Below are 288,358 nucleotides of genomic sequence, written 5' to 3' on the forward strand. Positions count from 1 at the left end.
AGTTACTTTGGAGGATTTCCTGTCTTTCTCCAGAGTCAGCCACACACAGTTCTGGGCACTTGTAGATGCTAAGTTTTGGTGAACCACATTTGCCCGTGTAAGTAAATGAGGGATTCAGGTCAGGGCCCACTCTGCATGGCATCCTCGGATCCTGTGATGGTCTGTGGTTCCTTGTCATGGTTGGGGATGTGAGGAGCTTCTTCATGGCTGCCTGTGCCCAGCTCTGACACCCACCTCATAGGCAATGCTCTTTGGATGGATGAGGTTTGGTGGGGTGCCTTCAGGGACCTGTGTGCTCTGAAGAATTGCAGATGTTGTTGCTCTGCCTCTGCATAAGATATATCTTTAGTCTGGGGTGAATCATCTTCCCTTTATATTCTTCAAAGATAATATGTTTATGTTCCTGAATTCCGTACATTCTACATTGGGTTTGGCTTTAGAAATTTCCAAAATAAAAAAGGCTTTCAAGCTACCTCTTGCTGTGCCTCCCCTGAAGCAGTGAATCACAGAGGCCACTGTCATCTTTAAATGGAGGAAAGAGAAAGGGGATATATAGCAAGGAAAAAAGTTAATATCTCAATTTAATTAATGATTAAAAATAATAGAAAGCATAGTAGAATGATCTTTTCTTCCTAATGTGTATTTTTTTTATAAGTGCATTTTAACACTGCCTAAATGTAATGTGTAGACTTTTGCAAAGCCTTTTGGAGGAACTGAGAAAGGAGGAAAAATGATCAGCCTCTTCTAAGAAGGGCCGGGTATCAATCTTCTCTGCTTACAAATTAACAGAAAATTAAGAGTATCCTTTCCAGGAAGTAACTCAATGAGAATCCCGATGGGGATGGGTTTCCTAAGAAATCTTCCGTTATTGGTGCTGGGTGAAAAACAGGTTTTGCCGGGAGAATCTGGCAGAGAATTACATAAGGAGAGAGGCTTTTGCAAAGTGGGGCTCCCTGCCTGAGATCATCAGGTCACTAGACTCAAAAACATGGATTCTGAACATGGGCTTCAAGAGTCTGTGAACACCTGGAGAGAGCCTGCAATATTCTTTGTGTAAAGGCTTGGTTTTCCTTAGAATCTGCTAAGTGACTATCTTCAAATTTGGGGAGGAAGGTGGGGAGGGAGTTGCCAGAGGCATGGCTTTTCCACAAGGCACAGAAAGTCAGAACGTGGGTTTTTTCATAACCCAGGGGTAATTAACCTGGGGTAATTGGCCAGATGAAAGAACAGTCTGAACATCAGAGGAAGCATGGAGATGGCCCAGGACCCAGAGAAATGACCATCACGAAGGCTGCAGCATGAATATTCTTCAGATTAAACTTATGGCATCTGGGACAGAGTTGGTGAAGACAAAATCTAAGGGCCTGTATAATTAAGCCAGCCAAACCAGTCTGTGGTTAGACCAAATTTCTGTGATGGTGAAAAAATGTGCACCATAAATAAGACGGTCTCTGTGATTTTGTTGCTATGTCATTGTTCTTGTTTTTTCAATTTTGCTAATTCCTTTAGCATTTTAGGAGAACCCCTTTTGAGAATTCCAGTTTATCTCAACTAAGACATGTGATGAAAAAATGTCTCTCTCTTCTTCCCATCTAAATTTGGAGAACAAAAGGGTCAGTGTGAAGATGGGAAGAAGTGGTAGAACTAAGTGCACACTGGAGGTACCCTGAGCTAAAGGCAGGGTGTGCTACATGCTGAGCATGTAGCTCTTACACTGAGCACTGTAAAATGTCCCAGGAGGAAGAAGTCACTGTGGTTGGGTTGCTGGGAAAGAGTTGATGAGATAGTTCTCATTTAAAATAGACCTTTAAATATGGGTAAGGATTCAAACAAATGTACGTGGGTACGAGTGTGTCTTATCTATACACATCCATAGCTCATTTTGTTGTGATTTGCTTTATTGCATTTTTCAGATACTGCACATTTTTTTTTTTAAACAAATTAAAGGTCTGTGGTGACTCTATGTTGAGCAAGTCTTTTTGGTGCCAGTTTTCCAACAGCATTTTCTCCCTTCCTGTCTGTGTCACATTTTGATAATTCTCACAATATTTCAAACTTTTAAAATGTTATATTTGTTATGGTGATCCATGATCTTTGATGTTACTAATACTACTCACTGAAGGCCCAGTTGATGGTTACCAATTTTTAGCAATGAAATATTTTTAATTAAGGTGTATTCTTTTTTATACATAATGCTATTGCACACTTAATAGATTACAGGGTAGCATAAACACATCTTTTGTATGTGCTGGGAAAGCAAAACCTTCATGTGACTTGCTTTATTGCAGTGGTATGGAACTGAACCCACAGCATCTCCAAGGAATGTCTGAGGCTGAAAACTCAGCCTTTGTGCACTACTGTCAAATTGAATCTCAGAGACAGAGTTTGGGGTGAGGTGCAGTAGTGAAGAATCTGCCTGTCAATGCAGGAGATGCCAGAGACACAGGTTCGATCCCTGGGTTGGGAAGATCTCCTGGAGGAGGAAATGGTAACCCACTCCAATAGTCTTGCTTGGAGAATTCCATGGACAGAGGAGCCTGGTGGGCTACAATCCATAGGGTTGCAAAGAGTCAGACAGGACTGAGCGACTAAGCACAGAGTTCTGTAAAGAGCTCAAAGGTATTGTGATGTGTTAGCCCTTGAGATGGAGCCAGGACCCTGCCCAAGTCTGCACTGCTGCTTCCTGGCTGCTCCTCCCTTGTCTCTGTATCCACCCCCCTTTCCCTGATTAGCCACTGTTTGAAAGGCTTCTATGCCCAGGAGCCCCACAGAGTTTTATGCCTGTATTAGTTTTTAGACTCACTTCACTAAACACAGCCTGTTTCAGGAGTGGTCTTCTAAAGTCATGTTTTTCATAATCTGAATTCTCTCAGCTGGCTGTGTTTGAACGAGGAAGGTGACAAGTTACTTTCAAAGTTACCACTGTAAAGTAAGTTGATAGTGGATTAAATAAAGATATATGGAATGTTGTACAGAAACTAATTTTTAGGAAATCTGGAAAACTGGATGAATCATGGCTTTAATATATTCTTTTTTTTCTTTTAATATATTCTTATGAGTTATGAGATGAGAGATACATATTAGCAGGCAGAAAATTACTAGGCTTTAGCCTTTGGTTAAGAGAACTCTGACCTTGTCCTTCATAGCTTTATGTGCACTGGCAAGGTAAGAAAATCATTTGATTAATTTCTTATGCATATGTATATTTTGCAGGATTTCAACAGGGAAATTGATCATTGAACTGTAGATATAATAGCTTTAGATGATTTGTTTTGGGAGAGGGGCTTTCACTTCAGGAAGGCTGCCTTCTAGATCTTGTTATATTACTAACTAGCACTGTGACCTTGGGCATGATACTTAATATCTTTTTGTATTTCTCCATTTTGAAAGTTAGATTATGTCAGGGTCCCTGGTCATTCTCTGAGTTGGATTTACTTATTTTCTCTCCCTCTAAAAGCTTATGCTCTGATAAAAAAAAAAAAATTCTATGTGCTGTTTCAGTTCAGAAGAAGGATAACAAAGAACTGTTGTTATTAACTTAATTTCATAACTGGATGTATCTTGTAGTATAAAATTCTAACCCTTCCATCTATGTCAAAGTCTTTGGGATTAGAAGAATTTGAGATTAGTAAAGTTGACAGTGTAGTTCAGTTTAGTCACTCAATCACGTCTGACTCTTTGTGACCCCATTTACTTCAGTATGCCAGTCTTCCCTGTCCACCACCAATTCCCAGAGCTTACTCAAACTCATGTCCATCAAGTAGGTGATGCCATCCAACCATCTCATTATATGTTGTCCCCTTCTCCCCCTGCCTTCAATCTTTGCCAGCATCAGGGTCTTTTCCAAGGCGTCAGTTCTTCACATCAGGTGGCCAAAATATTGGAGTTTCACCTTTAGCATCAGTCCTTCCAATGAATATTCAAGACTGATTTCCTTTAGGATGGACTGGTTGGATTTCCTTGCTGTCCAAGGGACTCTCAAGAGTCTTCTCCAACACCACAGTTCAAAAGCATCAATTCTTCAGTGCTCAGCTTTCTTTATAGTCCAGCTCTCACATCCATAGTGTAGAGAAGATTATTATTAATAAAATTCCTGACCAGAATTAAGGAGGAAGGGGACCACTGACTTCTTTAGTAGCCATCCTAGAAAATTGTAGAAAATGGGCATTTGTTGTCAAAAAATCTAAAGGGCCTTCAACCATTTACATTCGAACTATGTTTACTTTTGCGATCTGGAGTCAATTTATTCTGTATCAAGGATTTCAGCTTACTTCACCATCTTCTTAAAAGATGCTGTAATTGACTCAAATATGGTGATCAAATAGGTTATAGCCTCCTAAGATCTTCATGTCCTGTTTTTATGAAACTGACACCCCTTTTCATTTTCAGGCTTTTGTAATAATCACTTGGGGAAAGGATCAGGCTAACAGTCTCTTAGATCACTGAAGGCATGGCTTTTGTGGTCTGTTGGGCCTGTTCTCTTGCCTAAATCTTCTAACTTCTGGCCTCTGAGAAAGAAGCACTTTTAGTCTGCTTGGTACTGATATGTGTGTGTGTGTGTGTGTGTGTGTGTGTGTGTGTGTGTGTATGTGTATGGGTGTATACACATGCACACATATGAAACCTGTCATAATATTTCCTTATTCTGGTCCCCGTAATCCCAGGATTTCTACTGCCACTCTTAGGCTTAAGCAAACAGTAAATAATGCTGGTTCTTTCTCTATGAAGTGCCTGGCTTCTTTTAGAATCTAAACTCATCACTCCTTTCTGAAGTTCATACCACCTGATTTCAGGCAAGTACTCCCAGAAACCATTTTTACCCTATTTCTTGTCTCTGCTATAATTCCAAGGGTATGAGGTTTCTGTTGGTTCAAAAAAATCCCCATTTCTTGTGGGACCTTTGACTAAGTTCCAGTCTCTAGAGTTTTGATCCTTCTGTATGCAGTCCGCTGGTACAACCCAGTGACAGATTGTTTAGCAAAGAATTTGACCTTGCCCCCCAAAGTATCTGGCTTTTGTTCCTATCTGTGGGAGGTAACTTTTAAATCCTAGGAATTTCCTGAGTGGTAAGAGTGCCTTTGTTATTCATGGAGGGCCGTTTGGGTGACAGAGGATGAGATGATTGGATGCATCACTGACTCCATGGACATGAGTTTGAGCAAACTCCAGGAGATACTGTGTAATGGAGACTTCATAGAAAATCTAAGTGATGGAGTTCAGAGAGCTTCCAGATTGGTGAACACATTGAGGTGTTGGGATAGTGGTGCTTTCAGAGGGGACATGGAAACTCTGTTCTTTCCCATACCTTTTTCTATGGATTTCTTTCATTTGACAGTTCCTGACTTTATATTTTATAATAAACCAATAGTAGTAAGTAAAGCACTTTCCTGAGTTCGGTGAGTCATTCTAGCAAATTATTGAACAAAAGAGGGGATGGTGGGAAGCCCTGATTTATAGAAGATTTGACATTCAGGTCACCACTTGGGACTTGGGACTGGCATCTGAAGTGGGAGCAGTTGTGTGGATGGACCCCTGTGGGGGTCTGTGCTAACTCCAGATAGTGCCAGAAGTAAAGTAAACTCTAGGACATCTAGTTGGTGTCCCAAAAGAACTGGAGAATTGCTTCGTGTGGAAAAGCCACTCATTTGTAGTCAGAAGCTGTCTTGTCTGTTCAGGCTGCTATAACAAAATACCACAGACTGGCTAACTTACAAATAACAGAAATTTATTTCTCACAGTTTGAGGTCTGGAAATCCTGAGGTCCTGACACTGACAGATTTGGTGGTTGATGTAGGCTGTCTTCCAGGTTGCAGACTGCTGTGTCCTCCTCACATGGTGAGGAGAGACCTAGGGATATAACTCTTTATATGAGGAGAGCTGAAGTTCTCTTTGTTTGATGATCCTCAACATTAGTGACTCATGTTTCTACATATGGGTTTTCTAAACCACATAAGATTCTGCCTGAGTCCCAACATTTGTGGATAGGAGCAGGGGTTCTTACTGTGCCCATCCTATGCTTTTCCTTCAAAAATATTACAAACACGCCTATAAAAAAAATACTGATTCCTCCCTGGGCATGATACTTGCTGACATAGAAATTCAGCATTTGCATTATGTGTAAGGAATTTGGTGGGCAAGTTTTATATACTATTGAATATCAAGGAAGTTCTGGAATTTTACATGAAGCAGAATCTTATGATTTTTGCCCTATGTTTTCAGTTCAGGACCATGTCTCTCTCCAATAATTTAAAACATTAGATGTAGATAGAAGCTTAACCTAAAGTTTTTAATGAAAGTGACACTTTGTCACATTCTTATATTTTCTACCTTACATTAAAAATGCATGTAAATTAGCTCTGAAAGAAGGGTGCATAGAAATGCCTTTGCTCTCTTTGACCTAAAGCCTCTGAAATGATTGATGCTTCAATATAGTGAGAATTCATAGCCTTGATTTTATTTGTAACAATTGAAGTCACATGATCATTTCAGAATTATTCATATTTCTGGTATACAGATTATATGATATTTATAGTTCTAATTTAATAACAAACACACAGTTTCCACACTGCAAATGGCTATTAAAATCACGAGAATCATGGAAATTAGATTTATTTGGGCTTCAGCAGCTGCCTGAATTCCACAAGACAAATGCCAGATTATTTTTTTATTGCCAGACCCCATACTTAGGGGAACCATGAAAATCTTGGAATTTCCTAAATAGCTGTCACAAAGATACAGTTCAATTTAGACTCTAAAAAATGCATTATTATGCAGTTTCCTCATTCCCACCCCCAAACACTGCCCTGCCTTCCTTTCCCTCCAACCCCTAGTATTCCTGCCATGATGCTCAGATTTTATTGGCTTCATATTTGACATAAAATTCTGAAAATCATATGACTAACTTCATCATTAAAAGTCATAGCTGAATTTTATCATCTTAATAGTGTTTTATTACCTGGGCTAGATTTTGGGGGCTACACTCTTTGGGGGCTACACCGATGGCTCAGCTGGTAAAGAATCCGTCTCCAGTACGGGAGACCTGGGTTCAATTTCTGGGTTGGGAAGATCCCCTGGAGAAGGGAAAGGCTACCCACTCCAGTATTCTGGCCTGAAGAATTCCATGAACTATATAGTCCATGGGGTCGCAAAGAGTCAGACACGACTGAGAGCGTTCAAGCTGCATCTGTGAGTAAATATTTATGAATCACTTGTTATGAGTTCAAAACTGTCCTTAGATTGGTAGGCATACAATAAACTCTCAAGCATTGTTTCTGCCTTCAGAGGACTGATAGTGGCTCATGTAGATGAACAACTTAGAAGAAAGATTTAGAAACAATTCTTAGAAGATTACTGTGGATAGATGAGCTTTAAGTGATAGTGCTTGTTACTAGTTTAGTACATTGACAAGAGGCCTATAGACCAAGGAATTAGAGATACACTGATGACTACTAGTGAGTTGTGGAAGTCAAAGGAGACAGATGACCCTGGAATTGAGTTCATGGTACAGACATAAATTTATCTGAATAATGACTTTATGAGTAGATTTTAGATCTCTTTGAGTTTTTAGAGATTTAGATAACATCTAATAGAAATTCCCTGTGAAAGTATATGCATGTGAGTATGTATGCAAATATAAAAATACTAACTATCATTTTCTACCATCACCTATCTATTCACAAACATAAATAGGCAAAAACATATATAGATATCCCATTAAATAGCCTTACTGATCCTAATCCAAAACTTAAAAATATCTGGAGAGATTTCTCAAGAAATGTATCTATTAATTGTCCATTTTTCAGATTTATGTCCATATAGTCACAAGTGGCTCCTTTTCCCTGAAGATTTTCATTCTTTATTCATGTTATTTATTTCTGTGGAATGTAAGATACATGTCAGCCTCATTTAGATATTCTATACATCATTAGTAAGAAATCATAGTCCGCATTCCCTCTTCTTTTTTATAAACTCTGACTTTCTGATTTATTTTTGACACTATTGTATTTTTCAGGGTATTTCTTCAGAGAATCTCAGATTTGAATTCATAAACATGTGGTAGAATCAAGTCTCTGTCTTTTCCCTCATAGTTATTTTATTTCCAAACAATGGAGTTTTAGGATATATAAACATTAATTTCTGGTTGACCACTTTTCTGGGGTCATACTATTTTGCTTCAATTAATATTACATTTGAATATTTGCATATCCCATAGTGTCTTTGGATTAAATAGAAACATATGATTAATTCCATTGGTAGCCACATCACTGCTGTAGATACCTTATTAGCATATAAATGATTCAGTTGCAAATGGAATGTATTCCCACTACACTTAGTCAGAATATGGTAAAAGCTACCTTTTTAGTGATATTTCCCATGTATCTTTCTCATCTTTATCCACTTGACATCCCCGTCCTCCTTTTTTTCTGATACCCTCTTCTTGCAAGATCTTCACCAATAAATGTTAGCTTCTGCTCTGTGCTTAGAATTGTATCTTTAACTTCTTTTTTCATTGTTTTACAATAAGATAAATAAAATGTAATATAAATGTTAACCTGGGTTTTTCTTTAAGAAAAGCAAATCTAATTCTAAATAAATTTTCATTAATGTACATTTCAGAAGAGATCTTAATTTTGATTGACTGTGTTGGCTATGAAATGAAGAAACTGCACAGAAAGTCAAGATAGTAATGCAGTCCTAATGCTGGTGATACTGTGTACTCTGGCCTGAACTTTGGAAGGGACATCTGGAAGGTTTCTTAGAGAAACAGCTTCTAAAGCAAGAAGAAACCAAAGTTAGGCAAAGAGAATGGGGGTTAGGAGAGAGAAATAAAGTGACAGTAAGTATGTCAGGGTGATACAACTAAGTGATTCAGTAAGGCTGGGACATAGAGATAGACGTCAGCCCAGACAGATAAGCAGAAACTAGCTTCCAAGGGACTTTTAAATGAGCTAATAGGATTGGATTTTATGGCAGAAGCTATCAAAGTAACACAACCCATAAATATGCTCAAAAAACAAGGAGACCACTAGATTGAGAGGGCTCCAGTGCCCTGGATTGTCCTACATAAGCAAACCAAAATCTAAGCCTCTAAAGGCCCTGAGGTTATAAAATCAAAATGCTGAGGACAACTAATCATAAACTGGCAGCAAGGCTTTAAGCTAATAGCCAATCCAATAATTTCCTTTCTTTACTTCCACACTTGTCTATGTAAGTCTTTCCCCAGGCTCCTGTTGCTGATCATGCCTAACCTCTTTAGGTTTGACACTGCCTCAGTTTATCTTAACAGTTCTTAAGTAAGAATGCGTTTTGGTCTCAGTTATATGAACATAGTGCTAATTTGTTTTTTTAATGGCAAAGACTGTCTTTAAAGGCATTCTAAAAGTTCAACCAATAAATCAGCCAGCATCAATAAATGAAACATAATTTCTTTAAAACGAAAACTGCCTCTAAGGAATGATCTTATTTTGGCATTTCTTAAAGTCTCTAACGTGGCTTTGGATCACTTCCTGATTTTAAACTACATGTAGTTTGAGAATGTGACTGACATGTAATAAATTTGTATTAACGTAAAGATATTTCTGACTTATTTATGCCCCACCCCCAGTCTTTTAGAAAAGAATAACTTTTTTCTGATACAAGCAATACAATTAAAGGAAAGGAATTTTCCATAAGTATTTTTATATTTTGATATGAAACACCACTATTATGGAAATATTTTCAAAAAAACAAAAGAGGAAACAACTATCTAGGGAAAAAGTTGGGAAATACTTGAAAGAAAGTACACATTTACAGTATTATAAAAAATAAGAAATTAGTCACTGTAGACAGAGTCCCTCAGGTGTTTGGCACCCTTAACTGTCTTAAATAATAAAAAACCAGAAATAATTTGAAAATAAGGCTACTGAGCATGAACATTGACCAAAATTACCAAATAGTTAGCAATGCAAAAGTTACAGGAGAAAAAATTACCAGCATTCACATATGGTGCTTGCTTTCAAAATCAGTTTTTAAAAATTCAAAGTGAAGACATATGAGAACTTTTAAGTAATACAAAGGAAAATAAGAAAGAAAAAAAATAATGTGGTAGAAGAAGGGAAGAAACTGACAAAAGAAGCTGAAATTAGAAGCAATGATAGGTACTGTGAAAAACATCAAAGGATGACAAAGCTGCCTGTGTATAAAAGAAACGCTGACCAGAAAAATATGGGGACATGGAGCAAAAGAGAAAAATAATATTTACTTCAACAATTCTTAGCATGTTTCTTTATCACATTTAAATGCTACAATGGTATTTGATCAGTCTAGGGACAAATTTTAAAATTTTCTTGATATATGAAAATGTTCATAAAATAATCCTAACTCATTAAGGAATATCAGTGTATTCCATTTCTTTAAACATGATAATATGGACTATTTTAACATGTTTTAATAATGTGTTCATAAAATGATTAAAGTGAAAGTTCCAGAACTTGAAGTATCAAATCACCATTTGTCTGAAACTTAATTTATCCCAATAACCCTTTTCTAAGCTCTGCCTACTCCACTATTGTATTTGTCTCAATATCAGTAAATTAAAACTTATTTGTCTGAATTATCCAGCTAATTTTATTGTTACATTTCACCCATCTCCTCATTTCATCTAGGTAGAAATGGCCTGATTTTGGTTCTTATTACTAAATTACTTCTTTTCTACTGGATATAATCACTTGCTTTCTCAACCGTTAAAAATTAGAAATCAAGGTTTCAATAATACATTATGTGTTCAACTGGATTGTAGAGCATTCAGTGTTAATGAAAATTATAATAGTAATCCCCTGTGTGTTAATATACTGCCTGAAGAATAAAATGAAACAAAATGCAAATGTTGAGACTTTTCTACAGTCAGAGGGTTGGACAGTTTCCATTTTTATCTACTCAAACCACACAGCCAAGAGCTGCTTGAATTTCCTTATCTTTAGTTTCATACCTGAATTGGATGCAGTTAGTTGTTTTTTCCATTTTAAATGTGTGATTCAATTTTGAGAACGTCTTAAAAATAGTCTAGGGATTGTAAAAATCCTTGGAGTGGGGCCAGGTTTTCCTGAATTAATAGACACTCTTCTCTGCCCTCAGTCACACATGACCGCCATTGACATTTGTTGTGTGCCTTTTTATACCCATTGCTAAAGTGCCACACAATGCCACTGTACTTTTGCAAACACTTCTCCAAATTAGCTTTATGCAAGTAGGATTCTCTTATTAACACGTGATGATCTTAATAGAACCATGTGGTCAGCATCTAATATAATAAACAGAAAATGGGAAAATTGAATTTTAAAAAGATTGGCAGCTTCTTATGGCTACACACATCTTTGCATTGCTAGTGATTGAAATTGGCATGTGTATTATCAGGAACTATCTTGTTTTTAATTTCTCTATTTAAAACATAGAAGATAAATTTGCTTTGGGGACTTAATTTTGTCTCCAGTGTTCTTTGACACCCTATACTATTCATTAAAAAAAAAAAAAATTTGGTGTGGTTGTTTACTGCTGCTGCTAAGTCACTTCAGTCATGTCCAACTCTGTGCGACGAGATGGCAGCCCACCAGGCTCCTCTGTCCCTGGGATTCTTGTCCCAGGCAAGAATACTGGAGTGGGTTGCCATTTCCTTCTCCAATGCATGCATGCATGCTAAGTCGCTGCAGTCATGTCTGACTCTGTACGACCCTATGGACAGCAGCCTCCCAGGCTCTTCCGTCCACAGGATTCTCTAGGCAAAAATAATGGAGTGGGTTGGCATTTTCTTCTCCAGTAGTTGTTTACTATAATGCACTAATTCTGAAAAGATACTGAAATATGGGAGAAAGATCATTTCTATTTGTTTTGTCTGTCTGTGTGTGGGTGGGTGTGCATAAATGTTGCATGAATATTAAAAAATGTTTATTCCTAATACTGTTTCCATGGGCTGCAAACCTTTAAAATGCTTCTATGGTAAATGGGTAGAATATGATGATACACCATTTATTTAGTTCCATGTGTCCAGGAAAGATTATAAAGCCTCACACAGACTTAGCCTTATAAGGTCTTTAGCATGTCTATGAGCAACCATTTACTGACTCCCATGTATGGTGAAGTTAATGAGGATCCAATATCAGATATAACACATAGGGTTTTCCCACACCAATAAAAAGAGTGTAATTTATGGCACGTGTAAAGAACAAATGTTCCAAAGAAATATTTTTTAGTATTTGCTGGAGACGTGGTGCGCCTGCCAATTATATTAATGTGTAGTTAGCACTAGATGTTGAGGCACAGTTTTTCACAGGACTCTACTTGGGTTCAGTTTGTTTAGAAATTTCCCTGGGAAGAACTATTGCAGGACTGCAATATAACTCTACTGCAGCTCACTGAAGTCCTTGATGTGGCTTTGCGCAGTTAATAGTTATGTATATGTCAGATAAAAAAAGACACCCAAATATGTCAAGTTAAGAAGTCAATCCCTCAAACTGTGGAGCTGTGGATTCACTGGAATAGGAGAGAAATCAAATCTGAAATTGAAAAGTTTCTCTAGATAACCTACTTTTGAGAAAGAATATGCTGATGTGTGTGGTGTCTATAGAAGCTGGTGGTGTTTTACCCAGATTCCTCCTAAGTGCAAGCACTTACAATTCAGCTGCAGTAAGCATTGGCCAATACAGGCTCACAGTTATTTCCCTTTATAGGAAATTGTCCTTCCTGAGCTGACATTGGCTGCTGACCTGGAGATGGAGAGGTAATTTGTACTTTCCACCATCACTGCCTTCTAACCCTTGGCAGGGTGCACCCACTGACTAACACAGGTGTCCAAAAGCCTGGCCCCTTTGGTTCAGTGGGACATACTCCTAGGCCACTCCGGTGCTTCCTCCAGGCAGAGGCTGAGCTGAGGACTCAACGAAAACCACATCTTTGCTTAGCTTCTTTCTTGGTCATGTTCTATTTCCTTGCTGCCCCCTGAGTTTCTCCTAAAAGTGCTTCTTAATCAATCTCTTGTGTAGAAATCCAATTCCAGGCTCCCCTTCAAGGCAACTGGACTTGAGACAACATTGACTTAACTCCTTCAGATCTAAAATCCTATTTAATAGACAACTATTACAGACATTGTGTCTATACTGTGCTTAGTCGTGTCTAACTCATCATGACCCCATGGACTGTAGCCCGCCAGGCTCCTCTGTCCTTGGGGATTCTTCACGCAAGAATACTGGAGTGGGTTGCCATGCCTTCCTCCAGGGGATCTTCCCAACTCAGGGATGGGACCCTGATCTCCTGCACTGCAGGTGAATTCTTTACTATCTGAGCCACCAGGTCTCCCACAGACATTGTGTATTCACATAAAAAGTTGCATGAGAAGTAATTCCTGGTCTTGAGGCACTCAGAGTCTACTGAGGGGGAGAACTCATGACAAGTCATTACAGAGTGAGGTAAGGTGTGCTATGACAGAGGACAGAGCAAGAAGTTTGGCATGAGGTGGTGTCAGGAGGCTTCATAGAGGAAGTGCCTGTTGAGCTGCATTTTTGTTAGTAGGAATTGTTAGGCAATGAGAAGGGAAAGACAGAATTTTTTTTCCCAAGACACAAAAACATGATGTCTTTGGGAAATCATCATAAGCTCAGTCAGTGTGTTGAGAAAGTGCCTTCCAAAAAGCAATGAAGGATGAGACTGACTTAGGCAAGGGCGCAGTCCATCTGTGCTGAACACCAGTGCAAAGAGATTAGACCTTCTCCTGTAGAATATCGACTTCTGAAGAATGCTAAACATCAGAGTGACATGAGCTTATTGAAAAATAAAAAAATATTAAAAATAATAAGTTTAGAGAAATAAGGAGGGACAGTGAGGAAAATGAGGTAAGAGAAAAATATTGATGATGTAGACAATGACAGAATTCTTTAAGGATGAGGGATAGGGCAGATAGAATCAAGGTTCTTAAAATAATTTTGTGATTTATAAATGTAGGGGATGAGAAAGAGAAAGAGTCTAGGATGAATTCTGAGGATCTGGCTTTAATAACTGGGTATCTGATGGTTCCAAGGGGAATGCTGGGCAATGATCTTTTGATCCTATCACCAAACATTTTTTGATGACTTTTACCTTTAAAAGGTCTTTATTAATGTCCCTGTTTCAAGTTGCTAATGCTACCCTGGTTGGCAAATTTAACTTACCCCTCACTTATCTCTTTATCTCATTCAACTTTTCCTGTCAGTTGAAATATTTTATAAACTCCCATCCACTAGAAAACCTTGTCCTCTATTTATTTTTTAAATGTATTAGGTAGTTCTTAAAAACTACAAATTATGTTTCTGTTTCCTTTGCCAATAATTGCTCTGTTTAGAAGTCCTTGTGTAAAAATAATATTCTTTCATAGCTTTCAGCACATTGTTATTTCAAATGGTTTTGATTGAAGACGCTAAAGCAGTGGTTTCCACTAGAATTTTCCCAGGGTTTTTCCAAGGGCATGTAATGGAAGATTCATGTGCATACTTCTATGAAGTTTGAATGGTACTTATAATCAATGGGGACAGCTAAAACTGAGGTACCACAAAAATCTCAAGAGACTGACCATAGTAGATGCTTGGGTTGAGACATCAGAGACATGGAAATCAAATGGAACCTCATATGGAAAATCTTAAGGACAGATACTCCGAATTGTAGATACTGATGTTCAAATGAACTGCTTCTTAGATAGGGAACTCTAATGTGGGCAAGGTGACTTAGCAGCTGCACCTGAGATTTATTTAATGCTTCTCCAAAGGAACACTGGAGAGACTTGTTGGTCTTTAAAATAAAACACGTAGCTAAATTGAAAGTGAAATAAGAATATGTGTGTCATCACTTTTCTCAGAATAAAGTGAAGAGGACTTCTGACTATTTCCAAATTATTGAACTGGGGAGTCTATTTTTAGAATATGTTCCACAGTAGTCTTTAATTGATAATGATAAATTTCCACCATGTTCAGAAAAAAAAAAAAAACAAACTCAAATGCTCAAATGATTATAGGCTAAAATTGTTTATTTGTGTCTAATATTTTTATTTCTAATAAATCCTGAACTTATAGCATATCCATTTCACATAAACAATGAGATTTCTATTTTCATTCATATTCCTGAAATATGCTTCTTGAAAGAAAACCTATGATGAACCTAGACAGCATATTAAAAAACAGAGACATTACTTTGCTGACAAACGTCCGTCTAGTCAAAGCAATGGTTTTTTCAGTAGTCATGTATGGATGTGAGAGTTGGACTACCAAGAAAGCTGAGCACCAAAGACCTGATGCTTTTGAATTGTGGTATTGGAGAAGATTCTTGAGAGTCCCGTGGACTGCAAGGGAATCAAACCAGTCAATCCTAAAGGAAAACGGTCCTGAATATTCATTGGAAGGACTGATTCTGAAGCTGAAGCTCCAATACTTTGGCCACCTGATGCGAAGAGCTGACTCATTGGAAAAGACCCTACTGCTGGGAAAGATTGAAGGTAGGAGGAGAAGGGGACGACAGAGGATGAGATGGTTGGATGGCATCACCAACTTGATGGACGTGAGTTTGAGCAGACTCAGAGATGGTGAAGGACAGGGAGGCCTGGCATGCTGCAGTCCATGGGATCGCACAGAATCTGACATGAATGAGCAACTGAACAATAACAACAAATTCCTGAAATAAATATAAGTATTCCTGAAAATAAATAATGTTGATCTGACTTTGATTGATTCCTGTCTCTGTGCTCTTTGCACATTATCAAACAATATATTTATGAATAAATATTTATTGAGTCTATGCTACATTTATCATGTTGTGAAATAGTTGTATCCTACAAGGTAAGGGGGGAAGTTCCTTAAGATTTAGTGTAAAACTGTCTTTTAACCATGCCATTTTGGTGCTTCAGTTACTAAATTTTCTATTTGTACAAGCTAGTGTGGACTCTTGCCAACTCAAAATAGATTTTAATATTTTACTTCTTGGTAGCACAGAAGTATTCTCTCTAGGAATAATTTCATCTCTGTATTAGTTGATAACAAGAATCATCCTCAGATCCATAAAGACATTCCAAATACATAAATTTTAAATTCTAAGAATATATAATAAATCAATGGTTATTGACTTTGTAAAGAAAGAGAATGTGGGAAAGCAATCAAAGGATTCAGATAATGTTTGATTTGGTGAATTTAGTTCCAGTATGCTATTGGCATTTACTGAGGGACTGGTATCCCATAGGAAATTATTTTTAAACCAAAACACAAAGTAATTGGACATTTTTTGCTTTTATGTTATTTTACAAAGGGCATTTCTGTTTTACCACAATCAATTTTGCCAACCTGCTAATGCCTTTGACCTGGATCTGAGAATCATTTACTTGAACTTGGTCTCCCAAATAAGATATACTCATGGCTGTGGTTTGTGGAGGGCAGTGGGACAGCCAGCTCAGCTTGCCCAGCCGATGCTAAGTGCAATATTATGGTGTGGAAGAGGAAACATGCCAACTCAAAGATGAAAAAATTTCCTGTGCTTCACTTCTCAAAGCATTCAGAATTATTGAATTGGGCACTGGTATACAGAAAAATATGCTAAACTGGAAAGTAATTTGTTTTAAAGGATTTTCTGCCATGGTGAAAACCCATGAAAATAACTTCTATGCATTATAACATATAAGGTGAAAGTTGATATCCTAATTCTGTAAGTAACATTTTCCTTACATAAGAGAAGTCTCTAGAGTCTTGATAATTAAAAGTACCCCCTAATACTGGCAAAGTGGATGTAGGTTGAGATTTCCCGCCACATAAGTATTGGCTAAGTTTTATTGCCTGAAAAAAAAAATGTGTTTTTTGATTAGTGAGCTTTTTTTACATTACTGTGTGCCAGTTGTAACATTTATTTTTGTTTTACACAAGTTTTTATTTTTCCTCATTTAATTAAATTCAGATTTTTATAGGCAAGAGTTGATTTCTTGGAAATTTTTGTCTTCAAAATGATCCCAGAAAATAACCTCTGAGTCGTCTTGTTTTTGCATTGGAAAAAGGTATCATCTAGTTGGAAAGGAGAGATGAGAAGTGGATAATGCTGACAAATGAATATCACTTTCATCATACCATATCTCAAAGCTTATCTAAAAAAGTACTAAGTTATTTAGTTGACACTGGAGTTCTTTCATCAATGACTCTAATTTTATTTTATGACCCTAATTTTTTCATCTGCTGTCAGTAATCTATCTCCTACCATCCTTATCCAATATTATCTGCTTCCCCTTCTGAATTTTTTCACATGATTTTCCTACCTAAAAAATCTATTTTTTTCTGCTTTCTGCCCATTCAGATCTCACATATCCTTCAAGGCCTTTCTGAAACAGATGTTTTGGATGAATGTTTCACAGATAAACTCTACCAAGTGCATTCTTTGTGCATCTCTGTTACTTTAAATGGCTTTAATCATGTATATGTGATTGTGTATTTACATATTTATCTGTCTATCTCTATGTATGTGTCTATCTATCATCTGTCAATCATTTATCTATATATATGATATGTCCAAGCTAAGGAGCGGTGGCTGCGCTTTTTTGGAGCAGCCGTGAAGAGATACCCCATGTTCAAGGTAAAAGAAACCCAAGTGAGATGGTAGGTGTTGTGAGAGGGCATCAGAGGGCAGACACACTGAGACCATAATCACAGAAAACTAGCCAATCTGATCACATGGATGACAGCCTTGTCTAACACAATGAAACTAAGCCATGACGTGTGGGGCCACCCAACATGGATGGGTCATGGTGGAGAGGTCTGACAGAATGTGGTCCACTGGAAAAGGGAATGGCAAACCACTTCATTATTCCTGCCTTTAGAACCTCATGAGCAGTATGAAAAGGCAAAAAGATAAGACACTGAAAGATGAACTCCCCAGGTTGGTAGGTGCCCAATATGCTACTGGAGATAAGTGGAGAAATAACTCCAGAAAGACAGAAGATACAAAGCAAAAACAATAACCAGTTGCGGATGTGACTGGTGATAGAAGCAATGTCCAATGCTGTAAAGAGCAATATTGCATAGGAAGCTAGAATGTTAGGTCCATGAATCAAGGCAAACTGGAAGTGGCCAAATAGGAGATGGCAAGAGTGAACATTGATATTCTAGGAATCCGTGAACTAAAATGGACTGGAATGGGTGAATTTAACTCAGATAACCATTATATATACTACTGTGGGCAGGAATCCCTTAGAAGAAATGGAATAGCCATCACAGTCAAAAAAAGAGCCCAAAATGCAGTACTTGGATACAATCTCAAAAATGACACAATGATCTCTGTTCGCTGCCAAGGCAAACCATTCAATATCATGGTAATCCAAGTCTATGCCCCAACCAGTAATGCTGAAGAAGATGAGTTGAACGGTTCTAAAAAGAACTACGAGACCTTTTAGAACTAACACCCAAAAAAGATGTCCTTTTCATTATAGGGGACTGGATTGCAAAAGTAGGAAGTCAAGAAACACCTGGAGTAACAGGCAAATTTGGCCTTGGAATATGGAATGAACCAGGGCAAAGGCTAATAGAGTTTTGCCAAGAGAACACACTGGTCATGGCAAACACCCTCTTCCAACAACACAAGAGAAAACTCTACACGTGGACATTACCAAATGGTCAACACCGAAATCAGGTTGATTATGTTCTTTGCAGCCAAAGATGGAGAAGCTCTATACAGCAGAAACAAGACTGGGAACTGATTGTGGCTCAGACCATGAACTCCTTATTGCCAAATTCAGACTTAAATTGAAGAAAGTAGGGAAAATCACTAGACCATTCAGGTATGACCAAAATCAAATCCCTTATGATTATACAGTGGAAGTGAGAAATAGATTTAAGGGACTAGATCTGATAGATAGAGTGCCTAATGAACTATGGACAGAGGTTCGTGACATTGTACAGGAGACAGGGAACAAGACCAACTCCATGGAAAAGAAAGGCAAAAAAGCAAAATGGCTGTCTGAGGAGGCCTTACAAATAGCTGTGAAAAGAAGAGAAGCGAAAAGCAAAGGAGAAAAGGAAAGATATAAACATCTGAATGCAGAGTTCCAAAGAATAGCAAGGAGAGAAGAGAAAGCCTTTCTCGGCGGTCAATGCAAAGACATAGAGGAAAACAACAGAATGGGAAAGACTAGAGATCTCTTCAAGAAAATTAGAGATACTAAGGGGACATTTCATGCAAAGATGGGCTCAGTAAATGACAGAAATGGTATGGACCTAACAGAAGCAGAAGATATTAAGAAGAGATGGCAAGAATACACAGAAGAACTGTACAAAAAAGAGCTTCATGACCCAAATAATCACAATGGTGTGATCACTCACCTAGAGCCAGACATCCTGGAATGTGAAGTCAAGTGGGCCTTAGAAAGCATCACTATGAACAAAGCTAGTGAAGGTTATGGAATTCCAATTGAGCTATTTCAAATCCAGAAAGATGATGCTGTGAAAGTGCTGCACTCAACATGCCAGCAAATTTGGAAAACTCAGCAGTGGCCACAGGACTGGAAAAGGTCAGTTTTCATTCCAATCCCAAAGAAACGCAATGCCAAAGAATGCTCAAACTACCGCACAATTGCACTCATCTCACACGCTAGTAAAGTAATGCTCAAAATTCTCCAAGCCAGGCTTCAGCAGTACATGAACCGTGAGCTTCCAGATGTTCAAGTTGGTTTTAGAAAAGGCAGAGGAACCAGAGATCAAATTGCCAACATCCGCTGGATCATGGAAAAAACAAGAGAGTTCCAGAAAAACATCTATTTCTGCCTTATTGACGATGCCAAAGCCTTTGACTGTGTGGATCACAATAAACTGTGGAAAATTCTGAAAGAGATGGGAATACCAGAACACCTGATCTGCCTCTTGAGAAGCCTGTATGCAGGTCAGGAAGCAACAGTTAGAACTGGACATGGAACAACAGACTGGTTCCAAATAGGAAAAGGTGTATGTCAAGGCTGTATATTGTCACCCTGCTTATTTAACTTATATGCAGAGGACATCATGAGAAACACTGGGCTGGATAAAACACAAGCTGGAATCAAGATTGCCAGGAGAAATATCAATAACCTCAGATATGCAGATGACACCACCCTTATGGCAGAAAGTAAAGAAGAACTAAAAAGCCTCTTTGTGAAAGTGAAAGAAGAGAGTGAAAATGTCGGCTTGAAGCTCAACATTCAGAAAACTAAGGTCATGGCATCTGGTCCCATCACTTCATGGCAAATAGATGGGGAAACAGTGGAAACAGTGGCTGACTATTTTTTGGGCTCCAAAATCACTGCTGATGGTGATTGCAGCCATGAAATTAAAAGATGCTTACTCCTTGGAAGGAATGTTATCACCTACCTAGATAGCATATTAAAAAGCAGTGATATTACTTTGCCAACAAAGGTCCGTCTAGACAAGGCAATGGTTTTACCAGTGGTCATGTATGAATGTGAGAGTTGGACTGTGAAGTAAGCTGAGCACCAAAGAATTGATGCTTTTGAACTGTGGCATTGGAGAAGACTCTTGAGAGTTCCTTGGAATGCAAGGAAATCCAACCAGTCCATCCTAAAGGAGACCAGTCCTGGGTGTTTATTGGAAGGACTGATGCTGAGGCTGAAACTCCAATACTTTGGCCACCTGTTGTGAAGAGCTGACTCATTTGAAAAGACCCTGATGCTGAGAAAGATTTAGGGGAGGAGGAAAAGGGGATGACAGAGGATGAATGGTTGAATGGCATCACCGACTCAATGGACATGGGTTTGGTTGGATTCTGGGAGTTGGTGTCAGACAGGGAGCCCTGGTGTGCTGCAGTTTTTGGGGTCAAAAAGAGTTGGGCAGGACTGAGTGACTGAACTGAACTGAAGAGTTATATGTTTAACAGGAATAAAAAGACCTTAGTCTTTATTTTATCATAAATAGTGGAGAGACATCATAAGTGGCACAGTCTACCATCAATTCCAGAAAGTTTCACTTTATGCACGTTATGAGGTATCTGTCAAAATGTGTCATAGATGTGAAGAATTCTGCTAACTTCGTACATCTAATCTACTCTTTTTTTTCAGATTAATATCTTCCTTCTAACCTTATGGAGTCAAGAACTGAGTTGAGAGGCTTGGCCTAGTATTGATATAAGATAATCCTCATTATTTATCATTCTTCCGTTCAACAAATAAGTACCCATTATGTAAGATAGTCATTGAACTATTAGTCATTAGTTCAGTGACTAATAGTTCAATAGTCATTGTGATATACCAAACAGATAAGTAAATCTGCCTTTTGGAGCTAATGTTCTTGTGATTATACATGATGAAGGAGACTATATTTTAGTGATTAAAAGTTTGAGCTTAGAAGTTGGACATAATTGGGCTCAAATTTCAGCTCTAACTGCAATTAGCTTCGGTCAATTACTTTTCCTCTAGTTTCCCCATGTATAAGTTAGGGATAATTGTGATACCTTCATTTTAGATTTATTGTGGGAATTAAATAAGATAATGCTTTTAATGAGGATAATACTAATAATAATCTCAAATTTATTAAGTTCAGTTTATGTTCTTAAAATATTAGGGTATTAGTGATACCATCTGTTTTAAAAATAGCATTTTATTAAAATTAGAATGACTAGGGAAACTTCACTGAGTGTACCAACCATACAAGTTCATTTGGCATTATTAAAAATTTTACAAAAGATAATCCTTTTCTCTTCTGAATCTACAAAATTGGAAAAGCGTTCCTTGCTGATTACTGCCATGGTTCTAAGAGGCAGTTTTAACCCTCCAGAGCCTTAACTGCTCTCTATAGGAGTTGAGAGTTCCATGAATTTTCCACATAAGCAGGGTATTATGTAGTAAATGACTGCTTAAATGTATCAAATGATACTTTGTGCCTGTGTGCTAAGTCAATTCAGTCGTGTCTAACTCTTTGAGACCCTATGGACCCTAGCCCACCAGGCTTCTCCGTCCATGGGATTCTCCAGGCAAGAATACTGGAATCAGTTGGCGTGTCCTCCTCCAGGAGATATTCCCGACCCAGGGACTGAACCCGTGTCTCTTACTTCTCCTGCATTGGCAGGCTGGGAAGCCCTTTACTGGTCTGAAAACCTTTCCAAATAGCCTAATATATACTAAGAGGAAACAGTCATTTGACAAAAAACGGACTCTGTCATTCACTCTGCTAATGTTTTATTTCTATTTTCATATTAGGTAGTTGTTAAAGGTTCAGTTCAGTTCAGGTCAGGCACTCAGTCATGTCTGACTCTTTGCGATCCCATGAATAGCAGCACGCTAGGCTTCCCTGTCCATCACCAACTCCCGGAGTTCACCCAGCTCATGTGCATCGAGTCGGTGATGCCATCCAGCCATCTCATCCTCTGTCATCCCCTTCTCCTCCTGCCCCCAATCCCTCCCAACGTCAGGGTCTTTTCCAATGAGTCAACTCTTTGCATGAGGTGGCCAAAGTATTGGAGACTCAGCCTCAGCATCAGTCCTTCCAATGAACACCCAGGACTGTTGGATTTCCTTGCAGTCCAAGGGACTCGCAAGAGTCTTCTCCAACACCACAGTTCAAAAGCATCAATTCTTCGGTGCTCAGCCTTCCTCACAGTCCAACTCTCACATCCATACATGACCACTGGTAAAACCATAGCCTTGAGTAGAGGGACCTTTGTTGGCAAAGTAATATCTCTGCTTTTTAATATGCTGTCTGGGTTGGTCATGACCTTCCTTCCAAGGAGTAAGCATCTTTTAATTTCATGGCTGCAGTCACCATCTGCAGTGATTTTAGAGCCCCCAAAATAAAGTCAGCCACTGTTTCCACTGTTTCCCCTTCTATTTGCCATGAAGTGATGGAACCAGATGCCATGGTCTTAGTTTTTATCTAAACAACTATTTACCTGAATTTATGGAAGTAAACGAACTTGGTTTGTTTATTCATTTTTTTACTCATACATTGTTCATTCAGTCATATTATTTTTTCTTGTTACTATATTAAAATCTACAAGAGAAAGATTGAAGAGAAGTTGTTTTGGGGAGATATAATAAAATGAACACCTGGAAAATAAGGCTGTGATATCAGTGGAGTGTCACAAGAATGACTTGTGGTGGGCAGGGACGCCTTCTTGGAGTCAAAGTTGGAAAGACTTTGGCTAACCTAAGACTTCTGGCTAACCAGAACATTGGCTAAGAAGTAGTCTGGTCTTAAAGGAAGGGCACATAATCTTTCGTATGGGGATGTTTTGTAGTAAGTCTATGAGATTTTTGAACAAAATACTCTTTAACTAGGAAATAGCAAGGAAACTATGACAAATCTAGACAGCGTATTAAAAAGCAGAGCATCACTTTGCTAACAAAGGTCCATATTGTCAAAGCTATGGTTTTTGCAGTAGTCTTGCTGGACCATAAAGAAGACTGAACACTGAAGAACTGGTGCTTTTGAACTGTGGTGCTGGAGAAGTCCCTTGAACTGCAAGGAGATCAAACCAGTCAATCCTAAAGAAAATCAACCCTGCGTCTTTTTTGGAAGGACTGTTGCTGAAGCTGAAGCTCCAGTACTTTGGCCATCAGATGCAAAAAGCTAACTCATTGGAAAATACCTTAATGCTGGGAAAGGCAAAAGGTGAAGGGAGTCACAGGGGATGAGATGGTTAGGTAGCATGACCAACTCTGTGGACATGAATTTGAGCAAACTCTGGTAGATGGTGGAGGACAGAAGAGCCTGGCTTGCTAGGTCCATGGGGTTACAAAGAGTTGGACATGACTTAACTAGTGAATAACAAAGAATTTAAAGTGCAAATAGCCAAAACAAAGCTTGTTTTTAAAGTCTATCCACAGTTTTGAATCTACTGGGAAACTTTATTTATACACTGAAATTGCAGTATTTAAAACATTTTCTTTCCCTTGCCTTTTTTAATTTTTTTCACCCTTACCAATAGGAAAATATGTCAGGACTGAAACACATTCATATACACACTGAAAACCAATTTAGCAGGATGCACAATTTTCCCCCAACCCATGTGGCCATGAAAATGAGCATGTGAAGGAAGAAACTGGTCTGTAAAGTCTCTGATTCTTGGGTGGCTTATGGTTAGTGTTATTGTTTTTAAAAACCACTCTTGGCTTCTGTGGTACATTGACCTGTGTATGGAATCTTAAAGTAAATGTTTTCCACTCTGTGGGACACTGGGTCAAAGATGAAACATTTTGCTCCTTTTCCAGTAATTTCTTTCCTTCTGTATTCACATTATGATTTAAAAACCCTTCTCTTGATATGAGGCAAACCTTCTTTCTTAGAACAAGCATTGCATCATTTGGGAAACCAACTCTCAAGGTTTGAAATGTATTATAAAGCACTGTGAAGCAGTCTTCCATTTGGTCTAATTTTAAGAGTGTAGAGGGCTTGATTTCTACTCCAGGAATGGCTGTTGCCCTCAACATTTTTGGTAGGTCAGGTTTCTCCAGAATGCTTCTACTGTTACTCTGTCTGAATTAAGCCATTATCAGCCTGAACACAGGTTAGTTTATTAGACTCTTTAGAAAGGCTGGGAAGGGATGGACAGTGGATTAAGGCATTTTTTATAAGGGAGGCAGAAAGGGCAAATCAGGTGTTTGGTGCATTATCCAGGTGAATGATGGAAAATAGCCTGTTTATTGGAGACAACTGAAAAGATGCCAGATGAAGACAAAGACTGAACGTGAGAAAAGAAGGATGCTAAAAGATGAGGACCTCACCCCCAAAACAAACTGCCCACTTAACAAAGTTTAGGTTTTATCTGATTAGAGTGAGAACCTGTCTGGAGTTTGTGTAGCTAGAGTGAGGCCATGTGTGACTCATCAAGACATTTGGTCTATAAGAAAGCTATTCCCGGATTCTGAGGGTTCAAATATAGCATTAGGGCTATATCATGCAAAGTTGGAGTAACCTAAATGATTCAAGACTGTAATATTTCCATATTAGAAATCTGGAAAAGCCTTCAAGTTTTCACATGACTGGATCTCTGAAGTGTGGGCTTTTAGATACAGCCTGGCTTATAGTACATAAGTAAACATCAGGACTTGGGCACCTGTTCTTTAGGATATTGAACCACGTGATATTCCTAAACTTCTGGTTTCCTGCATCCTTTGCCCTGTATTTTCTGCTGCTTTGGAAATCACCTCAGTTCAGTTCAGTTCAGTTCAGTCGCTCAGTCATGTCCAACTCTTTGAGACCCCATGAATCGCAGCACGCCAGGCCTCCCTGTCCATCACCAACTCCTGGAGTTCACCCAGACTCACGTCCTCCTCCCTCAACTCATAAATGTCTGACTGAACCCTGGATCAGGAAGACAGATTTGAGCTATGCCTCCTGTCTCCTTGATGGTTGACCTTGCAATAAAGCTTTTTGTTTTCTCAAAAGCCTGAGTCATAGTACTGACTTCTGTGTGCATCAGGCAGTGAGCCCTTTGCTCAGTAACAGTAATCTCACCAGTCTTTTTCACTCTTACATATTGAGATTGTAGTGTTAAGTGTTAGAGGCTCAGTCATCTCTGACTCTTCACGACCCAATGGACTGTAGCCCACCATAGTCCTCTGTCCATGGAATTCTTAAGGCAAGAATACTCAAATCGGTTGCCATTCTCCAGGGGATCTACCCAACCCAGGGATTGAACCCCAGTCTCCTGCACTGCAGGCAGATTCTTTACCATCTGAGCCACCAGGGAAACCCTAGAGATTGTAGTGTAGTCCCTCATACATATAATAACTACTCAATAAATATTTAATATGTATATGGCCGAGGGAAGTCCTGGTCCAAATATATCTGAAAAAGTCTACCTCACAGCTAACTCAGAGCTGCTCCTAAAAATGTGCCTACAATTCTACATAACTATCCCACCATATATTAAATTTGCATGTGAATGAATTGGGTTTAGACATCTCAGAAAGTGTTACCCTTCTAGCTATTTCCCTCTAAATAAACTGCTTAACAAGATTTTTGCCCTGAACCTAAGGAATTATGATTGCCAGAATCTTAGGTTTTGAAATACACTAGTCAGCTATTCCAAAGCCGTGACTACATTGATTTTATAGAGTTTCCCAAGCAAATCATGCATGCCATAAACCTTTTGAGATTTTTACTTAATTTTACTTTCCCAGCCATGCGCATCTTTCTGTTTTCCCACCTCCTCATGTCTCTTACCTATCTAGGAGAGCTAATTGAGAAAGTTCAGAGATGTAATTGCATTGAAACATCAGAATAAGCTTTTCTTTTGAAGTAAAACTTGAATATCTAACTATGGTTATTAGCTCCAAAGTCTTATCTGACCCAATGGCATTCAATAGCGTATATATCCCCTCACTATATTGTGTAAAGGGCTTAACTCCAGTTCAGGAGTTTAAACTTTGCTACTGTACATTTACTTCTCAGTAATGTTAATTAGGTAATTTGTGAGACACAAATAAGCTATAATTAGCATGGTGCTTTGATATTTTATTTCTAACAACAGGAAGATGATTACCTTCAAAAATAATAAAAGATTTAAATCTAAGTAAGGATCTAAATTACAGTCATTGAGTTGTGAAGAAAAGTGAATTTAGTTAATCCCCATTTGCATGTGCCAATTAGTTAAGTATTAATCAATTTCCTATATAAATGGAAATGAGGATACCAGGATTCTTTGGTAAGATAATGTTTCTCATTAATACAAACACAACCTCCTGACATTTCATGAGAAACAAAAATCTTCTGCTTTTCACTTTTCTTTTTCAAAATAGCTATTGATTTATTTTTCTATAGTTATGAAATCTGTACATCCTAACACACTTATTGAAATTTCAAAATTGGTCTTAGAACCTAGTAATAAAAAATAGTGATTGAGCAGAATTTAGAGCATACATTATTATTTTTGTTAAAAATTTTCAAATCTCAAACTTAATTTGATATTTTAAGATGGAGGGCCACAAAGTAAAAAGAAGCTGAAAATTTTTGGATGAACTATGCTTTAATGAATTTCTTCTTCTCGCTGTTCCTCTCTCTCTCTCACCCTACTGGATATGTAGTATGCATAAGAATGTATGTATAGCATACATATTTAAAATACTTATATTTAAATATTGAGTTTAAAATATCAATTAAATGGGCCTGATTTTAAAAAGGTATCTGATATTTGAAAAATCAAGGGGACATAGATTTCAGTGTGACTGTTAAATAAATAAACCATGAAAAATGTTTTTAGAGAACTCTTAGCTTTAGAGCTCAGTTTTGCACAATTCAGGCTGACATAGGCATGAAATTCACAGAAGCCAGAATATGTCAACATTATCTGCCTTTTAGAGTTACTCCTTTGGGGTATATTTGCTGCATGACAACCTGGCACTGTATCATCATATTGACATGCCCCTAAAATTCAATTAGAAAATTATTACTGAGAGAAGTTAAAATAAAACCAAATAGGTCTTTGAAATATGGTCAGTATAGGAAAATACTAGTAGTGCTCTGTTTTTTTAATCATTTTGCAAATTTTAGTGTTAGGTGCTTCTAAGTATCAGTTAGCCTATAGATTTGCAAATTATACTTGCTTGAGTAACAATCATATTGTTTTTCTCTACTGTTTATAAGAGGCAATATTAATCAATGCTAATATTTAGAAAAATTTTGACCAAATGACACACATAAAGATCGTGATGTAGACTACAGGAATATCTGATTGTTTATTTTCCTTTTTCCTATTTAATTAAAAAAAAAAAAAAAGAGTTTCCCACAGTCCTGACTTAAAACTAATTAATGTAGTAAGAAAAGAGCCTCCAACTCTGGTTCTTAAAATTCCACTACCCAGAGATAACTACAGTAAACATTATGGTGCTTATCTTTAAAGATTTTTCTTAATTTTATATAAAAATACCTACATACCATTTTTTGTTTATGTTATATTTTTAATCTTTTGTATGTTGTATATCACATATGTAATTACTGTAAATATAGATGACTACTTTTTCCTTTCCATCTGGATACTATCTATAAAGCTCTTTGATCCACTACCTCTCCTATATGGTTTGCCTTTACCAGTGAGGTGTTTTCTGTCATAATTTTTGTATTTCTGAAACAAGTGCCTTTAACCTTTCTTGTAAGGTCAGTTTTTGATTGTCTGGGAAATTCTTTATCTTTTCTTCAATTCTGAATACTAACCTTGCCCGATAGAGAATTAATTCATGATACCAAGTTTCTTCCTTTCAGTACTTTGAATATCTCATGCCACTCTTTTCCATCCTATAAAGTTTCTATTGAAAAGTCAGCTGATAGTCTTATGGGGGCTCCCCTATAGGTAACTATTTGTCTTCCTCTTGCTGCTTTTAAGATTATCTTTTATCTTTAATTTTTGACATTTTAATTGTAATGTGTCATGGTGTCAGTCTTGTTGGGCTCATCTTGTTTGGGACTTTCTGTGCTCCCTGAATTTGGATATCTGTCCCTTGTGGCTCAATTGGTAAAAAATACGCCTGCAATGAGGGAGACCTGGGTTCAGCCCGTGGGTTGGGAAGATCCCCTAGAGAAGGGAAAGGCTACCCACTCCAGTATTCTGGCCTAGAGAATTCCATGGACTGTATAGTCCATGGTGTTGCAAAGAGTCAGACACAACTGAGCAACTTTCACTTTCACTTTTCTTTCCTAGGTTAGGGAAGTTTTCATTGATCATTTCTTCAAATGGGTTTTCTGCCCCTTTCTCTTTTTTTTTTTTTTCTGGGACCCTTATAATGTGAATGTTTAATATGCTTGATGTTATCTCAGAGTTCCCTTAAACTAGCTTCACTTTTTTTTTTTTTCTTTCTGTTCTGATTGGGCGATTTCTACTACCCTGTCTTTCAAATTGGTAATTTGTTCTTCTGAATTTTCTAATTTGCTGTTAGTGCTCTCTAGTGTATTTTCCATTTTGGTTATTGTGTTCTAAAGCTCTGATTGATTCTTTTTAGTATTGCCTATCTCTTTGTTGAAGTTCTCTCCTGCATTCTTCTCCTGAGTTTGGTGAGCTTCTTTATGACCACTGCATTGAACTCTTTGTCTGGTAGTTTCTTATCTCCATTTTGTTATTTCCCTTTTTTTTTTTTTTAAATGTTTTGTCTTGTTCTTTCATTTGGAACATAGTCCTTTGTCTGCTTAGTTTGCCAAACTTGCTATGTTTATTTCTATATATTAGGGAGATTAGCTATACCTCTTTGTCTTGAAGGAGTGACTGTATGTAGAAGGCGACCTGTGGGACCCAGAGTGTGATCCGCTTGGTTGCCGGAGCCAGATGCTCCAAGAGTCTCTCCATGTGGGCTGCATGTGCCCTCATATTGTGGCTGGGCTGCAATTTCTGTGGGTATGCTAGTGTGTGGCTAGCTTCTACTGTGGTTGTAACGCCTGACTGTGACTGTTGCAAGTGCTCTGGTATGTGGCATTGATCTTGGGACAGGAGCTGCTTCAGGGGGATGGAAAAACCAGTTCAGTTCAGTTCAGTTCATTCGCTGAGTCATGTCCAACTTTTTGTGACCCTATGAACTGAAGCACACAAGGCCTCCCTGTCCATCACCAACTCCCAGACTTCACTCAAACTCATGTCATTGAATTGGTGATGCCATCCAACCATCTCATCCTCTGTCATCCCCTTCACCTCCCGCCTTCAATCTTTCCCAGTATCAGGGTCTTTTCAAATGAGTCAGTTCTTCACATCAGGTGGCCAAAGTATTGGAGTTTCAGCTTCAACATCAGTCCTTCTAATGAACACTCAAGACTGATCTCATTTAGGATGGATTGGTTGGATCTCCTTGCAGTCCAAGGGACTCTCAAGAGTCTTCTCCAACACCACAGTTAGAAAGCATCAATTCTTCAGCGCTCAGCTTTCAACTCTCACATTCCCACATGACCATGGGAAAATCCATAGCCTTGACTAGACAGAGCTTTGTTGGCAAAGTAATGTCTCTGCTTTTGAATATGCTATCTAGGTTGGTCATAACTTTCCTTCCAAGGAGTAAGCATCTTTTAATTCCATGGCTGCAATCACCATCTGCAGTGATTTTGGAGCCCCCAAAAATAAAGTCTGACACTGTTTCTCCATCTATTTCCCATGAAGTGATGGGACTGGATGCCATGATCTTCGTTTTCTGAATGTTGAGCTTTAAGCCAACTTTTTCACTCTCCTCTTTCACTTTCATCAAGAGGCTTTTGAGTTCCTCTTCACTTTCTGATATAAGGGTGGTGTCATCTGCATATCTGAGTTTATTGATATTTCTCCTGGCAATCTTGATTCCAGCTTGTGCTTCTTCCAGTCCAGTGTTTCTCATGATGTACTCTGCATGTAAGTTAAATGAGCAGGGTGACAATATACAGCCTTGATGTACTCCTTTTCCTATTTGGAACCAGTCTTCTGTTTCATGCCCAATGCTAACTGTTGCTTCCTGACCTGCATACAGGTTTCTCAAGAGGCAGGTCAGGTGGTCTGATACTCCCATCTCTTTCAGAATTTTCCACAGTTGATTGTGATCCACACAGTCAAAGGCTTTGGCATAGTCAATCAAGCAGAAATAGATGTTTTTCTGGAACTCTCTTGCTTTTTTGATGATCGAATTGCTGCTAAGTCACTTCAGTCGTGTCTGACTCTGTGTGCGACCCCATAGACAGCAGCTCACCAGGCTCTCTGTCCCTGGAATTCTCCAGGCAAGAACACTGGAGTGGGTTGCCATTTCCTTCTCCAATGCATGAAAGTGAAAAGTGAAAGTAAAGTCAGTCAGTCGTGTCCAACCCTCAGTGACCCCATGGACTGCAGCCTTCCAGGCTCCTCTGTCCATGGGATTTTCCAGGCAGATGATCCAGTAGATGTTGGCAATTTGATCTCTGGTTCCTCTACCTTTTCTAAAACCAGCTTGAACATCTGAATGTTTACAGTTCGCATTTTGCTGAAGCCTGGCTTGGAGAATTTTGAGCATTACTTTGCTAGCATGTGAGATGAGTGCAATTGTGCGGTAGTTTAAGCATTCTTTGGCATTGCCTTTCTTTGGGATTGGAATGAAAACTGATGTTTTCCAGTCCTGTGGCCACTGCTGAGTTTTCCAAATTTGCTGGCATATTGAGTGCGGCACTTTCACAGCATCATCTTTCATGATTTGAAATAGCTCCACTGGAATTCCATCACCTCTACTAGCTTTGTTCATAGTGATGCTTCCTAAGACCCACTTGACTTCACATTCCAGGATGTCTGGCTCTAGGTGAGTGATCACACCATCGTGATTATCTTGGTTGTGAAGACCTTTTTTGTACAGTTCTTCTGTGTATTCTTGGCACCTCTTCTTAATATCTTCTGCTTCTGTTAGGTCCATACCATTTCTATCCTATATTGAGCCCATTTTTGCATGAAATATTCCCTTGGTATCTCTAATTTTCTTGAAGAGATCTCTAATCTTTCCCATTCTGTTGTTCTCCTCTATTTCTTTGCATTGATCACTGAGGTAGGGTTTCTTATCTCTCCTTGCTAGTCTTTGGAACTCTGCATTCAGATGCTTATATCTTTCCTTTTCTCCTTTGCTCTTTGCCTCTCTTCTTTTCACAGCTATTTGTAAGGCCTCTTCAGGCAGCCTTTTTGCTTTTTTGCATTTCTTTTCCATGGGGATGGTCTTCATCCGTGTCTCCTGTACAGTGTCATGAACCTCTGTCCATAGTTGATCAGGTACTCTATCAGATCTAGTCCCTTAAATATATTTCTCACTTCCACTCCATAATCGTTAGGGATTTGATTTAGGTCATACCTGAATGGTCTAGTGGTTTCCCCTACTTTCTTCAAGTTTGAATTTGGCAATAAGGAGTTCATCATCTGAGACATAGTCAGCTCCTGGTCTTGTTTTTACTGATTGTATAGAGCTTCTCCATTTTTGGCTGCAAAGAATATAATCAACCTGATTTCTGTATTGACCATCTGGTGTTGTGCACGTGTAGAGTCCTCTCTTGTGTTGTTGGAAGAGGGTGTTTGCTATGACCAGTGTTTTCTTTTGGCAGAACTCTATTAGCCTTTGCCCTGTACTCCAAGGCCAAATTTGCCTGTTACTCCAGGTGTTTCTTGACTTCCTACTTTTGCAATCCAGTCCCCCATAATGAAAAGGACATCTTTTTTGGACATCTGACAAAATGTGGTCCACTGGAGAAGAAAATGGCAAACCACTTCAGTATTCCTGCCTTTAGAACTCCATGAGCAGTATGAAAAGGCAAAAAGATAGGACACTGAAAGATGAACTCCCCAGCTTGGTAGGTGCCCTATATGCTACTGGAGATCAGTGGAGAAATAACTCCAGAAAGATAGAAGAGATGGAGCCAAAGCAAAAACAATACCCAGTTGTAGATGTGACTGGTGGTGGAAGCAAGGTCTTTGCTGTAAAAAGCAATATTGCATAGGTACCTGGGATGTTAGGTCCATGAATCAAGGCCAATTGGAAATGATCAAACAGGAGATGGCAAAAGTGAACATCGCATTTTAGGAATCAGTGAACTAAAATGGACTGAATGGGTGAATTTAACTGAGATGACCATTATATCTAGTACTGTGGGCAAGAATCCCTTAGAAGAAATGTAGTAGCCATCATAGTCAACAAAAGAGTCCGAAATGCAGTACTTGGATACAGTCTCAAAAAGGACACAATGATCTCCATTTGTTACCAAGGCAAACCGTTCAATATCATGGTAATCCAAGTCTATGCCCTGACCAGTAACACTGAAGAAGCTGTAGTTGAACGATTCTATGAATACCTACAAGACCTTCCAGAATTAACACCCCAAATAGATGTTCTTTTCATTATAGGGTACTGGAATGCAAAAGTATGGAAATCCCAGCTAAGGGCAAATTCCAAGTATGGAGTTGGTATGTCACTATGGAGGAGCATTTGCTGGGGTGGGTCTGTTTTGAACCTTGGGTGGGGCAAGCAGTGCTAGTAAGGTAGATGGGGAGAGTCAGAATAGCACCTTCCAGCGCCAGGCCAACTCAGTAGGAGGTAAGAAAAACCTGGGACCTGACAGCCTCCATATACCCAGTGTTCTAACAGATTCCTGTCCTTTGGGTACATGCACTAAAGTCAGTTAATGTATCTCCTTCATGTATGACTCAGGCACTTTTCAAACTGTTGCCTCTGTGGTGGGACTTCGAGTATGTGAGTTAGTGCATGCTCTTTAACAGCCTCAGTGTCCTGTAGCCCTCCAGCTTTCTGATATTTAAGCTCTATTCTTCAAGGTCAGACATTATAGGGGATTGTCTTCCTGGTGCAGGTCCCCTGGGTTGGGAGCCCAAGTCATGGTTGGAGCCCTCCTTTTTCAGGGAGGATCTCTGTAACTGTGATGTTCTTCCTGCCTGTGGGTTGCCATGCTGGGAGTATGGGTGCTGTCCAGATCGTGTCTCTGGTTTTCTAACCCACCTCCACGTGGCTTTTTCTTTTTATCCTTAGTTGAGCAAAATCTTTTCTGCTCGTTTTCTTGTACTTCTCAGAGATGTTGCTTTATATGTGGTTTTGATGTGTCTGTGGGAAGAAGCAAGTCCGGCATCTTCCTACTCACCATCTAGTGACCCTCCATGATTCTTAAATCATGTCACACACACAAAATTAATTCTTGATTTTTTAATTAAATATGAAAGGTAAACCAATAAAGCTGTTAGGAAAAAATAATATCTTCTTGACTTGAGGTAGGCAAATAGGACATACAGAATACTAACATACACACACATACACACACAAAACATAAAATCAGGTCAGGTCAGTTCAGTTTAGTCGCTCAGTCATGTCTGACTTTTTGCGACCCCATGAATTGCAGCATGCTAGGCTTCCCTGTCCATCATCAACTCCCGGAGTTCACCCAAATTCATGTCCATCGAGTCGAGTCGGTGATGCCATCCAGCCATCTCATCCTCTGTCGTCCACTTCTCCTCCTGCCCCTAATCCCTCCCAGCATCAGAGTCTTTTCCAATGAGTCAACTCTTCACATGAGATGGCCAAAGTACTGGAGTTTCAACTTCAACATCAGTCCCACCAATGAACACCTAGGACTGATCTCCCTTAGGATGGACTGGTTGGATCTCCTTGTAGTCCAAGGGACTCTCAAGAGTCTTCTTCAACACTACAGTTCAAAAGCATCAATTCTTCAGCGCTCAGCCTTCTTCACAGTCCAACTCTCACATCCATACATGACCACAGGAAAAACTATAGCCTTGACTAGACGAACCTTTGTTGGCAAAGTAATGTCTCTGCTTTTGAATGTGCTATCTAGGTTGATCATAACTTTCCTTCCAAGAAGTAAGCGTCTTTTAATTTCATGGCTGCAGTCACCATCTGCAGTAATTTTGGAGCCCAGAAAAATAAAGTCTGACACTGTTTCCACTGTCTCCCCATCTATAGGTTTGGTAAATCAGACTATTAATACATTAAAATTAAGCACCTCAGTTTATCAAAATATCCAAATTAGAGATTAAAAAGGCAAGCTTTGGGAAACAAAATGAGAGAAAAATTTTTCTTATATTTGTGTGTGTGTAGAAAAATGTGCTTCAGAAAAGAGACAATCCAAATGGCCAGTAAACATAATAAAAGATATTTTAATGCAGGGATTGATCTATTTCTGCTGTAAAGGATCAACCAAGTAGTACATATTGTGGGCTATGATAAGCTGAAAAATGCCCCCCTAGAAGATATCCATGTAAAATTTATGGAACCTGTGAATATTAGCTTATATGGAAAATGGTCTTAAAGATGTAACTAAGTTAAGGATCTTAAGATGAGATCACTCTGGATTATTCAGGTGGGCCAAAACATAATAAATATCCTTATAAGAGACACACTGAAGAAAACACATACACACACAGAGAAGTTCATGTGAAGTTGAGACAGAGATTGAAGTGTTGCAGACACAAGCCAAGGAAGGTAAGGAATGCTAACAAGGGAGAAGGAAAGATCCCCACATTTGCCTTAGAGCCTCCAGAGGAATTGCTGTTCTGTCAGCACTTTGATTTTAGGCCCTGGCTTCCAGAACTACAGGAGAATACATTTTCTTGTTCTAAGCCAAGCAGTTTGTGATGGTTTGTCATGGCAGCTCAAGGAAATGAATACATGGGCCATGTGATTTCTGTCATAACTATTCATCTCTGTGATGGTAGCATTAAATAAGCCATGGATAATATTAAACTAAAGTGTATGCTTGTGTTCCAGTAAAATTTTAATTACAAAAATTTGGAGAGACTGTGGAGCAAGGGAATTCTCATACACTACTGGTGGGAATATGAATTAGAAGAAGAATTTTGAAAAATTGTTTGCCACTATCTGTAAAACAAAAGTTCTGCTCCTAGATTTAAATAGAAATGTACACACATGTGAACCAAAACATACAAAAATGCACATAGTAGCACTTATTTTACAGTTCTAAACTGAAACAAAAGTGTACTACTTTTTACTATTTTGGGACTGTTGTCTCTCAGTATTTATTACAAAAATCATCCATGGCGTCAGAGGCAGCAGTCAAGTAAGTAAGCTGACATGCGTATCGACATACAGTCACACATACATACACATTATTAACTGATGCATTATTAATGTACATAATTAATACTAACATTATTAAGATAATGCTAAAAAGTTGGCTTAAAGCTCAACATTCAGAAAACGATGATCATGGCATCTGGTCCCATCACTTCATGGCAGATAGATGGGGAAACAGGGGAAACAGTGTCAGACTTTATTTTTTGAGGCTCCAAAATCACTGCAGAAGGTGACTGCAGCCATGAAATTAAAAGGCACTTACTCCTTGGAAGGAAAGTTATGACCAACCTAGATAGCATATTCAAAAGCAGAGACATTACTTTGCCAACAAAAGTTCATCTAGTCAAGGCTATGGTTTTTCCAGTGATCATGTATGGATGTGAGTTGGACTGTGAAGAAGGCTGAGTGCTGAAGAATTGATGCTTTTGAACTGTGGTGTTGGAGAAGACTCTTGAGAGTCCCTTGGACTGCAAGGAGATCCACCCAGTCCATTCTGAAGGAGATCAGCCCCGGGATTTCTTTGGAAGGAATGATGCTAACGCTGAAACTCCAGTACTTTGGCCACCTCATGCCAAGAGTTGCCTCATTGGAAAAGACTCTGATGCTGGCAGGGATTGGGGGCAGGAGGAGAAGGGGACGACAGAGGATGAGATGGCTGGATGGCATCACTGACTCGATGGACGGGAGTCTGAGTGAACTCTGGGAGTTGGTGATGGACAGGGAGGCCTGCTGTGCTGCGATTCATGGGGTTGCAAAGAGTCGGACATGACTGAGCGACTGATCTGATCTGATCTGATACAGAAATGAAAATGAATAAATACTACTGCCTTTGATGTCATGGATGATTTTTGTAAAAAATACTGAGAGACAACAGTCCCAAAATAGTAAAAAGTAGTACATAGTACATAATTACCTTTTTGTAAATTTCAAAAACAGGCAAAGTGTTAGTGGAGATTACCTCGGAGAGATTACCTTTAGAAAGCAGCGACCAGAACAAGGGACATGAGGGTTGTCTGAGTTCTATTCCTTGATCTCTCGGTGGTTACCCAGTGGTGCTTTGTAAAATTTGTTAACCTGTAGGATTTGCTGTCCTTTCTGTATCTGTGTTATACTTCCACCAAATATTTGTATACTTTTGGAGTCTATGGAGTACGAATTTCAGGGTCAGGTCAATGGTACTGTATCATAGGTCAAATAAAGGTCTTCCGTAAAATTTAAACAGTGACACTTCCTGAATAGCATTTCTTTAACAATCTGAAGAGCTGTTATTGATAGTATTTTGGGGAATTAATATTTGAAAAACAATTATTCTGACTGGAAATAAACTTCTTAGTTAATATCCTTCCTTTAACATAATTTTTTGAGCATTTCCAGTAGTTGATGTTTTTTCTCAAACATGATTAATGATATAAAATGGAAAATTCCTGAACAATTTTCTTTTTAAATTCACGGGGAGTTTTTAATTATGAAAAAATTAGACTTTAAAAATGGAAAATACTAGGCAAAATCAATTATATAATAGCTCTTTGGGAATAGCAAAGGTTAGAAAGAAAGCATGGGTTGTTGGCAGTGGCCATTTATTCTTCTAAGTGCCATCGTTGAAAAGTGGCTGGGATTGTAATATGATATTAACTCGCAGTGCTTTCTTTATTTCATAAACACAATCAATTCCCTGCTCTAGTCACTGCATTGAAACTTTCCTGAGGTATTAATATTTAGACTGTCTAAAGTCTTTCACTTCCATAAGCCACTTTATTTAATTCCTTCATCTCAGAAATGGGAATTCTACCACCTTTCTGACATCACAGTGACATGATGATTAATTAGTTAATGTCTGTAAAGTGCTTTGAGGATGTAAAGTGCTAAATAAGTGTTAAGCACTGTTAAGTATCACAATCAATCAATATAATGTTTTATTGCATAGAATCTCATGTGTTACTTCAAATGCAGTACACTAATTTAGTTAATGTGAGAGTTCTTATGAAATTAGGACTGTATCACAAAATCAACAGAAATTTTATGAATTATAAAGATGCAGCAGAGATCAGAGAATTATGCTGACTTATTTATTTAGTGTTTTAATTTATACCTATTATTAATTTTCATTTTTAATCAAAAAGAAGTAAAATTTCTCATCTCAACTTTCCATCTTAAATTTTTGTATTAAAATACTTATGAAGTAATCTATGCTGGAGTCTTCCTAGCCATCTTCAATTCTGAATATGTATCTTTTTTTCTTCATAAAAATCTAATAAATGGCTTTCTGTTATTAAAAATGGCAAGAATTTTGTAATATGGCTTTTAGGTAATACAAGCCAAATTTTCTACCTAATGGGGGTAGTCTAATGGTGACTGAAAAAGCTTGACATAGACCAGATATATTGACTCTAAGACCAGATGTACAGAATAATAAAGATAGGAAACATAAATTCTTTTTCATTTCTTTCAATTCCAGAGGACATTCATATTCTTCATGTAAGAATGAAGAGTTAAATCAAGTTTATCTGTCCTTATTTAAATAGAAATGAGCAAATAACATGAAAATAATTTCTTACTATTAAAAATAGTTAATAAAATATTCTTAATACCTAAAAAAGACTGTGTAAGTACATGAAAATATATTGCACTCTCATTGTAGCATATAATCTCATTCTTTTGAGGGGAAGGTTTAACACATATAACAAAATGAAAGAGCAAACACAAAGATTATGTAGTCAAGGCAGCTTTCCCTTGCTTTTGTGGACCTAAGGAAATTCCTTTCCTTTGTTGACGTCAGTACTTACGTGAGACTAATCTGAGCACAGTAAAGGGTTTAAGTAAATAACCAACTTTGCAAAAACAAACCATACTTTGAAAAACATGCACATCCCAGAATCTTCACTCATGCTGGGAAATTATTCTGAGTTCCTAATTATTCTGAGTTCCTAAAGAGCATCTGGGCTTCCCTGGTGGCTCAGAGGGTAAAGCGTCTGCCTGCAATGCAGGAGACCTGGGTTCGATCCCTGGGTCAGGAAGATCCTCTGGAGAAGGAAATGGCACCCCACTCCAGTACTCTTGCCTGGAAAATCCCATGGACAGAGAAGCCTGGTAGGCTAAGTCCGTGGGATCCCAAAGAGTCGGACACGACTGAGCGACTTCACTTTCACAAAGAGCATCTAGTGTAATCTGTAATCTTATGGGTGAAAACACTCAGCTTAAACATATTCTCTGGACTTGCCTGGGGCACAGGACTGCTCAGTCAAGGGCTTTCACCCTGACCACCTGGACACTGTCTTTGTGGGTGAGGGACTGGGCACACAGATTTTAGAATCAGGCAGACTTGGCCTGAAGTCAACATCTGGCTTTGCCACTTTCTGTGTGCGATTTTGAGAACGTCACTTCTCAGTATCAGTTTCAGTACCTTATAAAATAGAGAAGTGATGCTGCTTTAGGGTTGCTGTGAAGATTATGAATAATGTACCATAAGTAGCCAATGAGGAGCCTGACCATGTAGTCAGGAGCTCAATAATTGAGGACCAGATAATACAACTAGCTTACTTTACAGGCTTCCCAGGTGATGCAATAGTAAAGAATCTTCTTTACTATTATAGGAGTACATAGGTTTGCTAATATAGGAGACATAGGTTTGATCCCTGAGTTGAGAACATCCCCTGGAGGAGGAAATGGCAACCAACTCCAGTATTCTTGCCTGAAGAATCCCATGGACAGAGGAGCCTGGCAGGCTACAAAGGGTTGCAAAGAGTCAAACACAGCTGAGTGAGCACAAACAAACAGTCCCTTTACACATACTATCTCCTTTAGACACTCTTGATTATTATAATAAATATATTAAAATAAATTAACAAAGAGCCTCTTGATAAAAGTGAAAGAGGAGAGTGGAAAAGTTGGCTTAAAACTCAACATTCAGAAAACTAAGATCATGGCATCCAGTCCCATCACTTCATGGCAAATAGATGGGGAAATAGTGGAAATAGTGACAGACTTTATTTTGGGGGGCTCCAAAATCACTGCAGATAGTGACTGCATGAAATTAAAAGACACTTACTCCTTGGAAAAAAAGTTATGACCAATCTAGACAGCTTATTAAAAAGCAGAGACATTACTTTGCCAACAAAGGTCTATCTAGTCAAAGCTATGGTTTCTCCACTAGTCACAAACGGACGTGAGAGTTGGACTGTGAAGAAAGCTGAGTGCCAAAGAATTGATGCTTTTGAACTGTAGTGTTGTAGAAGACTCTTGAGAGTCTCTTGGACTGCAAGGAGATCCAACCAGTCCATCCTAAAGGAAATCAGTCCTGAATATTCATTGGAAGGACTGATGCTGAAGCTAAACTCCAATACTCTGGCCACCTGATGCGAAGAGCTGACTCATTTGAAAAGACCCTGATGCTGGGAAAGATTGAGGGCAGGAGAAGAAGGGGATGACAGAGGATGAGATGATTGGGTGGCATCACCAACTCGATGGACATGAGTTTGAGTAAACTCTGGGAGTTGTTGATGGACAGGGAGGCCTGGTGTGCTGCAGTCCATGGGGTCGCAAAGAGTCAGACACGACTGAGCGACTGAATTGAACTGAACTAATATTAAAATGATATCTTACATAATGTAGTATCTTATACTTGACAACTCTCTACATTTACTCACTTAATTTCAAAACAGCTTTTAGGTTGTGTTTTATTTTATGCCTCATATTTTACAAATGAGAAAGTTGAGACATAGAGTAATGAATATGTGTAACATAAAACTCATAGAAATCAAGTAACCAGCCCAAGGAAGGCCACACAGCTTGTGCCCAGAGACCTGGACCTTTGTCAAGTCAGCCCATCTTCCCTTCCAAACCTTATGCTATAGGTGCCTACCTAGATAAGTTATTACTTTTACCCTGTAGCCCTGATTCTAAATATAAGCAGGAGGAATCCCCCTAAGAGAGGATATGAGAAAATGAAGGCATAAAAAAGAAAGAAATGGGTAAGAGTAGAAAAAAACTCAAAATGTAATGTTCTGGAGTAAGTGATGCCATTGATACATTATTTTACTTTAATTACAGGATTTAGAAAACCCCACTATTTTGTTACTCTGGTGTAAATTTCATGAGAAACTCTTTTCTTGATACTATTGTATTGTCAGTTAGATGATATCAGTCTACATAATATCTGCTCTTTGCCACCAATTTTACTGACTAAAATAAACTCCGTGTAGGATCTGTTATGACACAGCACTCATTTGTCACTGATGAATGCACATTATGTCTTCCTCCATGGCAGTGACTTTATCCACGGTTCCTTGGGGAACTAGAGTATATCACTTTCAGTGTTTGGTGAGCTCATAGAGCTATTTATAATGTGTAACTCAGCCATTTATAGTTTAAATATTTATAACCATCTTTAATAGCTATATATCACTGATGCAACAACAAAAAACATATATGGAAATAAAATGGTTTCTTTCTCAAAGGTAAAATTGATATTTTTGCCTTTAATGTTCCTGGGAGAAAGACTAGATTAGCCTGTGCACAGAACTGGAGACAAACCCTCAGGATAACCGTGTTCCTGGATTTCTGTAGCATTTCCTTTTAGCATAGTTACTTACCTCAACACTGCATTTGCTTGTTTTTTTGTTTGCTCGCTTTTCTTACCTTCCTGGGTCCAGTGAGTTCCAACTGACTCAACCTATCTAACAGGCATTTCAAAGTTAATCCACACAAAACTAAACACTTGATCTACACCTCCCAGCTCCACTTGAAGGTCTCAGAATCACCTGAAATCCTACTTTCCCAGTCAATGGAATATTCCACTCTGTCTGTTGCTTGGACCACAAACTCTCAAGTCATTGTTCCATCTTGTCTTTTCTGTCTGAATCCTCTAGTTAGGAACATGTTCATCAACATAAAGTATCTTACAATTTCAGAAGCCTTCAATGCCCCGAAGCCCAGAACTTTGTGGACTTTAGGAACCTCTGTCCAATCAATGTCCCTTTCCAGTTTGTAATCATATTATGCTTTCAAATGCAAGTTTTTATTAGAAAATGATACAAAATGAAATATGATTCATTTTCCAAATAAATGCATGATACTTTAATAATCAGTTGTTTTAATCCATAGAAAATAATATCCTAATTGGTACTTCCCATTTCTCTTCAAGTATTGGAAGTAAGAAAGTCTTATGCAGGAAATACATCATGAAGGGGCTTAAGGATCAAATAAAAGACTTCAAATTTGCCTGAATAGATTCTGGAGAACTTAGATATTCACAGTATGACCAAAGAATAGGGTTCTTCTGGCTCAGATGGCTTTAAACATTAATTAGAAATTGCAATAGGAAAAGACTGCCACTTACCATGTGTGCAAGCAAGAGAGTTGAATTTCTTCTGAAAATTCACTGGGAACCTTATTGTTTTGTACATAAATCAGTAGCAATCAAGGAATTTTTCATTCTATAATTAGAAATTGCAGGGGTATCATACAGACTTTGTTTAGAGTGAAATACCCCTCCCTGAAATTCTAAGACTCTCTTAACCTTAAAATTATGACAAAGTCTCTCTCTTGTCCTAGAATTTTGCTTATCATTTTAAGTTCTAAACAATAATAAAGGGCATGGTTTTTAATTGATTATATCCTTTTTCTGTTCTTTTCATAATATTCTTATTTTTAACAAAATTGATTTTATTTTAAGCCTTTAATCATTAATCATTTATAAGTGAGAAATTCAACACTTAAATGAATGCTCCTAAACTTATAGCAATAATTGAAATATTTCATTTGAAATATTGGCTATTAACCCTCCAAGATGGTAGGAGTAAAATTTCCTTCTATGAACAGAACAAATGAAATTTAGACTCTGTAGGTGTACTCATGTGTTCTTATAGCAAAGTTGCAAAGTTCCAAAGAAATTTTAGTAATAATTAGCACTTTGGACTATGACTAACATTCTTGGGATTCTAATTTTTAGAAGAGTTTATGACTAAGAAACTAATAGATTCTTTAAGAGTTCTAGTGAGTTAGGGATTTTTAAGAAGCTAAAAATCATGTTTGTAAAACCATTTTGAAATATGAACAGTAGAGTCAGAATTTGAGAACATATAAAATTTTACACAAAATGCAATATAATATTATTGTTAAAAATGAAAGAAATATTTTTACTTACTCAAAATAACATTAGTATAATTTGCTATCATAGAATCATAAGCTTTTGGTGATAGAGGGCCTTTAGAATTTATTTCATTTTAATTATAATAATAAACTTTTAGGAGTACTCAGTATTGAGATAAAAAAATTCAAAAATGCTTTTCATCATTAAATGTGCTAGCTGCTCTGAAGTGTGAAAGAAACACACGACAGATACCATTTTATTGTTATCCTTATCTCACAACAAGCAGCACATTGAGTATTTTTACATTATTCTCATCTACCCCACCACTAGCAGCCAGTACTAGCTGAAAACTGCGTATCCTTGCTAAGATCTGGGAGTGGCCTCAAAACGCTTTACAACACATTCCTTGAAATAGTTGCTTCCTGTTTATCTGAGCTGGCTAATAGATAAACTTGTTTACTATTCTCTCCTCAAAGTATGGGGCTTCCCAGTTGACTAAATATTAAAGAATCCACCTGCCAAACAGGAGGTGCAGGTTTGAACCCTAGGTTGGGAAGATCCTCTGGAAAAGAAAATGACAACCCACTCCAGTATTCTTGCCTGGGAAATCCTGTGGACAGAGGAGTCTGGCAGGCCACAGTCCATGAGGTCACAAAATAGTTGGACATGACTTAGCGACTAAACAACCACCACCATGTCATAGTACAACAGCCTTCAAATATTATGATCTTGTCTGGGTAAGAATTATGTCTCTGTTGTTGTTGTTGTTGGAAAGGCTTGATAGGATATCACATAGCATTTTCTCCAGGATTGTTCAAGTCTGCTGTTGAATATTCCAACCTTTTCCTTACACTGGCCTATGTCTTCTTTTGAACAATTCCAAGAATACACCTTTCACATTTGTAAGGAATAGATGGTATAACACATCTAATAATTTTCAAGAATCCTAATAAATTATCATCAGTCCTAAAAGTCTTGGTCAGTTTGTTTAGGAATCTACACTGAATAACAGTATTTAAAAATATTAAAAGAATAGGACACATACAGGTATATCTTTGATACCTGATGTAGTAGCCCATCCATGCTTAATAAAGACATATTTTTTCCTTATTTTAACTGATATAATTTAAAAGTCTCTGAAAGATCAATATGTAGCTAAGAAAAAAAACCCAGAATAAACAGCATGCATATCTTCATTGTAATATTCTTTGCTTTTCTTCTCTTGAATCATAAAAGCCTTTCAGTAAACCGATGTTAAATTCTTAAAATAGACTACATTATCTTCAACCATATTATCTATTCCCATATGTCATAAAATGATGAAGTTTCCACCAGAATACCAGGAAATATACAAAAGTTGTCAGTAAGTGGTATTATTTCCCTAATGTCTTCTGGGAGAGATGCTAAATTTGATTCTGCTGCTTTAATGTAACCTAGTAAAATAGGAGAGGAAAAAAATATATTTTTGTTGTTCAGATGATCATGTTAGAATACAGTGTGTTAAATTTGCTCTGATTTCAAACACCATATTAACATGTGAAAAGACAGAGTTTGCATTTGTCCTAATATTCATTCATTCATTGAACAAATAATCTGAGTGCCTTCTAGACGCTAGTTGTTCTAGGGTACATCAATGACAGCCCAACTCGGTAGTCAGTCTTTAAAACGGCTCACAGTGATCTCAGTCTCCTGATACGTAGTCTTTAACCCTCTTCCCTCAGTGTTTGCTGGACATAATGATTGAATTCCAATGGATAGATTATGAAAAGACAATGACTTCTGTCTTGCTTGGACTCTCTTCTGCTCTCCTTCTGTCTCTCCCTTCAAGAGCTCCCACTCTGGGAAAAACATTCTGCCATGTTGTAAGCCACTCTGTGGAGAGGCCCACAAGGCAAGGAACTGGTATCTCTGGCCAACAGCTAGCGAGGACCTGAGGCACGCCCAACCTGTGTACACTTGGAAGTACGCTTGGAGGTGTACAACCTGTGTACACTTCTGAGACTTCCCAGTTAGGTTGAACTTGAAAGTGGATCCTTTCCCACTTGAGCCTTCAATTGACTATATAGCTCTTGCCAATACTTTGATTGCAGCTTGTAAGACACCTTGATTCAAGGGCTAATCTGTGCCCAGATTCCTAACTCACAGAAACTGTGAGATAAAAATGTTGCTTTGAACTGCTCAGTTTTGGGGGCAATCATAATATTAATAGAAACAGCAGTAGATAACTAATATACCTGATCTCACTGTTTATACTCAAATGCATTAATATATAGCTGACCTAAGGGGAAAACATTTTAAGGCATGGTAGGTATAGCAACTAATGTGAACAGTATGGTGGTTCCTCAAAAAGCTAAACAGAATTACCATATGACCCAACAATTTCCTTTTGAATATAGGCCCCAAAGAATTGAAAATAGGGACTCAGATATTTGTATGCTGATCTTTGTGGAAGCATTATTGACAATAGCCAAAGGTAGAAACAACCCAAACACCCATTGACAGAGGAATGAATAAATAAAATGTGGCATATACATACAATGGACTATTTAATTCAGCCTTAAAAAGGAAGAAAATCCTGACATATACTGCAATATAGATGAAGCTTGAAGACACTGTGCTAAAGGAAATAACCATACAAATACTGTATGCTGCTAAGTCGCTTCAGTCATGTCTGACTCTGTGCAACCCCAGAGACGGCAGCCCACCAGGCTCCCCCATCCTTGGGATTCTCCAGGCAAGAACACTGGAGTGGATTGCCAGTGCCTTCGCCACAAATACTGTATAAGTTTACTTAAATGAGATTTCTAAAGTAGTCAAGTTCATAGAGGCAGAAAGTAGAATGATGAATGATGACTGTCAGGAACTAGGGATAAAGAGGAATTGGAGTAATTGTTTAATAGATACAGCATTTCAGTTTGAGAAGATGAAGATAATTCTGAAAATAGATAACAGGGGTGATTGCACAGCAATGTTAATGTGCTTAATGCCACTTAACTGTACATTTAAAAATGATTAAAATGGTAATTTTATGTTATATATATATATAGATAGATAGATAGATAACTAATATATCTTTACACTTTATTCAGATGTTGAAGAAACAAACAAACAAAAAAACTTGGAATCAAAGAAAGTGACAGTGGGAGTTGGAGACTGATCCCTAGACTCAGAGAGGTACATCCCGTCCCTGAGCTTGCCTAGTGTGCCATCTGACCAGGCAGACTCATCCTCTGGTTCTCCAGGCAGGAAAAGGATGGGGCAAAGGGTCTCCATCTGACAGCCTAATACTCTGCTGTTTTCCTTTGTAACAGGCTCTGTTACCTGTTATATATATATGTGTGTGTGTGTATATATATATATATATATATATATATATACACATATATAAAACAGTATAAAAAAAGCAGTAATAAAGGAAATAAACAAAAAGAAATGGGAAAAGAAAAGGCTAATGTAACGCCCACACTTTCACTAAGCTCAGACAATTGTGGATAACTGTTTGAGTCGATTTCAACGAGGGTATGTTACAAGGGTTGTCCACCTGTAATGTGAATACTCTTGGTGGTTTGCGGAGAGACATTGGCCATACTTTTCAACCATCAAGAAGGGTGAGTGTTGCTTGAATGCACAAGAAAATGATGAAATCACATTCACTAGAACAAGACAGTAAATAGATAGAAAGCACAGCAGAGCTTCTAAGCCAGTGCAGAAATTGTGGAGATCAGATGGGACGTGTTAATAGAGAGCTACTGTCTATTAATAGGAGTATGTTGTTTTGGAAATGTGGCCAAGCCTTGGTGGTCACTGATGTGTTGGGGGTGTGGAAGCTCAGAGGTTATTCACACTTTTCAAATTCCTCTGGACCACATTCTCAGAGTAGCTTACATGGGTGGAACCTGTAGTGGCACTTCACATAAAGCTGAATCTGTACAGAGTGGGTGGTGAGGATTTGGGGCCAAAGCAAAAGAATATATGCAGTCAGAACACATGTGGATACCTATATGTCTGAGTACAGTAGGGGCTTTGCCTTTACCTGTGAGTAAGATTTGGAGGACAAAGGTAACAGCAGAGTATCAGGCTGTCAGATGGAGACCCTTCGCCCCATCCTTTTCCTGCCTGGAGAACTAGAGGATGAATCTGCCTGGTCAGATGGCACACTAGGTAAGCTCAGGGATGGGATGTACCTCTCTGAGTCTAGGGATCAAAGTCTCCAACTCCTGGTGTCACTTTCTTCAGTTCTAAGGTTTTTTTTGTTGTTGTTGTTTCTTCAACATCTGAATAAAGGGTAACGAAGCCTTAATACAATTGAAAGGTTTTATCATGACTAACTTTTCTGGGTCTTCTGTGCTGAGCCTTGTCTCAGTGGTGCATTCAGAGCTGTGTGGTGACAGAATGTAGAATGAACCTTCTAACAGAGGCTCACTGACAGAGCAGGGCAAAGTAGTGCACTGTTCTGAAGGGTAGCAGAGAAGAAAAAAGCTAAATAGGGGATCACAGTGGATATTGGGACTAAAGGGTGAGGGAAGCATTTTGCTTTCCCTGCCAATGACCTGACTGCTTTATCATTTGTACTTCACACTTGGGTGTTATTTATATCATCAAATACTGACATTTCAATTATTAATAGATGTTTGATTTAGACCATATCAGTATAATTGTGAAGTTAGATGGGTCATAAATTTGCTGTCTTCATTCATTTATTTTATTAGGTGTGTATAGGACACTTCAGGTGATCACAAGGACATGCAGATGAATAAAATAAACTATGTTTCCTTCCACAGCCTGAAAAAAAATGGAAGGAAATAAACACTTGCCTTGTAGCGTGATCAGAAGGGTAGAGAGTAGCAGAGAAGGAGTGCTTGTGACATGAGAGAAACCTTGTTGGGAAAGATAAATGTATGTTAAGAAAATTCAACTAAGTTTTAAAGACATTATTAGTTTTTTTCATCAATTTATGAATTGAACAGCATCCCATCTAGCAAATAGAATGGAGATCTGAAGAACTATACATGGCAGAAGGTTTTTACAGAACAAAGTGAGCAGGAACAAGGAAGTTACACTGGACATTTGCTGATTGATGAAAGCAGGGTTACTTTTCTCATTTGAAGCAAAGGGTAGTGTTGGAGCCTAGTTATATAAGCAGGCAAATGTTGATTGGTTGACTTAGGGATTCCTTTTCTGGGATTGCTCAGTTCAGAAACTTAGTTAAATTTTTTCTTACTGATGGAGACTATAGTGGGATTTAGCAGGAGTAACTCCATCTTGGTCCTGATCTCCTTATTTTAACACATTAAACAATCTTGAATAGGTTCCAGCTCATGGAGAAGCAAGGGACTGTGAGAGAGCATGAAGCAAACAGGCATATATTTTGGTACTCCTTGAGTCCTGGATATGGATGGAAGAAGAGCTTGAGATATGTCACAAGAGGCAAGTAGAAGGCAAGACCCACCTGGGCCCAGTGTGCCTAACTGTATCCTTGTAGACAGTGGAGGCACTAGTGATAGAAGTGAGATGATCAAATTTCTGTTTTTTTGTAGTTGTCTACCATAAAAAATATTGTTCAACCATGTGTTAGTTGCTCAGTCGTGCTGGATTCTTTGTGACCCCATGGACTGTAACCAACTAGTCTCCTCTGTCCATGGGATTCTCCAGGCAAGAATACTGGAGTTGGTAGCCATTCCCTTCTCCAGGGGATCTTCCTGACCCAGGGATTGAACCTGGGTCTCCTGCATTGCAGACAGATTATTTACTGTCTCTTCAACTATAAATGGTAATAATTCCATGACTTATATGATCTTCTCCCTCTACTCTTTTCTGTCTCTCTTTCCTCATTTTTTTAAGGTCAGCTGTGATTACTCAGATGGAGGTAATTCCTACTCCACCTCACTCCCTGTCCACCCTTCCACCCACCTGGAGAGATAGAGAGAATTATGGTCGAATTGGAGGTAAAAAATAAACTAGTTGATTTATATGTAAAAAGTTAAGACTACTGTGATTTAAAAAAAAAAATCACTTTTGGAGAGCATTTTATCTGGGAGACAAAACTGATCTTTAGGGTTTCTATATTTTCAAACCAGAGTAAGTAAAAAATGCATTAAAATTTTTTTTTTCAATCTGCAATTCTCCCTCTTTTTATTCTCTTATCTATCTTCCCTCCTCCTTCTGCATGATTTTTATTTTCAGTTGTTTTTGAAATGCTATCAAATTAACAGCAATATAATGAAAGTTTTATTTATGGAAAGGATAACCATAAAAGGAATATAAGAATAGTATTTCATAGATACAGGAAAAAATTTATCTCCTTTGATTACTTAAATGTATCTTTCGACAAGCTAGTTTGGTTCCATTAACTGCTGCTACTGCTGCTGCTAAGTCACTTCAGTCGTGTCCGACTCTGTGTGACCCCATAGACGTCAGCCCACGAGGCTCCCCCGTCCCTGGGATTCTCCAGGCAAGAACACTGGAGTGGGTTGCCATTTCCTTCTCCAATGCAGGAAAGTGAAAAGTGAGAGTGAAGTTGCTCAGTCGTGTCCTACTCTTCGCGACCCCATGGACTGCAGCCCACCAGGCTCCTTCGTCCATGGGATTTTCCAGGCAAGAGTACTGGAGTGGGTTGCCATTGCCTTCTCCAGTTCCATTAACTGCATGCTATTTATTGAATTATTGCAAAATAAGATATTTATATTATAAGATGGAACATAAGAGATAACAGGTCCCCTACCATGACAATTCTCTACTATAAAAGTAATATAATCACCAAGGTAAAAATAGCTTGAAATTTATAATATGAGGATTTGTTTCAGGACAAGTCTGAGAAAGATTAGTTTCAGCTAAATATTTTGAATTATTTAGTAGGGTTTCTGTTTTCCCTAGTTTGGAATTGATTCCCAAGAATAGTGTGGGTAGAAAATCAGTTTGAAGAGAATATTCAAAAATCCTCTGTAAGATCCAGTGAAGAAATACACTGCAAAATCAAGTGGCAATAGCAAAGCAACAAAGAAAACAAAAATAAAACTAAAATCCCAGGCATATCTGAATTAGTTTCAGGTTGAAGACTGACTCTTTATGCTTTGAAATAATGTATTTTTCTTGCTGAAAATTGTGAGTTAGGTAGAACTATTGCTTTCTGTACTTTTCTACTTTTCATTCATTAGACAGTGGGTTTTGGATGACTTCTATGGTCACTATACATAGGTGGCCTTATAGAGTTAACAGTTGAATGAAGGACACAGGCTAGAAACAGTAAACTAGAAATGAGTTAAGAACTGAGAAGTTCCACTGGATAGCAGTGAGCAGGTAGCCTTGATCAGAGCTGCTTTAATCATGGTGTGGTTTGAAGAAAGATGCATGGAGAAGTTGGAGACTGACTGTAGACACTTTCATCAAGTTTGGTTCTAAAGGTTGAAGAAGGAGGGGTGATAGTTAAATGAGGCTTTACAAGCAGAGGAAAAACTTTTGTGTTTCAATATTGAAGAGAATTAAGTGTATTCAGATGCTATACTAGAGGGAATCAGAGGAGAGGGAGAGTTGAAGATACTGGAAAGGCAGTCAATATACAATTACTTACTTATGTGTGTGAATACAATGTAAGTCATGGGCTATTAAGTCTGTATTATTTCTGAAGTAGAGACTAGTTTGAGCATCCTTTGGGATTCTACTTTTAAGTAAGACTAGTTTTGAGTCAGAAGGTAGGCCTTTGCCACTGCTCTCCTTAGTTCTCTACCCAGATTTCCATAATGTGAAATGGGGAGAGGTAAAAATCACTGGAAAAAGAACCATTTTTCCTTTTTTTTGGTCATAGACTCTACCATCTTTTGTGTCCCCTGTAAAATCTATCATAACTGGACTAAAAGTAGTTTTTTTTTTGTTTTTTTTTTTAAAGAAAAGCAATGTATCTGAATTAGATAAAAGGGGTTTTCTGAAGAGCCTTCATGTATTTCAAATGACTTCAGTGAAAAAGAGTAAAGTGATACCCTTGTGGACTGATAACATTTAAGAATGTGAGTCTATAGTTTTCCTCCTGTATTCTGTTTTCCTGTTCCTTTTGTCTGTTTAAGGAGGTATTTATCAATCATGGACATCAAACCAGGCATGAGTAGATTGGAAAGGAGACCACAAATCTGTCTGGATTTTGTTTTTTGAAAGCCTAATTCTTTAGAGGAATTTGGAAGGGTGATGGAGGAGTCAAAAGGAAGAGGATTCACGGATACAGACAAAATGATAAGCGTGTCTTATTAGAGTCTGGTTTCCGCTCCAGACTGGGAAAATTTCTCTGTGCTTTACAAGTTCAGGACAAATGCTGAGCTCTGTATCCCACAGTCCTGGTGAGGCTGCAGGTCTGAGGGGAAGACAGCTTGTTGGTGCCTCGGCAGGGATCTTTGGCAGCTCCAACATTGTGCCCTGTGGCCCCTAAGTCTGACTTAGAAGCAGCAGAGCCTTGAGGGAGCAGAGGGTAGCTGAGCAGAAATCTGTGATGGCTGAAGCCGGAAGAGGCCCAAACTGCTTCAGGGGCCTTGGTATTGATCTATTTCAAAATCACTAGACGAATTCAGCATGGCATGATCTTCACGTTCCAGAAAGGACATATTTAGTGAATTTTTGAAGGACAAGAAGGGCAAGCCCCACAGAGAGACACAAAGAAGTAAAGAATCAAATCCTTATAGGTGCTGCTCTCCCCCACATTTTAACCAACATGTTCATACTGAAGTTTTCACTTAGGACTCACCTTAATATAGATTTATATTTCACTAGCAGAGAAATTAACCTCACATTCTAGGTTTATGCCCAAGTTTCTAGGTTCCTGCTGTTGGACAAACAAGGCATGTAGCTTCTTTATAAACTGTTTATAATAGCCAGGACATGGAAGCAACCTAGATGTTCATAAGCAGATGAATAGATAAGAAAGCTGTGGTACATATACACAATGGAGTATTACTCAGCCATTAAAAAGAATACATTTGAATCAGTTCTAATGAGATGGATGAAACTGGAACCTATTATACAGAGTGAAGTAAGCCAGAAAGAAAAACACCAATACAGTATACTAACACATATATACGGAATTTAGAAAGATGGTAACAATAACCCTGTGTACGAGACTGCAAAAGAGACACCGATGTATAGATCAGTCTTATGGACTCTGTGGGAGAGGGAGAGGGTGGGAAGATTTGGGAGAATAGCATTGAAACATGTATAATATCATGTATGAAATGAGTCACCAGTCCAGGTTCGATGCACGGTACTGGATGCTTGGGGCTGGTGCACTGGGACCACCCAGAGTGATGGTATGGGGAGGGAGGAGGGAGGAGGGTTCAGGATGGGGAATGCGGGTATACCTGTGGCGGATTCATTTCGATATTTGGCAAAACTAATACAATATTGTAAAGTTTAAAAATAAAATAAAATAAAATAAATAATAATAATAATATAAAAAAGAATTTTAAAACTAGAAATACATGTATATGTGCTCAGTCGTGGCCCAACTCTTTGTGACTCTATGGCCTGTAGCCTGCCAGGTTTCTCTGTCCGTGGAATTTTCCAAGCAAGAATACTGGAGGCCAGTTGCCATTTCCTATCCCAGGGGATCTTCCCAACCTGGGGATTGAACCCATGTCTCTTGGCGTGTCCTGCATTGGCAGGCAGATTCTTTACTACTGAGCTACCTGGGAAGCCCCCATGTATATATTAACTGTCAATTAAAAAAAAAAGGTGTCAGTATTAAGTTACTTCTTATTTCAGTTGTAAGGTGAAAGCACCCTGTGTACAACAAATGTTTTATGTATACTTTTGTGTCATCTCACAGCAATCATGTGAGAAAAATGATGCTCGAAAGTTAAGTAATTTTCTGAGGTTAAGTAAGTAGTAGACTGCAGAGTGGTTTTGATTACACTTTCTCTCCCCTTCTCTCTCCTCTTTTCTTCTGTCCTTCTTTCCACTAGTGTTTCTATTTTCTTTCCACAGTTGTGATATTTATTTTTGTAAATGTACATAGTTTATAGAGTCAGGTTAGTATCTTTTGTCTCAAAACTAGGAACTTTGTATAAATATTCCAATAGTATTGCTTTTTATAAAACAAATTTAGAAAGCCTTTCTGAATTTGCCTTCAAAGTCAATTTATGAGCCATGTGAGAAAAACAGTTGTATTTTACGTCTCGTCACATCATGTATGTTTAAAATTGACACTGGATTGGTCACTGACAATTTTTGTGAGGCTTGGTACTGGACAACTAGTGGGTAACTTTAAAAAATCTTATTGGATGAAAGATATGACATCTACATTGACTTTAGAAAAAAATGTGTCATGAGGTCTTGAGGCAATTAAAAAAAGGCTTATTGTGTGAGATCATAGCATTTTAGAACTGAAATAGACCTTTGCTCAACTTTCTTACTCAGCTCTAAGTTACTTTTAAGTGATTTAATTTTGGTTTAAAGATAACATTCAGATTATCATGTTAGAAACACTAGTTATACAAGAAAATATTCATCAGAAAGATTCATTTTTCATCTTTACACATTCTTAAGACATTCAATTTCAAGAAGGAGATTTAATATCTACCACTAGAGTTGATGGTACAGTGAGGACAAATTTCTACTTAATCTTCCTGAACCAAAGAAAGCTAATTTTTAAGCCTTCATTATAACAATGAAGATGAAGAATTTCATGAAATCCAGGTGTCTTTTAAAATATATACCTTTTCTTAAATGTGTTTTAATTTCATTATATAATAGTCTGAATTTTAATCATTATTCATTTTTATTATGATGATGATACAGAAATATTGCATGTGTTTCCCTATACTTGAGTTAAGCATGTGCTTGTACTGTTTAATAGCTTTACAATGGACAGTCACTTCTAAATTCTGAGAGTTCGTAGTGAAATTTCAAGTTTCTTACAACTGAGGATTTTGTGCTTAATTTACATTAGGAAAAAAAATCTTAATACTTACATTTGTTGTATTTTATTAATGTAAAAACAAGCTCTATGTACTTTTATTTAGAGAATCCAACTAAGTAATAATTTTTAAACATTGCTACAGTATTTTTGTATCTGTAAGTTTCCATGTAACATTAATATCTGCTCAAGAGATTAGATATGGTCTAAGATTAGAATTTTTGAAAAGATGCTTAAGAAGGGCTTTTAAACATGTTCAATTTCCTTTCGTGGAGTATGTGATCATTAAAACTCAAGAGTTTTTTTTTTTTTTTGCCACATGTGTGTGTGTTGTTGTGGCAATAGCACTATTGATTTGCTGGATAGAACATATTATAACCCAAAACTGTTCGTGTTGTCTGAAACAGCCAAAAATTTAAAAAATGTAAATATACTTCTCTCATAAAAATACAGATTAAGTCAAATGTTTAGACCATAAGAATTCCTATTAAAATTTGAAATCAGATAAAATATTTTAAAATATTTTTATAATATTGCCTGGAATTCAATATATATTTTTAAAGTTAATTTTAAAAATATTCTGTTAAATGGTTTATCTAATTTATCTAATGAAGGGAATATTCTTCAGTAAGCCCTTTATATGCTCCAGACACAACATGTGTATTTTTAGCTTTTAATGCTTTTTTCACCAAAATGTGCCAAGTTTCTGAGGCAATGTTATTTTAAAATATGTTGATTATAATGTTATTCTAGTAGACTGCAGATTTCTGAAGTCAGAAATGTGTCTTATTCACCCTAGTGTTCTTATTTAGCATGTAGCAGAATTCTTAGGATTTGGCTTATTTATTCAATCTATTGAATGAGTGGATAAATAAGTTTTTCATTTTGCATCTTTAGGATGTCTACATCTTCTTTAGTATATTGTATTTTTATTCAATGAAAGCATATCTTTTGAGTTTCTTGATGTAACTCCAATTATTTAAAATATATTAACAAATAAGAGATAAATCAATAAATGATTCCCTGAGCACCCATGTGAAAATGAAATACAAGTTATAGTATCTAAAATTTTTGTTTACTAGAAGAGATAATCAATTAGTGAAGATATATTACATAGTAAAGATACACTGGCCTGAATTACAGACTAAAACTGAGGTGTGAAACCTAGGCTTAGTAAGGTAGGCAATAAAATCCATTTTAGGTCTTAATCAAGGGTTTAAGTATGATAAACTCAGGATTTAGAATAAATAAGTTCATTACAAGAAACCTTAAAAGAATGATAAAAGTTGAAGACAAGCAGATCAGCTGAGAGACTATGGCTGTGATTCAAGTGTGTGTTGTGTGGTGAAAATGTGACTAGAGAGGGGTGTGATGGAAGATATTTGGCAGGAAATATTGATAAGAAGGGATATAGGCCAAAGAGAAGTTGAAATAAAAATGTTAAATACTTTGAACAACTAAGGCATGAGGGAGATGGGACTGGAAAATTTGATGACTGATTTTAGACTCATTAAATTTGAAATGACAATAGGGAGTTGAAACCATCCAAATGGATATATATTAATATACATATATATATATATATATATATATATATGTATTTTTCTTTTTTTTTTGAGCACAATCAGCAATGAAGGAGAAGCTGAAGTTAAGCTAAGAGTGTGTTCTATGGGCTTAAGTAGAGACAGAAGAACAAAGTCACATTGAATGCTATAAATTTAAAATGAGAATAGGAGGAGCTACCTGAGAACAAAGAATGGAAAGTCAAAGAAAGAGGAGAATCCAATTAAAATAGGAGATGCAGAGGGTAGAGAGAGTTTCAAGGAAGCAGGTATAGCTATGGTGTGCAAATGTTCAGGAATTTTATGAGTCAGTTTTTGAACACAGCCTTTAAAAATTAAATTATGTAAGCTCTAAATAAAGTATGTTAAAACAAAGTTAATAAACCAACTCATCACTTTCTAATAATTTGAATTGCTTTTGCTATTATCCATATTCTTTATATATATATATATACTAGAAATACTATATATTGATTTCTGTTCTATTGTTCATCTTTTCCTAACTCAGCCTGTGGTGATGTCACATTGGTAGCTTGAAATCGGCAATGTGGAAGTATTTACACCACAAAAATGTCTCGTGCTAAAATTCAGGTTTGGTTCATAGTTCTGTTAGGATTGGCAGACTGCATCTTTTGGGCCAAATTCAGCCCATTGCTTGCTTTTGTGCACAGTTGTACTATTTGTACATAGTTGTACTGTTGTACACAGTACAACTGTTGAAACACCAACACATCCTTCTTTAAATAAAATGTCTATGGCTCCTTTTGCATTATGATGTCAAGGAAGAATAATTATAATATAGGCTATATGGCCCTCATAGTCTGAAATATTTACCAATCAACCCTTTACAGAGAAAGTTTTTCTACTCCTGGTCTACTCATAAGAAAGGGATGGGGAACATATGAGTGATGCAAATTAAACTTAAAACGTGTTGTGCATACAGGTATGACATGGTGAGGACCACAGAAATTAAAAAAAATTTTTTTTCTAATGTTTGAAAACTATTGTCTGACTCAGAAAGAAAGTTGCTCACACTGTTGAAAAATGTGTGAAGTTCTGACATATGTCTCTTTTTTGTCATTTTTATTGTATTCAAACAGACAAAAATGGCAACCAATATCCATACTGGAATTGCACTCATTTGTGGATTTCAAATATAGATTGGCTATGGACACAAGAGTTTGGCCAAATGCGTTCTATGAGAATTAATTTGCTATATGGGGTTTTCAATAAAAATGTGGTATATTTTATTCCTATTTGTAAATTATATATCAGTAAAATTCAGAATAAACTTTTGGACATGTATACATGCATTGCTTTTTATTAAGAGAGCAGGTTGTCCATCATTTGTCGGCCAAGCACTCCACAGCAGTTTTAGAAGCAATGGAGTCTTGAAAGAATATTAAAAAAAGAAAAGATTATTACTTTTAATATGTATTAATATATTTGTGACTCAGAAAATTTGAATCAGTTAAGAAAATTCTCAGAGCAATTAACTATGTATTTTATTTCTCTTGTCTTTTACTCATTTAGCAGAGGTTAAATTGATTGCCTGCTCTGTACCGAGCATTATGCTAAATGACAGATACATTTGAAAGAATTAAGACATAGCTTGTTTTGCGGAGTTTGTAATCTGATGTAGACTGCAGGTGACAAAGGAGTAAATACATAAACAAGCATATAATTTACAAAATTATATACACTACTTTAGAGTTAGTGAGTAATAGAAATGAGTTTGAATTGACCTTCTCAGCAGGTCGTCCTGGAAGGTCTCTCTGCTATTTCAGCTGAGGCAGAACCAGGGCTGGGGAGATTGTGCATGGTAAAAGGAAAAGCCTATATAAATATCCTGAGGATTTAACTTTTTAAAAAACTTACTCACTTGCAATAAAAAGGTAATCACTTTCAATTGCTTCATTAATTATACAAGAAACTAAATTTTAAATAATATTACTCAGGATATAGGCAGTTACTTTCCTCTAAAAACCTCAAAGTTAATCATGTGTGGAAATTAATTTCCCAAGTTTCCTTTTAAAGCTAGTGTGGAATTCTCTGTATGTTTACATATGACCTTCATTAAGGCAAGGAATTTCTTCATTTAGATTCTGGCTTTATTTGATGCTAATATGTTAAGTCAGGTTGTTTCTCAATACTTTGTGTCAAAGGAGGATAATTCCTCTTCTTCACTTTGTGTGCCTGAATCTCTAAATCATACTTAGGCTCAGACAGGAAGACATTCACGCTTTTATCCAATCTGATTTTTTCTTAATTCATCAGACCTCAGAGCTAGTGAATGTTCTTTAGTTTCATGAAAATACTGGGTAAGTTCAACATTACTATGGAAATCTGTCTTGTGAGAAAAGATTAATTGCATTTTCTCATCTTTATTCTTTTTACTACATTTTTTTTTTAAGCAAAAGGCTAACTCAGGTATAATAAGTTCTTCAAGTGATAAAGATTAGAGCTAATATTTGTGATTATTTTGAAGTGTTGACTGAAATACCCTCCTTGCCATCACTTCCTCCCTGTTCTGCCTGACCTTACTCCCCATACTTAAACTTCTTTGATTTGCTTTTCTTGGACTTTGAGACCTTTTATTCCTGTGTAGGCATCCAGAAATTAGTCATCGGATGTTTTCATTGGAGGACTGGGAGGATAAAAAAGATAGCAAACCCTTGGCTTTTAAACTCAAAAGCTTTATTTCCTATGCAAGAAGGAAGTATTTAGGAAGACTATTTGTTATCCAATTCAAAATTCCCCAGACTCTTGCCTCAGAACTGTAGTTGGGAGTAGCAAGGGGGAGGAAGCAAGATAATTAAACCTGCTTAGGGTTGGGCCACGCTGTGTTCCTATTTCCTACCTGCAGTCATTTCAAAACAGGATGAGGGATACTGATAGACCAGTAAGATAAGTTTAGAAATCCAAAAGATAGAGGACACTGATTCTGGCATGTTAGCAGTCTCTCCTCTTAAAAATATTTCTCATGTTGATAAGATGTGAGTTCTTCTGGCTTTTTGTGGTATCTAAGACAATTAAGTCTTGATAAAGATTTAGGGTTCTGGTGACTCCAGAGAAGCGTGTGAAAATAGTTAAGTTTTTCCAGCTGCCTTCAAAGAAGGTGAAAAAATAACTGAAAGAACTAACCGTCAAAAGTCACTTCTCAGTGTTGGTTGTTTGATGTTAGTGTAGACCATGGAGTAACAATTGATTCTCAGAAAACAGCAGTGGAGATGGATGCAGGAGCAAAGGACAGGAGAGGCAGAAGCTATTATGACAGATCATGGTGTAGTACGGAGGGCAGCCACAGGCCAGACATGATCTCCTGGCCTCTCTCTCCTCCGTATAAGTGCCCTGAAAATTAGGTACCAGGTTGAAGAGAAAGAAGAGGAAAGGAAGTTTTGAATGACTTACACTTAAACCTGAAATGACCAAGGATAGCAGGAAATGACTAAGATTTTGTTTTCTGCCATTAGTCAAGATTGGGCTTAACATTTATATACATTCAACATATGTTTACTGAACAATGACTATGTACCAGCCAGTGTTATAGATACTTGAGATATCACTGGCGCAGAGATCTGTGCCCTCAATAAGCATCATCCTTGGAGGCCAACACAGAGGAAAATGATTGGAAGAGTGGGGTGGGTGAGATACTTGCAGTATTAAATAGAATGGTCAAAGATAGCCTCATTTTGAAGGTCAGATTTACACAGACACTTGATAGAGGCCAGGAGGTTAGGTAACCTGATATTTTGGGATAGAGTCTTCCAGGGAAAGGCAACAACATGAGCAAAAGTCCTAGAAAAAGCAAAAGCATAGGACAGTAGTAGGAGAAGAAGGTAGAGATGTAGTGGAGGGCAGATTTTGGGGACTTACAACTCATTTGACAGAATTTGGCTTTTGCTTTGAGTAAAATTACATTTATGTTACCATTATAGTGTTCAAGTGAAGAGTAACATGACCTGATTTGCCTTTTTAAAGGTTCATTCTGCCAACTGTGGTTAATATAGACCAAAGGGACCAGGAGAGTTAAAACAAGAGCAGTTAGAAGGTTATTGCTACAATCCAGGCAAGGGATGACAATGGCCACTGTGAAGGTGAACACAAGTGATTCAATTATGAACATATTTTAAAAGTGGCACTAAATATGATTGGGGCTTCCTAGGTGGCTCAGTGGATAAGAAACTTCCTGCCAATGCAGGAGACACAGGATATGTGTGTTTGATCCCTGGGTTAGGAAGATCCCCTGGAGAAGGAAATAGCAATCCACCTCAGTATTCTTGCCTGGAAAATTCCGTGGACAGAGGAGCCTGGAGGGTTACAGTCCATGGGGTCACAAAAGAGTCAGACACGACTTAGCGACAGAGCACAGCACTAATAGGATTTCCTACTGTATCAGATGCAGGATGTGAAAGAAAGGAAGCAGTCAAGAGAACTACAAAGTTTTCTGTCCTGAGTTACTGGAAGGATGCAGTTGAGATGGGGAAGGCTGCCTGAGAAACAAGTTTGGGGTTGAAGGAAATATAAAGAGATTGATCTTGAGTATATTAAGTTTAGGATATCTATCTCACAGCCACTTGGAATGTTGAGTTTGCTGTTAGATTTATGAGCCTGGAAGATCTTAATTAGAGATATTTACTAAGAAATTTTAGGCATACAGATAATATTTAAAATTAAGAGGCTGAATTGAGGGCTAGTTCTGTTAGGGGAAACACACTGACTGAAACCACCCACCCTGGCCAGGCACCATAGTAACTATTTGCATGAGTCCTGGTAAGGAACACAGAACTAACAAGCCACCACCAACTGGAAGAGTTCAGAAAAGGTCAAAAGGAGACACCACATGTCCGACCACCTCCCAGAATCCTTCTCTGGCATCCATCTTGGCCGAATAAGGCTTGCACCACCTGAGTCAGAATGATTGGCTAAAGACAACCCAGAAATAATCCCATCACTATAAAACCTGAGACTGCCAGAGACTGGCAGAGCTGTTCTCCTGGGTTCCCTTACCCTACTGCTCTCCACCTGGGTGCCCTTTCCCAATAAAATCTCTTGCTTTGTCAGCACATGTGTCTTCTCAGACAATTCACTTCTGAGTGTTAGACATGAGCCCAGTTTTGGGCCCTGGGAGGGGTCCCCCTTCCTGCAACAGTTCTCCATTTGAATGCTTTAGTAATCTAGCAGGCCTTCATCTTGCAAATAAGGACAATATAGTCTAAGCAAAATATTGAAAACAACTACTCAAAGGCACTGGGAAGTTACCAAAACAGGCAGATTATGGAAGAAAATGGAAACTTGTAAGAAATAATCGGCATTGAGTGAGATCCTCATTTTCTACAACTTTTAGCTTGAGTTCCGTCTTCAGTAGTTCCTGCAAGGAATATTTTAAACTACAATAGAAAGCGTAAGTTTCTCTGGCCTGAAGAATCAGTAGATAAAGAGTTTGGGGCAACCACAGAGAGTACAAAGTAATGGGGAAACAGAGCCAGAGGGGGGAGCCCTACTCTCTATGTATAAACTCTATCAAAGCTCTTGCTTGATATGTGAACCATGGAAGACTGAGAAAGATTTCTTTTAAGAACAAAGTAAGGAACTGATATTTAAGCTATCTCTGGTAAGATAGTTTGAGTTCAATTAAATTAAGTATCCAATTAAACAAATATTCCATTCTTTGGAAGAGTAAGATAGAATATTTTGTGTATAAAGTAGAGATTCTTCTCTGCAACATGTCACTTACAATGTTCTTATTATAATCTGAAATTGCTTAACATATGAAGAATCAGGAAAATGTGATCACTCTAAAGAAGAATAATGAGGCCAATCTGAAATAATGCAGATGTTGAAATTAGCAGACAAGGATTTTAAACTTGCTATTTTAACTATGCTTCATAAGGTAAAGATGGTTATAATAAATGAAAATATATTTCTCATCAGAAAAGTAGAAAACATAAAAAAAGAATCCAGTGAAAATTCTAGAACTAAAAAACACAGTATCTGTATTAAAGAATTCCCTGGGTGGGTTAACAGCAGAATGGAGATGGCAAAGGAAAGAGTCAGTGAATTTGAAGAAAGATCTGTAGAAATTATTCAATCTGAAAAAGCAAAAAATAAAAATTCAGAAATTTGAATAGATATTTAGAATCTGTGGGCAATACAAAAATGTCTAACACAACTGTTTTTGGAGTCCAGGTGCGAAGAAAGAGAATAACCCAGAAGAAGTATTTGAAGAAAAAGAAATGATTGAAAATTTCTCCAATCTAATGAAAGATATACTACTGATTCAGGAAGCTAAGCAAACTCAGACCAAGGTAAATATAATTGATACTGTGTCTGGTCACATCATTGTCAAACTTTTGAAAATCAAAGGTAAAGAGAATATCTTGAAAGTAGCAAGAAAGAAAAGAGTTCTTATCTACAGGGAACTGAGATTCATAAAACCATGAACTTCTAATTAGAAATCATAGACACCACAAGACGGTGGTGGAACAAAGTCTTCAAAGTATTAACATAAAGTCCTGGAACTATAGCATATAAGGTCTCTAAGGAAGTAGATTGGGAAGAGTAGCCAAGAAACTAGATGAAGTTAGAGAGAGAAAACAAAAACTGGAAAATGAATCAGTAAGGAGGGAATGATCATCTGTGTCAAATGTTGCTATCCTATCAAGCACGCGCAGGAAACTAACCATTGGATTGAACAAGGACATCAGTAGTAGTCTTGACAGGAAAAGGTTTGGTAGGAAGGTGAGCTTTAGGTTTGATTGGAGTGAGTTTAAGAGAGAATGAAAAGAAAGGAATCAGAAATTATAAGTAAAGGCAACCCTTTCACATAGTTTTGCTGTATAGGGAAGAAAGAAATGAATAGGGGTTAATGTGAAGAGCGGGGTCAAGAGAAAGTTTGTTTTGTTGTGGAAATATGCTAATTAGCATAATCTAGTAAAACCCAAAATAAACATGATAATTTTGGATAAAAAAGAAGATATTTGTCCAGTATTACCAGGTCTGTAGAAAATAAAAACAAGGAAAACAAAATCCAGCCACTTGAATTAGAATAAAAAAAAATGACCACATGAATATATGACTTGAATTCTCAAGTCTCCTTTACCCTGGGCAAAGTTCTCTACTCCCTAAGCTTAACTATTCTTAATTTGTTCATTTGTTAACACAAAGTATTGGAAAAGTATGTCCTCCAAAAATTATGTAAAAATCTATGATTTTACAGAGTGCTAACCTTGATTTACTCCTTTGTGCTCTTAATTTATTGACATTATCCTTATTATGGACAGTATATATTTCAAAAAATTGATTTTTCAGTTATTCTAAAGCTCCAAATGTCTTTTTCTAATAATATTGATGTTATATGAGGTAGTTTATCCTGGCCAGACCACAAAATCATATTAAGTAGCTGAATTATAATACTAGTTATCTGGGAAGATTTAGATATTCAGATTTTTATTTCTATGGGAAAACTTAATTCTAATTTCCAACCCAAGATTCTGGAACACATCTCCCATTATGAAGTGGGCCTGAAGGTGGGAGTGGAAACGCAGCCCCCTAGTCACACTCCCCACCCTCACCTTCCAGCAGTGAGGGCAGGACGTTTTCATGACACCAAGGATTCAAGCAATGGGGTAATGGAGATCTTGGACATTTATTTCCTCACTGGTGAAAATTAAATGAAGACTCAGGAGTCACCCCAACTATAGTGATGAGAAGCAAGTTTCAGCAGGCAGAGTGTGTTGGTGAGTTCTTGCTACATAGCCGCTTATATCTTTGAAGACATGTTAAAGTCTTTTTGTGCTGCACAAGATTTTATGTGTGTGTCCGTGTGCACACACAGGTTATTATTTCTGTCTATACTGAAGGTTTGTTGATCTGCGAACCCAACATCTAAAAACGTGTCAATGGACACATTTCGTTTCAGATTTCTTATTTCATGATTGAGAGATAAATGTCCATTAAGTAAACTAAAAGCAAATTTATTCCTACGTAGGAAAACTCTGTTTCCTATGTACTATGCACCTACACCCTGCAGTAGGAAATGACCACCCACTCCAGTATTCTTGCCTGGAGAATCCCATGGACAGAGGAGCCTGGAGGGCTACGGTCCATGAGGTCACAAAGGGTTGGACACTACCGAGAAACTAAGCACACACACGCTCTGCACCTATAAGACTGCATAGTAATAATGATGTGTGTATTTAATGGTGATGCTTGGGACAGGGAAAAACTGCTGAAGGAAGTTCTGAACATCCATAGTTAAATTATTTTCAGCCTAAATTCAGTACTCTTTATAAATCTTTGAACATTGGTGAACCATATAATTTGGGGGAAAAAGGAATGTTAACCAGAACAGCTCCCAATTATGGGGGTGAGAACTTATGCTTGTTTCCTTAAGTGGAGAGACACTTTATTTAGATCTACTGCAGTAAATTTTTTTTTGAACTTTTCTTCTTGATCTTCTGGGTCATCATTATAACTATCTCCATTCTGCCTATTGTGAGATGTATAGCTTGTATATTTAGATATACGCTGGACTTTGAGAATTAGAGGTTGCATTCACCTATTTGTGAGGACATTGAATGATTTAAAATTCACAAGATGGAATTTTCTTTTTTATCTCAAATGCACTAGAGAAGCACTTGAGTTCAAAAGGTTTAAAGTCTTTGTAATTACAATTAATCGAGAGTAAGAATTACAGCTAAGTAATTTTCTTTTCTTGTCTCAAAAGAAATGGGTCCACAGATGTATATTCTGAATACTTACAGAGTCTTAATTGCCTGCCATGCAGTAGTATTTAGGAGCTTGATTAAATGGGTTAAGACATCTATAGAAAGGAAACCTCTAAGTAAGAAGGGAATGTACTTGTTAACATTGCTTTTGAGACTGAATTTAAGATTTATAACATCCACCAATTTTTTTGGAAAGTTTAATGTACATGTTTTTGGAAACTAACTAAGTTCCCATATATTTTATGCTGATTCATGGGCATTGTTTCTCAATTAATAGTTGCCATTTCAAATCTTTTTACTTTTTAAAAATTGCAGCATCTTAAATACCAAGATCTCTTCTCTATATTCTTCTAAGATATCACTGGTTCTGGTGATCAGGAGCTATTTGTTCAGTCATGACCTGTGGGGCTTTCAAAGTGTCAAGCACCAAGCTGGGTATAATTACATTTTGGTAATTTCTTTCAGCTTTCTGAATCAGACTAATGAATAGACTCAAGTATTTAAATAACTAGTTGAACTTTCTTAATTGATACAAACTCTCTAATGATTCCACTTTGTCTAGTATGCTACCTGACAGCTTTATCTTAGTATTATGTACTTGATTCATAGTATTCAAAGGTACATGATATTTATATGAACCTTTGTCTTATTGAACTGTATATAGAACATATTCTAAGTTATATTTGAAAGATAAAATATGCTATTTCATAAACTGCAAAAACTAAAACATTGGAATCAATGTTTGTAAATTTAATATTTTATATCAAATTTTTTAGTCTTTTGTAAACTAAAATTTATAATCAAATGATTTTCTCTATGTTTTCACATTGTAAATTTATATGGACACATATTTACTTTTCAATTAAATTAAAATATTCATGTTAATTTATGAAAATTATACCAAATGATTTAATATTTAATTATAAATAATTAAAACAAATATTTGAAGGGTTTTACTGAAGAGTTTTATTGATTTTCTACATTAAAAATAATACGTATTTGGAGGAATAATTGGGTTCATAGTTTATTTTCCTTTAAAAAATCACATCATAAAATGTATATTAGATATTGATCTGGATCATGTTACAAGTGGTTATTAACAAGTTGTGGAAGTTATAATAATTATAAATAAAACCCCAATTTTTAGAATTTCTCATTGAGAATTAACCTTAGCATCACAGATTTGCTCTAGTTAGATTAGAGTCTGAATCCTTGTTCTGGAACAAGGAACATATCTGCCATGTTACATTAAGCAAGTTATGAACTTCTACGAACAGTTGTTTCCTCATCTGTGAGATGGGGCAATAATTACAAAGACTAGAATAATTATGTTAAATACTCAACACCTCTTGATATTTCATGGATATCCAGTAAATGCTACTTCTTTATTATTACTCCCACAGTATTATTTTATAGTTCCACCTTGATTATAATCAGAAATTACAACCCAAATTTGGCTTTAGATGACATTAAATTATTTTAAAAAGCAAAACAGTTATTCAGTATATTATGATAGACACCACTAATGTTATCAATAAGAATATTTCAAAGACTGTAAAAGTCAATTCATTTTTCTGAAAAGTAACTCCTTGAGTAACATTTATCTGAATGTGTACATTTTAGTATGTTTGAAAACAATGCTGACACTCTATAATTACTCATATGTTATCATGTGGATTTATTTTATTCTCTTTCTTAATAGAGTATTATATAAAATCATGTCATTAAGTGTTGTTAAATCTAAGTCACTAGACTTTTAGATCATTCTAAGATTGCTTGCCTATATACTAGTATGAATATACTAATTTTAGAGTTAGTTTTTATTTGATTGTCTTTATTTGAAAAGAGATTTGTAGTGTATTTGTGTTTGACTGTTTCTTTTTGTAGTATCAGAACTAATACACCATAGTAAACAATCTTTGAAGTAAATCTTTGGTACAATATTATACAGGTATATGTTTTGTGAGGTTTGCATGACCACTAAGACATGCTTTAGTATTGTTTAGTTCAGTTCAGTCGCTCAATAGTGTCTGACTCTTTACAACCCCATGGACTGCAGCACGCCAGGCCTTCCTGTCCATCACCAACTCCCAGAGATTACTCAAACTCATGTCCTTTGAGTTGGTGATGCCATCCAACCATCTCATCCTCTGTCGTCCCCTTCTCCTCCCACCTTCAATCTTTCCCAACATCAGGGGCTTTTCAAATGAGTCAATTCTTCACATCAGGTGGCCCAAGTATTGGAGTTTAGCTTCAGCAGCAGTCTTTCCAATGAGTATTCAGGACTGATTTCCTTTAGGATGGACTGGTTGGATCTTCTTGCAGTCCAAAGGACTCTCAAGAGTCTTCTCCAACACCACAGTTCAAAAGCATCAATTCTTCTGCGCTCAGCTTTCTTTATAGTCCAACTCTCACATCCATACATGACAGCTGGAAAAACCATAGCCTTGACAAGATGGAGCTTTGTTGGCAAAGTAATGTCTCTGCTTTTAAATATGCTGTCTAGGTTGGTCAATGGCACCCCACTCCAGTACTCTTGCCTGGAAAATCCTATGGACAGAAGACCCTGGTGGGCCGCAGTCCATGGGGTCGCTAAGAGTTGGACACGACTGAGCGACTTCACTTTCACTTTTCACTTTTATGCAGTGGAGAAGGAAATGGCAACCCACTCCAGTGTTCTTGCCTGGAGAATCCCAGGGAAGGGGGAGCCTGGTGGGCTGCCGTCTATGGGGTCGCACAGAGTCGGACATGACTGAAGCGACTTAGCAGCAGCAGCAGGTTGGTCATAAATTTCCTTCCAAGGAGTAAGCATCTTTAATTTCATGGCTGAAGTCACCATCTACAGTGATTTTTGAGCCCCCCAAAATAAAGTCTGTCACTGTTTCCATTGTTTTCCCATCTATTTGCTGTGAAGTGATGGGACCGGATGCCATGATCTTAATTTTCTGAATGTTGAGCTTTAAGCCAACTTTTTCCCTCTCCTCTTTCACTTTCATCAAGAGGCTTTTTAGTTCTTCTTCACTTTCTGCCATAAGGGTGGTGTCATCTGCATATTTGAGGTTACTGATATTTCTCCTGGCAATCTTGATTCCAGTTTGTACTTCATCCAGCCCAGCGTTTCTCATAATGTACTCTGAATATAGTTAAATAAGCAGGGTGACAATATACAGCCTTGACGTACTCCTTTTCCTATTTGGAACCAGTCTGTTTTTCCATGTCCAGTTCTAACTGTTGCTTCCTGACCTGCATACAGGTTTCTCAAGAGGCAGTTCAGGTGGTCTGGTATTCCCATCTTTTTCAGAATTTTCCACAGTTTGTTGTGATCCACACAGTCAAAGGCTTTGGCATAGTCAATAAAGCAGAAATAGATGTTTTTCTGGAACTCTCTTGCTTTTTTGATGATCCAGTGGATGTTGGCAATTTGATCTCTGGTTCCTCTGCCTTTTCTAAAGCCAGCTTGAACATCTGGAAGTTCACAGTTCACATATATACTCAGGACTTCTTATTAAAAAGGAAACAAAGTCCTTTGCATGTCTTACTCCATTGTCAGGGAAAACAAAAGTGTTAGAACCACAGAAAGAACCACAATTTTGTAAATGACTCTGCTACTCCATTGCTTATTGAAAACAGGGTGATAATTTTGTACATTGATCATTTTGATGTGTATTTTCCCAAGTTACAAAAACTAATCATTTATGAAACATAATCATTTATGAAGAAATTTCTTTCTTATGAGAAGCCACTAGGTATGTGGGGCTATGAACACTTGAAATTTGGCTTTAATGAATGAGAAATGAAAATTTAAATTTTATTTCCTGTTGATTTCCTTATATTTTAATAGCTATATTTGGTTCAGATTAGATCAGATCAGTTGCTCAGTCATGTCCGACACTTTGCGACCCCATGAATCGCAGCATGCCAGGCCTCCCTGTCCATCACCAACTCCCGGAGTTCACTCAGACTCACGTCCATCGAGTCAATGATGCCATCCAGCCATCTCATCCTCTGTCATCCCCTTCTCCTCTTGCCCCCAGTCCCTCCCAGCATCAGAGTCTTTTCCAATGAGTCAGCTCTTCGCATGAGGTGGCCAAAGTACTGGAGTTTCAGTGTTAGCATCATTCCTTCCAAAGAAATCCCAGGGCTGACCTCCTTCAGAATGGACTGGTTGGATGTCCTTGCAGTCCAAGGGACTCTCAAGAGTCTTCTCCAACACCACACTTCAAAAGCATCAATTCTTCGGTGCTCAGGGAATGTCTTATCAGACATTACAGTTACAGATTTATGCATGACTTTCACACATAGTTGGTTATATTAATATCTTGACTTGCTGCAGACAATGCCCAGGGTACAAGTGCCTTGGGGTGACATGTCCTTATACCAGTCTCCTCATCTTAACAACCATGCAGATGATTACAATGCAATATAATGGCAGAGATGAGACTTGGGTTTCCAGATATTGGGTCCCAGCCTCAGCATCCCCAACAGAAATTAATTTCTGATTTCCTTATGCCAAGTGATAAACTTGGATGATGGTGATAATGATATTCAACAACCACAATAATTAAACTCTGTGTCCGTCTCTGTGGTGTACAGATAAGAATGGAGAAAAAGGAGACAGAATAAAGCGAACATTCTTGTGACTACTCTCTGCTTATCTCTCCAGTGAATGTGTTGACAGAAATGACCATATTCTTAATAAACATTATTATTGGGCTTGGTTACAAATCTTTAGTTGAGTTTGCTATGTGAAATCATTAATTTGAGTAACACAACCTTATTTGATAAAGATTAGCATTGATGTGTAAATCCGACAGGGTAACTTTTCAGAATTATTTTCTGAAAGTAAAATATGGACTATTTTAATAAGAGTAAACTCACCACACAGGGTCAGTGATTTGACAATTAAAGGGCCATTGCACATAAATTATGAAACAAATGCCAAAAGCCATCTAGAGACTGAGTCAAGAATCTTTATATCTTCTTTTCAGTTATATGCTAGCTGTTTGATATTTTGTTCTTTTGTTAGAACAGAATATCAAGCAAGTAGTATATAAGAGGAAAATAAGTACAATGGATATGCCCTTCAAAGTTACCATAACAGTGACAGAACAGAGAAAAAACTGCCACATCGCTGCTTTTGCTTTCCCAGTCTAGATTTCACAATAGATCTCTCAGATATAAGAGTCTTTTTATCATTAACATTTATTTTTAGGAGGGCATATATAAGAAATTCTGATCCACGGCACTTTAGTAACAGTTTTGGCAGTGTTTTTGCAAGATCAAATTTTTTAAGATTTCATAACTTCTAATTCAGAGTGCTAGAGAATGTGTAGTAAAATTTTAGTAGAAACTTATAAAATTTCTACCAGAAATTATAATCAGGCTCAAGTTCTGTTTCAAATGTGTTCTTGCAATTAACAGTGCTAAGCTGTTAACTGTCTATAGGAGCTAATCTTATGTTTAAAAACTGCTTATAATATTCTGGTGTTGTATATGAATATGTGAAGTGACTCCTGTCATCAATAAAATTTTGTTTGTGGAAAGAGCAAGTGCTCTGAGCTTTAAATATTAGTATATTTTGAATTTGCCATGAATGCATGTGCTTTTTATTTCCTTGCGACATTGTTTTGAAATCCTCTGTTTAAATTGTTCTTCTCTGAGCCTTAGTAATAATTATAGGCTCATATTGTGTAGTTCATCAAATCTTGGGCAGAAAACAACAGAAATAATACAAAAGAGACCCTGAATTTAGAAAAACAGAGCCCAAAGCTAAGTTTAAAGTTAATAACACTTGTTTTGGGTCTATATGATTCATGTTGGATATCTGCATAGATTGATATACTTCTTTCTTGATGTGCAACTCCTTTTTCATCTTTGTAGGTAACCTGTGAATATAAAATTGACACTCATGTAAACTGCTTTCTCCTGTTCCATTGGAAAGGTGTCTGTGTCGAACTACAGGAAATAAGGGCATGCATACACATTTCTCATGATAAATTAATAATGAAGAGAGAAAAGTATCATTGCTACATTGTAAATTATACAGTTAGGCGATTTATTTAGTATCTTAAACACCTAGGAAATTTCATAGTTGGCAACAGTCGGAAACACGTATTAATTGCATGTAGCAATCCCACATCTGAAATAAAAGAACATCAGTAATAGACCAATTCTTGTTTCCTTTTGAATATCATATTTTAATTTCTTTTATGTTTCTTTAATCTTTTCAGCAGAGCTTAAGGATTTGGAAGATGTTGATTAAAGCATTTCCTTCGATTAATTATATTTTGGCTTTCAACTGTTTTATTTTATTTTAAAATGAAGTGCACACACATTGTCTGGATTATAGGAGCATCTGCTCTTCCCAGTCTCTGCAAATATTTATATAAATCTTACTGCCACCCTGTTCCCTCCAACTTCTCACTGCTTAGCTAATCCTGATTGCATCTCCTCATTAAGCCATCTTCAGGATATGGAAACATAAATAAAACAGACTAACAGCCTACATTTCAGGGATATTTGTGTGCATGGTTTGCCATTTAACTCATGTTATTAAATACTCAGAATTTATTCTGAAATCATAGGTTTCCCTTACTTCTGCTTTCTTTATTTATACATCTGATTACTGTTAACCTAAAAACTATTTTGGATAAAATACCTTGGTCCTTATCAAGAGGATACACTATTTTGAAGCAAGGTCTATGAAATTATTATGATTGAAAATTTAGAATGTAGTAGGAAGTTTAAAGGTAACACATAAATATTGAATATCTTCTGTTTGTTTTCCTTTCAACTATTTTAGTATTTGTTCCCTCCTTTTTTGTGTGTCTATGGGCTAAGAGAACATATAAAGATAGTACCTCTCCACGGGGATGGAATGCTAATACTTTCCATAATAATTGGCCTTCACCTGGGTTTCCTTAACTAATTATGGTTTTCATATGGGGACAGTACTTTAATCTGGGATCTTAGCTGTATTTCATGCTTTGATACAGAAGGAGAGACATTGACTTGACTTCGTTTTGCAATTTGTCCTTTGCCCATGCAGTTTCTATAGAGAGAATGATTTTTTTTTTTGATAGTAAATTTCTAAGACAGAATTTCTGTTCTTGCAGCTTTATGTAATTATGTTCAAAGGGTTTGAATTAAAATGGAACAGATGTGTCCATCTTTAATTATGGTGTAACAAATTGTGTTACTCTAAGTCTTTATTAAGTGAAACGCTCATCTTTATGTAATAACGGGTCAGACAGTTTCAAAATGATATCGGTGAACACAGTGCATTGCCTATTCCAATTAGACTTCAAAAGGACTGTTAAAACTCAGAGGCTATGTACGTAGAGCCAGAAGAAACTATGGAAAATACATACACATACACATATTTGGTTTTTTTATTCGAATTTAAGTGAAAACAATCGTTAGAAATATATGATGAATTTTAATGTCATCTAAATAAGACTAAAATGTAATATTTGTTTTTACAGATCTGTCTGCTGAGTAGTGGAAATATACAACTCGGTACTGGAAAATACCATTTTAGGATTTCCTGAAAACCCTTTTGTATTTCTTTATGTAAACATTGCCTTTTAAATGAGTAGCCAGGAAAGGCTTTTTATTTTCATTACTTCTAAGTTAGTACAACAAAATCCTTTTATCTACTTGGTGGTTGAGTTGTTCAGTTGTGTCTGACTCTTCCAACCCCATGGACTGTAGCCCACAAGGCTCCTCTGTCCTTGGGATTTTCCAGGCAAGAATTTTGGGGTAGGTTGCTTTTTCCTTCTCTAGGGGATCTTCCTGACCCAGGGATCAAACCTGTGTCTCCTTCATTGATGGCAGTCTTGCAGGTGTATTATTTTCCAGCTAAGCCAGCACGGAAGCTACTTAAAGAACCAAAAATGATATTAGCAAGAATGATATGAATTGGCACAGATCCTGTGATGTGAGTCCCACCCCACTGTTTTCATTTCTGTAGTTTGTACCAAAATTCCTTTATGCTTTGAAATGTCTTCAACTCCTCATATTTTTGCCTTCCCATAACCCTATCTGTTACCCCATTATTGTTTTTATTTCCTGAGTTTTTCTTCTTGACATACTCTCTGCTCCATTTTTCAGCACTACCCTGATTCAGGATCCATTACCCTATAGCCAGGTTCTTGCAACATCTTTCTAATGAGCTTTCTTGAACCTTATTTCCCCTTTTCATTCTTTAATTCATTACCAATTCAGTGTAAAAATAATAATTCTGTATGACGCATTATTTCTTAAACTATTGTGATGGATGCAGACAAACCTCAAAAATATTGTGGGTTCCGTTTCAGATCATCACAAGAAAGTGAATATTGCAATAAAGGGAGTCATACAAATTTTTTGTTCTCTCAGTGTGTATAAAAGTTATATTTGAAATATACTGTAGACTACTAAATGTGTAATGGCATTATGTCTAAAAAAACCTATATAACTTTAATTAAAAAAATACTTTGTTAAAAAGTCCTAACCATCAGCAAGCCTTCAGTAAGTCAAAATCTTTTTGCATTAGTAGCATTAAATATCCCTGGTCACCATAACAAATATAATATTGAAAAAGTTTGCAATTATTATGAGAATTATCAAAATATGACACAGGCATGAGGTGAACAAATGCTGTTGGAAAAAATGGTGCTGATAGACTAGCTCAACTCAGGATTGCCACAAACCTTCAATTTGCAAAAAATTCAGTATCTGTGAAACAGATAAAGCGAAGCACAAGAAAACAAGATATGCTTATATAAGTTGTCTATTATGTGAAGCCATGCTTTTAAGTCTGATCTTCACGATCATCTGTAATCCATAACACTCTCTTCTTTCTGCTCCTCAATAAAATTCCCTGGTGGCTGAGTCAGTAAAGAATGCACCTGCAATGCAGGAGACCTCCTGCAGCACAGGAGACCTAGGTTTGATCCCTGGGTCTGGAAGATCCCCTGGAGAAGGGAAAGGCTGCCCACTCCAGTATTCTGGCCTGGAAAATCCCATGGACAGAGGAGCCTGGTGGGCTATAGTCCATGGGATCCCAAGAGTCACTAGTGATGCAATCTTCTTCCATAAAGTGCCTTCACTTTCAGTAATAAAACCAATTTCCTCCAAGCAGGGTTATTCATTGTATCCCAACATGTATACCTTTATCCTCACCTCCATGTACTTTCTCCAACATAGGATGCCCTGGAAAGTTTCTCATTAAACTCATCCCTTTTCTTGAAAGGCCAGATTCTTCATTCTGTTTTTGTTCCCTTTTCCCTGTTTCTGAGATATCAATTCAGTTTTGATTCATACATGGTTTTTTGAACTCATTTTGAGTCCTCATAAAGATTTTCATCTCCTAGGGTCTTATTCAGAGTGAATAAATAGAGTCTTAATCAGAATGACTAAAGCAGAAGTATAAATTGGTTGATCAATTGACATTCCTTCTTTGAAGGATTAATTGCTGAGACTGTCTTCATGTTTATTGGGATGGGCAAGGGGAAGAAACATGAGATGGGTAAAAGAGAAAATTTTGGAAGCAAATATTTTATTTTATTGCAATATGCAAAAAATTGTTGGTTTCAAGGAAGCAAGTACACTAAATTCAAAGTTGAGGAAAAAAAAGAGTAAACGTCACAGAGCTATAGGAAACACCAGATGTTGAAAGAGAATCTTACCAGAATAGTCTTCTTCAGCTTCATCTCTTGGGAATGAATTACAACAGTGAACCAAAATAAGCATTAAGAAACTATAGAGGACATTAAGTGACAGTGCAGAGCTAATAGATTTTGAAAACAGAAGACACACCCAGGAAGCCATTATGAGTGAGTGTGTCCCTTTAATATTCAGAGATGCTGCTCTGGGTCCTTCTGCTTTCACAGAAATCTCTCTTTACTTCCCACTCTCTTCCCTCAGTAGACAAACACAGCCACAGTTTCAGGATCCAAGGAAGGGAACAAGGACTGATTTTCTCATTCCATCAGGGCAACAGGGTAGCTGATGTATTGGGTTGGCCCAAAAGTTCATATGGATTTTTTCATAAAATATTATGGAAAAACTCCAATGAAGTTTGGTGCCAACCCAATAGTTTGATACTATCTCCTGCTAATCCTCAACACAGAACTCTGAATTCTTATTTATGGACTAAGAACACCTTTGGTGGTAGTTTAGTCGCTAAGATGTGTCTGACTCTTTGCAACACTATAAACTGTAGCCCACCAGGTTCTTCTGTCCATGAGATTTCCCAGGCAAGAATACTGGAGTGGGTTGCCATTTCCCGCTCAAGGGGTTCTTCCTTAATCAGGGGTCTAACTGCGTCTACTACATTGCACGTGGGTTCTTTACTGACTGAGCCACCAGGGAAGCCCTAGAATACCTTTAGCTCTGATGAATTAGGAATAAGATAAGATAAGTTCAGTTCAGTTCAGTCACTCAGTCGTGTCCGACTCTTTGCAACCCCATGGACTGCAGCATTCCAGGCCTCCCTGTCCATCACCAACTCCCAGAGCTCACTCAAACTCATGTCCATTGAGCCAGTGATGCCATCCAACCATCTCATTCTCTGTTGTCCTCTTCTCCCCCTACCTTCAATCTTTGCCAGCTTCAGGGTCTTTTCAAATGACTCAGTTTTTCGCATCAGGTGGCCAAAGTAGTGGAGTTTTAGCTTCAGCATCAGCCTTTCAATGAATATTCAGGACTGATTTCCTTTAGGATTGACTGGTTGGATCTCCTTGCAGTCCGAGGGACTCTCAAGAGTCTTCTCCAACACCACAGTTCAAAAGCATCAATTCTGTGGCACTAAGCTTTCTTTACACTCCAACTCTCACATCCATACATGACTACTGGAAAAAACATAGCCTTGATGGGATGGACCTTTGAGGGCAAAGTAATGTCTCTGCTTTTTAAAAAGCTGTCTAGGTTGGTCATAACTTGTCTTCCAAGGAGCAAGCGTGTTTTCTCCCAAGAAGCAAGTGTCTTTTAATTTCATGGCTGCAGTCATCATCTGCAGTGATTTTGGAGACCCCCGAAATAAGTCTGTCACTGTTTTCCCCTCCATTTGCCATGAAGTGATGAGACTGGATGCCGTGATCTTAGTTTTCTGAATATTGAGTTTTAAGCCAACTTTTTCATTCTCCTCTTTCATCTTGAGGATTTTTAGTTCTTCACTTTCTGCCACAAGGGTGGTATCATCTCCATATTTGAGGTTATTGATATTTCTCCCAGCAATCTTGATTCCAGCTTGTGCTTCATCCAGCCCAGCGTTTCTCATGATGTCCTCTGCATATAAGTTAAATAAGCAGGGTGACAATATACAGCCTTGACCTACTACTTTCCTGATTTGAAACAAGTCTGTTGTTCCATGTGCAGTTTTAACTGTTGCTTCCTGACCTGCATACAGGTTTCTCAAGAGGCAGGTCAGGTGGTCTGGTATTCCCATCTCTTTAAGAATATTCCACAGTTCGTGGTGATGCACACAGTCAAAGGCTTTGGCATAGTCAGTAAAGCAGAAGTCAATGTTTTTCTGGGACACTCTTGCTTTATCAATGATCCAACAAATGTTGGAAGTTTGATCTCTGGTTCCTCTGCATTTTCTAAATCCAGCTTGAATATCTGGAAGTTCACGATTCACATACTGTTAAAGCCTGGCTTGGAGAATCTTTAGCATTACTTGGCTAGCGTGTGAGATGAGTGCAATTGTGCAGTAGTTTGAGCATTCATTGGCATTGCCTTTCTTTGGGATTGGAATGAAAACTGACCTTTTCCAGTCCTGTGGCCACTGCTGAGTTTTCCAAATTTGCTGACATATTGAGTGCAACATTTTCACAGCGTCATCTTTTACAGTTTGAAATAGCTCAACTGGAACTCCATCTTCTACACTAGCTTTGTTTGTAGTTATGCTTTCTAAGGCCCGTTTGACTTTGCATTCCAGGATGTCTGGCTCTAGGTGAGTGATAATACCATCGTGATTATCTGGGTCATGAAGATCTTCTTGTATAGTTCTGTGCATTCTTTCCACTTCTTTTTAATATCTTCTGCTTTTGTTAGGTTCATATCCTTTCTGTCCTTTATTGTGCCATCTTTGAATGAAATGTTCCCTTGGTATCTCTAATTTTCTTGATCTCTAATCTTTCCCATTCTATTGTTTTCCTCTATTTCTTTGCACTGATCACTGAGGAAGGCTTTCTTATCTCTTTTGCTATTCTTTAGAACTCTGCATTCAAATGTGTATATCTTTCCTTTTCTCCTTTGCCTTTTGCTTCTCTTCTTTCACAGCTATTTGTAAGGCCTCTTCAGACAACCATTCTGCCTTTTTGCATTTCTTTTACTTAGGGATGGTTTGATCCCTGCCTCTGTACAATGTCACGAACCTCATTCTGTAGTCCTTCAGGAACTCTATCAGATCTAGTCCCTTAAATCTATTTCTCACTTCCACTGTATAATCATAAGGGATTTGATATTGGTCATATCTGAATGGTCTAGTGGTTTTCCCTACTTTCTTCACTTTAAGTCTGAGTTTGGTATTAAGGTGTTCATGATCTGAGCCACAGTCAGCTCCTGGTCTTGTTTTTGTGACTGTATAGAGCTTCTCCATCTTTGGCTGCAAAGAACATAATCAATCTGATTTCGGTGTTGACCATCTGGTGATGTCCATGTGTAGAGTCTTCTCTTGTGTTGTTTGAAGAGTCTGTTTGCTATGACCAATGCGCTATTTTGGGAAAACTCTATTAGCCTTTGCCCTGCTTCATTCTGTACTCCAAGCCCAAATTTGCTGTTACTCCAGGTATCTCTTGACTTCTACTTTTGTATTCCAGTCTCCTCTAATGAAAAGGACATCTTATTTGGGTGTCAGTTCTAGAAGGTCTTGTAGGTCTTCACAGAACCGTTCAACTTCAGCTTCTTCAGTGTTACTGGTTGGGGCATAGACTTGGATTACTGTGATATTGAATGGTTTGCCTTGGAAATGAACAGAGATCATTCTGTCATTTTTGAGATTGCATCCAAGTACTGCATTTCAGACTCTCTTGTTGACTCTGATGGCTATTCCATTTCTTATACTGGATTCTTGCCTGCACTAGTTGATATAATAGTCATCTGAGTTAAATTCACCCATTCCAGTCCATTTTTGCTTTCTGATTCCTAAAATGTTGATGTTCACTCTTGCCATCTCCTGTTTGATCATTTCCAATTTGCCTTGATTCATGGACCTAACATTCCAGGTTCCTATGCAATATTGCTCTTTACAGCATTGGACTTTACTTGCATCACCAGTCATATCTACAACTGGCTGTTGTTTTTGCTTTGGCTCCATCCCTTCATTCTTTCCAGAGTTATTTCTCCACTGATCTCCCGTAGCGTATTGGGCACCTGCTGACATGGGGCATTCATCTTTCAGTGTCCTATCTTTTTGCCTTTTTATACTGCTCATGGGGTTCTCAAGGCAAGAATACTGAAGTGGTCTGGCATTCCCTTCTCCAGTGGACCACGTTTTGTCAGAATTATAGATTAAGAACTCTAATTAAATTACTTATCTACTTTAAAAAAAAATGAAGAAAAGATTGATTGTTGGGTTCTCTTGATATACTAAGTGTATTTTTATGACCTGAACATATACAACAAATAGGATTTTTCTTATTCTTTAGTAACCAATCTAAAGTAACAAAAATCTCATTGAAATTAAAAAGTGTAGAGATGGAAATTAAAAGTAGTATAACTAGAGTGAAATGCTACAAATTAGTGACATCTTATTAGATAAACAGATCTGTTATTGTAAATCAAATAACTAGGTGTAAAGTGGACATGGCTTCAGTGAAGATGTTCATTTCTTGTCTTTCATTTTTATAATACCAAAATTATGTTTATTGTAGAAAATTTGGACAGAGGGAATAATTGAAACAAAAATGTTACCTTTAATCTCATTCTACCATTTAGTAATAATCTCAGTCAATATATTGGTCACCATCTTTCCAAGACGTAGTTTTGCAGAAATAGACATTCTCCTTTTACAAAAATATCACATTATATGCTACTTAATAAAAACTTTTTACTTAACATCATGTAGTCATTTCCCACATCAATAATGTATATGCTAAAAGTTTTATGCCCAATATTAAGAAACACTAAATGCAGAATTGCTCCCATTTTACTTATTAGTAGACCGATTTAGTTACAAAAACTTATTTAAAATCACATATTTAGCAAATACTAAATTTGTTTTTAAATGCTAATTTAAAAAGTCACATTTCATAAGATATCATTAGTTTTTCATCACTCGAAACATTATTTTGAGTCACCACTTTTTTAGAGTCTATCATCTATTCTTGTGTATCTCTTTATGGTGCTGTTACTGGAAATCTTATCCCAAGATATATGTATTCATTTACATCTCATTAAGAATTAAGACTTTTAGTATTATTTTAATTGCCACAATATAACGATTTATCATCTAGATTTTAAAAGTGATTTTATTTACAACAAACTCATCAGTAGAAATTGTGTGGTCAGACTTTAGGAATAGCTATTATACATGTGTTAATTTTCTCTAATACCATTTTTTTCTAGCAGTCTCAGTCATATTTATATCTGTCTATAAGAGACTGGGATTGAGAGTTAAATTCTACTTACTAAAATTTGGTTTATAATTTTTACATTTATGTTCATGTTTTGCTTTGGGGGAGGTTTATTTGCTTTTCTTTTTCTAATTGCTTCTCTTAAGGTGAAAACTGAGGTTGACCTCCTTTAATATAGATACTTAGCACTATAATTTCCCCCTTAATATTGCTTTCTAATATTTAGTGTTTACTCAGTTTAAAATATTTTCTAATTTTCCTTATTTCTCCTTTGATTCATCAGTTATTTGGAAATGTGTTATTATTTTTTAAATATTTGATGATTTCCAGAGATTGTTCTGTTGTTGATTTCTATTTTAATTCTGTTGTACTCAGAGAACATTTTTATGACCTGAATAATTTTGAACTTATTGAGACTTATTTTATGGCCTAAATTGTGGTCTATCTTGGCAAATAGTCTGTTTGTTCTTGAAAAGAATGTGTATTTTGATGTTGGGTATAGTGTTTCATGAATATTCTTTAAGCTTGTATAGTTTTTTAAATTGAACTGTGGTTGATTCACAATGTTGTGTTTATTTCTGCTATATAGCAAATTGAACCAGTTATACATTTATATATATCCAGTCTTTTTTAAGTTCTTTTCCCATATTGGCCATTACAGAGTATTGAATAGAGTTTCCCATGCTACACAGTAGATTTTTATTCATTATCTATTTTATATATAACAGGGTGCATGTGAATCCCAATATCCCAATTTATTCCTCCTCTCCCCTTCAGTAAACATAAGTTTGTTTTCTATCTCTGTGACTCTATTTCGGTTTTGTAACTAAGTTCATTTGTACCGTTTTTTAGATTCCACACATATGCAATATCATATTTTTTTTAGTTTACATATAAGCAATATTTGTCTTTTTCTGTTTGACTTACTTCACTTAGTATGACAACCTCTAGGTCTGTCCATGTTGCTACAAGTGACATTATTTTGTTCCTTTTCATGGTTAAGCAATATTCCATTGTATATATGTACCACTCTTTTTTATCTGTTCTTCTGTTGATGGATTTAGGTTGCTTCCAGATCCTGGATATTGTAAATAGTGCTTCAGGGAACACTGGATTGCATGTATATTTTTGAATTATGCTTTTCTCTGGATATGTGACCAAGAGTGAGATTGCTGGATTGTACAGTAGCTCTGTTTTTAGCTTTCAAAGAAACCTTTTTACTGTTCTCCATAGTGACTATATAAGTGTAAGTTCCACCAACAGTGTAGGTGGATTTCCTTTTCTCTACACCCTCTACAGTATTTATTATTTGTAGACTTATTGATGATGGCCATTCTGATTGGTGCAAGCTTATATCGCATTGTAGTTCTGATTTATTTAATAAATAGAGGTGTTGAACATCTTTTCATGTGCTTTTTTGTTTGCATATTAAGTTGCTTGAAGCTATTCCACAGCTAATTGATGGCCTTTAAAGGTACATGGGTTTCAGTAGTTGTGGAGTGTGGGCTCAGTAGTTGTGGTGCACAAGCTCAGTTGCTCTACCGCATGTGGAATCCTCCCTGACCAGGGATCAAATCTGTGTCCCCTGATTTGGCTGGCAGATTCTTAACCATTGGACCACCAGGGAAGTCCTTTAATTTTTCAAATATTTCTTTCTCTATGTATTTCATTTTTATTAATTTGTTACATTTTCAATTTTACCAATCTTTTGCAAGGCCTAATCTACCTCTAGGACTTCTCCGGTGGCTCAGTGTTAAAGACTCCACTGCCAGTTCAGGAGATGTGGGCTGGATCTTGGGGTTGGGAAGATCCCCTGGAGAAAGAAACAGCAACCCACTCTGGTATTCCTGCCTGGGCAATCCCATGTACAGAGGAGTCTGGAAGGCTTTAGTCCATGGGATCGCAAAAGACTCAGACACGACTTAGTGACTAAACAATAACAATGGTCTACGTGGGTCATGGTGGAGAGGTCTGACAGAACGTGGTCCACTGGAGAAGGGAATGGCAAACCACTTCAGTATTCTTGCCTTGAGAACACCATTAACAGTATGAAAAGGCAGAATGATAGGATACTGAAAGAGAAACTCCTCAGGTCAGTAGGTGCCCAATATGCTACTGGAGATCAGTGGAGAAATAACTCCAGAAAAAATGAAGGGATGGAGCCGAAGCAAAAACAATACCTAGCTCTGGATGTGACTGGTGATAGAAGCAAGGTCCAATGCTGTAAAGAGCAATATTGCATAGGAACCTGAAATGTCAGGTCCATGAATCAAGGCAAATTGGCAGTGGTCAAACAGGAGATGGTAAGACAGAACGTTGACATTCTAGGAATCAGTGAACTAAAATGGACTGGAATGAGTGAATTTAACTCAGACGACCGTTATATCTACTACTGTGGGCAGGAATCCCTTAGAAGAAATGGAGTAGCCATCATGGTCAACAAAGAGTCTTAAATGCAGTACTTGGATGCAGCCTCAAAAACGACAAAATGATCTCTGTTTGTTTCCAAGGCAAACCATTCAGTATCACAGTAACCCAAGTCTATTCCCCAAACAGTAACGCTGAAGAAGTTGAAGTTGAACGGTTTTATGAAGACCTACAAGACCTTTTAGAACTAACACCCAAAAAAGATGTCCTTTTATTTATAGGGGACTGGAATGCAAAAGTAGGAAGTCAAGAAACACCTGGAGTAACAGGCAAATTTGGCCTTGGAGTACGGAATGAAGCAGGGCAAAGGCTAATAGAGTTTTGCCAAGAGAACGCACTGGTCATAGCAAACACCCTCTTCCAACAACACAAGAGAAGACTCTACACATGGACATCACCAGATGGCCAACACCGAAATCAGATTGATTATATTCTTTGCAGCCAAAGATGGAGAAGCTCTATACAGTCAGCAAAAACAAGACTGGGAGCTGACTGTGGCTCAGATCATGAACTCCTTATTGCCAAATTCAGACTTAAATTGAAGAAAGTAGGGAAAACCACTAGACCATTCAGGTATGACCTAAATCAAATCCCTTATGATAATATAGTAGAAGTGAGAAATAAATTTAAGGGACTAGATCTGAAAGATAGAGTGCCTGATGAACTATGGATGGAGGTTCATGACATTGTACAGGAGACAGGGATCAAGACCATCCCCATGGAAAAGAAATGTGGAAAAGCAAAATGGCTGTCTGGGGAGGACTTACAAATAGCTGAGAAAAGAAGAGAAGTGAAAAGCGAAGGAGAAAAGGAAAGATATAAACATCTGAATGCAGAGTTCCAAAGAATAGCAAGGAGAGAAGAGAAAGCCTTCCTCGGCGATCAATGCAAAGAAATAGAGGAAAACAACAGAATGGAAAAGACTAGAGATCTCTTCAACAAAATTAGAGATACCAAGGGAACATTTCATTCAAAGATGGGCTCAATAAAGGACAGAAATGATATGGACCTAACAGAAGCAGAAGATATTAAGAAGAACTGGCAAGAATACACAGAAGAACGGTACAAAAAAGATCTTCACGACCCAGATAACCACGATGGTGTGATCACTCACCTATAGCCAGACATCTTGGAATGTGAAGTCAGGTGGGCCTTAGGAAGCATCACTATGAACAAAGCTAGTGGAGGTGATGGAATTCCAGTTGAGCTATTTCAAATCCTATAAAGATGATACTGTGAAAGTGCTATACTCAATATGCCAGCAAATTTGGAAAACTCAGCAGTGGCCACAGGACTGGAAAAGGTCAGTTTTCATTCCAATCCCAAAGAAAGGCAATGCCAATGAATGCTCAAACTTCTGCACAATTGTACTCATCTCACACGCTAGTAAATTAATGCTCAAAATTCTCCAAGCCAGGCTTCAGCAATATGTGAACCGTGAACTTCCTGATGTTCAAGCTGGTTTTAGAAAAGGCAGAGGAACCAGAGATCAAATTGCCAACATCTGCTGGATAATGGAAAAAGCAAGAGAGTTCCAGAAAAACATCTATTTCTGATTTATTGACTATGCCAAAGCCTTTGACTGTGTGGATCACAATAAACTGGAAAATTCTGAAAGAGATGGGAATACCAGACCACCTGACCTGCCTCTTGAGAAACCTGTATGCAAGTCAGGAAGCAACAGTTAGAACTGGACATGGAACAACAGACTGCTTCCAAATAGGAAAAGCAGTATGTCAAGGCTGTATATTGTCACCCTGCTTAATTTACTTATATGCAGAGTACATCATGAGAACCACTTTTCTGGAAGAAGCACAAGCTGGAATCAAGATTGTTGGGAGAAATATCAATAACTTCAGGTATTCAGATGACACCACCCTTATGGCAGAAAGTGAAGAGGAACTAAAAAGCCTCTTGATGAAAGTGAAAGAAGAGACTGAAAAAGTTGGCTTAAAGCTCAACATTCAGAAAACTAAGATCATGGCATCTGGTTGCATCACTTCATGGGAAATAGATGGGGAAACAGTGGAAACAGTGTCAGACTTTCTTTTTTGGGCTCCAAAATCACTGCAGATGGTGATTGCAGCCATGAAATTAGAAGATGCTTACTCCTTGGAAGGAAAGTTATGAACAACCTAGATAGCATATTCAAAAGCAGAGACATTACTTTGCCAACAAAGGTCCATCTAGTCAAGGTTATGGTTTTTCCAGTGATCATGTATGGATGTGAGCGTTGGACTGTGAAGAAAGCTGAGCATGAAGAATTGATGCTTTTGAACTGTGGTGTTGGAGAAGACTCTTGAGAGTCCCTTGGACTGCAAGAAGATCCAACCAGTCCATTCTAAAGATCAGTCCTGGGTGTTCTTTGGAAGGAATTATGCTAAAGATGAAACTACAATACTTTGGCCACTGCATGCAAAGAGTTCACTCATTGGAAAAGACTCTGATGCTGGGAGGGATTGGGGGCAGGAGGAGAAGGGGACGACAGAGGATGAGATGACTGAATGGCATCACTGACTCGATGGACGTGAATTTGAGTGAACTCCGGGAGTTGGTGATGGACAGGGAGGCCTGGCGTGCTGCAATTCATGCGGTTGCAAAGAGTCAGACACAACTGAGGGACTGAACTGAACTGAACTGAACATCTAATCCTATTCAGCATATTTTTTATCTTAGTCACTGTAGTTTTTTATCTCTAGAAGTAATATCTGTGTCTTTTTTATATTTCATGTCTCTTTAATTTTGTAACACAATATTGTTATTATACGCATTTTGTTGGCCTTCTTCACTAATACTAGCATGTGTTACGGGAGAAGGCAATGGCACCCTCCTCCAGTATTCTTGCCTGGAAAATCCTATGTACAGAGGAGCCTGGTAGGCTGCAGCCCATGTGGTCACCAAGAGTCAGACACGACTGAACAACTTCACTTTCACTTTTTACTTCATGCATTGGAGAAGGAAATGGCAACCCACTCTAGTGTTCTTGCCTGGAGAATCCCAGGGACGGGGAAGCCTGGAGGGCTGCCGTCTGTGGGGTCGCACAGAGTCGGACACGACTGAAGCAAATTAGCAGCAGCAGCGTGTGTTAGTTCTGAATCAGTTTCATTTTATTTATTATTCTCCTCATCATGGTTCATATTTTCCTGTTTACAAGTTTGTTCATCTTTGACTGTGTGCTGTACATTGTGAAAATTACCGTTTGAGTACTGCATCTTTTGTATTCCTATAAATATACTTGAACTTTATTCCAAGATAGTTATTTGGAAACTGATTTCCAAAAGGAAAAGTTTTGATTTCCAAAAAAGGAAAGTTTGATCCTTTTTTGTTTTTCAATTATGACTTTTTCACCGGGTCTAGTTTTGTGCTCATCCTGGGGTTAATTTTTTCCTCCCCCTACAGCAAGACCTTTGTGAGTGGTCATTACCTGTGAATGAGTTTTCTCAGTCTCGATGATCGGAAGAGGCACTCTTCCTAACTCTGTGTTAATGTCAAGCATTGTTTCTGTCGATTTTCCCCTGGCTTAGGGTAGTGTCCACATGTGCATGCACTATAATTTTTCTGCCAAATATTTAAGCTGAGCCTCTGCAGACATCCCGAGCTGTGTTTCCGTGTGAATCTCTCCTGTCTGGTTCTCTCTGAAGTGACTGCTAGCAACCTTATTTTCCCTGGATGCTCAGCTCTCTCTTCTCAATTCAGAGTTTCTGGGGTCCTCCAAGATTCTTCCTCCCATGCTGTGGCCTGAAGACTCTCTCAAAGAGTAAATTAGAGAAGTTATTGGACTCACCTCATTTGTTCCCCATTTCTCCGGGATCACTGTCATCTGTTAACTGTTGTCCAAACTCTGAAAAAAAAAAAAACAAAACTTTTTTTACATATTTTCTCTGTGTTTTTGAAGGCATGAGTTTGTTTCAAGTGGGGCAGTAAATTGGTTGCTGTTACTCCATCTTGGATAGAATCGGAATGTTCTGTTAGTTTGATATATAACTTTTAAATATTTAAAACATTGTATGCATGCCTCCATTTATACTGTTGCTCTGGACTCAGCAAACAAACCTAGGAAAAAGTCAGAAGTATGAAAATACATGGGAAAAAAAAAAGTCTCAACACAGTCTTAAAGGGAAAGAGTCATTATTCTGAAACTTTTTACAGAAAGGAGATAATAAAGAATATTTGAGGAATATGGCTTGTATTACATGCTGTCCAGTATTTAGAGATGTTGTTGTTTGTTGACATGTAGAAGGCTTACTGAACCATGGCAATAGCACAGATGCTTTGGAAGGCCTTACATTTTGGATAGTTACTGCCCAGTGATGTATTTTCCCATTGGTTTTCACCAGTGTTGATGAGAAAACAGAGCAGCTAATAGGATAAATTTGTTTCTGTCTCATGTAAGGAAATGAAAATTAAGGGAATCCAGGTTTTAGGCTGGATATGGAAGAAATTAGGAGAAAATGAACAAATTTAAGAATAAATAGGGCCTTCTCTGGTGGTCCAGTGGCTAAGGAAGCCTGGGCTTGATCCTGGTGAGGGAACCGATCCCACATACTGCTACTAAGAGTTCTCATGCCGCATTGAAGATTGAAGACCCTGCGTGCCACCACTAGGACCAGATACAGCCAAATAAATAGATACTTCAGAAAGGAATAAATAGATGTGCGTAAATAAATAGCTATTTAATAATAAATAAACAGCTAACATTTATTTAGGTGTAATATGTTCCATACCTTTTACTACGCTGAATATTCCACATTGCCCTGTTTTATCTTCATAACAACTATGTGAGATGGGCATGTGTATCTGCTAGATTATAATACTTCCATTTTCTTTAGATGAGGAAGTGGAGGCCTATCTAAGGGTACACAGCTAGGAGGCAACTGATCCAGGATGTGTATCCAAGCAGACTGATTTAAGAGCCCACACATTTAACCACGGACTCTATTGCCAATGAGGTTAAAATGGAAATGGATTAAAATACACAAGGAAGCTGGAAAAGTTGAGGGTTGTGGTCAGAAAGCAGGATATTGATGTTAAAGATGTCAGAGAGAGCTGCTTTGAATAACGTCCGATCTCAGGTGGGTGGCTGAAATAGAGCCGAAGTTAATATAATTAAGACAATTTAAGAATCCTTAGACTGGGCTTTATGTAATTCTTGTTCATGGATATTAAAATCCATGATTTAATATCATGATTCTGGCTGAATTTGAGGGGGAGAGTAGGACTAATGAAGTTTAAGTTTTCTATTTTCTCCTACTGGCTGACTTTCTCTGAAGCCTTTAGAAAAGTTCAAGAAGTTAAGGAACCTTAACATTGTCTACCATATTTAATTAGTCAGGGAAAGCCCCCAGGTCCTCCACCTCCCAGCAGACAATCTAATAAATGGACATACTTGCTATTCCAGTGTCCACTACTTATCATCACTCCTGAAGTAATGAGGGTCTCAGTCGTGTATCCCTTCCCCACGGAGAGCACTTGATGTCATTGTTTGAAACATACTATCTACACAGAGTCCTTTGGGCCCCTTTGGTCAGGCATTTCATCAGTGTCAGAGAGGAACCCCAACACCCAGAAGAAGGGTCATCTGAAGTTTCCTACTGTAGAAAGGGAATTCACCAGAATAAGTGTATGTTACAAGGGTCGAATTTATGAAACCCTTGAGTTTCTTGGTTGTTGATTTAATGTTTGTCATGTAATCTCACAGATTATCAACTCTCCAATGTCATCTTAACTCATAGTATTATATTATATTAATATCACATAATATTGTTATCCTAACAACAGACTCCTTTAAAAGTCTTGTATTTTATATAAATACTACCATGGAGCTTCCCTGGTAGCTCAGACAGTAAAGCGTCTGCCTACAATGCGGGAGACCGGGTTCGATCCCTGGGTCAGAAAGATCTCCTGGAGAGGCAATGGCAACGCACTCCAGTACTCTTGCCTGGAAAATCCCATGGACCAAGGAGCCTGGTAGGCTACAGTCCATGGGGTCGCAAAGAGTCGGACATGACTGAGCAACTTCACTTCACTTCACCATGGAGATTAAAGAAAAAGGTGGTGCCTATTTCAGCCTATGAAAGGAGATTATCATGGATTCTCTACTGTGTCTGATGGGATTATAAAATGAAAATCAGTCCTAAGGTAACTGCATGTTGGCAATATTCTCTTTCCTCTGATTTTATTTAGTGTGGTTTTCCTGCCCTGTAGCATTTGGTTCTCAAGCAGAGGATTTTAAACTCTAGCACTTTGAAGTCCCACAGACCCACAGGCCTACGCCAGGACCTGGGTTTCCATCTGTGGCCAGTTCTATGATTAAAAAGCTTCGGAGCATGTCCGTGACAAAGCCGAGTCGGCATTCCAAGGCAGTCAGTTTGTGTAATGGTTAAGCCACAGCTGTATGTGGGTATCATGTTGTCATCGTGTTCTAGAGTGAGTTGACCAGAAACCATATGAGGCAGGGAAGGCATAAAATCAACCTATAAGGCAGATTAGGAAAGACAAATTTGTCTTTCTACTAGAGATTTGAAGTTTTTGTGTCAGCAAGTCTTAAAGTTTGGTTTGTAAATGAGTCTTAAAGTTGATAACAAAATACTTCATTTCCTCAAGCAGTAATTCTGTGTCCCCCACCACATTTATTTTTAATAGAGAATGGGTACATACAGGGTAATTTTAAGTGGTGTATTAGAGTGATCACTATTTTCTAGAGTTTTTTATTTTTTTTTAACAAGTGGTGGTTTTATTGAAGGAGGAGAATAAGGGGCAAAGTAAGCATAAAATATGTAATTGGAGCCAATGCAAGAAGCAAGGAAATGTTTTAGAAATAGGACCATAATTAATACTGTGAGTTAAAGTGCTTTAAAAAAAAAAAAAAAAGTTATCTTGTGCCTCAGCCTGTCTCTCTTATTCTCGAGAGATGCTTTCTAATTCACAAGAGGGCGTAGAAAAGGAAATTAAGGTGAAAAAGTCATATAGTTGCTGTATAGTTGCATATAGTTGAGGCTTTGTGCAAGTCATGCTCAGAGTGAGTATTAATTGTGGATGGGAAACTAGATGTTTAAGGCTGAGTTGGAGAAAGTGTCATAGGGTCAGCAGCAGGGAATGGAGAAAGGCTGTAGTGAAGGCACTCCTTGAACATAGTCGTTAAGCACGAGCTGAGTTTTATTTTTCTTGCATCATCACCACTCTGTATTATTTGTAACTAAGACTAAAAAAGAGTTCCAAAACTCTTAGTTGTTGTTCAGTCACTAAGTAGTGTCTGACTCTTTGCCACCCCATGGACTGCAACACACCAGGTTTCCCTGTCCTTCACAATCTCCTGGAGCTTGCTCAAACTCATGTCCATTCAGTCACTGATGCCACCCAAGCATCTCATCCTCTGTTGCCCCTTCTCTTCCTGCCCTCAGTCTTTCCCAGCATCAGGGTCTTTTCCAGTGAGTCAGCTCTTCGCATCAAGTGGCCAAAGTATTGGAGCTTCAGTTTCAGCATCAGTCCTTCCAATGATTACTCAGGGTTGATTTCCTTTAGGATTGACTGGTTTGATAAAAACAAGAAGTTTTAAGAGAACTCCATATTTTATACTTACATTTCTTTAGGATTTAGAAATCTGTATTTTCAAAACTGGCTTTTCACTTTGTTTCTGGTAGTGCTCTGAGAAACAGATCCCTGAGTCTGAAAAGGTCAATGAAAGCCCTTCACACCAACAAAAAATGCGTATTGTTTTTCATCACTCAGGAATAGTTTTTCTGATGCTTGTTGAATATTAAAATAATGAAGAGTTTCTGTGTTATCTAAATTATTTGTTTTGTTCTCTGGGCATATGAGCTAGTGCTAATTTGCAAAGTCTGGTTAAAAAAAAAAACCTCATTTGGATAGCATTTAATAAAAATGCAAGTCTTTTGACTAATGGTAAGATGATACTATTTGGTTTTTCTCCCAAGTAAACAGATTTGTTTCCAGGAATTTGAGTGATGGAAAAATGACCTTTAAACCTATTTTTCAAATTGAAGAGACTGTTCTGTTGTGAAAATTCATATACAAATATTTTGGAGAGTAAAAATCTCCAAGGAATTAGCAGGAAACAAACAGCTCTGAACTAAACAATATGGATTTCAATTGATATTCTTGACATTTTCCTCCTATAAGTAAGCTCATTTTGCAACATAAATTTGAAAGATTTTTATTCTAATGAAGACTAAGGTTTATCATTAAAGCTGTTTCTATCCACGTTGATACAGTTATGCAACTTCTAAAGTTAATAACCATTTATTAAGGATCTGTTAGCTGCCAGATCTCTTCTAGGCAGTGAGGATACAAGAGTGAATGACAGTGCTTACCTTCAAAGGGTTGAAATTCTCACTGAGAAAGATAGAGAAATAACAAAAAGAAAAATAAGACTTTTTATTGAATAAAACTTTAAATAGTAATAAGTAGAAAAAAGAAAATAAATTATTTCAACTAGGCTGTTTGGGAAAGACTCTGAAGAGATTGCACTTGGAACTGTGATTTGAATGTTGAAAAGAAGGCAAGCAAATTAAAATCTGGAGGAAGAAGCCTTAAAAATAGGTAATAATAATTGAAAAGGCCTGAAGGCAGGAATAAGCTTAGTATTTTTATGATATAATAGAAAGAAAGATGGGTATGCTTTCTTTCACAAGAGGAAAAAAAATCCCATCGTTTAAAGTGATTAGGACACATTTCTGCTTACATAACTAAAAGTACAAAGGTCTGATAGTTTTCAGGGTTGTTCGACCCTGTTGAGCCAGTGGCATCTGTTGTCTGTTTTATCAGGAGTAGAAGTTCAAAGACACTTTTTCCCGCTGCATCTTAATTGGAGTCATCAAGGAGAGCACTGGATTGGATGTAGGGAAGGGATACAGCAAGATCAGTTCTGTAGTGGGCAGGGGTTCTCCAAGGCCAGTGAGTCCCTCTGACAGCCAATGCAGAGCAACTGACTTGCATGCACTCGTCTTGTGCTGTAGCAGAAGGAGCCTATCCTATCTCTGCAGGAGCAGCTATTGAAGTGGGATTGGCCAGGTACCATATACTGTACCCGCTTAAGCAGAACAGTGGAGAACACATGGAATCTGAAACAGGGAAAGATATTCCATCAAAGTGATAAAACCAACACAGGCCATGGGGACTCTTGATCTCTTGGTGAGGATGTGTTTCAGGCCCAAGGCCTGTTCTTTTTTTTTTTTTTTTAATTTTATTTTATTTTTAACCAAGGCCTATTCTTAAGCAGTCAATATTGGCTGGAGAGACTGCCAGCATAAAACTGCCTTTCCCAACAGATTCCAACTCAAGAACTCAGATTTTTTTTCCTTCTTTCCATTTTCTTCCCCCGTATATTCACATTAACATTTGATTTGTACCCCTTGAAGTTCAGTTCACTTTGTGGCTATGGGGTGGTTGCTGGTATCTTATCAGAGTTTCCTTATCCAATTTCAGGGGGCAAGGAAATTAATCCCTAAATGTCTCTTAGAAGAATGAGAAGGAACTTTCTCAGAATCTCTGTCAACCTCTTCTCATAGGCTACCCAGATCTTTCAAATAACCAATCCTGAACTCATCACAGGCGAAGGGAATGTAATTATTCTTAGGTATGTCAGGTGAAAGTGAAAAAGTGAAAGTGACATCGTTCAATCATGTCTGACTCTTTGCGACCCCATGGACTGTAGCCTACCAGGCTCCTCTGTCCATAGGATTTTCCAGGCAAGAATACTGGAATGGGCTGCCATTTCCTTCTCCAGGGGATCTTCCCGACCCAGGGATTGAACCCAGGTCTCCTGCATTGCAGACAGACGCTTTACCATCTGAGCCACCAGGAAAACCCATACACCTGTAAATATATCTGGGGAGGCAGGAAACCTATAATTCCTACATTATTGAGATACTTAGCTGTATAAAATAACAAGAACATGAAAAAAAGTATAATTGTTTTTAGAAGAATAGGATGGGGCAAACTGTTGATTAGGCAGCCTATTGATTACCTGATATAGCTGTTATGGCTATAGTACAGTCAATAAGGAGGAAAATCAAAAGAAATGAGGCTAGATATTTAGACAGTGGATGGATTATACAAAGTCTTATAGCATATTGAGGTTGTATTGTACCTTACACTAGTTGAAGAGAAAATAAAGTTTTGAATTTTTTAAGCCAGTATGTGTGTGTGTGTGTGTGTGTTTTATGCAATTTGATCTGATTTGTGTGTAAAATTGATCACTGATGATAGGTGGTGTGACAAGTTCAAGCAATTCCTCCTGCAGAAAAGAATTATAGAAACTGGAAAAAAAGCAAAAGCAGAAATTTGAAGATACTGGAAAATGACCAAAGGCAGGCAGAGACTTGAGAAGAGTTTACTACTGAATGATTGCTACTGTGTTTACTAGGTACTCTTCTACTAGGTAGAAAGTACAGTTTTGTGGCTTTAAAAAAATAAAAAACCTCAGCCTAAATGCCTCAATTTTGAAGCAGGAAAAATCACTGGATATTTAGGAGAAACTTTTAGAAGCAGGACTACAACAAAAGGGGTGAAATCCAAAAATCTGATTTTTAAAATATACTTTGTCCAAATGCTTTGGATGACCAGTAGAGTAAGCATGTATTCTGATGACCCCAGGGATATTGATGCAAAAACAGGAAGAAAGTAGAGATGAGTCTCTTGAAAGATAGACTTAATTCCGTTGAAAGATTGGAATTTGTTACGCCTTTGATTGAGTGTATCTCTAGTCCACAGAGAGCTTGGGTGGCAGAAAACAGTAGTCCTATTAGATTGATTTGTTAGAAAAAAGAAAAGAAAAGCAACTGGAAATTTACTAGCTGGGCCCTGGAGGCAAGAAACCATTAAAAGGATGAGCCTAAAAATCTGAGCATCAACTCAGCAAAATTCCTTGGCAGACATCCAAACTAAACAGGTACAGAAGAGACCAACATGGGACCTAGGCTAAAAAAGCAGCAACCAGAGGCCAAGAAAACTTGGCACAGTTGTCATTTTTTCCACACTGTGCGGCAAACAAATTTTAGTTTGAGTCCAGGCAAGTCCATGTGTGGCTTATGAAAAGCTAAAATCAATAATCCTAAGAAGAAGAAAGGAGATTTCAGAGTCACTATAACATATTGTCTTATTATGGCCTGAATTTCCTCCCCCGCCAAACTCATATGTTGAAGCTCTGTCTCCCAATGTAGCTGTATTTGGCGATGGTGCCTTTGAGAAGTAATTAAGGTCAAATGAAGATGTAATGGTGGGGCCATTGTCCAACAGAATTAGTGTCCTTATAAAAAGAAATGCCAGAGAACCACTATTTCCCTCTACACATATTCTGAGGAAAACTCATGTGAGGACACAGTGACAAGACTGGTCTGCAAGCCAGAAAGAGAATTCTCATCAGAAACGAAAGTGTTGCTTAGTGATAAAAGAGAAAATAAACTTTATAATAAAAATTATTTAACAAAGAAGAAGTTGAGAAGGAGGAACAGAGGACTAGAAAGCAAGTGAGGCAAACAAAAGATGAATAGCAAAGTGTCAGAGATAGGTCCAACCATACTGATAATTATATTAAATTTAAACAGACTTAAATCAATAGATATTGTCACACTAGATTAAACAAAGCAAGACTCTCACATATTTTGACTATAAAATATGGAATTTAAATATAACTATCTTAAAAGTAGAATAATAGTAAAAGTATAATGTACAAACAGCATATGAAAACCGAATTGGCTATATTAAGATTAAATAAGACCTGACACAGGCATTACTACTGTGTCAGTCATTACTGGACACTAAGGTAGAGGCTTCATAATGATAAAAGTATCAGCATAATATAAAGATATAACAGTTATAAATGTGAATGCATCTGATAGCAGAACTTCAAAATACTTGAAGAAAAACTTCATAAAATTGAAAGAAATAATAGATAAATGGACAATTATAGTTATTACTACTCAGTAATTCGTAGAACAAGTTAGCAGAAATTCAGTAAAGAAATAGAAGAATTAATACTCTAGCTGATTTGACCTAATTGTTATTTATAAAATACTTTACCCAACCACAGGAGAATACATTTATTTTCAATAGTATATGAAACATTTAGCAATGTATACCATATTCTGGGAAATAAGGCACAGTATCATTCAAAAGATAGTCTCTTCAATAAGTGGGGCTTGCAAACTGGACAACCATGTGCAAAAGAATGAAATTACAGCACTTCCTAACATCATACACAAAGATAAACTCAAGATGGATTAAAGACCTAAATGTAAGACCAGAAACTATAAAACTCTTGGAATAAAACATGGGCAGAACACTGTATGACTTAAATCATGGCATGATCCTTTATGATCCACCTCCTAGAATAATGGTAATAAAAATAAAAATAAATGGGACCTAATTAAACCTAAAAGCTTTTGCACAGCAAAGGAAACTATAAATAAGGTGAAAAGACAACCTTCAGAATGGGAGATAATAATACAGTTGAAACAACTGACAAAGGATTAATTTCCAAAATATACAAGCAACTCATACAACTCAATAACAGAAAAACAAACAACTGGATCAAAAAGTGGGCAAAAAGCCTAAACAGATATTTCTCCAAAGGAGACATACGGAGGGCTAATAAAAACATAAAGAGATGCTTAGTATCACTCATTATTAGAGAAAATGCAAATCAAACTACAATGAGGTGTCATCTCACACTGGACATAAGAATGGCCATAATAAAAAAATCCACAAACAACAAGTGTTGGAGAGGCTGTGGAAAAAAGGGAACCCTCCTGCACTGTTGGGAATGTCAGTTGATACAGCCGCTATGGAAGACAGTATGGAGATTTCTGTAAAAAACTAGGAATCAGTTCAGTCGCTCAGTCGTGTCCGACTCTTTGCGACCCCATGAATTGCAGCACGCCAGGCTTCCCTGTCCATCACCAGCTCCCAGAGTTCACTCAAACTCACATCCATTGAGTCGGTGATGCCATCCAGCCATCTCATCCTCTGTTGTCCTCTTTTCCTCCTGCCCCCAATCCCTCCCAGCATCAGAGTCTTTTCCAATGAGTCAACTCTTCAAGTGAGGTGGCCAAAGTACTGGAGTTTCAGCTTTAGCATCAGTCCTTCCAAAGAACACCCAGGACTGATCTCCTTTAGAATGGACTGGTTGGATCTCCTTGCAGTCCAAGGGACTCTCAAGAGTCTTCTCAAACACCACAGTTCAAAAGAATCAATTCTTCGGTGCTCAGCTTTCTTCACAGTCCAACTCTCACATCCATACATGACCACTGGAAAAACCATAGCCTTGACTAGATGGACCTTTGTTGGCAAAGTAATGTCTCTGCTTTTGAATATGCCATCTAGGTTGGTCATAACTTTCCTTCCAAGGAGTAAGCGTCCTTAGTAAAACCACCATATGACCCAGCAATCCCACTCCTGGGCATATACCCTGAAGAAACCAAAACTGAAAAAGACACATGTATCCAATGTTCATTGCAGCACTGTTTACAATAACTAACACATACATGCAACCTACATGTCCATGAACAGATGAATGGGTAAAGCAGCTGCAGTATATATATACAATGGAATACTATTCAGCCACAAAAAAGAACACATTTGAGTCAGTTCTAATGAGGTGGATGAACCTAGAGCCTGTTATATACAGAGTGGACTAAGTCTGAAAAACAAATACCTATATTAACACATATATATGGAATCTAGAAGGATGGTGCTGATGAACCTGTTTGCAGTGCAAAAAGACATTTAAAAGAACACTTAAAAGTCATTGAAAGTCTGTCCTCTGATAGTAATGCACTCAATTAGAAACCAGCATCAAAGATATCTGGGAAATCCCATATATTTGAAAATTAAATAATACTCTTTTAACTAATTCATGAGTTATATAAGAAATAAAAGGAAATGAAAAATTATTTTGAACTGAGTAAAATTTATAACACAAAGTATCAAAATTTGTGGGATGTACCTAAGTGGTATTCAGAGGAAAATGTTATAGTAAATTCCTACGATAAAGAAAGGATGAGAGTCAATTACCTTAAAGTCTTTCAATTTAAGAAGCTCAATAAAGAGCAAATTAAATTAATGTAAGTAAAGTAATGAATATGAGTGGGAATTACTGAAATTAAAATAGAAAAAAAAATGAGCAAAACAGAGAAACTCAATGAAACCAAAAGTTAATTATTTGAAAAGATAAAAAATTGATAAAGATCTAGCTCAACTAAAAAAGCAAAAATTAGAAAACACAGATTGCGATATCAAGAATGAAAAATTAAGACTTCAGTACACACACACACACACAGAGGCACTGTATTTAAAGAAGGAGACAATTATAAACAACTTTGTGTTAATAAACTTCAGAAATTTAATGAATACATTTCTTGAAGACAAAAATTACAATATGATTCAAGATAAAACAAAAAGCCTGAATAGCCCTCTGTCAATAAACATATATGATTGAAATTTGTAATTTAAAATATTTCCACAAAGGAAGTCTAGACCCATATGGCTTCTCTGGCAAATCTATCAAATATTTAAGAAGTGTTTTAGTCGCTCAGTTGTCTGACTCTTTGTGACCCTGTGGACTGCAGCCCACCAGGCTCCTCTGTGCATGGAAATTCTCCAGGCAAGAATACTGGAGTGGATTGCCATTCCCTTGTCCGGGAGATCTCCCAACCCAGGGATAGAACCTGGGTCACCTGCATTGCAGGCAGATTTTTAACCATATGAGCCATGAGGGAAGTACTTAATACTAGTTTTATGTAGATATTTTTAGGAAAGGATTATTTTGGCTGCTTTAAGAAGAATGGATTGTAGAACAACAAGAGTTGAAGCAGGCGGACTGGTTAGAAGTTTGTTGCTGCTGCGTCGCTTCAGTCGTGTCCAACTCTGTGTGACCCCATAGACGGCAGCCCATCAGGCTACCCCGTCCCTGGGATTCTCCAGGCAAGAACACTGGAGTGGGTTGCCATTTCCTTCTCCAGTGCATGAAAGTGAAAAGTGAAAGTGAAGTCGCTCAGTTGTGTCTGACTCCTAGCGACCCCATGGACTGCAGCCCACCAGGCTCCTCCATCCATGGGATTCTCCAGGCAAGAGTACTGGAGTGGGGTGCCAGTGCCTTAGAACAGCGCAAATTAAATTGAAGAAATAAATGAGAGTTGTAACGATTTGGTGAAAGTGGTTTAATTGAGATGTATTTCGTACATAAAAAAGACATTTGACAGATGTGGGACATGAAAGTAGAATAGTCAGTATGCCTGCTTAGTCTTTGTCCTAAGCAGTTAAGTGGATGAGAGCTGTTAACTACAAAAGGGAGTTCGAGAGCAGTGTATTTGAGGGTGAGAGAGTAAAGAAGAATTCTGGTTTGTATGTGCTGACTTAGATAAGCTTCTGAGATATCCAAATGGAGCTGCCATCTGCCAAGTGGGTAACTGATGGAATGGTATTGTGTTCAGCAGAGAGGTCCTGGATGAAGACATGGATTTGGGAGTCATTGGCATATAGAACTGAGGTGTTGGAGAGGACTCCTGAAAGTCCCTTGGACAGCAAGGAGATCAAATCAATTTCAATTTTAAGGGAGATCAACCCTGAATATTCACTGGAAGGACTTATGGTGAAGCTGAAACTCCGGTATTTTGGTCATCTGATGTAAACAGATGACTCATTGGAAAAGTCCCTGATGCTGGGAAAGATTGAGGGCAGAAGGCAAAGAGGGCATCAGTGGATGAGATGGCTGGACAGGGAGATGCTGAGGGACAGGGAGGGCTGGCGTGTTGCAGTCTATGGGATCGCAATGAATTGGACACAACTGGGCTACTGAACAGCAACAACAACAAGCATATAGAAAACTGTTACTAAGGAACTAGATGAAATCATGCTAGGCTGTGAGTGTAGATGATGGAGTAAAGATGTTATGGACAGATTGCTGAGGTCCACTGGTTTTTGAGAAGTGTACATGAGCAAGAGAAAACAGAAAATGATATGACTCTATAGCTATGGAATACTTTTCATTTCTCTATATCTCTTCCAAAGTTGTTCTATTTCACAAACAATCAAAACTCACTTCTGACACCTGTATTCACTCAAGACATCTACTTTATTCTTCATTTGACTATGTATACAATGGCCATTCTTTCCTTTCCCCAATCCCTCCAGGCTAAAATCAGTCCTGTTTTGGATTTTTACACTTGTTCTTAAAAATCTTCCCTATGGTCTCCTCATAGTAGACCTGACCAGATTCAGATCTAAGCTCATATTTTCCAAACTCTGAGAGGCCTCCTTGCCTTCCCTTGCTGACCAAAAGCTACCTATTTAGTTACTCTATTGCATCATCTGAGTTAATTTTCTCCAAAACCATGTCCATAATTTCTAATTATTTTGATTATTATTTGCCATTTCCTTGTTTCTCTTTTCCCTTGTTTCTGAATATTGGTGTTCTCCACCATGTACTGCAACCTTCCTTTATCTGCACATGTATTTCTCCCTTCTCAGGAATATATTGACTGGGTAAGTTCAGGTTCCTGCCTGTCTTGTTCATTTCTGTATCACCAGTTTCTCAAACAGAAAATCTCTTGCACATTGTGGGTACTCAGCAAATATTTTTTGAATAATGAATGTTGAGGACTTTTGATCTTAGTTATTTAAAATTATTAATTTCAGCCTACTTTTCTATACATCTTCACCTACTTCCTTCATCTTTTCTTCCCAAAGAAATTTCTCCTCCCTCTCCAAGACTGAGTTCTCAATGTTTTCTTAATTCATTCCTGTTTCACTAGCTTCAGGATCTAGCTCTTTGAGTTATATTCTCTGTTTCAGTTTTCAGATACCTTTCATGTTCACTAGTTTTTCAGTCTACAGATATACTCAAAAACAAGCAAGAACTTTCCCTTACTCCTGTCATTTCCTCAAGCAGACACTTTCCTCTTTCCATTTGTGGCTAAATTTATGGAAAGAGTACCAACATCTGACCTTCAAGTCAGGCTTGAACATTGGCTTTGACCTATCTCAAACTTTCTATTCTAAAGTTACCAGTAATTTCTAGTTATTAAACCAGTGATTTCTTTCAATTCCCATCATCCTCAACCACTCTGTAGCACTTAAGACCACTGTTTTTCTCTTCCTTTCCGTAACTCTTCTGTACTTTGGTTTTCATCCACATCTCTGAATTTTCCATCTCAGTCTCAGTTGTTGTCTCAGGTTACTTAAAGGAGAAGATGTTCTTTAGGAATTCTTTTCTTCACTCTCTTCCAATGGCAGCCACATTTGGTATCATGCTTTTAATAATTAACAGTAGTTAGCTCAACTTGTAAAGAATCTGCCTGCAATGCAGGAGACCCTCGTTCGATTAGTAGGTCAGAATGATCCTCTGGAGAAGGGAATGGCTACCCATTCCAGTTTTCTTGAGCTTCCTTGGTGGCTCAGACAATAAAAAATCCACCTGCAATGTGGGGGACCTGGGTTTGATCCCCGGGTTGGGAAGATCCCCTGTAGGAGTGTATGGCAACCCTCTCCAGTATTCTTGCCTGGAGAATCCCCATGGACAGAGGAACATGGCAGGCTATAGTCCATGGGGTCGCAAAGAGTCAGACACGACTGAGCAACTAAGCACACACACACATGCTGATGACAATCCTATAGTTCGACTTTTTTTTTTTTTTTTTTGCAGAGCTCCAGATCCTTATTTCCACTATTGAGGGGAGGGGGGAAATACCTCAACCTAAAGTTCCTGTCAAAACCTCAAAATCAGTATTTCTAACTAAAATCCATCATCATTCTTCCTAAACATCTGCTTTACACTGTGTCTTGGTTCCTCTTTACCTAGAATTAGGAACTTTGGTATTTCTTTCGACTTCTCTCTTTCATCTTTCTATTAAAGTATTTATCAAGTCCTATTTATTCTAGCTGTATTATATCTATATATTTGTCCCCTTCTCAACTTTCCTATTGCTGCTACTCTGTTCAGACATGGGTACTATCTTTGACTTTTTAAAGTGCTTTACCATTAGCCTTTAAACAAATACAGTAAGATAGTTACTCTAGTCTTAATTGTTCTCCAGAAGAGGAACAAAAGTGCAGAAAAAAGTAGTATTTCCATGGTCAAACAGTGGGAAAGTGTTAAAGCTGGTAGTTAATGATTTTAGACAACACATTATGTACTGCCTTAGCTGTAAAACCTGTGGGGTCCCCACTGTCTACACAGTGATCATCTGTGAATCTGATTCGATTGACTCTATTTTAATGGAAAAAGTAATCTGCTTTACTCAGTGATATAACAGATTTTGTGTGCTTATATTTTTTTACATACCCATAAAATACATAAGAAGCTGTTAAAATTAAAAAAAAAAATCCCATCATTGTACCACTTAAAATCATACTGCATACCATACTTCAGGACATGTCTCCAAAACAAACTTAAAATTATTATGGAATAATGGAGATTTTTGCCATTCATATTTATTAGTGATACAAGTCCAAATTAAATATATAACTGTACTCCCCACTTCTACTCTTAATTATCCTATCAGTAAAAATGAATAAATCAATGCTGCCTGCCCTCCCTGTATATACCCCATGTGCTGGTTTCTTTTTGGTTTCTTGACTTTTGTTCATGATATTTCCTTATATTTACTATTCTGTTTAGTGAACTTTTGAATATGTCAAAATTTTATCTGTTTTTTTCCACTCGTGAAGACTCAACTAAGTGAGTTTATTAAATTCCTACAGACTGATGGGATGTTTCTATATTCAAAGCCAGTGCTTTTCAGTGAGCCTCTCCAGAGTGATGGAAATGCACAGGAAGCATTAATCACACATGGATAGTGAGTACCTGAGATATGGGTAGTGAGACTGAGGAATTAGATTTTTAGTTTTATTTACTTTTTATTAATATAGATTTAATTAGCTGCATAGGCTAATGGTTTCTGTGGTGGACAGTACATCTCTAAACTGTTGATTCACTATGTTAATATTGCTGATTGACCAATATATTTAAAAAATTTATATTATAGTAGCATACAATGATGTTTTCTTATTGTTTATAGTGCCCTGAAAGGAAGGACTTGCATTTTGTAATCGTTGTATATATTCTGATGGATCTAGCACATTTCTTTGTGTGCCAAAGTACACAATAAATATTTGTTATGTGACTAAATGAATGGATGACCATCTGTTAACTTTGACTAACTGTGTCAGTATTAGTGATATAAAAAGCTACTCTATAATTTAATTTTTTCAAGATAACAAAGGTAGAAGAAACGTTTATAATGAACAACTTACTTTCATTTTTGCAATTGCCTATGTGATTCTTTAAGGTAGAGTGCTTTCATTTCATCAATCCATCTTTATTTTGCATGGCATTGCTAAAAGCGAAAGCATTTATTTTGTTAACAATTTCAGTTCCCAGGTCAACCAAACTGCAAAGTCGCAGATTTGTAGTAGCTAAGTCAACAAACTTGGAACATGCTCGCCCAAATTCACCGTGGTTCTAATCAGCATTTTGCACGTGGGAAGCTCCTCGTTGGCTCAGACCCCAGTGACACTCATCTCTTTCTAATGCAACTGCCTGCTTCTTCCCTTTGCTGGTTTCAGAATAAACGCCTTGTCAAAAAAAGAATTAGATTTTGACAGCTTTTTTCCTATGGTTAATTGAGGTGATAGATATACTTGACATTTATCTAAGTGCAGAATAGAAGATTAAGACATATTTTTTCCAAGCATTCTCTGTTTTAGAGGAGGTCACTTGCTGGGGTCCTTTTAATATGTCTGTGCAATTAATAGTAGTGATAACTCTGCTTCGTATCATTATGTCTTTAAAGTTCTTCCTTCTAATTGACAGATAAACTTTTATTTTTATAGCATTTGAGCTATTCCATCTTCTTCAAATTCTAGGTCTTCCCCCTTTCAGTCCTGTAATTTTTTTTGAATATAACTGCTTTACAATGTTGTATTAGTTTCTGCTGTATAACAATGTGAATCAGCTATAGGTATACATATATCCCCTCCCTCTTGAGCCTCCCACCCACCCCCTCAATCCTATACATTAATAATAGTTGAAAAATACAAAAGCTAGTGTGCAAACCCACTTACTTCAAAGAAAATATGGAAAGAGGCTTGTAGTTGAGAAAACCTTCATTATTGTCCCTCAGTTTGTGAGGGTAGTCCCTGGCACTGGTCGGCTGACAGAAATACCATTTGAAAGTTTTTTTGGTGCATATTAAAATTCCCTTAGAATTTTGTTGTATTTGTTGTTGTTTGACAGAAGTACAAACTTTCATTTTTAAACATTTTATACACTTGTTTATTAAAAAATTTTTTTTTATCATGCCATGGTTATCTCATGTAGATATTTAACAATGTCTTCAGTCTTGAGTTTCATCATCAATTTAATGTTAAGTATTTATTTATTATAGCTATTCTATTAAACATTATATTACATTTATAGTATTTCATTTCAACCTGTAAAACATTTTTAAAAAACTTCAAAATATATTAGTATATTTTTGTGTATCAAATTGTGAAAGGGATTATGAAATCATATATACTTTTTAAACAGCTAGTGACATACTTCATTGTTATAAACATGATCGGTTATGTTGATATTTATTGAGTTACTAATACAAATAAGTGGAAGATTAGAAAATGTATTTAGAAAGGAAACAAAAACAATTTTCAACTTAGAAAAATAAACTATTCTATCTGGGCTAAACTTTGAGCACAGAAAGTAGGCAAAGGAAACTAAAGTAGTAAAGTTAAAAAAAATGTTTGCAATGTATAAGACAAAAGAATTAGCCAAAAAGAATGTTAGATTTTGTCAAAAAATAGTAGAGGCTTACAAAAAGGATATGGTAATAAGGACTTCAAACTGAAGTGATACTTTCTTAAGTGTTACATTTAATTCTTATATCACTTATTAGGTTCATTAAAGACAATATCACCACTTAGAAAATGATTTACTAGCACTATTAAAAACTATAAAACTATTTTAGAAAACTATTAATTATTTCTAAAAAGCACTACTTAAGAAATAAGGCTATCAAGTTATATTTTTGTTGACTGGCAATGCCCATATAAAAGAGAGTAGAGTGGATTAATACTTCTAAAATATTTTCAGAATTAAGGTAAGAAAGCAACATAATAACTATAATAAATAGGAAAAAAATAAGTAAGAGTTTTATGCCAGAAAATGAATGGTATAGGTTCACTATTTAAGCTTATGGGAGGGAAAGGATTCAGAGATTTATTTTTATTCCTTTCACATGTTGAGCTATTAAGAATTAATGACTTCCTGCCCGTGTTTAATTTATTCCTGCCAAGGAGCTTAGATAGTAGAAAGTTTGGGCTTAAGCTATCTTCTTTTTATAAATGTGAAAACAGACAATCAGTCAAAGTAGAGATTAAATGGGTTTCCCATGGAAGAAGTTACTTAAAATGCCAGTCTCTTGCTGGTTTTTGGTGGAGACACCCCACCCCCACCCCAACACACACACACACACACACACACACACACACACACATCACTCAAAAGACAACTCAGTGGCCTTTGCACATGTGCCAAGATAAGGTTAAGATCCAGCCACTGTCCTGAGATGAGAGTGTGACAGAAGCTTTGTTCATTCAGGTTTGCACTCTCAAATGTCACTGGTCAGGTAATATGTTCCTTGAAAGAAAGTGTATCTGTAAATGAAAGTCTGGGGCTTTCTCAAAGGGAAGAGGTCAATAAATAGCCTAAATACGTCTCCTTAGAAGTCTTAGTACAGGAGACCAAGTAGAATAGCTAACCTGGATGGCCTATGCCAGGGTCTGGTGGCAGACAGAGGCAATGAGATCCCTGAAATAAAATTTCCTATATGAAAGTAATAGTATGGTGGTTCTTTAGATAGTATACAGAGGACCATCATGGCATGGGGCTGGGACAGGAAAGCCCGCACACACACAGCTTTGTAGATTTATGTGGGGGACAGTCAACAGGTGAACAGTTTTTAGGAAAGTTGTGTCTTCAGACCCTATCATGGAGACCCTCTGGGGCTATCTTGGCAGATAAAATAAATACATACAAGACTGGGCGAACATAAACATCCCTCAGCAACACAATTTTTAAAAGTGAGAAAAAAGGCAGTAGTGTAAGGAATAAATATGAGGTCCTTGTAAACCGAAGTTCAGAAGAGGGTTAACTTTCATTCCTAGAGTTAAGCCCTTAGTGTCTTTCCCAAGAAATTGAGGAAAACATGGGTTGTAGTTGAAAGAAACAGACTTCCTTCTGATAAGTTATACAGGGCCTCAATTAATGAGTTAGAAAAGTAAAAAGAGAAATAATTATGCATGACACTTCATAGAAGTTCAGACATAATGATAGAAGCAACTGTTATTCAATTAATTATACTTAAAGATAGCCTGTACTGGTCAATGATCTGCTGTGAATGCTGGCTTCATCTGTTCTGAGGAAAGTGGGCACAGGCAGTTCTTCTACTTTGGTCCTCCTCTTTCTCTCCTCACCTGCTTCTTTACCCATTAAAAAAAATTTTTTTTTAACCAAAAGAGAACTTTCTCTGGATACCTCTCATTCACGAGAGAGACTCTACCTTGGCAAGTCAGTCACTATGTAGTGTAGTATGTAGTATAGAACTTTTCTATAGAAAATGGTTCTTGGACTAAGCTATCTCAGAGCTAGCTTCTTACATGAAAGATGGCTGCCTTGGGGATAGGAACTGATCCTTGCTACAGAGCTCTGTAGTCAGGATACCAGTACTGAGAAATTAAAGGGTAACTTGGTCCTCATGAAATTGCAATTGAGAGATTCAGAAAGATGACTTTATAGCCTTACTAGTCAGGGCAGAAGCTGCTAATAGATGGGGCTTAACTTCTAGAAACCCTGATTATTGAAAATATTATGATACTTCTGACTGCATAATCAAAATATATTTGTCTGTGAAATATATATATATGTCCAATGGAGAAGGCAATGGCACCCCACTTCAGTACTCTTGCCTGGAAAATCCCATGGACGGGGGAGCCTGGTAGGCTGCAGTCCATGGGGTCGCTAAGAATCAGATAGGACTGAGCGTCTTCACTTTCACTTTTCACTTTCATGCATTGGAAAAGGAAATGGCAACCCACTCCAGTGTTCTTGCCTGGAGAATCCTAGGGACAGGGGAGCCTCGTGGGCTGCTGTCTATGGGGTAGCACAGAGTCAGGCACGACTGAAGCGACTTAGCAGCAGCAGCATAGAGGTCCAAAACAGTTGCAATTTCTCCATCATGTTTTTTCCCCTAATTTTTTGCTCCTGTCGTTTCTGCTGCTGTGACTTCAACTTGCAGGAACCCTTTGCAGCTCCTTTGTTCAGTGACAAAATACTTCTGAGCAAATCTGAGCCTGTAGTTGGGTAGGAGAGGGGCACTGGGTTCAGCTGTGGAGACCTGAAGATGGAGAATTCAGAAGTAAATCATGGACTCATCAATGCTGTAAGCAACTTTGTCCTTGTTATTAAAGTAGCTCTGGTCTTTGAAAGTTCGTATCCCAGAGTCGTGATACGAGTCTTCAGTTCAGTTTAGTCACTCAGTCATGTCTGACTCTTTGAGACCTCATGGACTGCAGCACGCCAGGCTTCTATGTCCATCACCAGCTCCTGGAGCTTGCTCAAACTCATGTCAATTGAGTCGGTGATGCCATCCAACCATCTCATCCTCTATTGTCTCCTTCTCCTCCTGCTTTCAATTTTTCCCAGCATCAGGGTCTTTTCCAATGAGTCAGTTCTTTGCATCAGGTGCCCAAAGTATTGGAGTTTCAACTTTAGCATCAGTCCTTCCAATGAATATTCAGGACTGATTTCCTTTACGATTGACTGGTTTTATCTCCTTGTGGTCTTATTTTTTTTTTTTTAATAATAGATTCTGTTAGTGAACGGTTCACTAATGGCTCACTAATAGTTTGCCCATGCAAACCTAACCTTTCGTTTTTGCATTTTTATTTAGCTATATGATTCTGGTGTATTTTAGGGAGTCATTTGGATGAGAGAAGTAGTTTGCATCTAGAAGCCAGTTTCTCCTCTCACACTTATTATATTAACCCAGTGATGTCCAATGATTACCTTTGCAGTGTACCCCAATTAGTCTTAAGTGTTTCTCCCTTCTCCCTCCTTCTCCTTCTTTTTGGGAGGTCCCTTAGGAGATGAAAATTAGAAATCTTATAGATCTCTCCTGGGCCTACACTTTAATTCTCAGATTCAAAAGGTACCAACTTAAATTTACTGAAATAGGAAGCAAAAGCTGAGAGGATATGTAATATTGTAGAAAGAATATATACTTTGGAGTGGGGCAGATTAATCTTTAATGGAATATTCATTGTTCACTATTTATGAAATCTTAGGCAAGTTCTTATCTTCCTGAGGTCAGAATTTTTATGGGTGAAATGATGATGGCAAAGCATACTTCAGAGTGTTGTTTGATACCAGAGATAATTTAGATAAAATATCCAGCACAATGTTTGGTGCACAGTCAGTTCTTCATTATTTTCAAGTCTTTTTCCAGATGGACACTCAGGGAACCATTTTATCGTTTACTCATCAGCACGTGGCTTAAGTGGTATTTCTTGTGCCTGGCTAGTCATAAGCTAGATTCTGGGAGTTATTTATCATTTTAAACAGCCCATGGAAGCCTGTTTCTTTTCATACTATAGCTTTGCTTTTGACATTAAAGATATTTGTGCAGAAATAGAAAATAATAGCTTTCCCAAATTAGCTTTTATGCAGTAGTTCATATTCGATTATTATTTTATTCTGCTCAAAAATATTTACCAGAGTGATTACTTTGTGTCACACTATCAAAGTGACTAAAATAAAGTCCCTGCCCTAATGAAAATTGCATTCTAGTAGCCTGCGATGGACAATAAACCAGGAAGCAAATACATAAAACAAGTGATTACAGACTGTGAAAAATGATAAGGAAATAGCATATTCAGTTAAAGGAACTAGAAGCAGAAAGCATCCATTTTTGATTGGGTGGTTGGGAAACTTTCTTCCCTTCTTTTTTTTCTCTTTCTTTCTGTTTCTTTCTTTCCTTCTTTTCTTCCTCTGAGACTTCCAGTTGTTTTCTTTGTTTGTTTTGTTTTTTAAACCTAGCCATGTTAAGGGAAATGAGATCTGCTAGCCATGGGAATAGCAAGTGAAAAGCTCTAAGGACAGAAAGAACTTGGCAGGAATGAGGAGAGTAAAGGAAACCAGTGCGGCTGTGGCATGGCGAGATGTGATCAAGAGATAGAATGATATATTATGAGATAAAAATAATTTGACAGGAGCCATTTTTTTCCGCCAAAGAGCAGTAGGAAATCTTGGAACAATTTCATACAAAAATGACATGATTCAACTTATGTTTTAAAAGCAAATCATTTTTGTAGCTGTGGAAAATGGCCAGTAGTGAGATAAAAATGGAAGCAGGGAGATGAGAGTGAGACTTGCAGTTGTGTAGGTTGGAAATGCTGATGATGCTTTAACTAGGATGGAGGACAGTTGAAAAGAACAGGTTGAGATATAATTGGGAGGTAAATTTGAAATAATAGGGTGATAAATTGGATAAAAGGGATGAGGACACTGGAAGAATAAATTAAAAGATGGTATGTCACTTACGGAGATGCTAAAGAATAGAGAAGAATATTGGGGGAAGAGGGAGCAAAATTTCCTCTTTTTTTGGGAGAAAGTATAAGACAAAGAGAAAAGGTGATTCCAGATAGTTTCCTGAGGCCGTTCATAATTGCGCATGATCACAGGAGCAATGGCTAGCCCAAGACCAAAAAGGGACTGGTGAGGCAGGAGGAAACTTTAAAGTGTATAGTGATGTAGACGCCAAGAGAAGAGAGGTGTTCAAGAAGGAGGGGTGAAAAACTATCTTGAATGTCACTGAGCCATCAGGTAAGAATATAATGGAGAGATTCAGCTGGATTTGGGGAATGTATAGCTCCAGGGTGACCTTGAAGGCAAAAATCTCAGTCGTTTTGGTTAGCTAGAAAGCACAGTTTGGTTAGCTAGAAGGCACAGTTTGGTTAGCTAGAAAGCTTCCCAGGGGCCTCAATGGTAAAGAATCCGCCTGCAATGCAGGAGACGTGACAGTAGCCCGGGGTTTGATCCCTGGGTCAGGAAGATCCCCTGGGGAAGGAAATGACAACCCACTCCAGTGTTCTTGCCTGGGAAATCCCATAGACAGAGGACCCTGGGAGTCAAGAGAGAAAGGGAAAGATACACCAACTGAATTCAGAGTTCCAGAGAATAGCAATGATAGATAACAATGCAAATAAATAGAGGAAAACCATAGAATGGGAAAAATTAGAGATCTTGTTGCTAGCTTATGGTGAAAAGGTGTTGGATTCATGATCTCTGAAGATTTAGCTTCAGGACCAGAGACGAGGCTTGACCACTCAGGGCTCTTGTGTGGCAGAAGTTTTATTACAGTGAAAAGGAACAGAGAACGCTTTTGACATAGACATCAGAAGGGGGCGGAGAGTGCCCCACCTACTAGTCTTTAGAGAGGGAATTATATACTTTTTAATTTATTGTTACAATGAATCAAAAGAATGTCTCAAGCTTGTGGAAATTTTACCAGACCCACTCCCACAATTCACATTTTAGGATAACAGGATTAGAATTTAACAATAGAAAGATCCTACCAGACACACGCTCATAATTTATGTTTTAAGATATTAGAATTAGTCAGAAGGTTTTCAGGAAGGAGAAACTTTCCTCAAGCAGGATACATTGTTGTTGTATAATGCCTAGTACAGAGTTTAAACTGAGTTGTTTGTTGTGTGGACTAAGGAATGTAGAGGAAAAGAAAAAAAAAAAAAAAGATTGTCCTTTCCTCCTCCTTGAGAATTCCAGACCCCATCTTCTCTTCGAGAACCTCGGACCCATCACTCCTCAGGGACCCCCGGACTTCTTATCAACCTGCCTGGGAATTGACTCTCCCATCATCAAGAAAATTGGAAATATCAAGGGGGAAAGTTCATGCACGAATGGGCATGATAAAGGACAAAAACCTGAAGGACATAACTGAAGCAGAAGATATTAAGAAGAGGTGGCAAGAATACACAGAAGAACTATACAAAAAAGGTCTTAATGACCTGGATAATCATGATGCTATTAAAGTGCTTTACTCAATATGTCAGCAAATTTGGAAAACTCTGCAGTGGCCACAGGACTGGAAAATTTTCATTTTAATCCCAAAGAAGGGCAATGCCAAAGGATGTTCAAACTATTGTACAATTGTGCTCATTTCCCATACTCAAAATCCTTAAACCTAGGCTTCAGCAGCAAAACTGGTAGCGAAAAGGAAGAAAAGTGTAAGGTGGTCAGCAAATAGAATGCTAAAGTGGAGATTTTTAATGTAGAATAGTTACTGACATTGAAAAGTCCAGGGTGTGACCATATGAGTAGGTGGCTGAGGTGGAGGAAAGAAAATGATAGTTAAAGATGAGGAAGTCAAGGAACTGAGACTTGAGTTGTGAGGCAGATCATCTATGTAGATAATGATGTCACCCAGAATAAAGTCAGGCATCATGATGGAAATAAGATGTGGGATAAAAATGCAGTGAAACAAGTGAAAATCTTCAGCCAGTGAAGGATAGCAGACACCTGGAAGTGAAAGTGAGCAAGAAAACTGTAAACTGTATTCTCTATCTAGTCTTTTGATAATTTTGTTTTTTATTTCATCATTACAATAGCCACCTTAAATGTAACAGGCTGCAGACACAGGCTTTTACTAAACTGTCCCCATTACACTTATGTGCTTATATATTTCTATCCCACTGTAGCAACTAGATGTAGCCACCATAATTCCAATTATATTTTAAGTTAATTTTTTCCTGGGAGTGCATTGCAATTTGAGCAGGCCATCATTGCTACCCAAATCTATAGGATGATATTGGTATGTGAATTTTCTTTCTTTTTATTTTCTCTTACCAGTAGCACTGCCTTGAGATAAGCTTTATCATAATTTTCATTTCCCATAGTGTTTTTCCAAGTTTGTCTTAATTAACTCCTATTTATTTTAGCATCGTATTTGTTCTTTTTTTTTTTTTTTCTGAAGGCCACTAAATTATTAGACTTCTTCTTTCATCAATCCTATTTTAGGCTCCAATAACTCCCATTACTTCTTTACTGATTACTTTTTCCCATATAAATTCTTGATTGAATCACATATACAGAAACACATATAAACTATTAGTGACTTAGATGAAGAGTGGTCTTTTTAATATCTGTGTGCTTTAAAATGTAACTCTTCCCTTCATTTTTGGTGCTAGGCCAATTATGTTAATTAGAGTATACTGAGCAAAGTACATATTTCCAGTCTCTGCACATATATTATTCAGTTTGATGAAGCTTCAATATATAAAAGCTTTTTGCAAAATGTGGTGTCAAAATGTTACAAGCTTTGGTCAGAATCTTGGCAGATTAAGTCAATTAAAAAGGTCAAGATAATGGTCTCTTATTTTACAGGAACTGTAAATGTACAGAATTTATTATCTAATTAAATGCAAGTCTGTAATTCAGTATTAGGACAGAGAATATAAATGCATCCAAATTAGGAAGTGGAAAATGTTGAGTTTTTATACAATCAAATATAAGATTGGCTGTCTAGTTTATTGCCATTTTCTTTATTTTCCTTGGTTGTTCTTAAAAACCTTCTTGTTCTTATATAGACATAAACATTTCCTAGTTAGCCAAGTTATCTCCATCACTAATTTTTGGTTGGTTAAATATCTGCTGAATTAAGACTATCTGTTTATTTCTTCCGTATGCTCAGTTAAAAAAAATCATAGTATTGGTTAATTCACCTGTTTAACAAATATGGATGAATTACCTAGTCTCCTTTACAGTTTTCTAGGAAATAAGCAAATACCAGTGAATCAAATAAACAAAGAGCAAACTAAAATATTTTGCCCTCATCAGCTTACATGCTAGTGGGGGGAGATAGATAATAAAATTGTTTAAGTTATATGAGTATATTAGTGTCAATCAGTGTTCCAAAGCAGGGAAAAAAGGAAAACATCAAATTGGAATTGGGAATACTCAGTTCAGTTCAGTTCAGTTCAGTCGCTCAGTTGTGTCCAACACTTTGCGACCCCATGGACTGCAGCACGCCAGGCCTCCCTGTCCATCACCAACTCCCGGAGTTCACTCAAACTCATGTCTGTTGAGTCGGTGATGCCATCCAGCCATCTCATCATCTGTTGTCCCCTTCTCCTCCCACCTTCAATCTTTCCCAGAATTAGAGTCTTTTCAAATAAGTCAGTTCTTCGCATCTGGTGGCCAAAGTATTGGCTTTTCAGCTTCAGTATCAGTCCTTCCAGGGACTATTCAGGACTGATTTCCTTTAGGATGGACTGGTTGGATCTCCTTGCTGTCCAAGGGACTCTCAAGAGTCTTCTCCAACACCACAGTTCAAAAGCATCAATTCTTCTGCGCTCAGCTTTCTTTATAGTCCAACTCTCACGTGCATGCATGACTACTGGAAAAACCATATGTTTGACTAGACAGACCTTTGTTGGCAAAATAATGTCTCTGCTTTTTAGTATGCTGTCTAGGTTGGTCATAACTTTTCTTTCAAGAAGTGTCTTTTAATTTCATGGCTTCAGTCACCATCTACAGTGATTCTGGAGCCCCCCAAAATAAAGTCTGTCACTGTTTCCACTGTTTCCTCATCTATTTGCCATGAAGTGATGGAAGCAGATGCCATGATCTTAGTTTTCTGAATGTTGAGCTTTAAGCCAACTTTTCCCTCTCCTTTTTCACTTTCATCAAGAGGCTCTTTAGTTCTTTGCTATCTGCCATAAGGGTGGTGTCATCTGCATATCTGAGGTTATTGATTTTTCTCCTGGCAATCTTGATTCCAGCTTGTGCTTCATCCAACCCAGCGCTTCTCATGATGTCTTCTGCATATACGTGAAATAAGCAGGGTGACAATATACAGCCTTGACGTACTCCTTTTCCTATTTGGAAGCAGTCTGTTGTTCCATGTCCAGTTCTAACTGTTGCTTCCTGACCTGCATACAGATTTCTCAAGAGGCAGTTCAGGTGGTCTGGTATTCCCATCTCTTTAAGAATGTTTCACAGTTTGTTGTGATCCACACAGTCAAAGGCTTTGGCATAGTCAATAAAGCAGAAATAGATGTTTTTCTGGAACTCTCTTGCTTTTTCAATGATCCAACAGATGTTGGCAATTTGATCTCTGGTTCCTCTGCCTTTTCTAAAACCAGCTTGAACATCTGGAAGTTCATGGTTCACATACTTTTGAAGCCCGGCTTGGAGAATTTTGAGCATTTCTTTACTAGCGTGTGAGATGAGTGCAATTGTGTGGTAGTTTGAGCATTCTTTGCCATTGCCTTTCTTAGAGATTGGAATGAAAAACTGACCTTTTCCAGTCCTGTGGCCACTGCTGAGTTTCCCAAATTTGCTGGCATATTGAGTGCAGAACTTGCACAGCATCATCTTTCATGATTTGAAATAGCTCAGCTGGAATTCCATCACCTCCACTATCCTTGTTTGTAGTGATGCTTCTTAAGAGCCGCTTGACTTCACATTCCAGGATATCTGGCTCTAGGTGAGTGATCATACCATCATGATTATCTGTGTCATGAAGATCTTTTTTGTATAGTTTTCTGTGTAGTTTTGTCACCTCTTCTTAATATCTTCTGCTTTTGTTATGTCTGTACAATTTCTTTTCTTTATTGTGCCTGTCTCTGCATGAAATGTTTCCTTGGTATCTCTAATTTTTTTGAAAAGATCTCTAGTCTTCCCCATTCTATTGTTTTCCTATATTTCTTTGCACTGATCACTAAGGAAGGCTTTCTTGTCTCTCATTGCTATTCTTGAAACTCTGTATTCAAATGGGTATATCTTTCTTTTTCTCCTTGCTTTTCACTTCTCTTCTTTTCACAGCTATTTGTTGGGCCTCCTCAGTAAAATTTAAAATCAGGTACTCAGGAAGACCTCACTGAGAAGGGAAAACCTTTGATTAAAAACTACACGGACATGAGTAAATGAGGCCTCTGTCTATCAGGAATAAGAAGTGTAAAGGCCTTGGGTTGGCACCTGTGTGGTTGTGGAACAGCATGAAAGCCAGCTGCCTGGAGGGTGTAGGAGAGGATGAGAGTGGAAGGAATTGCCAGATCATGGAGAACTTTGACTTTGATCATGCCAGTGTGCGAACTTTGACTTTTCCTTCCATTGGTTCTGGAAATTAGTGAATAGAGAAATGAATCATCTGACATGAGTTTTAAGACAGTCAATCTGTGTTGGTCATAAACTGTACAAAGAACATGGGTAAAATCAGGGAGAAAAGCATATGTTGAAATCACAGTGGTTTATAACAGGTTGTTGGGAGCAAAGATGTTGAGGAGCAGCTGCATTCTGGGTGCATTTTAGAGACAAGACCAACTGTAGAAATCTATGACAAAAGTATACATTGGAATGTATGACAAGGAGACTGAAAAACCTGTGTTCTTTTTTTTTCTTTTATTAAACTGAGAACATATTTTTCTAAGCTGTTCTATAGCAGTACTAACTTGTTTCTGTTCATTTGAAAGAAACCATGCTTGTGTAGTAATTCCTTTCTTTTGAGAAAATCACCAGTATAGCTTGTGTCAATACATAGATATTCAATATAAAACAAGTATCCATAAGTTTGTTTTCTTTATATGTAATCTATATATGGCTACCAAGAGGGATAAACTTGGAGACTGGGATCAACACAGGTAAACTGCTACATATAACATAAATAACTAATAAGGACCTACTGTATAGCACAGGAAACTCTACTCAATACTCTGTCAAGTCCTATATGGGAATAGAGTCTTAAAAAGAGTGGATATATGCATATGCATAACTGATTCACTTTGCTACACAGCAGAAACTAACGCAACATTATAAATCAACTATACTCCAATAGAAATTAATTAAAAAGTAAAGCAAGTAATCCCTCAATGTTCTGGGAAAGAGTGTAAAAAAATCTGTCTGAATCAGAGAACAGGCTCATCTTTGAGGGTGGATATGATTTTAAAGTCTCTCCCTTCCCTCATAGACATAAGAAGCAGAAAGAGCTTAAACCTGGGGGAGGAAATCTGTGTGGATGTAAAGAATGGGCTATCTATTTGGGTCAGGATACGTTCAGATCTTTACAAGAGATCCGATGTACTTGATGGTGCCAGATTAGGCTGGCAAACAGGAATGAAGGAAAAAACGTTCCTACACAGCACCCCTATGTTACATGTAGGATATTTGGACCAGTCATAAGGAAGTAAGTATCAGGACATGAGATTCTGAAGGGAAAGATTTTATTCAAGCCTGAGAAGTGACCAGTGCTAGAACATTCCTTGGTTCAGTGGCATTAAAGTGGTAGCATGGCGTGTGCTGTCATGAACAAGGATTAAAAGAGTTAGACATACAGCACTGTAACACTTCACTAAGCTGTTGACCAGATGTCACATCCAATGAGTGATCTTCTCAGAGGGACATACCAGCTACAAATATTTTATGAAATAAAAATATAACAAAGAATTAATAACTAAAATAAGCAGACATTTTATAATGTCAGTTTACTCCTCTGGTTAAACTTTGCATATTTTAAAGCTATATTCTATTAGGATGTGGTGTTAGTCACTCAGTTCAGTTTAGTCACTCAGTCATGTCTGACTCTTTGTGACCCCACGGACTGCAGCATGCCAGGCTTCCCTGTCCACCACCAACTCCTGGAGCCTGCTCATACTCATGTCCATTGAGTTAGTCGCTCAGTCGTGTCCAACTCTTTTGCAGTCCCATGGACTGTAGTCCACCAGGTTTCTCTGTCCATGGAATTTTCCAGGCAAGAATACTAGAGCGAGTTGCCATTCCCGTCTCCAAGGGCTCTTCCCGACCCAGGAATTAAACCTGGGTCGCCTGCATTGCAGGCAGATTCTTTACCATCTGAGGCACTAGGGAAGCCTTATTAGGCTGTGGAGGTGTTACTTATTTTATGAAGCTTTTACAAATTTTTATTGGAGTATAGTTGAATGTAACACTTGCACTTATAGATCTTACAGTTGACAGGGAGCAAAATAGGCCACCCCAAGATGTGTCCACAAGGTCCAAAAACCCCACTTTCACATGTGGATTCCTTTGTTCATAAGGTTCAAAAATCCCAGGTAGAACTTTTTACTTCTCAAGCTGCCTTAAAGAATTTAGATAGAAAGCCCGGTTCAGGAAGAGAACTATCACCAGGGATAACTACAGACAGTGTGGGCTAGGTGTGGAAGCTGTGGGGAGCACAGCACTGTCTGTTTATTTAAATTCCTCTCTGTGTCCCATTGTCTCTGCATGGCATGACAAACTTTAGCTTAGCAAACATTTGCTCTTCCATCTTGTGAAATGTCTTCCTTCCCTTTGAAGCCACCAACCCCTGACCCCTTCTTCTCAGCTTAGTGTGGCGTTAAAGCCTCAGTGTTGTGACTCGCTTGAAGTCTTTTATGATTAAGTAGGCTCCCATATGTACAAATTTAATTTTTCTACTGATTATCTGTCAATTAAATTATTATGCAAGCTGAAAGAACCTCGAAGGGTAGAGGAAAAAAAAATTCCTCCCTTACACAATATAGGCTTATAAAAGCCAGGCTTCAACAATACATGAACTGTGAACTTCCAGATGTTCAAGCTGGTTTTAGAAAAGGCAGAGGAACAAGAGATCAAATTGCCAACATGTGTTGGATAATCGAAAAAGCAAGAGAGTTCCAGAAAAAACATCTATTTCTGCTTTACTGACTATGCCAAAGCCTTTGATGATGGGATCACAACAAACTGTGCAACATTCTTAAAGAAATGGGATACCAGACCACCTGATCTGCCTCTTGAGAAATCTGTATGCAGGTCAGGAAGCAACAGTTAGAACTGGATATGGAACAACAGACTGGTTCCAAACAGGACAAGGAATATGTCAAGGCTGTATATTGTCACCCTGCTTATTTAACTTACATGCAGAGGACATCATGAGAAATGTTAGGTTGGATGAAGCACAAGCTGGAATCAAGATTGCCAGGAGAAATATCAATAACCTCAGATATGCAGATAACAGCACCCTTATGGCAGATAGCAAAGAAGAACTAAAGAGTCCCTTGATGAAAGTGAAAGAGGAGAGCAAAAAGTTAGCTTAAAGTTCAACATTCAGAAAACTAAAATTATGGCATCTGGTCCCATCACTTCATGGCAAATAGATGGGGAAACAATGGAAACAGTGGCAGACTTTTATTTTTGGGGGGCTCCAAAATCACTGTAGATGGTGTCTGCAGCCATGAAATTAAAAGATGCTTACTTCTTGGAAGAAAAGTTATGACCAACCTAGACAGCATACTAAAAAGCAGAGACATTACTTTGCCAACAAAGGTCCATCTAGTCAAGGCTATGTTTTTTCCAGTGGTCATGTATGGATGTGAGAGTTGGACTATAAAGAAAGCTGAGCGCCAAAGAATTGATGCTTTTGAACCGTGGTGTTTGAGAAGACTCTTGAGAGTCCCTTGGACTGCAAGGAGATCCAACCAGTCCATCCTAAAGGAAATCAGTCCTGAATATTCCCTGCAAGGACTGATACTGAAGCAAAAACTCTAATACTTTGGCCACCTGATGTGAAGAACTGACTCATTTGAAAAGACTGTGATGCTGGGAAAGATTGAAGGCAGGAGGAGAAGGTGATGACAGAGGATGAGTTGGTTGGATGACATCACCAACTCAGTGGACATGAGTTTGAGTAGACCCTGGAGTTGGTGATGGACAGGGAGGCCTGGCATGCTGTAGTTCATGGGGTCTCAAAGAGTCAGACACGACTGAGCAACTGAACTGAACTGAAGTGATAACAATATAGGACATGATATATTCAAAATATTGAAAACCAAATGCAAACCTGAAAAATGAAATTAACAGGTTTTAAAGGTTTATGTGTTCATGATCAGTCGCTTCAGTTGTGTCTTACTCCTGCAACCATATGGACTGTAGCCTGCCAGCCTCCTCTGCACATGGGATTCTCCAGGCAAGAATACTGGAGTGGGTTTCCAGGTCTAACCTAAGCTCTAATAATTTTTTGCTGTTGTTCTTAAAATTGTATTTAAGTTAAAAAAGATAAGGCAATATACAGATTCAGTGTAATTCTCATCAAAATACCAATGATTTTTTTTTCATAAGACTAGAATAAGTTATTCTAAAATTTACATGGAAACACAGTGGTAAATAATCTTCTTGCCAATGTAAGAGCCAGCTGCAAGAGACATGGGATTGATCCTTGGGTCAGGAGGATCGCCTGGAGAAGGAAATGGCAACCCCCTTCAGTATTCTTGCCTGTAAAATTCCATGGACAGAGGAGTCTGGCAGGCTACAGTCCATGGGGTTACAGAGAGTCAGACAGGACTTAGCGACTGAGCACACATATATGGAAATACAAAATACCCTAAATAGCCAAAACAACCTTGAGAAAGAAGGACAAAGCTGGAGATGTTATACTCCCTGATTTCAAACTATACTGCAAAGCTCCTCTAATAAAAAGTTTGATCCTGGCACAAAAACAGACATATAGATCAGTGGAACAGAATAGAGAGCCCAGAAATGAACCCACAATAATATAAGCAATTAATCTATAATAAACAAGGTAAGAATATACAATGGGGAAAAGAAAGTCTCTTCAGTAAGTGATGTTGGAAAAATTGGACCGCTACATGTAAAAGAGTAAAACTTATCTACTTTCTCACACCATACACAACAATAAATTCAAAACAAATTAAAGGTTTAAATGAAAGACCTGAAACTTCTGGAAGAAAATAAAAACAGTACAGTTTTTGATATTAGTCTTGGTAATATTTGGAGGGAAGAGATATGTCTCTTCAGGCAAGGGAAACAAAAGAAAAAATAAACAAATGGGACCACATCACACTGAAAAGCTTTTGCACAGTGAAGGAAATCATCAACAAAACAAAAAGGCTGTCTACTGAATGCTAGAAAATGTTTGCAAACAATCTATCTAATAAGAGGTTAATATCCCAAATATAGGAAGAACTCTTACAACTCAGCACCAAAAAACCAAACAGCCTGATTAACAAATGGGCAGAGGACATGAATAGACATTTTCCAAAGAAGACATAAGATGATCAGCAGACACATGACAAAATGCTCAACATCACTAATCATCAGGGAAATGAAATCAAAACCATAATGCGATATCACCTCACACCTGTCAGAATGGCTGATGGCTGTCATGGAAAAACAAAGAGAACAAAACCAACAAGTGTTGGCAAGGTTGTGGAGAAAAGGGAACACTTGTGCACTGTTTGTGGGAATGTAAATTGGTGTAGCCACTATGGAAAACAGAAGGGAAATTCCTCAAAACATTAAAACTATCATAAAATCCAGCAATTCTACTCCTAGATATTTATCTGAAGAAAACACTAATTCAAGGACTTCCCAGGTGGCCTCAGTGGGTAAAGAATCTGCTTGCACTGCAGGAGATGCACAAGATATGGGTTTGATCCCTGGGTTGGCAAGATCCCCTGGAGGAGAACATGGCAACCCACTCCAGTATTCTTGCCTGGAGAATCCCATGGACAGAGGGGCCTGGTGGGCTACAGTCTGTAGAGTCACAAAGAGTTAGACACAGCTGAAGCAACTGAGCACACACACACACACACAAACACACACACACAACATTAATTCAAAGAGATATATGCACACCTATGTTTATTGCAGCATTATTTATGATAGTCAAGGTATGGAAGTAATCTAAGTGACCATCAATAGATGAATGGATATATTTATGTGCGTATGTGTGTGTGTGTGTGTGTCTGTGTGTATGTGTGACACATATATATCACACAATGGAATATTTCTCAACCATAAAAAAGAATGAAATTTTGTCATTTTATGACAACATGGATATCAGTTCAGTTCAGTTGTTCAGCCGTGTCCTACTTTTTATGACCCGTGGACTGCAGCACACCAGGCTTCCCTGTCCATCACCAACTCGGGAGCTTACTCAAACTCATGTCCATCGAGTTGGTGACGCCATTCAACCATCTCATCCTCTGTTGTCCACTTCTCCTCCTGCCTTCAATCTTTCCCAGCATCAGGGTCTTTTCCAATGAGTCAGTTTTTCGCGTCAGGTGGCCAAAGTATTAGGGTTTCAGCTTCAGCTTCACCAGTCCTTTCAATGAATATTCAGGTTTGATTTCCTTTAAGATTGACTGGTTAGATTTCCTTGCAGTCCAAGGGACTCTCAAGAGTCTTCTCCAGCACCACAGTATGAAAACGTCAATTCTTTGGTGCTCAGCCTTCTTCATAGTCTAACTCTCACATCCATACATGACTACTGAAAAAACCATAGTTGTGACTCTACAGACCTTGGTCGGCAAAGTGATGTCTCTGCTTTTTAATGCACTGCTTAGGGGGTGCAATTTTTGGTATTTCCCAAAGAAAATAAGGACATAAAATGATTACAGAAAATTCTCCCAGTTCTTTGAGGAAGGTGTGACTACTACTGCCTCATTTTGAAATAAGAAGCAGTATCAGTTATATTGGCTAAGGCTTTTTACTTTCTTGTAATTTTTTACTTATTTTTCAATGCCCAGTATTTAAATATTGAATTTTTTTTTATTTACTTAATTTTATTGAAATATAATTTACATGCAATAAAATTCACTCACTTTTATGTACAATTTGATGAGTTTGACAGTATATCCACCATTGTAACCCACCACTACAATCAAGTTATTGAACACGTCCATCACCCAGAAAAACTCCCTGTGTGCCTATGCCATCAGTATACTGACTCCCTTCCGAGTCCTAATCAACAACTAATCAAGTTTTTTTTTTTTTTTTTACTATAGATAACATTTGCCTTTTCTAGAATTCCATATGAATAGAATCCTAGAATATGTACTCTATTTTTATCTGGATTCTTTTGCCCAGTATAACATTTTTGAGATTTACCTATGTACTTTCATGTCTTATTCCTTTTTTATGGATGAATAGGATGGATATACCTAAATTTGTTTACCTATTTACCCATTGATGCAAATTTGGATTGTGTTTCATTTAAAATCATTGTGAATAAAGGTGTTTACAAATCCTTTGTTATATATACACATGTATTCATACACACACATACACATACACACACATAAAATATTCTCCTAGTTGTCTTTTAATTTTCTTAATGTTGTTTTCTGAAGTATAGAAGTTTTACATTTTTTGAATTCCACTTTATCAGTCATTTATGGTTTATCCTCTTTGTGTCTTTTCTACCCTGTCTCAGAAATTTTTTCAAGTTTTTAGTATAGAAGTCCTATACTTTATTATTTTGCTAAATATATCCTTAAATGTTTTATATTTTTATGTTATTTAAATAATATTATTTAAAAATTTTATTTTATAATTAAAAAAAAAACTTTTACTGGAGTATAGTTGATTTATAATGTTGTGTTAATTTCAGGTGTATAGCACAGTGAAATAGTTATACATCAGTTCATTTCAGTGGCTCAGTCATGTCTGACTCTTTGCAACCACATGGACTGCAGGAAGCCAGGCTTCCCTGTCTATCACCAGGGCACCTACTGACCTGGGGAGTTCATCTTTTAGTGTCATATCTTTTTGTCTTTTCATACTGTTCACAGGGTTCCCAAGGCAAGAATACTAAATTGTTTTCATTCCCTTCTCCAGTGGACCACGTTTTGTCATAACTCTCCACCATGACCCGTCTGTCTTGGGTGGCCCTACATGAAATGGCTCATAGTTTCATTGAGTTAGTCAAGGCTGTGATCCAAGTGATCAGTTTGGTTAGTTTTCTGTGACTGTGGTTGCCATTCTGTCTGCCCCTGATGAATAAGGATAAGAGGCTTATGGAAGCTTCCTGATAGGAGGAACTGATGTGAGGAATTACATATATATCCACTCTTTTTTAGATTCTTTTCCCATATAGGCCATTATGAAGTATTAAGTAGAGTTCCCTGTGCTATGCAGTAGGTCCTTATTATCTATTTTATCTAAAGTTGTGTATATATGTCAATACCAATCTCCCAATCTATCTCTCCTCCATTATTTATAATGGTTATTGTAATCAACTACCTATAATTGGTGTTCATATTAAACTTTTATTTTTTTTTCAGTTATATAGTATCTGCATTCACTTGCTTAATCTTCAAGTTATCATGAAAAGTAAAGTTGTAAGCCCTCTCTACTGTTTTATAGTTTACAGTCTAGAGGAGAGAACAGAGTTGATAAAAATGTTTACATAGTAAGTGCAATAAAAGAGGAGGGCCTTATTATTTAGGGTATAGAATCAGGTAATTTGACCTTGCCAAGAGAATCTTTCCCAGTGGAAGTGCAAAGGAGTTTAACTCTAAAGGATGAGTAAGAACTGACTAGGTGAAGAAGGGAGGAGAGAACATACTAAGCAAAAGAAGGAATGTGAACAAAAACCTGTAGTGGGAGGAAGCACAGTGCAGATGTGGTACTGAAAGATGGTGGGAGTTAGGAGAGAGCAAGGAGAAGTGTGATGTTAGATTTGGATCAAGAGATATCTTAAATGACTCGATCAAGGTCTTGAAGCCATGCTTGTCTTTGTCCCGAATGATTATAGGCATGACTATAACATTATGGTGGAGAAGGCAATGGCACCCCACTCCAGTACTCTTGCCTGGAAAATTCCATGGACGAACGAGCCTGGTGGGCTGTAGTCCATGGGGTCGCTAAGAGTCAGACACGACTGAGCGACTTCACTTTCATTTTTCACTTTCATGCATTGGAGAAGGAAATGGCAACCCACTCCAGTGTTCTTGCCTGGAGAATCCCAAGGACGGAGGAGCCTGGTGGGCTTCCATCTATGGGGTCACACAGAGTCGGACACGACTGAAGTAACTTCTCAGCAGCAGCATAACATTATGGTTGTACTTTTGTTTTGTTTTGTTTTCCTTCTCAAGTTTTCTTTATTTTTTTTTAAATTTTATTTTCTCTTTAAACTTTACAATATTGTATTAGTTTTGCCAAATATCAAAATGAATCCACCACAGGTATACATGTGTTCCCCATGCTGAACCCTCCTCCCTCCTCCCTCCCCATACCATCCTCTGGGTCGTCCCAGTGCACCAGCCCCAAGCATCCAGTATCGTGCATCAAACCTGGACTGGCAACTCGTTTCATACATGATATTATACATGTTTCAATGCCATTCTCCCAAATCTTCCCATCCTTTCCCTCTCCCACAGAGTCCATAAGATTGATCTATACATCAGTGTCTCTTTTGCTGTCTTGTACACAGGGTTATTGTTACCATCTTTCTAAATTCCATATATATGCGTTAGTATACTGTATTGGTGTTTTTCTTTCTGGCTTACTTCACTCTGTATAATAAAGGTCATTGTGGCTACCATGTGGATGACAGTTTGGAGGGAAGTGATAGAACAGTTAAGTGAATATTACAACAGTCCAGGATGGTGGCTTGGAATAGAGTGGTGAATTAGAAATCGAGAGAAACAAATATATGTTCAGGAGATAATTCAGAGGAAACAGCTATCATGAATTAGTGATGGATTAGATTAGATAGGTACTCCAGTAACTTTGCCTGGAAAATCCCATGGATGGAGGAGCCTGGTAGGCTACAGTCCATGGAGTCGCAAAGAGTTGGACATGACTGAGTGACTTCACTTTCATTTTGGATTAGATATGACTGATAATGGAGGGGGGTGAAGGATGGTATCAATGTACCAAAGATATGGCAATAGCAAGCACACACACCTGTACACCACACACACACACACACACACACAGCATATTTAAGACAAGCAAGAGAAGATATAAAACAGATTTTTGATAAGTGTATTCAGAGCTCTGGAAAGAGGTCTAGGTAGTAGAGAAACATATATTGCCCAAAGAATTATAGCTGTCAATTGTAGTTTTAAGAAAGAAAGAAAGTGAAGTCGCTCAGTCATGTCCGACTCTTTGCGACCGCACGGATTGTAGCCTACTAGCTCTTCCATCCATGGGATTTTCCAGGCAAGAATACTGGAGTGGGTTGCCTTTTCCTTCTCCAGGTGATATTCCCAGCCCAGGGATTGAACCTGGGTCTCCCGCATTGCAGGCAGACACCTTACCATCTGAGCTACCAGGGAAGAACTATTGTAGTCTTAGGTTAAGATAATTTATCTAGGTAAAGATTATAGAATGAAAAAAAGAGAGAATCATGTTCAATCTCCCTCTTTCTAATTCAAATACATTTTAGCTTTAAGTATGTTAGGGTTATCCTGTTATCTTGTTCTTTTTTCCCTTGAAATTTCCAGGTTGTCAGTTTTTCTCCTTTTGTTTCTTATGTTTTGTCTTGTATTTGTAATGGTTTACTTATGATGTTATGCTTAAACTGTTTTTCATCTTTTGTTAGTTTTATCAAATTCTATAGAATAATAAGAAGATTGATAAAGGGTGACTTGTCAAAATGTGAATTCTTCATGTGATACATAAAATTGACAAATAATGAGCATTTTCTGAACAAACCTTTGGGTGGACATATTTATTTTGCAGGTGCTCACTGAAAAGACAAAATGTGAATAGGCTAGGGAAGGAAAATTGAGAATGAAGTAGAAGAGATATGTCAAAGTGTCTAAATTCATAAAATATTAAAATTATCAATGAATGTGTATTGTGGAAAATCAGCTTTTATTATTATTATTATTATATCTAGTTATTTTTTGCCTATTCCTTTTTTTGCAAAATACTAGCGCAATCTGAGACATCTCAATTCCAAATAGTAACTATTTCACTACTAAATGTGAAATATAAGAAGTAAGCTGAAAATATATAAATTATCTCTTCCGCTTTTAGATGCCATCTATTATTTTATTTATTCATAAAGCAATTCTTAATCTGGGAGCTGAGCCAGTAAATTGATTTCATTTTCATGACTTATAACAGCTTTTGGATAAGAACCATTGTTATAACTTAGTAAAATTGGATAACTGTTTCCTGACAACCTAGAGAAAAAAAATACGATTTCCTATAATAAAACACTGAACTACATCCAATTCAGAGAAATATGCTGAATTCATAAACAGAAAATTAAATCCTCTAATGTAAAATGAATATAGATATTATGGCCACTGGAATTGTTCTTAAATGTGAGCTGCTATTACTTATGCAAAGTGTCCGAGGAAGATAAATAGCCTATTGTTGAACCCATTGAACAAAAAGCTTTGATTTCCAGCAGTGATTTTAATCAGGACTCATTATATGACTTAGAATAAGATACTTAAAAATTTTATGCTCCTATTTCATCATCAGTGAACTAGGAAGAAAAATATACTTTCTCTTTGTCCTTGAACTCTTGAAGTTGTAAAGAGTAATAATGCTAGAGTATCCTACTAATATAAATGCAAAAACTTCATTATTTAAAAATTATTTAAATCCAAGCAGCTGTTGGATAAATTAATCCTAAAATAAATTAGGAGTAGATAGGGCTTAAATATTTTTAAATGCTGTACCTGTACCAAAATATATGTTTCATCTTTCCCAATGCAACATTTTACACCCAAGTAATCTTTTAGAGGAGGACAGCATTTCAAATGTGAAGACAGACCATAGACATCAGATCCAGACATCAGGAGGCTTTATTTAATGCTTACAAGTTGAAAGCTAATCTGACTGTGAAGTTGAGACACCGGAGAGGACATCTTGATTTATCTATGAGAAGGGACCTTGTATATGGAGACAGATAATTTCTTTATTTGGAATTGCTTTCCATTCTTATTCCATGATGGCAAGGGAACAAGTGTAACTCTCACAGCCCCTTGCACATCTTAATCCTCAATAAACACCTCAGGAAGGCATTATACCAAATGAGATATGCACTTATTTGTTTAGTAGTTTTAAAAAGAAATAGAAATTGTCCTAGGTTCTATGGTATATAAAGACGTACTAGCCACACCAAGGAGTTCAAGATCTGTTAAAGAAGAAGGAGATACAAAAAAGTATAATAATATACTAACTAGATGGGACATTAATGTTGATACATGTGGTATTTTTGAATAAAGTCATTTTAGAGGGATCTAAAAGTACTATAAGACTAAAAATTATTTTGAAATACTTTTAGAATAATTTTGTTACTATGTATTCTCTTACAGAAGATTTTACTACATCATTCTTGGGCCAAAATGGTTGTTGTGCTTTTTCATTAATGTTTTTAGAAGACAGTTTACTGACTTTTACACTTGAAAACAATCACATTTACATCTGAAAAAAAATATTATCACCAATGCAAAGGATTTTCAAAATGAGTATCCAAAGTGGGTTGAGAAAAGTGGAATAGACTTATCCACTCTGCTCCTGCATCCAAAATTCGTACACACTAACATAGACCAGGAGTCAAATTTTATCTATTTCACTCATCTTTTTGTTCATCTGATAAATGTTTATTTTTTAAAGTTTACTTATTTATTTTGTCTGTTCTGGGTCTCTGTGCATGGGCTTTCTCTAGTTACCCAGAGTGGTCACCACTCTTCGTTGCCATATGTGGGCTTCTCATTGTGGTGGTTCTCTTGTTGCAGAGCACAGCCTCTAGGTGCGTGGGCTTCAGCAGTAGCAGTTTGCAACTACCCTGGAGCGTGCTGGCTCAGTAGCTGTGGTGAACGGGCTTAGTTACCCCATGGCATGTGGGATCTTCCTGGATCAGACACATCACCCCTGCATTGGCAAGTGGATTTTTAGCCACTAGACCACGAGGGATCCCCTGGTAAATGTTTGTTGTTGCTGAGTCACTCAATCATGTCTGATTCTTTGCATTTCCATGGACTGCAGCACACCAGGTTTCCCTGTTCTTCACCATCTCTGAGAGTTTGCTCAAGATCTCATCTTCATTGAGCTGGTGATGCCATCCAACCGTCTCGTCCTCTGTTGCCCCCTTCTCCTCCTGCCTTAAATCTTTCCCAGTATCAGGGTCTTTTCCAATGAGTCGGCCCTTATATCACGTGGCCAAAGTATTTGAGTTTCATCTTCAGCCCCAGCCCCAGTCCTTCCACTGAATATTCAGAGTTGATTTCCTTTAGGATTGACTGGTTTGATCTCCTTGCAGTCCAAGGGACTCTCAAGGGTTTATTCAACACCACAGTTCAAAAGCATCAGTTCTTTGGTGCTCAGTCTTTATGGTCCAACTCTCACATCCATACATGACTACTGGAAAAACCATAGTTTTGACTCTACAGAGTTTTGGTGGCAAAGTGATATCTCTGCTTTTTGATACTCTATCTAGATTTATCATAGCTTTTCTTCCAAGGAGCAAGCATTTTTAATGTCATGGCTGCAGTCACTGTCTGCAGTGATTTTGGAGCCCAAGAAAATAAAGTCTGTCACTGTTTCCACTGTTTCCCCATCTATTTGCCATGAATTGATAGGACTGGGTGCCATGATATATATATTTTTTTGAATGTTGAGTTTTAAACCAGCTTCTTCACTCTCCTCTTTAACCTTCATCAAGAGGCTTTCTAGTTCCTCTTCATTTTCTGCCATTAAGGTGGTGTCATCTGCATGTCTGAGGTTATTGATATTTCTCCTGGCAATCTTGATTCCAGCTTGTGCTTCATCCAGCCCTACATTTCACATGATGTACTCTGCATAGAAGTTAAATAAGCAGGGTGACAATATACAGCCTTGATGTACTCTTTCTCAATTTTGAACAAGTCCCTTGTTCCATGTCTGGTTCTAACTGTTGCTTCTTGACCTGCACACAGGTTTCTCAGGAGGCAGGAAAGGTGGTCTTGTATTCCCATGTCTTTAAGAATTTTCCAGTTTGTTGTGATCCACACAGTCAAAGGCTTTAGCATAGTCAATTAAGCAGAAGTATATGTATTTCTAGAATTCTCTTGCTTTTCCTATGATCCAACATTTTTTAAGTGCCTAAGATATGAAAGTAAGGGCTTTCCCAATAGCTCAGCAGCTAAAGAATCTACCTGCAATGCAGGAGACATAGATTCAATCCCTGGATCATGAGGATCCCCTCCCTGGTGGAGGGTTTGGCAATCCCCTCCAGTATTCTTGCTGGGGAAATCCCATGGACAGAGAGGCCTGGCAGTTCATGGGGTCCCAAAGTGTTGGACACAACTGAAAAGGTTGAGCACATACATATGAAGGTAATGCACTGAACATAAACTTGGCTGTGCTAAATAAAACTGATTCTTCTGTTACAAAAAATAATATGACAGGAACAGAGTCCTGAGACAGAAATGGGACTTCCTACTTCTTAAAGACAGCAGGGCCCAGGGTACTAATCCAATCTGAGTTGTCACCTCAATTGCAGAAATGTTGGAAAAGAAGGCAGGGAGTGGGAAAATCTTTTCTCTGCAAGGACCCCTGCTCCAGTATAGTTTCTGGTGAGGGGAATTAATAAAGGTGAGCTCAGAAAGGGAAATGAACTGGGGGCATCTGGTCTTGCCTTTAGGCTTAGAACTGACCCGGACTAGTAAAATATAGTACATAAAAATATGGAAAATGCACAGTGAAATGAATGATTGAAAAGGGAAATAAATGGAAAAAGTATAAACTATTACCATGTAATAAACACACCATAAAATAAAATGTATAATGAATATAATATCTGAGAGTAGAAAAGTAATATTTGTCCTCATATAAAATAATAGTTTATAATTTAGTGGTCAGATAAAAAATGTTAAAGAAATGTGGGTTGAGAAATCTACTTAAATTGGAAAAATTGAGGCATCAAAGCAATATTTTTATCTGAGCTGGGCCTAGAAAAGCTAGTTGTTTCATTCAGAATTTAACAAATATTTTCTAAAAATTTAGTATCTGGCAGCAGTAATACTCTTGGACTCACTTGTAAATGGGAAGTTGAATTGAATGACATTTCTTTTTTCATCTGAATCACTCACCACATGCTCTATTTCTGTGGGTAAAGAGGTAAGCTTTGTTAGGTAGCAGGAATAGAAGAAAGTTCTGGGAGGCAGAATAATGGATCCCCCAATATACCCATGAGCTAATCCATGGATTTTGCAGATGTGATTAAGATTTTGAGATGTGGAAATGAGCTGAATTATGCAGGTGAACTCAATCTGATGAACTCAATCTGATTATGAGTGTATGTGGTAAGTCACTTCACCCGTGTCTAATTCTTGATCCCATGGACTATAGCCTGCCAGGTTTCTCTGACCATGGGATTCTTCAGGCAAGAATCCTGGAGTGGTTTGCCATTTCCTTCTCCAATAGATCTTCCCGACCCAGGGATTGAACCTATGCCTCTTTATGTCTCCTGCATTGACAGGTGGGTTCTTGACCACTAGTGCTACCTGGGAAGCCCCAGTCTGATTACTGGGTCCTTCACATTGAAGAAGCCACCTTAGTGTTGCGAGAATGAGTTAAGACTACAGAAGGATAGTTAGAAAGTTGTAACATGTGGGATTTGGAGACAATAGAATGCCACAAGCCAAGGAACATGGGTGGCCTCCAGAAAACTCAAGGACACAACCCTGATTATACCTTGATTTTAACCCTGTGAGACTTATATTGCATTTCTAACCTACATTTCTAACCTAAGATGAGAGATCTCTGTTTTCTAAGCCACTAAATTTGTGGTAATTTGTTGTATTAGCAATAAGAAAACAATGTAAAAGTGTTCATGTAAAGGTCACAATAGGTCTGTGATGCAGACAGAGAAAAATAGGGAGTGTTGTTAATGAACAGAGGCAAGAAATTGTAATTTGGCTGAGGTGTAGAGTATCTATAGAGAAATAATAGAAGATGACTCAGTACTCATGGGTTAGTTTGGGTTATTGAGGGCCTTGAAATTTAGGCAAAAAAAGTTTTGTTTTATTATTTTTTATATGATATAAAATAATAAGTTATCAAAAGTGGTTGAGCTATATATAAGTTGACTTAGGAGAAAAAGGCAAAGTAATTATTAATGTTGCTGCTCTTCACTTGTCAAGTAATCAATAACATATAAATCATAAAAATCAAATACAGTCATAAAACTTATAGTATGCTTATTTTAAGAGCTATATTCTGATTATCTCACAAGAGCTTAAATCTTCTTTATAATTTTTAAAATATAATCGACACTAGTAAAGTGTCATTATTTGAATAAAATTATGACTGTATGTATACATAACCTACATGATTCCTTGAATATCAACAATACAGTGAAACAGAAATCCGTTAATTAATAGTCCTTAGTTTGCTGGTGTCAGAGAAGGCAATGGCAACCCACTCCAGTACTCTTGCCTGGAAAATCCCATGGACAGAGGAGCCTGGTAGGTTACAGTCCATGGGGTCGCTAAGAGTTGGACACGACTGAGCGACTTCACTTTCACTTTTCACTTTCATGCATTGAAGGAAATGGCAACCCACTCCAGTGGTTCTTGCCTGGAGAATCCCAGGGACGGGGAGCCTGGTGGGCTGCCGTCTATGGGGTCGCACAGGGTTGAACACGACTGAAGCGACTTAACAGCAGTAGCAGCAGCAGTTTGCTGGTGTATGGCAACTTATAGATATTTTCATTTAATTTTTAAAAATCTGCTTTTTAGGGACTAACTTTAGAAACAAAGATACTTTTTGTGGAAAATTTTATCCAGAACAAGTAATGGGAATAAATGATTGGATACAGTCTTTTTGGGAGAAAGATAGGTTTATTAAGATTGTCAAAGTCCAAATGAAGAGTTAATGAAATGCTCAAATCCTGCTGCTGTATTAATGAAAATACTCAAATGCAAAGTCTGTGTGGAAAGTTGTAGCCTCTGTCACTTTTAAGAAGGAGCTAACCAGTAGAGCGTCACAATAGAACAGTATATTTAAATGGATTTTTGTTATGAAAAAAAGTCAACAGGGAGAAAAGGAAGAAGAGGAGCTGGGGGGCAGGAAAGAGAGGGATGGGGGTGAAAACAGAGTTTCTAAGGATGCTATTTTTTTTTTAAGTATAAAATCAGCCTAAGAAGTTCTAATTTATAGGTAAGCAAGTGTTCTTGCCTGGAGAATCCCAGGGATGGGGGAGCCTGGTGGGCTGCCTTCTATGGGGTCACACACAGTTGGACACGACTGAAGCAACTTAGCAGCAAGCTCTTGTTAAGGGCTGAGGTAATTTTGGGCTTGAGAAAAATGCTTGAGAGCAACTGTCTTCCTCTGCTTTGGAAAGAAAGGGAATCTGCTGTGTTTCACCAATCATTCTTTGGAAAATTCCTAATATCATACACAATCCCATTACAAATTGATACAAAATGGGTTAAATGGAAATTTAGTAAGCTGCTTCAAACCCATAATCCAGTGATTTACTGCTTAAAAGACATGCATTTGATAATTTGTTTTAATTTGACTTAAAAAAAAAACTAAACAGTGTTATTCAATCTCACATTCACCAGACCAATAAACATTGAAAACATTCTGATCAGATCATTTGCTGGTAAGGATAAGGAATAAAGGGAACCCTTTTATGTTGGTGGGCTTCCCTAGTAGCTCAGAGGTTAAAGCATCTGCCTGCAATGTGGGAGAGCTGGGTTCGATCCCTGGGTTGGGAAGATCCCCTGGAGAAGGAAATGGCAACCCACTCCAGTATTCTTGCCTGGAAAATCCCATGGACAGAGGAGCCTGGTGGGCTGCAGTCCACGGGGTCGCAAAGAGTCGGACACGGCTGAGCGACTTCACTTTTTATGTAGGTAGTGGTTGCATAAATTGATACACCAAGTTTTGAGAGCATTTTGGCAGTATCGTTAGGTTGATCAGGATCCAACATTCCACTGCTAAGTGCTGTATTTACTTCAGAAAAACTCTTGCATATGTGCACAAGAAAATATGCACAAGGATATTCAATGCAACATTGTTGTTTATAGAAAAAAGCTAAAAACAACCTAAATAGCCATTATTATAAGTGGGTAAAATTATATACAGCAGTCACAATGAATAACAAAAATGAATAGAAAAATGTTGAAAGAAAAAGAAAACTCTTAAGAATTCTGTTGTAACTGTTATTTAAAAATTTGAAACATAAAAATAATATATGTTGTGTGTAGACATATTCATGTATGTTATGTATTTGTATGCAAAAGATACAGAAACATGGATAGAAAGGATATATCTCAATTTGAATGGTGATTACATCCAGGATGCAAGAGGGATGGATGGCATAGGGAATCAATCAGGCTGCCCCAGAAGGACTTTGATCAAGATGTTGCTGTTTTGTTTCTTTTCGCAATTGCAAAGAAAATGTGATAATATGTTTATTGAATCTGGGAGGTGGGTACAAAGTGTTTGTGAGAGGACTCTTCTGTACTTTTCTGTATTTTCTAATATAAACCCATTTTTTAAAAGACCACATTTAATTATTTTACTATATATACTAATTATCTCATGTGTAATCTGGTATGGTTCTAATTTGAGTTGTTTTCTGTGGTTCTGTTAATCCTACTTCAGCCTCAGACCATATAGTTTTCACTTCAGTCAGCTGGCCTGTATTCCTCCCTAGATTGTGTGTTTATAGCACAGAGGTTTTTCAGGCATTTGATGATGCACTTGCAAAGTTATTTCTTGAAAATCTGCATTATTTCTATTAATTTTTTTTAAGATTAAGTTGAATGCCCCAAATATGATTCATTAAGCACAAACTCTGAGAAAATAAGGTCACTGTTAAAAAATATAACTTTATTCTGAACTGGCTAATATAATTGATGGAGATAAATATGTGTCATTTCTGAGAAAAAGACTAGCTTATCATTAGCAACATTTTGCTTATTGATACCAAGAGATTATAATGGAGGTCATATTGTTCCCTCATCTTCACCCTTTGAACAGCCTTGACCCTTAGCTTATTTAATTACCGTCTTTCATAATAAATCATCAGTCCACCATGGACAGCCATTTAGAAAGCAATAATAGTAATAGTTAACATTTAAAGAGCTTTTATTATTTGCAGCACTGTAATCAGCACTTTACATGGATTATCTCACATCATTTTAAATCTGTGAGGAAGAAGCTATTATTACTTACCTTTTATAGATGCAGGAACTGTCTCTTGGGCCAATGAAATTACAAAGAAAATAAAAACTAGGCAAATGACACCATAGTCCTAAGTTGTAAGCAAAATATATTTCTTTCTGAGTTTGGTAAATGTCTCAGCAGAGAAAGTCTATATTTTGATTGGCAAACAAAAATCTGGAAAGAAAGTGAGAATGATGCTTTGCTGGTAGAAGAAAAAGGATATGTGGGAGAAGCAGAGAAACACGTGCAGACATCCAGAGAAAAGAAAAAAGTAGGTTCTATTCTTCCCGTAATATTGGGAGACAAGCCCCACAAACTTGATTTATTTCTTTTCTTTGTTTTCTATATAGCTGTGAGTTCCTGTGAAAGAAATCAAATCCTAAACAGCCAGAAGCAAGACAGAGCAATTACAGAAGGAAAATGGTGAACCAGGGAGAGGTTTAGGATGTGCATGGCCTCTGTAAGAGGTCATCTTGAGAAAGATCTGAATGGATGCTGTTCAGGAAGCAGGTGGGATTGGTAGTGGGTGGAGGCAGAACAGGCACACAGTGGAATCCTAGGAAAGTTAGATAACTAAACACCAAGAAAAATGCTGCAAGAGTCTTCTGTGCCAGGCAAGGCATGGGAAAGGATTTTGGATGAAGAGAGCGTATTTCAAAGACTGAGGTAACTTGGAAAGTCTCAATATTCACATGAAGCTTAAATGTTTAATTTGCATAAATATTAGAGCAGTATCAGATCAGATCAGATCAGATCAGTCGCTCAGTCATGTCCAACTCTTTGCGACCCCATGAATCGCAGCACACCAGGCCTCCCTGTCCATCACCAACTCCCGGAGTTCACTCAGACTCACGTCCATTGAGTCAGTGATGCCATCCAGCCATCTCATCCTCTGTCATCCCCTTCTCCTCTTGTCCCCAATCCCTCCCAGCATCAGAGGCTTTTCCAATGAGTCAACTCTTCGCATGAGGTGGCCAAAGTATTGGAGTTTCAGCTTTAGCATCATTCCTTCCAAAGAAATCCCAGGGCTGATCTCCTTCAGAATGGACTGGTTGGATCTCCTTGCAGTCCAAGGGACTCTCAAGAGTCTTCTCCAACACCACAGTTCAAAAGCATCAACTTCACCTCTTGCTTAGGCCCAGTTGGAACAGGTTTACATGAAACAGTAACTTTTTGTGTTAAGCTCTGATTCATTTATACCCATCTTCCTTCAACCTTCTCTTTCTTTGTCTCAGATTTCCCTCCTCTTTCAATTCACTCTTCTTTTTCTCTCTTTCCAGAAATTTGACTTTGTTTACAATCTGTTATCCAACACAACTTTGTCATTCTGTCTGGTCTGCTCCTTGTACTGAGTTAGTATTTTTTGCTCGTAACTTTAAAATCGATGTCTTTTCCACATTTAGCTCATTCCCTGTTTGCTTTCTTTGTTCACGCTTCACCTGCATGCTTTCATCTCCTCTTTTTGACTTGCATCTTGTCCTTTCCACTCAGCTTGCTGTCCCACAAGACAGATCTATGTGGGCAGAATATCAACAGGTGGTCTTACCCTCTAACCATCACCTCCTGTTGACTCTGCCTCTCAACCACAGGTCAGAGCTACTGTTGAAGCAGCTCATCCTGCAGGATCTTCTCTTTGGTTTTCAAGAGCCACACAGTCTTTCTCAGGTTAAGCTTAGAAATAGTAATAGCTCAAGTTTTTTCTAGCCCAGTCTCTGGTGATATCTCTTATGATTTCTTTATTCCCTGCCCACACCTTGACAAGCAATTCATTTATTAGATAGAGCCTCTTCCAAGTATCCAAATTTAAGTGTGTCATCTATTTCTTGTTGGAGCTTTGTATTTTATACTATCTTGATTTAATTGGTCCTAGGCACTCATTTATCTATCTTATACATTTTAATCTATGTTCCATTAGGACAATGGTGGTGGTTTAGTCACTAAATTGTGTCTGATTCTTGTGACCTCCATAGACTGTAGTCTGCTCCTCTGTCCATGGGATTCTCCAAGCAAGAGTACTGAAGTGTGTTGCCATTTCCTTCTCCAGGAGATCTTCCTGACCCAGGAATCGAATATGGATCTGCGGCATTGCAGGCATATTCTTTACCGACTGAGCTATGAGGGAAGCCCTATATTCCATTAGGAAGCTTGTAAAATAAGAAGATCCCCTGCAGAAGGAAATTGCAACCCACTCCAGTATTCTTGCCTGGAGAATCCCATGGACAGAGGAGCCTGGCAGGCTACAGTCCATAGGGTTGCAAAGAGTTGGACATGATGTGACTTTGCATGCACGCACAGAGTAAGAAATATTTCAAGACTTAAAGTCTAAAGTCTGGTGTCAGCTTTGTCATCTACTAGCCATGTGATGGTAAGCAGATCACTTATTTTCCCCTGAACCTCATGTTTTTCTTTTTCATTTGTAAAATGAGGAGGGTTATATTAGTTGATTTCTAAGATTATCTTCTGGATTTAAGATTCTGCAATTTCATGAAAAAGCAATGTATAATATTTTAATCCCAGTAATTGCTCAACATTAGTCTATGCTTTATTCTGACTTTGTATGTATTCTGACTTTTTAAGAAAAAATCAGTACCTTTTATATGTAAAAACTTAAAATATAAGAAAAACCCGAATGACTTTAAGATACAAAAATGCTAATATACATATAAAAACACAAAATAAATGGCTATCATTATTATGTAGCTTTGAATTTGAAATGTAAACAGTAAAATTCTATTCAAAACTAGAAGCAGAAGAAGAAAAGTTAAGTGCCGATAGTTATTTAACGCACATTGATTATATATACTTCGAAGGTTTAGATTCAGTGAATACAATTTACTTATATTTTCAGGCATGGGATATGGAAAGAGCAGTTGCTTTCAATGTTATCTATAAAAGGTGTCACTGTCAATTGAACTTTTCCATTTCATTTTCCTCTTATCTCTTTAGAAGTGAAGAGGTAATTTTTTGAAACATGTAACATTCTAAATGGGGGAAAGAGGCACTCTACATTGAATGTTCAAATCTTGGAATATTTTGTCTGTATTTTAGCTGAAGGATATAACATTGAGCAATTTTTTTTTTTTAATTTTAGGTTGTGTTTATTTTATTTATTTATTTATTTTTTCCAAATTGACATGGCTTCTTTTTATTCAGTCCCCATTCTGTTTCCTCCCCCATTCTGGAGTAATATCTTTTTTTTTTTTTTTTAATTTAATTTTATTTTATTTTTAAACTTTACATAATTGTATTAGTTTTGCCAAATATCAAAATGAATCCGCCACAGGTACACATGTGTTCCCCATCCTGAACCCTCCTCCCTCCTCCCTCCCCATACCATCCCTCTGGGTCGTCCCAGTGCACTAGCCCCAAGCATCCAGTATCGTGCATCGAACCTGGACTGGCATCTCGTTTCTTACATGATATTTTACATGTTTCAATGTCATCCTCCCAAATCTTCCCACCCTCTCCCTCTCCCACAGAGTCCATAAGCCTGTTCTATACATCAGTGTCTCTTTTGCTGTCTTGTACACCGGGTTATTGTTACCATCTTTCTAAATTCCATATATATGCGTTAGTATACTGTATTTATGTTTTTCCTTCTGGCTTACTTCACTCTGTATAATAGGCTCCAGTTTCATCCACCTCATTAGAACTGATTCAAATGTATTCTTTTTAATGGCTGAGTAATACTCCATTGTGTGATGTACCATAGCTTTCTTATCCATTCATCTGCTGATGGACATCTAGGTTGCTTCCATGTCCTGGCTATTATAAACAGTGCTGCGATGAACATTGGGGTACACGTGTTCATGGATTGGAAGAATCAATATAGTGAAAATGTATACTACCCAAAGCAATTTATAGATTCAATGCAATCCCTATCAAGCTACCAACAGTATTCTTCACAGAGCTAGAACAAATAATTTCACAATTTGTATGGAAATACAAAAAACCTCAAATAGCCAAAGCGATCTTGAGAAAGAAGAATGGAACTGGAGGAATCAACCTACCTGACTTCAGGCTCTACTACAAAGCCACAGTTATCAAGACAGTATGGTACTGGCACAAAGACAGAAATATAGATCAATGGAATAAAATAGAAAGCCCAGAGATAAATCCATGCACATATGGACACATAATCTTTGACAAAGGAGGCAAGAATATACAATGGATTAAAGACAATCTCTTTAACAAGTGGTGCTGGGAAATCTGGTCAACCACTTGTAAAAGAATGAAACTAGACCACTTTCTAACACCATACACCAAAATAAACTCAAAATGGATTAAAGATCTAAACATAAGACCAGAAACTATAAAACTCCTAGAAGAGAACATAGGCAAAACACTCTCAGACATACATCACAGCAGGATCCTCTATGACCCACCTTCCAGAATATTGGAAATAAAATCAAAAATAAACAAATGGGACCTAATTAACCTTAAAAGCTTCTGCACATCAAAGGAAACTATCAGCAAGGTGAAAAGACAGCCTTCAGAATGGGAGAAAATAATAGCAAATGAAGCAACTGACAAACAACTCATCTCAAAAATATACAAGCAACTCCTACAGCTCAACTCCAGAAAAATAAATGACCCAATCAAAAAATGGGCCAAAGAACTAAATAGACATTTCTCCAAAGAAGACATACAGATGGCTAACAAACACATGAAAAGATGCTCAACATCACTCATTATCAGAGAAATGCAAATCAAAACCATTATGAGGTACCATTTCACACCAGTCAGAATGGCTGCGATCCCAAAGTCTACAAATAATAAGTGCTGGAGAGGGTGTGGAGAAAAGGGAAGCCTCTTACACTGTTGGTGGGAATGCAAACTAGTACAGCCACTATGGAGAACAGTGTGGAGATTCCTTAAAAAACTGGAAATAGAACTGCCTTATGATCCAGCAATCCCACTGCTGGGCATACACACTGAGGAAACCAGAAGGGAAAGAGACACGTGTACCCCAACATTGAGTAATTTTAAGATGAGTTTTTTTGACCATTGTTTCATTGGACTTGAAATTAAAATACTAAACTATAATGTGATACTAATATTTCTAAATAACGCTGTGCATTTTTCTTTAGCTATAAGGTGTTTTCTTTCAAAGAAGTCAAACAAATACACCTGTGCTATTAAAATTCTTTATTTTTAAGAGCCCCTGAAAAAAAATTTATGTAGTGTTTAATATTTAAATTCTATACTGGAGGCAGACCCATGCCGCCATGCAATTGGCTATAGAATTCAGTTTCCGTCACGGAATTCGCCCTGTGGAGATCACTGAGCAGCTCCACTCTCATGTGGCTGACAGCGAGGCGAGGGGGAGTATTGCATTTGCTTTGCTTTGGCTCTGGCTTAGGAAAATTGCTCAGGCAATTGCTCTTTGTAGCATGTAATGCTGTTAGTTCCTATCCCACTGCTAACAGCCTTCCACCCCCAAGTAGACCACAGAGCAGATGGAAGAAAGGAAAACTACTACTTCTACTAACCATATTGGCCCAGGTATCAATAGAGAGCAGTAGCCTTCCAATCTTGCCTCTTCAGACTCTGTATGGATTTGAGGCACCAGCATGGAATCATTTACTCAGTGTTGAGCCAGGTATTCCCCAGCACTGTGCCAGCATTCTTTTCCTAGTTCAAATAGATTGTAAGTTTCAGAAAGAAATAAAGTGAAAACTTCAGAAAAGGTAGGAAAAGGAAGGGAGAGATTCTGAACACATATTTATGTATTTCTTGAAACATTTAGTACACTGAATGTGTGAACATGCATATTTTACATTTTAAGGATTGATACCAAACAAGATTGTGCTCCTAGATTCAAGCCAACAAAACGAGGAACTGATGTTGATATTTGATCAGCTGCTTGGTGGCATATATAGTGTTGATAACAGTGTCTTCCCATTTTTGGCCTCTCAGTCACTGCCTTTGATGGCAGTCAGTATGTCATGTCCACCCATAGTGCAGGTGGCCATGCAGGTGGCCATGCTGGCTGAGAACTTGTACTTTAGGTTTATGGCTTAGGGCTTCTTTCATAAGCAAAGCTTTATTTACTGTAAAGGTGATATCCTTTGGAAGAGATTCAGGGAAATACCATGGAATGGATTTATTTTTATATGTAACGGATTAATTTTCACATATACATTAAAACAGTACATTGAGTAGGACAGAACGAGAAAGCAATTCATTCCCAATACTAAATTCACTTCTTAATGGGCAAATTGCTCACAGATAAGAAATAGAAAAAAGGGAACAGTCAGTCTTCAAATGTCATGTCTACTTCTATAGCTTTCAGATAGACAATAGGGTGAGAGAGATGTGAATTTTTCTTTAATGAATTGTAGACAATAAATGGAGGTTTGCTTATTTTTATCTGACAATGCTCATTTAGCTTCTAATGGTTTGTTTCCTTGAACTCAGTAATGAAGTTCAGTTTCCTTGTCTATCAGGCCAGCTTGTTTTTTTCCCCTCAGACTTGACCTTGTGGAAATATAAATCTCTCAAGACTTTGTGAAGATAGAGAAAAAAAGAAAGGTAAAGACTTCTCTACTAAATCAGTTGAATAATCTTAGGTAAATAGTATAATCAAATAAAATTTAAATTTGCCTTGATAATTCAGAACTGAGCCAGTGCCTGAACATGCCCTCAAAACTGTTATTCACATAAAGAAAAGCACCTATTACTTTATTTTAAATGAAATAACGTGAAAGTGTTAGTCATACAGTCGTGTCCAATTCTTTGCGACCACATTGACTGTAGCCCACTAGGCTCCTCTGTCCATAGAATTCTCCAGGCAAGAATACTGGAGTGGGTAACCATTCCCTTCTCTAAGAGATCTTCCCAACTCGTGGACTGAAGCCAGGTCTCCTACATTGCTGGCAGATTCTTTACCATCTGAGCCACAAAGCACTCTATTAAACTGTCACATTCAGGGGAGACAGTTAAAATTCTCATCTTCCAAAATATATATGTTCAAGGTTGATCATTGTAAGAGGGGCTACTGTGATCTGAGAACTGGTCTAATCCCATACTAGACACCTCTATTCTGTTTTGAAATCAGGCCAAACTATTTATCTCAAAGATCAGAGCACATAACAAGTTAACCGGAGGGACTCCCTTTTGTTTTAATGTTTTGGTGGATTCATTATCAGAACCGGTTTTCTTTAGCAAACATATAAATTTATCATAACTTCAGACCCCAAAAAGTGATTCAGAATAAATCAGCCATGACCATTACTGCCAACTGAGACCATTGGAAAGGGGCCCTGAAATAGTGTAATTAGTTGCCATTACGTGGCTGCAAGCCTGCAATTTTCCTACTGACTCTGACCCACTGCCTTGCTTAAGTAAGTATTTGCACGCAAACTCATGATAATTGATCCCCTTCTGTGTCAAGTGTCTTCATAACTTTAAAAATTAAAGATGCAGAGTGTCTCAAGTGGTTTGGGTAGGCAATTTTATTCCAATTTTATTATCACAATGGGTCCATAATATGCATGGGGTGTCCTTTCTGATTAACCATGCCTCAGCAGTTATCCACTTTATTTCCATATTTGCCTGTCTTTCCCTCCTCTATTCCTCCTTTGCTTCCACTCTAGGCTTCCCCTCATTTTCTGAGAAAATGGAAGAGGCTGCTTGCAGAAATTAACTAGCTCTTCCAGTTAACTGTCCAGACTCAAGATTGGCTAAGGCAAGGTGGTGTTCCCTGCCAAATAGCTGCCTCTAATATACATGAAAATGATTTATTTCTATCACTTCTGAGACTAGGGTGGTGGTGGGGTGGCCTCAGTGGCCAGGTACAAATGATAACTTTTCTCTAATTATTGGAATGTATTTTAAAATTCTCTCTGAATCAAATTTATGGAAAGTGAGTGTTTTGTATTCATCTCAGCCTATCAGTGGTGGTGCTATCAGCTAGGAATGCCTGGGGTGCTCACCTGAGCTGGCACTATTTGTGGTGAGCCCCCCACAGACAGTTCTCTGTCTGAAGTCAGTGCTGTGGCTGGTCTGGGCCTTGTACTAGACACACCTCGGCAACAAACATCAAGAAACTTGGAAAGGTTTTCTTAATTCACACACGTGTCCTGGAGGGGACATGGCACGCCTAGGGTCCACACAGATACAGAGCTTGCGGGTCTGGAGCTCTGCCTTTTCTGGGACCAAGGGTAGGGATCCTCAGATTTCTTCAGTTTACTCTTTGATAAATTTAAGACGTAAGAGCTGGAATTAAAGTGCTGAAAGAAAAAACAAGATCACTCAAATGGTCAATTTTCTGGGTCACCTGAGGGGAGCTTCCTGGGTGGGACAGCCTGACTACTTATCTCCTTGTGTAGCTGGCAGTATGTTTATTTAAGATGGATGTCTCTGAAGTAGATGCCCTGGCAATCAAAAGCTTACTGTCAGACACTTACATCACAATCAAAAAAGCTAATTTTCAGACACTTTCACTACAGTGAAGCAAGTAGAAAAAAAAATTAGCTTATTTAACAGACTGTGAAGTGACAAAAATTATTTTAAAACAAATTGTAGCACACATGATCAATATTATACACAAGTTGAATACAAATAAGGAGTAGTTGATTAGAGGATCATTTTGTTTTATTTTTTCTTTCAGGTTCTTTTTTCATATTTCTATTTTTGTTTCATTTCCTAGTAAAGACTGCTATCATGTATTTAACTGTATATAAGGATGTATATTGTTCATTTTATTGGTCACTAATAAAATGAAACAGTAAAAACTCAAATCATCCTTTACTACAGGAAGAGTTTTAAAATCAATGATAATATCTAACTTCCCTAACAATGCATCAGGGTGAAGTAATTTTAGCTGCCCTCGGGTCATTATCTGAACTTGAATTGGGACCATTCTGTGTCAGAAGAGGCCTTTTTACTGAACAGTAGTTGAGAAACCCTATCTGGACTAAGTCAATAAATCAAACTCCAAAGTCTTCAATAGAAAAAATCCAAATTTTATCACAAAATGAATAAAAACATTTGGGCATTCATTTTATTTCACAGGCAAATGTGGCTCACTGATATAAAAAAGGCTTTGTGAATAAAATCATGAAAACTGCACTGGGCAATAACTTTAATCAAATTCCAAAGTTTAGAATATCCTGAAGATGACTTACACAGCATATTAAGAATTAGAGACATTATTTTGCCAACAAAGGTCTGTCTAGTCAAGGCTATGGTTTTGCCAATAGTCATGTGTGGATATGAGAGCTTGACCATAAAGAAAGCTGAGCACCAAAGAATTGATGCTTTTGAACTCTGGTGTTGGAGAAGACTCTTAAGAGTCCCTTGGACTGAAAGGAGATCCAACCAGTCAATCCTAAAGGAAATCAATCCTGAATATTCATTGGAAGGACTGAAGCTGAAACGCCAATGCTTTGGCCACCTGATGTGAAGAACTGACTCATTGGAAAAGACCCTGATGCTGGGCAAGATTGAAGGCAGGAGAAAAAGGGGACAACAGAGGATGAGATGGTTGGATGGCATCACTGACTCAATGGACATGAGTTTGAGCAGGCTCCAGGAGTTGGTGATGGACAGGGAAGCCTGGGGTGCTGCAGTCCATGGGGTCGCAAAGAGTCAGACACAACTGAGTGACTGAACTGAACTGAACTGAAGATGACCCACTCCCATGTATTTGCAGAATTGGAAGGGTGTTCTTTTATGTAAAAATTTATTCATATAACTGTGAATGGAAAGGATCTGTCCCTTGATAGCACATGAGGAAATCAGTGGCAGCATGTGAAAATCAGATCCATACTTGAGATCACTGGGAGGCTGTCATTTACAAAAATCTTTACCTGCAAAATCTCATGCTTTCCTTGCGTGATTTGTTGCAGTGTGGACCGCCAGTCCGTTCAGGAAGCTTTCTTACCATTAAAGTCCTTAAAAGGAACTTCCCTTTTGTGACTATCAGATAGACAACTGTTCAGTAAATTTTCAAAATGCTTTGTTCATGAGATTACAGACATTGGTTAGTACCTCTGAAACTTGTTCAAGTCAAATATAAATTGTTTAATACAAGTTTAGTTATTATCTTATTTCTAGTCTCCAATCCCTGTTATTGTAAGATGTTAAATCTAAATATGAATTTAATTAATGAAAAATGCTGCCATTTCATTACTCCCTGGCTCTAATGATGAGAAGTCAAGTTCACAGAGTATTCAGGACAGTGGTGGCTTATTGTATGAATTTTGGTGATAAACACTTGACTTCAGTGCCTATGATTACTCATCTGTAAAATACTTTTGTTATGCTCACAGAAATGGCAATAGAATAAAATGCTTCTGCTGTTTTTAAAAATAAAGCTATTTTGCATTCCAACTTCTGATTCGGCAATACATGTTTAATGTTTAAAATTGCAGATATTTGTGGTATAGTATTACAAAATAGGTTTTATTGCCTTAAATTATTTGCTGTAAATTTTCTTGTACAGACAATTGAATTTATTTATTACTAATTTTTAAATAAATAATAAGATAACTTTTTATCATAACTAGAATGAGAGTTTTCTTTTATTAAGACTAATGAGGAGAGCATCAAAGGCTGAGGTAAGATTAAAAATGCATTTTGAAGGTGTAGATTTTTGTGGGGCTCAGAACAAATCTGTTCTCTCCTAGTTTTGAAGCAAATGTAAGCCATGTTGCTTTTTTTGATTTCAGATATCCTATAAGGTCTACATACAAGTGACATGAAATTTACCACACATTTTAGTTTATATCTATCTAAATGATACACTTTGTACCTATGATAGATTATATCATCTATCATCATTATTTCTGCCTTGTCTCCTCTAAATGATTAAGTCCTAATAAGACTGGACTATGAGTTTCTATAACTACATACTAAAGTGCTAAAAAATAACAAGATTCCAAATTGAATCTCTGATTATCCACTGAGCAGATATGGACTCTCTAGACTGTCTTGTCTAATGTTATAGCAATGAATCTCATGTAATGTTGAGAACTTGAAATATGGATTGTGTGACTGAAAAACTGAATTTTAAATTTTATTTAATTTTTATTAATTTAATTTTAAAACTGATACTTTATTGGAAACTTTTTAAGTTTGGAAAATGACTATGTGAATCTTTGTTTTTAAATTATAGATTTATTAAATCTCAATACATAGAAATATTGCTGATAAATATTTAGTGTCTGAAATGAGAAGTTTTGTAAATGTAACACACACTCCAGATTTCAAAGATTTAGTATTATTGGAAGGAAGTTTCAGGCCTAGTTGGGTTTTGTTTAGTGATTTATGAATTAGAAATTATCCAGTCAAGAAAATAGACAGGTGCTTCAAAGAGTTGTACAAAGTAAGAGGGTTTTATAGACTGAAGTGAACAGGAACCAGAAAGTTACACTAGGGGTATGATGATTGATTAAGGCAAAATTACTTTATTTGTGTGGCCCAAAAGGAAGTCTTGAAGCCAATCCTGTATAACTTGAAGCTGTTCAAGCAGTGGTTGGTTGACCTAGATCTTCCATTTCTGGGAGAGCTGAGCACAGAAACAGTTAAGTTTTGGTTTGCTGATGTGGGGCTAAGCATGAAGACTCCATGTTGATCCTAGTCTGAACACTTTAACAGTATGAAGAAAGAATGTATAATATTTCATTAAGTGAAACTGAAATAGCTCAGTCGTGTCTGACTCTTTGCAACCCCATGGACTGAAGCCTACCAAGCTCCTCCATCCATGGGATTTTCCAGGCAAGAATACTGGAATAGGTTGCCATTTCCTTCTCCAGGAGATCTTCCCAACCCAGGGACTGAACCCGGATCTCCTGCATTGTAGGCAGACGCTTCACCATCTGAGCCACCAGGGAATCTTATTAATCTTATTAATATTTCATTAATAATTTATCAAATAATGGGTTAATGTTGTAATGACAATATTTGGAAAGGTTGGGTTAATTAAAATATAATATGTTATTAAAATCACTTTCACATTTGTTTAATTTTTTTAATATGGTGACTAGAGGGTTTGAACTTAGGTACTTGGTTTGCATATATTTCTGTTAGATAGCACTGCTAGGAGATTACCCCAAGAGAAAAGCTAATATTAAATGCCCTGTATATAAAAATGAATTTCAAATGAATTAAAAAGTGGTATGAAGAAATAAGTAATAAACAACTAGATGATAAATATTCATCTTATTTTTTGATGGGTGGTACAGTTTTATGGCTTCCCAGGTGGTACAGTGATAAAGAATCCACCTGCCAATGCAGAAGATGCGAGGGACACGGATTTGATCCCTGGGTTGGTGAGGTCCCCTGGAAAAGAAAATGGCAACCCACTCCAGTATTCTTGCCTGAAAAATTCCTTGGATAGAGGAGCCTGGTGGGCTACAGTCCAGGGTGTCACAAAGAGTCAGACATGACTGAGTGACTGAGTACACAGTGGTTTTATCACAATTAAGGAAAAAGAAGAAATTATACATAATATATTGATAGCTTTGACCATATGAAATTAATGACTTGTCTGTTTCTGTGTGTGGTATTTTAAGAATAGATCATGAATAAATTAAAAACTAGCAGTTTGCTATGTTAGGGAAAGGTCTCCTGCTCATTTGGCAGAAGTGAATAACACTGGATCATCCTTTGGAACCCTTCTTCTAGAGAAGGAATGACTCACTTCATTCTAATTGCATCAAAGATCATCTCTCCTCTTACGAATTGCTTCTTTTTCTTTGCTTAGAATAACACATTGTCTTTCTTCACTTCTGTTTTGTGAAAAGTTACAGTTATTAGAAAATATTTAAGTATGCTTGAACAACTTGCATATACAGATCTACTTTTTCAATTGTAAATTTATGTAATCTGTATGAATATGAGTGAGGAGAGGGTTACATGGTTTGTCAAGTGTTCAGCCACTGATGGATGAAATTTGTACATTTCAATGGGCAGAAATAGATATCCTTGTTTTGGCTTTTGGGCCAAGTTATATTCTTTTTTAAAAATTTAATTAAGATATAATTAACATAACATTGTATAAGTTTAAGGTGAACAATGTGTTGATTTGATGTACTTATATATTGCAATATGATTACAACCATAGTGTTAGCTAACACTGCCATCACATCATATAATTTATAATTTTTTTAAATGAGAACTTAAGATCTAGTCTCTTAGTAACTTTTAAGTATATATTCTTTAATCTAGTTTTTGAGGTTGATAGTATTTTAACCCCAATTTGCCTTGTGTGGCTCTGCTTTAATTTAGTAAACACTGTGTGTGTTAGTTGCTTAGTCGTGTCCGACTCTTTGCAACCCCATGGATTGTAGCCCACCAGGCCCTCCATCCACGGGATTCTCCAGGCAAGAACACTGGAGTGAGTTGCCATTTCCTTTTCCAAAAGGAACTACAGAAAGAAAGAAAGTGAAGTTGCTCAGTCATATCTGACTCTTGTGACCCCGTGGACTGTAGCCTACCAGGCTCCTCCGTCCATGGGATTTTCCAGGCAAGGGTACTGGAGTGGGTTGCCATTACCTTCTCCACTAACTCATGATATAATATATTGGGAAGTATGTCTAATCTTCTATGTAGACTCTTGTCAGATATGTTTGACTTAAATCTAATGAGGCGAAAACAGATATATCTGACAGATACATCTAGAAAATGGGATGTGCTACAGGTTCACTGACCTGGACCTTTTGAATAGTCAACATTAGGAAGGACCAAAGAAGGGAAGTATAGCTTGTCTAGATTGAGGGAACTAAAGACATATAATGATCAAATGCTATGAACTACTGGATCCTGAAGAGAGATTTTGAGGATAGTTGAGAAAATTTGTTTATGGATGTTGGATAATACTATTGTTGATTTTCTTAGTTGTGGTAATGATGTTGTGGTTTCATAGGAAATAATGTTCCACTTCTTGGGAGATGCATGCTGAAGTACTGAGGGGTGAAATGTAATGATATCTGCAACCTACTTTGGAAGGATTGAAAAAAGGTGTGTGTGTGTGTATAGCAGGTATAAAAGGATGTTAACAGTTGGTGAATCATGATGGTTTCTCTGTGATGCTTTTTAAGCTTTCTGTGGATTTAACAATTTCAAAATAAAAAATATACATAGACGACTTTTTGTTTGTGGTATAGAGAATAACAAATGTGATTAATTAATAATTCTATGACTACAACATAAGTGACAAATATATGCATATATATAACAGATGGTTAATAAAACCAATATGGAAGAAAACTTTAAGATCAATAAGAAAAATAAAATCAGTCAAATAACATGAATAGGTCATCAACGGAGAAATAAAGACAAATGGCCAACAGACTTACCAAACTATTCATCATTAATAATCAAAGGAGGAACTTAGGTACAATACTGAGTTGGAAAAACTCAGTTTTCTACCTTCTTTTCTCTCTTACTCTCACATGGAACACTTCACTTTGGTCATTAAATGTGTGGAGACTTTTCCCCACAACCAAGCAGTTCTCTGCAACACTAGCTGGCTGGCCTATAAATTAACTCAGTTCTGACACTGAAGACAGTGTCAGAAACCACAAGTAAATGCTCTGTCCACAAGACTGCTCCCACCTGATTTCAGGTGCTAATCAGTTCAGTTCAGTCGCTCAGTCGTGTCCAACTCTTTGCGACCCCATGAATCTCAGCACGTCAGGCCTCCCTGTCCATCGCCAACTCCCAGAGTTCACCCAGATTCACGTCCATCGAGTCAGTGATACCATCCAGCCATCTCATCCTCTGTCGTCCCCTTCTCCTCCTGCCCCCAATCCCTGCCAGCATCAGAGTCTTTTCCAATGAGTCAACTCTTCGCATGAGGTGGCCAAAGTACTAGAGTTTCAGCTTTAGCATCATTCCTTCCAAAGAAATCCCAGGGCTGATCTCCTTCAGAATGGACTGGTTGGATCCCCTTGCAGTCCAAGGGACTCTCAAGAGTCTTCTCCAACACCACAGTTCAAAAGCATCAATTCTTCAGTGCTCAGCCTTCTTCACAGTCCAACTCTCACATCCATACATGACCACAGGAAAAACCATAGCCTTGACTAGACGAACCTTTGTTGGCAAAGTAATGTCTCTGCTTTTGAATATGCTATCTATGACCAACCTAGATAACCTAGATAGCAGGTGCTAATCACAAAGTGCTAATCCGGGAACTAGTAGGTTCCCAGATTTGCTAGAGTGGTTCACAGAACTCAGAGAAAATACTAACGTTTACCAGTTTATTAAAAGGTATGATAAAGGATACAGATGAACAACCAGATGAAGAGATCCATAGAGTGAAGTTTGAGAGGATCAGAGTGCACATGGATGTGTTCCCAACATGGAAATTCTCTGAATCCTCTACTCTTCAGATTTTCCTGAGGTTTCATCATGTAGGCATGATCAATTATTAACTCCATTTCTAACCACTCTTTCCTGTATGAAGGATGAAGGGTAGGGCTGAAAATTCTAAGCTTCCAATCATTGTTTGGTCTTTCTGGTCACCAGCCCCCATCCAGGGGCCATCAAGGAGTCCACCCAGAGTCAGAGTCACCTACCTCAGTCTGATGCTCCTAGTGTTCTCATCATTTATGAAATTACAAAGGTTTTAGGAGCTCTGTTTCAGGGACCAGGGGCAGAGATCTGTGCATATATGTTCTATTATCTCCCAAATACCAAGGTAGTAATTTTGCCTCTCCTTTAGTAAAACATTTTGAAATTTTATAGAATATGACAGTCAAAGGAAAAAGATCCTCTCAAACTGTTGGCCAAAGTGTAACATCTTGAGGAAACTATTTGTAAATTTATGTTGAGTAACATATCCTAAGAGAATTAGAAAGATCAGTAAAAATATACCTATGAAGATTTTTTTAAAGGAGATTTTTAAAAGGCCAAGTATTACAGATTTTATTTCCTCATATTTGGAATAGAAAACATTTAAAATGCCTGCCTCTGCTAGAGTTGCAAGATTCACCTGCTTTTGAGAGTCACATCAGTATACAGAGCCTGCTTTATAAGATTTAAAGCCTGACCCTGGAGGTATATTTCCTTTGTCCCTACAACAGGAAGTGAACCACTTTAGGAGGTGTGACCAGCTGAGAGTGTAACATTTTCCCTTTAGACTTTAAGTTCCACTGAAGTGTCTTCCCATGTATGCTAGCATTCAGAAACATGGAAACCAAGGTGAACCTCATTGCCCTCTAGAAGGCTTGGATGAAATCGGGTGATAGAGGCTTCAGTGAGCCTCTATCAGAGGAATGGAAATCAGAGGGATAAAGACAATGGCATTTGTGTTTGCACCTTGTTTGTAACTTTTACATCTTCCTAGTGAACCAAATTGTTCCCTAAAGACACACAGGCCTGAGTTCAGCACATAGCTGAGATAAGAAGACCCTGGTAGCATTTTCAAACTTCGGATAAGCTGATCAAGATAGCATTAAAATTAAGAGACAGAGAAATCAGTAATAAATTGTTATAGCTTTGAGTTTGGGTGGAAATTATTATACTTCTGCAGCATCTTTGCTCCTGAGACACTTGCTATTCCGTATCACTGAATCATAGACATTTATCACCCTTAATACATTTACTCCTTGTCAGCAGCTTCTGGGCATGGGGAAAACGATGCTCAGTTTAAGACAACATAACTGTAAATCCTAATCCATTAATTTACATTTTATCATCATCAGTTCTTGCAATTCAAATTGCTTGATTAAAAAGCTGTTGTCTTATCATTCAAAATAAAAGTAGCTTTTCTTGTTTGCTTAATTTCCAAATCGTATTTCTCATTTTTAATTGCCTGTGCTAACAATTTCAAGTGTATGGGCACATATGGAATAATATAGCATGAAAATAATTTAGATCACTATGAGTGTCATTCTGAATTCTCCCCAGTTTAATGCATTATTAAACATTACATAAATTATTCAGTGTCCTTTATACCAAACATATATTTTTCCTTGCAAAAAGGATCAAAACTAAGTGGCATTACTTAGGATTACTAGGCATCAATAATATAATATCTTTTTTTTCAAATAAAAAAGGCTTGCCTTTAATTTATATACTTCACTGATTGAAGCACAGGGGAAAATGAGATGACAGAAAAATAGGGAGGCAATTTAGTTTATTTACACAATAAATAGCCACATTTGTTGGTATTTAATGTTTGGTTTTTCAACTGCCTCTGTGCCCTGAGATAAAGATTTGAGCATGTACTTTCTTCTTAGTTATCTGGTCCCAACAGAAGGTTGCCTGGGAACTGGAAGGGTAGGCATTTAAAAACCCAAATATTTAATTATGTCTCTGGCCTGGTTAAGAAGGCAGAGAATGTCCTTTAGAGAAACAATAGTGCTTCAGCTTGGGCTGGTGCTTGGTTGTGTCTGAGAATGAATGTTTGATACTCCTTCTGAAATGGAGCAGGACCCTATGGCCCTTGCTCCCTCATGTCTTCAGCCTGCCCTTTGTCTGAGAATACGTTTAATCACAGAAGTGAGAATATGCAGAAACAAAGGAAAACAGTCAGAGGAGACCAAATAATAATAATTTACCCATTAAGATTCCCTGGTGGGTCAGTGGTAAAGAATCTGCCTGCAATGCAGGAGTCCCAAGGTTTAATCCCTGGGTCGGGAACATCCCCTGGAAAAGGGAATGGCTATACATTCCAGTATTCCTGCCTAGAGAATCTCATGGACAGAGGAGCCTGGCGGGCTACAGTCCATGGGGTCACAAAGAGTCAGACACAACTCAGTAACACTTCCACTTGCACTTTTTACCCATTAAGCAAAGTCAAGGACATTTAGTTCCTTCTCAAGGGCTATAGATAATTTTCTGAGCCGTATCGTGTGAGCTCTGCCTGCCCACCCCACCAGTTGCCAGCATGTGAAATAAAGCAAACTTTCCTTTTCACCAACCTGGGCTGTTCATTGACTTTTGTTTGGCAAGCAGCTGGACCCCCACCTATTGGTAACAAATCCATGGGGTGAGGGAAGGCTGAGAGCATATCAGCTTTATTCTACTTCCTATTTGTAGCTCTGATATTTTCAGAGATGGTGAATTCTCAAATTGGACATACAATCAACTACAAGTAATAGGTATGCTAAACAAGGCACCCAATTTCTGTCAGATCTCGTTATTCATCCTATTCATATTGATCTCAAATTTGCTTCCATGTAACTGCCAGCCACCCTTATGGCAGAAAGTGAAGAAGAACTAAAGAGCCTCTTCTTGAAAGTGAAAGAGGAGAGGGGAAAATTTGGCTTAAAGCTCAACGTTCAGAAGACTAAGATCATGGCATCTGGTCCCATCACTTCATGGCAGATAGATGAGGAAACAGTGGAAACAGTGGCAGAATTTATTTTTGGGGGCTCCAAAATCAAGGCAGATGTAATTGCAGCCATGAAATTAAAAGACGCTTACTCCTTGGAAGGGAAGTTATGACCAACCTAGACAGCATATTAAAAAGCAGAGATATTACTTTGTCAACAAAGTTCCGTCTAGTCAAGGCTATGGTTTTTCCTGTGGTCATGTATGGATGTGAGAGTTGGACTATCAAGAAAGCTGAGCGCCAAACAGTTGATGCTTTTTTTAAAAAATATAAATTTATTTATTTTAATTGGAGGCTAATAACTTTACAATATTGTAGTGATTTTGCCATACATTGACATGAATCCACCACGGGTGTACATGTACTCCCCATCCTGAACCCCCCTCCCACTTTCCTCCCCTTCCCATCCCTCTGGGTCATCCCAATGCACCATCCCTGAGCATCCTGCCTCATGCATCGAACCTGGACTGGTGATTCGTTTCACATATGATAATATAGATGTTTCAATGCCATTCTCCCAAATCATCCCACCCTTGTCCTCTCCCACAGAGTCCAAAAGACTGTTCTATACATCAGTGTCTCTTTTGCTGTCTCGTATACAGGGTTATTGTTACCATCTTTCTAAATTCCATATATATGCGTTAATATACTGTATTGGTGTTTTTCTTTCTGGCTTACTTCACTCTGTATAATAGGCTCCAGTTCCATCCACCTCATTAGAACTGATTCAAATGTATTCTTTTTAATGGCTGAGTAATACGCCATTGTGTATATGTACCACAGCTTTCTTATCCATTTGTCTGGTGGTGGACATCTAGGTTGCTTCCATGTCCTGGCTATTATAAACAGTGCTGCGATGAACATTGGGGTACACGTGTCTCTTTCATTTCTGGTTTCCTCAGTATGTATGCCCAGCAGTGGGATTGCTGGGTCATATGGCAGTTCTATTTCCAGTTTTTTAAGGAATCTCCACTGTTCTCCATAGTGGCTGTACTAGTTTGCATTCCCACCAACAGTGTAAGAGGGTTCCCTTTTCTCCACACCCTCTCCAGCATTTATTGTTTGTAGACTTTTGGATAGCAGCCATGCTGACTGGTGTGAAATGGTATCTCACTGGGGTCTGATTTGCATTTCTCTAATAATGAGTGATATTGAGCATCTTTTCATGTGTTTGTTGGCCATCTGTATGTCTTCTTTGGAGAAATGTCTGTTTAGTTCTTTGGCCCATTTTTTGATTCGGTCGTTTATTTTTCTGGAATTGAGCTGCAAGAGTTGCTTGTATATTTTTGAGATTAATTCTTTGTCAGTTGCTTGGTTTGCTATCATTTTCTCCCATTCTGAAGGCTGTCTTTTCACTTTGCTTATAGTTTCCTTTGTTGTGCAAAATCTTTTAAGGTTAATTAGGTCCCATTTGTCTATTTTTGCTTTTGTTTCCAATATTCTGAGACGTGGGCCATAGAGGATCCTGCTGTGATTTATGTTGGAGAGTGTTTTGCCTATGTTTTCCTCTAGGAGGTTTATAGTTTCTGTTCTTACATTTAGATCTTTAATCCATTTTGAGTTTATTTTTGTGTATGGTGTTAGAAAGTGTTCTAGTTTCATTCTTTTACAAGTGGTTGACCAGTTTTCCCAGCATCACTTGTTAAAGAGATTGTCTTTAATCCATTGTATATTCTTGCCTCCTTTGTCAAAGATAAGGTGTCCATAGGTGCATGGATTTATCTCTTGGCTTTCTATTTTGTCCCATTGATCTATATTTCTGTCTTTGTGCCAGTACCCTACTGTCTTGACGACTGTGGCTTTGTAGTAAAGCCTGAAGTCAGGCAGGTTGATTCCTCCAGTTCCATTCTTTCTCAAGATTGCTTTGGCTATTCGAGTTTTTTTGTATTTCCACACAAATTGTGAAATTATTTGTTCTAGTTCTGTGAAAAATACTGTTGGTAGCTTGATAGGGATTGCATTGACTCTATGGTAGCTTGATAGGGATTGCATTGACTCTATAGATTGCTTTGGGTAGTATACTCATTTTCACTATATTGATTCTTCCAATCCATGAACGTGGTATATTTCTCCATCTATTTGTGTCCTCTTTGATTTCTTTCACCAGTGTTTTATAGTTTTCTATATATAGGTCTTCTGTTTCTTTAGGTAGACATATTCCTAAGTATTTTATTCTTTTTGTTGCAATGGTGAATGGAATTGTCTCCTTAATTTCTCTTTCTGTTTTTTCATTGTTAGTGTATAGGAATGCAAGGGATTTCTGTGTGTTAATTTTATATCCTGCAACTTTTCTATATTCATTGATTAGCTCTAGTAATTTTCTGGTGGAGTCTTTAGGGTTTTCTATGTAGAGGATCATGTCATCTGCAGTGAGAATTTTACTTCTTTTCTAATCTGGATTCCTTTTATTTGTTTTTCTTCTCTGATTTCTGTGACCAAAACTTGCAAAATTATGTTGAATAGTAGTGGTGAGAGTGGGCACCCTTGTCTTGTTTCTGACTTTAGGGGAAATGCTTTCAATTTTTCACCATTGAGGATAAAGTTTTCTGTGGGTTTGTCATATATAGCTTTTATTATGTTGAGGTATGTTCCTTCTATTCCTGCTTTCTGGAGGTTTTTTATTTTTTATCATAAATAGATGTTGAATTTTGTCAAAGGCTTTCTCTGAATCTATTGAGATAATCATATGTTTTTTTTTTTCAATTTGTTAATGTCATGTATTACATTGATTGACGTGGTCATGATGTATGATCTTTTTAATATGTTGTTGGAGTCTGTTAGAATTTTGTTAAGGATTTTTGCATCTATGTTCATCAGTGATATTGGCCTGAAGTTTTCTTTTTTTGTGGCATCTTTGTCTGGTTTTGGTATTAGGGTGATGGTGGCCTCATAGAATGAGTTTGGGTTTACCTTCCTCTGCAATTTTCTGGAAGAGTTTGAGTAGGATAGGTGTTAGCTCTTCTCTAAATTTTAGATAGAATTCAGCTTGAAGCTGTCTGGTCCTGGGCTTTTGTTTGCTGGAAGATTTCTGATTACAGTTTCAATTTCTGTGTTTGTGATGGGTCTGTTAAGATTTTCTATTTCTTCCTGGTTCAGTTTTGGAAAGTTATACTTTTCTAAGAATTTGTCCATTTCTTCCAAGTTGTCCATTTTATTGACATACAGTTACTAATAGTAGTCTCTTATGATCCTTTGTATTTCTGTGTTATCTGTTGTGATCTCCCTATTTTCATTTCTAATTTTGTTGATTTGATTCTTCTCCCTTTGTTTCTTGATGAGTCTGACTAGTGGTTTGTCAATTTTATTTATCTTCTCAAAGAACCAGCTTTTGGCTTTGTTGATTTTTGCTGTGGTCTCTTTTGTTTCTTTTGCATTTATTTCTGCCCTAATTTTTAAGATTTCTTTCCTTCTACTAACCCTGGGGTTCTTCATTTCTTCTTTTTCTAGTTGCTTTAAGTGTATAATTAGGTTATTTATTTGACTTTTTTTGTTTGTTTCTTGAGGTAAGCCTGTATTGCTATGAACCTTCCCCTTAGCACTGCTTTTACAGTTTCCCATAGATTTTGGGTTGTTGTGTTTTCATTTTCATTCATTTCTATGCATATTTTGATTTCTCTGTGATTTGTTGGTTATTCAGCAGTGTGTTGTTCAGCCTCCATATGTTGGAATTTTTAATAGTTTTTCTCCTGTAATTGACATCTAATCTTAACTGCATTGTGGTCAGAAAAGATGCTTGGAATGATTTCAATTTTTTTGAATTTACCAAAGCTAGATTTATGGCCCAGGATGTGATCTATCTTGGAGAAGGTTCCATGTGCAAAGGTGAAATTCACTGTTTTGGGGTGAAATGTCCTATAGATATCAATTAGGTCTAACTGGTTTATTGTATCATTTAAAGTTTGTGTTTCCTTGTTAATTTTCTGTTTAGTTGATCTATCCATAGGTGTGATTGGGGTATTAAAGTCTCCCTCTATTATTGTGTTGTTGTTAATTTCCCCTTTCATACTTGTTAGCATTTGTCTTACATATTTGGCTGCTCCTATGTTGGGTGCATAGATATTTATAATTGTTATATCTTCTTCTTGGATTGATCCATATTCTTCTTGGATTGATCCTTTGATCATTATGTAGTGTCCTTCTTTGTCTCTTTTCACAGCCTTTGTTTTAAAGTCTATTTTATCTGATATGAGTATTGCTACTCCTGCTTTCTTTTGGTCTCTATTTATGTGGAATTTCTTTTTCCAGCCCTTCACTTTCAGTCTGTATGTGTCCCTTGTTTCGAGGTGGGTCTTTTGTAGACAACATATATAGGGATCTTGTTTTTGTATCCATTCAGCCTTTCTTTGTCTTTTGGTTGGGGCATTCAACCCATTTACATTTAAGGTAATTATTGATAAGTATGATCCCATTGCCATTTACTTTGTTGTTTTGAGTTTGAATTTATACACCTTTTCTGTGTTTCCTGTCTAGAGAAGATCCTTTAGCATTTGTTGGAGAGCTGGTTTGGTGGTGCTGATTTCTCTCAGCTTTTGCTTGTCTGTAAAGCTTTTGATTTCTCTTTCATATTTGAATGAGATCCTTGCTGGGTAAAGTAATCTGGGATGAAGGTTTTTTTCTTTCAGCACTTTAAGTATGTCCTGCCATTCCCTCCTGGCCTGAAGAGTTTCTATTGAAAGATCAGCTGTTATCCTTATGGGAATCCCCTTGTGTGTTATTTGTTGTTTTTCCCTTGCTGCTTTTAATATTTGTTCTTTGTATTTGATCTTTGTTAATTTGATTAATATGTGTCTTGGAGTGTTTCACCTTGAGTTTATCCTGTTTAGAACTGTCTGGATTTCTTGAACTTGGGTTACAATTTCCTTCCCCATTTTAAGGAAGTTTTCAACTATTATCTCCTCAAGTATTTTCTTGTGCTCTTTCTTTTTGTCTTCTTCTTCTGGGACTCCTATGATTCAAATGTTGGGGCATTTAACATTGTCCCAGAGGTCTCTGAGGCTGTCCTTATTTATTTTAATTCTTTTTTCCTCTCTGTTTCATTTATTCTACCATTCTATCTTCTACCTCACTTAACCTATCTTCTGCCTCCATTATTCCAGAGTGTTTTTGATCTCATTTATTGCATTATTCATTATATATTTTTTATCTTTTTTATTTCTTCTAGGTCTTTGTTAAACATTTCTTGGATCTTCTCAATCCTTGTCTCCAGGCTATTTATCGGTAACTCCATTTTGTTTTCAAGATTTTGGATCATTTTCACTATCATTATTTGGAATTCTTTATCAGATAGATTCCCTATCTCTTCTTTTGTTTGGTTTGGTGGGCATTCATCCTCTTCCTTTGCCTGCTGAGTATTTCTCTGCCTATTCACCTTGTTCATATTGCTGTGTTTGGGGTGGCCTTTCCTTATTCTGGCAGTTTGTGGTTCCTCTTTATTGTGGAGGTTCTTCACTGTGGGTGGGGTTGGACGGGTGACTTGTCAAGGTTTCCTGGTTAGGGAAGCTTGTGTCATTGTTCTGGTGGGTGGAGCTGGATTTCTTCTCTCTGGAGTGCAATTAAGTGTCCAGTAGTGAGTGAGATATCAGTGGGTTTGATGTGACTTTGGGCAGCCTGTATATTGAAGCTCAGGGCTATGTTCCTGTGTTGCTGGAGAATTTGTGTGGTATGTCTTGCTCTGGAACTTGTTGGCCCTTGGGTGGTGCTTGGTTTCAGTGTAGGTATGGAGGCGTTTGGTGAGCTTCTATTGATTAATGTTCTCTGGAGTCAGGAGTTCTCTGGTGTCCTCAGGATTTGGACTTAAGCCTCCTGCCTCTGGTTTTCAGTCTTATTCTTATAGTAGCCTCAAGACTTTTCCATCTATACAGCACTGATGATAAAACATCTAGGTTAATGATGAAAAGTTTCTCCACAGTAAGGGACACCTGGAGAGGCACACAGAGTTACATGGAGAAGAGAAGAGGGAAGGGGGAGATAGAGGTGACCAGGAGGAAAAGAGGGGGAATCAAAAGGGGTGAGAGCATGCTAGCCAGTAATCACTTCCTTATGTGCTCTCCACAGTCTGGATCCCTCAGAGATGTTCACAGACTTACACAGAGAAGAGAAGAGGGAGGAAGAAGACAGAGATGGCCAGGAGTTTAAAAGGGGGAATCAAAAAGGAGAGAGACAGATCCAGTCAGTTATCAGTTCCCTAAGTGTTCTCCACAGCCTAGAACACACAAAGAGATTTACAGAGTTGGGTAGAGAACAGAAGGGGGAGGGAGGAGATAGAGGCGACTTGGTGGAGAAAAAGGAGAGTCAAAAGGGGGAGAGAGCAATCAAGCCAGTAATCTCGCTCCCAAGTAAAAATGGGTACTGAAAATTGGGTTCTTAAAGGTACAAAATTGATTACAAATACAAAAAAAAACACAAAGATTAAAAATCTAGAGTAGAGGTTAGATTCTCAAAAATACAATATTAAAAAAACAAAACAAAGTCACAAAAATTATAAAATACGTATATATATGAAGTTTGCTTTAAAAATAGGCTCTTTTTTCTTTGCAATGTCATAGTAGGTTATAAAAATGAAAGGAGTAATACAAGACTTAAAAATAAAAAAAATTTTTAATTTAAAAAATGATAATAGTAAAAATATATCTAGGACTTTTTCTGGAGCTGTTGCGGACAGTGTGGGGTCAGTTCATTTTCAGATAGTTCCTTGATCTGGCTTATACGTCTCAAGATCTACAGGCCCCTTCCTATGTAGTCAGTGCTAACTACAGGGTTTTAATCTATTGCACCTGTCACTTCCAAAGTGGTTCCTTCTTTATTTTAGCTTCTTCTGTTTGCTGGTCTATTCAGTGTCTAATTTCCACCCTGACACAAGGGGGCGGTGGTGGTCACTTTTTTTTTAGGCCACTTGTTCAGTCGTGCTGTGGGGAGGGAGGAACACTGCACACAAATAACACTAGTGTGTGTGGGGAGTGCTCACAGTGTCTTGGCCACACCGGGTTTGCCCCCGCTCACAGCGTGTGTGCTTTCCCATTCTATACTGCTCAGGCTCTAGGTTGCTCTGCCAGGAACTATTTGAGGCAGGCCCTGGGTTGCATGCACTTCCCAGGTCTAAGCCACTCAGATTCAGGTTCTTGGGTACTCCACAAAGGCACAGACATGGTTGGGCCTGCGTTTTGTGCCCTTCCCAGGTCCGAGCAGCTCAGGTGACCAGATGTTGGTGAGTGCAATCACCCCCTCGTTGCGGGGTGAATCTTATTGCCTCCCCTGTCCCAGCTGCTCAGTTTTCTGGGTATACAATGGGTGTGCCTTCTCAAGTGTGCCGTGTATCTCTTCTGGGGAGCTGATCTCTGGCTGTGACCCTCCTGGCAGATGTCAACCATCCAAAATCCCAAGAAGTCTTGGTTAGCAACAAAGCCTGCTTTCAGTTTGGTAAAGGATGCCTCTCTGGGGCCATGATTGCCCCTTCCAGCTCTGGCTGCCCTCGCCTGTCTGTCTCTGGCGGGGGATGGGCTGGTCCAAAGCCGGCTGGCTCTGCTGAGTCCTTTGTACTGTGAGTGGGCCTGGATGTGTCTTAGATTAGGGCTTTTCTAGGGATGGCTATCCCACAGTCTGGGTTGCTATCTCAAGTTAGTTCCCTCAGAATGCCCTTGGGGCATTCAGGCCCAGTCCTTACCCTGAGCAATGCAGCCTATACCTCCCTGTCCAGTCCCCACTTGCTAGTGGCGGATGTGAGCATCTGGGCTGCTTCTCTGCTGGGAGTTGCCGTTAAGCATGTAATCTCTGGGTTTTATTTATTTATTTATTTTTCCTCCCGGTTATGTAGCCTCTGAGATTCCAAGGCTCACCACAGACCTGCCAGAGAGAGCGTTTCCTGGTGTTTGGTAACCTCTCTTTTTTAAGACTCCCTTCCCAGAATGAATCTCTGTCCCTACCTGTTTTGTCTCTCTTTTTATCTTTTATATTTTGTCCTACCTCCTTTCGAAGACAATGGGCTGCCTTTCTGGGTGCCTGATGTCCTCTACCAGCATTCAGAAGTTGTTTTGTGGAATTTGCTCAGCATTCAAATGTTCTTTTGATGAATTTGTGGGGAGAAAGTGGTTTCCCCGTCCTATTCCTCCACCATCTTAGGACTGCCCTGAATTGATGCTTTTGAACTGTGGTGTTGGAGAAGACTCTTGAGAGTCCCTTGAACTGCAAGGAGATCCAGCCAGTCCATCCTAAAGGAGATCAGTCCTGGGTGTTCATTGGAAGGACTGATGTTGAAGCTGAAACTCCAATACTTTGGCCACCTCATGCAAAGACCTGACAGAGGATGAGATGGCTGGATGGTGACTGAACTGAACTGAATTGCCAGCCATTGGTTCTGATTTCTTCCTGAAGCAACATAAAATAACCATTTTTCTTTTCTATACCATTGCTGTTTGTTGTTCAGTCTCTCGGTCATGTTCAACTCTTTCCAAGCCCATGGACTGCAGCATGCCAGGCTTCCCTGTCCTTAACCATCTCCCAAAGTTTGCTTAAACTCATGTCCATTAAGTCAGTGATGCTATCTGACCATATCATCCTCTGTTGTCCCCTTCTCCTCCTGCCCCCAATCCCTCCCAGCATCAAGGCCTTTTCCACTGAGTCAGTTCTTCACATCAGGTGGTATTGGAGCTTCAGCCTCAGCATCAGTCCCTCCAATGAACACCCAGGACTGATTTCCTTTAGGATGGACTGGCTGGATCTCCTTGAAGTTCAAGGGACTCTCAAGAATCTTCTCCAACACCACATTTCTATTTGACATTTCTATGATCCATGAAAGTTTATGGCAGGCTATGCAATATTTTGATGTGTTTTTTCTAAAATCATTGTGTGTTTACACATTTATATTATAGTGTTAGTATTAGTCGCTCAGTCATCTCTGATGTTTTGCAACTGCATGGACTAAGCCTGCTGGTCTCCTCTGGCCGTGGGATTTCCCAGTCAAGAATAGTGGAGTGGGTTGCCATTCATTTCTTCAGGGGATCTTCCCAACCCAGGGATCAAACTCCAGTCTCCTGCACTGCCTGCAGGTTCTTTACTGTCTGAGCCACGAAGGAAGCCCCTATATTATAGTAGAGGGCATAAAATTATTTTTTAAAGATCAAAGCTAATTCTTCTTGAGATCTAAAATCAAACATGTAAAATATTTTCAGATTAGCAATATTTAAATCACAGCATCTTTGTGTCATTGTAAAATATTTGGGAATTAGTGAATAGTGATTACATATTAAAGAAATATGAGAAATTGAGACTGTAATAGATTCTGTAGTTGTGGTTATAAAGAAATATCTTGACCTAACTGAATATAAAGTATATCTTTAGGGCATTAGAATTCTTATGGAATCAGAATTTATCAGTAATTCCTTTGGAATGTGTGAGAGAGAGGGAACATGTCACTGGGGTGATGAGAGATGTTTTGATGGAAGCCAGTGGAATATTTCCTAAAGAATTTCATTTTAAAAGAAAAGAAAAAGATCATAATACAGTTAACATATTGCATGCCTGTCGGCATTTTAATCTTAAAGCACTTTCCACACAAGAGTAATTTTAATAATTAGGACTGTCATTATGCTACTGCTGACAACTTCCAAATGTCTATAGGGAACCCAAGGTCAATGTGTGGGTGTATGTGTGTGTGTGTCTGTGTGTATGTCCACTTGGGTACCTTTATCCTCTGCTGTCCAGCAGCATTTGGTCTGGCATAAAATCAGAATTTACGAGTTATGATTAGCCTTAATCCATAAAGGCAAGTGATGGGAAAAGGAAGTAAAATTCTAAGATTTATGTTATTTGAAATTACTCATTTAGTTCATTTTTATTGTTTCTTTATGCTTAAATTTTTTTTTCTCTTGAATATGGAGCAAACAATGGCAAAGATAATTTTATAAATCACTATAATAAAATAAATACCAACAAAAAATATTTTGCTTTAAGTGTCAGTTCAGACCCTTTACAGTATCCATCCCAAACCTTTTTGGCACCAGAGACTGGTTTTGTGGAAGAAGTTTTTCTATGGATGTGGGCGAGGAATGGGGGATGGTTTGGGGATGATTCAAGCCCATTTCATTTACTGTGCACTTTGTTTCTGTTATTCCATCAGCTCCATCAGATCATCAGATACTAGATCCCACAGGCTGGGGAGCCCTGCTTATGGTCTTGTTTAAGATTCCTTTTCAGTTCAGTTCAGTCACTCAGTCATGTCTGACTCATTGCAACACCATGAATCTCAGCACGCCAGGCCTCCCTGTCCATCACCAACCCCTGGAGTTCACTCAAACTCATGTCCATTGAGTTGGTGATACCACTCAGCCATCTCATCCTCTGTCCTCCCTTCCTCCTCCTGCCCCCAATCCTTCCCAGCATCAGAGTCTTTTCCAATGAGTCAACTCTTCGCATGAGGTGGCCAAAATATTGGTTTCAGCTTCAGCATCAGTCCTTCCAATGAACACCCAGGACTGATCTCCTTTAGGATGGACTGGTTTGATCTCCTTGCAGTCTAAGGGACTCTCAAGAGTCTTCTTCAACACCACAGTTCAAAATCATCAATTCTTCGGCGCTAAGCTTTCTTCACAGTCCAACTCTCACATCCATACATGACCACTGGAAAAACCATAGCCTTGACTAGATGGACCTTTGTTGGCAAAGTAATGTCTCTGCTTTTGAATATGCTATCTAGGTTGGTCATAACTTTCCTTCCAAGGAGTAAGCGTCTTTTAATTTCATGGCTGCAATCACCATCTGCAGTGATTTTGGAGCCCCCCAAAAGAAAGTCTGACACTGTTTCCACTGTTTCCCCATCTACTTTCCATGAAGTGATGGGACCAGATGCCATGAGAGGTTGAAAGGATGTTCTAAGATCCCGAAGGCTCTACAGTGGTTATGAAGGATCAAGGCAGAGGGAAAAACCAAGACCCTCTCACTCCCACCCCCACTACAGTAGAATCACCTGGAAGATATTTTAAAAATACTGATCATGCCCAGAGAAGTTCTGATATTATTAATCTTGAGATGGAGCACGGGCACTTGTATTTTTTAATACCTCCTTAGGCGATGCTAACCTTGTAGTCAGGGATTGGAACAACTAGTCTACTTTAGAACATCATAGATGTAAAACTGTTACTTGGCAGATTCCAAGCTCAAATTAGGCACTTTCATCATGGAGATTCATCTCCCTGTCTCTAACTGGATGTGATGCTTAATTCAGTAACAAAAATATGGTTGTTGGTTAATAAATGGTTTGCTTAATACTATGGCCATTTATCTTATGCTTGGCTACCACTTATCAGTAAGACAAAGTGTCTAGTCTGTCTTGCTGAAACTGCTACTCTACCCTTCCCACACTCAAGGCAGGCATTCTTAATAGTCTTCTATTGTCAATTAGCCTAAATAAAGCATTGTGATCTCTCTAAATAAAGCATTCAAAGTAGCCATGACTAAAGGGTTACAGTTGCCATGTGATATTAATTTTTATAATCTGCCCAGAAGTGAAAGCTCTAGGCATTTCCTCAGACATTTGAAATGAGATTTATGTATTCACTGATTACAGTATATATAATAATAAACTAGGGTTTTTCATTATTTTTAATAAAATGAATGAGAATAAACATTCATAAAATTATACAGCAAAAAAGTTCAATGGAAAATAGATATTTTTTCATGTGGGTGACATCAGATAATTTAGAGTGAGAGTGAAATACAGAATTCTGGAAAAGCAGGAACAGTATTTTAGTTATATTCAGTTCAGACTAAGGACTATGTTCTTGGGAATGTATGTTATGTAAATTATGATACATAGATATGACAGATGGAAAAGGATGAATTAAGAATATTACATGACTTTGTAGGAATCAGTGAAACAAGTGTTTGGTCCAATCTGAAGTGATCTCTTGTTGATTTATATAGTATCCAACTTAGGTAATAGGAGTTGGGCACAAAAGTTATATGCAAAACATCTGACATAAAGATTAAGATACTTTAAATAAAATTATTATTACAACTCCTATATTTAAATACTGGGAAATATATTTAAAGACAACACATGCAGAATAAATTTGTGCAGCATACATTTATAACTTATTTATCATGCTGTTTTTTGTTCCTCTTGTCTCAGAAGAAAGGTGTCTTAGCTTTTATTTTTTTAATTTATTTTCTTTCTTCCTTAGTGTACATCAAATTCACTTTGTTTGCACTCTGTTCTTTATATCTCCAAAATTTATATCTTTAATCAATGAGAAAAAGCTCTTCTTATAATTATACCCGAGGTCATTGTGTCCATGTCCTGGTTCCTTCTTCCAATATAGAATCACTGTGAATATAGTGAAAGTGTTAGCGCTCAGTTGTGTCTGACTCTTTGCAACCCCATAGACTTGTAGCCCACCAGGCTCCTCTGTCCCTGGAATTCTCCAGGCAAGAATAATGGAGAGTGTAGCTGTTCCCTTCTCCAGGGGATCTTCCAGATCCAGGAACTGAATCCGCGTCTCCCACGGGCAGTTTCTTTGTGTATGTAGGGAACCTCTCTATTATCAAAAAGCATGGTAATTTCACCAGGCAGCACTGGCTCCCAATACACCAATAGTTTTCTTGCTACAATCAGTTTCTGTTTAGTTTGTCTGACTTTATTTCATATTTTCAGTACTTTAACATTATTTTTATTTTACAGAAAGATAGCACTTCCCTCCTTCTACCAAGAAATTGAACTCCACCAACATATCAGGACTCCCCAAAACCGTCTGGATTTGTCCGTGGTGGTGCTGTAAAGCTAATAAGGACAACTTTAAACATAAATCATCCTAGAAACAATTTCATTCAAAGGGTCTGTATATTTTTCTTGGAACATGTAATTACTATTTCAACAATATTTAAAACATACATTTAATAGTGCAGCAGTGCTAAGAATCCATCTGCTATTTAATTTATCAGTAAAATGTTATCTGATGGCATATGTATCTCTGTATTAGGTTTTAGAGTTTTTCTTTCTATTTCTTTCTATACTTGAGCTTTGTATGTATGTTTCTTTTCTCTGCATGGCTCTCTATGGGTTAACTTTTGAAATATTTATAAGGATCTTTGTGTCCATCTATTTGTATCTGCATCTTTGACCTGCTGGGTCCTGCAGTGGACAGAGTGCTCATTTCTCTCTAACTTGCTATATATTCATCTGTTGGACATTGCTTTGGTACCCCTTTTTCATGTCATTATCATTTTTCTTTCTTCCTGTGTATCTTTTTTTGTCTAATTGATAAATGTTTTGATTTCTATTCTTAAATCAGAGCAAGGATATTTTGGTTAATTATTTTCTCTTAGACAAAGTAATAAACATACAACCAATTCTTTACTCCTCTTCTGAAAGACAATGTAAATTTAGTGACCCTTTTCTTTTGTGGCTCTGTTTTTGCTGTTTTAGTTGCTAAGTTGTGTCTGACTCTTTTGTGACCCCTATGGACTGTAGCCCACCAGGCTTCTCTGTCCATGGGATTTCCCAGGCAAGAATACTAGAGTGGGTTGCCATTTCCTTCCCCAGGGATCTTCCTGACTCAGGGATTGAACCCACTTCTCCTGCACTGGCAGGAGAATTCTTTATGGAATCTCACTGAACCATCAGTTCAGTTCAGTTCAGTTGCTCAGTCGTGTCTGACTCTTTGCGACCCCATGAACCACAGCACGCCAGGCTTCCCTGTCCATCACCAACTCCCGGAGTTCACCCAAACCCATGTCCATTGAGTCGGTGATGCCATCCAACCATCTCATCCTCTGTTATCCCCTCCTCCTCCTGCCCTCAATCTTTCCCAGCGTCAGGACCTTTTCAAACGAGTCAGCTCTTTGCATCAGGTGGCCAAAGTACTGGAGTTTCAGCTTCAACAACCATCAGTAGGATATTCTTTCACAGAGAGAGAAAATAAAGATTTTCTCACATCCATGACCTAAAAACTGTCTTATAAAAACAGCAAGCCAAAACAAAAACACAAATAAAGCCTTGGAATTAAACATTTAAAATATTAGCTTAACTGATATGTTAGAAAAAACAAAGTAAATATATTTCCAGAAAAAACAGTTGTTAATCTGATATAGGTGAATTTCAGATTGTTTTAATTTACATATCTAAGAAGCAACAAATATTTGGCCGATTGTTCCTCCCTTATTTTATTCTTCTGTTACTGAATGAATGGAGGCAAGAAAGTTATCCTACAGGCTAACAACAGCCCCTGGGGCATCTTTTAGGTTACAGGCCTGAAAAGTTAGCATTTCTGACCTATGTTCCTTTCAAAGTACAGGCTGCAACAAACAAAGTTTATTAGGCATTTATTTTTTACAAATAACATTTATGAGACTTGTATCCATTTGAAAGTAGATTTAAAACAAATAATAAAACAGTAGGAAAAAAATACAACTAAAGTTTCATTTATCTTTGAACCTGTAGTACAGAAATATAAATTTTTGGATTTAGTTTTAAATAGAAGTGGATGATTAGTTTAGGCAGTAAACACCTTGAGAGCAGGGGATTCTGTCTGCCTGCTGCTGCCGCTAAGTCGCTTCAGTCGTGTCTGACTCTGTGCGACCCCATACACGTCAGCCCACCAGGCTGCCCCGTCCCTGGGATTCTCCAGGCAAGAACACTGGAGTGGGTTGCCATTTCCTTTTCCAGTGCATGAAAGTGAAAAGTGAAAGTGAAGTCACTCAGTCGTGTCCGACTCTTCGCGACCCCATGGACTATAACCTACCAGGCTCCTCGGTCCATGGGATTTTCCAGGCAAGAGTACTGGAGTGGGGTGCCATTGCCTTCTCCGTGTGTCTGCCTGGTTACTGCTTATTTTTTGATATGTAACACTTATTATCTTCAACTCAGTTGAGTAGGTGCTCAATAATTATTTGTTGAACAAATTCAAACATTTGAAAAACAGTTTTCTCGTTAATCTTCAAGATATTACCCACAGAAGAATCTTGAAATGGAGTAACAGGTCTAATACTTGTGGTCCATAATAATTGTGGGCAGTATTTAGTTTTCTATTTGGGGATTTTATATATTTTACTACAAAAATTAGAATGGATAAGAAGAGGCACATGTAAATATCCAGAGCATCACCTTTTCTCACAGAATAGTCTCATCATTAATTTGAAAAATTCTGAAATATATTTATTTTCATTCTCCTAATAGGAAAACAAAGTACTTTATAAAGTATAAGATATCCCGGCGAGCAGTCATTCTTTGGTTCACCTACTTAGATTTCTTCTACAAAAAGAAACTGATGCTTTTAAAAGTATTTACCTTTTATAATATTTTCATCTTATGATCATATTTTCTTTCTTGATTTCTTTTGTGCTAGAAATAAGAATGAGATTTCACACTAATGATTATTGTTTTGCTTTTCTGAAGAAAATAAATATTAAACAAGACAATATGTAGTTTGAGATAGTCCACTTAACTCCTCATCCTTCCAGCTCGTGAAGAGCTTTGATGCATATCTGCGATATTCTCTAGAGTTCGATACATACAGGTGTACAACTCAATCCACTTTTTAGAGTTTTCTTATTGTGTGGTATGCCTAGAGTTTTGAATCCCAGCCCCAAAATGAGCAATCCTTAGAAAACTGTTGTTATAGTGATAGATAGATGAACACCTTTATTCATGTATCTTTTTCATTCTTTGTTCCTATGTAGTAGGTATTGTAATATTCACAGAAAATATAAACACAATTTATGTTTATCCAGAAGTATGTACAAAGGATTTCTCTATGTTAAGGAGCAGGAAGAACAGAGACTGATGAGTAGGTACCCTTTTGTCTACTCCCTGTTGCTTTCGCCTCTTTCTTACAAGTTGCAATCATAAGTACAAGACATTAGAGGTTCCCTTTGCCTCACTGCACAGATTTGAGGGGCCATGTAGCAGATCAGGAGACTATGTTTGGCAGCACGGAATAGATGAAAAGAACCCTAGCAGCAGAACAGATTCTTTCAGCACAGGAGAACCCCATTTTATAGATAAGAATCTGAGGCACTTATGAGACAAAAAATCTGACAAGTTCTCCATGTACTTTTGTACCTTACACTCTTTGTTTTCTCTCCCCTAAATATGGTATGTTTTTCATGTCACTCTTTGAAAGAGGAAAATGTTTAAATTTTTTTTTTTCCCTCAACATCTAGAAGGATCATGTCACAATTAACTTCCCACTGGGATATTTCTTTCAAGTGAGTTTTAACTGTACCAGGATTTTGGTGAAGCTGCAATTGAAATTATTTTTAAATTTTTGCTCTATTTTTTCTCCCTCCTTAGTCCTGCCCTTCACTCTTTCTCCTGGAAAACTTTAAACTGCTCTTACTATTATCTGACTGGTCAGGGTGCTGTACTTGTGGATTTTAATGGATAACTAGGGCTGGAAATCCTGTCTTGCCTTGGGAAATCATAGTGTGTAAGGGATGCATGAGCTGGTATAGTAAAATTGTATTATTATTCTCAAGTACTTATGTTGTTTTAGTTTTGTATTCTTGAAGCTAGGGCTAAAATGATTTTACCTGTCCATCTGACCCCTTATACTCTGTACATGTCAAATGAGAAAAATTTTCCTTAGAATAATGCATCCTTGAGATGATGATTTAGTATATCACCTGTAGCTGCTAGAAGAGGAGTCAAGACTTCACCAGGCAGTGAGAGAGGCCCTCTCAGCAGAACTGAGAATAAAACACATGGGGGAGAAAACTCTTTAACAAATTTTGACTTCAGTGTTTCAATAGGAAATAAGGAAGAGGTAATAGGAATTGCATTGGACTTGTAGATCAATTGAAGTGGACAGCCATCTTGAAAATGAATATGGAGCCTTTCAATCCATGAACATGAAATATGTCTCTATTCATTTTGATCTTTAACTTTCCTATTAATGTTTTGTACTTCTCAGTGTACAGTTCTTAACCCATTTCCTGTCTAATTGATTCCTACATATTTTATTCCTTTTGATGCTATTGCTGATGAAATTGTTTCTTAATTTCATTTCCTGATTATTCATCACTGGAATACAAAAATAAAATTGATTTTTTATTGATTCTCCATCCTTTGTCCTTTTTAAACTTGTTTATTAGCTTCAAGTAGTCTATTGTGGATTGCTTGAGATTTTCTGTATAAAGAATTATGTGTTTGGCAAATAGAGACAGTTTTCCTTCTCTTGGATTTCTGAAATCTTTGTTTATTTACAGCACTGTCCTGAGCCTCCAGACAATGTTAAAGAAGATTTATTTTTGTTGATTCTTGTTACTCAGTCACAATAAAGAGTTTAATTAATTCTGGAAGGTATTTCATATTCTCAAAATTTGATGTTGGGTTTGGACTCAAAATTCAGTTGAGTAATCACATTATTTATGTTCCATATAAACTTACCATAAACTCTCATTTCCCTATGAAACATCCCAGGAACTTTTAAAGGGTTTTTTGTCATAGTCACTTCTGATTTTTATTTCCTGTCTCCTCCAAATTCTTGTGTTTTTTTCTAGCGTCTTGTAAATTTTACTTTGTGGCTTATTTTCTACCTGTCCACTCTTCCTTTGACCTAATCACTATAAAAATGAATCTTGTTAGTCACTCAGTCATGTCCGACTGTTTGCAATCCCATGGATGGGGGCCCACCAGGCTCCTCTGTTCCTGGAATTCTCCAGGCAAGAATACTGGAGTGGGTAGCCATTCCCTTCTCCAGGGAATATTAATGTTGTAACTCATTTCACCTTGCAACAACTCTGAAACAATTGCTCTTATTATCACTAGTACATATGAGGAAACCAAGGCACAAAGAACTGGGGTAACTGGCTAGGCAGCAATAATGCTGGGAGAATTTTTGTCCCCGTGGACTGCAGCCTCCCAGGCTCCTCTGTTCTTGGGATTTTCCAGGCAAGAATACTGGAGTGCGTAAAAATGAATCTTCATGTCTATTATATAGAACTTGTATTTCTTCTCAGGGAAAATGATAATATACATAATTCTACAGCAAGAAACAAGCAAAAAACTTAAAATCACATGCTAGAATCTTCATTGTTAACATCCTTTTGCTCCTTATTATAGGGGACTTCTCATTGACTTTATTAATATATACAGCCTGGCTACTGTTATCATCTTGACGGCCCTTTCCTCCCATTTCAACTCTAGTATATTCATCTAACTCATCCTTTAAATTCATACTCATCCATTATACAGATAATTTCAGCCCTAGCTGTCCCTTCCTCCAAACTTAGTTCCAGACCTAAATTTTCCTGTAAGTGAACTTCACATGGTTTAATTGAGTGAATGTCTGTTTGCTGAGTTTATAAGCCTTGAAAAAGACTGTGCTCTGAAATATTGGTTTATGTTAAATTGGCATAGCATTAGTTGTACTACATGTTCACATGGTGGAATTCCATAGAAATAACTCTGATGAGCTTTGTGTACAGTGTTGATGAGTTTGAGTCAGATCAGTTGTAAAATGGAGGTGACTTCACTGTCGAGTTTAATAAGACCTTGTACTAACTTAATGTTTTACTTCTCCTCAAAATATCTGAGGGCAACCCAAAAGGAAGTTATATTTGATGGAGACAGTTTTTAAAATTTACTAAAACTTCAATATTAGTGGTACATGTTTTAGAGAATAAAAATATAATGTGTGACAACATCACTAGGAGAACTTCCATCACTTCCTTAATGTCATTTTCTGAAAATATGCAAAGTTCTATCATTGGCTTGTTTGTGGACAGATCACTACATATAAAATAAGTGTTGACTAAGTTTTTATATTTATATTTTAAGTCTTATCAATGAAAGAAGGTGAATTCAGGAACATATATTTATTAGAACATGGCTTCCCTGACTTAATGTATGAAAAAGTAATATTTAGTGTTTATTGGTTATGCCTTTATGAATTATTTACTTCCAACCATAACCTTTGACAAAACTTTTTGCTGCATGTGAAAATCTTGTCACATAAACTTAGGGAAGTAGAGTGATATAACATTTTAAAGAGAAGATTACGTAAGAAACTGAAATGAGCTCAGAGAGGTAAACAATGAAGATTTGGGAAGGTCAATTTCATGTTATATTTTAAATTTTCTCATTAGAATTAATCTAAAGATAAAATCTTCTTATGAAAATTTGTATACACAGAGGCTCATCACTATTCATTTCAGAGAGGCTACTCTAGTTAGTTCCAAAATGATTCTCCTAAATACTTTTACATATTGTATAATTAATTAAGAAAATTATATACCATACAATCATAAATTCACATTTTCTGGAGATTAAAACATACATGATAGAGTTGACTTATATTTGAGAATACTTATAAATGCTATTTAAATCAGATGTAATTAAGTGTCCATGACATTTAATATTCTCAATAATCATCATTTTTCTCTTTTTTGCATCAAGATGGATTAAAAGAAAAGTAAGCTATGATCTTTTCTTTCTAAATGTTAAGTCTGCCAAACTGAAATAAGTAATAAAAATTGTTGTAGTTAATTAAAATGTTATACTTCAGTCCTTTAAAATTTTTTAGATATTTATGTTGCCCATATTATATCCAATTATATAAATTGAGATTAATTTTATTAAATGAACTATTTTTATGATCATTCTATAATAATATGCAAACTTGACAGTAGAAAATATGTTTTCTCCACAATATTGTACCTATGTTAAATGGTCTAGGTGACCAAACATAACTAAACTTGTTTGTTTGTGTGTATGTGTGTTAGTTGCTCAGTCATATCCAACCATTTGTGACCCCATGGACTGTAGCCTGCCAGGCTCCTGTCTGTGGAATTCTCCAGGCAAGAATACTGGAGTCAGTTGCCATTTTCTTCTCCAGGGAATCTTCCTGACCCAGGAATCAAACCTGGGTCTTCCACATTGCAGACAGATTCTTTACCATCTGAGCCACCAAGGAAGTCCCTAAAGTTGTTTAATTGCTACAAAATGTCACTAAAACTAGTACCAGTAGTAACTGCTTGTGGGAGTAGTAGTAGTAATGTAACAAGCATTTGTATAACACTTTCAGTTTTTCAACATATTGACATATTGCTTATCTAATTGAATATTAAGAACATTCTTATCTGTATTTCACAGATGTCTGGAGAGAGTTTGCTTTTCCACCAAGATTACTTGGTAGAACTCCAAGTTTCTGACCTCTAGACATGGATTCTTTTTATTATGCTACATGTTGGTATAGGGTGATAGGCAAGATTTAACTATCTTGATTTTACTCATTGCAGAAGCTGCAATCTTGAGAAGTTAAGCAATTATCATTCATTTATTCTACATACACGCTTGTGGGAAATTTGCTCGTTGTTGCAAAAGAACAAAGAATACATGTACTAAAGTTTTGTAATAAACACTCAAAATATTTTCACATAACAGACACCTTCTTTTAAATGAAAATAGTCTTTGTCTCAAAAAAAAAAAAAAACTGCAAAAGAATTTCTGAGATGTTGTTTCTTAATATTTATGAAAAATTCTGAAAACCATGAATATTTAAAATCTCGCTTATGCTTTTTAAAATTAAGATCACTGTATATTTGTTAGGGGCTTCTCTGGTAGCTCAGATAGTAAAGAATCCACCTGCAATGGAGGATATGTGAATGATACCACTCTAATGGCAGAAAGCAAAGAGGAACTAAAGATCCTCTTGATGAGGATGAAGGAGGAGAGTGAAAAAGCTGGCTTAAAATGAAATATTAAAAATACTAAGATCATGGCATCCAGCCCCATCACTTCATGGCAAATAGAAGGAGACAGGGTGGAAGCAGTGACAGATTTCCTCTTCTTGGGCTCTAAAATCACTGTGGATGGTGATTGCAGCCATGAAATTAGAAGACAGTTGCTTCTTGACAGGAAGGCTACAACAAATCTGGACAGTGTGCTAGAAGGCAAAGCCATCACTTTGCCAACAAAGGTCTGTGTAGTCAAGGCTGTGGTCTTTCTGGTATTCATGTTTGGATGTGAGAACTGGACAATAAAGAAGGCAGAACACAGAATTGACAGTTTCTAACTGTGGTGCTGGGGAAGACTCTTGAGAGTCCCTTGGAAAGTAAGGAGATCCAACCAGTCAATTTTAAAGGAAATCAACTCTGAATACTCTTTGGAAGGACTGTTGCTGAAGCTGAAGCTCCAATGCTTTGGCCACCTGGTGTGAACAGTTGACTCATTGGGAAAGACCCTAATGCTGGGAAAGGTTGAGGGCAGAGGAGAAGAGGGCATCTGAGGATGAGATGGCTGGATGGCATCACCGATGCAATGGACATGAACTTGGGCAAACTTTAGGAGATGCTGAGGGACAGGGAAGCCTGGCGTGCTGCAGTCCCTGGGGTTGCAGAGTTGGACATGACTGGGTAACTGAACAACAACCAGAAAAGTAGTAAAAGTTACCCTAGTAGCCAGAGTTAAAAAAAAAAAAAAACTTTTTAAGTGTCTAAGTGTCTGTGTAAGTACTAGGAAGATTGACTACACTGTAGCTTTGCTACTTAACGTGTGATCCAGGGACCAACGGCATCAAGAACAGCTAAGAGCTAGATTAAAATGCAGATGTTCTGGCCCTGCTTCAGACTTACTGAATCAGAATCAGTGTTGGAATGTGATCGTGAAGTCGTTCTTATGCTTCACTTTTCAAGGAAGGACAGAGGGACTCAGCTGCTCAGCACTGCACGTTCTAGCTAGTATTAACTATTCCCATGAGAAGTTTGAAAAGATATTGTATCTACAAAAAAAGAAGAAGTGCCATATATGTGTGTGTATATATGTGTGTGTGTGTGTGTGTGTATATGTGTGTGTGTGTGTATATATATATATATATGTATTTGTCCCTTTTGTCAAGACAATGCTCCTAAAAATTATAATGGCAGTTCCCAGAATTATTGGAAGACTAAAAACCTGCTAAAGTTTTCTGTGTTTCCAAAGAAATCTCAAATCTGACTGATAATAGCCTCAGAAGCTCAATGCTTAAGGCAAATTCTATGTCATCAACTCTACCTATAAGGAAAAGTGCTCTTAGGATTCTTGTGTTCCATCTCAGATGTGATCTTACAGATCAGATCCTGGAGGTTAATGAGTGAGAAGATTCACCTTAAAAAATCAGAATTTCAAGTGGGTCCTACTTTTTGCCTAAAATATTCATTCCATCCTATTTCGCCCTTCCTAAATGACTATTGTTGAATATTGTCAAATATTCCCAATATCATTGAAATATCCATCCCTTGTGTGTCCAACCAAGTAACACAACTGATTTTATCCTCCACATTAGGGGCTAGAAGTTGATTAGATAATCCTCTTTTGGTAATCCTAGCTTTCTGGACAAAAATTTATATGTAGGAGTGGGCAAGTAATCTGATTCTGGCCAGTAGGATGTGAGATGAAGTTCATTGATGAGCTTCTGGGAAGAATTCAATGATTTTTATGGAAAGAGACATCAAAGGAAAACAGTCTTTTAACTGTCTCTGAATGTTTCCAAGTGTATTTGGGTGAGATGCTAAAAATTATAGTATGAAATCATCTGACTACTAGCCTGAGGGTAAACCAATACTGGGAGGAAGGCAAAGTCATATCAGAGAATTTCAGAGAAGGTTCAGTGGTTACCTTCACTTGGAATCCAGTACCCTACCCACTACCCATATGAAATATTTTCTCATTGCTAACCAGGCAAGTTGGGTTTTCAGTTACTTACAATCCTGAAAATCATTCTAACTGAACATTCTCAAGGCACATATGGTACTGTATAGATAGCCTAAACTTTATTATCACATGTTAGGATTTGTAGTAACTTAATCTGAATATTCTTTTCACCAAATGGCTGAATTAGAAAATCTGGTTTATATAAATTGTAGGTCCAAATCCACAGGACATCTTGAAACTTATAATTAGTGAATGTCTTAGTCAAGTTTTAGTGTGCAATTATGTATATATCAGGGAAAGTGTGAAAGAGAAAAAAAATGGAAAAAATAGAAGAGAAAGGGAGGAAATGCAAAATAAGGCAGTCATATTTACTGTAAAATATTCCCTAAAATCTAAATTATTTCATCCAAATTAGCAAGGTGGAACATATTATATTTAAACCTTGTAAACACTTTATGTAATATGCATTACCAGATGCCAGATATTTTGTGAATTTTTAAGTGGTAACATTTGAAAAGATGAAAGGTTAATCAGTGCACTGAAACACTGGATTAAATAAAATTTAAAAAATCAAGACCATTAAGGGAGATTCCAAAATAGGTTTACTGACATACTACCAAGATAACTTTGGGATTTAGAGAAGCTGATACGAATTGAAAAGAGATATGAATGAGCTTTTTTTTCCTTAAAAAACATCTTTGATCCTAAAAAGCACTTCAGGCCACAATTCATTGTCAAACTGATGGTTGAATTATATCATGCTAACAGGATGGCTTTCTCATTAAACACAGTCCTTTCACGAAATTTAAACAAACTCTAAATTTAATTATAAAATACAAAAGTGTACAAACTTTTAAAAGTAAAGAAATACTACGTAAGTTCATAATTAAAATAATTAAAACAACATTGGGTATTTGAAGCTGATGAGCTATCCTGCAAATGCTATCTGATTATTCAGGAGGAAGGAAAATCCTTACATGTACTGATGGCACATGGAATTTTGGTGGGTCAGTTAGTTTTCTGGATAGGTACCTGTTGCATTGCAACAACATCAAAAAAGAAAAATCACTAGACTTCATGGTACACTGTTGTTATACTGGAAAGATTAACTTCATAAAATGGTCAGTACTTCAAATCTGGGAACAAATCTGTTTGTAACTGTGTGTGTGTGTGTGTGTGTTTACAGCATTTTTAACTGAAAAGTGTGAGTAACACTGTCTTCCAGTCAAAATTCTTAGTGTTCATGATCAGGAAAAATTTACTCTCCATTGGAATGAAGTCCTGTATACTTGAAAGTAAAATTTGAACTAGTCTTTATTTACTTGAAATCTACTGCTTAATTCAGTAAACGTACTATTCATTAGAGCAAAGAGCAAAAGAATGATCAATGCCTTTTCATTTTCAGGCCCTAACTATCCTTTTTCAAAATTTCAAGTAAATGCCATGTTTAGTTATTTTCATACACATTTCATTTTCCATTTTTCCGTTTGGTATCCAAGTAATTTAATGCTAATGGTACTGGCGTCTCCCCCTGCTATCTATCTATCTCTTCCAAGATCACGGCCTGCTTTGAGGAAACTTAGGAATTTGTCTTATTGGAGGGCCATTAACAGAGAACAAATTCAAATCCCATTAATGGTCTTGCTCAATTAGTGGCATATGTTTCAGAATTCATGGCATACTGCTCTCAGTTAAATGGAAGAAACTATATTTCAAGTTCGACTGGAATTTAGCAGGAACTAGAAAATTGTGCATTGCCTTCATGATTATGGGCCAAAAAGACTCACTTTAATCATAAAATCATAATATTATTACAAAGCTATTTTTAAACACTTTCAATCTGATATCATAATATATACATGCTATATATTATATTAGATAAAATGTGTGAATTAGCAATTTTTATAACTCAAAATAATTTCCTAATATCAGAAATATGAAAATATTTCAAGACTTTTGGCATAAAAACACCATCAAGTCCAATCACTGTTATCAAGGACTGCTTTGTTATTCATCTATCTCAGATTAGTCTTAAAAATGGGCTATCACTATTACTTCTTTAATAATATCAATCTCAGTAATGTTTAACACTTACTGAATCCTTTCTATTTTCTATGTCCTGAGATAAATATGTTGTTCCATTTCACTTCTCCTGCAAACAACATTGAGTTTCCTATTAATCCTTCCTAGATTACAAAGGTGGAATCTGGAAAAAAAAATTATAAAGGCTTAGAAAATTTTTCAAAACACAAAGTAAATAGTAGGAACTCAAACCCAGATGTGACTAATTTCCTAATCCATGTTCTTATTAATTCTGACCTAGTATTTTTCTCTACTTCACAGCTAGATGTTTGCAACAATGTTCTAAAATGAGTTCTACTGAAAAATCTACAAACTGCTATCAGATTATCCCAAAAGTGTGTTTGCTGTCAACTTCTTTGGAAATTTTACTAGCTTCCCACTGGCTAATGGGTAACATAAACTGATCATCTGTACATTCACATTCCTCTCTCTATTGTGTTGGGCTCCCTAGGTGGCTCAGAGGTAAAGAATCTGGCTGCCAGTGCAGGAGACATTGGAGACTTGGGTTAGATCCCTGGGTAAGGAAGATCCCCTGGAGTAGGAAATGGCAACCCACCCCAGTATTTTGCTGGGAAAATCCCACAGACAGAGGAGCCTGGTGGGCTATAGTTCTTGGGATCACCAAGAGTTGGACACAACTCAGCAGCGAAGCGTGCGTGCGCACGCGCGCGCACACACACACACTGTTGCTCCAGATTCCTGTCTCACCACTCCCACAGTATCATCTCTTCTTCAACCTGCTTCAGGTACTTCAAATTCCCTGAATATGGTCATAATTTTCTCTCTTTTCTGCTTCACTCTCCAGCATTCTGGCTTTTGAAATTGGGTCTCGTTAAAGATCTTTCAAAAGCAGAGACATTACTTTGCTAACAAAGGTTCGTCTAGTCAAGGCAATGGTTTTTCCTGTGGTCATGTATGGATGTGAGAGTTGGACTGTGAAGAAGACTGAGTGCCGAAGAACTGATGCTTTTGAACTGTGGTGTTGGAGAAGACTCTTGAGAGTCCCTTGGACTGCAAGGAGATCCAGCCAGTCCATTCTGAAGGAGATCAGCCCTGGGATTTCTTTGGAAGGAATGATGCTAAAGCTGAAACTCCAGTACTTTGGCTACCTCATGCAAAGAGTTGACTCATTGGAAAAGACTCTGATGCTGGGAGGGATTGGTGGCAGGAGGAGAAGGGGACGACAGAGGATGAGATGGCTGGATGGCATCACTGACTCGATGGGCGTGAGTCTGGGTGAACTCCGGGAGTTGGCGATGGACAGGGAGGCCTGGAGTGCTGTGATTCATGGGGTCGCAAAGAGTCGGACATGACTGAGCGACTGAACTGAACTGCAAGATCTTTCCCCAAGTGGCATCTTTCTCATGGAATCTCTTCTAATATAATGTCCTTCTATCTTTTGACCTCCTCCAACTTCTATAACTCATATTTCCCACACCTCTTTGCCATTTACTACTCTGTTGATTCCCCAAGATGGCATATTTCTCATGAAATCTCTTCTAATGTCTTTCTGCCTTCTATCTTTTGACCTCCTCCAACTTCTATAACTCACATGTCCCACACCTCTTTGCCATTTACTGCCTTTTTGATACCAGCTTTACTGCATATGAGTTGTTTGAATAATGTGATGTCTTATTGATATGTTGAATATACAATGTGCTGCATATTTTGTTGACTGAAAAAAAATTGCACAGTGTGAGAGTTATGAGTTAAGTTTTATTTGGGGCAAAATGTGGAACATAGTTTGGGAAATAGCATTTCAGATAGGTCTGAGGAAATGCTCTGAAAAGCTGGGGGCGGGGGGCATGGTCAGGATACATGTGATTTTGGTGCAGGAGGATACGCACAGTCAAAGATGCAGTTTGGCAGAGACTTGCTTTTCCTGAGAAGGTTGCTGCTAGTCATGAGGAGCAGTTGTCTCCACTAATGATTTTAGCGTTTTTCTAGATATAAGAAGATGCAAGAATTTATGTGAAGGCATGTTCTTCCAGGTTTTCCCAGAACACACAGTGCCTCATTCTTGATCTCCACTGTGAACTCCTTTCAGTCTGTGCTGTAGGTCAGCATCAACAGGAGCCCATGATTTAATCTTTGTAGAAGTAGATGGCAAGTGGCAAATTTTCTTTGGCAGTTTCTATGCTGCTTTCTTTTTTTATAGAATTTATGTTGAGGTCTGTATAAAGAAATGCTGAGTCTAATAGAAGGAAAAAAATAACTTGATAAGAGATAGTCTTATATAAGGTTGCTTTGATTTTAGTTTAGTTGCTTTTAAAAATCAGGGAAAGGTTTGCACTATCAATATACATAGAGACTAGGATTCAGTGCTTTAAAAATTTTGTTTTGAGAGGGATACCCAGCCTCCAGTTTAGACCTGAGTAGTTTATTAACTAGGGTGATCTTATGATTTATTTTTTTGTTTTTGTTTTAAATGTATTCTTAATTGATTTTTTTAAAAAAAGTATTCTTAATTGATTTACAATATTGTGTTGGTTTCTGCCATACATTGACATGAATCAGCCATTGGTATACATATGTGCTCTTCCTCTTGAACCTCCCTCCCACCTCCCACACCACCTCCCCCCCACTGCCCCCCCAGGTTGTCACAGAGCCCTGGTTTGAGTTCCCTGAGTCATACAGCCAATTCCCCATTGGCTGTCTATTTTACATATGGTGGTATATATGTTTCCATGTTACTCTCTCCCTTCATTTCACTCTCTCCTCCTCCACTCCTCTTGTTCATAAGTCTGTTCTCTATGTCTGTATCTCTGCTGCTGCCCTGCATATAGGTTCATCTATACCCATCTGTCTAGATTCCATATATATGCGTTAATATATATTTGTTTTTCTCTTTCTGACTTGTTTCATTCTGTATAATAGGTTCTAGGTTCATCCTCCTCATTAGAACTGACTCAAATGCATTCCTTTTCGTGGCTAAATAATATTCTATTATATATATGTACATATACAACAGCTTCTTTAGACCTTATGATTTACTTTTTAAACTGGGACAGTTTTGAGAGATAATAGGAAATAATTCCACCACGACAGTCTTGGGAAATGCTGATTCCATTAAGCAACTCAGATAGCTCTGAGGAACTGCTTTGAAGAGCCTAGGGTGAGGTGAGTCAGGATACATGTGATTTTGGTGAAGGGGCATATGTGCAGTCAAGCACACATTTTGGCAGAGGCTTGCTGCTAGTCATGAGATGGATGATCATAGACAAGTTTTTTAATCTCTGTGGGACTTAGTTTCCTCATCCATAGATGGTAAGATTAAGCTAAATATTTGAGATTTCTTGCAACTCTAAAGTTTATGAAATTACAAGGGTATTGCAGATTCATTTTAGTTCTTTGTGAATACTTTACTATTTCATATTTTGAATTTTGAATTCAGGAATATGTAAATGTAGGAAATGATAGTGGCAAAGAACTCTTTCAAAAAATGATGAAATTTAGAAAAGTCTTAGTTGGAGTTAAGGATTTTAATATCCTTTTTAGATTAACTGGGAAAGAGTTCAATAGTAGTAAAAATTGAGTAGTTAGTAACACACAATACCCTGTTAGAGATGAATACAGATAATGAAAGTAATACAGATATTGAATATAGTCTTCAGGTTTCAAAGAACAGTTGTGTGGGAGAGGCTTTGGAAATGTCTACATGAGCTTTGGTAGGTAAGAAATGAAAACTACTCCAGAGAATATACTTATGAAAGTGGGTATGAGAAAAGGGTATAATGACTGTTTGGGGAAGGGTCAGTTCAGTTCAGTTCAGTTCAGTTGCTCAGTCGTGTCCGACTCTGCGACCCCATGAATCGCAGCACACCAGGCCTCCCTGTCCATCGCCAACTCCCGGAGTTCACCCAGACTCACGCCCATCGAGTCAGTGATGCCATCCAGCCATCTCATCCTCTGTCGTCCCCTTCTCCTCCTGCCCCCAATCCCTCCCAGCATCAGAGTCTTTTCCAATGAGTCAACTCTTTGCATGAGGTGGCCAAAGTACTGGAGTTTCAGCTTTAGCATCATTCCTTCCAAAGAAATCCCAGGGCTGATCTCCTTTAGAATGAACTGGTTGGATCTCCTTGCAGTCCAAGGGACTCTCAAGAGTCTTCTCTAACACCACAGTTCAAAAGCATCAATTCTTCGGCAATCAGCTATTTTCATAGTCCATTGCGTTAAATGTTTTAAGTCTTTTTGGATAATGATCTCTAAGATTGCTAGAAATCTATTTTCCTTAATATTTTTCATCCAAATTAAATATTAATGTTGATTTAGTTTGAAATTTTCTTGTTTCCATGTAGAAACAAAAAAGTATATCATTTTCTTTTCTCCCTCCCCCCATGTCCTGCCCCTTAAAGTGGCTTTAGAGATGTGTGGTCTGTTTTGATACTGTATACTCTTAATGTCCAGAAGTTGTCTGCATTTCCGAAGTCACCTAGAGATTATCTCAGCATTTTTATGCAGCATTTTTATGCAGTCATCCTGTTACCTCATCCCAAATGCCAGGAAATAGCCTGACCAGATGCAGATAAAAATATTACACTCTGTTTTAATGCCATTATTTGAATTTCAAAAGAGACAAAATGTTCTTTAATTGTAGAGTCAATTGTTATTTGCAGGTGCAAAAGGGAACTCTGGCTGCCTCATTTAATAATCTGTTCCAAGAGTTCAAAGGTGAATTAAAAGCATAGTGAAATTTAATAAATGCCTGATTTAACTAGGTGTTGCCTAGAGAAGTTTATGAGTCCTTCAGGGAAAGAACAGTGCATTATATAGCAAAAGGAACTTCTATTAGCTAATCACACGACATCAGAAAAGTGTAAACCTGTTTTGTTTTTTTTTAAAGATATATACACCAGCTTAGTTTTATGTCTCTTGCCAAGAAAATGATTAAAGTTTGTTGTTATTCATGATCTGGGTTTGGAAGATATAAGGATGTCTGAAACTTGCCTATTTCACATTTCTATTCAAATAATTTAGCTTCTGCAGAAAGGGATATTTTATTACTGTGGGAAGAAAAATAAAGAAACACAAGGATTAAATGGAATGTTTCTTGGTTTCCTATATTAACTGATTTTGAGGCTATTTCTTCCTTCAGCTGTTGTATGAAGAAAAAAAAAGCAATAGAAAAGTGCATTTTCATAATTGATTATATATGCCTGGATATAAAGGGTAGAGTTTTTTTTTTTCAGTCAGATTCTTCAATTTCAATATCCTGATATTTTGCTGAACATTCCTCTACATTTAAAAAATCTAAGTGTATTGGAATATAATCTTTTAGATGGAGAACACCATTTTTCTCTTTAGTTAAATAGAACTGCCTTAAACTTATGGTGAAATTATCTTGCTACATTTAGATAAATAGTTCTGATTTGAATGTAAGTTCTTCCTTTTTCATTCATTGTGAACCAATTCTCTACACCTGGACTTTATTTCTATCCAAATCCATGCTTCAAGTACAACAATTAGAATGAAATATCAGTGCGTGGCTCTGTTTTTTACAGGAGTTTTCTGCACCCAAAGTTTAGCACTTTGTTATCATCTTAATACAATGTAGTAGAAATATCAGTTTAAAAAACCCATCTTGCTTAAAACAGAAACAAGGCTAAGTAAGGCAAGTTAAAAAATGTATAGTAATTTGTGAGATTTTAATAATTATCAGTTTTTGGGAAAATCTAAAAATGAAATAGCTATGCAGTAGTCAACAACACATTTGGAAGGCAAAGATCCACATATCTTACGTACACATACCATGCTAGATTAAGATATGTTGTTGATGTTTGGGGTTCCCTGGTGGCTCAGTGGTAAAAAAAAAAAAAAAGTCCACCTGCCAATGCAGGAGATGCAGGAGAGGCAGGTTTGATTACTCGGTTGGGAAGATCCTCCAGAGAAGGATATGGCAACCCACTCCAGTATTATTGTCTGGGAAATCATATGGACAGAGGAGCCTGGTGGGCTATAGTCCACAGATTTGCAAAGGGTCAGACATGACTGAGCATGCACACACATGCACACACACATTCTTACATATAGGATACATACATGCACACACATACCCTTTAATTAGGTCCTGTTAATTTTTGTTTGATCTCTGAAATACTTATTGAGTATTCACACATATATCTCAATATACCATTCCTTATACACTTAAATAATTAAAGGAAGCCATCAGAGATTCCCATAGACAAACACATCCAAACACAAACCAACTGTAAAGTGTTCTGAGAGAGGTATTTACATAATTTGAGTTTCAACTATATAATGGGGCAGTGGTAATTATTTTATAATAATGATATTTTATTGATTATATATGCTTTAATTAGACATTATGCCAAGTACTTTTAATTGCATTTTACATTTATTCTTCATAGAAAAGATATGAGATATGCACTACTGTTGTCTTTATTTTACATATGAAGAAACTGTACAGAATTTAAATAATTAGCCTAAGATCATAGAGCTAGAAAACAGAAAAGTTGAGGCTGTAATAGTGGTTTATCTAACCTAGATTTTTTTTAACATACCACATGAAAAGTATAAAAAATTTTTATTCCTGATGCATAATTTTCTTCCTGATCATAATGAGTTCTTTTCAAGTCCTGTTATGTTTCTTAGTATAAAGAAACCTGTGTGCAATCAATGATCATGTATTAATTAATTAGAAAATTGAGATTTTTTTCACAATATAAATAAGCTATGTTCTAGTTTAATTGCTTTCATAACCAATCCTTCTGTTGGTTTAAAAAATAGAAGTAATATTAAGTCTGCTTTTTAATAATAAAACTAAAATACAATTCTACACTCAGGTAAATCCAGCTGAAGTTGTGGAAACAATATAGAAACATTTTTCAAACTTAATAATTTTAATGCTTTTTATTTCATACACAGGTTCAGTATTCTGTCTAGCTATATGAGTTAAAAAATATTTCACCCAGTACATAAAGATTTGTAAACATATTGTTTATATTAAGTGTCTGTTTCCCCCTCCCCTTTCTATACTTTAGTGTCTGGTGTTTGGCACTGCTGTTCAATACAAACATCTGGATTCTACCTCAAATACTTAAAATTGTTGACATAGCAATTTTTGATAGTATTATAAGTGAGGAACATATAAAAACAATGAGCTTGATATAAACTATAAGAAGGGTGTAGGAGGTAGGAAAAATGAGTGCAAATTGAGAAAAGAGGTGCAGAGATTTGGGTCAGAGAGAGAAGGTCAGAAAGATGAAGAGAAAAGTCTTGGAAGGTATGTAGCGGATGACTGAAAACAGATGCTGGCAGCAGTCAGCCGAGAGGAGATGATGATTCAGAAGGTTATTTATCCTTTAAAGAAAGAGAAACAGAAATGGCCTTCTATATCCAAGGGAAAGACTGAAAAGGATATTTCTTATCCACCTTTGAAGAGAAAAATCATGAAGGCAAACCCAGTGTGTGTGTCCCACAGGGCAGGATCATTGTTCTTGAAAAAATGCAGTTATTATTAATATCTACTGAAAAGATTGTAGAGCTTTAAAAAGTTACTGTAAAAAGGAAAGACGAAGAATGTAAATGCTTTCAGTTATTATTATTATTAGTTATTATTATTTCAATATTACTTCATTTGCCATTCCCCCTTTTTCTGTGAGTAGAAATATTTGAAAAGTAGAGGATTAGGAAATAGTTAAGGGTTAATGGAATCATCCTGATTTGAGATATTTGTGATACAAAGCTTTAAATAGATTTTTCACTTTTGTTTGTACTTTCAATGTAATGTTTTAGTAAAAATGGATAGCAAAATTCCTTTTGTAGTATCAGATAATGTCTTCAAGGGAAATATTGAAGAATTGTCTCTTATAGAAGGATTTTTAAATTTATACATTTAAAATGACAATATTAATTAAATAAGATAATCAAAAATTGATTTATCTTTGTTTATAATTTGTTTTTCTGAAGATTATTTGAAGGGATATCAGAAAAAATAATAGAACTCAGATAAATATCTTTTAATTATAAAATCAAGGGCATAGAAGATTTAAATTTATCTTTTATAGAAGACCTTTTAAGAAATAATCTAAACTAGTAAAAAAAAATAATGCTAAAGGCATTAATAGTAGTTTATTTCAAGAAGTTCTATAAGCTCATTTTCCGATAAGCAAAAGGTTAGGCATTACTCAAATGTGGTAAGTTACAGAATACTAAAATGTTACCTGTCATCATGGCAATATTTCAGTATGTTGTCATGATGAGAAAACTATTCTCTTGGATTTGGAAAAGAAGATTAATATTGCTAGCTACTTGCCAAGTACTATATTTTAAAATATCCTATTTCATTCTTAAAATGGTAAACATTATCCTATTTTTCAAATACACAAAGATACAGGAATGTTATGTGTATGTGTCAACTAGTATAATGCATTTGGTACAAAATCTGCATTACTGAAATCTAATCATTTTAGATACAGACTGCAAAGGGTGTTCTGTCAAGTGAAAAACATGAATCAAGCAATATGAAGGCAGTGTGTAACCTACTAAATTATCCATTTGAGGTTATGTTCTTGATTTTCTTTAAGCAAAATTTCTTGAATTAGACATGAAATGTAATCAACGGGTCTCTTAATGTGTCATGGTTTTCCATAAAGTTCTTCCCTTTGTTTGCACAGCTGCTTTCTAGAGACCTGTATATCACATTTCCCTTACATTATTGTCATTGCTGTTTTAAACCTAGTGACCATTTCCAGGAAGAAAGTTGCTTGCACAAATGTTTGATCTATGAAAACTTGATCCACTGTTTCATTATCATTGATAGCTTCAATTTTTGTAAAGTCAAGATGTTTAGGTTGTTCCATATACTTTTAAACTGTGACTTCATTAAAAAGGGAGAAATGTTTATGCAAATTTTAGCCATATAATATAGTATATGCATATATATATATAAAACATATTGCAACTGTGTTTCATTCAGTCACTAGAAATATTATGTTATTGGGCAATTAATACATAAATAAATTTATTGACTTTGAAGAAGTAGCTCCTATCTCAACTCAAACTAATGTTTGCCTCCAAAATAAAACTGATAAGCCAATAGTGATGTGATCTTAATGTTGAATTACATGGTTGATTTTTGAGTACACAGACTCCAAACTCCTAATTAATCTCCCCTCTATCCTCAAGCCCCACAATTCTCTTTGGTAACCATAAATTTGTTTTCTATGTCTGTGAGTCTGTTTCTGTTTTGTAAATAATTCATTTATATCATTTTTTTTTTGGATTTGACACATAAGTGATGTCATATCTTGTCTGACTTATTATCTTTGTCTGACTTATTTCACTTAAATATGGTAATCACTAAGTCCATTCATGTTGCTGCAAATGAAATTATTTTATTCATTTTTATGGAAAAGTAATAAATAATCCATTATGTATATATCAATAACCTCAGGTATGCCGATGACACCATCCTTATGGCAGAAAATGAACTAAAGAGCCTCTTGATGAAAAAGGAGAGTGAAAAAGCTAGTGTGAAGTTCAACATTCAGAAAGCTAAGATCATGGCATCCAGTCCCATCACTTCATGACTAATAGATGGGGAAACAGTGGAAACAGTGGCTGACTTTATTTTGGGGGACTTCAAAATCACTGCAGATGGTGATTGCAGCCATGAAATTAAAAGATGCTTACTCCTTGGAAGGAAAGTTATGACCAACCTAGATAGCATATTGAAAAGCAGAGACATTACTTTGTCAACAAAGGTCCATCTAGTCAAGGCTATGGTTTTCCAGTAGTCACATATGGATGTGAGAGTTGGACTATAAGGAGGACTGAGTGCCGAAGAATTGATGCTTTTGAACTGTGGTGTTGGAGAAGACTGTTGAGAGTCCCTTGGACTGCAAGGAGATCCAACCAGTCCATCCCGGAGGAAATCAGTCCTGGGTGTTCATGGAGGGACTGATGTTGAAGTTGAAACTCCAATATTTTGGCCACCTGATGGAAAGAGCTGACTCATTTGAAAAGACCCTGATGTTGGGAAAGATTGAAGGCAGGAGGAGAAGGGGACATCAGAGGATGAGATGGTTGGATGGCATCACTGACTCAATGGACATGAGTTTGGGTAAACTCCAGGAGGTGGTGATGGACAGGGAGGCCTGGTGTGCTGCTATTCATGGCATCACAAAGAGTCGGACACGACTGAGCAACTGAACTGAACTGTGTAAATATACTGCATCTCCTTTATCCATTCATCTGACGATGGACACTTAGGTTGCTGACATGTCTTGGTTATTGTAAATAGTGTTGCTATGGACATTGGAGTGCACCTATCTTTTCAAAGTACAGTTTTCTCCAGATATGTGCCCAGGAGTGGGATTGCAGGATCATATGGTTCCTCTATTTTAGTTTTTAAGGAACCTCTGTACTATTTCCCATAGTGGCTGCACCAACTTACATTCCCACCAAAAGTATAGGAGAGTTCTGTTTTCTCCATGCCATCTCCAACATCTGTTAACTGTAGTCTTTTTAATGATGGCCATTCTGACAGGTATGAGGTGATATCTCATTGTAGTTTTGATTGGCACTTCTTTAGTAATTAAAAGTATTGAGCATCTTTTCATGTGCTTGTTGGCCATTTGTATGTCTTCTTTGAAATGTCTATTTAGGTCTTCTGCCTATTTTTTGATTGGGTTTTGTGATTTTTTTTAATATTAAACTGTATGACTTGTTTTTGTGTTTTGGAAATTAAGCCCTTGTCAGTAGCATCATTTACAAATATTTTCTTCCATTCTGAGGGTTGTCTTTTCCTTTAGCTTACAGTTTACTTTGCTGTGCAAAATCTTAATAAATTTAATAAGGTCCCATTTATTCATTTTACATTTTTATTTCCATTACTCTAGGAGATGGATCAAGAAATACTGTCGTGAGTTACGTCAAAGACTGTTTCATCTGTGTTTTCCTCTAAGAGTTTTTAGTATTCAATCTTACATTTAGGTTTTTAATTCATATTGGGTTTTTTATATGGTGTTACAGAATATTCTAATTTCATTCTTTAACATGTAGCTGTCTGTTTTCCTAGCACCATTTACTGGAGAGACTGTCTTTTCTCCATTCTATATTTTTTGCTCTTTTTTTCATAGATTAACTGACCAGACTAAGTAGATGATCCCCAATAGTGCATAATCCAGCTGCTTTCTAAAATTAAATTTAATTTCAAATGTACAGAAGAAGAATTATGTTTAAAGTAATCTCTGAAACTGAAATATCATCTGGTCAATTTACACATTTTCTGCATTTTCAGTATTTTCTAGTGTCTCTGGAAGATGTAGTCTCTGTGCTTTCCTCTTAGCTCAGTCGGTGAAGAATCTGCCTGCAATGCAAGAGACCCAGGTTCAATTCCTGGGTTAGGAAGATCCCCTGGAGAAGGAAATGGCAACCCACTCCAGTATTCTTGCCTGGAGAGTCCCATGGACAAAGGAGCCTGGCAGGAAACAGTCCACGGGGGCCTCAAGAGTCAGACACTAGTTAGCAACTAAACCATCACCAGTGGAAAATGCATGGTGAAGGGGATTGGAAGATTGTTGGGATTTATTAGGAAGGATATGAGTTGGATAGGATATAACTGTTGTCTTAAGCATCCCAGAATTTGGACATTCTTTCACATTTGTGATCTTGAGATCCTGGGTAATACATATACCTCAAGAAACCCTGGATTCCTACACCAAACGGAACAAAGAGGTTTTGTTTGAAGATACTCTTGCAACAGATTGTGTGAGCATGTCGACTCTTTGCAACCCTATGGACTGTAACCCACCAGGCTCCTCTGTCCATGGGATTCTCCAGGAAAGAATGCTGGAATGGGTTGCCATGCCCTCCTCCAGGGGATCTTCCCAGTCCAAGGATCAAACCCACATCTCTTATGTCTCCTGCATTGGCAGACAGGTTCTTTACCACTAGGACCACTTGAGACGCCCCTTGCAATAGATTTTTTAGTCACTCATTTGTGTCCAACTCTTTTGCAACCCCTGCCAGGCTCCTCTGACCATGGGGTTTCCCAGGCAAGAATACTGGAGTGGGTTTCTATTTCTCTAGAGAATCTTCCTGACCCAGGGATCAAACCCGCATCTCCAGCTGGGCAGGAGGTTTCTTTACCACTGAGCCACCTGGGGTTGTCTATATCTATATCTTTACATCTTTATTTATATCTAAGCCAATTATTGCTTACTGAAGACAGTCCCTAGATCCTAGTTGACTTTGTGCTGTCCAATTAAGAAACAAACTGAAAGATTTAAATCTCCTAGTTTCTTTCCAAGTATATGGAGGATCCCTTCTGTTTAGGACATTAGGTTTTGATATGTACAGAATTGCAGGATGGAACTGAAAAGTGATGCTCTTTGGATTTACTGTTTTTGTATAACAATACTAAGGTTCTCTCATCTACAGACTCCCTTCATACAAAGACACATTGAACTCCAGCTTTTGTGAATATGAGGTATTCTTCTATGCACAGGGAACCTGCAATCTTATACATAAACTTGGAAGCTTTCAGCAGGCTTGGGATTTGCCTGGCAAACTGAATGACGTGAAATAGTTTCTGATGTATAAACTGATACTCACTACTTTGTAGGTCTACTATACAATTGTACAGGAGGTGGCGAACAAAACCATCCCAAAGAAAAAGAAAAGCAAGACAGTGATTATTTGAGGAAGCTTTACAAACAGCAGAAGAATGAAGAGAGGCAGAAAGCAAGGGAGAGGGAAAGATACATCCAATTAAACACAGAGTTCCAAGAATAGCTAGGAGAGACAAGAAGGCCTTCTTAATGAACAGTGCTTAATAGTAGAAGAAAACAACAAACGGGGAAAGACTAGAGATCTCTTCAGGCAAATCAGAAACATCAAGGGAGCATTCCATCCAAAGGTGGGCACAATAAAGGATATAAATGGTAGAGACCCAGTAGATGCCAAAGAGATCAGAAGAAATGGAAAGAACACAAAGAAGAACTGTATAAAAAATAGACCTTAATGAACCCAATTACTTCAAGGTGTGGTTAGTCACCCAGAGCCAGACATTCTGGAGTTCGAAGTGGGCCTTAAGAAGTACTGGTGTTAATAAAGCTAGTGGATGCAATGAAATTCCAGCAGAACTATTCAGAGCCCTAAAGGAGGATGCCATCATGGTTTTTCATTCACTGTGTCAGCAAATCTGGAAGACCCAGCAGTGGCCACAGAACTGGAAAAGGTCAGTCCTCATCCCAATTCCCAAGAAGCGTAGTACCATGAGACAATCGCACTCATTGCTCATGCTAAAAATCATGCTTAAAATCTTGCATGTTAGGCTTCAGCATTATGCGAACTAAGAACTTCCAGATATCCAAGCTGGATTTAGAAAAGGAAGAGGAGCTAGAGATCAAATTGTCAACATTTGCTGGATTATAGAGAAAGCAAGGGAAATTCAGAAAAACATCTAACTCTGTTTCATCCACCACACTAAAGCCTTTGTGTGGATAATGACAAACTGTGAAAAGTTCTTAGAGAAATGGGAATACCAGACCATCTTACCTGTCTTCTGAGAAATCTGTATGCAGGTCAAGATATAACCCTGTATAGAACAACTGATTGGCTCAAGATTGATAAAAGAATAGTACAGGGCTGTCTGCTGTCACCTGGTTTGTTTAACCTATATGCTGAGCACATCATGAGAAATGCCAAGCTGGAATCAAGACAGGTGGGAAAAACATCAACAACCTCAGATATGCAGGTGATACCACTCTAATGGCAGAAAACGAGAAACTAAAGAGCCTCATGATGAGGGTGAAGAAGGGGAGTGAAAGAGCCAGCTTAGGACTAAATTTTAAAAAACCTAAGGTCATGGCATCTGTCCCCATTACTTCATCGCAAATAAAAGAGGAAAAAGTGAAAGTAGTGACAGATTTCCTCTTCTTGGACTCTAAAATCACTGCAGATGGCAACTTAAGCCATGAAATCAGAAGACGATTGCTTCTTGGCAGGAAAGCAATGACAAACCTAGACAGTGTGTTGAAAAGCGGGGACATTATTCTGCTGACAAAGGTCTATATAGTCAAGGCTCTGCTCTTCCCAGTGGTCACTTATGGTTGTGAGAGCTGTACTGTAAAGAAGGCAGAACGCCAAAGAATTGATACCTTTGAACTGTGGTGCTGGAGAAGACTCCTGAAAGTGCCTTGGACAGCAAGGAGTCAAGTCAGTCAATTTTAAGGGAGATCAACCCTGAATATTCTCTGGAAGGATTGATGCTGAAACTGAAGCTCCAGTATTTTGGTCATCTGATGAGCACAGATGACTCATTGGAAAAGTCCTTGATACTGGGAAAGATTGAGGGCCGAAGAAGAAGAGAGCATCATGGGATTAGATGGCTGGACGACATCATGAATGTAATGAACATGCACCTGGACAAACTCTGGGAGATGGTGAGGGACAGGGAGGCCTGGAGTCCATGGGGTCTTAAAGAATAGAACACGACTGGGCAACTGAACAACAACAACACTTTGTAAGTCAGGGGGAATTGAGCTGGATGTATGACTATAAATGATTTTGTTTATGATTTTGAGAAATGTATATGTAATTTTGCTTATGCATATTTCTAGTACAGTGCCCTCTCTTCTCCTTTGACTGGTGGGTGGTATTCAGACATTGACACATTATATATTTCCCAAAATTACCCCACAAAGAGAATTTTATTTTGGACTTACACTCTGCCTTCCTTCATCCTTTTTAGTATATGTGATAGATCAGAAAAAAGGAAAACTTTTCATTTTTATTTGGAGAGTGTCTTTTTTTTAAAATTCCTGAATTTGTTCTATGTAGTTTAGTCACTAAGTGGTGTCCGACTCTGCAACCCCATGGATTGCAGCACACCAGGCTTCCTTGTCCTTCACTATCTCCCGGAGTTTGCTCCAACTCATGTCCATTGAGTTGGTGTTACCATCCAACCATCTCATCCTCTGTCACCCCTTTCTCCTCCTGCCTTCATTCTTTCCCAGCCTCAGAGTCTCTTCCAATGAGTCAGCTCTTTGAACCATGTGGGCAAAGTATTGCAGCTTCAGCTTCAGTATCAGTCCTTCCCGTGACGGACGTTGAAAGTTTTCCATTATCCAAATAATCCTCCTGTCTCTGGACTATGTGACATGTCATGACTTTACCTCTGTGATTCTTTTTCTTCTATATACCAGCATAGTTGAGCTTTTTCTCTATTTTAACACCAACCAGACTTCCTGTAAAGATGACCTTTTTCAACTGTGCTTAACTCTTCACAGTCAAGTTCCTTAAAGTCAGGCTGATGGTAATGGTTCCTTTTCACGCACATTACTTGGCTGGGTTCTCAAACAAGTCTTCAGTGAACTCAAGAATTTGTTCTCAGTCAAAACTTGAAATCCTTTTATAATTTAATTCTATTCAGTGCCACTCAATATTATTTTTTGGACTTATAAATAAGTTTCCTTTCACATTTGCTTTTCTTTTCATTCCTGTTTTCATCTCCTCCTCTTCTCTTCCTCAGCCTTCTCCTTCTTCCTTCCAAATGTAAGTCACTCAGAGGTTCTTATATATTAAGCTCTGCAATCTTTCCTTCTTTACCACTTTAATTCCTAACATTATCTTTATTCTTCATTTTCCAGAATACTTTCTTCATTTTGCTGTGTGTTGTCAGTTTTGTTTTATATCTGCACCTGATTACTTCCTCTTCTTTTAGGCTCCACGTGTGCATGCATGCTAAGAAGCTTTAGTTGTGTCCAACTCTGTGTGATCCCATGGACTATAGCCCGCCAGGCTCCTCTGTCCATGGGATTCCCTAGGCAAGAATACTGGAGTGGGTTGCAAGCCCTCCTCCAAGGGATCTTCCCAACCCAGTGATCAAACTCAAGTCTCTTATGTCTCCTGCATTAGAAGGAGGGTTCTTTTTTTAAATTTATTTTTTTTACTGAAGGATAATTGCTTTATAGAATTTTGCTGTTTTCTGTCAAACCTCAAGGTGAATCAGCCATAGGTAAACATATATCCCCTCCCTTTTGAAACTCCCTCCAATCTCCCTCCCCATCCCACTCTTCTAGGTTGATACAGAACCCCTGTTTGAGTTTCCTGAAGAAGGCCGGTTCTTTACCACTAGCGCCGCCTTGGAAGTCCCTTTACTAAAGCCTTAGTAATCTTTATGCTTTTATACTTATCATACTTTGGAGAAGGCAATAGCAAGCCACTCCAGTACTCTTGCCTAGAAAATCCCATGGATGGAGGAGCCTGGTGGGCTACAGTCCATGGGGTCGCCACGAGTCAGTAGCGACTGAATGACTTCACTTTCACTGGCTTTAAAGTAGTTCATTGAATTAAATTCCCTCTTCTTTCTTCTATGTCATTAAACATTTCAGGAAAGCTATTCATTTGTGTGTCCCCATGGTGCTTTTCTGAATGGACTGCACAGAGATATTTTCTAGAATGTGATGACAGTTTGAATACTGTGGGTGGGAATGGATGAATTCTAGCAAATTGTCTTGATTCACGCCATGCCCAGTAACCCACTCTGCGCCTCTACTCTTCAGTCTCTCCCGTTTTCATACCAGGTTTAGATTTGTTGCACACTATGCTCTTATCATGGGGGGAGAGGGTAGATAGGACAGTTTTATTCTGTTAAAATATGTAAGGTTGATGTTTTAACATTGTTCCTGAGGAAATTTTTCTGAAATTATAATAACAACAACAAAAAGACATATAGAAGCATGAAAATTAATGTATTTTTACAGAGCTTATTATTCTGTAGCCTCTTGAACATATCTAATGTATCTCACGCAGCCAATCTAGGCTGACTTAGTCACACACTGACACACCAGACCGGTGGTTCCTGAACTTGTCTGAGAGATGGAGACAGAGGATAGATAGTGTTGCATGCAGGTGTGGCAGTGATATTTGGCTTCTGGATGTATTCCTGTAGAGCTCATGGGTAGACTCCACTAACAGGTCCCTAAGTCTGAGTGACAACTTGATTGAAGGTTAAAAATGGCAGAATTTGGTCACAGTTTTTATGGAATAGAAAACTGCAGAAATAGTAGCAATTATACTTAATTATATTTATTTTTAATAAATAAATATATTTATTTATTAATTCTAGTGCACTATGTTCTGTGTACTAGAACATAGTCTCCTCTTGATTACTTTTCTTCATAGGGAATGAAGGTGGCATATATCCTACAAAATTGCCTGGCGAGAGAGTTGCTCTAAGAATCATTGAAATAGCCAGATTTTTAGTGTTCATGAAACTTTTCTTGGTAAGAGGCACTTTCAAAAATAAAAATATGGAGATTGGTGACTATGAATGATAAAAAGAGTTCAGAGAAGGTAGCCTTGAAGTATAAATCTGAGAGATTTTCTCGTGGGTTTACATATGGGAGAAGATGAAAGCTGAATGTCTGAGCTCAACAAGGTGGAAATGTCATGTACTCAGGGCAGGCTAGTGATAAGCCTCGGATTACAGAGGTTTCTTCTGAAGTCTTCGGTACATCTGAGCCTTCTGTACATGCAACTGTTTCTCAGAAGAGGATTATCCTTTTTGACTGATCGATCCTCACTCAGAATTTGGTGCATTAATACTTGACTTCCACAAAATTCTCTAAATTCAAATCTCTTGGATTGTCAAAATTTTAACACAGGCCTTGAGAGTTTGGCAGGCAGGAGTCAATTTGGTTTAAACAGACCAAACAATTGAACAGATTAAAAAACAATGCTAGGTTACTTCAGGCCAAAAACAAAAATAAAGATTAGATATTACATATTCTAAGTATTAACTCAAGTAGAAATTTTTAGAAAATTAATCTATACACACAGCAAGAATACTATATATTTTTAATGCTAAACACATCTTCACCAATTTTTAAGGCATCTATACAATGTTTTTATTATATGAGTTTTCTGGAGAGAGAATTTATTTCTCTTGTGATGGTTTACTGAGAATAAATTTGTCTCATTGTATTCTTTGTTTTGGAGGGTCTTACATTTGAGAGGTTGGCTCATGGAGCTATTTTTGTTTTATATCAATTCTTTTGTCTATCAGTTTGTGAACATCTTGTTCCTAAACACTCATCTGCATATAAACTTGCCGAGATTGGTGGTGGTAGTATATTGATAAAAGGATTTACCACAGTTTGTTAATCCATTCACCTGCTAACGACCATTAGGTTATTTCCAGTTTGGACTATTAAACTAAAGCTTCAGTAAGCATATTTCTATAAGTCTTTTCATGGAGTATGCTTGCTTTTTGGGTAAATCCTAGAGGTAGACTGGTTGGATTATATGATACATGGATATTTTGCTTAAAAAAAAAAAAAAGTCAGTCTTTTCCCAAACTTCTTGATTTATTATATATTTTAGCCAGCAGTGTATGAGTTCCATTTTCTCTATCTCCTTAGTAAAGTTAGCTTAGTATGGCCATCTTTTAAAATATTAACTGTTTTAATAGGTATTTAATTGTCTCTCCTATAGTTTCAGTTTGCATTTCCTAATGAATAATAATGTTGAATATCTTTTCATGTGCTTATTTCTCATTCACATATCATCTTTGGAAAGCTGTCCAAATATTTTATTCAGTTTTTATTGGATTGTTTGCTTTCTTAAGCTCTCTCTATAAACTCTTAATAACAATAAATGCAAATATTTCCCCAAGTTTATGATTTGTCTTTTTATTTTAACAGTGTCTTATAAATAGCAGAAGCTTTTAATTTGGTGAAATTTGATTTATACACTTGTTCTTTTATTAATTTTACTTTTGGTGACACATTTAAAAATCTATGCCAAAATCACAAAGATTTTCTCCTGTGACTTTTTTTTCTGGAGCTTTTGTAGTTTTAGGTTTTATGTTAGATCTATGATCCCTTTATGAATTGATTTTTGTGTATAATGTAAGGTAAGAACTAAAGTTTATTTTTTGCAGTTGTATATAGCTAGTTATCACAATGTCACTTGAAAGTGTTATTCACCACTGGATTAACTTTATACGTTTTTCAAAAATCAGCTATCTATATGTGTGTGGGTCTATTTCTGAACTTTCTATTCTCTTCCCTTGATCCATTTGTCTGCCTTTATGCCAATACCAGACAGTTTTGACTATTGTTGCTTTTTTAATGTCTTGAAATCAGTTAATGTCCTTCCGACTTTCTTCTTTTTCAAAGTTATTTTATGTATTCTAGCTCCTTTGCATTTCAACCCTTTACCTAGGTTTTGGTAGTGTTAACATCTTACATAATCATGGCATATTTATCAAAACAAAGAAATTAACATTGGTATAATACTATTCACTGAACTAAAGGTTGCAATATAATAGAACTCTCCAGTTTTTTCTTTAACATCTTCTTGCTGACCCAGGATCAAGGTCAGGATACCAAGTTGCCTTTAATCATTATATTCAGATTTCTCCAGTATGTGATAATTTCTCTGTCTTTCCTTGTTTTTCTTGACTTTGACACATTTGAAGACTGTTGGTGAAATATTTTGTAGAATTTTCCTCAATTTGGGCTTGTCAAATATCTTTTCATGATAAGGTTGAGTTCATGGATTTTGAAAAGTGTATTCTCTTTTTGACATATTTTTAGATTTGACCTGGTAAAATTTTGTTTGAAAATCTTACATCTATATGAAGAATAGTGGTCTGTAATTTTTAAAAATCTAATAATGTTTTTGTTTGAATTTGGTATCAGGTAATAGCTAGCTTGCAGAATGAGTTAGGAAAAAATTGTTTCCTTTTAATTTTCTGGAAGAGTGTTTGCAGAATTGGTATTCTTTTTCTTAAATGTTTTGTGGAATGCACCAATGAAGCCACCAGGATCTTGTGTTTTCTTTGTGGGAAAGTTTTAAGATCCAATTCAATTTATTTAGTAGATATTGGGATCTTCAGGTTTTCCATTTATTCCTGAGTGAGCTTTGGCAATTTTCATCTTTCAAGAAATATGCCCCTTTCCTCTGAGTTATCTAGTATATTGGCGTAATATTATTCACAGAAATATCTTCTTATATTTTTAGATATCTGCAGAGTCCATAATGGGCTTCCCTGGTGGCTCAGAGGGTAAAGAATCCACCTGCAGTGCAGGAGACCTGGGTTCGATCCCTTGGTTGGGAAGATACCCTGAAGGGGAGCATGGCAACCCACTCCAGTATTCTTGCCTGGAGAATCCCCATGGACTGAGGAGCCTGGCAGCCTACAGTCCATGGGGTCACAATGAGTCGGACTCAACTAAGCATAGCACAGCACAGAGTCCATAGTAATGACAGCTCTCTCATTCCTGATATTTGTAATTAATGTCATTTTTTTTGCCTGCTATATCTGGTTAAATATTTTCTATTTCATTGATCTCACAGAACCAGCTTTTTATATTCTTGCTTTTCTTGTTTCTATCTTATTTAGTTTCCAATCTCTATAATTTTCTGTCTTCTACTTAATTAAGTAGGAAGATTCCCTGAAAAAGGAAATGGCTACCCACTCCAGTATTTTTGCCTGGAGAATTCCATGTAGAGAGGAGCCTGGCAGGTTACAATCCATGGAGTCACAAAGAGCAGGACACAACCGAGCAACTAACACTTTCACTTTCAGTGAGAGTGGATATCCACTTTTAGTGAGAGTGGATATGCTTGTCTGGTATCAGTCTATAATGGGAATAGCTCATATTTCAGTGCAAACTGAATGATTTGATTTTTATTTCAGTTTGAGGTTTTTTTCCATTAATTAGTTTTTTCTTAGTAGTTTACTGAGTTTTATGAGAAATGGACATTGAATTTTATAAAATTACTTTTGAACACATATTGAGTATTTTTGTGAATTATGAGCATGACAAATTAAATGTTTCCTAATAATAAATCATTACATTGTTTGAATGAGATCAAGTTGGTGCTAGCAGATTATTATGTTATTGAAATGTTAAATGTTTTATTTTGGAATGTTGCATATGGTATGTGTTATTACTTTATTTTAGTTTTGAACTATTTTTTTATGTTTTAATATCAGATTTACATACAGCAGTTTCACGGAACAAATTTATTATATTTCTATGTTCATTATACTCTGACAAAGTTTGTATAACATTATAAATATATCTTCATTGAAAGTTGGAAAGAACTCAACTGAAAGAAGAATTTGAGCAAGAATTATTTGAGAATTAATTCTTTCATAAGTCATAATTATTTTTTCCCATCTTTATAGGTTCATTTAAACCTCCACAATGTCTTGCATTGTATTTAATGTTTATATGCTTTAGTTAAAGCATGTTATTTGAAACAGGAATTTTATTTGCTGAGTAGGTTTGAAAGTGGAAAAAATTCAGAAATGTAATTTTTCTCTGTCTTAAATTCTTGTTAGTTCCATTTGTTTTGAATTTCTTTATTCTTTTCCATGTGATAGCAGGATTTCCACACTGCATTCTTCTCCTCCCCACTTTTTTTAAAAGTTTCATTGCATCTGGGTGCCAGAACTTGGTTCATCCTTTAATGTTTCACTTTTCAGTGAAATTTTGTGTCAGATGTGTCTTTTCAAATTAGCGTCAGGTTATGTATTCTTAGACCTTGTATTGAAGTTAGGAAACATGGAAAATACACATAGTGTAAATGTTAGAGCTTAATTACCACAAAGTGAATTCACCTACACTGCCAGCATCCGGGCCAACAAACAGAACATTATCACCACCCCAGAAGATTTGTGTTCCCTTGTAATCTCCACTTCCCCCAGATGTATTTTTATCCTGACTAGTAACACCATAGTTAGTATGAACTGATTTTGTACTTTTATACATAAAATTACAAATGAGTTTTTGTGCATATACTTTTCAATCAGTATTTTTTATGTGATATTCATTCATGTAGTTCTATGATGCTAGATTTTCTGTTAATTTTCATTGTTGCTTGGTATTTTGTTGAATGAATATATCACAATTTACTTATATATTCTATTATTGATTGACACTTAATTCTAGTTTGAAGCTATTAGGAATAATACTCCATGAATATCCTAGTATATGTATTTTGGTGCCAATATTCATGCATTGCATGCCTCTTGAGATGTATCTAAGAATGGAATATAATATATACATATGTATGTGTGCATATATATATAATATACTAATTAAGCTATATAATCACGAGTTATTAGCTTTGTAAGTTTTCATATTAGTTTAGTCACATTCTGATAATGTGTCGTAGTATCTCTCTGTAGTTTAAATATGTGTTTGACTGTTTTCTAACAATCCTGAACACCTTTTCATATTGCATTAGTATTTGGATATCCTCTTTTGTGATGTGCTCATTCCATATTTTGCCTGTCATTCTAACTGCACTGCTTATTTTATCTGAGTAACTTGCAGAAGTTGTAATGAATATGAGTCTCTTTTTCGGATATATGCATTGCAAATATTTATTTTTCCCATTCTTTGATGGCATTTCTTGATGACTGAGAATTTTTCATTTTAGTTTATCAATTTTTAATGGTTATAGCTTTCTATGTTTTAAGAAATCTTTCCATACATCAAGATCATGGTGTTACTCTATATTACTATATAGATGTATGTTAGAATGTGATATACATGCAGTAGGGTGTGCTGTTCCCTCCCCTCTTTAAAGTATTGATGTTAAGACACAACACACAAAATCCAGCAATCACAAGTAACTTTAGTTGTTACTATTCATGCATGTTGCATGCTCAATGGTGTCCAACTTTTTGGGAACCTATGGACTGTAGTCCACCAGACTCCTCTGTCCGTGGGATTTTCCAGGCAAAAATACTGGAATGGGTTGCCATGTCCTTCTTCAGGAGATCTTCTACACTCAGGCATCAAACTCATATATCCTGTGTTGGCAGGCGGATTCTTGACTGCTGAGCCACCAGGAAGCCCTATTATTCATGCAGGCAGAAGCAAAATGAAGAAGTTCTTTGGGTTAGGAGTGACTGTCTCTCACCAGCAAGAGTTTGCTTTTGGATTTGTGGCAGAGGAGAGGGAAAAGAGTGACAGAGGTTATGGCAGAAAGATATATAAACATAAATATACTAGTTTAGATGAGATATGCCTAGAGTATAAGTAGAATTGAATAGAAAAAAGAGCATAAGAAATAGTGGAATTGAAAAGAAAAAAATTCTATTAATTAGTGAATTAATATATGAAAGAGATAAAATCAACAGATACTGGCATCTAGATGGTTTTGGAAGGTGAATCTGTCCAGGATGATTTCAAAGATATTGAATTAGATGAGTAGATTTTAAGGACCAAGATAGAAGATGCAGAAAAGATGATTTCCTTACAAGGAGAAAAAACTTTATTGATTCTTATGTTTTGTACTTGAATTGTTTTGAGATTTTGGGGTAGAGTGGGACATGACTGAGTGATTAAGCATGCATGCTCGCATATAAGACGAACTTCCATTTCACTTTAAGAGTCTATAATTTCATGCAATAAATTTATCTCAATTTTTTTTTAAACTAAAGCAATCATTGAAAGAATACCCAAAATAGCTATTACCTATTACTGAACATTGGAGAAGGCAGTGGCACCCCACTCCAGTACTCTTGCCTGGAAAATCCCATGGATGGAGGAGCCTGGTAGGCTGCAGTCCATGGGGTCGCTAAGAGTCAGGCACGACTGAGCGACTTCACTTTCACTTTTCACTTTCATGCTTTGGAGGAGGAAATGGCAACCCACTCCAGTGTTCTTGCCTGGAGAATCCCAGGGACGGCGGGGCCTGGTGGGCTGCTGTCTATGGGGTCGCAGAGTCGGACACGACTGAAGCGACTTAGCAGCAGCATTACTGAGCATCTCCTATATCTTGGGCACTGTTTTACATTTTAGATATATTATTTAGTCTTTAGTCCAATAAATTAAACATTATATTTACCTATTTTACATACGAGCAGCTGAATGTTTAGAAAACTTTACTCAAAATTTACACACAAAATTTGTCACTACAAAATTGTTTGAGAAAATTAACATCCCTATCAGACCCTCTTCTGAAACCTCTTCACTGTTTTGTTAACAGGTGTCATTTCCTCAAGAGGAAAAAACTCTAAGAAGCTAAAGAGAAGAATCTCAATTGGTGACACTTTTTTTCAACCTCATTTACACCTCAATTTTGAGACACCTATAATATTTAGGAATTAACAGAAAGGTTATAAGACAGATGTTTGCCACTTCTTAAGTTATTTGTTTAGAAGTATTTGTTGTCCATGGAATCCAGCTAAAAGACTGTATCAGTTACTGAAACATCCCTACAAGCCAACTGCTTTCAGAAAGACCTCTATGACTAGCACAAGATGGTGCCACTAGCATATTATGATCAACGCTTCATGCCATTAGAACACTCTTACCAACTGGCCGCAACCAGCTCATTAACACGTCAATACACAGACAAAAAATTAAATCAGCCCAATAACCAATCTGTGGTCAGAGTACAATCCCATAGTAATAACCCTGTAGTGCCTCCACCGAACTCTAGCCAGAAGGTACAGAGATGCTCAGAATTGCCCTCTGTCAAGTCTCAGGACACAATTTCAGGGGACTGCTATAACAGGGTTCTAAAATCACCATTATCTCACTCCAAACATCAGGCCACACCTTCACTACACCTCCAGCGGAGAACTCCCTTGTGGCCTAATAAGAAAGCCCTGAGCTCGCCTTTGTTCCACCCTAAACCTCAGAACACATCTTCATTTGACCTCATTAAGACATTGCCACCAGAGCCGACTCAAACAGACTGTAGCTCACAGTTATCCTTTCCTAAACCTCAGAATACATCTTCCCTAGATCTTTTCTGGACATCACCTTCACTGAAATCTATTCGAAGAGTGTCAAGTTCATCACTATATGCTGTCAAACATCAAGAAACTCCTTCCCCAGACTACCTATGGACATCATCATCTTTGGAATCTAATCAAAGAGACTTTAACTCAGCATTACCCCAGTCCAAGCCTCAGAAAGCCTCTTCATTGGACAGCCTATGGTCATCTTTGTTAGAGCACAATCAAAGATGTTTGAGCTCACCATCACTCAACTCTACATCTCAAATAAATGACTTGTTTCAGACATCACCTGAAGCCCATCATTTGGAGCCTAGTCAAATGACTCTGAGCTCATCATTACCTGACTCCAGACTTCAGACACCACCTGTATTAAGGTCCAATTCCAGTGTTCTGAGATTACCACTGTCGAATTCAAAACCAAGAAAGTCACCTTTACCATACTCTGTCCACCAGTCAAAGAGTTTGCCATTGTTCCAGCCCCAAACACTTGATCATGACTTCAGGACCCCAAGCCCAGCAATGTGTCACTCCAGATTGCAGAACACCACTTCACCAAGTGACAAACACAAAGCCACAGATCTTTCCTCACTTCATCCCAAACCAAATGTCTCAGGTCAATCAATATTAAGCTCCAGGCACTCCATGAAGAACATAGCTGCTTTACCACTGGGCTCCAGACTCCAGCGTAAAAGCAGTGTTGGTCATTATGAAGAGACAGGACCCAGTAAAGACATTCCATGGACTTTAGATTACACTCAACCCTGCATTGTTAAAGGTGGAACTGTCCCCGATGATGTTGTAAATAAAATTGTCAATTCTCTCTCCAAGACCAGAATCCAGAGGGATCTCTGTAGGCAGATTCTCTTTCGAAGGATGAGGGGAAGACCAAATCCTCGTCCTGGTCCCCGCCTTTCATCAAGTTATATGGTTTGTTTAGCCTGTGCCTCTTGCATAAAATCTCACTGTAGCCATCTTACAGGAAGGAAAGACCCCCATGCTGCCACACTATTTGTCATCCCAACACCTGAGCTCACTCCTGAGAAAGAGATAATGGTGAAACTAGTTTTTATCCTTTCCATACCAGAGACTACTTTTTTACTCCCTGTGAAAGAAAATCAGCCTGATGAAGCTCCTGAAGACAATCTTGAAGGAATGGAGAAGATATCAAACATTTCCCCTACATCGGAATCTGATATCACTCAGGGATCTAATGAAAAGAAGACCTGGCTGACAGTAGCCCCCGAAAACCAAGCTGTAAGCCAACAGCCCCAGGCTGTAGACTGGCTGCTTTATGTGAAGAAAAACAGTAACCCTCAGTTCCAGTCCGTACTTCCATCCTCTTCCTCCTCCACCTCTTTGTCCTCCTCATCCTCTTCATCTTCCTCTTCCTCTTCCTTTTCCACTGTAGCCCCCTTACCCCCTCCTCCTCCTCCTCCAAAAGAGTCTAAGGTCTCAGACTGTGTGTTCACTAAGTTACTTAGTTACCACCGGTTGCCTCCAGGGGTCTCCTGGCTTGAGTTTATATGTAGTAAAAATCACCAGCCACTTCCTGGAAAACCATGTCCAAGTCAATCACCATCTCCCAAAGCAAGGCCTATGAGGAATAACACCACAGTTAAAAGGAGAAAGGGGCCCAAGACAGTGTTCAAAATTTTCCAGACAAAGTTTCAAAATGAGAGAAATCTTGACTAAATTAACTTTTTGTTTCTTTGAAGGCAGTTGACCTCTTAGTTCTTTGACATTAGTTTGATTTCCTATCATGCTTATTAAAATTCTTAGTATTAACTAAGTGTGCCTCTATATTTCAGCTGATGAAGCAATTAGTTAAGGGGAACTATTACTCTTAAGTCTATTTTAAGAGTTTTAAATAATAAACTTAATAGTCTTAAATAATAGACTATGAGCTTCTAAAAGCCCAAAATGGAATCCTATGTTTTTAACCATGTGCCTGGCTTACAGTAGCCACTAGAAAATAATTGTTAAATGAATTAATAATAACTGGCCACAGACCATAAATATCTCATTTGTCTTGCCTTGAACAGTATCCAACTCACTGCTATCCTCCTTCCTCATAAGACATAATAATGGCAATATCCTTAAAACAAGTTATGCTAATCTGGTTCCCTATCTCTAAAGGAAATTCAGATCATGTTTAACAGTTAATAGATATAGGAAGGAATCTTTTCAGTCATGTGCTCCTAGAGACAATTCTTCTATGGTAAGATCCTGCACTCTTAAATGCAATGATTTATTCAACCTTAGCAAATCTCAGAAAAGAATAACCAACTGGTACAGATAACCCTACCTCATGCTAACTGTGCCAATATTTAAGTGATAGGCTGTAAAGTCACCTGTTCATCACTTCTACTTATACAACATAAATGAGTTAATAAAAATGTTAAAAAAATGTTTCTGTTCCACTGGGTCTACTAGTAGTGGGAAGAGAAGGGAATTGTCTTACCTACTACCTTAAATAATTATACCTATCCAAAAGAGCTAGAATTAGTTTTTCTTGCATATACTGATGACTCACTATTCTGCCTCTCCACTCTACTTCTTTCTAATCACTAAATTGCATATCATACATTCCAGTTGAAACATTGTACAGGCATCTTTACAGTTTGCACCTTCACATCCTTTGCATCCTTGTCCTCTGTGTTCCCTGTTTTAGTGGATGTACCACCATCTGTCATGGAGTCTGTTTTCTCATTGCCTGTCCCCCTCCAAGTCCGTGAGTCCCATGACCTTATCTATCAGTTCAGTTCAGTTGCTCAGTCGTGTCCAACTCTTTGCGACCCTATGAATCGCAGCACACCAGGCCTCCCTGTCCATCACCAACTCCCAGAGTTCACTCAGACTTATGTCCATCGAGTCAGTGGTGCCATCCAGCCATCTCATCCTCTGGCATCCCCTTCTCCTCCTGCCCTCAATCCCTCCAAGCATCAGAGTCTTTTCCAATGAGTAAACTCTTTGCATGAGGTGGCCAAGGTACTGGAGTTTCAGCTTTAGCATCATTCCTTCCAAAGAAATCCCAGGGCTGATCTCCTTCAGAATGGACAGGTTGGATCTCCTTGCAGTCCAAGGGACTCTCAAGAGTCTTCTCCACCACCACAGTTCAAAAGCATCAATTCTTCGGCGCTCAGCCTTCTTCACAGTCCAACTCTCACATTCATACATGACCACAGGAAAAACCATAGCCTTGACTAGACGACCTTATCTATAGAATCCAGCTTTTTTCTCCAACCCTATTGCCACTGTTCTAGTTGTGGTCACAGATTTGTCAGCTGTATTACTGAAATAACTCCTAAACATGCATTTTAACTTTTGAACGTATTTCTAAGATCAAAGTTGATGATGCCATTTCACTGTTTATAACCTTTATCATTCCTTCTATGATTGAGTCATGATAATTTTCAAGACTGATTTCTTTCTCTTTTCCAGTCTCAGCCACGTTAATTTCTTTACAGTGGGAAGCAAGCCTCCTACATTTCTAAATCAACAATTCTGGTGTCTAGAATAATCTTTCCATTTATATATTTTTGCTCTACAGGGCTCTAACATCTTCTGGGAAGCCTTTTCCTGATCCATGTACAACTGAAGGGTTTAGTTGGCTTTCATATTACCAGGAAACTTTATTTTTACTCTTTATACTGGTCTTCACCATAATATAAACCAATTGTTTCTTGTCTGTCTTCACTCACTAGAATGAAAACTTATTATTCACCATTTTATGTCTATTTTTTATGTAGTCCTTGAAATACAGTATATTCCCGAAAATATGTATTAAGATTGAGTTAATGCTAGTGAAGCTCTTCATCTTTTTAAAATTCTTTGAAATAAGAAATGCTTCATCTATTTGCTTTTTCCCATACTAGTATTGAATTGTTTTTTGTACCTTTTGTCTCTGTGAGAACATATATACAAATATTGCAGTAGTCATCCCTGTCTTGTTTCATATATTAAAAGTGTTCCTTTCTAGTATTTCAGTATTAAATATGATGTTGCATAGCGACCAGTGATGATGAGGAAGAACTTAGGTGTGTAATAATGTGTTCAAGGATTTCTCCAAGCTCTTTAGAAAATCCTTGATATGTGCTTAACTCACCCTGAGCATCTGTTTTGATGACACATATCACTTGTATAATTACTTGTTTAATATGTTTTCTACTAAACTGAATTTCATGTGTGGAGGTCCTGTGTCTATCATGTTTACTACTAACCTCTTTGGACCTAACGAAACCTAGCATATACTAAGATTTCAATAAATATTTATGGAATTAAATCAAGGAGTTCAACTGATTTTTATTTGTTGCTGTAATTTACAGGTTTGTTTCCATTGTTTAGCTTATTCTCTAAGCTTTATGCCTCATTGTAATTTTTTATTTTTCTTTATTTTTGAACTATGATTTATTTAATTGTTTTTAACTTCTTTACTGTATTGGTGGGCTTCCCTTGTGGCTCAGCTAGTAAAGAATCCACTTGCAATGCAGGAGACCTGGGTTTGATTCCTGGGTTGGGAAGATCCCCTGGAGAAGGGAATGGCTACCCACTCCAGTATTTTGGCCTAGAGAATTCCGTGGACTCGACAGTCCATGAGATCACGAAGAGTCAGACACGATCAAGTGACTTCCACTTCACTTCACTTACTGTATTGGCCATTATTTATTTTGTTTTTAATCAGAACAGTGTCTACTTTGAATATTTTTTAAAAGAATTCTTTAAACATATATTTCCTAGTTTTTAAATTTGGAAATAAAATCACATGAAACTGAACAGGAAAATGAATGACAATAGCAAGTATCCAACTCTCTCTCCCAGCTGACATACCAAGAGATTTCAAAATACAGAACAACATGTGTTGTGTCAGAAGGTCAAGAAATTTTTGTCAGGTCTTGTATAGATGAGTTCAGATTTTAGGAGGGTAAGAGGGACTCAGAATTTACTAGATTTAAATAAAGAGATCATCTGAAAGTAATTTTTAAAAGATATTAACTGCATCTCATTAGTGCCTTTTTCTCTAAATGGAAAGGCCTGGACATGCGAACAGGCTACATAGCTGTTGGGAAATTGAAGGTGAGTTCTCTGAGTTGTCACATATCTGGATGATAATTTAACACTCTTTTTGTTTTGTTTTTTAATTGGAGGACAATTATGACCTGATTGGAAGCTGTTGGCATGGGGAAGCTGTAAGCAAGCTAACTAGAAGAAGGGCGTCCACTGTGATAGGTTAGGAGCACATGTTTGTGTCTCTCTGATTGGTTCTAAGTTGGAAATGGAGACAACAATTAGGGAAGCTATCAGTTATTAATCATGTCCTAGCTATTTTGGGTTATTATTTGGTGTCCTAGATTATTACTAGAAAGAGTGGTAATAGCAGGCTCGCTTCCTGGGCCAGTTACTACAGATAAAGGGTTGGTTTCCTGGGCTGGTTGTTCCAGGTAATAAGCCAGAGTTTATATGTATTCTGGATGTTGTCTGTTTTTCTATTCAAAAAGCAAATTTTCATATTCAAAGCAGATTTGCTTTGTTCCTATTGAATCAGCTACTACTTTTCTTATAGGCAAAATCTCCAACTGATGTTAACAAAGTGCACAGTGCACCTCCTTTCAAGATTCAAATAAATCCCTCAAAATCACTCCCCAGGATTAATCAACACCCTGAAAATAAAAAAACACAAGGTATAATAGAAGATTATGTCATGGGTCATAAGTTTTCCAAAACCCATAATAGAAGATTATAAGTTCAAGGACTCATTATCCTTTGTACTGGTCTCTGTAATACACCTATTTTGCTGGTGGGAAAAAAACCGAAGGGCTGAGGGTGAAGGTTTGCCCAGGACCTTCAAGCTGTAAACATGGTTATCCCTTGACATCCTCTTTGCGCTAAGCCTCATATGTCACTAATAACCATTCTAACTGGAAGTAAATGCTTTACTATAGTTATTTATGCAATACATTGTTTAGTATTCTAATTGGTGGGTGAAGCTAGCCAATAACTTTTGCCTTCACTTAGGAAGAATAGTTCACCCGGACAGTAATATGTCAGTGCTTTACTGAGAGTCCTCTTATTTTTCACAAATCCTGAAGGCTGATTTGAATGATACAAAGTTCTCTAGGGGTTCTACTTGGTTACACTATATGGATGATTTGCTTCTTCACTTGCCTTCTCAAGCTTCCTCACAGGAAGATACCATCCACTTTGATATTGAGAGCATCTGCTACTAGAACGAGGACTACACCTAGGTCCAGATAGAATTCACAGCATCAGAAGTTTTCCAAAACCCCAAATTGTCACCTGCAAGGTTTTCTTGTTAGCTGATTATCACTGAAATTGGATTCCAAATTTCGCTTTTTATGGCAAACTTTGGTATGACACCACCCTTATGGAAGAAAGTGAAGAGGAACTAAAAAGCCTCTTAATGAAAATGAAAGAGGAGAGTGAAAAAGTTGGCTTAAAGCTCAACATTCAGAAAACTAAGATCATGGCATCTGGTCCCATCACTTTACGGGAAATAGATGGGGAAACAGTGAAAACAGTGTCAGACTTTATTTTTTTGGGTTCCAAAATCACTGCAGATGGTGACTGCAGCCATGAAATTAAAAGACGCTTACTCCTTGGAAGGAGAGTTATGACCAACCTAGATAGCATATTGAAAAGCAGAGACATTACTTTGCCAACAAAGGTCTGTCTGGTCAAGGCTGTGGTTTTTCCTGTGGTCATGTATGGATGTGAGAGTTGGACTGTGAAGAAAGCTGAACACCGAAGAATTGATGCTTTTGAACTGTGGTGTTGGAGAAGACTCTTGAGAGTCCCTTGGACTGCAAGGAGATCCAACCAGTCCATCCTAAAGGAGATCAGTCCTGGGTGTTCATTGGAAGGACTGATGTTGAAGCTGAAACTCCAATACTTTGGCCACCTCATGCGAAGAGTTGACTCATTGGAAGAGACTCTGATGCTGGGAGGGATTGGGAGCAGGAGGAGAAGGGGACGCCAGAGGATGAGATGGCTGGATGGCATCACCAACTCGATGCACATGAGTTTGAGTGAACTCCAGGAGTTGGTGATGGACAGGGAGGCCTGGCGTGCTGTGATTCATGGGGTCGCAAAGAGTCGGACACGACTGAGGGACCGAATTGAACTGAACTAAACAATAACAACCCTGATCCATTTTTTATAGGAAGACCTGGATGACATAGCATTCAAAGCCTTTCAACTCTCTTTCAAGGAGTGTTTGATGAACCTACCTGCTCTTGGTCCTTTCAATGATTAGATTCCCATTTTCCATTCTGTATATGAAAATGAAAGGAATGCCCTTTGGAGACTCACCCAAAAATGTAGGACCACCACTAACCCTGGCGGTATTATAGCTGGCAACTGGACCCAGTGGCATGAGAGTATTCACCTTGCCTTAAGCCATTATGGTCACTGCCTAAATTGTTTTGGGATCCCCTTTAGCCATTTTGGTAACTCGTGCAGTTGAAACTCTCCTGAACTCTCATCACGCTCAACATTTCTCAGTCAGCCCCCTTCTCCTGTAAAGTTCTTTTGTTAACTGCTCCTCGAATAACTCTTTTACACTAACCTCGACTCGGCTACTCTTCTCCCCTTGGTCACCAGTGAAGTCCTTCACAACTGCTTAACGCCGATGGATAACTTCCTGACTCCTCACAATGACCTGCAGGAAATTTCATACTCTGACTTCTCATGGTTCACTGATGGCTTTTATTTACAAAGTGATAATGGCAAATACTGTGCTGTATCTGCTATTGCAGCTCCTTTTGATGTCAGCATCAAAAAGCAGCATCTTTACCTGAGGCTACTTCTGCCCAACACACTGAGTTACATACTCTTATACAGGTTTGTGCTTTAGCCAAGTGCAAAGCTGCCAGTATTTATGCTGATAGTAGACATGCTTTCAGATTAGCTAATGACTTCAGAATATTGTATAAGCAATGTAACTCCCTTACTTCCAGTGGAAATAGAATTTAAAATGTTCCTATGTTCAGGAGTTACTGGATGCAATATTTGCTGTGTTAGCTATTAATAAGATTCTGAGGCATTACAACTCGGCTCTCTGGAAGCTAAGGGGACTCACCTTCTGACATTTCCACAAGGAATATTGTCCCTAGGGGAACCAACAACAGCCAAAACTCTGTCATAGTCTAAAGGGATATTTCCCAAAATGATAACTTACAAAACCTGGTTAGAGAAGCCCAATGATTAGCCTCCGAAAAGGAAAAACAAGATTGGAAATTCAACAATTATTGGTTTGATAAAAAGAAAAAGCTCTGGTTTGGACCAAATAACAACCCAATCTTACTGGAGACTCTAAAATTCCCACTTCTCTTCACTGTACACATATTAAACCATTGGTTTACTGACAAAATTATAGCCTTCATAAATCAATATTGGCAGGGAACATTAATAAGGCCACAAAAAGTGCCTACCTCACTGTCCCACTTGTCTGAAATACAACCCAGGAAAGTCTGTTTGTATTGCTTCCAGACATTTTAAACTGCCTAATGGACCATTCAAGCTCTGGCAAATAGATTTCATACAACTTCCTCCGTCTCATGGAGGATATAAATATGTTTCAGTCGTGGTATGCATGTTTTCAACATTGGACTGAAGCCTTCCCTTGCAGCCAGTCTACTCCCTCTTCTGTGGTTAAAGTCCTTTTGGAAAAGATTATCTCTGCTTGAGGAACTCTCCTCAAACTTCATAATCATCAAGGAACCTATTTTATTTGTCAGATACTTTAACAAGGTTGTGCCATTGACTGGTTTTATAGCATTTTTCCTGTGCATACCACCCTGAATTCACATTATTAAGACTCTATTTGTCTCTGAAGTAAGGACAGAATGTGTCATAAAATCACTGATAGATTTCCCCCTCCATTTACAACAGGAGCAATAGTAATAGTTGTTCAACCTTAGTTTTGAGTGTTGCCTTGTAGCTTTAAAGTAAATTTGAAGGATGAACTAGTGGAGATTAAACAGATATGTATTTTTTTTTCTTAATTGTGTTTTTCATTAAGCTTATAAGTGGTTTTAAAATGCATTTCATTAACTTTTAACATAATATTTTGCCTATTTTAAGCTCACTATAGATAAAGTGTAGATTTTAAGCTTACGGATAGATGAGCTTCCCTGGTGGGTCTGTCAATAAAGAATCTACCTGCAATGCAGGAGACCAGGGTTCAAACCCTGGAGCAGCAAGATCCCCTGGAGAAGGGAATGGCAACCTACTCCAGTATTCTTGCCTGGAGAATTACATGGACAAGAAGAGCCTGACAGGCTACAGTCCATGGTGTCACAAAGAGTCAGACACAACTGGGCAACTAACACACACAGATGAAGAAAATGAATCAATAAGGGAAAAGATGCAAAGTTGGGTGCCTGGAGGTTCAGGAAAGAAACCTGGGGGAGCATTTCATGAGAGTGGAAATTGAGATGGGCTAGTAGACGAGATTCTCTATTTCTCCTTCTTTAGCATTCTCGATTAAATTTTGCATCTGTACCAGTGAGATTGTCTATTTTTCTTCAAAACCAATTTTCATGTTACTGAATTTTATTGCAATAAAGTGATATTTTCCCTCTTTTTCTCTTTTTTCTTTTTCCTCTTGTATTTTCTTCCTCCTCTTCCTCTTTTTATTCTCTGAAACAATTTATATAAATTGTCAAATAGAAACTTTCAGTTCAGTTCAGTCACTCAGTCGTGTCTGACTCTTTGCGGCCCCATGAACTGCAGCATGCCAGGCCACCCTGTCCATCACCAACTGCTGGAGTCTACCCAAACTCAGATTCATTGAGTCAGTGATGCCATCCAACCATCTCATCCTCTGTTATCCCCTCCTCATCCTGCCCTCAATCTTTCCCAGCGTCAGGGCCTTTTCAAATGAGTCAGCTCTTTGCATCAGGTGGCCAAAGTACTGGAGTTTCAGCTTCAACATCAGTCCTTCCAATGAATACCCAGGACTGATCTGTTTTAGGATGAACTGGTTGGATCTCCTTGCAGTCCAAGGGATCCTCAAGAGTCTTCTCCAACACCACAGTTCAAAAGCATCAATTCTTTGGTGCTCGGTTTTCTTTGTAGTCCAATTCTAATATCCATACATAACCACTGGAAAAACCATAGCCTTGACTAAATGGACCTTTCTTGACAAAGTAATGTCTCTGTTTTTTAATATGCTATCTAGGTTGCTCATAACTTTCTTTCCAAGAAATAAGTGTCTTCTAATTTCATGACTGCAATCACCATCTGCAGTGATGTTGGGGCCCCCAAAATAAAGTCAGCCACTCTTTCCACTGTTTCCCCATCTGAAGTGATGGGACTGGATGCCATGATCTTTGTTTTCTGAATGTTGAGCTTTAAGCCAACATTTTCACTCTCCTCTTTCACTTTCATCAAGAGGCTCTTTAGTTCTTCTTAATTTTTTGCCATAAGGGTGGTGTCACCTGCATATCTGAGGTTATCGATATTTCTCCTGGCAATCTTGATTCCAGCTTGTACTTTATCCAGCCCAGCATTTCTCGTGGTGTACTCTGCATATAAGTTAAATAAGCAGGGTGACAATATACAGCCTTGAAGTACTCCTTTTCCTCTTTGGAACCCGTCTGTTGTTCCATGTTCAGTTCTAACTGTTGCTTCCTGACCGGCATACAGGTTTCTCAAGAGGCAGGTCAGGTGGTCTGGTATTCCCATCTTTTTGAGAATTTTCAAGTTTATTGTGATCCACACAGTCAAAGGCTTTGGTATAGTTAATAAAGCATAAATACATGTTTTTCTGGAACTCTATTGCTTTTTCAGTGATCCAGCAGATATTGGAAATTCGATCTCTGTTTCCTCTGCCTTTTCTAAAACTAGCTTGAGCATCTGGAAGTTCATGGTTCATGTATTGCTGAAGGCTGGCTTGGAGAATTTTGAACATTACTTTACTAGCATGTGAGATGAGTGCAATTGTGTGGTAGTTTGAGCATTCTTTGGCATTGCCTTTCTTTGGGATTGGAATGAAAACTGACCTTTTCCATTCTTGTGGCCACTGCTGAGTTTTCCAAATTTGCTGGCATATTGAGTGCAGCACTTTCACAGCATCATCTTTCAGGATTTGGAATAGCTCAACTGGAATTCCATCACCTCCACTAGTTTTGTTCGTAGTGATGCTTCTTAAGGCCCACTTGACTTCACATTCCAGGATGTTTGGCCTGGAATGTAGGTGAGTGATCACACCATAGTGATTATCTGGGTCATGAAGATCTTTTTTATACAGTTTTTCTGTGTATGCTTGCCACCTCTTCTTAATATCTTCTGTTTTTGTTAGGTGCATACCATTTCTGTCCTTTATTGTGCCCATCTGCATGAAATGTTCCCTTGTTATCTCTAATAATCTAATGTTCCCTTGGTATTATCTTGAAGAGATCTCTAGTCTTTCCCATTCTATTGTGTTCCTCTGTTTCTTTGCTGAGGAATAGAAACTTTAGGAAAACCGAACCAAACAAAACAAACCCTCAGGTACAAAACTCATTCATTGGCTTCTTCCTTTTTCTAGGAAAACTCGTCCATTTGTCTTCTAATTCAATGGCAAGTAGCGTTTACTTTTTCAGTCCTTCCACCACAACCAAGGCCTCTTTCCAACACACACAGAATCAGTGAATTGGTCAACTTCCTAAAAAAGACACTGGATACGGCTTTACACTAACAAACTTGACAAGAAGGTGGTGCTAGAGGTAAAGAATCAGACTGCCAATGCAGGGGACCTGGGTTTTATCCCTGGGCCAGGAAGATCCCATGGAGAAGGAAATGGCAACGCATTCCAGTATTCTTGGCCGGAGAATTCCATGGACAGAAGAGCCTGGTGGGCTATAGTCCCTGGGGTCACGAAGACTCAGACACAACTGAGCAGACATCATATAAACTCAGTTTATGTATCTTTAAGGGTCTCCCCCGGAGAAGGCAATGGCACCCCAGTCCAGTATTCTTGCCTGGAAAACCCCATGGATGGAGGAACCTGGTGGGCTGCAGTCCATGGGGTCACTAAGAGTTGGACACGACTGAGAGACTTAACTTTCACTTTTCACTTTGATGCATTGGAGAAGGAAATGGCAACCCACTCCAGTGTTCTTGCCTGGAGAACCCTAGGGACGGGGGAGCCTGGTGGGCTGCCGTCTATGGGGTGGCACAGAGTCGGACACGACTGAAGCGACTTAGCAGCAGCAGCAAGGGTCTCCCCAGTGTCTCAAAGGTAAAGAACCCACCCACCAATGCAGGAGATGCAGGATCACAGGTTGTATCCCTGGGTCAGTAAGATCCCCCAGAGAAGGAAATAGCAACCCACTCCAGTATTTTTACCTGGTAAGTCCCATGGACAGAAGGAGCCTGGTGGGCTACAGTCCACGGGGTTGCAGAAGAGTTGAACACAACTTAGCAACTAAACAGCAACCAACCATACATCTCTACAGAAAAAGAGTTAAAGTGTACGTTTCCTAGATTTTTTGTATATTTTTGGAGATTATGTCATTAAATCATAAATTGGAGCTAAATCTGGCTATCTGCTTCATCACTTGGGCTGTGACTTCTTTTCTTCATGCCTTTGTTCCAATGTATTTTAAACACTGTAATAATCACACAATTACTAACATCTTATTAATTGATCTGTGTACATTTAAAGAGGGCCACATAAGCCACCATTTATTTTTTGTATCACATAAAGTTATGAAAAATGTGAGGTGCTCCAAAAAAAAAAGTGAAGACGGAACCAGAGTCATTTCTTTTTTTTTTTAATTGGAGTATAATTGCTTTACAATGTTGTCTTAGTTCCCACTGAACAACAAAAGAAGTCATCTGTATGCATACATATATCTCCTTCTTGAACCTTCCTCCCACTGCCCCCATGGAGTCACGTCTTGATTCATTCATTTATACATCAAGTATACACTTTATCCAAGTCACTTCCCAAGAAAATTTCAATTTCTGGAACATCATCTAAACTTCCCATTCTTAAAACTCTCTCCAGGTGAAAAGGAAGTGGATTATATATCTCTTAGGACTAAATATTTGTTTTTCTTCCAGGTGGACAAATAAAAAGTCATTAAAGTTTAAGGATAGTGATCAAGTGTTCTGCACTCTTGGGCTCAGAAACTCTCAGACTCAGGCCCTGTCACTAACTGCAGTTTTCCAAATCATTTATTCAATGTGAAAATCTGTTCCCTTAACTAAGAAGGATGATACAATATAAGGTGAGCATCCAGCACACAAGAATCCTGAAAAATAGCATCATAGCTACACTCACGATTACTTTGTGGAAATTCTTTTTTTCTTTTACATTACAGATCCACTTTATGCTTTAACAGTTACGGTTTAGCAACATAAACATTTTTTGATGTTTTTTTTGGATAATAATGACCTGAGATTCGTATTCAAGCCTCAGTGACAATACTCGTTAGTAGTCTCTCTTCTGTGTGTTGAATCTGTATTATATTTTGACCATGGCCACATGGGTCAAGGCTGCTTATTGCTCATTGAACAAAGTCCAGACTCTTCCGCCAGCTGTTAAGGTCCTTCATAATTTTGTCCATATCAAAGCTCTTTCACTCTTTACAATTTTCACAACATTGTATGTCTATAATGTACTTTGACTCTGTGTAATCTTCATCTCTAGCAATTTCTCAAGTATGCCCAGTATTTTTCTGTTTTCAGACCTTGTTCATGCTGCTGGGCCCCATTTAGAACACACAGCATCCAACACCCCAAAGCATCAGTATCTTATCCATTACAGAGTTTAGCTCTGTTAATAACCTATCCACACCCTCGCTTGCACCTTAGACCTGGGTTCAAGGCCAGACCTGGCATCTGACCTGGGTTTCTTTGATTATATTTACATAATCATGGCAAATAGGTGGGGAAACAGTGGAAACAGTGTCAGACTTTATTTTTCAGGGCTCCAAAATCTCTGCGGATGGTGATTGCAGCCATGAACTAAAAAGATGCTTGCTCCTTGGAAGGAAAGTTATGAGCAATCTAGATAGCATATTGAAAAGCAGAGACATTCCTTTGCCAACAAAGGTCTGTCTAGTCAAGGCTGTGGTTTTTCCAGTAGTCATGTATGGATGTGAGCTGGACTATAAAGAAAGCTGAGCACAGAAGAATTGATGATTTTGAACTGTGGTGTTGGATAAGACTCTTGAGGGTCCCTTGGACTGCAAGGAGATTCAAGCAGTCCATCCTAAAGGAAATCAGTCCTGGGTGTTCATTGGAAGGACTGATGTTGAAGCTGAAACTCCAATACTTTGGCTACCTGATGCAGAGAGCTGATTCATTTGAAAAGGTCCTGATTCCAGGAAAGATTGAGGGCAGAAGGAGAAGCGGAAGACAGAGGATGAGTTGGTTGGATGGCATCACTGACACAATGGACATGGGTTTGGGTGGACTCCGGGTGTTGGTGATGGACAGGGAGGCCTGGCGTGCTGCGGTTCATGGGGTCACAAAGAGTTGGACACGACTGAGCGACTCAACTGAACTAAATCATAAATATCATAAAATATACATAAATTATGTTTACATAATAAATTCCTTCAATTTATTTATTTATTTTTCCATTTCACTGATAAAAACTATAAATGCCCTAAAGTCCAAACCTTTCAGCATATTTTACTCTTCACACTGTACTGTGTAGTGTCTAACCATCAGAAAATGACTTACTAATAAATGCTAATTGAATATATGGTTCTAGATAGAAAGCCTGGGGGATGTGCTGAGAGTGATTTTTGTTGCTTATAGAAAATGACTTCTAAAGCATGTATTAATTCCTACAGTGAGGAGAATGGTGTGTCAGAATCACATTCTGGGTTTCGTGCCAGGCTTACGCTATAAAGTGAGAAGTGTTCGAAAGGAAATACTGAAATGTTAGAACCTTTCACTAAAGAAGTGTTAATTGCAGTGCTTTAGACTATGAAAATGAGCTGAAATATAACCACATGCTGCTCAGTCAACCAAAAAGTATAAGATGTAATATATATATAATAAATTGGAAATGATTATTTTAAAGGTTGAGACCACACCATATTATTCATATTAGTTACTGAGATTCAGGAGGTATATTGTATTTGATCTCTAAATTATCCTTCATCTCTGTGAACATGCTGTAATTATCTTGTTCATCCATTAGAGGAAAACAAATTTATTTATCCTTCATTTTCAATAATAATAAGTACAAAATCTCTTTTACGAAAAAAAAAATTCACTGGGAATTACATTTTGTGCATTCAAAATTGATCCCATTTCAAACACTTGACTATATTTACCATAAACCTGTAATTCTGAGTGACTTATAGCACTATCTCGAGTACAGAAATTTATCCAAAGCATTTCTAAAAGATTTTTTTAGAGATTTTAAAATATAAACAACATTATTACTGAGTAACACCTACAATGTTCCGTCTCCTCTAGAGCTGCATAGTAATCTTACAAATACATTGAAGAAGAAATGGAGACCCAGAGCAGGCTTATTAGTCTAATACCATGGTTTACATGGTCAAGGAACTGTTTTTGGTTGTTTTTATTTTTAAGATGTATTTATTTCTTGGCTGTGCTGGATCTTTATTGCTGGCAGGTTTTTCCCTCGTTGCAATGAGCAGGGGCCGCTCTTCATTATGGTACACTGGCTTCTCACTGCGGTGACCTCTCTTGTTGCCAGGCACCAGCTCTAGTCATGTGGGCTTCCGTAGTTGTGATGCATGGACTTAGTCGCTCTGCAACATGTGGATCTTCCCAGACCAGCAATGGAACCAGTGTTCCTTGCATTGCAAGGTAGATTCTTAACCCCTGGACCACCAGGGAAGCCCTCAGGGAACTGCTTTTAAATGTCTAGAACTGAGTGTTCCAATGCAGTGGCCGTTAGCTACATGTAGCTATGGAACATTTGGAATGTGGTTAGTGATACAGTTTAAAATTTAAAAACTAAAGGAATGTAAAGTGTTTTTCCAGTAAATAAAATGTTAGAGTTTTGGTAAGACTATACTTTCTTTGCCTATTACATCATTTTAAGATATTATTGTTTTATTTTAGTGTGCACGTTGAGACATATGCCTCATTTCCAATATTGGACATAAACATGTGCACCACAGATCTAGATGATAGTGTATTGATTGAACGCAAATGACTTTTTTTTTTACACAGTGGTATAATATTGCAATGTGTTTGAGTATTCTATGTGAATGGCACACCTTACAGTAACATTTATATAACTTGTAATTGTTAATTAAATGAAAATAATATGAGAATTTTAATTATAATACAATTTTTTAAATTTAGTTTACAAATAAATATGGACACACCATAAATGTAGAATGAAAATATACAACTGTGCAGAATTATGTGGTGATAGAAGAACTGGTACTATGACTAAAGGAATAGGAAAAAAGAGTGGAAGAAAATTCGTCAAAAATTTATGATGAATGCCAATTTCAATATGCTGCATAAGAACAATACAAAACTACTTTATTCATTATGCTAAAAATTAAGATAATATAATGGACAATATTAGCAAACATTTCTAGCAAATGAGTTTTCTATTAACAGTGTGTCAACAGTATTACTTGACTGAAATCAGAATTATATGTATAACAAAACATTTTACAGTTAATTTTAACAAAATTTTTTCTAAAAAGTATTGACCTTAATAAAAAAAAAAAAAAGACAGTCTAGTGATTACTTCGGAGAAGGCAATGGCACCCCACTCCAGTACTCTTGCCTGGAAAATCCCATGGATGGAGGAGCCTGGTAGGCTGCAATCCATGGGGTCGCTCAGAGTCGGACACAACTGAGCGACTTCACTTTCACTTTTCACTTTCATGTATTGGAGAAGGAAATGGCAACCCACTCCAGTGTTCTTGCCTGGAGAATCCCAGGGACAGGGGAGCCTGGTGGGCTGCTGTCTATGGGGTTGCACAAAGTCGGACACGACTGAAGCGACCTAGCAGCAGCAGTAGCAGCAGCAGCAGTGATTACTTTGGGAGGTATAAATATAATGTGGTTTTAAGACATTGGCCATTAAAAACATCCAAACCAAAAATTGGAATTAATAAATTTTAAAGCATTTTAATATTCTCATAATTTAAAAAGAGCAAAGCAAAGATATTGTGCTGTATCCTCTGATATATAATGTGTGATGTTAAAGTTTTATGGAAAACTATTTTAAGGATAGAATTGAGGTTATTTATTTCCAAATAATTGAAAAGGAAAAATTAGAGTAACAAAAATTTGTCCAATTAAAAGCAGTATGAATGAGTAGGATTATTTAAAGTAGTTTTCAAAAAACAGATTAGTGAGAAAATATAAAATAGGATGGTGGATCTAAATTAAACAAATCAGTCATTGAAAAGCAAGGTACATTGAATAAACAAATTTTTCAGTTATATGTATATTCAAATTAAAATTTAACAATCTAGCTAAATGCTTTTTCCCAGTAATCTGCTAAGTAAAGGCAACAAAACTAATGTGACAGAACCAATATTTTAGAATTTGTATTTATTAGTTTAGTTTTTAAATATGATTTGAATTTGTAATTTTGGCCTGCTCTAAAATAGCTTTGATTTTTCCACAATCCATAAAACAATTTTTATACAAAAGAATGGAAAAGTTATTTCAGTTATGGAAACTTTGTTACAAAATTAGGAGTAAAGACTAAAATGATATATTACTAAAGTAAAGTATTTTCAATTAGGCCAATACTCAATGACTTTCTGAATACAAGCCCTTTCTATAAATAAAAAAATCAAATTAATTTAAAATTGGAAAGCTTGCAAACCTTTTTCTTTAGTTGTAGAGAAGTCATGCATCATATAAGACACGGTCCAATCAGTATTCTGGGAGCATTTTTCCTCAGAGGATATTCAAGTTAACAAAGACATGTCATTTAGAAGCATAAAAATAGAGCTTGTTGCTTAGATATTTCTGAATTTTTTCCATCTGCTAAAGATGAATTTCAGTTAAATTATGGAAAAATTAATTTCTATCCTTATGTATGATCCTTCAGCTAGTTATTATGCTAGGTCAAAATTCTAGGTTCACTGGAATTAAAACTGTTGTTTCTTTTATTGTTTCATTCCACTGTATAAAATATACTAAGAATATCTGTGCTCAGTTTTCTGAAGCAATTATATATAAAGTAAAATGTATACAGTTGTCAAAATTTTTCAGTATATGTATGCAAGAGCTATGAATCACACCAGTTTATGGAAACTGCTGAAATAGAAAATGAATTTAATGATCCTGTGTTCTTTGCCAATTTTTGTTGGTTGTGTTATGGACAAATGCTATAAAGATTTACTGTATTGTTAATTGAAAATTTTCTTGAACAAAAAACATGCTTACCAAATGTTCAATAATCTAAGACAGAAAAAAAATGGCTGTGTAATTTACATAATTTATCAATGTGACACTGCATTTGAAGAAGCAGAAATTTGTAGCACTAAAGAAAGAAAAAGCTTATTTGTGATCTAGCAAGACATGTACAAGAATTTATGTTGAAGTGGCAATTCTTCATAATACAAATCAATGATAATACCTACACATTTTTCAAATGAATCAATATGCAGAATTTAATTGTAATTGACAGGATTATGTAAATCATCCTCTAAATGTAAAAGAAAAGTTTGAAGAACACTAGTACTGAGTTGCCACAATAATGTACTTATATTGGACAGACAAGTTTTGAAACCAAAATGGTTTTGTTAAAAAATGAAAAAAAAATATTCTTCTATAAAAGTAGTTTTCTTACTTTGAGTACAAATATTAAATAAAAATGATTTTGGTAATGGATTTAGTTATTTGAAACCTTGAACTATGTTTAGGCCAACTAAACATAAGTTGCACATAAGTGTACTTTTTTTTTCTCTTGAAAGTTTTATTATCAATGTTTTAATCATCCAGTTGAACATAGACAATATCTGATGAATACTCACTCACCCAGAATCTAGGTTTTCTAAATCTTGACATTTTGCTATATTTATTTAATATTTTTTAAAAAAGTAATGACACTCTTGAAGTATTTGCGTACCTATTTTGGGGACATTTGTATACCTGTGGCTGATTCATGTTGATGTATGGCACAATATTTAAAGAAAATATCCTCCAAGAGCACTTTTAAAAACTGTACAGTCATCAACTCTAAATGCAAATTGAATACATTTGATGAAAATTTAGTGTCCAAACTGAGATGTGTTATAAGCCTAACATGCACACTAGATTTTAAACAAGAAGGCACAAAAAGTATAAAATATCTCATTAATAATATTTAAGTTGATTACATGTTAGCACAATAATATTTTTGAGATATGAGTTTAAGTAAAACATATTGCGAGTGTTAATTTTACCAGTTTCATTTTGCTATGGCTACTAGAAAATTTGGAATATAAATAAGGCAAGGTTGCTGAATATCTTGAAAACTACCGTTTTCCCAGGCCTAGAGAAATATACTTGGCATATGGTTGGTAGTTAACAAATACATCTGGGTGGGGAAAAAGTCTATAGTGTGTTTATCTCTGATAGATTTTTTACAGGATGAGTAAGCACAACTGTTTTTTTCCTCTTTCTCTCTGACTCGGTCACTACTTTTTTCTTATTAAATGTGATTTTGTGAAAATCTCAAAAGGTGGAAGATTTAATATCTGTATTGTGATGACATTCTGGAGAAATTATTTGGTATGTCATTTTGAGTGGGTCGCACCTATCATTCTGCTCCTCCACATTTAAAAAACATAACTGACATCATTATATGCACACTTTGATTTAGCTGCTCATATTATGGGGTTGAGAGTTGGACATTTAGAAACTAAACCACCACCATTACAGCTTTACAAATTTTTATTGAATAAGTAGTGTATTCTTATAAAAATTCAGACAATAGCCCAAGTATATTCTATAGAAATCCAACACTGTATTTCCCTTTTAAAAAGTAATTTTTAGAAGATTTAATACATTGTCCTATATTTTGTTTATTCAAATACAAATGTGTTGTATTTGTTTTTTAATAACAGGTGGAATCATACTACACACATACAATGGGTGTATCTCTTTGGTGTTACCTGCCTTTATACTCGGAGAAGGCAATGGCAACCCACTCCAGTACTCTTGCCTGGAAAATCCCATGGATGGAGGAGCCTGGTGGGCTACAGTCCATGGGGTCGCTGAGTCGGACACGACTGAGCGACTTCACTTTCACTTTTCCCTTTCATGCATTGGAGAAGGAAATGGCAACCCACTCCAGGGTTCTTGCCTGGAGAATCCCAGGGACGGGGAGCCTGGTGGGCTGCCGTCTATGGGGTCGCACAGAGTTGGATACGACTGAAGTGACTTAGCAGCAGCAGCAGCCTTTATACTGGAAGGATTAATCTCATTTGTCCTTTCAGTCAGTCACTGAGGACAATCCATTGCTCTAGTCACCAGCGCTTTTGGCCAGCACTCTCATCCCATTATGGCATACCTGATTTTTGCCCTCCTTCTTACCCCTGCCCAAATACCAAAATCCCTTCCACTACACCTTGTGGTATAACAAGTCTTCAGCAGAATTTCCTGTGTCACAGGCTCAACTCTTTCCTGATCATTCCCTCACACTGAGCTAGTTGACTGACATCTGAGTCTTTTCTGAGGATGCTGCGTGTCTTAGTTTTTTTCTAAATGACTTATACCACTCTTTTTGAAATGGTGGGGATAGGGGTTCACTCATTAATTCTCATCAGTGTTTCCAAACCATTTTCTCTCTCTAACCCCTAACTCCTTCCCTGAGGTTTCAAGGTCATGTCATTAGGTGTTTCCTTGACTATTTCACTTTTTTATCCTCCTGTCATTACCCTCTGAACCTAGTGTCTGAAAGTAATGTGTCAGTCTTATTCAGATCCTGCCTTACTTTCCTTCTCTTCAATATTACTCCTGTTAAAACTCATATAAACTACCTACTCTGAGTTCTCAGTTCCTGAATTTGTTCATCCTACTGAACCTCTCACTCTCATATCCATGGTTAAAATCTTCATCTTTTCATTATCAAATACTCTAAAATTTCAAGTATTCCATTCATTCTTCTAGTGCTCTCACTCCCACAGTATTTTTATCCTACCAGGCCCTAAGCTAGCTTAAAATTCAAGTTCCCTAAATTGAAAACTGTTACATATACCCTCAAATGGACTTTCATATACCATTTTGCAATTTTCTGGCAAGCACCACAAACCTAGTTAAATTCTATTATCTTCCACTTCAATCTTCATCCCTGTAGGCAGATATGGCTAGAGAAAAACTTCCTGCTGACAGTCTCACCTTAAACCTCAAATGAGACTTTAATTCTGTCCTAAATCTGAGCATCATCTTGAGCATCATCATTACTCTCCTAGGTAACTACTTCACATCATTTCCTTTCCTCACAATTTCAAGACCTCCTTGAATATTTTCACTTTCAACAACTGCATGGCTAGGCAGTACACCCTTTAGGCACAAATCATCTGATTTACCTGGAAATATATTTTCATCCTAAATATTTAGTAAACTTGATGAGTTAGGGAGTACATTTAAAGACATTAGATGGAGAAAAGAGCATGAATATTTAATTTTTTTCCTGGGGATTATGTATCAGACAAGGATTTTATGATGTATTAAGGGCTTTCGGTTCATTATCGCATTTAACTCTCAAAAGTCTATGAAGTAGGTACTGTCATTTACCCTTCTTGACAGTTCAGGAGACTGAAGCAAAAAGGTTATATAACTTGCCCAAAGTCATAAACCAGTGAATAGCAGACCAAAGTCCAAGCTTAATGATACATCACTACACATGTATTCTTATTGCTAAAACTAAAAACAATTGCAAAACAGAAGCTGGCAATACCAATTTCAGGTTAGGAAGTGAAGTACCTAAGCCTTCCACACAATACTAGAAGGTAAGCTAATGGTACAGTTATTTTGAAAAAACATGTTTGTCAGTTTCAGTTTCTTACATCTTTAAACCTACCTTTATCATACATCTAGTAATCCTACTCTTTGGTATCTGCATAAGAGAGATGAAAAGTAAGGTTTACACAGAAGTCCAAAGATGAATATTTATAGTATCTTTACTTACATCCTCCAACTGGGAACAGCCCAGACACCATACTGAAATATTATTCAGAATATAGAGGAATAAACCTTTGATTCATGCAATGATATGAATAAATTTTAAATGTGTTTTTCCAACCCAAAGGGCTACTATTTTATGATTTCATTTAGCTAACACTCTGGAAAAGGCAAAACTATAGAAATGGAAAATAAACCACAGGTTGCCAGGGGATAGAAACTGGAGCGATGGTTTCCTACAAAGGGAAAGAATTGTAGAGGTACTGGAACTGTTCTATATGAAACTGTTGCTTTGGACACTTAATTCTATGCTTTTGTCAAGACTCTATAGCATGTCACATCATAAAGAGTGAATTGTACTGAATAAATTTCAAAAGAAACAAATAAACCACCGTGATATGGGGTTGTTGGTGGAATACTGATTATGACAAATGGATCTAACTGTATTACAAGTGAATCATGTAATCACACTGAAGGGCATGGGGAATAAGGGAGCTGACTTAAGTAAATTATGCAATTTTTTGTGTGATAAAGGTGTGCTTAAAACATAAGAAACTGGAAAACTGTTTTTGCAAAATAGCTATATTATTAGCTTTCCCTCTAGAATTGTATGCAAGGCTTGGGTGCTTCACTTCCTAAATTGCAATTAATATCGCCAGCTTTTGTTTTGCTGTGTTGTAAGTACCTGTGGATTTTGAATGAATATACCAAGCACGCTGGACACTGCACAAAAATGTATTCTGATAAATTTACTTCTTACAGTTATACGTGTGGGCAATTCTGAAATGACTAGGATTAAACCAACAAGTAAGTGATGATAGCCAGGTTTTTCATGGTGTGTGGAGGAAGTTACAGACAGGAAAGGAAGAAGGCTAGAGTAAACTTCATGGTGCTGGATGGGTATAAGACCTATTAATACTGACTCTTTTAAAAAGTTATATATCCAGTAGATTTGGACATAACTATCAATGTGTGCTTGTGTGTGTGTGTGTGTGTGTGTGCACCTGGGTACAGACATATATTTTCCTAGCTTTAACCACTAAGAGAAAACAAAAGCAGTAATACCTACCAAGTGACAATCACAATACTGAGCACCCAGAACCTGGTTTTTAATCTTTCTTCAGTGAAAGTACACAAGGGTTTTTGGAAACTTAAAGAACTCCCTAACTGAGGCAAGGTGAGTACAAAATCAAAACTGGAGCATTTTGTAATTCCAGAAAGTAAGAAAGTACTAAAAAAAAAAAAAAAGAAAAAGAAGATATAGCCACAGGATCTCATATGCAGCTACAATTGAAACATCTTGCACGACAGAAGAAATAACTATGGTCTTAGGTTATACTTCAAATTAAAAAGAGTCAATACAGGTATAAGTAACTGAATAAACAACTAAGGAGTAGGGACAGCTCTTCCTGACAGAAGACATCTAGTTAACAAATACAGGTCAGTTCAGTTCAATTCAGTCGCTCAGTCATGTACGACTCTTTGTGACCCTATGGACGGCAGCATGCCAGGCCTCCCTGTCCATCACCAACTCCCGGAGTTTACCCAAACTCATGTCCACTGAGTTGGTGATGCCATCCAACCATCTCCTCCTCTGTCGTCCCCTTCTCCTCCTGCCCTCAATCTTTCCCAGCATCAGGGTCTTTTCAAATGAGTTAGCTCTTCTCATGAGGTGGCCAAAGTATTGGAGTTTCAGCTTCAGCATCAGTCCTTCCAAAGAACACCCAGGACTGATCTCCTTTAGGATGGACTGGTTGGATCTCCTTGCAGTCCAAGGAACTCTCAAGAGTCTTCAGGTAGTATAAGGAAAATAGGAAATCACCACAACCATAGTAATCATTGTTGCAGGCAAGATCTACTGATAAATGTTAAATAAGGGAACAAGAGTTAAAGAGAAACAGGATATTTGCATAATTTCAAAGTGTTTCTCCCCAAATAATCAGTAATTGCTAACAGGAGGGTAGTTACTTTACAGTGTAGAATCCTGGCATACACCACTTTAACCATGGGATTCAGATTAGCATGACCAGTAGTAATACTCATGGGCACTGTGTGTCTTGAAATGATGCACAAAGAGGAGAACATTGCTTCTGCAGTCTTCTTCCCAATAGCATATGAATTCAATATAGAAGTGAGAGAACACCAGACAAGCCCAATTTGAGAGCCATTTTACAAAATAAGTGACAAGTATCCTTGTCAAAAGCAAGAAAAGACAGAAGCACCGTTAAAGGATGGAGGAGAATAAGGACATGACCATGTAATGTGGGATCCTGAAGTGTGTTCCGGAGCAGAGAAAAAGACATTCATGGAAAGAAGATGAACTCCAAGCAAACTGTAGTCTAATCATTACTTCAAGTCTAATTCCTTATTTATGATAATTGTTCTATGGTTATGTATGATAGCATAAGAGAAAGCTGGATAAAGAGTATACTGTTTTTGAAAGTGTCATGTAGGTGAAATTATCTCAAAGTAAAAGTGATGTGTGCTTCTAATCAGGATAGTACTATAGGACATGTTTCAACAATCCTTCTCATCACTCTAAATCCATTAAAATAATACGCAAAATGTAAATGATAAATGGTAGTGCCAAGTCCTCCCAATATAAAAAATGAAAGTGAAAGTGTTAGTCCCTCAGTCATATCCGACTCTTTGCGACCCCGTGGACTGTAGTCCACCAAGCTCCTCAGTCCATGGAATTCTCCAGGCAATAATACTAGAGTAGGTAGTCATGCTCCTCTCCAGGGAATCTGCCAAGCCCAGGTATCGAACCCAGGTCTCCTTCATTGCAGGAAGATTCTTTACAGTCTGAGCTACCAGGAAAGCCCCCTAATATAAAAGTCTCCTCACAAATCAAAAACAGAAAAGATCAGTGGTGAAGAGAGATGAAGTCACAGGCCTACTGAGTTCTGGGTCTAGAAACAGGTATCGATGGCTGAAATAGAGCAGTGGGAAAGAACGGTGCTTCAGGTGCAGTAAGGTGATGATCCAGACTCAGTGAAATGAGGAATCAGAAAGGAGAGATAATGAGAAGAGATTACAAACTGGATTCTTAAACAGCCCTATTAAACTTTCCTCCTTAGTTTTCTTTACTACAAGTTATGTATAAAAACATATTTGAATTATCAAACTTCCTTAAAGTTAGACTAGGACACCTTCTAGTCATTGAAATGAAAATGTTAGTTTTGGGTGAGGGCTTCTTGGTCCAAATATAATCTTATTAGAAGAAAATCCTTGAGTCGTTCCTATTATTTCTGCCTGAAAAAGTAACATGCTATCTGGGGTTTCAGTTGTATTGAAACCATAGGAATGAAAGCACACATTATGGATGACAGAGCATGAAGACAGACAGAACCAGCTTCCTTGATGTCATCTTGGGCTTCGTAGTGGCCTTGGCTTCTTGATTCTGTACATCTTGTTATGTGAGAAAGACAACTCATCATTTGAGTGACTGTTTTCTTTTTTACTCAGCAAAATGCATGCCAACATAATTCTAAAACATGAGTAAATCTTGTAGAAGAACAAATAAAAACCACTAATAAAAGCATGCATTCATTCTAGAAGGGGTGAAGAAATTGAGCGTCTGAAAATATCTTCAATATAGTATGTTCAGGATTAAAAGTGGTAACTGAAGAAATAACATCTATAAAATAATAGAACAAAAATCCATGAAATAAAAACACATAACTAAAACAAAAACCAGTAGATAAAAAAAAAACACTTGATATCATGGAGAAACTTGATTGTGTTAATATAAATCCTTAGCAAAGTGGGAATAGAGGGAATTTTCTTAATTTCATAACAAATATCTAAGAAAATCCTACAGAAACATCACATCACATTTACAGAAACATCTGTAAAATTAAATCCTACAGAAGCATTTCATTATAGATGTGTCAATTATAAAACCATAAATGTGTCAATATCATGGGTCTTACTGATTGATCAGAAGAAAAAAATGTCTAACTTTGGTAAAAATTATTGACAGAAGTCTACATTTAATTGCTACAAATCAAATCCCAGCAGAAATAATAAGATTATGGTCACAAAAATGAGTATGCTGCTGCTGCTAAGTCGCTTCAGTTGTGTCCGACTCTGTGCGACCCCAGAGACGGCAGCCCACCAGGCTCCCCGTCCCTGGGATTCTCCAGGCAAGAACACTGGAGTGGGTTGCTATTTCCTTCTCCAATACATGGAAGTGAAAAGTGAAAGTGGAGTCACTCAGTCATGTCCGACTCTTAGTGACCCCATGGACTGCAGCCTACCAGGCTCCTCCATCCTTGGGATTTTCCAAGCAGGGATACTGGAGTGGGGTGCCATTGCCGTCTCCGAAAATGAGTATACGTTCAGTTAATAAATTCAAATAGTTAAACAGTTCTTATTTAGGTTATCAGAAAGGACTGTCGATCTAGATACCAGACTAGGGTACCACCATGGAAGGCACAGATAAGTCTGGTACCTCACCATGTACCATCCATAACTTTTTATGTGCTAACTCAGCTTCTATGCAAAGGCAACATCAATTCTTTAGGTTAGGTAAGTAGAACGGTAAGAAAAAATAAGAAGAATAAAAACAGAGAAAATGAAATTAATTTAATTCATGGTATTAGCAATTTTGTAACCATTTGTTTATAATCATTGTTATAATGTATGATGATTTTATCTGCTTTTAAAAGCATTTAAGTAAACTATATACATATATTAGACTTATTTGTTGTTTAGTCTCTTAAGCTGTGTTCAATCCTTTGCAATCCCATGGACTGTAGGCCACCAAGTTCCTCTGTCCATGGAATTTTCCAGGCAAGAATACTGGAGTGGGTTGCCCTTTCAGTCTCCATGGGATCTTCCCAAGCTAAGGATTGAATCTGTGTCTCCTGCATTGGTAACCAGATTCTTTACCACTGAGCCACCAGGGAAGCCCATATTAGGCTTATAAGGAATGAAATTAAGTTTGTGAGCAATGTTCAAATGTTTGGAGTTAAATAATACCTTAATTTATTAATTTGTGATCTGTTGAGTCATCCTGTGTAATATTTTGAGAAATGTTTTTGGTAAAATAATAGTCATTAATAGTAAATGGACATGAAAAGAACTGTCAAAAAGAGATTTATATAGTTGACTATTCTACAATTAAAATGTCTGTATGTATACCATAAAGGTTGTTATTTTTCTTCAGTTGCTGTGTCATATCTGACTCTTTGTGACCCCATGGACTGCAGTCTATGAGGCTTCCCTGTCCTTCACTATCTTCTGGAGTTTGCTCAGACTCATGTTCGTTGAGTTAGTAATACCATCCAACTATCTCATCCTTTGTCACCCCCTTCTCCTCCTGTCTTCAGTCTTGCCCAGAATCATAGTCTTTTCCAATGAATTGGCTCTTTTCATCAGGTGGCCAAAGCATCAGAGCTTCAGCTTCAGTATCAGTCCTTCCAATGAATATTCAAGGTTGATTTCCTTTAGGATTGAGTGCTTTGATCTCATTGCAGTCCAAGGGGCTCTCAAGAGTTTACTCCAGCACCACAATTTGAAGGCATCACTTCTTCAACACTCAGTCTTCTTTTTGGTCCAACTCTTACATCTGTACATAACTACTGGAAAAACCATAGCTTTGACCATACAGATCTTTGTTGGCAAAGTGATGTCTATGCTTCTTAATTGGCTGTCTATGTTTGTCATAGCTTTTCTTCCAAGGGGCCAGTGTCTAATTTCATGCCTCCAGTCACTGTCTGTGTGATTTTGGTAATGAAATTCAACTCATGTTCTAAAATATATTTTAAAAGTCTCTCTTTAAAATATTTGAAAAGAAGGTAAAAGGAAACTAAATGAATCAACTGAAAAACTGATATTATCATGTTTTTGAATACAAAATTAATTTATACAAATCAATAATATTATATACACATGAGAAGTGCTTAATATATAATAGACTAAATGGTCTCATTACAGCAAAAAAAGTAATAAAAAATAAAAATAAACTCAAGAAAAGTGAAAACAAAAAAGAAGTTAAAATAATATAGACAGGTGGAAATTTTATGGATATTTTTATTTTTGTATAATATGTTTTAAAGTTATAATGATATTAATTATACTTAATTTTAATCAGGGCTTCCTTGGTGGCTCAGTGGTAAAGAATCCACCATCAATGGAGGAGACACAGGAGATACAGGTTTGATCCCTGGGTCAGGAAGATCCCTGCAGGAGGGAATGGCAACCCACTCCAGTATTCTTGCTGGGAAAATACCATGGACAGAGGAGCCTGGCAGGCAACAGTCCATGGCATCACAAAGAGTTGGACATGACTGAAGTGATTGGCATGCAATTTTAATTAACACATTTAATATATCCAAATGAAATAATGAGATATTTTTGGACATAGTTATTTAAATTCAAAATTGCAAATATAGTTGGAAAAGCTGTAAAAATAAGTATAATGGGAGGGGACCAACTCCATGAAAAATTTAAAAAATTGTATATAACTATGGTAATCAGTTCAGTTCAGTTCAGTCACTCAGTTGCGTCCCACTCTTCGAGACCCCATGAATCGCAGCCCGCCAGGCCTCCCTGTCCATCACCAACTCCCGTAATCATGGTATATGTAAAATCAAATATAGAGTCCAGATATTGAAACTACTTGTTTATTTCATAATTGCACATTGGTTAGAAGTATTATTTAGTACATATAGCAGGGATTACTGGCTAGCCATATGAGGGGAGGGGGAAACCCTTGTATTCTAAGGTCATTTCCTAAGGGAGATAAGTTTCAGATGACTCATAATTATTATACAAAAAATGAAACTGTAAAAGAAATAATAAATCATATTATGCTTTTTTATGGTCTTGAAATGGAATAGCCTCTCTAGACACAAAAGTAAATTTTGAAGAGTCATAAATGAAAAAAGTCATCATTCTGGGTGTGCAAAAATTAAAATTGTACAGAAAAAGACTAGAATCTAGTCAAAAGAAAACACATGGTCTATTTTATTCACTTTCATAATAATGAGTGTACATAAATCAACAAGGTCCCAGAAAACTTATGTGTCAAGGACAATTCAGCAGCAGAAAATACACTGACTCTTAAATGTTTAAAAATATGTTCACAGTCTTGATAAGAAAATTAAACATTAAAACAACACTATTTTACCCATAGTAAAAGAGATGAGACTTTTTGAAAATGCTCATCTCATACAATGCTGTAGATAGTTTAAATTGGAGCAATCTCTTAGATAATTTGAAAGAATATATTAATATAACAATATATATACCTTTGATTCATCAATTTTACTCTAGGAATTTATCCAATAGTTATATTCTAAAAAGAATATATATGTGTGTGTATATATATATATATATACAGTATATTCTGCAGCATTGTTTGTCTCATCAAAATAATATAAACAGCCTAGATGTCCATTATTAAGTAGCTAGGAAAATAAACTATGCTACATTCATACAATGAATGACATGCAGTCAGGTAAAAATATTTTATTATTAGACTGAATGATACTTGAGTTATTTTCTGGCAGGCAGTGCTCTAGGTACTGGGATTTAAATGATGAAAAGAATAGTCTCTTCTGTCAAGTAGCTTTTATTCTAATAGTGTAAGACAGGCAATAAGAATATAAACAAATCATTACTTTTAAAAGAGGATCATCTCAAACCTGAGAATTTCTGTGGAAAAGATGAAACAGTAATGAGATAAGTGACCAGAAACAGTGTGTATAGCTGCTGTTTTGGCAGGGGTGGGATGGGATGTCAAGGAGATATATTTTATCTAAGACTTTAGAGTAACATTTTGATCACTTTAAGGACAACACAATGCCTATTAGACATATATTTATACAAATTTGCATAGAAATATGCTGCTGTTTGCATTTATTAAAAAGTAGATTCTATATTCATATTGATTCATATGTTTTCACAACTTATCTCTGGAAGGATAATAAACTGGCAACAGTGGTTGTTTTGGGGAAAAATGCTATATGACAAATTTTTCCTCATATTTCCATTTGTATTTTTTTTGGAAATCACATGGAAATATTATCTATTGAAATAAATATATAAATATATATTTATCTAAAATCCTATGTGACCTCCGTTCTTACATTTTGGTGATAGTCAAATATAATTTTAAGATATTGTTAGTTTTAACAAGGTGAAAGAAAGAAATATCTCTACTTTCATGTAATATTTTTAGTGTATAGGTGAAAATGCCTTTCTAAAAGTTCGATAGATGCAGTAGTTCACAAAAAATATTTAACTAAAACCTTATTTTGAGAGCAATCTTATTTTGCGGAGCTTCCTAGGTGACATAGCGGTAAAGAATCCATCTGCCAATACTGGAGATGCTAGAGAAGCTGGTTCGATCCCTGGTTGGGGAAGATAACCTAGAGAAGGAAATGGCAACCCACTCCAGTAATCTTGTTTGGAAAATCCCATGGATAGAGGACCCTGGCAGGCTACAGTCCAGGGAGTTGGAGAGTCGGGCACAACTGACCACATAACAGTCTTATTTGGACACGGAATGTATGTGGACAGAAGAAAAATTGAATTTATATCTAAATTGGAAATCACTGGATACATATTCTTTTGTTCATTTTTGATTTATTCTGTGAGGTTTGTTTTTTATCGTTTGTTTAATTTTGTCGTCCTAGGTCTGTGGGCTTTCTCTAGTTGCGGAGAGCAGGGGCTACTCCTTGTTGTGGTGCAGGGGATTCTTACTTCAGCGGCTTCTCTTGTTGCAGACCACAGGCTCTAGGCACAAGCGGTTCAGTAGTTGCAGCACATTGGTTTGGTAGCTGTGGCTTGCAGGCTCTAGAGCACAGGCTCAGTCGTCGTGGCACTTTGGCTTAGTTGTGGCATCTGGAATCTTCCCAGACCTAGATCAAACCTGTGTCCCCTGCATTGGCAGGCGAATTCTTATCCACTGTGCCACCAAGGAAGTCCTATTTAATGATATTAATGAGGGTAGATAAAGGAGCACTAACAAGGCCATAACAGAGAGTGGGCCTGATGCTTCACATATATCCCTTTATGTGTACGAGTGATATTACATCATTACAGAAGCCTCTAGGAACTCTGTTGAAGCAGCTGTTGATGGAAGGTTAATAGAACCAGTGATAAAGAACAGTGATTTTCCTTCCTCCCAAACTGTGTCATACTTTAAAGCATTTCAGTCATAATCTTTAAGCATAGAAAATCATGTTGCTTATCACATTTAGAATGCACCAATTAGGCCTGCAGTATATAATACTTATTTTATTTTCCACATAATTTAAAAATACAAATGTATAAGCTTAGTTCTGCAAATTACTTAATGTGTAGATTGTTTATTTCTTCTAAGTAAATTTTTAAACTTTTCTAGGGTCTGAGATATAAAGAAAAGCACATGGTATAAATTTAGGTTTTTAAAAATATAATTACGGTTTCAAGAGGAACAGAAAATGAGCTAAATTCATTCCTTTTATTATTTTTCTTGGATGAAACTTTAGCAGACTGGTGAAAATGTCTACTAGAGAATTTATTGGCACATAAACAATTTGCCATAGAAATCTTCCTAGGATCTTCCTTCTCAAATTCACCATGAAGTTCCCAGTTTCAGTTTCAGATATTTCACTACAAAAATATTCTCTTAGGATAACTGATTTAGAAGTTGAAAGTGCAAGTGAAACTTTAAAATGAATCTATATTTAACTGGGTTTTCCCCCCTACTCTTTTCTTGTCTATTGTAAACATGCAATATAGTAAAATAAATAACAAAGATTGAAAACAAACAAAAAAAAAATAAAATGAATCTAGTAATAAGACAAAACTTACTTTATAAGTAAAAAAATATTCTGATATAATTAGCAATCAGACTTCCCTTGTAGCTCAGTTGGTAAAGAGTCTGCTTGCAATGCAGGAGACCTGGGTTTGATCCCTGGGTTGGGAAGATCACCTGAAGAAGGAAATAGCAACTCACTCAAATATTCTTGCCTGGAGAATCCCAAGGACAGAGGAGCCTGGCAGGCTACTACCCATGGGGTCGCAAGAGTTGGACACGACTTAGCCTCTAAGCCACTACCAGGAAGAGTTTATAAATTAAAGTTATTCAGATGCAAACATTTTATATTCTGTTTTGTAAGGTGTGGCACTTGTCTTTCTTTGTTATATTATGCTAAATTGTTTCATTTAGAAATTTCACTTACAGCATCACACATAAATAAAAAAAATTCACGCCATTTAATAAATGCCTCTTCTCCTCTCACTCTCTCCATTTTCCCCTTGCCAAAAAGAAAATACACAGGATTTGACTGTGGAACAAGTTCAGACATGTTCTAACTTACTTCTGCAATAATACAAAGCAAAACCAATGAACACTGACCTTTTCAGACCCTCTGCTCTCTCCAACTGCCACCTTATCTCTATGTTTCCTTTTAGAGAGAAGCTTCTAATATATGATATGGTAGTCTTCCCCTCTCCTGCCATCCCCATCCACAGGTTCCCTTTCCTCAGTTTCAGTTCAGTTCAGTTCAGTTCAGTCGCTCAGTCGTGTCCGACTTTTTGCGACCCCATGAATCACAGCATGCCAGACCTTCCTGTCCATCACCAACTCCCAGAGTTCACTCAGACTCATGTCCATCGAGTCAGTGTTGCCATCCAGCCACCTCATCCTCTGTCGTCCCCTTCTCCTCCTGCCCCCAATCCCTCCCAGAATCAGAGTCTTTTCCAATGAGTCAACTCTTCGCATGAGGTGGCCAAAGTACTGGAGTTTCAGCTTTAGCATCATTCCTTCCAAAGAACACCCAGGGCTGATCTCCTTCAGAATGGACTGGCTGGATCTCCTTGCAGTCCAACAAACTCTCAAGAGTCTTCTCCAACACCACAGTTCAAAAGCATCAAGTCTTCGGTGCTCAGCCTTCTTCACAGTCCAACTCTCACATCCATACATGACCACAGGAAAAATCATAGCCTTGACTAGACGGACCTTTGCTGGCAAAGTAATGTCTCTGCTTGTCAATACGTTATCTAGGTTGGTCACAACTTTCCTTCCAAGGAGTAAGCGTCTTTTGATTTCATGGCTGCAGTCACCATCTGCAGTGATTTTGGAGCCCAAAAAGATAAAGTCTGACACTGTTTCCCCATCTATTTCCCATGAAGTGATGGGACCGGATGCCATGATCTTCGTTTTCTGAATGTTGAGCTTTAAGCCAAATTTTTCACTCTCCTCTTTCACTTTCATCAAGAGGCTTTTGAGTTCCTCTTCACTTTCTGCCATAAGGGTGGTGTCATCTGCATATCTGAGGTTATTGATATTTCTCCTGGTAATCTTGATTCCAGCTTGTGCTTCTTCCAGCCCAGTATTTCTCATGATGTACTCTGCATAGAAGTTAAATAAGCAGGGTGACAGAATACAGGCTTGACGTACTCCTTTTCCTATTTGGAACCAGTCTGTTGTTTCATGTCCAGTTCTAACTGTTGCTTCCTGACCTGCATACAGATTTCTCAAGAGGCAGGTCAGGTGGTCTGGTATTCCCATCTCTTTCAGAATTTTCCACATAGCTACAGTCAACTTTGGTCTGAACATATTGAATGAAAAATTCCAGAAATAAATGATTCATACTGTTCAAATTATGTGCTTTTCTGAGTATCATGATGAAATCTCCCTTCTCTGACCCCATCCCACCTGGAACTTGAATCATCCTTTCCCCAACATATCCAGTGCCTTCACCACTTAGTAGCCTCCAGGTTAACAGATCAACTGTTGTGATATAGCAGTGCTTGCCATCAGTTAACCCTTAGAAAGGAAAAACAAAATTTGCTGAGGTTGCTGAGATCCATGGTAAAAATAAATCTGTCTGTGAAACTGTGAGGAAGGAAAAAGAAATTCCACATTCACATAACTTTCATTACAATATATTGTTATAATTGTTCTTTTTCATTATCAGTTGCAATTGATTTCTTACTATTGTTAATCTCTATTTATAAGTTAAATTTTATTATAGATCTGTATATATAGGAAAAAATATAGTATAGTTAGGGTTCAGTGCTATCCATGGTTTCAGGCATCCCCTGGGGGTTTTGAGAGGGTTAAATAAGTTACTATTTATGGCATGTTTAGAACATTGCCATGGCGCATAGTACATGCTCTATTAGCGATACTGATGCTGCTGATAGTGTTTGAAATTGAAAGTGTTAGTTTCCCAGTCATGTCCAACTCTTTGCGACCCCATGGACTGTAGCCAGACAGGCCCCTCTGTCCATAGAATTTTCCAGGTAGGAATACTAGAATGGGTTGCCATTCCCTTCTCCGAGGGATCTTCCTGACCGAGGGATCAAACCCGGGTCTCTCACATTGCAGGCAGATTCTTTACAATTTGTGCTAGGGCTGCTAAGTTGCTTCAGTCATGTCTGACTCTGTGCGACCTCATAGACATCAGCCCACCAAGCTCCCCTGTCCCTGGGATTCTCCAGGCAAGAACACTGGAGTGGGTTGCCATTTCCTTTTCCAATGCATGAAAGTGAAAGTGAAGTCGCTCAGTCTTGTCTGACTCTTAGCAACCCCATGGACTGCAGCCTACCAGGCTCCTCCATCCATGGGATTTTCCAGGCAAGAGTATTGGAATGGGTTGCCATTGCCTTCTCCGTGAGCCACTGTAGACACCCCCCAAACAATGCAAGTCAGAATGTGAATCCTCAGAATGTGAATCTGAATTCCAGGTCTGATAGTGAACATATTAGCAGGAGGAAAATATGGCACCCGTGTTCAACATCACTTCAGCTGGAAGAGACATACTCACCGATTTCTAGGCTTAGTGTCCGATCTCCTTTAAGCAAAATTTTAGATGAAACATGTATTTTCCCCATCTTTGTTTTCACCAGTCAGCAAAAATATGTTAGCATCTCATCATGGATTTTCTAAAATAACATTGCCTAAATTCTTTATTGTACCCAACCTAGGTCCCACCCCAACCTATTGCCCCACTAATGAATCCTTTCACTGTTCCCATTAGAAATCACAGCTTCATAACTAGCAAAGTCCTCTTAATTTTCACACCCTTCTATGTTTTCCTATTGTCCTTAACTGTTAAGTGAAACTCTCTCAGTGAAAAAATTTATCTTACAAAGTATTTTCAAGAAGTCACTTTTATCAAGCCTCAAGGACATGAGGTGATATTGGTGTTATTCCTGCTTCTTATTGCTCCATCCATCCAGATCATTATCATTCAGTCTTTTGTAAAACTAAGAACAAAAACCTAGGGCTTCCCTGGTGGCTCAGATGGTAAAGAATCTACCTGCAATGCAGGACGCCCGGGTTTGATCCCTGGGGTGGGAGATCCCTTGGAGAAGGAAATGTCTACCCACTCTAGTGTTTCTGCCTGGAGAATTCCATGGACAGGAACCTACCAGGCTATAGTCCATGGGGTCACAAAGAGTCAGACATGACTGAGTGACTTTCATCACATATATTACTTAATCCTTTTTTGTTGCTCTCTTGTGATATCTTCCAGAAAGTTTTCTCTAATCTTGTAAGATATTGACATATATTTTACAGATGTTCTTAAGAACAGAAATGCTGCCATCTCTCTGGGTCACCTCAACACTTAAATGGCTTTTCTATCTTCATATGTTGTTCTTTGGCGGAGGACAAGGCTATTCACTCTGGTATTCTTGCCTGGAGAATCCTCGTGGACAGAGGAGCCTGGAGACCTACAGTCCACAGGGTATCAAAGAGTCAGACATGACTGGGTGACTAAACACATGTAGTTCTTGACCTTCTTTTATCCAGAGTAATCCATATTTATCCCCTTTCTGCCGAGGACCAGCCCCGGATGATCCAGGGTATTCGAAGGGGAGACGGCATCGGCGACCTATTCAAATGGTAATTAGAGATATAAAGAGTAATAGAATGAGGATAGCTCAGTAGGAAAATTCAGTGGAGAAAAGAGGCTGAGTAGCTTGGTTTACGCGGAAAATCAATATAACCCGTGACACCAGGTTAGCTTTGACCACGGAGGCCGCAGGCGCCCTCTCGAATAGCGGAAGGTGCCCCACCTTAGACACCTTCTCGAGTGGGTCTTAGAAGCCCAGGCAAATAAGTGGTCGCAGAGGATATCCACGCTCCAGATGGAGACTCAGCCGGAAGTTAAAGGGAAGAATGACATGGGGAGACCAAGCATTGGTAAGCAAGGCCCGTAGCTTTATTTTCAACAGGGGCTTTTATACCCTAAGTTACACATAGAGGATAATAGGGGATGCAAAGTCAGCAGTCTTTGATTCTTATCAAAAACCAGGGTTTCTTTCCTGCAAATTTATCATATACAAATGGTTTAGGTGATTTACATCATCTTCTGGCCAGAAGGCCTACTAACATTTTATGACTCTTGACAAGGACTTATCAACAAAGACTTATTTTCTCTAAGAGTAATTATTTTAAGGTTTGGCGCCATCTTCCGAAGATAAAATTGCATTCCTATAGGGTGGATGTGTAATGGGTTTACAACAAAGAAAGAATTTATTACCTTAAGGGTCTAAAGTTACTAGCACCAAGGCCACTACTTATTTTTTCTATATACCAACTATTAATTAATACATATTCAAGGATACAATTCAGGGGATGTGAAAACTTGGCAACAAGCATTGACTCATCAATGAAATCCTTTACTAGTTTATTCTGACAGTTTTTAACTCTCTGAGAGGCTCTAAGCTATTTGAATATCTTAAGCTTCCCGTTCCTCTGGAGGCTGGGAGACTGTAAACAATCGTATGCATAGCTGCAGGAGTCCGGGTAAACTTGTCAGGCGAGTTAGAGAGCCATCTGAGGGGTTTGGATTTAAACACTCCTAATTGCCCAGGAACTTTATTAATTGGAGCTGTAAGTTAACTCTTTGACAGAGAGAGAGAGAGAGAGATGGTGGTAGGGGACAGCCCCCAGTAAAGTCAGAGGTGGGAGCACAAAGCAATAAAGTAGGCAGACTCTGGTTTTTGGGGGGAAAATGCTCGAGAATATCCGGGGGACTCCTGAGGCTCGATCCCGCCTTTGCGTATGCCGAGCCTCCTTCCTCATGACCTTTGTCATGAGCAGAATGCCTCACCGGCTCCCCGCACCTTTCAACTTCTTATTCTTTCTAGTACCTTCAACATCTCAATCAGCCACTAACTTCTCTTATATTCTATTTAAATACTCCTACTAGGGGTGGCAGCCGAGAGGAGCAACCCCACGTCCAAGGAGCGGTGGCTGCGCAGGCGCAGGAGGGCTGAGAGGAGCCACTCCACGTTCAGGGTTAGGAAGGGTGGCAGTGAGGAGATACCCCTCATCCAAGGTAAGGAGCAGCAGCTGCACTTTGCTGGAGCAGCTGTGAAGAGATACCTCAGGTCCAAGATAAGAGAAACCCAAGTAAGACGGTGTTGCAAGAGGGCATCAGAGGGCAGACACACTGAACCATAATCACAGAAAACTAGTCAATCTAATCACATGGACCACAGGCTTGTCTAACTCAGTGAAACTAAGCCATGCCTTGTGGGGCCACCCAAGATGGGTGGGTCATGGTGGAGAGGTCTGACAGACTGCGGTCCACTGGAGAAGGGAATGGCAAACCACTTCAGTATTCTTGCCTTGAGAACCCCATGAACAGTATGAAAGGGCAAAATGATAGGATACTGAAAGAGGAACTCCCCAGGTCAGTAGGTTCCCAATATGCTACTGGAGATCAGTGGAGAAATAACTCCAGAAAAAATGAAGGGATGGAGCCAAAGCAAAAATAATACACAGTTGTGGATGTGACTGGTAATAGAAGCAAGGTCTGATGCTGTAAAGGATAGGAACCTGGAATATTGCATAGGAACCTGGAATGTCAGGTCCATGAATCAAGGCAAATTGGAAGTGGTTAAACAGGAGATGGCAAGAATGAACGTCGACATTCTAGGAACTAGCGAACTCAAATGGACTGGAATGGGTGAATTTAACTCAGATGACCATTATATCTATTACTGCAGGCAGGAATCCCTTAGAAGAAATGGAGTAGCCATCATGGTCAATAAAAGAGTCCAAAATGCAGTACTTGGATGCAATCTCAAAAATGGCAGAATGATCTCTGTTTATTTTCAAGGCAAACCATTCAATATCACAGTAATCCAAGTCTATGCCCCAACCAGTAATTCTGAAGAAGCTGAAGTTGAACAGTTCTATGAAGACCTACAAGACCTTTTAGAAGTAACACCCCCAAAAGATGTCCTTTTCATTATAGGGGACTGGAATGCAAAAGTAGGAAGTCAAGAAACACCTGGAGTAACAGGTAAATTTGGCCTTGGAATATGGAATGAAGCAGGGCAAAGACTAATAGAGTTTTGCCAAGATAATGCACTGGTCATAACAAACACCCTTTTCCAACAACACAAGAGAAGACTCTACACATGGACATCACCAGATGGTCAACACCGAAATCAGATTGATTATTCTTTGCAGCCAAAGATGGAGAAGCTCTACATAGTCAGCAAAAACAAGACCGGGAGCTGACTATGGCTCAGATCATGAACTTCTTATTGCAAAATTCAGACTTAAATTGAAGAAAGTAGGGAAAACCACTAGACCATTCAGGTATGACCTAAATCAAATCCCTTATGATTATACAGTGGAAGTGAGAAATAGATTTAAAGGACTAGATCTGACAGATAGAGTGCCTGATGAACTATGGACAGAGGTTCATGACATTGTATAGGAGACAGGGATCAAGACCATCCCCTTAGAAAAGAAATGCAAAAAAGCAAAATGGCTGTCTGGGGAGGCCTTACAAATAGCTGAGAAGAGAAGAGAAATGAAAAGCAAAGGAGAAAAGGAAAGATATAAGCATCTGAATGCAGAGTTCCAAAGAATAGCAAGAAGAGATAAGAAAGCCTTCCTCAGTGATCAATGCAAAGAAATAGAGGAAAACAGTAGAATGGAAAAGACTAGAGATCTCTTCAAGAAAATTAGAGATACCAAGGGAACATTTCATGCAAAGATGGGCTCCATAAAGGACAGAAATGGTATGGACCTAACAGAAACAGAAGATATTAAGAAGAGGTGGCAAAAAAACACAGAAGACCTGTACAAAAAGATCTTCATGACCAAGATAATCACAATGGTGTGATCACTCACCTAGAGCCAGACATCCTGGCATGTGAAGTCAAGTGGGCCTTAGAAAGCATCACTATGAACAAAGCTAGTGGAGGTGATGGAATTCCAGTTGATCTATTCCAAATCCTGAAAGATGATTCTGTGAAAGTGCTGTACTCAATATACCAGCAAATTAGGAAAACTGAGCAGTGGCCACAGGACTGGAAAAGGTCAGTTTTCATTCCAATCCCAAAGAAAGGCAATGCCAAAGAATGCTCAAACTACTGCACAATTGCACTCATCTCACACGCTAGTAAAGTAATGCTCAAAATTCTCCAAGCCAAGCTTCAGCAATATGTGAACTGTGAACTTCCAGATGTTCAAGATCGTTTTAGAAAAGGTAGAGGAACCAGAGATCAAATTGCCAACATCCACTGGATCATCAAAAAAGCAAGAGCATTCCAGAAAAAACATCTATTTCTGCTCTATTGACTATGCCAAAGCCTTTGACTGTGTGGATCACAATAAACTGTGGAAAATTCTGAAAGAGATGGGAATACCAGACCACCTGACCTGCCTCTTGAGAAACCTGTATGCAGGTCAGGAAGCAAGAGTTAGAACTGGACATGGAACAACAGACTGGTTCCAAATAGGAAAAGGAGTACGTCAAGCCTGTATTCTGTCACCCTGCTCATTTAACTTCTATGCAGAGTACATCATGAGAAATACTGGGCTGGAAGAAGCACAAGCTGGAATCAAGATTGCCAGGAGAAATATCAATAACCTCAGATATGCAGATGACACCACCCTTATGGCAGAAAGTGAAGAGGAACTCAAAAGCCTCTTGATGAAAGTGAAAGAGGAGAGTGAAAAATTTGGCTTAAAGCTCAACATTCAGAAAACGAAGATCATGGCATCCGGTCCCATCACTTCATGGGAAATAGATGGGGAAACAGTGTCAGACTTTACTTTTTTGGGGCTCCAAAATTACTGCAGATGGTGACTGCAGCCATGAAATTAAAAGACGCTTACTCCTTGGAAGGAAAGTTATGACCAACCTAGGTAGCATATTGACAAGCAGAGACATTACTTTGCCAACAAAGGTCCGTCTCGTCAGGACTATGGTTTTTCCAGTAGTCATGTATGGATGTGAGAGTTCGACTGTGAAGAAAGCTGAGCACCGAAGAATTGATGCTTTTGAACTGTGGTGTTGGAGAAGACTCTTGAGAGTTCGTTGGACTGCAAGGAGATCCAGCCAGTCCATTCTGAAGGAGATCAGCCCTGGGTGTTCTTTGGAAGGAATGATGCTAAAGCTGAAACTCCAGCACTTTGGCCACCTCATGCGAAGAGTTGACTCATTGGAAAAGACTCTGATGCTGGGAGGGATTGGGGGCAGGAGGAGAAGGGGACGACAGAGGATGAGGTGGCTGGATGGCATCACCGACTCGATGGACGCAAGTTTGAGTGAACTCCGGGAGTTGGTGATGGACAGAGAGGCCTGGCGTGCTGCAATTCATGTTGTTGCAGAGTCAGACACGACTGAGCGACTGAACCTATGATCATCTTGTATTGCTATCTAACTCTAGTCAATTGATCTTTCATCTTAACACCAGAATCTTCTCCTTTTTTTCATTTCCTTGTTATTCAGCTTAGATTAATTAATTACTATTCTCTTCCCAACACTATGAACGTCCTTGACTTTCTCTCTTTTAGTCACATTCATTTGGCAAAATTTCAGTCCCTGGAAGAAAGCACTCACTTTCCTTGCACCTGAACCCAAGTAGTCAGGCAATACAGCAAGAAATTACCCAGTTGGGTTTCTTATTTTTTATTTTAGATTACTGGCCACTGACCTTAAATGGGCTCCTAGCTTAGAAGTCTTGCTTATGTCTTTAAAGACTATCCATTCTTCTATTTTAACAATGCCCTTTTCAAACCTTTTCCACTCTGTCAAAATTTCCCATCTTGCCATCTTCCCTTCATAGTTTCAGTAATGATTCCCTTTACGATGTACTGAAAACGAAAATCCATCATAGGGGACCTCCTTCAGCCTCATATTATAAAACTGACTTAAGTCTGTCCACAACCTAAGCTTCGTCCTGCAACTGCTGCTGCTGCTAAGTCGCTTCAGTCGTGTCCAACTCTGTGCGACCCCATAGATGGCAACCCACAAGGCTCCCCTGTCCCTGGGATTCTCCAGGCAAGAATACTGGAGTGGGTTGCCGTTTCCTTCTCCAATGCATGAAAGTGAAAAGTGAAAGTGAAGTCACTCAGTCGTGTCTGACTCTTAGTGACCTCATGGACTGCAGCCTACCAGGCCCCTCCGTCCATGGGATTTTCCAGGCAAGAGTACTGGAGTGGGGTGTACGATGAGACAATATTCTCTTTTTACCTAAGAGTGATGCTTCTACTGTTGTTTAGCATCTTAACTTCATTGCCAGAAATTCTAACAAAAAATTACACTTTCTTTCCTTTATATGTTAAACTCTCATTCTAATGAATCTTTCCCTGCTTTTTGTTTAGGACTCTCCCATAAAAAATAAGCAAGCAAACACACCAACAAGTTAACAGATACTCTCACTGAACTTTTCTCTTCTGCCTTTTCTCACTAACTTCCTAAATATTTTAACTTCTAAAAAGATTTGTCTCTGGATCCATTCCTTCACTTCCAAACCATTCCTTGATCTATTCTAATCTCGTGCCTTGCTTCTGCTCTCCTTCACTATATTCGTTCATAATTATATCACATGTGGGTCTTCCTGGTGGCTCAGCTGTAAAGAATTCACCCACAATGAAGGAGACACTTGTTTGATCTCTGGGTCAGGAACATCTCCTGGAGAAGGAAATGGCAACCCACTCCAGTAATCTTGCCTGGAGAATTCCATGGACAGAGGAGCCTGGTGGACTGCAGTCTATGGGATTGTAAAGAGTTGGAAAGGACTGAGCGTGCACATGCAGATCACACGTGTCTTCTCTTTTTTAATCCCCCAAACACTTTTCAGTCTATGTAACTTTATGGTAGTTTCTTATTCTTTTCCAGTCTTCACCTCTATCCAATTTTAAATGTTAATATTTTTTGAGGCTTGTTTCTTAAGACATTTCTCAATTTATAGTCTTTCCCTAGTAATCTTTAAGTCTATTTCTTTAATTACCACATTGTCAAAGCAAACTCACAAATGTATGTAGTTTTAAATAGATTTCTAGATATTGATGTCTTTGAGTTTTAGAGTTTTGCCTCCAACTTCCTAGCAGACTTCTCTTAAATAGTTTAAAGCAATCTGAAAAACTTAAATATGTTAAACCAAACTCATGATCACTTCCTGTGTTAATAAGCTTGGGCTGCTATAATACCATAGACCTTACATTTTTGGAGGCTGGGAAGTCCAAGATCAAGATGTCAGCCTGGTAGGTTTCATTCTGAGCCTGATTTCTTTTGGCTTGTAGGCAGCTACTATCTTTCTGTGTACTCACATGTCCTTTCCACAGTGTATGCCTATGAAGAACATATATATGTGTGTGTGTGTAGAGAGAGATTGATTTAGTTGTCTTCTTATTTTTATAATGCCACCAATTCTGTCAGATTAGGGATCTACTCTTGACTTCATTTAACCTTAGTCACCTCCTTATATAAGGTATTATATTTTTAATATCAATGTGTAAAAAGATTATTATTTTTAATCAAAACAATTCTAAGAATGTTAATTTGATAGTTAAACTGAATTCTAATATAGATTAAGAACTTTCAAAAATTACATATGACTCCATTTTATTAGTTTACCACTGGACTTATATTTTGAAATTACCTCTCCTTACATTAAAAAAAAAAATTGTTTGAATTAATTGACTTTCTCCTATATCAATTAAAACATGAAAACCAGGTTTTTAAAATGTTCAGCATTTCTGTTCAGCCAGGAATTTGATGTTGAAGTTAGTCTATAAAGCAATATTGTTGGAAAATAGAACAGGTTTTGTAAAATATATGATTGAAAAAAGCTGGTAGACTTCCATGAGTAAAGGCATGGACCTTAAAACCGGCATCCCATTTGGGGAAACAGTTATTTTACCATTTAGATAATTTTGTGTTTTTTTGAGTCAACACTGGCTAATCACAGTACTTTGTCTTTTTACATTAACCTCATTTAATGTACAAAAATAATGGAAAAAAATAGAAACAATTTTTTACATATTAAATTCATAGCTAATCAGACTTCAGAATTAAAGCATGAACTCTCTCCTGGCAGGCCAGAAATCTCACTAAAGTTAGACATATAGAAAAAATTAACAACTCCTTTGCAAGGATGACACATTATTGATAAACTATTCCTTATTCTTCATTTTCTATGACCCCCCTAACTCTCAATGAGAAGCTCTTTCTATATGGTCTCCTAGAAATTGTACTTTCTCTACTGTAGCAGTTATCAAACTGTATTACAATGTTAATTTATTTTAATTTTTAAAATTATATTTTAATTTCCCATACTGGGACAGACTGTATTCATTTTGCTCAAAATTATATTTACAGCAAATCATGGCAAATGAGCACAGGTTTTGGCACATACTAGATTTTCATTTACACATAAATAGCTGAATGAATAAAGAAATGAATAGAGAAGTATCCTAAGAGAATAATAAAAAATATTAAATAAAAAATAAATGTACTTTTTAGGGAATATTTTTTAAAAATTTACTTTTATACTCAAATCCTTGTCCTTAATATAAACATGAGTAAATATAGAAATTAATTGGGAAACTAAGTTAGGATGAATGCAAATGACAGAAGGAAGAGTTTGTAACGTAGTAATTTAAATAAAACCAGCAATAGATTTTGGCATGATTATAATCTTGAGAACAGATGTACGTATTTGAACTCTGGGTTTCTCATATTTTTCTTATTTAATTACTGTAGTTAAATCATCATGCTTGTTTTAGTGAATATTCAATTAAATACTCTAAGTATTGTTAACATTTTGAAATAAAATAGTGAGGCTGAAAGTTACCTTGTTCATTACTTTGATATCCCAACATTTCAAAAGCCAACATTGTATTAAATTATAGATATTCTAAAGTTGATATAACTTGAACTTTAAAAGTCAAATGTTAAAAGCAAATAGGAAAGTAATGATCAAGATGATAAGACTATTATAATTCAAAATGCAGGGTTTATTAATATGTAATAATTTCTGATAAAGCAAGATGTTAGATACTCCTAAAGTAAAAATAATAAAATTAAATAATAGGCTTGATTTTAAATGTGTAGGAGTAACCATTTTAATTCAATTTTTGTCTTTGAAAGCTCATAAGAACCAACAGAAAACAAACAAAAGTAATGGAAAAATATGGTCTCCAATGAAACAAAGAAATACACATAACTGCAGATTCTAAATTATGAAGAATATGTGCCAAACACATAAAAATGGGGCCAAAGAGAAAACATACCCCGAATGAACAGATTTCTCTTTGGATCTTTGGCTGAGTCTTTTTTTGCAAGTGTGATAGTCCTGAAGTATTTCCACATTCTATTTCTTCACTCTTCTTCATGAATACGCCCTGAAATGAGCCTGTGATGGGTTAGAAGAATTCTCTGTTAACTCAGTCTTACTACCCTTCTGCCTTCCATGGTATGAGCATCTTGGTCCGCTTCATGCAATTATGATTCTAGTATGCAAATGTACTTCTTTTTCATACAACTTGGCCTCTAAATGTAAGCCAGTACTTCATCTGGTACCCAAAGACACAGAAATCTCTTCCAATGCTTGAGGGAAAATTGGCTGTCTTGGATTAACTGAGCAATGGTGTATCGGGCTTCAAATGAATTATTCCCAAAGGATTTTTCCAGGATAAATTTTCCTATTCTGTATTTTTAACTCATAAAATCACAAATCATGAGATTCTCTTATAGATAAACTGCTTCCTAATCTAATAAAAAATGGGAGAAAGCCAAAATGTACCAAATTATAGTTTGGAATGGGTAAATTGATCAAGACAGTGGGATTTGAAGAATTTTACTCAATCTGGTAAACACTGTGAATAAACTTTTTAATATTTATACATTTTAAAAAATAAGCAAATTAATCTAGCACAAATTTTAAAAAATTAATAAATAATTACAAAATCAAGATAAATTTTTCAGATAGTTAAATATGTGAAAAATACTAGGCAGGCCCAGATGGGTTCACAGATGATCTCTTTCACAATTCCAAAGAATAATCAGAATAAAATTTAAATCCTTTCAGATCAGAGGGAAAGAAGGGAACTCTTCCAAAATACTTTGCACACAGCCAGAATCAGAGTGCTACCAAAACTTGAGAAAGATCACACACACTTACCACACAACTAAAGTGACCTCATGTTTAATTACTGATGTGGAAATCTTAAATGAACAATCAAAAAGACACATAATACACCAAAAATGTCATTCCTGAATCATAAGAATTTTACTCCAGAAATGCAAGGATGGTTCAGTAAAACACTATCCATTTATAAATTTACCATATTAATACATCTAAGGAGAATACATATAATCTTAATAGAAATGGAAGATCACTTGAATACTATTGATACTGTTTTCTAATAACTCTTAACATAATGAGAATAATAAGAGTTTTCCATAGCATGATTAAGGGAAAACATTTCTTTAACCCTGAGCAAACAAAAAACCCAAACTGCTTAATGCTAAAATATGCAAATTTTTACTGAAGTGAAAATTGCTGAGAAATAAAACAAGGATATGCTCTTTATTGGGTTAAAGATAACCACAGATTGTTTCATTCCATCGTTAAGAGGTAAAAATTCTTTCTTTTTCCTGGGCTGGCCTGTGACTGTTTATTCAATAGAAGACAGTGGAGTCACACTGTGTTAGCTCCAGTATAAGTCTTAAAAAGACCTGGAACCTTCTGCCTTGTACTTCCTGGGATGCAGAGTGCAGTCACATGAGAAATAAGACTGCCTTGCTGGAGAAACCACATAAGGAAATCAAAGGGAGAAACTTGGAGGAGAGGCTTTTGAGACTGTGTGAAACAGACGTCCAACATCCCAGTCCAATCCAGCCTCCACATGATTCCGGGCCCACTCTTGGCATTCGACTATCATTGCCGGAGAGACCCTAAGTAAGACCAGCAAATGAACTGCTCAGTCTGATCCAAGGCAATCCACAGACCTGTAAGATACAGAAAATGATCCTTGTTTGAAGCCTCTAAGATTTAAGATAGATTGTTAAAATCCACTCGTGCTATTTTAGTGAAAAATGACTGAAAAGAATTGCTGCTTAGAAGTTACTCCTGTAATAAAAACTAATACATGTCATAATGATTTTGGGACTTGGTTGTGGCCAGAAGTCAAAAGAGTCTCAAGATGGTCATTAAAGGCTGGAGAGACAGAGAAACCGTTGTCATTGGTGATTGGAAAAAGGGACTCTGTGCTGACTTCTGAAAAGTTTGGCATTGGGATCACTCAAGATAATGTGGAAAACTAGACATATATTTTTATATAACATATAAGCTGCATGGCATTTTTGTAGTCACATAAACTTGTCCAGAGCAGTGAGAAATTTCAGTCACCCAATAAGTATGGTCCCCATTGAGATTAAACAAGGCAACATTTTACCTTCTTGATTCAGCTGTCCTACCATAAACAAATGTCCTTTTCATTCTATTTAGTACCACAATGTTAGTAATTTCACTGTTTAAAATTGTCCCAAGTACTGACATATTGTCTAGTGTCAGAAGGTCTGCAATATGTATAGTTTGGGCATAAGTTATAGGACTGTATTCACTGTGTATTCAATGTTAATGCAGCAACAATATATATTAAAGTGTTTTTAAACAGAAACATACATAAGACAAAGTTATGTACTGAGTGGCTAATGAAAATATTGTGACCAGAGAATCAGAGGAACCTGACCCTGATTTCCCCTGTGGGCAATGATTCAGTATTTGCTAATTCATGTTTATGTGGATTTTATTGAATGTAGCTATCACACGTAATGAGAATTGAGTCATATATACATAAATATTTGTGGACATGGATAAGGAAATTTCCATACATAATATCAGTAATGACAATTTATTTTGTTTATCTGGGTATGATAAAGTAAAAACAGAACCCAGGGGAAATACCCAGAATATAATGTTTACTCTTTGGAATATACAGCTGTTTCTTATCCCCAGATTCTCTAATTTCCCAGGCATCAAAAGACTCTCAATGTTAGAAATAATCTCAAGATAAAGATCAAATCCATGGCACTGAAAAAAAAAATCTATCACCTAAATCTATCGATTATCTCTTCAGTGTCTGATGTGTAGCTTGTAGCTCCAAGACTGTCTTGAAACATCAGAGTAGTATAAGATATTTGACTCTTTTACTAGATTGTAAGGTTCTAAGATTCTTAGAGATGTTGTTCCATAGTCCTTAGATTCTCAGTTCAAGACAGAGAAGGGACGATCTTAATAGGGAAAACTTTTAAGGGAATTATAATGACATATTCTGAAACACTCTGAAGTCAGGTGGGCCTTAGGAAGCATTACTGTGAACAAAGCTAGTGGAAGTGATAGAATTCCAGCTAAGCTATTTAAAATCATAAAAGACGATGCTGTTAAAGAGCGGCACTCAATATGCCAGAAAATTTGGAAAACTCATCAGTGACCACAAGGCTAGAAAAGCTTAAGTTTTTATTCCAATCCCAAAGAAAGGCAATGCAAAAGAACATTCAAACTATCATACAATTGTTCTCACTCCACATGCTAGCAAGGTAATGTTCAAAATCCTTCAAAATAGGCTTCAGCATGTGTGAACCAAGGACCAAGGTCTCAGATGTACAGCTGGATTTAGAAAAGGTAGAGGAAACAGAGATCAAATTGCCAGTGTCTGTTGGATCATATAAAAAGCAAGGGAATTCCAGAAAAAATATATACTTCTGCTTGACGGACTATGCTAAAGACTTTGACTGTGAGGATCACAACAAACTGTGGAAAATTTTTAGAGATGGGAATGCCAGACCAGCTTACCTGCCTCCTGAGAAATCTGTATGCAGGTTCAAGAAGTGACAGTTAAACTGGACATGGAACAACGGACTGGCTCAAAATTGGGAAAGGGGTATGTCAAGTGTATATATTGTCATTCTGTTTATTTAACTTATATGCAGAGTATATCTTGTGAAATACTGGACTGGCTGAAGCTCAAGATGGAATCAAGATTGCAGGGAGAAATATCAATAACCTCAGATATGCAGTTCAGTTGAGTTTAGTAACTCAGTCATGTCTGACTCTTTGCAACCCCATGAACCACAGCATGCCAGGCCTCCCTGTCCACCGCCAACTCCTGAAGTTTACCCAAACTCATGTCCATTGAGTCAGTGATGCCATCCAACCATCTCATCCTCTGTTGTCCCCTTTTCCTCCTGCCTTCAATCTTTCCCAACATTAGGGTCTTTTCAAATGAGTCAGCTTTTTGCATCAGGTGGCCAAAATATTGGAGTTTCAACTTCAATATCAGTCCTTCCAATGAACACCCAGGACTGATTTCCTTTAGGATGGACTGGTTGGATTTCCTTGCAGTCCAAGGGACTCTCAAGAGTCTTCTCCAACACCACAGTTCAAAAGCATCAATTCTTCGGCTCTCAGCTTTCTTGATAGTCCAACTCTCACATCCATACATTACCACTGGAAAAACCATAGCCTTGACTAGATGAACTTTTCTTGACAAAGTAATGTCTCTGCTTTTTAACATGCTGTCTAAGTTGGTCATAACTTTCCTTCCAAGGAGTAAGCGTCTTTTAATTTCATGGCTGCAATCACCATCTGCAGTGATTTTGGAGCCCCCCAAAATAAAGTCAACTACTGTGTCCACTGTTCCCCCATCTATCAGATATGCAGATGATACCCTAATTGCAGAAAGTGAAGAGGAACTAAAAACCTCTCAATGGAAGTGAAAGAGGACAGTGAAAAAGCTGGCTTAAAGCTCAGCATTCCCAAAACTGGTATGGGATCTGGTTCCATCACTTCATGGCAAATAGATGAGGAAACAATGGAAACAGTGACAGACTTTATTTTCTTGGGCTCCAAAATAACTGTGGACAGTGACTGCAGCCATGAAATTAAAAGACACTTGCCTCTTGGAAGTAAAGGTATGACAAATCTAGACAGTATATTAAAAATCAGAGACATCACTTTGCTGACAAAGGTCCATATAATCAAAGCTATGGTTTTTCCGGTAGTCATGTATGGATGTGGGAGTTGGACCATAAAGAAGACTGATTGTGGAAGAATTGATGCTTTTGAACTGTGGTGTTGGAGAAGACTCTTGAGAGTCCCTTGGACAGCAAGGAGATCAAACCAGTCAATCCAAAAGGAAATCAATCTTGAATATTCTTTGGAAAGACTATTGCTGAAGCTCCAATACTTTGACCACCTGATGCAGAGAGCCAACTCATTGGACAAGACGTTGATGATGGGAAAGATTGAGGGCAGGAGGAGAAGGTGGTGATAGAGTAGAAGATGGGGTTGAATGGCATCACTGACTCGATGGTAATGAGTTTGAGCAAACTCAGGGAGATTGTGAAGGACAGGGAAGCCTGGTGTGCTGCAGTCTATGGGCTCACAAAGAGTTGGACACCACTGAGTGACTGAACAAGTGACTGCTATGTGCCTTTTGTTTTGTCCCACATTTTTTAATGGAAGTTTAGGTTGTCTTATCTCATCATTATATAGTGGGTATGTGGGATGTGCATGATTAGTCCCTCAGTCATGTCCAACTCTTTGTGACCTCATGGACTATAGCCCACCTGGCTCCTCTGTCCATTGGGATTCTCCAAGCAAGAATACTGGAGTGGGTTGCCATGCCTACCCAGAGATCGAACCCAGGGAATGTAGGGATAAAAACTTGTCCCTTAATTCTAAAACTTTTAGTTTGAAGATGCGTATGCCTAAGGAGGCTGAACCTGATTCAAATGATGATTTCTTGAGCTTAGAACTTGTAGTCTTAGAAGGGAATAAGTATACTTTATTCTATAGTGTGTGGGGAGTATAAATAATTTGTGGACAAAAGGCAGACTGTGAGAAAATATTTAATAAGCTCTATTTGATGAGATTAATTTTAATATTACATTGAAAGATTTAGTTGGTTAGTTATATTAATCAGGTGTGCAACACAGTGAATCACAATTTTTAGAGGTTATACTCCATTTTTATTATTATAAATATTGGTTATATTTTATGTGATGTACAATATACCCTTGTAACTTATTTATTTCATACATCAGATCAGATCAGTCGCTCAGTCGTGTCCGACTCTTTGCGACCCCATAAATCGCAGCACGCCATAGTAGTTTGTATTTCTTAATATCTTAACCCTATCTTGCCCTTTCCTGTTTTCCTCTCTCCACCTGAAACCACTGGTTTGTTCCCTGTATATGTGAGGCTGTTTTTTTGTAATTTTTGTGTTTGTTTATATGAAAAAATACTTTCATTTATTTAAATATTTTTATGAAACTTTGTTATCAAGCCTATACTAGTTTCTCATGACTAAGCTCTGTTTTATGCAAAAAATTATTTTGTATATATATATATAAAGGATTATTTTTTTCTAAAAGTTTATTATTGGTAAAGCTTTCTTTTAAAATTGTCTTGTTCTTATTTTGTTTGTCAAGGAGTGAATATGATCTAGGCATATATTATTTAGCACTTCAGTACCTTTAAATGTTTCTTACAGTTCAGTTCAGTCTCTCAGTTGTCTCTGACTCTTTGCAACCCCATGGACTGCAGCACGCCACACTTCCCTGTCCGTCACTAACTCTCGGAGCTTACTCAAACTCATCTCCACCGAGTCAGTGGTGGCATCCAACCATCTCACCCTCTGTCATCCCTTTTTCCTCCTGCCTTCAATCTTTCCCAGTATCAGGGTCTGTTCCAAGGAGTCAGTCTTCACATCATGTGGACAAAGATTTAGAGCTTCAGCATCAGCATCAGTCCTTCCAAAGAATATTCAAGACTGATTTCCTTTAAGACTGACTGGTTTGATCTCCTTTCAGTCCGAGGTACTCTCAACAGTCTTCTCCAACACTATAGTTCATAAGCATCAATTCTTCAGTGCTCAGCTTTCCTTACAGTCCAACTCTCACATCTATACATGATTACTGGAAAAACCATCTAGTCTAGCCTTGACTAGATGGACCTTTGTTGGCAAAGTAATGTCTCTGCTTTTTAATATGCTATCTAGGTTGATCATGACTTTCCTTCCAAGGAGTAAGTGTCTTTTAATTTTATGGCTGCAGTCACCATCTGCAGTGATTTTGGAGCCCAAGAAAATAAAGTCTCTCACTGTTTCCATTGTTACCCCATTTATTTGCCATGAAGTGATGGGACTGGATGCCATTATCTTAATTTTTTGAATCTTGAGTTTTAAGCCAACTTTCCCCCTCTCCTCTTTCACTTTCAGCAAGAGGCTCTTCAGTTCCTCTTCACTTTCTGCCATAAGGGTGGTGTTATCATTGTATCTGCGGTTATTGATATTTCTCCCAGCAATCTTGATTCCATCTTGTGCTTCATTCAGCCCAGCATTTCACATGATATGTTCTGCATATAAGTTAAATAAGAAGGGTGACAACATACAGCCTTGACGTACTCCTTTCCTTATTTGGAACCAGTCTGTTCTTCCATGTCCAGTTCTAACTGTTGCTTCTTGATCTGCATACAGATTTCTCAGGAGGCAGGTCAGGTGGTCTGGTATTCCCATCTCTTTAAGAATTTTCCACAGTTTATTGTGATCTACTCAGTCAAAGGCTTTGGCATAATCAATAAAACAAAAGTATATGTTACTCTGGAATTCTCTTGCTTTTTTATGATCCAATGGATGTTGGCAGTTCAATCTCTTGTTCCTCTGCCTTTTCTAAATCTAGTTTGAACATCTGGAATTTCATTGTTCATGTACCGTTGGAGCCTGGCTTGGAGAATTTTGAGCATTACTTTGCTAGATAAGTGCAATTGTGCAGCAGTTTGAACATTCTTTGGCCTTGCCTTTCTCTGGCATTGGAATGAAAAACTGACTTTTTCTAGTCCTGCGGCCACTGCTGAATTTTTAAAACTTGCTGGCATATTGAGTGCAGCACTTTCACAGCATTATCTTTTAGGATTTGAAATAGCTCAACTGGAATTCCATCACTTTACCTCCACTAGCTTTGTTTGTAGTGATGCTTCCTAAGGCCCACTTGAATACTTACCTAAAAAGGAATATATAATAGTAGGAAACAAGTATGCAAATACCCATATTTGAAAATAAGTTTAAAATACTCACTGGATTGAGCAATAAATATGAAATTGTCTTTTCCTTCATTGGAAGATCATTTTGGTTAGTATTATTGTTATTTTTGCAAGAAACAATTTTAATATTCCCTTCACAGAAAGCAATGAGTTTTCTTTGGCTTTGAAAAGAGTTAAGATGTCTTCACCTATCCAGACTCTTCTCTTAGTTTTGCATATTCAGCTTTTGAAAACTGATTAAGTGAATTATGATTATTGTTTGACAAAAAGTAAATAAATAAAAAAAAGAAACACTAGTCAGATACCAGGAGATGAAATAAGGTTTTTCAAGTGAAGTATAATTTTTATTTCTTTTGGATATAGTTGAGCCAGGTAAGTTGAATAAGTAGGTATTTAACTTACCCCCTCAGACCACAAAATTTTGATAGAATGGCAAAGATCTGAACTGATAATTTGGCTCATACATTTCCATAAATATTCTAACATGGGAGACTAAAACACCCATCAGGAGATTTGGTTGTAATTGAAATTTAATTTTTAAAGTAAAAAACTCAAGGCAAAGTTTATTATATTAAAAAAGTGAATTATTTTTTTTCTTTAGATTCTTTTCCCAATAGTCTATTACAGAGTATTGAGTAGAGTTCCCTGTTATGTACAGCAGTTCTTCTTAGTTATTTATTTTATATATAGTATTATACATATGTCAATTCCAATCTTCTAATTTATCCATCTCCCCACGTTATCTCCTCAAACCTTGTTTGTTTTCTACATTTGTGACTCTACTGTGTTTTGTAAAGAATTTCATTTTTACTGTATTTTTTTTTTAGATTCCATGTATAAGTGATATCATATAATGGATTCTCTTTGCTATATACCTGAAACTAACACAACATTGTAAATCAACTATATTCCAATAAAAATTAAAAAAAATTAAAATTAAAGAGATTAAAGAGACAATTCTTCTTTAAAAGATTGTACTTTGGAGACTCAAATCTTACATCAGCATGCTCACAAGGATTTTATGTGGTACTTATCAATCTGTAATATTCCTTAAAAATGCTCACAACAAGGAAACCTTAGAAGGCAAACATATGGGAAAATATATAAGAAAGTAGTTGAGTGATTTACTTTCTTAAAATCCTCTTAGGTGAATACAGCCATACAAAAGTAGCAACTGGCACCAGCAGTTCTAGTATTAAAAAGTTTGTGGTCTACTGCTAACAGTTGTACCTTACATCTGATGGGCAAGTTAAGTAACCCATTTAAAAAGTACTTTTGGAGATCCCCTTTGTACTAGCCTGCTGTAAAATTTCCTTATGTAATAACCTTTCTTTACTAATGGTTTAAAAAAAAACACATATGGTTTTTCTATCCACAAAGCTAACTATATCTGCCATAAGATCTCATACATGATAACCTTTAAGAAATCCTGACCATCTTTAAAAATAAAAAGAATGACAGCATCACTTTTCAAAAATATTGCTGTTCTGAAAAATATTGGTGTTTTGACACATTTCATACTCTATCCAAAAATATCTGATACAAACTCACTCTTACCAACACACCTCTAGTCTTTGAAAATTAGAAGCAAGCGGTCCACTAGATGGGCTTCCCAGGTGGCTAGGTGGGTGAAGAGTCTGTCTGCAGTGCAGGAGATACAGGGAAGATCCCCTGGAGAAGGGCATGGCAACCCACTCCAGTATTTTTGCCTGGAGAATCCCATGGACAGAGGAGCCTGGCAGGCTACAGTCCATAGGGTCGCAAAGAGTCGGACACGACCGAAGAAACTGAGCATACATGGTCCACTAGTTCCCAGGTTTCTGAAGAGAAAAGTAACAGTTTTACTCAAGTGACATGGTCTAAAAATAGCACAACTGATGTTTATCACATGGCATAACTTTATAAGAGATATAATTAGCTTTAAGGCACAACACTTAATAGTGTTAGAAGTGCTAACATCTCTAACACACATGTTCAAATTCATTTGGTTTTTACAAATGTTCATTTTATACCACCTTAAAAATCTTTCGTGTTAGGAAAACACGTTGTAACTATTGATATAATTAGATATGTAGGTATTATTCGGAGAAGGAAATGGCACCCCACTCCAGTACTCTTGCCTGGAAAATCCCATGGATGGAGGAGCCTGGTGGGCTACAGTCCATGGGGTCGCGAAGAGTCGGACACAACTGAGCGACTTCACTTTCATTTTTCACTTTCATGCATTGAAGAAAGAAATGGCAACCCACTCCAGTGTTCTTGCCTGGAGAATCCCAGGGACGGGGGAGCTTGGTGGGCTGCCGTCTGTGAGGTCTCACAGAGTTGGACACGACTAAAGCGACTTAGCAGCAGTAGCAGCAGCAGCAGGTATTATTCAGAATTAATCACTTTGACATTCTCACAAAGGTATATATTAATGGCAATAATAAATTCACAAATTGATGTCATTTTGAATTACAGCTCACTTAAAGCTGTAAATTGAAATCAGCTAAATAAATAAATAAATGCCTATATTTATTCAAGCTTTCTAGAGAAGGTCCAGATTAACTCTTTCTAGATGCTTGGCAGTTTTCTATGATAAATGTTTTTCTTCATATTGTCCTGTAACAAGAGAAAATGAAAGAAAGAAATTCTACATGAAGGAGAATGTGTGAAATTTTATTGGAGTTTAACTGTTGGCTGATAGAGAACTATTGGCTGAGATGAGCTGCGTGATGATTAAATTTTTGTGTCTGCTTGGCTGGGTCACAGTGGCCAGGTATGTAGTCAAGCATTCTGGATGTTTCTGTGAGGATGTTTTCAGGTTAGATCAGCATTCAAGTTTGTGGACTTTGAATAAAACAGATTCTTCTCCATAATTTGAATAGATCGTGTCCAAACAATTGAAGGCTTAAATATATCTAAGATTGACTTACTCTGAGCAAAAGGGAATTCTCCTAGTAGACAGCCTTCAGATTTGCCCTGCAACATCAGCTCATCCAGGGTCTCCTACCTGCTGGTCCACCTTGGAGATTTGCTAGGTTCCATAATCCTATGAGCAAATTCCTTAAAATAAATCTCTATCTAAAAATATGCATCCTACAGTGTCTGTTTCTCTGCAGAACTGTGACAAATACAAGCTGCAAACTGGCCACTTGAAGTCTTCATCCCCAGGAGGTCATTTTGAGGGTGTTCCAAATGCATTAGATGTTCTAAGAGGGAGCTTTCAGGGCATCCTTCTTGTGGAGCCATCCTTGAAGGCTCTGTGTAATCTTAGGTCACAGGTGATTTGTTGTGCTTATTTTGGCTAAGATGATGGTTTAAAAGCTAGAGATATGCATTTCCTTCTTGCCTTCTTGACACCTTGCTCCCTCATCCGCTGATATCCAGCCACATGATATTCTTTTACCTTATCCTCTCACTTGCCTGAAAAATTTTGTGGACAAATTCAAATACCTGTGGGAATCAGGTAGGCAATGTCAATGAGTGAAGCTGCTCAGTACATGCATATTAAACTGCAAAATATGCTTATTCCATTTTCCTATAAATATGTGACCCTCTACTTCCATTTTGTATTTTCTGTCTTTTGTTAGAGACCTAGCTATAGAGAAGATTTCCCTCTTTTAGGAGAACCAATAATGTAAGCATTAGGATAAAAGTTGACCTTGACCTCCAAGTGAGACAATAGGGCTGGTGGATAGTACAGTATGGGAAACTGAAAATATCATTGATTCGAAAGCTTGAGCCTGTTTTTAAGTGGTAGCTTAAATTTATAGAAGAGTAAGTTATGTAAAATATTCTTTCATCAATCTTCCACAAGCTTTTACACTTCATATTTTAACAAATTACTTACATCATACCTTGAAAGTAACAGTAATGCATTGTATTGTCACAACATTTTGAGTAATGACACTGTTATCAGGTGGAACTTGGGAACCTCAGCGACGCACCAAAGTTTTCAGCAAACTGAAGCACACCCAGATTATTTTATCCAGTCATCTTCCGGCAGGGGTGGCACGGACTTTGATACTTTTATGATTTCTTGCCTATCTCTAGCATTTAATTTTCACCTAGCACTGGTGCCCTTTAAATATGACAAATCTGTCCTTAATCTGCAGATAAATAATTTCAGGCACTTTCTAAAGATTTGGTATGCCAAAACTTTATAAAAGTGTGATTTTAATAAATATTTTATGTTGACTGTCTAAAATATTTCCAGTCCATAGTCTTATTTAAGAAAAATAAATAAATATGTCATCTTATTTTGACATATTTGATATATTATTTTTCCTCTTTACATAATTTAATTAAAAATGTATTTTAATCTATCTACATTGAAAGATATCTTAAGAACCAAGCTCATCCAAATATTTTATTGCATCAATGGTGGGGATGATATTGGTGATATTTATTAATATAAAGGCTCAATGGAGAATTATCTAAATACTCAGTTTAGGAAAAAAAAATTTGTTTTGCTTTTCCTCCTTTCCTTTTTTGAGCACTTCCAATAATGTATTTCTTTCCTGCACTGGTTGCTGAAAATCTCAAAGTCAGATTTGTATTCTGTCATGGGGAATGTATTTTCAGAATGAAACTATATAAAGGTTTCCTAATCTTTTCTTCCAGTTTTCCTTAATTTTATCATTTCCAGTGCAGAATATATTATTATATATAATACATTAGATATAATATCTGTGAGCAAGTCATATATACAATCTTTTTTGGATGTCCCAATCCTTAGAGAAAGGCAGAACATTTCATTGATTGTAGGTGCTCAGTAGCATTTTTTGGACTTAATTGACAGGTAAACGTGTTAAGATTTGCTTCAGACATGACAATCTCCTATTGGATGATTGACTTTAAGTTTCTTCTATATATTTCAATAAGTGAAGAGTACACAGGGAGTAAAGATAACAACAAAATATGTGGATTAATGGGGAAGACAGTTTATTTCAATTCTGATAATAGAAATACACTGAATAAACTCAGGCTTATTTTTTATTATCTGAATTTAAAGAAAGCAAAATCAAGGATGACTTTATTCCATTTTATTCTGACCAATAGCAGCAATGGAGAGATTATGGATGTGGGCACAGGAAGACCTGGCTTTATTTCTGATCAAGTTAAGTTACCAAACAGTAACAATATTTGTAAATGTGTGTTGAGTTCCAATAACTAAGCTCTTTACCATTTTTATCTGTATCTTTTACAATAACAATATGAGGTAAGCAATATTATTAAATTCATTTTGCAGATGTAGAAACTGAGTAATTAAGCTACTTACCTTTTGTGAACACCAAAACTATATCTCTATTTCCTTCTTATTTCAGAAAAACTAAGACAAATTCTCATAATTCATTATATAGCTATTACATAAAGCTAAATTTCTGCCATTTTTCTTTCTGTGACACATGATATTTTGCAAGACTGATTGAATATCAGCCTGATTTGATAGTATATATGCCCAACAGTTGTCTAGTTTTCATTTGGTAAATCTAAAGAGAAATTCAGTTGTTGGGCTAAACCAACCTTCATTTACATTACTTCAACAGGTAGAATAAATTGTGTGTTTTAAATTTCCTGTTTTATAAAAAGGGAAAATGATCTGGCAGGTGATGTGGATATACATTTTTTTTTTTGAGTATGTGTGTGTTCACTGGGAAGATTATTATATTTTCATCTGATCCTTTTCAATATAACTGTCCTTACCCTATAATATGCTATGCTTGTCTATTATTTACTTTGTGGTAATTTAATATAAGTTGTTACTAGGCTGTAGTCTGGGAAGATTCCCAAAATCAGGTTCCCTATCTAGCAAAGGCACGGGCTTAATATGTAACTCATTCATTCTTTATGCTCTTCAGTTTTTCTATTCAAAAGATACTTTATTGACAAAACAGGATTTGTAAGAGCTGAACACTTCCACTTTTAGAAATATTTATAGAGCTTTTTGGAGAAGGCAATGGCACCCCACTCCAGTACTCTTGCCTGGAAAATCCCATGGATGGAGGAGCCTGGTGGGCTGCAGTCCATGGGGTCACGAAAGGTCAGACACGACTGAGCGACTTCACTTTCACTTTTCACTTTTCACTTTCCTGTATTGGAGAAGGAAATGGCAACCCACTCCATTGTTCTTGCCTGGAGAATCCCAGGGACGGGGGAGACTGGTGGACTGCCGTCTGTGGGGTCACACAGAGTCGGACACAGCTGAAGTGACTTAGCAGTAGCAGCATAGAGCTTTTTATTTTGAAAAATATGTCCTTTCATGATAATTTGTTATATGTATTAGTTACATGGGAATTCATTGGTATTTCACTCAGTAAAGAATCTGCCTGCATGCAGGAGACTTGAGTTCAATCCCTGGGTCGAGAAGATCCCCTGGAGAAGGCAATGGCAACCCACTCCAGTATTTTTGCCTGGAAAATCCCATGGACAGAGGAGCCTGACGGGTTACAGTTCATGAGATTGCAAGAGTCAGACATGACTCAGCAACTAAACCACCACCACATAGGTTATATAAAATAAAATATATTAATTTTTTGTTCTATGGACAATCTTTTCACATCAGTAGTTTATAGACATAAAATATAAAAATAAGAATTTTGAAGTAGTTGACAAAATCTACCTGACTACTTCAAATAATAAAAATCAAAGTCTTACTGGATTTCTGGAATCTCTATATAACTGGAATACACAGAGAAAAATACATTAAAAATAAGAGTTTGTTTTAAAATACTAAATTTCATGAAATTTCCTCTCAGTCTTTTAAGATTTTTCTATCTGCCTGTATTTGGGAGAAATGGATATAATCCAAACTTTTAAAAGAATGGGAGGATTGCCTTCTATTTGTATGATATTGTAACTGTAATTAAAGCCATTTCTGAAAGGTATAGGTTCCAGAATAAATTACACTCTTTCCCTTGATCTTTATTATTATTATACTAATAAATACCTTTTTAAAATACAAAGCCGTCTTCAAGGAAAAAGTTTTCATCAAGCCAGGTTGCCATCTGAAGGGACAGTAAGAAAGATGGTGGGAATCAGGACTCCTCTGTTTGCTGAACCCTGAAATGCGGAGGACTCCTCCTCCAAAGGTGACTCTTTTTACTTGCTATCCCCTAAGAGTAGTTCCAATTGTCTTGGCACTTCCAGCTTACCTTCCTGTTATCTGCTGTAAATTATACCCTTTGATATTTTGGTAAGCCTATGAGAGAATTTTATGAATATTTATTAGACAATGGGATCAAACATTCTATAAAATTATATGTCAAGTTTAAAAATCATTTTGCGAAATTATTCAAGTGCCTGAGATTCTGTAAGACTTTCAGATTCTGTAGGAATTTAAAATGGCAAGATTGATTTTCCATAAACTCATTTGTGGTAAATTAATTCTGCTTTTATGGATGTAGCTAATGTCATTCTTCAACAGAAGTCAAAACATCCTCTTGTTCTAATCAAATGTGCTTCCATGAATACTGATAGTGTTAGCATTCTGGATCTTTGGGGAAACCCTCTATTTCTTCATAGAAAAGGAAGAATCTTTGTATAAATTCAGGATATCTGGTTATTCTATACATATTGATTTTTTTTTTTTTTGCTTTAACTTAGGAACAGTCTTAGTGCATTGTAAGAAATGCATTGTAAGCAAAACTATATTTTACTGTCTCCAAAGGGATACTACAAGCTTCTCAAATGTACATTAAAATTATCTGCTAAATATAACTGCATTGAGGAATTCTGACTGAATCTCATTCTTTCTTTCTTTTGCCCTTTCTTTCTTTGTTTTTGTTTTAAATAAAAATGTACTTTCAGGTCAGATTCAGTTTTGTGAGGCCTAACTGACACAGTTTTGTGGGGCGGGCATTATTACTGGGTAGTAATATGAAATATATCTTTTGCAGATTTCCAGACCCAGGTGTGTGAATACCTTGCTAGGACATGTGAGGCTGTGAAGTTTCACCATCTTTGTTGTTGTTATTTAGTCAGTAAGTCATGTCCAACTCTTGCAACCCCCTGGGCAACCCCAGGGACTATAGCCCACCAGGCTCCTCTGTCCATGGGATTTCTCAGGCAAGAATACTGAAGTGGGTTACCATTGCCTTCTCTAGTGGGTCTTCTTGACCTAGAGATTGAACCTGTGTCCCCTGCTTGGCAGGCAGATTCATTTCCACTGAGCCAAGAGGGAAGCCTTCAGAGTCTTTAGCTTCTCAGGAAACTTGTGCCTGTGTGTTGTTAGAGATTCTCAGATCAGTAGTAAAGGAAACTTTACTTTTCTGATATCCTTTTTCAGAGGATATCAGAAACCTTAGATTTGCCAATCTGCTTATACTCACAGCTTTAAATATTTAATAATTTGGTAACTGAAAGAAATATCTCATTGCCTAACTGGTCCCATATTAGGCTTAGTTGGTTACTGCTGATAGAAATTAGGCACTGATCTTAGTGCCAGCCAGTTTAATTTTTGGAAGGGTAGTCCCTGTTTTGAGCCATAGCCCCATAGCCACTTTTCTTCATGTGTTAATTGAGCAAATGCTGGGATGGCTGGAGACAGAGGCTTGCAGTCATTGATGATGATACAAAAAGCTTGTCGTTCCTCTATATGACTATCAAGACCCCCCCTCTGAGGTAGATGCCATTTACAAGAATTTGATAGAATTTATATGTCAGCGTTTATTGTCAAATAGCTTCGCTCTCCTCTACTGTCTTTCACATTCTTAAAAATAATATTAAATAGTGGGTTCAGATATTAAGGTGATGTAAAAAAACAAAAGGATTGAGAAGCCCCAGAGCTGGTGAAATCTAAAAGGTGGGAATGGGGAGCCCAGAAGGCTGTGTACTGAAGGACAAAGAGAAGCAGGGGCCTGTTGTTTGGAGGCTGAAAACAGAGATGAATGGTTTTTTTAAAAAAGGAAAGTTGTGTGTTTTGTTAGTAAATTCCCTCTTCTAGCTCCCTTATAGAGTGTGAGGTAACTATCAATTGTGATGGTTCTTACAAAATAAAGTTTTGTTTGAGAGGAGCCGTTCTTACAAAGTAAAGTTTTGTTTGAGAGGAGCCAGAACTTAAGGACACAGCCTATGTATGCTGCTGCTGCTAAGTTGCTTCAATCGTGTCCAACTCTGTGCGACCCCATAGACGGCAGCCCACCAGGCTCCCCCGTCCCTGGGATTCTCCAGGCAAGAACACTGGAGTGGGTTGCCATTTCCTTCTCCAATGCATGAAAGTGAAAAGTGAAACTGAAGTCGCTCAGTCGTGTCCGACTCTTAGCGACCCCATGGACTGCAGCCTACTACGCTCCTCCATCCATGGGATTTTCCAGGCAAGAGTACTGGAGTGGGGTGCCATTGCCTTCTCCACAGCCTATGTATAGGTTACACCAAATAAGAGACTTTTAATTTTAATAAACAGAAAACCAATTGCTCCCAAGTCCCACCTTGAAATGTTGGATAAACATGTACAGTTCCTCTGCTTGCAGATGTTCTAAAATTTTAAGTTTGCTTGGGTGTTCCTTTGGCTTGGTCTACTCTTGCTACTTCTACTCTTGCTACTGATCCTGGGGCCCTGGGGGAAGGTAAGAGAAGAAAAGAAAAAGAGAAAGAAGCAAGGACAGGGAGAAGAAAGAAAGAAAGTGTATGAATGAAATCAAAAGTCCAACATACATGTTGAGAAAATGTATAAAAAAAAGGAAAAGTAGGAGCCAAAGTAATTCATTGTTTATGTCAGTAGGAGACATTTATTTTAAAATGTGGATTAACCTTTTAAGTCAGGTGTCACTCTCAATACATATCCATGGGCATGCATGCCTGTTATTGGAAGGATATAGTCCTGATAATTTGCAAAAGGTGAGTGCGAAGGTTATGCCTTTGAGTGACAGCTGCAGATTGGTTTGTCTACAGTAATACCATCTCTGAGTAAAAGGCAGCTAGCAGCTGTCCCTCCCTCACTCTGGCTGTTCCATTAGTGTCATTGGCCTCCCCAGGGTTTTATAACCTCTTACCTTGTATATTTATGGATACAATTTTATTTCCTCTACTACATTTTTAAAACCAACTGGTCATGTTCCTTTAGTTGCTTTTTCCTAGTGTCTCTTCCTCCTGAAAATTCACAGAAAGCTTGCTAATTAAATTCATGGTAAGGAATACAGCTGTGTAATTACTAGATTTGATTAATTAAATATCAAAAGCATTCAGATAGTGACCTAAAAGAGAAAACATTCATTTAACTCTTCATGGCCTAGTTTTCACTAAATTTGTAACTAATTTAGGTATTTACAAATCACTCTATTAGTAACTTTAAATAATGTCTTTATCTTCAAATTATTTTTTAAAACTTTTACAAGTAACAGCAAATCTTTTTTGACTTTGAAAAAAGGAATAAATTAATTATTGAGCTATGTACTATTTAGTATAAAAACTTATTTAAATTGTGTTGAGATATAAATGCTAACTCAGATGTTACACATATTTAAAGAAATATCTAGTTTTCATAGGTGAACTCTATTACTTTTTACATAATTTGGGGGTGATTTTTATTTGGGAGTCCACATAACACATTAAAAAAGAATCCTTGAATTCTGTAGATATGAGCGTGGTGCTGCCAATGATTTCCAACTGAAGTCAAGTCACTTTACTCATTTTGGTCTTTTCAGCTTTACCTGCAAACTGTTGATAAAGGTATATGTCTCAAGGTGTTATTAAGAAAGTGAAGTAAGAGGTGAAAATTCTCTAGCATAGCTCTAGGCACATATTAGGTACTAAATTTTTTAAGAAGTTGAATATGACTTTTAAAATTATTATTTAGCAAAGGAAGTGAAAAAATTTTAGCTAAGTGGAATCTTCACTCCTATAAGAAAATCTAGAAACATTTTAGCCACTGAGATGCTAGAGTTAATAGACCATGACATTACATAAGTCATATAACCACTCTATATCTTAATTTTCTCACTATAATATACAGTGAGGGGAAAAAAACCAGTGCCTACCTCATAGATTATAGGGAAAAAAGGAGGTTTCTAACCATAAAATATATGGAGCAGGGCCTAACATATGCATTGTATAATTATATAAGGTTTATAGAGGTATTATATATAAGCATTGTATAGTTACATAGAGTTATGTAAGGATTTGTTAAATAAATGAATGAATTAAATAGCGTAGAGGTTATGGCACTCTTCTAATAAATCTATAATGAAATTGAAATAAATCTATAATTATAATGAAACTGTTCATCAATGAGAGGTTTTGTGTTTCTCCATTAAGAACTACTCCATTAAATACATGTCTCAATACATACATTTATGATCTGATGGATACTGTTTATCTGGAGAAGGTGCAATTTCTACATTAGAACCTCATTATTTAAAGTATGATCCTTGGATCAACAGAACTGATTTTATGCAAATGATCAGACCCCCACCTCAGCAAAACTGAATAGGATTTTACATTTCAACAGGTTGCCAGGTGTTTTGAATATACTGCTTTAAATTATACCACATCACCAATAGTCCACACCTGTAAAAAAAAAAAAAAGAAAGAATACAAGATTAGAACTCATTGGAGAGTGGCATATATTTTCACTTGGAAGAACATTTCTGTTTAAACAGGTAAAGCATATGTGAATTAAAATCTTATAAGTAATTTCTTTTGACAAAAACATGATTTTTTAAAGTTTTTTTTTCTTTTTTTGTTTTTTCCTCTTGTTAGTGTAACAAAAATCAGTATATTTATTATGACTAGTAAACATTTTAAAGTCTTTTTTCTTGGGATTGTTTTGTGTTCTATTTTCCTTTAATGAAGACGCTTAGGGAAAACATCTTTGCAATGCATAAACTTACTTTCATGTTTATGAGGTTATGTATAATTGTAGGAACTGTAAGACTGAAGACCACTGGGAAAAAGAGCTGTCCAAAGCTGAGTGAGTATTCTTTACAACAGAGCTTCTGGAAAGGAAAAAATGATGGCGATATGTTAATAGGGTTGACAGCACCCTTGACAATATTAACCCAGAGGTCACTAGTCCTCAGAATGATGGAGTCTCTTGTTTGAGATTTGAAACGAAGAAGAGTTTATGTTATTAGTCCATGGGAACACATCATCCACCGAAATTCTTGGATTCTGAGCCTGTCAAAGCCTAGATTTGAGGAGTCAGTCTAGCACTTGAGATTCAAAACCCTGTGGCCTAATATTATGACAAATACCACCCACGTGCACACATGTAACCTATACTGCCCAGCAGGCGTTGTAATGCAGGTCCTTTGCGATTCTGTGTTGTGCTGCTGCGGAGGGTTTCATGAAGACATTTGTCACAAGTCTTGCTGATAACCTGCCAGCAATTTAAAGAGATATCTGATACTTTGTGTTTTCACTTGTTCTTTTAAGAATTTGATTTTAGGGGAAATTCGTACTTCAGGACAAATTTTGTTCTAATACACTTTGTACATTTAAAAGTGGGCCAGGCACCTTCAAAATAATCAATTGTTACTGCTAGATGGTTGCAGCATGGTAATGTGCTTTCGGGTTAAAGCTTTCAGAAAAGAAGCTTTCAGGTATCAACTTGAACAGTTGCGTAATGTAAACACTTGTGTAATATAGATAGGTTGTGGGGGAAGGCTCAGAGGTACTGAGGAAAAGACTAGCCAGGAGCTACTCTGTGTCACTCTGTGTACTTGCTCCACTTCCCTGAAGAGTTTATACCTATTCCTAGTCAGCCTTTCCCATCTCTTCTTGCTGCAAATGAGCACAAGCAGCCGAGAAGATATACTGACTCATACACACACACAACATGCTCAGGAAAATCAGGGGAGAGGAAGCAGAGAGTCTCTGTGCTCCTAAATTATCTAGTAATAATAATAATGAGATATGTCTAATGTTATATGTATGTGTGTATGTTACATGTATGTGTACTGTGGTCAGGAAGCAACAGTTAGAACTGGACATGGAACAACAGACTGGTTCCAAATAGGAAAAGGAGTTTGTCAAGGCTGTATATTGTCACCCTGCTTATTTAACTTATATGCAGAGTACATCATGAGAAACGCTGGGCTGGAGGAAGCACAAGCTGGAATCAAGATTGCTGGGAGAAATAGCAATAACCTCAGATATGCAGATGCCATCACCCTTATGGCAGAAAGTGAAGAGGAACTCAAAAGGCTCTTGATGAAAGTGAAAGAGGAGAGTAAAAAAGTTGGCTTAAAGCTCAACATTCAGAAAACGATCATGGCATCTGGTCCCATCACTTCATGGCAAATAGATGGGGAAACAGTGGAAACAGTGTCAGACTTTATCTTTTTGGGCTCCCAAATGACTGCAGATGGTGACTGCAGCCATGAAATTAAAAAACGCTTACTCCTTGGAAGAAAAGTTATGACCACCTAGGCAGCATATTGAAAAGCAAAGACATTACTTTGCCAACAAAGGTCTGTCTAGTCAAGGCTATGGTTTTTCCAGTGGTCATGTATGGATGTGAGAGTTGGACTGTGAAGACAGCTGAGCACCGAAGAATTGATGCTTTTGAACTGTGGTGTTGGAGAAGACTCTTGAGAGTCCCTTGGACTGCAAGGAGATCCAACCAGTCCATTCTGAAGGAGATCAGCCCTGGGTGTTCTTTGGAAGGAATGATGCTAAAGATGAAACTCCAGTACTTTGGCCACCTCATGCCAAGAGTTGACTCATTGGAAAAGACTCTGATGCTGGGAGGGATTGGGGGCAAGAGGGGAAGGGGACCACAGAGGATGAGATGGCTGGATGGTATCACCGACTCGATGGATGTGAGTGAGTGAACTCCGGGAGTTGGTGCTGGACAGGGAGGACTGGTATGCTGTGATTCATGGGGTCGCAAAGAGTTGGACATGACTGAATGACTGAACTGAACTGAACTGAATGTAATAAAAATAAGAAAAGGCATTGAACTCACATCAGCCTGAGTTTGAATTTTAGCCCTTATAGGATGTAACTATAAACACACGATTTAGTTTTCTAAGCTTCAATTTTATTATCTCTAAAATAGTAATTCTACTAGATCTATTAATACTTCGAGTCTAAGTCATGATAAAATTGGATAATGCACACTTAAATGAGATATGAGACACAAATGCATTTGCTTCAGTGATCCTCTTTTTTTCTAAAGCCCAAACCTTTTTTGCACAGACCAAGACATCCTTTTTTCCTCATGATTTATATGGTGGCTCAGAATACCTTCACGCTTGTCAGGGAACAAAAATGGTGTTCTCATCTAGCATTGATTAAGATATACATACACGTTTGGTGAACTGTTGCAGGGCTAAGAAGTTGGCAAAGAAGTAAGTTTTCATATGACACAAAACACTCCAAACCTTCACAATCACAAGAAATAATTCTCTCATAATGAGCTAGACTCAGCCAGAAGGCCAGAAGATCAGAAGAATGTAAAGGTTCCAGTTGCACTTTAAAAGGCTCACATTTGGATCTGGTCTGACCCATCCTGGTGTCACTATATGTCATCTGATGTGACAGGGACTGTGTAAACCAGAAATTTCCCAGGCCCAAGATTTCTTGCAACAAGGATCAAGGGTATTAATTGTCAGGGAGGGCTAAGGACAGGGATTTCCAGCCCATTGGCACTGGCAAACATGTAGCTTGAATTACAGTCATGGTTGTGGATTTCCAGGTGTGCAGAACTTCTGCTCAGCAAAATTTTAGCTCTGTAGAGATGGTGATGACTTTCCCATGTTAGAATTGGGGCTAATTTATAAACACAGCACCCCTTGGATATTGCCAAAATATCTGTTGGAAGCTTCAAGGGCCACTTTTCATGGGGCTTTAGTTCTGTGTGACCAGAAACTTGTGGGATTACATTTAATAAGTATTAAATATAATGGCATTAATTATATGGTCAAAAGTTAGAAAGAAATGAAGTTATTTGTATTTCTTGTATAATGTACCACCCATAATGCCAAGTATAGAAGTATTTAGTAAACTTGTTTATTCTTAATGTTGATTGTTTATCCTTCTAATATAATTGAGTAAAAACCTTCAATTAAAAATAATTATACTAAATAATGTTTAATAATGGTAAGTTAGAGTATTAGAATTTAATAACTGCTGGACTTCCCATGTGGCTCAGTGGTAAGAATCATGAGATGGTTAGATAGCATCACTGACTCAATGGACACGAATTTGAGCAAATTCCAGGAGATGTGGAAGACAGAGGAGACTGGCATGCTGCAGTCCATGGGGTTGCAAAGAGCCACGCACACTGAGTGACTAAACAGCAAAGATACTAGATGCATGTGATAATCATAAGGATGTCAAATAATTTTTTTCTTTTTGCTTTGTAGTTGATAAAATGCTTTTATATAAATTATAGTTCAATATTTTAAACAACATTGAGTTAAGTATAACTTTCTAAATTTTATACATGAGACTCAGAATCATATGTAAGAAAATAGAAAAAGATATTTAAAAATAGTTAAAGAAAAATAGTTTGTTTAATACATTAATCACACAGCTGAAAATATGTGTATCCTTGTACTTTTAAAATAAGCAAAGGTAAAAAGCATTACATCTAAAATTTAAAAAATGTAAATTCATCTGATTTTTATTTTATTGTGGTCAAATTTTGTTTCTAAAAAACTGTCAAGTATAAAATATGATTTAACAGTGTATTACACTGTTTCACTGTTGTTTCAAATTAATTGCACAGAAGCTGCTAACTGGATGAAGAATTGGCTGAATTGTAATAACAGGTGGATGTATATTATTAATTATCTAGCAGATTTTCATTGGGACTAAGGTTAAGTCTGACCTTCTTCAATACCTTCATAATTAAGAAAACTAACATAATCAGTATTTCTCAACCAAAGATGGTGCTAAATATAGTCAAGTCCTAAAGAAATATAGATAGATAGGAATTTAAGGAAACAGTAAAATGAAATTCTACATATAACCAAATATACATTAGTATATTTGAAAAATAAAATGAAATAAAGGCCAAACAAATATTTAGTGGAATAGTCTGTAGAAGTTTTCAAATGTAAAGCAACATAAATATGTGTTTGTAAAGTATGGTAGAAACAAAACAGATTTGGTATAACAATTTTACTACAAATAAGACTATTTTCAGTACATCTGCATGCTTAATGTGTGTAAATAGACACCTGTTAATTGTGGTGGATTTATTGTGTTTTAATTATTGCGAGACTAAACCTGAAAACATATTTTGTTATAATACTGAGGGATAAAAGGATATAGTTCAAAAAAGAGATAACTAAAACAATCCATTTATGCAGTGAACTGACTTTAGCCATTTGTTCACTTCTTAAAGTCAATATACATTAAGCTAACCACACACTTATTTAATTAGAGTTCACTTCACAGAAAATAGAAGCACTTGCTTTTGAAAATAACCGTATCAACAGAGAATGATAATCATGATATTAATACTAAATAATAACCCAAGTGATGGATTTTAATTCTCATTGAGACTTGATTTTGATTGATGTCACACTGTTTAATTCTTACTTCTTAGATATATTATTTAAGTATTTTAAAAATGTTATTCCAGCAAAATCTATTAATAGTCAATAACCCAATGATTTCTTAAACTACAGTACAATTTACTATCGAACTACTTAATGACTTTTCCTAAAGAAAACTTTCCACTCATTATTCACTAGCTCTCTTCATTTGTTAAATCCAAGTCTACTGTAAAGTTTCTTTTATATTTATGTTTATTTTTCACCTAAGCCAGGGATCAGCAAACATTTTCTATAAAGGCCAGATGGTAGATATTTTGAAGAATTCGCCCCAAGTCCTAGTGTCTCTGTCCCAGCTATTCAACTTTATCAGCCTAGGGCAAAAACAGCCTTAGTTCAGTCCCTCAGTACTGTCGGACTCTTTGCGATCTCATGGACTGCAGCACGCCAGGCTTCCCTGTCCATCACCAACTCCCGGAGCTTACTCAGACTCAAGACCATCTAGTAGGTGATGCCTTCCAACCATCTCATCCTCTGTTGTCCACTTCTCCTCCCGCCTTCAACCTTTCCCAGCATCAGGGTCTTTCCCAATGAGTCAGTTCTTCACATCAGGTGGCCAAAGTACTGGGGTTTCAGCTTCAACCTCAGTCCTTCCAATGAATATTCAGGACTCGTTTCTTTTTGGATTTACTGGCTAGGTCTCCTTGCAGTCCAAGGGACCCTCAAGAGTTTTCTCCAACACCACAGTCCAAAGCATCAATTTTTCAGCACTCAGCTTTGTTTATGCTCCAACTCTCACATCCATACATGACTACTGGAAAAACTTTGACTATATAGCTTTGACTAGATGGACCTTTGTTGCAAAGTAATGTCTCTGCTTTTTAATATGCTGTCTAGATTTGTCATAGCTTTTCTTCCAAGAAGTAAGCATCTTTTAATTTCATAGCTGCAGTCACCATCTGCAGTGATTTTGGACCCCCCAAAATAGTCTCTCACTGTTTCCATTGTTTCCCCATCTATTTGCCATGAAATGATGGGACTGGATGCCATGATCTTAGTTTTCTGATTGTTGAGTTTTAAGCCGATAGCCTTAGACAACATGTAAATGAACAAGGATGGCTGAATTTCAATAAAAGTTTATTTATGCCTGGACTTGACATGCAGATCATAGTTTGCTGACATATGACTTAGAGTATTGTCAGTTCTTAAATAACAATGACAATAAAAATCAGATGGTAAAGAATCTCCCGGGTTCCATCCCTGGGTCGGAAAGATTCCCTGGAAAAGGGAATGGCAACCCACTCCAGTATTCTCGCCTGGAAAATTCCATGGACAAAAACCTGGTGGGCTACAGTCCATGGAGTCACAGTCAGTCACGACTGAGCAACTAACACTTTCACATTTTAAAAAGACTTAGATCCCAAATAGTATCTGAGAATAGATATAGTATGTGCTAAAATCCACAATGTAACAATAAAATGATCAGAACTGTGTCTATGTAAGATAGCTCTTTTGTGCTGGTTTATTGGAGAATAACGTGGAAGAGCTAAGTCAAACATTAAAGAAATACTGATTAAGCATGTATTTAATTCTTTTTCTTATTATGCAATTGTGTAATATCAGTAGTAAAAGGAAACATGAAACATTTTCCTTGGCCACAAGTCTATTTCAGTCTGGTTTGAAGCCAAATTGAGTTAGTATGGAAAGTGCCATAAAAATTCATAATTCCCACTCTCAAGAACCTTTCGTTTGTTTATTTGTTTAATATACATTTTAAGTTACGTGCTAGAAAAACTCTGAGTCATTTTTCTCATTATTTGGCTTACTTTTATCCTTCTAACAAACAATCCATTATGGTGAAGAAAGTTGTAGACATTTTGATATTTGACTTTTCAAGCATGCAGTTTAAGTTTGATCCTTTTATACATTGTCAAATAAACATATATACCAAATTCATTTAGGAATATAGCAAAGGGTTTTGATAGCAGAAATAAAATGAAGGAAAATCCTGACAGTGATCATCCAATATATCTAAATCTGGTCATCCTTCAAAGGAGTATCGACTTCAAGCAAGTATCTATTAACTATCCCAGACTTCATGGATTAAGTTAGAACATAACTGAATTAAGGAATAATCTAATCCATCTATCCATGAGCATAAAACTATTAGAACAACTTAATTGATTAATATGTGATAACTAGATTAGAATGTGGTAGAAATATCTGGGTTCTGTTAATTTTTCTTTAATAATTATTGACTATACCACTTCCTCATCTTTCACTTTAATTTCAGTATTATCTCTGTAATTATTAGGGAAATAATAGTCGTAAAATCATACAAAGGGTATTGGGCATCTTTTCATGTGTTTGTTAGCCATCTGTATGTCTTCTTTGGAGAAATGTCCATTTAGTTCTTTGGCCCATTTTTTGATGTCCATCAGCAGATGAATGGATAAGAAAGCTGTGGTACATATACACAATGGAGTATTACTCAGCCATTAAAAAGAATACATTTGAATCAGTTCTAATGAGGTGGATGAAACTGGAGCCTATTATACAGAGTGAAGTAAGCCAGAAAGAAAAACACCAATACAGTATACTAACTCATATATATGGAATTTAGAAAGATGGTAACAATAACCCTGTGTATGGGACAGCAAAAGAGACACTGATGTATAGAACAGTCTTATGGACTCTGTGGGAGAGGGAGAGGGTGGGAAGATCTGGGAGAATGGCATTGAAACATGTAAAATATCATGTATGAAACGGGATGCCAGTCCAGGTTCGATGCACGATACTGGAAGCTTGGGGCTAGTGCACTGGGACGACCCAGAGGGATGGTATGGGGAGGGAGGAAGGAGGAGGGTTCAGGATGAGGAACACATGTATACCGGTGGCGGATTCATTTTGATATTTGGCAAAACTAATACAATTATGTAAAGTTTAAAAATAAAATAAAATTAAAAAAAAACTATCAAAAAAACCAACAACAACAACAAAAAACAAAGGGTATTGGGAGGAAAAAAAAGACCAACATAATGTTTAATTATTCAATTAGTTGGATGGTATATTAAACAATGACCTATTATTGACCATTTTGATGTCTGATTCTTCAGCTAGAGAAGCAATTCTGCTATAAATAAACCTTGTTTTTACAATATCTATAATATACTTTAAAACACTTTCTTATTGTGTTCATTTTCTCTTGTTGATGTAACAAATTATCACTTCAATGACTTAAAACAAATTTATTAACTTACAGTTCTGTAGGTTATAAGTTCAACAAGAGACTCAATGGGCAGGGATGTGCCTCCCTTTTGGGGGCTCTAGGGGAAAATATTTCCTTGATTTTTATGGCTTCTAGAGGCCACCAACATGCCCTGGCTTGTGGCATCCTTCCTTACTCTTTAAAGCCAAGAACATTGCATCTCTCTACCTCTCTCTGATCGTTCTTCTATAGTCCTATTTCCCTCTCTCTGACCACGTGAAAGACAGGTTTTCCAATTTTAAGGACCCATGGTATTAGATTGGGTCCACCTGGATAATCCAGGCTACTCTTTCGCACTTCGAATTTCCTAACCTGCCTCATCGCAACAAAATCGCTTTGGCCGTGAATGGTAATATAGTCACCCATAGGTTCTAAGTTAAGACTTGAACATCTTTGGGGAGGCATTGTTCTTCCACCACACTTATATACAGTAAGAAGATTATACATACAACATTCAGGTTATAAACAAGAAAGCTCTGAGTCAGTTAGCATCCATTGGGAAATTCACAACCAGGGCTGATGTTTCATTAATCATCTTACCAGATAGCTAAAATGGATTTTTATTGCCAGAACTAGTGGTTCTTAATTACAATGGTAAATGTTAGTGTTAAACTCTCACTTCTGAATATCTAATATTTAACTAGTAAGGGCCAGAATTGGTGGTGGTAGTTTAGACTCTAAGTTGTGTCCGACTCTTGTGACCCCATGGACTGCCAGACTCCACTGTCCAGGGGATTCTCCAGGCAAGAATACTGGAATTGGTTGCCATTTCCTGCTCCAGGGGAATCTTCCCAACCCAGGAATCAAACCTGGGTCTCCTGCTTTGCAGGCAGGTTCTTTACCAACTGAGCTACAAGGGAAGCCCAAGGGCCAGGATTACCACAAAGTAAAGATTTCACTTCTTCTTATATTCTTAATAAAGTTTAACACATATCACTCACACATTTAAAAGTATGTATATGCATTTGTATGCTAATGTGAGTAAGATGAATGGACTGAGAATTGCAATTGATTCCTTGTGTTACAAAACAGGGAAAATGAAGATAATCTACAAGCCTAGTGAAAACAGTGGAAATAAAGGTGGCTAGAAAATATAGCCTTAAAGACATTTCTAGAAATTTTGGATAAATATATACACATGGGGGTATAAAATAGGAATTTGATTTAATTTCATCTAGATCTTAGTGTTCATGGAGAACTCAGCAGATTTGGTTTAAACATCTTAGGTGCTTACCATGCTTGAAAATGATCAGAGCTTTCATATTATGTAATTCAGATCAAAGCTATGGAGCATGGACCACAAATCTCATAATACTGCCACAGATCAAATGATGAACATCTCTAAGGATGATACCCACGTAACTTAGACCTGAGATGTCCATATCCATTTGTTTTGGTCAGCTTGGGCTTCCACAACCACACACCATGGACTTGGTGTTTTAAACATAAATTTGTTTTCTCACAGTTCTGGGGGATAAAAGGCCATAACCAGGGTGCCATGCTAGAGTTCTGGTCAGAACTCTTCCTGGCTTGCTGATTGCCATCATCTTGCTGTGTGCTCACATGACCACTTCTTTGTGGGCTTCATCAAATGTGGTATTATCTATATAATGAAATATTATTCAGAAATAAAAAGGAACAAACTATTAATACATACTACAAAATGAATACTCCTTGACAACATTATGCTAATTGAAAAAAGATTCAGAAGAACAATATCAGTAATTCCATATATTTGAAATGTTTAGCATAAGTAAATCCATAGAGACAGAAAGTAGATTAGTGACTGCCTTAGACTGGAAGTAGGGAGGATGGGTGGTGGTTTAGTCACTAAGTTGTGTCTGACTCTTGCGACCCCATGGACTGTAGTCTGCCAGGCTCCTCTGTCCATGGGATTTTCCAGGCAAGAATACTGGAGTGGATTGCTATTTCCTTCTCCAGGGGTTCTTCCCAACCCAGGAATCGAAGCCAGGTCTCCTGCATTGCAGGCAGATTCTCTACCGACTGAGCTATGAGGGAAGCCCCTCATAGGAGGATGGGAGTGAGTGCTAAATGGTATGGGGTTTTTTTGTGGGGTGATGGAATATAACTCAGCATGCTGAATATACAGACATGAAATGTACACTTTAAACAGGCGTGCTGTGTGGTATGAGAATTGTATTTCAATAAAGCTGTTTCTAAAATACAAAACAACTTTTGGCAAGTCCTCTGCCACCATAATAAACCCAACTCCTTAGCCTGATCTTTTGGTTTCCTAGTCCAGAGTCCCGGGCAACCAAATAGCCTGCCACTTCATCAACATTCCCAGCTCAGATGCAGAAGCTGAAAGTGGTCTGTTAAAAATTCTTCCAATCATTAAACAATTTCAGGAAGAATTTGGTACTTGTGGCTACTGGACAGAGATTAACTTTCTGTGAGGAATCCTTTTGATAAGTCAGTATAAATAATTAGCAATACACCAGACATTTGCTTTCCTTTTGGATAGGAATTATTCAAGGCCCCTGTGTTTAGGGAATAACCCTTGAGCAGTTTGACCAGCTGAGTGAAATTTTTATTGTAACTAAACGTTCACAATTATATACTTTGTATTATAGTTAGAGGAATATGTTTGGTTTCAAATCTAATCTTTCTTGATTTTGCTTGTTATATATGTCTCCTTGTCTTCTTTTCTCCATGCTGCTGCTGCTAAGTCGCTTCAGTCGTGTCCGACTCTGTGCCACCCCATAGATGGCAGCCCATCAGGCTCCCCCATCCCTGGGATTCTCCAGGCAAGAACACTGGAGTGGGTTGCCATTTCCTTCTCCAATGCATGAAAGTGAAAAGTGAAAGTGAAGTCTCTCAGTCGTGTCCAACTCTGTGGGACCCCATGGACTGCAGCCCACCAGGCTCCTCTGTCCATGGGATTTTCCAGGCAAGAGTACTGGAGTGGGGTGCCATTGCCTTCTCCAAGTTACTTCACTTTTAACAAGAACATTTAAAAATCTTTCTCTCTTTCCTTAAGTTGTAATAGTGACAGCTTTGACTTAAAATGAATTCATTGTTTAAACCAAATGTCTCCATCAGCTGTTATTTTTTTAACTTTTTTTTTTAATTGGAGGATAATTGCTTTACAATATTGTATTGGCCTCTATCATATATCAGCATGAATCAGCCACAGGTATACACATGTCCTCACCCTTCTGAACCCCCTACCATCTTCCACCCATTCCACTCCTCTAGGTTGTGACAGAGCACTGGATTGTTCTCCGTGTGTCACGCAGCAAATTCCTACTTGCTATCTACTTCATGTATGGTAATATATATGTTTCCATGTTATTCTCTCAATTTGCCCCACCCTCTCCCCCTGCATTGTGTCCACAAATCTATTCTATATATCTGCATCTCCACTTCTGCCCTGCAAATATGTTCATCAGTAACCATCTTTCTAGATTCCATACACATGTGTTACATATAATAGTGAAAGTAGCTCAGTCGTGTCCAACCTTTTGTGACCTCATGGACTATACAGTCTATGGAATTCTCTCGGCCAGAATACTGGAGTGGGTAGCTGTTCCCTTCTCCAGGGGATCTTCCCAACCCAGGAATCAAACCTAGGTCTCATTCATTGCAGGCAGATTCTTTACCAGCTGAGCCACAAGGGGAGCCCAAGAATATTAGAGTGGGTAGCCTATCCCTTCTCCAGGGGATCGTCCTACCCAAGAATCAAATTAGGGCCTCCTGCATTGCAAGCAGGTTCTTTACCAACTGAGCTATCAGGGAAGCCTGTTACATGTAATATTCCCATGCATTTTCCAATTGCATTCATGGTTTGTTACTGTTTCCTGCGCTTCCCTGGAGGTGAGCTGGTAAAGAATCTGCTTGCAATGTAGGAGACCCCGATTTTATTCCTGGATTGGGAAGATCCCCTAGAGAAGGTATAGGTTACTCACTCCAATATTCTTGGACTTTCCAGGTGGCTCAGACAGTAAAGAATTCACCTGCAGTGTGAGAGTCCTGGGTTCAATCTCTGGGTTGGGAAGATCCCCTGGAGAAGGGAATGGCTACCCACTCTGGTATTCTGGCCTGAAGAATTCCATGGACAGAGAAGCCTGGCAGGCTACAGTCCATGGGGTCACACATAAAGAGTTGGACACAACTGAGTGACTTTCACTTCACTTTTCACCGTTTCCTACTAGTAGTGACTCTTGATGTTTTATAACCTTTGGCATCTTCCATGAATTTTTCTGTGACCTTTCTGCAGACAGGTAAAGATTTTGGCTACTAATCCAGACACAATTTTGGCTCCTAATTCAGACATAAAACAATCTTGTACTATCACTACGGAATAGGAAATCAAATTGTGAAAGCCTGACATTGTACATTGTCACTTGTTCCTAATGGTAAATTATAACCAATACCATAACAGAGTTACATACATTTAATCTACTGACCTTACAATCAGTTCATCCACCTCAGGCAATACAACACAATAACATCAGGCATAGTATAATCTTCCCATAGATCACAGATGTCAAAAGGAACAGATTTAAAGAAAAACAGACACACAAAAGTAAAAAACTTACACAGCAATTGATTTGGGGAAGTTGTATTTGAAGTGCAAGCAAAGTTCTTCTCTATCCAGCTATGGCTTGTGTGTGTAGGAAAAAAAAAAAAAGAGTCAAGACAAGGAAAGACAAATTTTTCTGATTTCCTTTTCCTTAATCTGTCACAGGCCAATGATCGGGTTAATAGCCTGGAGAGAAAAAGCTATCTTGTCAAAGTAAACTGAACTTTCATCACAACTAGATTCCACCATCAATGTACTGTCAAAAAACTGCAAGAAAAAGAAAAAGATTCTCTAACGATCTTTCTTTTTATCTGTGGAGCACCTGCTGCCCCAAATGATGCCAAACTGACTGACAGCAGGTAGTTTCTAAGGAAAACCAGCTGCTTTTCTCTCCGAGGCTCCTCATGCCTTTGCGGAGCCGGTGGCACGGGATTGTTCTGCGGGAAAAGTCAATAGCACCTGCTGTCAACACAATGTGCCTATGTGCATTTTTAAAGGCTCTGCCCTCTTGAAGTTTGGTTGTCAGGAACCTTGCTTTTAAATAGATTTCAGTGTCAATATGTGCTGCTTCCCACTAATGTTAAGAAATGGCCACAAAGAGTAGGATCTGATGCCATGTCAGGATGTAGTCAGAACAGATTCTTATTGGCTTCCCACGCAACAGGAAATGTCTTTAGAAAGTGAGAAGCCTGGGATGAAAAGGATACCATTTCATCTTCTTTCTTGAAGTTTTCTCATTATCACCAGGTTTTATATATATATATATATACACACACACACAAGGGAGAGAGACTAGACGTATATTCAAAATGTGTTCATTGGCCTAGATCTTGAGTGTCTATACTATTGAGTGATTGCATTGACAGTCTAAGGGCTGCATATGAGAGTTTCCACATTTTATAACCTATGAATTATTATAGAGACAGAAACATCAGGCTTTCAGTTTCTGCAATCTATATGGATTTTCCTTTTTAAAAGAAGCACCACTCAGTCTGTGGATGTGTTTCCCTCCAATTCATGTATGGACAGAAGTTTTTGGACAAAATAGAAATTTTTTGTGTGTTTATTTCTTATTCTACACAAGTTGGTCGACTTAGTTGGTCTCATGCTTTTAAAAGGTATGTCAAATTAATGAAATACAAGTTGAGATGATTTTAGTGTCAACCTGTCTGTGCCTCAATGTTATTATGAATGTTTACTGAAAACATGAACTTATATTCATTTATTCTTTCTTTTCTATCACAAAATATTTTAAATATCTTAAAAACACTGGGTACCTCACAGTATTGAAAGAAAAGTTAGACTAACTAAGAGTTAAAATTCTAGTATCTAGCTGGGGACAGAGGAACACAAAAACTAAAGTAGAAATTAAAACAGGACTGATTGACCAACATATAACGGTAGCAGTGGAGAGCAATGAAAAAGTGAAACTGTCAGTTGCTCAGTTGTGTCCAACTCGTTGTGACCCATGAACTGTAGCCTTCCAGGATCCTTTGTCCATGGAATTCTCCAGAAAAGAATATTGGAGTGGGTTGCTGTTCTCTTCTCCAGGGGATCTTCCCCACCCAGGGATCAAACCCAGGTCTCCTGCTTTGCAGGAAGATTTTTTACTGTCTGGGCCATCAGGGAAACTCAGTGGTGAGCAAACAATTGATTAATTATGCTTGGAAAAATAGAGAGCTTTGTGAAGGAAATTTCTTTTAATTTGAGCTTCAAAAGATGGTCAGTGTTCTTGCCTGGAGAATCCCAGGGATGGGGGGAGCCTGGTGGGCTGCCCTCTATGGGGTCGCACAGAGTCGGACACGACTGAAGCGACTTAGCAGCAGCAGCAGCAGCAGCAGCAGCAGCAGCAGGACTGTAACTTGAATTGGGCTGGGGGTTGGTAAGAAAAATATTTCATATTGAGAAAATGGTATGAAGTTAAACATACCTGGTAAGTTAGAAAACTATAAAAACTATATATGTGTGTGGTTAGTTGTTCAGTCATATGTGACTCTTTGGGACCCCATGGACTGTAGCCCATCAAGCTCCTTTGTCCATGGAGATTCTTCAGGCTGGAAGACTGGAGTGGATTGCCATGACCTCCTCCAGGAGATCTTCCTGACCCAGGGATTGAACCCAGGTCTCCCGTGTTGCCAGCAGATTCTTTACTGTCTGAGCCACCAGAGAAGCCCAACAGATAGCCTATGCCTTCTCCAGGGGAACTTCCCAATCCAGGGATTGAACTGGGGTCTCCTACATTGCAGGTAGATTCTTTACCAGCTGAACTAATTAGAGGTAATTCATGGCTCTGTGTGTGTGTGTGTGTGTGTGTGTGTGTGTGTGTGTGAAGTAGGGAGGGAAGTGACCATGCAGTAGAGTTAGTAAATAAAATAGAACCAATAATATATTCTCTGAGAGCCTTTATTAAACATGGTATATATAATTATAACTTTCAAACGTGTTTATTTATTTTTTCAGTTTTTTTTTTAACAAATATCCGTTGAGGTCCTACCCTTGGATAGGTTGTGTTTTAGGCACTGTTGATGCAGCAGTGAAAAATATGTTGTTTTTTGTCAACGTGTTACTAGATGGAGACAGAAGATAAATGAATAAAAACATATACACATATCAAATGAGATTACCTGTAAAGAAAATTGAAAAGTAAGGTAACAAAATAGAGACTGAGTGGATGGATAAGGAATGGTAATGTTAGGTACTGTGGTCAGGGAAGACCTTGTTAATGATGACATCGAAATCATTATCTAAACATGGTAAAGTTTATTCAGAAATAAGGGAAGCACATTTCAGGCGGAGAGAACAGTAAGTGCCAAAGCCCTGGGACAGGAGTAACCAGCCACTTTTGTCAGTTTTCTTATCAAATGAAAATATACTGTTACATAATGTCTAGGATCTGTGGAGTAATGGTTAGTTTGCATAGGTTTCTGCAAGAAGCAGCATGATGCAGTAAGAACAATGGAAATACGTGGCTTTTAAGAAAAAGGAAGCTTCTGTTTTTCAATAAAATAGTTTTTTAACAGTTGTGAAAATGAGGTAGAACGTTGTGTTACATGGGGAAAATTTTTAATTTAATTTTTGCGATACTTGAACATAAATTATTTAGTGTTATGTAACCTATAGTCATATAATTTCATACTCTCAGCACTTCAGTTCTATTTCAATTAACCCTGTGCATGATGGTCTTGTAAAAGTTTATAAGGAAAGAAATATAATGGTAGAAATGCTTTCAAGTAGGAAAATATAATGAATAAATTTGAATAAGGGCAAAATATTATAATTTTGCTTAATTTTTACTTCTTTTAAAGAATAAGAAAAATGTGTAAACCTGTCATTATTTTGAATCTTTGTCAGCTCATGCCGACTCTAAAGCAAGGGTACTGTGGAACAATGCACCTGGAAAGTTCAATAGCTTTCCTGTGTCCAAAAAAATGAGAAAACAAGAGGTCACTATGCAATTAAGATTCTGAACACAGCTAGATTTAAGAGAATGCATGCTTTAGCAAGGAGGAATTTCAACATCCACAAACTGAGTCAAATTAATAGATATTTTCTGGTGGTATTTGTTACATATTCCCCAGAATATTTTGCAGATTAGTAGCAAAAGTTTGGAGAAGGCAATGGCAACCCACTCCAGTGTTCTTGCCTGGAGAATCCCAGGGACTAGGGGAGCCTGGTGGGCTGCCATATATGGGGTCCACAGAATCGGACACGACTGAAGCGACTTAGCAGCAGCAGCAAAAGTTTAAAATGTTAGAGTTTGATTTGTCTTTGAACTTCTGTTTTCCCAAAATCTAAAGGCTCATATTATGTGTTATCAAAAATATTTCATTTTTAAGGAGGTGTTTTTAGTTTGGGTAAAGTCCAGTACCTTTCAATGAAGGTCACTACCATTTATTGATGAATTGTTCCTGTAAACTTCTTTGTTGTTGTTTAGTCACTAAATTATGTCTGACTCATGGACTGTATCCTGCCAGGCTCCTCTGTTCATGGGATTTCCCAGGCAAGAATATGGGAGCGGGTTGCCATTTCCTTTTCCAGGGGATCTTCCTGACCCAGGGATTGGACCTGCATTGGCAGCCGAATTATTTACCATTGAGCCACTGGGGAAAACTTTGTAAACTTCTTCGTAGTAGGCTAATACTCTTAGTAGATTATTAACAACTGACCAAGCTGAATAGCAGAGCAAATCCTTGACCCTCATGAGGTCTGAAAAGATCCAGTCAAGGATATTTTATGTGATGTAAAAAAAAAAAAAAAATCTGTTAAACACTGTTAAATAGAGTGTTCCTAGGATAGCCAACACAAGACTAAGTATTACATCATATGTACTCCATACCTCTGCATTAGAAGGGAAGAAGTGTACATATGATGTAATACTTAGTCTTGTGTTGATGAAGTGTTGATGAAGACCCACATTACTAACCAATAAATGGAAGTTCATTTGCTGTTTTAATCAAATTAGAGAGTGACATTTCACCCAAGGAAATACATTGGAGGGACTGATGCTGAAGCTGAAGCTCCAATACTTTGGCCACCTGATGCAAAGAGCCAACTCATTAGAAAAAACCCTAATGCTTGGAAAGATTGAGGGCAGGAGGAGAAGGGGACGACAGAGGATGAGATGGTTGGATGGCATCACCGACTTGATGGACATGCATTTGAGCAAGCTCCAGGAGATGGTGAAGGACAAGGGAAGCCTGGCATGCTGTAGTCCAAGGGGTCTCAAAGAGTTGGACATGACTGAAAAACTGAACAACAACAGAACAGGACAGGATGCAAACACAGCAGGGCAGGAAAACACACAGATTTTATGAGAAGTATCCAGATTAGAGAGACGGGTGCATCCTGGGGTTGTTAGCAGCAGGCATTTTGTAATTTATCAACAGAGGCAAACTCCTCCAAAAACATTGCTAAAAGCTTGATGCTTGAAGCAAAACTCGGACAACTAGATTACCCAAATCTGAGACAAAGCCAAATCTCCAAGGACTAAGAAGACCTCTGATTTTAAAAATTGATTAATTGATTGATTTTAGCAGATGTAACAGAGAAGGCAATGGCAACCCACTCCAGTACTCTTGCCTGGAAAATCTCATGGACTGAGGAGCCTGGTAGGCTACAGTCCATGGGGTCACGAAGAGTTGGACACGACTGAGAGACTTCACTTTCACTTTTCACTTTCATGCATTGGAGAAGGAAATGGCAACCCACTCCAGTGTTCTTGCCTGGAGAATCCCAGGGATGGGGAAGCTTGGTGGGCTGCCATCTATGGGGTCGCACAGAGTCGGACATGACTGAAGCGACTTAGCAGCAGCAGCAGCATATGTAAAGAGGAACAGCATAAGATGGAAGGGAAAACCTGCCCAAACTGGAGGGAAAAAGCCAGAGTGAACCTTAAAATAACAAATATAGTTACAATATCTCTAGAAGGAACCAGAAGTTGATGTCAGACATCTAGTATTTACAGTGGTGTATTTTCTCATTTAAGTAGGAGTATATATGTTCCTTACTCAGGAAATTTGATAGCATCTGAAGTAAAGTCCTTCAGATACTGTCATACACATATTCTTGTTAATAAGAAAATGGTTTGTAATAAAAATAAAATGTGAAATATTGGAAACTAAATTATATACATACAAATGCATGACTATATATATTTGTACTTATACAATAAGATTTTCTGTCAAATGAATATCTTATGGGCAACTATTTAGGTCATTATAAATAAATGATTTCATATAATAAAGTTACCCTTTTTGTTATTTCTATTTGTGGGGTGTAGAATTTTTATAGATCATGCACTCTATAAGCAATTGCCTAGTAAGGTTATTACTCTATCCTTATTGTCATTACTATCATGTGCTGTGCAGTGCTTAGTCTCTCAGTCTTGTCTGATTCTTTGTGACCCCGTGGACCACAGCACTCCAGGCTTCCAGTCCCTCACAATCTCCCAGAGTTTGCTCAGACTCATGTCCATTGAGTCAGTGATATCATCCAACCATCTCATCCTCTGTCATCCCCTTCTCCACCTGCCATCAATCTTCCCAGCATCGGGTCTTTTCCAATTACTTGGCTCTTCACATTGGGTGATCGAAGTACTGGAGCTTCAGCTTCAGCATCAGTCTTTCCAGTGAATATTCAGGGTTGATTCCCTTTAGGATTGAGGTTCAATCTCCCTGCAATTCGAGGGACTCTTAAGAGTCTTCTCAAACATCACAATTCAAAATCATCCGTTATTCGGTGCTCAGCCTTCTCTGGGTTCCAACTCTCACATCTGTGCATGACTACTAGAAAAACTGTAGCTTTGATTACACAAACCTTTGTTGACAAAGTTGTCCCTGCTTTTTAATATGCTGTCTAGGTTGGTCATAGATTTTCTTTCAAGGGGCAAGCATCTTTTAATTTCATGGTTGCACTCACTATCCATAATGATTTTGGAGCCCAAGAAAATAAAGTCTGTCACTGTTTCCATTGATTCCCTTGTTTTTGCCATGAAATGCTGGGACCAGATGCCAAAACAAAGACCAGATCTTTGTTTCTTTTTAAATTTTGGGTTTTAAGCCAGCTTTTTGACTCTCCTCTTTCAATTTCATCAAAAGGCTCTACAGCTGCTCTTTGCTTTCTGCCATAAGGGTGGTGTCAATTGCATGTCTGCGGTTATTGATATTTCTCCATGCAATCTTGATTCCAGCTTGTGTTTCATCCACTCTGGCTTTTCACATGATGTACTCTTAATATAAGTTAAATAAGCAGGGTGGCAATATACAGGCTTGATGTAATCATTTCCCAATTTTGAACAAGTCCGTTTTTCCATGTCTGGTTCTAACTGGTGCTTCATGACCTGCATACAGATTTCTCAGGAGACAGATAAGGTGGTCTGGTATTCCCATCTCTTGGAGAATTTTCCACAGTTTGTTCTGATCCATACAGTCAAACACATTAGATAATCAAATAAGTAGTTCTATGAAGACTTACGGAGAAAGCAAGGGCACCCCACTCCAGTACTCTTGCTTGGAAAATCCCAAGGATGGAGGAGCCTGGTAGGCTGCAATCCATGGGGTCGCTAAGAGTCGGACACGACTGGGCGACTTCACTTTCACTTTTCACGCAGTGGAGAAGGAAATGGCAGCCCAATTCAGTGTTCTTGCCTGGAGAATCCCAGGAACGGGGGAGCCTGGTAGGCTGCCGTCTATGGGGTTGCACAGAGTCGGACAGGACTAAAGTGACTTAGCATAGCATAGCATGAAGACTTACAAGACCTTCTAGAATTAACACCCCCAAAAGATGTCCTTTTCATTATAGGGGACTGGAAAGCAAAAGTAGGAAGTAAAGAAACAACTGGAGTAATAGGCAAATTTGGCCTTGGAGTACAGAATGAAGCAGGGCAAAGGTTAATAGAGTTCTGCCAAGAGAACCCACTGGTCATAGCAAACACCTTCTTCCAACAACACAAGAGAAGACTCTACACATGGACATCACCAGATGGTCAACACTGAAATCAAATTGATTATATTCTTTGCCGCCAAAGATGGAGAAGCTCTATACAGTCAGCAAAAACAAGACCGGGAGCTGACTGTGGCTCAGATCATGAGCTCCTTATTGCAAAATTCAGACTTAAATTGAAGAAAGTAGGGAAAACCATCATTCAGGCATGACCTATATCAAATCCCTTATGACTATACAGTGGAAGTGAGAAATAGATTTAAGGGACTAGATCTGATAGAGAGTGCAAGATAAACTATGGACGGAGGTTTGTGACATTGTACAGGAGACAGGAATAAAGACCAAATCCAAGAAAAAGAAATGCAAAAAAGCAAAATGGCTCTCTGAGGAGACCTTACAAGTAGCTGTGAAAAGAAGGGAAGTGAAAAGCAAAGGAGAAAAGGAAAGATATACCCATTTGTATGCAGAGTTCCAAAGAATAGCAAGGAGAGATAAGAAAGCCTTCTTCAGCAATCAATGCAAAGAAATAGAGGAAAACAATAGAATGGGAAAGACTAGAGATCTCTTCAAGAAAATTAGAGACACCAAGGGAACATTTCATGCAAAGATGGGCTCAATAAAGGACAGCAATTGTATGGACCTAACAGAAGCAGAAGATATTAAGAAGAGGTGGCAAGAATTCACAAGAGAACTATACAAAAAAGATCTTCATGACCAGATAATCATGATGCTGTGATCACTCACTCACCTAGAGCCAGATATCCTGGAATGTGAAGTCAAGTGGGCCTTAGGAAGCATCACTATGAACAAAGCTAGTGGAGGTGATGGAATTCCATTTGACTTACTTCAAATCCTAAAAGATGATGTTGTGAAAGTGCTGCACTCAATATGTCAGCAAATTTGGAAAACTGAGCAGTGGCCAGAGAACTGAAAAAGGTCAGTTTTCATTCCAATCCCAAAAAACGGCAATGCCAAAGAATGCTTGAACTACTGCACAATTGCACTCATCTCACACACTAGTAAAGTAATGCTCAAAATTCTCTAAGCCAGGCTTTAACAACATGTGAATTGTGAACTTCCAGATGTTCAAGCTGGTTTTAGGAAAGGCAGAGGAACCAGAGATCAAATTGCCAACTACCCCTGGATCATCGAAAAAACAAGAGAGTTCCAGAAAAATATCTATTTCTGCTTTATTGACTATGCTAAAGCCTTTGACTGTGTGGATCACAATAAACTATGGAAATTTCTGAAAGAGATGGGAATACCAGACCACCTGACCTGCCTCTTGAGAAACCTGTATGCAGGTCAGGAAGTAACAGTTAGAACTGGACATGGAACAACAGACTGGTTCCAAATAGGAAAAGGAGTATGTAAAGGCTGTATATTGTCACCCTGCTTATTTAACTTCTATGCAGAGTACATCATGAGAAATGCTGGGCTGGATGAAGCACAAGCTGGAATCAAGATTGCCGGGAGAAATATCAATAACTTCAGATATGCAGATGCCACCACCCTTATGGCAGAAAGTGAAGAAGAACTGAATGGCCTGTTGATGAAAGTGAAAGAGGAGAGTGAAAAAGTTTGCTTAAAGCTCAACATTCAGTAAACAAAGATAATTGCATCGAGTCCCATCACTTCATGGCAAATAGATGGAAAAACAGTGTCAGACTTTATTTTTTTGGGCTCCAAAATCAGTGCAGATGATGACTGCAGCCATGAAATAAAAAGACGCTTACTCCTTGGAAGAAAAGCTATGTCCAACCTAGACAGCATATTCAAAAGCAGAGACATTACTTTGTCAACAAAGGTCTGTTTAGTAAAGGTTATGGTGTTTCCAGTGGTCTTGTATGGATGTGAGAGTTGGACTATAAAGAAAGCTGAGTGCTAACGAATTGATGCTTTTGAACTGTGATTTTGGAGAAGACTCTTAAGAGTCCCTTAGACTGTAAGGAGATCCAACCAGTCCATCCTAAAGGAGATCAGTCCTGGGTGTTCCTTGGAAGGACTGATGTTGAAGCTGAAACCCCAGTACTTTGGCCACCTGATGCGGAGAGCTGACTCATTTGAAAAGACGCTGATGCTGGGAGAGATTGAGGGCAGAAGGAGAAGGGGACGATGACGGATGAGATGGTTGGATGGTATCACCTACTCAATGGACATGAGTTTGGGTGGACTCTGGGAGTTGGTGATGCACAGGGAGGCCTGTCGTGCTGTGGTTCATGGGATCACAAACAGTCGGACATGACTGAGCAACTGAACTGAACTGAATGAAGTGGAAGTGTTGTTTTTCTGAAATTCTCTCTCTCTCTCTCTTTTTTTTTCTGCTTTGTCTATGATCCAGTGGATGTTGGTAATTTGATATCTGGTTCCTCTGCCTTTTCTAAATCCATCTTCTATATCTGGAAGTTCTTGGTTTACCTACTACTGAAGCCTAGCTTGAGGGATTTTGAGCATTATCTGGCTAGCATATGACATTCTTTGGCATACCTGTCTTTATAATTGGAAGGAAATTTATGTTTTCCAATACCGGAGCCACTGCTGAGTTTTCCAAATTTGCTGACATATTGAGTACAACACTTTAACAGCATCAGTTTTTCTAATTAGAAATGGCTTATCTGGGATTCCATCACCTCCACAGCTTAGTTTGTAGTAATGCTTCCTAAGATCCGCTTGACTTCACACTCCAGGATGTCTGGCTCTAGGTGAGTGACCACATGATTGTGGTTATCCAGGTCATTAAGTGGAGACGGCAATGGCACCTCACTCCAGTACTTTTGCCTGGAAAATCCCATGGATGGAGGAGCCTGGTGGGCTGCATCTATGGGATCGCTCAGAGTCGGACACGACTGAGCGACTTCACTTTCACTTTTCACTTTCATGCATTGAAGAAGGAAATGGCAACCCACTCCAGTGTTCTTCCCTGAAGAATCCCAGGGATGGGGGAGCCTGGTGGGCTGCTGTCTCTGGGGTCGCACAGAGTTGGACACCACTGAAGCGACTTAGTAGCAGCAGCGACAGCAGCAGGTCATTAAGACTTTTTTTCTTGTACGATTCTTCTGTGTATTCTTACAAGCTCTTCTTAACATCTTCTGCTTCTTTTAGGTCCTTGCCATTTCTGTTCTTTATTGTGCCCATCTTTGTATGAAATATTCCCTTGGTATCTCTAATTTTCGTGAAGAGATCTCTAGTCTTTCCCATTGTATTGTTTTCCTCTATTTCTTTACATTGTTCACTTAGGAAGGCTTTCTTATCTCTCCTTGCTATTCTTTGGAACTCTGCAGTTGAGTATATCTTTCCCTTTCCCCTTTGCCTTTTGCTTCTCTTCTTTTCTCAGCTATTTGTAAGGCCTCCTCAGACAACCATTTTGCCTTCTGACATTTCTTTTTCTATGGGATGATTTTGGTCACTGCCTCCTGTACAGTGTTACGAAATTCCATCCGTGTTTCTTCAGGCACTCTGTCTATCAGATTTAATCCCTTGAATCTATCTTTCACTTCCATTGTGGAATCATAGCGGATTTGATTCAGATTATACCTGAATGGCCTAGTGATTTTCCCTACTTTCTTCAAACTTAAATTTGCAATAAGGAGCTCATGATTTGAGCCACAGTCAGCTCCTGGCTTTATTTTTGTGGACTATAAAGATCCCCATCTTTAGCTGCAAAGAATATAATCTACTGAGTGCTATATAGTTACTACTTTTCCATCCAGATATGTGTTTGGTTTTTTTATAGAAACATTTCAACTGAATGGGTTAATTAATATTATTCTTATTTTACTGATTGAGGACAGGTAAATAATGTGTCTCAGGTAGGAAACAGCAGAGTCAGAGCCGGAAACACGAGTTCATGATTCCCCAGTCTGAGGTGATTAACACAACTCGGATACTTGTGTCATTTCAGTAAAACCACTTACTAAAAAGAGCCCATTAAATTGCTCTCTCTCTCACACACAGAGACACATACATGCACCTTGAGAAATTGCAAATGAAAATAAGTTAAAATGACTGGCATGTGATATGTAATGAGTTACAGATTATGTTACATATTATGCATAATTCTGTGGACATAAAAGCTATGGCTAAAATTTACCATATTGTCTCCTTAGCAGAATGAGTCAGAGAAAGCTTTGGTGTTTTAAAATAATGTTAAAATGAAACAAACAAAGCTAATAAACATGCTGTCTAGATCTTTCATTTCATTATGACCCACTGGATTCACATGAGCTAGGTCAGTTCAGTTTAGTTGCTCAGTCGTGTCTGAATCTATGCAAATACATGGACTGCAGCATGTCAGGACTCCCTGTCTATCACCAACTGCCGGAGTTCACTCAAACTCATGTCCACTGAGTCAGTGACGCCATCCAACCACCTCATCCTCTGTCATCCCTTTCCTCCTGCCTTCAATCTTTCCCAGCATCAGTGTCTTTTCCAAGGAGTCAGTTCTTCACATCAGGTAGCCAAAGTATTGGAGATTCAGCTTCAACATCAGTCCTTCCAATGAGTATGCAGGACTGATCTCTTTAGGATGGACTGGTTGGATCCCTTTGCAGTCCAAGGGACTCTAAAGAGTCTTCTCCAACATCACAGTTCAAAAGCATCAATTCTTTGGTGCTCAGCTTTCTTTATAGTCCAACTTTCACATCCATACATGACTACTGGGAAAACCATAGCCTTGACTAGACATACCTTTGTTGGTGAAAATGTCTCTGCTTTTTAATATGCTGTCTAGGTTGGTCATAATTTTTCTCCCAAGGTGTAAGCATATTTTAATTTCATGGCTGCGGTCACCATCTGCAGTGATTTTGGAGCCCAAAAAATAAAGTCAGCCACTGTTTCCATTGTTTCTCCATCTATTTGTTATGAAGTGATGGGACTGGATGCCATGATCTTCATTTTCTGAATGTTGAGCTTTAAGCCAACTTTTTAACTCTCCTCTTTCACTTTCATCAAGAGGCTCTTTAGTTCTTCTTCACTTTTTGCCATAAGGGTGGTATCATCTGCATATCTGAGGTTATTGATATTTCTCCCGGCAATCTTGATTCCAGCTTGTGCTTCTTCCAGCCCAGCGTTTCTCATGATGTACTCTGCACAGAAGTTAAATAAGCAGGGTGACAATATACAGCCTTGACATACTCCTTTTCCTATTGGAACCAGTCTGTTGTTCCATGTCCAGTTCTAACTGTTGCTTCCTGACCTGCATACAGATTTCTCAAGAGGCAGGTCAGGTGGTCTGGTATTCCCATCTCTTTCAGAACTTTCCACAGTTTATTGTGATCCACACAGTCAAAGGTATTGTCCTAGTCAACAAAGCAGAAATAGATGCTTTTCTGGAACTCTTTTGTTTTTTTGATGATCCAGCGGATGTTGCCAATTTGATCTCTGGTTCCTCTGCCTTTTCTAAATCCAGCTTGAACATCTGGAAGTTCATGGTTCACGTATTGTTGAAGCCTGGCTTAGAGAATTTTGAGCATTACTTTACTAGCGTGTGAGATGAGTGCAATTGTGCAATAGAGCATTCTTTGGCATTGCCGTTTTTGGGGATTGGAATGAAAACTGACCTTTTTCAGTTCTGTGGCCACAGCTCAGTTTTCCAAATTTGCTGGCATATTGGGTGCAGCACTTTCACAGCATCATGTTTTAGGATTTGAAATAAGTCTACTGGAATTCCATCACCTCCACTGGCTTTGTTTGTTGTGATGCTTCCTAAAGCTCATTTGACTTCACATTCCAGGATGTCTGGCTCTAGATGAGTGATCACACCATCATAATTTTCTGGGTCGTGAAGA

The 288,358-nt window shown here is 37.5% G+C and overlaps 1 protein-coding gene across 2 annotated transcripts; it reads left to right on the plus strand.

The window, feature by feature from the left end:
• Window positions 1-62,547: 62,547 nt before the first annotated feature.
• CSNKA2IP (casein kinase 2 subunit alpha' interacting protein) lies at window positions 62,548-202,739 on the plus strand. 2 transcript variants are annotated; one of them, XM_061434353.1, is made up of 3 exons: window positions 62,548-62,776; window positions 161,704-161,856; window positions 197,722-202,739. In XM_061434353.1, exon 3 carries the CDS (start codon window positions 197,996-197,998, stop codon window positions 200,171-200,173), a length of 2,178 nt encoding a protein of 725 aa, XP_061290337.1. In that variant the 5' UTR covers window positions 62,548-62,776; window positions 161,704-161,856; window positions 197,722-197,995; the 3' UTR covers window positions 200,174-202,739. The 2 variants fall into 2 exon arrangements, with proteins under 2 accessions (XP_061290337.1, XP_061290348.1); XM_061434364.1 differs by lacking the exon at window positions 161,704-161,856.
• The last annotated feature ends 85,619 nt before the right edge of the window (window positions 202,740-288,358 follow it).

This window comes from Bos javanicus, chromosome 1, assembly GCF_032452875.1.
Source record: "Bos javanicus breed banteng chromosome 1, ARS-OSU_banteng_1.0, whole genome shotgun sequence".
Classification (NCBI taxonomy): Eukaryota; Metazoa; Chordata; class Mammalia; order Artiodactyla; family Bovidae; genus Bos; species Bos javanicus.

Bases quoted from the DNA above. Each gene is read 5' to 3' on its own strand.
- CSNKA2IP (XM_061434353.1), top strand. From the start codon at position 197,996: ATGGTGCCACTAGCATATTATGATCAACGCTTCATGCCATTAGAACAC.